The 218,923-nt window shown below is 44.3% G+C and overlaps 4 protein-coding genes and 1 long non-coding RNA gene across 7 annotated transcripts; 3 read left to right on the top strand and 2 right to left on the bottom strand.

Annotated features, from left to right (window-relative positions):
* Positions 1 to 11,767: 11,767 nt before the first annotated feature.
* Positions 11,768 to 104,938, top strand: SOS1 (SOS Ras/Rac guanine nucleotide exchange factor 1). Its single transcript, XM_074949761.1, has 22 exons — positions 11,768 to 11,895; positions 35,391 to 35,516; positions 36,792 to 36,923; positions 42,940 to 43,104; positions 45,681 to 45,890; positions 47,947 to 48,090; positions 48,966 to 49,076; positions 49,169 to 49,267; positions 68,790 to 68,917; positions 69,918 to 70,573; positions 79,707 to 79,788; positions 80,404 to 80,526; positions 81,838 to 81,941; positions 86,291 to 86,513; positions 88,673 to 88,792; positions 89,636 to 89,798; positions 91,777 to 91,894; positions 94,423 to 94,595; positions 95,647 to 95,763; positions 95,976 to 96,240; positions 98,466 to 98,584; positions 100,101 to 104,938. Exons 1-22 carry the CDS (start codon positions 11,809 to 11,811, stop codon positions 100,593 to 100,595), a joined length of 3,960 nt encoding a protein of 1,319 aa, XP_074805862.1. The 5' UTR covers positions 11,768 to 11,808; the 3' UTR covers positions 100,596 to 104,938.
* A 1,660-nt stretch (positions 104,939 to 106,598) lies between these two features.
* Positions 106,599 to 145,100, top strand: LOC141985541 (uncharacterized). The gene is made up of 6 exons (XR_012638955.1): positions 106,599 to 106,725; positions 109,580 to 109,706; positions 128,243 to 128,304; positions 131,706 to 131,813; positions 134,778 to 134,826; positions 141,872 to 145,100. It is a non-coding gene; the product is annotated as an uncharacterized LOC141985541 (long non-coding RNA).
* Positions 112,419 to 160,019, bottom strand: ARHGEF33 (Rho guanine nucleotide exchange factor 33). The gene is made up of 16 exons (XM_074949764.1): positions 159,973 to 160,019; positions 155,611 to 155,756; positions 146,230 to 146,279; positions 139,684 to 139,848; positions 138,035 to 138,156; positions 135,872 to 136,014; positions 134,843 to 134,902; positions 132,972 to 133,196; positions 130,533 to 130,662; positions 128,222 to 128,354; positions 126,929 to 127,012; positions 125,660 to 125,743; positions 123,731 to 123,879; positions 122,819 to 122,983; positions 119,689 to 120,427; positions 112,419 to 117,294 (listed from the first exon to the last, which is right to left on the bottom strand). Exons 2-16 carry the CDS (start codon positions 155,630 to 155,632, stop codon positions 117,157 to 117,159), a joined length of 2,409 nt encoding a protein of 802 aa, XP_074805865.1. The 5' UTR covers positions 155,633 to 155,756; positions 159,973 to 160,019; the 3' UTR covers positions 112,419 to 117,156.
* MORN2 (MORN repeat containing 2) lies at positions 155,643 to 173,542 on the bottom strand. 2 transcript variants are annotated; one of them, XR_012638954.1, is made up of 7 exons: positions 173,479 to 173,542; positions 171,998 to 172,048; positions 169,788 to 169,894; positions 168,757 to 168,893; positions 164,804 to 164,922; positions 159,973 to 160,022; positions 155,670 to 155,756 (listed from the first exon to the last, which is right to left on the bottom strand). XR_012638954.1 is itself a non-coding variant. In XM_074949766.1 (6 exons), exons 1-5 carry the CDS (start codon positions 173,483 to 173,485, stop codon positions 164,820 to 164,822), a joined length of 405 nt encoding a protein of 134 aa, XP_074805867.1. In that variant the 5' UTR covers positions 173,486 to 173,542; the 3' UTR covers positions 155,643 to 155,756; positions 164,804 to 164,819. The 2 variants fall into 2 exon arrangements, 1 of the variants encoding a protein (XP_074805867.1); XM_074949766.1 differs by lacking the exon at positions 159,973 to 160,022 and having other exon boundaries at positions 155,643 to 155,756.
* DHX57 (DExH-box helicase 57) lies at positions 173,474 to 204,495 on the top strand. Of its 2 annotated transcripts, none has more exons than XM_074949762.1 (24): positions 173,474 to 173,609; positions 175,866 to 176,071; positions 176,742 to 176,894; positions 177,882 to 178,049; positions 178,796 to 179,634; positions 181,225 to 181,403; positions 183,774 to 183,895; positions 184,183 to 184,378; positions 185,622 to 185,746; positions 187,154 to 187,287; positions 189,374 to 189,428; positions 189,961 to 190,166; positions 191,175 to 191,291; positions 191,734 to 191,830; positions 193,496 to 193,669; positions 194,019 to 194,219; positions 195,319 to 195,595; positions 197,386 to 197,481; positions 197,574 to 197,657; positions 198,291 to 198,425; positions 200,152 to 200,226; positions 200,890 to 201,024; positions 203,144 to 203,344; positions 203,482 to 204,495. In XM_074949762.1, the coding sequence occupies exons 2-24, from the start codon at positions 175,875 to 175,877 to the stop codon at positions 203,623 to 203,625; spliced, it is 4,110 nt and encodes a 1,369-aa protein (XP_074805863.1). In that variant the 5' UTR covers positions 173,474 to 173,609; positions 175,866 to 175,874; the 3' UTR covers positions 203,626 to 204,495. The 2 variants fall into 2 exon arrangements, with proteins under 2 accessions (XP_074805863.1, XP_074805864.1); XM_074949763.1 differs by having other exon boundaries at positions 175,869 to 176,071.
* The last annotated feature ends 14,428 nt before the right edge of the window (positions 204,496 to 218,923 follow it).

The following is a 218,923-nucleotide window of genomic DNA, read 5'->3' on the forward strand; positions in this document are numbered from 1 at the left end:
TTAGTTTGAAGTCACTTTCTTAAACCCCTGTCCACTAGATATACATCAGACAGGTATGTCTACCGGTGACAGAATTCACACTGGCCCTAGCATGTCCTTACTCAACTTCTATGGGACAGGCCCTACTACAGAGGAAGATGATACTGGTAAGTGTCTCACACTCTTTCAGGGCTGGTCTAAGACAACTGGGCACTTTGCTGACTGACCAATAGCTTCCTGGATTCTTCAGGACTGCCCTTCATCCCCTGATTTTCCTAGGGCACATATTTTAGCTTCAGCTAAATTCCTTTTCAGCAGGGGCTGCCTCTGTCTGTGGAGCCAAAGTGGGTGCCCTCTTCTGGCTGCAGTTCCTCTGTTGCCTGGGTCGACACTGAGCTTCACCACCCAACAGCATCCTCCCATGTTCCCCTTCAGGCCTAGATGTGGAAAGAGGGAGACTCTCAGCTTCTGATTCCTCTCTGGGACTGGCAAAGAACTATCAGCTTCCTCCTGAGAGCAGCAGAGAAGACCCCAGGCACCCTCTCTGTTCCTAAGCTGTCCAGGGATTCCTGCCTGCTTTCCCACCTCCTTGGTCTAAGAGCATATTACTATTGAGAACACGTCTGGAAGGATGAGTGAAGAGAGGTGTGGGTATGAGATTTGGAGGTGGGATTTTGAGAGGTTCTATGGGAGACAGTAAAATGAGGAAGATTTAGAGAGATGGGGAGTTTAAAAAAGAACATGGAGAAGGATGGAGATAATACAAATGAGCAGAGAGGAAACAGGATGTTGTCAAAATATGCAATAGAATGGGATGGAGGTGGGGGGATAAAATCAACATGACCATAGAGCCTCATATTATCAGGGTCATTTTGCAGCTCTTACAATTAAATATATGCAAATTGGATTTTTTTTCCTAATAATTAAGGGGGATTAAGCTTTCCCTGCTTCTGGTGGAAGTCATTCCTCTCTGGATAATGCTAATAAAGAGCACTTCATAGCATTTAGAATGCACTAGAATAGATGCATGAAATACATATTCAAAATTATTCTTCTGGAGGAGAGAGGGAGGATATGCCTGAACTTCTGGGAAAGGCTTCAGTTGACTTCCAGCTATTGCTCAATAGTTTGTTGGATACACAAAAGAGAGTGGCGGCTGGACTCTTTCACTTGTCACTATTCCTTATTCTTTTAGCTCTGGTGAGGATAGTGTTTGGAGGCAGCTAGAAATTTCCCTGCCTTTGTAATTTGAAATCCTGTTCTCCAGCACTACTGCTAATTTCAGGAGATAAGACTAGGAAAGAGTGAGGGTATGTTTTTTTTGTTTTTTTTTTTAAAGGAATTGGGGAATCTTCCTTTGCTGAAAGTTCTGTCATGCTCTTAAGCCAGTATTAGGTCTTGTCTTCACTAGCTAAAGGTATAATTTGAGTTTTGCCTTTAACCCGACTCTCATCTGCACACAGTAATCTCTAGCTTGAATTAAATGGTGCTTTGAGATCGAGCTAGCTGGGCTGGGGGTGATGGGGGAAGACTTGAAGCTGGAGCATCGCTGATGCTTGAGCTAGTGGGGATGCTTGAGCTAGTGGGGGACACGGCAGTTGGAGTTACAATTTATCAGATGCTAATCCTACCATTGTTTGTAGCTCAAGTGGTTTGTGATGTGGACACTGCTCTCGCTCACCAGGCTAGCTTGAGTGGAATAACTCAAGGGTGCTAACTGTTGCAGTGAAGATGAGCCCTTAAGTGCATGAGTGAGCCCTTCACATACAGAACATTTCATGCAAATAGGGTTTGGAGAGAGAGAGAACGTCTCATTTCAAATGAAGCAGGTTCAGACATGTATCTGTTAGATTAGGGACTTGCCCGTATTAGTGGATGCCTTTTTGTTGCCACAAAAATAGCAGATAATTAATTTGAGGTTCAAGGGATTTTGGCCTATTTATTACAAGCAGCCAAGCACAAAGTTGTTTTTAATGTATTAAGCACAAGAGAAAATTACTTAAAATATCTGAAAAACAAAAATTAACATTCTAGAAAAATCCTCTTCTCTACGTTGGGGCCTGTGGTTACAACTGCATTCTTGCTCCTTGTCCTCCAGATATGGAGGCCCTGTGTAAAACCCCTGTCTAGCTCCAGTGTAGTGCAGCACATAGAGGTGTTTAGAGATCTCACTGCCTCTCTGTCCTCCAGTGTCTCACATCTGCTTGAAGAAGCCAGGGGTTCCTCTAGACCTCTCCTTTCTCTGGCAGGAGCTTTTATTCCAATGGGTTTTGATTTTTCTCCCCCTGTCTGGGAGAGGATTGAGAACAAGAGGATCCCTACCTGTACCACACACAGTCTAGAACTCCATCATTTAGACTATTTGTGCTTGTTTTCAATAGCATCTTTATCAAGAAGTTTATAAAGCAAAATAATTATCGGGGAGTGAGGGGAGGGGGGCTCATTAAAACTGCATTAGTTGGGGAACAGTTCACTTACCCAGGAAGGGGCTAGTCAATAATTTCATAGAATCATAGAATATCAGGGTTGGAAGGGACCTCAGGAGGTCATCTAGTCCAACCCCCTGCTCAAAGCAGGACCAATCCCCAATTAAATCATCCCAGCCAGGGCTTTGTCAAGCCTGACCTTAAAAACTTCTAAGGAAGGAGATTCTACCACCTCCCTAGGTAACGCATTCCAGTGTTTCACCACCCTCCTAGTGAAAAAGTTTTTCCTAATATCCAACCGAAATCTCCCCAACTGCAACTTGAGACCATTACTCCTTGTCCTGTCATCTTCTACCACTGAGAATAGTCTAGAACCATCCTCTTTGGAACCACCTCTCAGGTAGTTGAAAGCAGCTATCAAATCCCCCCTCATTCTTCTCTTCCGCAGACTAAACAATCCCAGTTCCCTCAGCCTCTCCTCATAAGTCATGTGTTCCAGACCCCTAATCATTTTTGTTGCCCTTCGCTGGACTCTCTCCAATTTATCCACATCCTTCTTGTAGTGTGGGGCCCAAAACTGGACACAGTACTCCAGATGAGGCCTCACCAATGTCGAATAGAGGGGAACGATCACGTCCCTCGATCTGCTTGCTATGCCCCTACTTATACATCCCAAAATGCCATTGGCCTTCTTGGCAACAAGGGCACACTGCTGATTCATATCCAGCTTCTCATCCACTGTAACCCCTAGGTCCTTTTCCGCAAAACTGCTGCCTAGCCATTCGGTCCCTAGTCTATAGCTGTGCATTGGGTTCTTCCGTCCTAAGTACAGGACCCTGCATTTATCCTTATTGAACCTCATCAGGTTTCTTTTGGCCCAATCCTCCAATTTGTCCAAGTCCCTCTGTATCCTATCTTTGCCCTCCAACGTATCTACCACTCCTCCCAGTTTAGTATCATCCGCAAATTTGCTAAGAGTGCAATCCACACCATCCTCCAGATCATTTATGAAGATATTGAACAAAACCGGCCCCAGGACCGACCCCTGGGGCACTCCACTTGACACCGGCTGCCAACTAGACATGGAGCCATTGATCACTACCCGTTGAGCCCGACAATCTAGCCAACTTTCTACCCACCTTATAGTACATTCATCCAGCCCATACTTCTTTAACTTGCTGACAAGAATACTGTGGGAGACAGTGTCAAAAGCTTTGCTAAAGTCAAGAAACAATACATCCACTGCTTTCCCTTCATCCACAGAATCAGTAATCTCATCATAGAAGGCGATTAGATTAGTCAGGCATGACCTTCCCTTGGTGAATCCATGCTGACTGTTCCTGATCACTTTCCTCTCATGTAAGTGCTTCAGGATTGATTCCTTGAGGACCTGCTCCATGATTTTTCCGGGGACTGAGGTGAGGCTGACCGGTCTGTAGTTCCCAGGATCCTCCTCCTTCCCTTTTTTAAAGATTGGCACTACATTAGCCTTTTTCCAGTCATCCAGGACTTCACCCGTTCGCCACGAGTTTTCAAAGATAACGGCCAATGGCTCTGCAATCACATCCGCCAATTCCTTTAGCACTCTCGGATGCAACTCGTCCGGCCCCATGGACTTGTGCACGTCCAGCTTTTCTAAATAGTCCCTAACCACCTCTTTCTCCACAGAGGGCTGGCCATCTACTCCCCATGTTGCGATGCCCAGCGCAGCAGTCTGGGAGCTGTCCTTGTTAGTGAAGACAGAGGCAAAAAAAGCATTGAGCACATTAGCTTTTTCCACATCCTCTGTCACTAGGTTGCCTCCCTCATTCAGTAAGGGGCCCACACTTTCCTTGGCTTTCTTCTTGTTGCCAACATACCTGAAGAAACCCTTCTTGTTACTCTTGACATCACTTGCTAGCTGCAGCTCCAGGTGCGATTTGGCCCTCCTGATTTCATTCCTACATGCCCGAGCAATATTTTTATACTCTTCCCTGGTCATATGTCCAACCTTCCACTTCTTGTAAGCTTCTTTTTTATGTTTAAGATCCGCTAGGATTTCACCATTAAGCCAAGCTGGTCACCTGCCATATTTACTATTCTTTCGACTCATCGGGATGGTTTGTCCCTGTAACCTCAACAGGGATTCCTTGAAATACAGCCAGCTCTCCTGGACTCCTTTCCCCTTCATGTTAGTCCCCCAGGGGATCTTACCCATCTGCTCCCTGAGGGAGTCAATGTCTGCTTTCCTGAAGTCCAGGGTCCGTATCCTGCTGTTTACCTTTCTTCCCTGTGTCAGGATCCTGAACTCGACCATCTCATGGTCACTGCCTCCCAGATTCCCATCCACTTTTTCCATAGTGGAAGACCATTATTAACTAGTTTGGCAGTATATTATTGGAGTGGTTCATTAGGAGCAGCCAATGAGTGGTTGGGAGATGCGTTCGTTAACTTGCTGATTTGGTTCTGTCAATGGTTGATGGCACTTTGCCCCAGGTGAAAGGAGTATGTGACTGTTGGTGGTTGCTGGTGAAGGGTGACAGCTGCTGACAGTTGGTGGCAGGCGGTAGCAGCTGGTGAACGTTCTGCAATTTGGCAGGCAGTGAGAGATCAGTCAGTTTAGTAACAGAGGGCGTGTGGAGGGAGTTGATGGCAACTGAAAGTTCATGGCAACTGCTGTCAGTGGTGGCAGCAGTTGGCCCAAATCCATGACTCTTTTGTGGTGGTGGGGGCAAAGGATGGCAGGGAGTAGGAGTTTCAAGCTGTTGATGTCCGTTCCAGTCAGTTGGTGATGACCATGATTGATTATACTTGGTGGACGTGAAATAGAGTTTAAGGTGCGAAGGGACCATCAGATCTAGTCCAACGTCCTGTATGGCACAGGCCTCTAGAGCTCAGCACCTGCATGCTAAACCTAATAACTGTAATTAGACCAGGCTATTACACATTAGACTATTGGGTACCACAAGCAGAGAATAGGAAGGACCGAGATGCCACCAGTGGCTGAGGCCTCTGCAATGACAGGGAAACGATTGAAGAGATTTACCTAGATAATCCTGACAATTGACCTGCCTGAATACCCCCCGAAAGTCCCTGCCAATCTGACCCAACCTCATACATGGCAAACAGTTAGACCCTAGGCCAAGCACCAGCCAGCCAAGCACCTAATAAAGAGATTGCTTGGTTCCACCTCAGAGCTCTGGCCCTGCCCATCCAATGTCCCATCTCCAGCCGTGGCCATGCTTGAAGCTTCAGAAGGAGGTTTAAAAAATCCTCTCAGAATACACTGGGGACTGGGAGAAATCCTTTCCTGACCCCTGCAGGTCATCAGCTGAAGCTCTGAGTCATGAGTTTTTAAGAACATAAGACATAAACCAGAAGTGAGCCCAGGGGTTTTGAGCCCTACCCTCACAAACAACCTCCTCATACAATTGCACTCCCAAATTTGTCCAGCTCTTAAAACCAATTAAGTTGTCTGTTCCCACAACTCTTATTGGGAGGCTGTTCCAGAACCTCACCTCTCTGATGGTTAGAAACCTTCCAATTTCCAGCTTGAATTTGTTCCTGGCCAGTTTATATCAATTTGTTCTTGTGCCAACATTGTCCTTTAGTTTAAATTGTTCTGTGTTGCAGCTGGAGGTTATTCATAGGAGTTGGCTGTTTCTTACCATTGGTAGCACTTGGTGGTGGTGTCAAAAGAAAATATTTGATGATAATTCCTGACAGATTACACAGAGGATGACAAGCAGGGTCAATCCTTGAGCGAAGAGTTCCCAGTCAGTGAAGAAAGCAACCCCAAAACTGCCTTTTGTAGCCTTCATAATATGGTGGTTTATCCCCAATTCTTCATGTCTCAGAATAATCAGAGCCCCTATTCCCTTGTATCAAGACAGAAGGGGAAAATATAAACTGCCCCAAACTCTCTTTAATTTGGGTTTAAAAACAAAACCAAAAAAAGTTGGTTTGCAATTCCTGATGTTTAGTGGCAAGTGGTGACGTTCAAAACAAAATTGAAAAAAAAAATTAAAAATTGAAGTTGTGATGATTTAGGGTTCAAAATAGATCCTATTTTAATTTTTTTTAAACTGTAAAAAACGAAGACATCTAAATTTTCCATTAATTAAAAATTGGGTTTTTGGTACATGCAAACATTCAACAGTTTTGTTAAAAATTTTTTGAATAAATCTATAAAATTTTCTATTCAAAATGCTGCAAAAAAATCACAAAAAGTGAAATTGTTTTTAAAAGTCAAGTTTTTCATAATATATTTCTTTTAAAAACATTTTTAATAACTTTTTGTTTAAACTGTTGACTGGCTCTATTATTGGCAACAGTTAATGCTGGGTACGCGGTGAAGAGAACTGGCAATGATTGGTGACAGGCACGTTTCCTGGCAATGGTGTAGGCGGATGACGTTTGATAACAGGTAGAGACAGAGGAAGGCATATTGTGATACTGGTGGCAATTGGTGTGTAACAGGCTGTGCTCGCCCTTTAAGGCAGGCTCCAGATCCATCATTTCCCTGATGCTGGCTTGCACCTAGAACAGAGGCATTCCCCTTTGCCTGATGGATCACGAGGGGTGCTGCTGTTTCCACAGGGGAGAGGATTTAGGCAACTGCGATTTTGTTTGTACTTAAATTTATTTGGACTTTTGTTACCTAGGAATGGCGGCGGAGTTTAGGTTTAGCGGGAGGGTAAACTACCATACAAGCAAAGGAATGTGACGCAATGTTGAGAGCATCCTGACAGGGTGACAGTTGGCAGCTCTTGATTTCAATTGGTGATAGTTGGTCTCATTTGGAAACAACTGGTGCCAATGGCAATAGTTGGTGTCTTGTAGAGGTGAGGACTGGTGTCAACAGTATTGCCAATCCCACACACTCAAATCACAATTCAGGCCTAAAAAGCCCCATGAGATTAAAAAAAAAAAAGTGGGTTATTTTTATTTGGCTTCTGGTTTCTGAGCTATTGGGGACACTCATTCCATTTTTAAGTTATTCTCAGCAATCATGAGAGTTAGAAACTTTCGAATAAAGAAAGTTGACATTCATAATCACTTGAGTCCAGCAGCTGGGGCTTTAAGAAAAATGTCAAATATTGCTAGCCTCACAATAAAAATCATGAGATTTGGCAACTTTAACAGTTTCTCAGTTGGTGACAATCCAGGCAGTTGGTGCTGTGTGGCAGTTCTTATCAACTGAAGACAGGTGATGGCAGGTGCTGATAGCTGATAATTCTTGTCTGTTGGCTGCAGGTTGTGACTGATCAGGAAATTTTCACCAGCTGCTTCCATTTGATGGGCTTCACTGAAAATTGTGGACATTTTGTGGCTGTTCATGAGTCTGTGACAGCTGAACAGAATTAGTTACGTTTGATAGATGATGGACAAGTGGCGGCAGTTGGTTCCAAGTGGGGACTTCTGGTCAGAGGTTGCAATAGCTAGTGATTGTTGGCGGAAGAGTGTGGCGGTCAGTAATGAGCTAGTTGGTGACAATGTGTGTCTCTCTTCGGAGCTGGTAACAATTCGTGGCCACTTGTCATTTCATAACAACTGGTGAGCTTTGGTGGCAATTTTTGTCGTGGAGACGGTGGCAGCAGAGGCAATGAGTGATTCTTGTGACAGTTCCTGGCAGTTGGTCACGCCACCTTATAGATGGGGCCATTTGGTTTCATTTAGTGTCCAGTGCAGAAAGTGGGTGACAGTTGTTGGTGACTATTTGTAAAGCTTGTAAAATAGGACAAATTTCTTTTCCCAGTCTTTATTGTGAGTGAAAAATTTGAAAGTTGATGTGCAATGAACTTTGAAAATAGTAGTTGGGAGCTAATGTTAACAGTATTTTAAAAACATTACAAAACAATAAAACAATCAAAACTAATATTTTAAAAATACACTCTATATAACAGCAATATGGTTACAGATATCAGGAGTGCCCAAGGTACGGAAAGTCACCTAATTCACAACTAAAACACTTCCTTTTAAAAAGTTAAAGTTGAAATTGTGTTTTCAGAGTCCAGCCAGCATCCATAACCAATTATATTTTCTTTGCAAAAATAACATGCTCACTTCATTCAGCTTCACTCACTGGGTATGTCTACACTGCACACTAAACCCAGACTCTGACTCATGTTTGAGCTCAATCCCCTCTTCTATCCACATACAAATCAGTTTGAGTCAGGTCAGCAAGCGCTCAGGACCCAGGTCCTATGACCCTGTTGGGTGTGGGTCAGAGCCAGAGTCCTGCTGTGAGTTGGGTCTGAGCCCTGTCATTTTGGCAGTGCGGATGCAGCTCAAGCCACAAACCCAAGTCAGAAGGTCTGCGTAGCACAGTATGAATGCGTTAGCACAGTTCGGAGACCTGGGTCCAGCAATTGTAAGCCAAGGTTTACAATGCAGTGTGGACGCTCAAGCATGGGCATGGAAACACCAAATCCACAAGCCCAGGTCCCACAGACCCAGGTTTACAGTGTAGTGTAGACATACCTTCCAAACCTTTGTCCCTAAAATTTGCAAAAATATATTAAAAGGACAAAATAACATTGAGACGAGATTATTGGAGCCTTTCAATATGAAATTTTGTAATCTTTCAGGTAATGTGTTTAAACCTTTGCCTAGAAATTAAATAAACTGCACCTGACTGCAAAGCAAGGTGGGACACAGATGTGCGCAGTTGTTTAAGTGAAATGGGCTGGAGCACTGCAGCAGCATTTGAGAAGGTGCAGGGTGTTCCTTTATTGATTTGGGGTGAGGAAAGAACCAGCTAGAAGGTTCCAAGGCTGGTAGTTAAGGTCAGCAATCTAAGCCCCCATTATACTACACTGAGGCATTTAGATCAGGGTGGATAAAAATCAATGATTTTTTTTTAAAAATGGCTTTTCGGATTTTTTTGATAAAATGCTTTTTGAGGAAAAAAACCTGTCTAAAGATAAGGAGTACTTGTGGCACGTTAGAGACTAACAAATTTATTTGAGCATAAGCTTTCGTGAAATGAAGTGAGCTGTAGCTCACGAAAGCTTATGCTCAAATAAATTTGTTAGTCTCTAAGGTGCCACAAGTCCTCCTTTTCTTTTTGCAAATACAGACTAACATGGCTGCTACTCTGAAACCTGTCTAAAGATAGTTTTAATTAAGATACATTATAGCTCAAAGATATCTCATCATGGAATAGGGATTATAAATTTTAATTCTATAGTATGAGACAATATATTCATGTAATAGTTCATGGATTAGGGACCCACTCTTATGGGGTTCCAGGGGTTTCTGTATAGATTTAGGTTAATCTTTCTAGCTACCCAATGGGACTCAGTGCTAAGTCTAGAAGATACCATCAGAGATGCTTAGTTTTGCAGTTCTCAAACTGTGGATTTGTATCTCCAGAGATAACATGCTTGTAAACAGAAAAAATGTTTTTAAATAAATAATATATAGAGTTGAGAAATAACAGACCTCAACCCCCTTGTCCCTCTGCAAATTTGTGTACACAGAGTCAATCCCTTACCTCTGTCTCAAAGTGCAGTTTTGAAAAGTTCAATGAATAGAAGGTCTGGACAAGGAAAAGAAGTCTGGAGATAAATGTGAGAAGGGAGGGACATGCAATAGAAACAAAAGTGAAACTCTTTGAGCAGCATATTCCAGAAGTCTTGAGGTCTTTTTGAGTGTAGCCTTCATTGATTTGAGATCTACCATACCATTCACTAGAAGGGAAAACTTATAATGGTAGTAGGCCATAAGAGACCCAGTTTGGGTCTCCTCTGTCTCTGAGTTGTGAAGAATATCTATTAAGGTTATAATAGCCAACAAGAATGCACTTTTATGTAGAAATTCATGATTAAATCGAGTCTTCCTGACTAGTGATTTAAATCATGATTTAAATCAAATCCACCCTGATTTAGATACAATATTTATCCTCACAATTATGCTGGTGAGGTAGGCCAGTGCTATTACTCAATTTTACAGCTATGTAGCTTTTAAATATAATTAGGCAGTATCATAAACGTGGTTCATACTAAGGGCCACCAATAATGGGGCCCCATTGTGCTAGGTGCTGTAGAAACAGAGTACCAGATAGTCCCGGCCCCAAAGACCTTACAACCTGGACAGAACCAGAACAATGGGATGGCAGCAAGCGGCCTGTTTGTGCCACTGTTGGGAGGGGATCAGCTAAATGGAAAGCAAAGGTGAGGTGGGGAGACTGAGGGCAGGGGCGTTGGAGCAACGAGCCCATCTGCACTGGCCCGACGCAGTTCAGTCAAAACTGTAGGAAGTTCTCTCCCTGTCTCGGTTTTGGCTGCTTCTGTTCCTGGTGGAGCTGGAGTTGCTGTCTGGCACCTCTCTGCAATCCCCCCCCCCAAGGCCATGTGGGGTTAGGGGGTGCCCCCCTTGAGTTCACCCACCCCCGGGCGGGGGGGGGTGTCTCTCCTCAGCTTTGATTTCACAAAGGAGGTCAGTTCCAATTACCCTGTTCTATGGGGAAACTGAGGCAGGGAGCAGGGCTGCGACTGGCCTGAGGACCCAGGGGGGAGTCTGCGGTGGATTCAGGACCTCACCCCATGTCTCCCCAACCACTGGGCCATCCTTCCCCAGGGCAGTCGCACCCCAGCTCCGCTCCAAGGGAGTGAGAAACGGGGGGGGCTTGGCAGCTGCCCCAAGCAGGGCGCCCAGGGAGGTGGTGGCTGGGGGGTGCTGGTCACAAGGCCAGTGCTTAGAGCAGGGGACAGGCCCCCCGGGCGCCTGGGTTCTCCTCCCCCCCCCCCCCCAGCAGGGTCAGGGGGTTGTCATGGGCGGGGCTGGGACGAGGTAGGTGCTGCACCCTGAGGTGCTCGGGGCCCCTCCCGACCTGCAGGGGGCGCTGTCTGAGGAACCGCTCCGCCGCCAGCCCAGCGAGGCACTCGGCACTCCGCTGACCTACCTGACGGCTCCGGCTGACCCGCGCTTCCGCCCTGGCGCAGGGCGAAGCATACGCCCCGCGCCTGCGCTTGTCGGCCGACCCTCACCGCGCACGCGCCCTCGAGAGTAACCGTCAGGGCGAGGAAAAAAGCCCCGAGAATTCCAGCCGCGCTCGAGCTCCCGGCGCAGACCCCGCCCCCGGGGCATGTGAGGCGGCGCGTGACCCTCCGCCCTGCAGCGCGAGCGGGCCGGGCTGTCCGCGCGCTTCCGTGGGGCCGGGCATGCCCGTGCGGCTGGCGGGGCAGGGTGGCCGCTCGCCTCCCCGCGCCGCCCCGCTGAGCGCTCTCCGGCCTCGGGGCCCTGCCCGGGGCGGGCGCTGAGGAGACACCCGGGGGGTGGGGTGCTGGGATGCCGCCGCCCCCCGGCGCTGAGTCCCGCCGCTGGCGGGTGCTGCCGCTGCCCTCCGGCTGTCCGCGGCCGCCGCGCCGGGCCGCCCACTGATCGCGCCTGCCCCGGGCCGGGCCCCGCCAGCGGCAGGATGCAGGCGCCGCCGCTGCTCTACGAGTTCTTCAGCGAGGAGAACGCGCCCAAGTGGCGGGGGCTGCTGGTGCCGGCCCTCAAAAAGGTGAGGGGGAGGGGCGAGTCCGCGGGCCGGGGGCGGCCACGGATGCCCCGCCCGGGGGACGCCGCGTGACTGACAGGGGGCGGCGAGCGGGGGGTGCTGCCCCGGCCTGGGGTGGCCCGCGGCTCCCCGTGCTGCCCGGAGCGGGAGCGGGGCGCGCCTCGCCCCGCTCCCGCCGCGTGGGGAAGGGGCTGCTGCCCTAGGGATAGGCCCTGCTGCGAGGGTCCAGTGCTGGGGCGCTCAGCCTTTCCAGGCGGCGGGACCCCTGTCAGGAGTCTGCTCTGCCCTGAGTAGCCCCACTTTCACCTCACTGCGAAAGGGTTTGCTGACAAAAGCAGACCGGGAGATACAAGCGTGTCACAGCCCCACCATTCCTGAGAAGGGCTATTTTTTTTTTTTCATTTTTACCATAGAACTGTAAAATAAATCAGCTGGCATATAGATCTTGTACTTACATTTCAATGAGTAGGGCAGTGTAAACAAGTCATTGGCGGGTTTGAGACTTTACTTTGTACTGACTTCGCTAGTGCTTTTTTGGTAGCCTGTTGTAAAACTAGGCAAATATTTAGATGAGTTGATGTAACCCCTGGAAGGCCCCTGTGTACCCTAAGGGGTACGTGTACCCCTGGATGAGAACCACTGGTCTAGTTGCTGTTTGAAAGAAATAAGCCTGTGTAAAGGATTCTCTAGGCTTTGTCCGTAGATTCAGAGTAAGAGCATAGAAAATATATCACACTGGAGCCTATCAAAGTGGAGAGCATTTTACTAACTTCTGGTTAGTATGTTGGTGCCTCTCTCCTGTTGAACTGGTGGTATGACAGCCTAATTTATAGCCAGAGAGTGTGAGCAATTTGGGGCATGTCTATGACCGTAGCCATGGTGATATCCTTTTTTCCCCCAACAGTTCAACTTCATTTATCTGCATTAACGACTGACTGACCCATCACATGATATCAAATATTGCAAACACAATTTAAAAATTGACCATTTGACATCTCTAGTTTTATTTTATTTATGATACTTCATACTGTAGTGAATGTATTGCAATAAATTTTATGACCTCAGTAATGTGAGATCTCACTGTGCTATTAAACCTTTGCTGAGGCCTGGGGGAGATTGTGGCAGATTTTTCTTTGGTTGCTACGTTTGCAGATGATAAAGTGAATTTGGTAAAGTTTTCTTGTGTTATTGTGGATCATTGTTTTTATGACGTTTATCCTTTCGCAAAAAGAGCAGGAGGACTTGTGGCACCTTAGAGACTAACAAATGTATTAGAGCATAAGCTTTCGTAGGCTACAGCTCACTTCATCGGATGCCTAGAATGGAATATATAGTAAGAAAACACACACACACACACACACACACACACACTGAAAGAGGCTAATTAATTAAGATAAATTTTTGTTCTCCTACTGATAAAAGCTCTTGTAGTGATATTCAAGATGGCCCATTTAGACAGTTGACAAGAAGGTGTGAGGATACTTAACATAGGGAAATAGATTCAATATGTGTAATGACCCAGCCAGCAGTGCCCCTCTGCCATGTACTTTGGCCAAACCAGGCAGTCTCTACGCAAAAGAATAAATGGACACAAATCTGACATCAGGAACCCTAACATTCAAAAACCGGTAGGAGAACACTTAAACCTCTCTGGCCACACAGTAAAAGATTTAAGGTGGCAATTTTGCAACAGAAAAGCTTCAAAAACAGACTCCAGCGAGAAACTGCTGAGCTTGAATTAAAATGCAAACTAGATACCATTAACTTGGGTTTGAATAGAGACTGGGAGTGGCTGGGTCATTATATATATTGAATCTATTTCCCTGCGTTAAGTACCCTCACACCTTCTTGTCAACTGTCTAAATGGGCCATTTTAATTATCACTACAAAAGTTTTTTTTCTCCTGCTGATAATAGCTCATCTTAATTAATTAGCCTCTTACAGTTTGTATGGCAACTTCCACCTTCTCTGTATGTGTGTGTGTGTATATATATATCTTACTATATGTTCCATTCTATGCATTCGATGAAGTGGGCTGTAGCTCACGAAAGCTTATGCTCTAATAAATTTGCAAGCCTCTAAGGTGCCACAAGTACTCCTGTTCTTTTTGCGGACACAGACTAACACAGCTGCTACTCTGAAACCTATCCTTTCTCAGTCTCACTTGGTCTTACAATACCAAGGAAATCAGGCCCATAATTTGCTAGTGAAGCCTTATCCTTGGACATATTCCACTTGCATTCCAGTTTGGCTCAAAAATTCATTGTTTTTGTGTTTAACTTTTTATGGGACTCTTCCTTCTCCCAGTTCATTAGTTCCAGAAGTGATCTTTTCAGCCTAGTCAAGGTAGCTAGTTTTTAATCTCCTTTTTTAATGATGTATAATGGTTTACTTGGACAAGTATATGTGCAGTTTAAAACATACGTGTAACTGCTGTTTAAAAAAAATACCAGTTTTAAGGAACTTGCTCAAATTTTTAATTATAATGAAATATTTGTTTATTTTGTTCATATGAAACAATATGGTTGAAATTGAAATAACATTCAACTCTTTATGAAAGGGAAAAAATATAGTATTTACTTAGGTTAGAACTTAGATTTTTACTTGTAAGTTCTACAAGAGTTTTATGTGGCGGGGTGGGGGTGACTTGATAGTGAAAGTATTTTGCTTAATTAGAATTGCGATTTAGTGACTTTAGTTTTAGTATATTTTTGTAAAAATGCCTTTTGCTAAGGATTCTTCATTAGGAATAAGAAAAGGAGTACTTGTGGCACCTTAGAGACTAACCAATTTATTTGAGCATAAGCTTTCGTGAGCTACAGCTCACTTCATCGGATGCATACTGTGGAAAGTGTAGAAGATCTTTTTATACACACAAAGCATGCAAAAATACCTCCCCCCCACAATGAGGGAACAGTAAGTCTCACTCTCCTGAGTTCATTAGAATTTGTGTGTGTTGGAGAAATGGAATATGGGAAAAATGGTCAGGCTGTCTTTTGATCCACTTCTGAATTTTGTGCATAGAAAGCAAGACAAAAGGGGTTCAAGAAACCATTGCTTGGAATGGATTGAGACTGCAAAATTTACTCAACACCTTATTTCACATACAACAGACATTCTAGGCATTTTATAAGTTTATTGGTTTTAACAGTTAACTGGAACTTCTGAGTGAAACACTTGCTCTCAGTTCTAGCTGAATTGGTTCACTTCCCACTGTGGACTAGAAGTCGCAAGTGTTTCAGCTGTATCAATTCAGCCTGTCTTTCTGACTTCATCTCACAATGCATTTGCCTCATGTTCCAGAGTGAGCATGTTTTTCCAAGGTCTCTGGCACTCTGTGCTGTTCTACTTGTGGTAACAGAGTCTTATCTGTGTATTCTCCAAAGCATTTGCTGCTGCAATGCATATATGATCAGTAAACTTCTGTGCTAGCTACACATATCTTTGCTTCTTGCCATATGTATAAACATTTGAGCAGCAAGCTGAACTAAGGCTGCCTGGGATCTGGAGCAGCAAGGTGCAGGATGTCTCAGATGCTCACAAAATGGAGCACTAAGCACAGTGCCAGGCAATCCTGGGCAAGATCAAGGAGACTAGTTGGAGCTCCAGCAATAACAATTCTTTTGGGACCACTCAGGTCACTTGCTGCTTCTGTGAAATGTTTGGCTGCCTTGCTCACCAAGATAGAAACAATGAGCTGGCCTCGATTATCAGTGTTTGCTGGAGAAACTCTCATGAGGGTGAACTTGCGAGGACCAGCAAGAAAGGAGTCCTGGAGTTTGAGGCCAACTGTCAGAAGTTGATGAAGATAAACTGCCAGAGATGATGAGAAACCTGCCATACTAGGTAGTATTCCTTTTGGTTTCTATGTATTGCATTTGTTCTGGTTCACTGTGTATATCTGGGGAATGAGAGGGAGACTTACCCCCAATATTTCCAATTCTAAGTATGTTCTGAAGCTTTCCCCCCCCCCGCCACCCATTAATTTGCAATGATGTAACAAATCTTAACTGCTCCATTGTTTTTGAGACCACTGTCTGCTTCATATCTTCATTCTAGATACTGCCTACTATACTCTAGCATAGTAGGTTACAGCTGCTACCATTATTTATGTTATAAAGGTAGAAATGGAAACTTCTGCCCTTAACCAGCATCCATTTTAGTAAAATCCCATTGAGAATGGGCCAGAGATAAGCAGCTGAATACAACTGACTTACAGAATGTTTAAACATTAACACTCCTGGAAAATCTAAACTTATATATATTGCTAAACTCTACAGGCACAAATGTGGTGGGGGAGAATCCCCCAGAATAAAGCCATGGGTCTATCAGAGCTGATAGACAAAACTGATGCTATGAAAATAAGTTCATCTTGGAACTCATCTTTATCAACGCATCAAATCTTTCAGCAATGCAATCGTTCAGCTTTGCAACTAGTATGCATCTGGTAAAAGTTTCATACTCTATTGGCCGGACGGCTAAACCTATAGACAGAGGCCAGTATGTAGGATTGGTGGTGGTGGTAGCTGAGGAGATCTAAAGACAGCACCCTGGAGACAGTGTCTAGTGCGCTGAATCCTAGCAGTTCATTAATCTTTTCATGTCCCTGGGCATATCTACAGTGTTTTGGAGCCCATGGGAGGGAGCCTTCCAGCCCATATTGACAGACTCAAGCTCGAGGGCAGTGGCACTAGTGCTCTAAAAAAAGCACTGTCTACATAGCTATGAAGTTGCAGTATGGGCTGGAGTTTGGGCTCTGAAGCTATGCTGCAACTTCAGTTCTGGCTACACATCTATTTTTAGAGCCCCTCTAGCCTGAGTCTGTTGACCTGAGCTGAGAGGCTCATTCCCGTGGGCTCCAAAACACTATATAGACGTATCCTGTCTGTCAATAGGTATTGTATACGTCTGAAGCTTGCAGACACCAACTAATTGCTAGAAGAAAGAGAGAGCTTTCTCTTTCCTACTCCTTTCCCAGTCACCTCGCCAGATTTTAATATCCTTACCCATGTTGATGGGCGCATCCGCTATGGCAAATTGACATCTGGAAAAAGACCCAGAGGACACCCAAAATTGCATTTCAAGGATGTGTGCAAGTGAGATCTCAAAGAAATGGACATGGACATGAACAAATGGGAAGATCACACTCAAGACTGCAGCCTTTGGAAACGAGCTTAACAAAGGTCTCCAGAGTTACAAGAGGAAGCAGTCCAGCTTAGCAGAGAAAAGATCTCGCAGAAGGCAGAGCCCAAAACATCACCTTTAAATGTGACATACGACAGAGATTCTCTTCAGCCATGTTCGCATCTGTCTTAAAACCAACTGAGTAAATTCTTTACCTCTCGGGTGCACACCTATGGTCTCTTGAGACTGAAGGATGCCTACATATCCATGTTGGTTAGCACATCTGACTTAAATGGGACTGTTTGGAGAGTAACATACTATATAATGTACAAGAAAGCAATCTTTTTCTGTGTCCAATTAAAATTTTGCATGCCTTGATATGATGGGGAAAGCAGCAGCATCAAACACATGTAGTCTTTTGAGGATTGTTGTGCTAGCTAGAGTGACCATGGTTGATGGCATCACACCAAACATCACATAGTGAAGTTCCCCAATCTGACTCAATCCTGTGAATCCACAAATCTCTGGGGCAATCCTGTGGGTGGTGCCAGGTAGGTTCAGGGCATGCACCCCTTTGTGCATTGATGGAGAGTTTGAGTATGATGTGCTGAGGTGGTTTTTTCACAATCCCGGTGACATAGCAGAAGAGCATGCAAATGTGGTTTTTGAGTATAATGAGCAATTGGAGGAATGCCAGATCTCTGAGAGCTGGATGTTTTGCACAAAGTCAGAGCACTTTATTCTCAGGATTTGGAGCTGACAGCACATATGGAATGTATCTAGCTGCTCCAAGTCTGCCTGTAATAGGGTCCAGGTTTCTGACCTGTATAGCAATACAGATAGTACCCAGGTATAGGGGAAGGGCAAGGTGTATTCTTGGGTGGAATATTCCCAGCCAGTGAGGAAAGCTACATACAATAGTGGAATATTCATCATTATGATGTCTATGAATTGCCTTTCCTTACCCTCTTGCTACATTTGGTTGGCATGTAACAAGGAATATTTAAAGGCCCAAAATGACACATTCTTATCCTTGCCTAGGACACTTGAAATAATAAGGAATAAAATAATTCCTTAAGGTAAATATACTTCAAGAATTCCTCAAATCCTAGTTTTTAGGGTATTTTGTCAAACTCGGGTGAGATTTAGAAAAATATACTTTATATAGATTGTCAGTATATCCTATCTTTGCACTGAACAGCTGCATTCCAAACTTCCCTGTCCACAGTTCAAATGATAATGTGACCTTAACTTGTTTCTTCCGATTCTCCACTAGAACAGACATAGAGTCCAATAAGACAGATGTAGACTGCAATGCACTCAATAAGGAAGATGTTGATGTGCACTGTGAGATGCTTCCTTGCCTGATCAGTGGTATTTTGAAGGAGCAAAAGCAGAGGAACACAAAGCCCTCCAATAACTCAAGGAAGATACTGACAAAGGACAAAATATTGCTAGCACTCCACCAAGATAAGAAAGCAAGGAACAGGCGCCAACGTGGGGTTTGAGAAGCTAAGGCTGCAGAGGCAGCAAGATAAGAATACAGACAGAAGCTGAGTCTGAGGTTGAAGATAAACTGGAACATGAAATCTCTTAGGTGACTGGGGGATGATCGAAATCTGTTATTGCTGCTTGGAAACAGACACTAAGGATGTAGCTAGACATCATCAATCAGTGCCGTCCAGCAACTTCAGTCAAGATTCTTCCAGTCTAGTGAATTTACACGGTCTTCAAGAGACTGTGCCTGGTGATGAACCTTCCCCCTGGCCTACTGGTACCACCTTTTCATATGTTATACTACTCTAGTTCAGACAATAGAGATCTTTCATGCATACTAGAGTCTGCTTCTCTCCTGAACCCTAGTTTTTGTGATTAAAAAGGGTGGCAGTCAAGAAATATCTTAAATGTTTTAATGATCCTCAAAAGAAGTAAATCAAAAGAACTGATTATCTTTCCATAAAAACGTTCCACAGTTTCACATTCACATCAGTACAGAATATTATGAAATAATTGAGCATTATTCACAACAAGGCAGCTGGTACCGACACTCAGTTAAAGAGACACTATGAAAAGTCACTTGTTTGAAATTATTTTACCTAAGTTGACAGCTGAGGGAAAAATATTTTTCGTTATTTACAATTTACTATAATGAAAGTAACCATACACAGAATGCTTCCGGAGGTACAGTAACTCCTCTATTGTCAGCTTCCTGTGTCTAGGTCTTTTAAACGGTAATGGGGGAAAAAAAAACTTCTTCAAAAGTGATTGATTGTAAAACTATGCAAATTGGCTGGGGCACTCATGCTATGCCTGCCCATGAAACTATTTTAACACATCTTTTTAACTGACTTCATTTCAAATGGTTTCACTCCAATCCATTGCTTGACTTGTTGTTCACAGCAACACTGGATGTCATTAGTTTCCCATCTCTACTGCATTACCTATATAGGGCATTCCTTATATTAACTTCTGTGGCACAGTTGTTCTGGACTCCTGTCACCTCTGCAGATTGTGGAAGATAAAATTGAGTAGCTGCCCCCCCTCCTTCCAATTCTTGCTGTAAACCTCCCACTTGGTAACAACTTGTTACCAGATGTGTAAAACCACCCCCTGGGTATACTGAAGATGTGATTAACTAAATCTGCATCTCTGTTAGTCTTTCACAGCCACACAGAGTTGCTGAAGTTGGTGATTGGAAAAAATACAGGTACTTGGTGTAATTTGAAGATAGCAAAACTTGGGCTGGATCACAAAGTATCGAGGAATAGATAACAATTCAGTGTGTATGGGTTTGTGTACATTGTCAAGGTTTGTTTGTTTTTTTTACCAGGAGGGATAACTGTTCATGTCATTCAACTAGCTGTGCAATTCACCATGGCCTGTTTCACTATGTTGCTTTTAGACCTGCAGGTAATGAGCAAGTGAGTGCTATCAGTAGTTCTATAGCCTTTGGGGGAAGTCTCGCTCACAAACAATCTCTGGTTATCTCAGGAAAATTTCTTATTAAAATTCTAATATAAATACAGTACAGAAAATTCCTATTCTGTCATCTCCCCTGCCCATAACATTTCCACAAATAAACCATCATACAAATTGCATTTGCAAAGTGTCGTCATTTTCCAGTTCTGCATCTTTAGCATTTTCAATCTTCAATGTATAGTCCAATCTTTCTATTTCAGGTAGGCTAACATCTACTTCTGTGGTTTGACAAAGATCCAAAAGCCACTCCTTCCCGTCATTATTGAAAATAAATTGATATTCAGAAATGTGGATTCTTTACTTTGGCATCAGGAGATTTGTTCTGTATCCAAGTAAATGATGAAAGGAAGCCAAATTTCTAAATATTTTTCATTTGCTTCTTCAGTGGAGATGTCAATCTTTCCATTACAACAATTTCCCCAATTTTATAATTCAGTGCTGTGGGGGACAGTGGAGGTGTGTTCTTCCAGAGCTCTGCTACAAGCATTCTGGCTGTGTGATGAGTCACTGCTGAGCCTGCTTAAGCCATCCCTGAGCCAGAGGTGAGTCATCAGAGGCAATTACCTGCAGGTCTTGTGATAGGCCCCACTCCATCCAATCAGGGTTCAGCCAATGCACAAGCGAGGACCCAGGTGATCCGTTAGGACCCTATATACCTGCCTTGGGAAGTAGTTTCTCTTGTCTGCTGAGTAGTATCAAGTCATTACCTGGTCAGGAGCACTCCCGTTGCTTAGTAGTTCTGACAGACTGCCCCTGCGCTTCTGCTCCAGCTTCAGCCTGTTCTTGGTCCAGCTGGGCCTTGCTTCTGCTCCAGCCTCTGCCTGTTTCCATGTGAGCCAGTATCTCCTCCTGCCTCATCCATCTGCCCTGCAATTCTGACAGTTTGAGCAGACTTCCCTCTTTTTGCTTAGTCCGGCGGCCGAGGTGGAAACCCCCAAACATCCATTACTGAGATGTTGAAGTTAGTTCAGTGCCTTCAGAGCCAAGTTGCCCAGCTGCAATTTAAGAATGCCTCTGTCCAGTTACAGATCGTGGCAGCCTCAGTATTTCCAGTGAATCTAGCCGCAGTATCCATAAAAAGAGCCCCAAAGGTCCTGCTGCCAGAGAGGTTTATCAGATTACTAAGGCTACATCTACACTACAGACCTTACGGCGGCACAGCTGTATTGCTGTAGCTGCACCACTGTAAGGTCTCCTGTGTAGCTGCTCTGTGCCAACAGGAGAAGGCTCTCCTGTCAGCATAATTAAACCACCCCCAACGAGTGGTGGTAGGTATGTCAGTGGGAGAGTGTCTCCAGCCAATATAGTGCTGTCTACACCAGCACTTTTATCAGTGAAACTTGTCTGTTAGGAGTGTGTTTTTTCACACCCGTGACCAACAAAAGTTTTACTGACAAAAGTGCTAGTGTAGATATAGCCTAACTGATGACTCTTTACACTGGGTATCACTTCTCCTAGAACAGGCAAGCCCGGTCCTTGGCCATTTTGACGTGTTCATTTGTCCCTTTTCACACAGATTAGATTACCTGAACCGTACTTGTATCGCTGAAGCCACCTGCAGTTTTTTAAACAAGGCCATTTGTCTGGCTCAGCATATGTTGCCTGCTTTTAACATCTGGTCACTGATGTAGAGTGGAACAAAACAGCACAGCTCTGTCACTTCCACCAGGGACTAGACGATAACATAAATGATTAGTTGGGCTAGGTTGACTCCCACACACGCTGTGCTGAGCTCAGACATTGAATTATATATATGGCTTGACAATTGACCGTCCAGTCCCAGTCTAGCCCAGTCCCATTCCCATCTCCCTCCACAGGCAGCCCCTGGCGCCAGAACCTATGCAGATTGACACAATGCAAAGACACCTCACTGAGTGGCAGATGGTGTACTGGCAATTCAGCAGCCTTTCCCTGTACTGTGGTGGGTGAGGCCACTTTGCCACTAAATGCTCCATCAAATCCAGGCCTGTGCAGATCCAGGAAACGACCATGTCCTACCTCAGCTGGATGTAATTACGGAATCGGATTCCCCAAACAGACCCCTCTTCTGCCAACATGCATTTTTAACAGTTATGGACTGTTGCCATCCCCAGCTGCAAGTCTTTTTCTGTCTCTGCATCCCATCTATACCTGAGGTGACCTTCACCCAGCTTGTGCTTGTGGATTCTGGGGTCTTTAGCAATTTTGTGGATGCAAAATTCATTAAGGCTAACCAAGTTCTGGTACAAAGAGCTTGCTCCAGACTTAGTGGAGTTGATTGATTGGTACCATCACCCACAAGGTCCTGTCACCCACAAAATTGGACCCCTTCTCATCAAAATCCAGGATCACCAAGAAACTCTCCAATTTAACTTGTTTAAATCACCCCTTTTCCCAATCATACTCTACAGCCCCTTGCTCTCAGTCCATGATCCAAATATCTCCAGGAAGATGCAGGAGATATGGCTTGAGTCTGGCTACTGCCAACAATGGTGACTGTCTGAGTCAGGCGCCAAGAAAATGAAGAACAGCATGGAGAAAGCCACTGCCTTCTGTATCTAATAAATTCAAGGAGATAATGGCTCACAATCCCTGCAAAATATTGAGATTTTGCTAATGTTTGACTTCTATTTATTTATTTTATTTTATTTTAAACTGATGTCCTGTCCCTGTGTAAGTATTGTGGCTGCCCCATCAACCTCCAGCCATGGGCTAAAATTCCATTTGAATTAATTTATCCCGTGTTGGAACCAGGACTCGGGGCCCTACAGCAGTGGTTTTCAACTTGTCATCTGCAGACTCCTGGGGATCCACAGACTGTCTAAGGTTTCCAAATGGGTCTGCATCTCCATTTGAAATTTTTTAGGGGCCCACAAATGGGAAAAAAGGTTGAAAACCACTGCCCTACGGGAATACTTCGATGAGAATCTGGCAAAAAACTTTATCTGTCAGTTTACATCCCCTGCCAGGGCTCCAATTCTGTTTGCCCCAAAAGAACAGCTCTTTGTGTCTTCCCTTTGGCTTTTTAGGCTATATCACTTCGTCCAATGGGATAAATATAATCCCAGAAAGGTGTGGACTGGGCAGAGCTGAGAAAGGTCTGCAATGTCCAGTGCTTCCTTTAGTTTGCCAACTTCTACCAGCAGCTCATCAGTAAAGTTTTCAAAGGTAATGGCCCCAATTACCCAGCTGCTGCCAAAGGACACTGCTTTTGGGCTTCCTGTGTCCAAACAATCTGTTTTTGGTCAACTGAAAGAAGCATTTATATTAGCACCCCTCTTAGTTCACCTGGAGTGGACTCTACTTTTTATTGTCAAAGTAGATACTCCTATTACGGGATCAGAGCAGTGCTATCATAGCAAATAAGTCCCTGAGTCTTCTCCGTCCCTGTGCTTTCCACTCCTGAAAGCTGATGCCTGTGAAACAAAATTACAAAGTCTGTGACCAGAAACTGCTGGTTATCAAAGCTGTCTTTTGAGGACTGGTGTCATCACTTGGAAGGCACATGTTTTCTTGTTTAGGTATATTCACAGATCAAAGAATTGAGAATACCTGCAAACTGCAAATGCTCTCAATCAATACCAGATGTGTTGCCCCCCTCCCCCCCACATCCTGATTTGATTTTTACCCTGACCTATTGCCCTGGTACCTGAAATGCGAAGCCTGGCACACTATCTTACAAAAGCGAGTACCTAAACAAGGGGAATAGACCCCCCCCCCCCCATACCCCCCATAGCTTGCCACAGTCTTGAAGCCCTGTCATCTTGTCAGTATACTAGCAAACAATGATTTACTGTCTTTTCAAGTCTTCCCTGCATCATGGTCCATTTGCAGTAAAATTGAGGCCAGCCATCACAGATCTGGCCCCTGACTCAAACTTCTCGGTCAAGGATGGGATTTTCTTCTTCAAAGATCAGATCTGTGTCCCCTATAGTCTGCCGCATCTTACCATGCTCCAGCTATGTCATGACTCACCCCGACAGGCCATTTCGGTCACTAGAAAATTTATTGAAACTGATCTCTCAATTTCTGGTGGCCAAACCTATATTGGTGTATAATGTTGATCATTGCAAGAGTTTATGTATGTGCTTGGACCACCTCTTGCTCTGGGCGCTTTGGTTCCATTGTCCACTGCATCCCAATCCTGGTTATCTATTTCTATGGACTTTCTCACTGACTTCCCAGGGCCACCCAGCCATACTAATTATCATCAACCTTCTCACAAAGATGTCTCATTTCATATGTTGCTGGAAAATTCCTACTACAGAGGCGACAGATATGATTAAACATATCTTAAAGCTTCATGATTTACCATCTGACATTGTTTGACTAAGGGCTGCAGTTCATTTTTCTTTCTTTCTTTTTTTTTTTTTTTTTTTTTTTTTTTAAGGAATTATTTAAGATCTTAGATGTTAATCTGTGAGTTTCCTCTACCTATCACCTGGAGACTGATGGACAGATGGAGCAAGTGAACCAAATTTTTAGCAGTATGTTAGTTGCTTTATATCAATCTGCCAAAGTCCTTTTTATGCCAACTACGGCTTCCACCCTCATTTTCACCTGTCCACTTGCCAGCTTCCCACATTCCTTTAGCCTCTAACCTGTGTAAGCACCTGCACCATGTCCATTAAGAATTGAAAACCCACCTAGAATCAGCCAAGAGGGATTACAAAAGATAAACTGACCTCCTTTGGCAGGACACCCCTCACATCACAGTCGGTGGTAAGGTATGGCTCGATGCAATGCACGGACACAGCCTGGCCCTCAAGGAAACGTGACTACCGATATCTCAGACCATTTCAGGTCATCCAGCTGATTAACCTGGTGGCCTTCAAACTTCTGCTACCGAATAGATCAAGATGCACCCCATGTTCCATGTTTCCCTGCTGGAAAAAGTACATCAGCTTCTTTCCTGGACAGATACGGCCATCTCCCCCCTCCATTATGGTTCAGGGGTCAGAAGAATACCTGGAGAGGCAGATCTTGTACTTCAAAGTTCTCCAAGGGAAGCTCTTATATCTCATCAGTTGGGAGAGCTTGGTGCAAATCATCTACCAGGGTTCAGTAATACCAACTAGATCAAATTTATATTAAGAAATGAGCAATTACAATTCCTTGTTTGTTACTCAGGCTCCTAACATTGCTGTCTGTGTGGTGTTTTGTTTAATCCCATCGGTCAGCTCAGCAGCAATGATGGGGCCGAATGAAGTCTTTCTACCACTTTCTATCTTGTATCAGCTTCATGGCGTTGTTCGTCTTTAAACCTTCTTGTTTGATGTCATTCTTCACCATGTCTATCCAATGCCTTCTCTGCTTGCCTTCCAATTGCCATCATTTTTGTCTTCCCCGTGTTGATCTTCAGTCTGAATTTTCTGCTTTTCCGGTCTACCTTGTCCAGTATTCTCTGTAGATCCAACTTGGTCTGTGCCATAGAAATCAATACTACCTGTGACTCTAAAGTTATGCACTGTCCTCTCACATACCATGACTTGTCTTGTTTCAGTTGTCTGTGCTACAGCCATTTTACCATTCATTTCTCTGTGCTGCAGCTTCCAATACCCAGTTGAACAAATCTGGCAATAATATGTATCCTTGTCTCACTTCTATGGTCATCCCAAAACCGTTCCCTCAGCTTCATGTCACTCTCACCACGCTCATAGACTTTCTGTCAGCTTGATCAATTTCCAAGGGATGCCATTACATTCTTAAAATTTGCCATAACCCTTTCTGCCAGATGCTATAAAGAGGCAGTTTGAAGTCTATAAAGTTGTTGTAACAGGTTTGGTTATGTTCTTTTCACAAATAGCTAACCTATTGTACTTCCTCATGGTTTAAATTCCGCCTATCCCTCTGCAAGTACCTCTTTATTTTCCTCTTCAGTATCTTGGTGAATGTTTTCCCTGGCACACTCAATAAACCAATTTCTCTGTAGTTCTTGCACTTGCTCTTATCTCCTCGTTTTTATGGGTAGATGCTGTTATCTCTCTTGTCTGTAAGTTTTGTTGAGTAGCTTGTGCATTGCGTTTACCAGATGTTCCTCACCGGCTTGCAGCAGCTCTGTGGTTGTTATTTATGAACACCTTTTTTTTTTCCTTCAAAATAGCACTGGTGGATAGGTAATTTAAGTAACTTCTTCTCTTCATGTCCTTTGCCTCCTTGATTATTCATAGCATCTCGATTTTGTGCTCATAAATAAGTGCTCATATCTGTTATTAAAAGCTCTCCTGAGTACCCTGGCCAGCCTGCTCCTGAGGACATTGATTCAACTTCTGCTGATCCGGAGGCCATCCAAACTATATGGGTCCCTCCCACCATAGAAAATGGACCGATTGTTCCACAAAATATACCTGCAGCACTTACCTAACCAGCAGTTCACCTCCAGAATCTTCTGCCTTCTGTCTTCCTTCTCTCATGGGACAGGAAGGATCTCTGAGAAGATAGCATTGACATTCTTTTTAAGCATTCTTCAGAGTTCCCAGAAGTCATCTATTATCTGTAAAATATCCTGCAATGCAATATCATTAGTGCGGATATGAACCATCACCAATAGATCCTTATCTGTTGACTTCAGAAGCCTATCCAATCTTAGTAAGACCTCACACCTTGGCTTTGGGAAGATAGCACACCATCCTGTTGCCCACCTCTCCCTAGCAGAATGTTCTTTCAATTCTTCTAAGTACTGAATACTCAACGTATCAGTTCAGTCTTTATTTGAACTATTTTGTGACTAGCCTGTAAATATTTAAAGTTGGCATGTCTAGGAATAGGCTTTTAGGTATGGTGAAGCCAAACAACCCTTGTTCTTTTGTTTGTTGCTACTTTTACTCTGTCTTACATTTATTAATGTATTATGTATGTATACACAATAGCTTATGCTCCAATACGTCTGTTAGTCTATAAGGTGTCACAGGACTCTTTGCCGCTTTAATGTATGTATTGTAACTTATGATTTAAAGTAATAAAAAGAGATGAAAGAATACTCATTTTGACAAGTTATCTGCCTAGTCAAGAATGTCCATTCAGCTTTCTCTTATTGGTGTAGAAATGGTCACTTATATAATTCCGTAATTTGAAGCTTACTGATACTTCTAACAACAATCACATGCCTCTGCGCTACCTCACTGCTATATACATCAATAACATGACCGCCATAACCATAAATTTTTCCACCTCAAATGTATGCACCAAGTTGTACTCCCAGATTTGTAGCCAGACACCACAAAATACCTGTTCACTTTTCTACTGCATATAAAACTCTTGTGAGTAGATTTATTCTAAAACAAAGTGTGAAATTTTTTTCAGTAAGAGCTCAGCTCAACCCAATCTGTATCTTGCATTAGAAATCTAGGGCTTGTCTGCCTTGAAGGCTATGATTAAAGAACTAGTAAAGTGGTAATTTCACAAGATGGGAGTGAAAGGTGAGCAACCGAGCAGGAAAGGGATTTGTAGTTTTAAAACTTCTAAAATGGATGTGAAACTTCAGTAACTAGTTTAGCACTCTCTGAAGCCTTTGTAAAAGGTTTAAGCAGCTGTTTTAATAGTCTCCCTTATCTCATCCAGGTAAGCATTTCAGAACAAACAAGTTCTCGTAATTTCAGGGTGGGGTCAAGTGTTCAGATAAATAGTGATCTTTGGTACTGGAGTGTGATGTTTGGCTATATATATGAGCTCAGTAAACTGAACATTAACTTCATCTTCTGAGTTCATGTATTTATTAGTATGTGTTGGGGGGTCAGCTTTCTGATTCAGAAAATTGAGGAAGCAAGTAGGGGGTCATCCATTTTGGATCTGGTTTTGATCAACAGGGGTGAATTACTTGAGAATGTGAAGGTGATTGGGAATTTGGGAGGAAGTGATCATGATCTGGTAAAATTCAAGATCCCATAAAATGGAGGACATGAGAACAGCAAAAACAAGGACACTGGACTTCAGAAAGGCAGATTTCAACTCAAAGAAATAGTAGGCAAGGTCCCATGGAAAGACCAATTAGGAAGAAGAGGAGTCAAGGGGTCTGGCATTTCTTAAAAGATAGAATTCTAGAGTCCCAACATCAAGCTATTCTGATGCAGAGGAAAGATGAGAAGAACCACAGGAGGCCAGTGTGGTTGCACCAGGAGCTTTTTAGCTCTCTAAAAAGCAAAAGAAGGGATACAAAATAGGAGCTGTCACCAAGGAGGTCTACATGGGAATAGTGCGAGCATGTAGGGACACAATCAGAAAAGCTAAAGCAACAAATGAGTTACAGCTGGCAAGAAATGTTTGAGACAACAGGATGGGGTTCTTCAAATGTCAGACAAAAAAAGAAAGATCAATGATGGTGTGAGTCCACTGCTCAATGGAGAAGGTCAATTGGCAACAGAAGATGATAGGAAGGCAGAGCTCCTGTACACCAACTTTTGCTTCAGTCGTCTCTCAAAAAATAATGTGACCAGGCAACTAGTGAAGTTGCCATAGACAATAAAGGGGAAGGGATTCAGATTGGGATAAGTAAAGACTAATCTGAATGAATTCAAATTAGTGGGCCTGAATGCTATTCACCCAAGGGTATTGAAGGAATTAGCTGAAGAAATCTGAGCCACTGGCAATAATATTTACAAACTCATGGATTACAGGAGAGGTCCCGGAAGACCGGAGAAGGGCTAACATAGCGCCCATCTTTAAAAAGCAGGGAAAGGAGGAGCTGGGGAATTATAGACCAGTCAGCCTGACTTTGATACCTGGGAAGCTACTAGAGCAAGGTATAAAACATTAAATCTGTGAATACCTGGAGGATGAAGGGGTGATCACTAGCAGCCAAGAACAAATCATGCCAAACCAAAGAACCGGAACCAAGAACAAATCCTGCCAAACAAGCTTGATTTCCTTCTTTGACAGGGTAACTGATTTGGTGGCGAGGGGGAATTGCGGTGGACATAATATACCTGGACTTCAGCAAGGCTTTCGACACAGTCCCACATGACATTCTGATAAGTAAGCTGGAGAAATGCAGGCTTGACAGAACTACCATTAAGTGGATACACAGTTGGTTAAACAACCGTGAACGTAAAAATGGCCATGCTGGGCCAGACCATCTAGCTCAGTATCTGGTCTTCCGACAGTGGCCAATGCCAGGTGCCCCAGAGGGAATGAACAGAACCGGTAATTGTCAAGTGATCCATTCCCTGTCACCTATTCCCAGCTTCTGGCAAACAGGGGCTAGGGACACCATCCCCGCACACCCTGGCTAATAGCCATTGATGAACCTATCCTCATGAACTTATCTAGTTCTTTTTTGAACCCTGTTATAGTTTTGGCCTTCAAAACATCCTCTGGCAAGGAGTTCCTCAGGTTGACTGTGCATTGTGTGAAAAAATACTTCCTTTTGTTTTAAACCGGCTGCCTATTAATTTCATTTGATGACCCCTAGCTCTTGTGTTATGAGAAGGAGTAAGTAACACTTCCTTATTTGTTTTCTCCACCCCAGTCATGATTTTATAGACCTCTATGAAATCGCCTTTTAGTAGTCTCTTTTCCAAGCTGAAAAGTCCCAGTCTTATTAATCTCTCCTCATATGGCAGCCATTCCATCCCTCTAATCATTTTTGTTTCCCTTTTCTGAACCTTTTCCAATTCCAATATTTTTTTTTTGAGATGGGGAGACTGCACGCAATATTCATGATGTGGGTGTACCACATGGACTTATATAGAGGCAATATGATATTTTCTGTCTGTTTATCTATCCCTTTCTTAATGATGTCCAATATTCTGTTAGCTTTTTTGACTGTCGTTGCACATTGAGTGTTTTCAGAGAGTGGTAACAGCTAATTTAGACCCCATCATTCTATACGTATAGTTGGTTTTTGTTTTCCAATGCGCATTACTTTGCATTTATCAACATTGAATTTCATCTGCCATTTTCTTGACCAGTCACCCAGTTTTGTGACTGGGCAAGAAAGGGGCAGATGAAGTTCCATGTTGATAGAGTAACTATTAATAGAATAATGTCAGATTGGAAGGAGGTCTCTAATAGAGTGCCATAGGGATCTGTTCTGGATCCGGTGTTTAATATCTTCATTAATGACTTGGATGTAGGTATAGAGAGCACGCTGATCAAGTTTACAGCAGATGATAGAAAGCTGGGGGGAGGGGTTGCCAATGCTTTGGAGGATAGAGCTAAAATTCAGAAGGATCTTGATAAATTGGAGAACTGGGCTATAGATAACTAAATGAAATTCAACAAGACAAATGTAAAGTACTACACCTAAGAAAAACCAAATGCACAAATACAGAATGGGGGGAAACTGGCTTGGCAGCAGCAATGATGAGAAGGATATGGGAATTGTAGATCACAACCTCAACATGAGTCAGCAGTGCAATGCTGTTGCAAAAAAAAGCAAATGCAATTTTAGGTTGCATTAACAGAGGCATAGCATGTAAGTCACTGAAGGTGATAGTATCACTCTCCTCGTTGCTGGTTAGGCCTCAGCTGGAGTACTGTGTCCAATTTTGGTCACTAATGACAGAAAGAATGTAGAGAAACTGGAACGGATCCAGACTCAAGCGACACAGATGATCAAAGGGATGGAATGCAAGCCATATGAGCAAAGGCTGAAGGAACTGGGTATGTTTAGTTTGGAGAAGAGGAGATTAAGGTGGGATTTGATGGCGGTCTTCAGATACTTGAAAGGCTGCCATAAAAAAGATGGAGAAAAGTTGTTCTCTTTTGCCGCTGAGGGCAGGACAAAAGACAATGGGTTCAAACTACAGTTTAGCAGATTTAGATTAAATTTCAAGAAAAACTTCTGAACTGTAAGAACAGTAGGACGATGGAGCAGACTGTCTTGGGAGGTTGTGGAAGCTTCTTCACTGGAGGTTTTCAAAAGGAGGGTGCATAGTTGTCTGTCTTGGATGGTTTACCCAACAAATCCTGCATCTTGGCAGGGGGTTAGACTAGAAGACTTTTGTGGTCCCTTTTAACCTTGTGATTCTATGATTGCATGGGTTCGTCACCTGGGCCTGCAAATGGGGCCTGTGGGGGAGTCATGAGCACCCCTTTTATTGTAACACGGGGTCACATGGAAAGGTTGAGAATCATTTACTTGTTTTATTAACCTATTTTTATAGAATCAAAGAATAATAGGACTGGAAGGGACCCTGAGAGGTCATCTAGTCCAGTCCCCTGCATTCATGGCAGTACTAAGTATTATCTAGACTAGTGGTTCTCAAACTTTTTTTTTCCACGGACCACTTGAAAATTGTTGAGGGTCTTGGCAGACCACTTATTGATCTTTCTAAATGTTGTTTGTACCGTTAGTTAACTATTGTAAAGCGCTTTGGATAAAAGCACTATATAAAAAAACTTTTTGTTTGTTTGTTTTTTGTTCTACAAATAAAAACACACGACTCATTTTAATATGCGTACAGATACTCCCTGGGTTACGCAAGACCCAACTTACGCAAATTCTCATTTACGGGAAAAGCTCTGTAAACCAGAAATAGGATTTGCGAGTCACGGAAATTTTTGTGTAACATACGGGTATACGTTTCCAATTTACGCAAAATCCAAGTTTCACGAGGCTTTCCGGAATGGAACGATTGCATAAGTCGGGGAGCGTCTGTAGTCTTGCCTTTCTAATGTGATGGATGTGCCCTCTCTCCCCAGCTATGGCAGCCCCCAAGCTGGAGCTGGGAAGGAGGGAGGTCTCTCCCACACCACAACAGCCACAGAGCTGAGGCTGGGAAGGAGGGCTGTCTCTCCCCGGCAGCCATAGCCCTGGAGCTGGGGAAAGTCGCCTTTTTCTCTGACTGCCTCAGCCCTGCACATCCCAAATTCCCCCCACCCCCTTTTCTTACCCATTGTCCCCTCACCCCAAGGCCAACACTTCACCTTACATGTGTGTCTTCTCCAGGGTCCAGGCACCTAATTAGTGGAGCCACGACTATGCGGCTCCACTAGTTAGGTGGGTGGTCCTTCATTCTCTCGTGTGAGGCTGCCCAGGCGCACACCTTAGAGGGAACTATCCGCGGACCACCTGAATGTCTGCAGACCACAGTTTGAGAACCTCTGATATAGACCATCCCTGACAGGTGTTTGTCCAACCTACTCTTAAAAATGTCCAATGATGGAGATTTTACAACCTCCCTAGGCAATTTATTCCAGTGCTCAACCACCCTGACAGTTAGGAAGTTTTTCCTAATGTCCAACCTAAACCTCCCTTGCTGCAATTTAAGCCCTTTGCTGCTTGTCCTATCCTCAGAGGTTAAGAAAAAGCAGTTTTTCACCCTCCTCCTTGTAACGTACTTGAAAACTGTTATGTCCCCCCTCAGTCTTCTCTTTTCCAGACTAAACAAACCCAATTTTTTCAATCTTCCCTCATAGGTCATGTTTTCTAGACCTTTAATCATTTTTGTGTCTGTTCTCTGGATTCTCTCCAATTTGTCCACATCCTTCCTAAAATGTCGTGCCCAGAATTGGACACAATACTCCAGCTGAGGCCTAATCAGCGCAGAGTAGAGTGGAAGAATTACTTCTCATGTCTTGCTTACAATACTCCTGCTAATATATCCCAGAATGATGTTTGCTTTTTTTTGCAACAGTGTTACACTGTTCACTCATTTAGCTTGTGGTCCACTATGATCCCCAGATCCCTTTCTGCAGCACTCCTTCCTAGGCAGTTATTTCCCATTTTGTATGTGTGCAACTGATCGTTCCTTCCTAAGTGGAGTACTTTGCATTTGTCCTTATTGAATTTCATCCTATTTACTTCAGACCATTTCTCCAGTTTGTCCAGACCATTTTGAATTTTGATCTTATCCTCCAAAGCACCTGCAACCCCTCACAGCTTGGTATCATCCGCAAACTTTATAAGTGTACTCTCTATGCTATTATCTAAATCATCGATGAAGACATTGAACGGAACTGGACCTAGAACTGATCCCTGCGGGATCCCACTTGTTACGTCCTTCCAGCATGATTGTGAACCACTGATAACTACTCTCTGGGAACGGTTTTCCAACCAGTTTTGCACCCACCTTATAGTAGCTTCATCTAGGTTGCATTTCCCTAGTTTGTTTATGAGAAGGTCGTGCGAGGCTTACTGTTTAACAAGTCTTGAAATCATGTGCCAGCCTGTGTTAATGCATATTCTCATTGCTGCTTTTCTTATCTTCCCTCGCTAAACCTATACTTTTGGTTTATCCACTGTTGCATCCTAAATTATATTGCTCTCTTTAGGACAGAGACTGTCCTACTCAGTTTGTACAGCAGCTACTATGGTGGTGCTCTAATCCCAGTTGGAAGGTTTAGGTTCTATGTAATGCAAATGCTAACATATGATATTATGGTAATCTCAGCGTGCAGTAAACTGAGCTGTCCTGGATTTTTGCCTGATAGGCTAGTAGTTTTCCTGCTGTTTCACAAACGCCACCAAAACATATCATACAAGCTGGTTAGAATGCGGTGCTGGCAAAAATCAAATTTGCTTCAGATCCAGAATAAATGCTCTGGTCAGTCAGTTTGCACAGAGATTTGTTTTTCATGATTTCCCAGGGATTTTAAGGTAAAAAGCAGTGACTACTAGAGGTGCTTTTAGACCCACTAAGTGTGGACGTAATTTGTCAAACTAAACCCACCCTCTCATTAAAGTTTTAGCAAACTGCACAAATTCAAAGGCAGGATATATAACAAAGAACAGTCCACAAACATGAAGTCTCATGGAGTGCTTCAGCAGGCCCAATAGGTTTCTGCTTCTGAGGCAGAATGATGCATGCACGTTTGATGCTTTTTTTTTCTCATAAGATTTAATTCCTGCTGTAAGCGCAAATACAAATGCAGCCTTAACTGTGGAGCTACTAATGATGCCTCCATAATTAATCATTTACTGAATGTTGGCATGTTGAGTTGATATTCGGATTGGATAGATTGACGGTTTATGATTTAGGGAAGGTATTTCAGGGGATTGGGGTGACTGATGGAGGGTTTTGGAGTGTGGTGGCGGGATAGTAAATTTGATGGTTTTGCTACTTGGAATGACTATGAAGGTTGTTACCTATCAGCTTCCTTTGGCACAAATACTTAAACAGTTGTGGTGAATACTTCGAAGAACAATGTTCTTAGGTGTTTTTAAAATATTACTTCTAAGGGTAGGTCTACGCTGCCCACGTTAGAGCATGGCCGCAGCAGCGCTGTGATGTGGGCAGCGTAGACATGCTTTATCACTGGGGGAGAGCTCTCCTGGCAATAAAAAACAAACAAACAAAAACCCCACCCTGAACGAGCAGTGGTAGCTTTATCGCCAGGAGCATGGCTCCCAGTGATAAAGCGCTGTCTATACTGGCGCTTTTCAACGCTAAAACTTTTGTCGCTCAGCGATGTGTTTTTTCACACCCCTGAATAACTAAAATTTTAGTGCTGAAAGTGGCAGTGTAGACATAGCCTAAGACTTTAAACTGTTAAAACCAAGCTATTTGTTAGCTGCAGGGGTAGGAAGAAGCCATTACACTGCAGTCCTGTTTCAGGTAGTACTTTTTAATTACTAAACCGGTATTCCAGAAAATTACATCTGTAATTTAACAGGTATTGGGGGGGGGGGGGGAGAAGGTGCATCTTCACTATATTTACGTCATTGGGAATTTATTCCCAGCTATAACAGCAAATCTAAATTTTACCTTTAGTGTGTAACATTAATATTTGTAAAATTTGAAGCATTATTGAGTGCAGATCCGATGAAGTAATATATTGTAAGTATTTTTATTTTGGAGATTGGTTCAGAATAATCAAGTATTCAAAACAGTGCAACTGGCACTTAAGGTAGTTTAACTTCCTTCAAACAACACTAAAGGAAACTTACTTTTGGTGAAAGCCAAACTCTTTAGGCAAATTGATTTAAATTTAAAGCTTTAAGACTGCTAAATTTTCCTAAAAAGGTGGAACTATTTAAAATTTTTAAGGTACAGCACTATATTTAATTTTTGCAGTATAGTCGCTCACGTTGCATTAAACATAGTACACACACACACTATTCCAGCCTAAAGAGTTTAGTCTGCAAGCAATAGATGAAGGGAGGGAAAGGGAAAAATATGCAATGTTTATTTTTTTTAAATATATATGCATAGCTGCTTCACAGCCCACTCATTATCAGACAATATCTTGTAGACATTGCAGTAGAACTAAGTCAGTATCAAATGTTGCGTATTTCAAAATGTGTTCACTTCAGTACTGTGGGTTAGATTTGGCACAAATTGGTATGGTTCCTTTGACTTCAATCTGTGAGCTATGCTGATTTAGGCCACATAAAATTCTGGCTCTCTATTAGTTTTTAGGTCTGTGGTCTATTGCTCCTGAAATTCTTTTACCTGTAAGTTAACTTCCGTGGAAATAAAGCATGGACTCAGCGGGGAAAGTGTGCAAGGTTTAAATCAATTTTCTGTTCAATGTAGGTTCAGGTGCAGGTCCATCCTAAACTTTCCTCAGCTGAAGATGCTTTACAATATGTTGAGGAGTTAATTCTGCAGTTGTTGAATATGCTGTGCCAAGCCCAGCCAAGAAGTTTTCTGGATGTAGAGGTACAGAAAATGTTCATCTGTTCTGTATTTTGCAGCTTTAATTTGGGATGCTGTGGATGAATAGTCTAATTAACACTTTAAAATGTCATGAGAAATACATGTATGCAGTGTTGTTGTAGCTGTGTTGGTCCCAGGATATTAGAGAGACATGGTGGGTGAGGCAGTATCTTTTATTGGACCAACTTCTGTCAATGAGAGAGAGAAGTTTTCGCGCTTACAGCCTCGCTGTAATGAGGAGTACAGTAGAACCTCAGAGTTACAAACACCTCGGGAATTAAGGTTGTTCGTAACTCTGAAATGTTCCATAATGTTTTGTTCAGAGTTATGTTGTTCTTTCAAAATTTTACAACTGAACATTGACTTAATACAGTTTTGAAACTTTACTATTCAGGAAAAAATGCAGCCTTTAACTATTTTAATTGAAATGAAACAAACACAGAAACAGTTTCCTTATCTTGTCAAATCTTTTTTCTTAAACTTTCCCTTAATGTTTTTATTAGTTTAACACAGTACTGTACGGTATTTGCTTTTGGGGGCGGGGGGGGGGGATTTCTGCTAGTTTTTAGTTTGCTTTTTTAAAAAACCTAGGAAATTATACATAAAAAACCTACATTAATGGGACATTAAGGTTGCAAGGTCAACCACTCAGCAGTTTGGAAACACCAGAATTAAGCTTGCCCATGAATCTTAATTTGGCTCCCTACTTGTGTATGTATAATGATAGTCTTTAGTTACTTGATCAGACTATTTTTTCCATAGGATCCCTGCCTTACTCAGTGCAGAGAATGGACTGTGATAACTGAAAGAACAGCTACTCTGTATTTTATTTATTATGCAATGTGTGGCTCTGTCTTAGTCACTGCACACTATTCAATCCCTGCTCTGAAGACAGAATTATTAATTTCCTTGTGGCCTTTTCTATAGCACTCATCTCTGTAGCATCTGAGTGCTTCACAAACATTAATAAACTTCACAACACACCTGAGAGTGTTTCCTAATTGAGTGCTTAACTTCACAACCTTAATGTTCTTTGTAGTTTTTTGTATGCAATACATATTTAGTGTACAACATTTAGGGTATGTATCTCTATATAGTTTTTGGTATAACTTTAGTTTCTATCTGTATATTAAAACACGGTTGCATCAAAATAAATTATTCCTTTTAAGGAATTGCTTTTAATCTGTAACAGTGAAGTATCTATCTGAACAAGTATACTACTTGCTGAATACATTCAGATTATTCACTGAGCCCTTAGTGCTTGTTTTGTTTCCTAAGGATCGTGTTCAAAAAAGTTTTCCCCATCCTATTGATAAGTGGGCAATAGCTGATGCCCAGTCTGCTATTGAAAAGAGGAAACGAAGAAATCCATTATCTCTCCCAGTAGAAAAAATCCATCCTTTGTTAAAAGTAAGTACTCAAATCGTAATTGATTACCTTGCTACTTGAAATTAGGCAAACCTGTCTTTTACAGAACTATATAAAGTTAAGGCTGACATTTTCATTCATTGTCTGTATATTGCCTGAAATGTAACTCAAAAGGAATAAAACAAATTTTACATGACATTCAAAGTATCTGGATTTTAGTGTATCATCATCATTGTAATATTTCTATTTCAGTTAATTGTATGCTTGTTAAATACATTTAGGACTATGATTATACTTCCCAGAAGTTGTTTAAATTGTTCTTCGAGTGATTCTACGTGTGTATTCCACCGGAAATTTTCCCCTCAATGATACCCATCTGAGTGGCTCGAACCGCTGGCACCAATATAAAGGGTCTAACCGACCCCGAGCTCTCTGTTCCTCCTTACCTTCTGTGACAGCCACTGGAACAGCTCTTCCTGCTTTTCCAAGTACTCACAAGAGAACACAGACTACTGAATTTTATTGTAGTTTCATGTTTGTTCAATTAGGATTTTACCCCATCTGAAGGTTTCAGTTGATTCCCAATGCCAAGGGATGCCTTGGTCACCAGGCTTCAAGCCCTGTGTTTCCTGAAATAAGGCTATTCCTGTGAGCGACCTGCACTCAGGTTGCTTTAAGTGCCTTGGGGAAACTCTTATTGGGGAGCGTTGCCAAATTTGCAGGGACTTTAAGCCTCGCACAAAGAAAGTTTGTGAAGCCAGGCTATAGTTTTTAGTATGAAGGCGGCCTTGAGACCTCCATCTGAACCAGGTTGGTCCTACTGTGCACAAGTCCCAACACTGTTCACCATCCCAGTGCTTGAGAGGCATAAGAAGCAGACTGCTAAAAGGCTCTGAAATCTGCTTAGGCATGGAATAAGAATAGAGTGCAATCTAAGTCTAAGCACTCCTCTGCATTGGTACCACAGAAGACTGCATCACTGACACCATTGATTCCAGAGCCAGAAGGAGCTCCTTCCACATTGGTGGTATGCACCGTATGGATACTTTCTTGGTACCAACCATGCCAGAGGCATTTGCAGCCGCCAGGGACCTCCTGACCCTGTTGGTGCCAGCAAACACAGGAGAACCAGCAGGGTTGCTACAGCGGTCAGTACCATGCAAACGTCACATACTCCTGACATCTCGCCCTTTGGTACCATCAAAAGGAAAACCTGCAATGCTCATTTCTCTTTGGCCTCTGCACTGATTGCTGGCACTGTCTGCAATGACATCTCCGTGGTCAGTGAAAGGAGCGTCATTGTCTTCTGAATCAGAGATTGGTACTACATTTCCTGTCTTGGGAGCCACTCTCACTACCCCTTCTCCAGACATGTCGACCCTTCCTGGGATCTGGTCACAAGATACCATCAAGTGATTCCCCAGGAGGTCACTGGGGGCCTATACCTGTCCAGTGGCCTTTTTGAAATCCGTGGAGCTTTCCCCCCATTTCCAGATCATATTCAGGCACTCCTATTCAGTGGCATTGGAAAAGTGTGTGGCACTTACCCACTGGGCAGCACCCATTCCAGACACCAGTACCGAGCCCGGTATCTGGTATCAAGACCTGGCTCAACAGGACCCTGCAGGTCAAGAAAGAAAGGAAGAGCATTCTCATCTAGTGCTGGCCACCTCTTTCCACCTTTTCGATGAGCCAGTCTCAGGAGGAGGCATGTCACCTCCCTCAGATGACTATAAGGCACACCAAGAATTGTTAGAGGATTGCCTTAAGTCTGGGCATACAGGTGGAGGAAGTGAAAGAATCCTCAAACCTCCTGGTTGAAATTTTAGCCACTGCAGGTCCTTCCAGAGTGTGGCCCTACCTCTGTGAGGCCATTATGGACCCAGTTAAGAGGCTGTGGCAGACTCCTGCATCCCTTCCCCCCGACCCCACACACACATTGCAAAAAGGGCTGAGCACAAGTATTTTGTACCCGCCCCAGGTTGAGTTCCTCTACTCCTTCCTCCCTTGTAGTATCTGCTGCCAATGAGAGGGAAAGGCAAGGGCATCACAGCACTGCCCCAAAATCAAAAGACCAAAAAAAAAAGTTAAACCTGTTTGGTAGGAAAGTTTATTCAAGGGGTTGCAGTTCAGGATTGCAAACCAGCATGCACTTTTGGCCAGGTATGACTTTAACATATGGGACTCCATGCTGAAATTTAAAGACACGCTCCTAGAAGATGCTAGGCAGGAGTTCTTCTCGCTGATGGGTGAGGGCGAAATTGATGGTGAGGGCTTTGCTGCAAGCTGCTCTGGATGGGGCTGACTCAGCTGCCAGATCCAGGGTTTCAGCAGTAGCTGTGAGTAGGAGCTACTGGTTGCAGTCCTCTGAGCTCCCACGGGAGGTCCAACAGACTGTGCAGGACCTTCTGTTTGAGGGATTCTTGCTCTTTTTAGAGTAGACTGACACTAAGCTTCATGGGTTAAAGGACTCGGAGGCAACCCTAAAGTCTCTTTGGTTGTACACCCTGGCCGCTTCCAGGAAGTACTTCAGGCTACAGCAACCTCTCCAGTATTCTGCTCCAGCTGTCCAACGGGACCTGCAGAGAAAGAAAAGTAGAGGTTATAGGAGCAGACCACCTCTTCCTTCTACCTCTGCATTAATGCCTGCCCCACCTAGACCCCTCACCAGGAGTTTCTAAGGAGGCATTTGGATGGGATGTTCAAAGACATTGCACCAGCTGCAAGGATTCCAGGCCCTGTTTTTCCTGTTTGCAAACTGCCTTTTCTGTTTCTTCAGTGCTTCGTCTCCTATCACTATGGACTGTTAGGTATTGAGCACTGTAGAAGAGGGATACACCTTCCAGTTTTTCTGCCCCTGCATCCCATCCTCCCTCCCTTCCTGTCCCTCTTCAAGGACCCCTCTCACAAATAGCTTCTAGTGCAGGAAGTTTAATCTGCCCTTCAAATGGGAGCCATAGAGGAGATTCCACAAATTTAAGAGGGAAGGGTTTCCACTCCCATTATTTACTAGTCCCGAAAGCCAAGGAAGGTCTCAGACCTATTTTAGACCTGCATCAGCTCAACAACCATCTCAAAAAGAAGTTTTGCATGGTTACCCAGCATCCATTATTCTCTCTCTGGATCCTAGAGACTGGTATGCCTCCCGCAATTTAAGAGATGCCTACTTTTATGTGTCGATATACCAAGGGCACATAAAGTTCCTCGTATTTGTAGTAAAGCACTTGCATTACCACTTCCTGGTGCTTCTGCTTTGCCTGTCTGCAGCTCTGATATTCACAAAATGTATGGGCTGTGGTAGCAGCGTTCCTCAAGAGATTAGGAGTGCAGGTCTGCCTTTATCTGGATGACTGACTAGTCAAGGGCAGGTCCAAAGCTCAGGTTATATCCAGTGTTCAACTCATAGTCAGCCTTCAAGGCCTTAGGCCTACTGATTACCGGAGACAAGTCTATCCTTTGCCCAGTACAGAGGATAGAGTTTACAGGGGCTGTGTTGGATTCTACCCAGCCAGAGTGTTCCTCCCAGAGTCTTGATTCCAATCTGTTCGATCTCTCGTGACAGACCTCAAAATTCATCCGATCGCAGCAGCCTGAAACTGCACAAGGCCATGTACAACATGCAAGGCTGCACCTTAGGCCCCTCCAGATATGCCTGGCCTCAGTGTACTTATCAACCTATCTTCATCTGAACACTGTGACCATGGTACTTTTGCACGTTCTCATTTTGTTCAATTGTGGTTGGATCCTCTGTGTTTGTCCAAACGTTCCTGTCATCAGCCCTCAACCATCAATGACTTTGATCTCAGACGTAGCTCTAAGGTGGAGAGTTCACCTGGGGCCCCTCCGAACTCAAGGTCTTTGGTCCTTGAAGGAGCTTGCTCTTCATAGCAACATCCGAGAGCTCAGGGCTATTTGTCTTGCCTGTCAGGCTTTCCTACCTCATATCAGGGAGAAATCTGTTGTTCTTACAGACAACACCTCAGCAGTGCTTTACCTCAACAGGCATGGGATCGCTAGTCCCTCCTTTGTCAGAAGCAGTTCACTTGGGGGAATTTTGCATAGCCCAGTCAATCAACCTGTGGTCCTCTTACCTTCTAGGGGTGTGGAACGAGCTAGCAGATCACCTGAGCAGGTCATTTTTCAGTCACCATGAGTGATGTAACCAGTGCATTTTCCAGCAGTGGGGGACTCCCCAGATAAGTCTATTTGCAAACAAGTATATCAGAAAATGTCACCAATTCAACTCCCTGCAAGGCCACAGTCCGGGCTTTATCACAGATGCCTTCCTGCTACTCTGGGTAGAAAAGGTTTACTTTGCATTCCCCCTAGTCCTGCTCCTACACAGAGTGCTGCTAAAGAGCAAGTGGGATCACGCCTGGGTTATTTTATTAGCTCCAGCATGGCCCTGCCAACCCCACTTCTTGACTCTACTGGTCCTTTTAACTGGCAACTCCAATCTCCTTCCTGTTGCACCCCAGTTTGATCTCTCAGGACCACAGATAGCTGTTCCAGTCAAACCTGCTATCTCTTCATTTAACAGCCTGGAAGCTTCATGCTTAAATCCCAAAGAGCAGGCTTGCTGAGCACAAGTTCACCAGGTCTTATTAAGTAGCAGCCCTCCACCTCTACCTGTCAAAATTGAAGCAGTTCTCTCTCTGGGCTTGTCAAATGGTAGTCTCACTGATGCATTCATCCAGCCAAAATATATTCGCCTGTCTGCTGTACCTGAAACAGCAAGGTTTAGCATTTTCCTCTATCCAGTTTCACCTGGCAGCAATATCTGCTTTCCAACCTTTTGGTGCTGCTAAAGGCTGGTTTTCCTAATTGCTATCACTTCTGCCATAAAGGTCTCCGAACTGTGCCCTCACATCAAATTCTCTCTCTGCGGTAGTTTCATATCAATCAATCAATTTACTTACTTGTATTTTGCCTTAAACCACATGCAAATATGGATGAGCAACTGCTACACACACTGTAGAACCAGTGTCATCTAACATCCATAGACAGGACCAAACCCACCCAACTGTTCGTGACTATAGTTGATAGAATGAACTATCTTCCAGTCTCTTCACAGAGAATTTCATCTGAGGTAACTGTAAGTATCTGCACTTGTTATGATCTGACAGGTGTTTCACCATTGGGCAAGCTTCACAAGATCTCAAGCATCCTCAGTGGCATTCCTAGCGCAGATCCCTATGCTGGACATTTGTAAAGCAGCAACCGAGTCATCGGTGCACACTGTCTCCTCCCATTATACCATCACCCGGTAGTTTAGAAATTATGCCAAATTTGGGTGAGATGTACTGCAGTCTGTGTACATAAACTCTGATCCCTCCGCCTATTTAACTGCTTGACACTCACCAAGAATGGAATGCACATGGAATGCACAAAGAAGAAAAACACCAGTTATTAACCTTTTCTATCTCTTGTTCTATGAGATGTGTTGCACATGTGCATTCTACAACTTGCCCTCCTACCCCTCTGCATCGGAGTTTCTGGATAGAAGGAACTGAGGGGGCTCAGGGTCAGCTGGGCCCCTTTACTGGTGCCAGCAGAGGGTGCTCAAGCCCTGCCAAATGAGTACCACTGAGGGAAAAATTTCTTGTGGTCTGCGTGGGGTGCATGCACATCGAGAGGAATGTACAAATTCAACACATCTTGAAAGGTTAGTAACAGTTTTCGAAAAAAAGAAAACCATAAATACCTATCTGCTAAAAATTGCAATACTTTTATTCTGGCTGAGTACTAGAGAATTCAGTGCTTTTAGATCATGTCAAGTAGAACTGTATTGCATGTTATAAATGCTTGGTAGCACTGTCAGCATTTCAAAGTCAGTATGAACCATGCAGTGTTATCTGTGATACCACTGTTATTTTTATTATACTTATAGAAAGAAGTATTTTTTGTATGGCTAGTACTAATGATGGACAGATGTTGACTGTCTAGTGCAATAGTCATTAAACATAATTTCATAAGTTTATTCTAAAATACATAAATTCGTTATTTGACTGGTTGTATAACACATTTAATGATGCACTTTTTGTTTTTTTACTTTTAGGAAGTTCTAGGTTATAAAATTGACCACCAAGTATCTGTTTACATAGTAGCAGTATTAGAATACATTTCTGCAGATATCTTGAAGCTCGTTGGGAATTACGTACGAAATATAAGACATTATGAAATTACAAAACAAGACATTAAAGTGGCAATGTGTGCTGATAAGGTAGGTGGTATAATTCATACTTGTCAAATGAATGGAATTTGGGGGGGGGGGGCGCGGCGGCAGTATTAAATTTTTAACCAGATCTTGAATGGTGTCTAAAAATCTCAATGTTGAATATTATTCTTAGTTCTTAAATGTAATGTAGAATTTTGATATGTCTCTTCCTTTAGAAACCCCCCAGCAGTACGTGAACTTCTAAAATTATTGCTGTTTTGAGACAACAGTGACTTCAGTGTAGAACATTCCTGGGGGTTGATGGTGCAAAGTTTTATTTGGGACACTTCATGCAACCCCAGCATATCCCAGTGGTCCAGAAGACTGTCTTTCTGACTATGGTTGGTTGATAAGCCAAATTCCTTTGGCTTGTACTCAAGCGTTGCTGCATTCTAGCTGCCTTGGGCACCTAGTCTCAATCTTTTGACACATTGGAGGGCAAATAATCTGTATTTTTTCCCTTTCAAAAAACCCAAAACAAAAAAACCCCACACAATTTGGAATCAGTCCCTCAAAAGAGGTCAGAGCCTCTAGTTCCATTGAAGTCCATGGAACCTTTCTTGTGTCTCCTTCTCACTGTGTTTACCCTGTCTGTTATTGGCATTACTCGTGTTAATCAGCTCATTGGGGTTTTCATTTCTTGTTGCTCTAGTGAATGGTCCCCTGTCTTGCTTCAGCCTTGTGTTGACTGTGCCCTCTTCCCCCCATTCATTTCTTCCTTAGCTTTAAAGGAAAGTGAAGTACCTTGTGAGACCTTCGTGACCATTAAGACACTTAGGGCATGTCTATACTACAAACTTAAGTTGACCTATGTTAGGTTGACTTATCGCCACTGCAGTAATTACTGCAATGGTTCATGTCCACACCCCCTCCTTCTGGTGGTGGTGCACAGCCTCATAAGGAGCACTTCCACTGACTTAAGAAGGGCAGTGTGGGGCTGGAGCCCGGGCTCTCAGATCTGCTCAGCTCCCTACCGGGAGCATGTGCTTCCCTGCCCACCTTGGGCCCCCAGTGGGAAGCAGGGATCTGGGGCAGCAGCCCTGTGGGGAGCCAGCATCCCAGGGGGACAGCTGGGCTCTAGCTGGAGCCCCCCCCCACCCTACCTGGAGTGACAGCCCAAACTGTGAACTCTTTCTTGTCAATTTCATGGCTCCAGCATGGAGCCCTGACATGGGTAAGAATGACAGCCAATGTAAGTAACCTGCAGTGTTTACACAGACATTGCCTTGCACTAACTACACCAACGTAAGCCCTATGCCTCTCATGGAGGTGGAGTTATTATCTCAGGGTAGTAGGGCACTTACACTGGCGGGAGCAAGGCTGTAGTGTGTACTCTAAAGTAATTAGGTTGACAAAAGCTGTCTTATGTTGACCAGACCAGGGCTTAGTGTAGGGCAGCTGTCTCCATCACCGTTGCTGGTAGATACACGTCTGTATGTGGATGTTCAGCAGAAGCTTGGGTACCTGCCATATGATTGTGGTAATGATGCTGATTCCTTCGATTCTTTCTCCTAATCTGCCTCCTTCAGCTGTTGGTGGGACTAGCAAAATGCATTGGCCAAGAAACCGGCCTTTACAGGGTTTGGATGTAAGGGTGCCTAGTACACTACATTTGTGTATGTAAATCTCCTCACTGTATTTTCCACTTTATGCATCCGATGAAGTGAGCTGTAGCTCACAAAAGCTTATGCTCAAATAAATTGGTTAATCTCTAAGGTGCCACAAGTACTCCTTTTCTTAGTACACTACAGTCACACTTCTGAAGAGTTGCAACAACCCCATGCATAAACAGCAGAAACCTCCCAGGTTTCTGAAGGGCTCTGAAGCAAACATCCAGCTTGTTGGTATTTGCCCCGAAGGGACAGCCTGCTAGAGGGAGACTTCTGTGGCTCTGCCTTATTCACCACATCAAACACAGACATGGCCCATACCGCGTTCCCAGACTTAGCCCGGCCTTATCAGTTAACTCTGAGACAACATAAAGCTGTCAACACTTGCTATACTCTGTCATAGATATGCATGAGTCCAGTATTCCCTCAAGTACCTTCATGCTGCTTGTAGGCTGCCCCTTTATGTAATGTAATCCTTACCTTCTGTCCATAAGCATCTTAAGTATGATCAGTCTCAAATAATATAAACTATATTTCCTTCTTTCTGCTTCCTCCATACCCCTACCCCATATGGAGGACAGACCCATTAACCGAACTGCATATTTCCAAGCATTTGTCCTTGTGGATCCCACTTGTAGGTGTGTGTGCCTTATGTGCATGAACCTGCCGCCCCTCTTCCGTATGGGGTATAAAGTGTAGAACAGCCCAAACTACCAGTCAGTTCTTTCCTGTAGCTCTGAGTTAGAATTAGGATGATACATAGCTAGTTTTTTTAATTATTTTTTCTTAATTCAATTTCCTTTTTACCAAATATATTTAACCAACCTCAAGGCAACATACAAAGCCTCCCCTTAATAGTATTCAACTAGATCTTTTATAACAACTTATTTCCCCTCCCACTGGTAACTTTTGTATCAAATTTTTGTGTATATTTAAAGAAACCACTTACTTTCTCCAATTTCATTTACACAGGTGTTGATGGATATGTTCCATCAAGATGTAGAAGATATAAGTACACTAACTTTATCTGATGAGGAACCCTCCACCTCAGGGGAACAAACCTATTATGATCTAGTCAAGTCATTTATGGCAGAGGTTCGACAGTACATACGGGAACTAAATCTCATTATAAAAGTTTTTAGAGAGCCTTTTGTCTCCAACTCCAAATTGTTTTCAGCTCATGTAAGTATTATATAGATGTTACAACTAATGCATATCAAGCTTACGTTTGCATTAATGTAGGTGAGAATTTCTGGGACCTAACTTTTGTCCGGCATCACATTCCTATAGTATAGGAAGAACTATCAGAAAGCCATCTGTTTCTCGACACTTGTCGCTCCAGCCCAGAACTGTTGATGAACAAACAAAATACAGTAACAGATGTTCTTACGTTGATGCTGCCTCTCGCTCTACAAAGGCAACTCTGAAAGAACAGGCTGAGAAAAGGGGTGTGTGTATGCACACATGGTGTAAGGATTGAAATGGAGATAAGAAAGGAGATGCAGGAAAAGGGGGATAGGCAGCATGGGAATTTATTATAGCTCATCCTGAAATAAATGATGAGGGATTAGGGGGATGTTTTCCTCCCTCCCAGCCCAGAAGTCTAGAATCCAGAATACAGAATTGTAGAGCAGAGTGGGCTGAGTGTCCTATACCATGTAGCATTATATTCCCCTTGCACTTCTCTGGCATCCTAGAAAGTCAGTTTAGTGCACTGGGAACTATTGTACTGACGTTATGGAAGTTGAAGGAAGTTTCTCCTGTACCATTTCTCAACCCACTTGTACAGCTACCATATAAACTGCATTTTTAAAAGCAAAACCAACAACACTGAAGTGCACATTAAGATCCAAATTGTTTGAATGCCCTAGTCTATCGTGCCTGTCTTCTGTTTCTGCCTGTCACTATGTGGTACTGAAGTGCCTTGAAAATATAAACACAGGCAGTATTGTGGAAATATTAAAGGACTTAGAATTGGGATCCCTGTGTCACTTACTCTGCCACTGGGTTGTGAGACGTTCTGCAAGTAACTTAACCTTTGTGCCTCAGGTTCCTTTTATATATATAGAGAGAGAGTGAGTGTGGGAAAGAAAAAAAATATTTATTGATCTTTGTAAGTAGAAGGGGAAAGTGTTTGTAAAACACTTTTTAAAGAGCCTCTTATGAAAATTCTACATAAATGCAAAGATTTTAAGACCATTGAGGATGATTAAAACTTATGCTTCAGGTCACAAACTGACCATGTTTGAGGAACCAGAAGGATATTCTTCCTCTTTGTTTGGCATTGCATAATTAAATAAAATTGCGTAATTGGCTAAGTGCATTACTGGGTAGAAATTTAGGAGGTGTGCAGAGTTTGCAATTTTTTGAAACAGCAAGTGCTGCCTGTTTTTTGCAATATTGTTTAACATAGGCCAGTAGTCTGGCATGGCATGGGAATTGGAATGTCTGTTTTCCTGTCAGTGCCATGCACTTTCTTAGCTACATGAGATCTCTCTCTGCATGCTAGAGCTCCATGTAGTTGAACTGTCTTTCTGATTCTGCCAAACCTTTCCTCCAGCCATTCTTTCTATAGGTGAAGCTGTAGGGTGAAATTCTGGCTCCACTGAAGTCAGTGGCAGTTCTGCCATTGACTTCACTGGGGCCAAGATTTTACTCATAGTGTACAAAGTTGGGTATGTGCAGTAGATCGTGAGCTGCTGAAAACTGGATTACTTAAGAGTAACCAAGCTGAAAAGTTTGGCTCACCTCTTCCACAGGTTCATCTTTCTTCCCTGCAAGACTTTGGGTTTCACCAGTGGGTTCAGAACACAAATTGGGCAATTGAATGGTGGTCTGATTTGTGTGTAATACTGTGTATACTGCATAGGGCAGGTTAACATTTGGGTTATTACTATTCTTAACTCAAATTTGAAATGGAAACCAAAAGGCAACACTTGTGGGAAACACTAAAGAGTTTGATTCTATGAAAGAAATAGACCTATTTGTTAAATACTTAAGTTCTCTGTTTCTTCTCCCATTATTTTTCTTCCAAACAGGAGTCAGTAATTAATCACCTGTCCATTACCTACAATATTTATAACCTTGCTTTAGCTGAGAAACTAATCAGTGTTTGTTCAATATTATAACTTATTAAGTAGCTTGCTTTGTGTGCTATATATTTTGCCTTATGGATTTAATTTCTCTCTCTCATTCACCATGGATATTTATTGTCTGATGGTTCCATTTCTTCCTTCAGGATGTGGAAAATATATTTAGTCGTATATCAGATATTCATGAACTTAGCGTGAAGCTACTGGGCCACATTGAGGACACTGTAGAAATGACAGATGAAGGCAGTCCCCACCCCTTAGTAGGCAGTTGTTTTGAAGACCTAGCAGAGGTAAGTAAGAACATTAAAGTTTGTTTTTATAATATATATTTTATTTTTGTTATACACCTTGTATGTCCTAGATAACTGGAGAAATTTTAAAAAAAGAATAAATGTTTTTTGGTAGTTTAGTACATCTTTGTTTCAGCTGTCTTGGCTGGCTACATTGACATCTACCTTCTTCAAAGAAACAGTCATCACAGGGCAGATTTTCCCAGGCCCTCAAGATTTACCGTACTGACCTACCTTTGATTCTGAGACTACAGACTAGTTTGAGTCACAAAAAGGCTGTGGGAGCAGTTTCACTATGAGTATCTTCCACTCATAATTCCGAAGTGTGTTTTGGCAGTTTTTGGAGGGGGGGTTCCCCGCTAAGGGAGTGCCCCCTGGTTGCGCAGGTCTTTGGGACATTTTTGAAGGGCTTTGACCATTCGGGGCTGCATGAGCATCCCCTCATGACGCCAAATTTTCAGGTCCAGAGACTATATAAGAGAAGTGTAGCCCCCAACTATCATAATTGGTCCTTATTTCCAGTGCATGCAGGTGGAGGGACAAGGTGCTGGCAGAAATGAAATGAACAAGAGCTTTAAGGTTTAGAAGTATCAAACTTGGCCTTTAGAGACCGAAATCAAGATGGGAGTGTCTGAGACCCTGTTTCTGCAAAGACTTGAGCATGAGTTTAACTTTTCACACTGATAACTAACAATGCATGACGTTAAGCATATGCTTAAATCTTCTCAGAATTGGGGCCTAAATCTTTATAAATGTGCTTACTGATAAAATTATATATAAAGTTTTCTCCTATGTAATATACTTCATGTTTTTACCAATAACATGAAGCTTTGATACTAACCCATTTAAAAATTTTACTTTATATTCCTTCTTAGGAACTGGCATTTGATCCGTATGAATCATACGCTCAAGATATTTTGCGACCTGCTTTTCATGATCACTTTCTTGGTCAGTTATCAAAGCCTGGAGCAGCATTCTATTTACAGGTACAATATCTTTTTTTTTAATGTTTTTAAGAATATACCATTGTGTTACAACACATCTTTTGTTTTAAGATTAAGACCATTTTTGTTTCCAGTCAATAGGAGAAGGTTTTAAAGAAGCTGTTCAGTATGTTCTACCAAGGCTGCTTCTTGCTCCCGTTTATCACTGTCTTCACTATTTTGAACTTTTAAAGGTAAGTAAAAAATTATATTGCTCATGTAAAATGTTTTGTTTCATATTAGCAGTTCTCAATTTTAGTTATATAAGAGCTATCTATATTCTCAGTAAGGCAAGTTAGTAGACTAACAGAATTTTTTAATAATAGAAATGGAACGATGAATCTGGTGTAATGAAATGTAAATTCTGTGCCATTGTAGATTTGTGTATGTAATGAATACTAGTCCATATTTTTATCTATATTGTGTAGCAACTAACATCTGGGTTTTTTTTATAATGAGTAATACTGTAATGATATTGTTTTGGTGTATTGAAAATGGATCCCTCAAATAGAAAAAGGAGTTTTACTTCCTACTTATTTTGCTTATATTTTAGGAATAAAGCTAAGCCTGGGTGAACAGTGTAAGACAGGGTAATGATCAGTGAAAATACGGCTGCATCTCTTAACTGGAAAATCTGGAAAAAAATACATATATATCTGGAGTTTTCTAAAATTGATGAGATTTTGTAAAGTAATTGTTACTCTGGTTTCTGGGTGAGATCGGGATTCCAGTGAAATTATTTCACCCTTAACTTTTTTTGCTCCTTTGAGTAGCCTCTGCACATTCTCGCTCATAGGATGTACTGATGATGCAGCTTGGATCCTGAGATGTATTGTCAGTGCATCGAGACCACACTGTTGGTGTATGCCATAAGTGGGAATGTGCAGCGTTCATCTTGAAGAATTTAGGTTACAGTTGAGTCATCTCCATTAATCCGTTTTTTTCCTGGGTGTTTTGTGTGATGTGATGGACTATCAGTGGTTGAATTGTAAAGATCTTATCATTTTAAAATACTGTAACTGAACAGTACAAAGTAAATGGGCAAAGTCTCTTGATTTAACAAATCAGACATTTTTATTAAACAGTAATCTTTAACTAATAGAATATTTTGCTTAAGTTGTTTCTCCCAAAATTAAATTTTACTTTAGAGGAAATTTTTAAGAGGGGTGGGAAAAAATTACACTCTCAGAAAAAAATCTCGGACATCATGGAAAAAAAAATCCTTCCTGTCTCCTGGTTGGCAACAACATTCTGTGTTCTGGAAGCTCAGTGTCAAAAGATTTGAGTTGCTTATAATTTTGGTTATACGTGACAATATTATAGCTCAATATTATAGCTCAATTTGCCGGGGGGGGGAAGGGAGAGTTACATCAGACAGTTTCTTTATTAAAACATGAAACTGAATGAAGACCCAGCATTTTTATATACACTTAACTGTAAAGAACACTTAATTATCTGAAATATAAAAGATTGTATTACACAAATTAGAGTCCAGGATTACAATGGTTGCAGACAAATTAGTCTCAGTAATGAGAAGTCAGATTGTCACAAATAGTGTTTCATGTTTATACATCTTCTTTTAGCCACAGATGTCAACTAGTTCAAGTGATACATGATGAGCATTTATTTTCCATAGTTTTCATAGAGCATTTAAGCAAATTGGCACTAACAATGTCTTGAGGCTTTATTGCATCTTTTATGGAATACATGTGCTTTGGTTTTAAACATCCATCTGCCAGTTTGACTTCTGTGTGATTTTGCTGTTGAAAAGAATTTCTTGCAATTTCTTGTTGAATATATAGATGAGCAAAAAAAATATAACTTGTACACAGTGACCGTTATAGTTCAAAGCACAGGTGCATTACAGTTATCACATGATTTAAAAAAAACTGAAGAGAATTGAAATCTGATGGACAGTACATCAGGAATATACAAATATTATCCATTCTTCTTCGAGTGATTGCTTATGTCCATTCAACGTAGGTGTGTGTGCTTGTCACATGCGCTGGTGCTGAAGTTTTTCCCTCAGCAGTATCTGTAGGGGACCAGCTCCAGTGCCCCCTGGAGTGGCGTGCACATTCCGCAGCATATAGGATGCCGCCAGTTCCCCCATCCTCAATTCCTTCTTGCCACCAGTGACGGTGCTGGAACTGTTGCTGTTTCAGTTAGTGCTGTAGGTGCTTGTTCTTACAAACTAGTTATCGCCTGTTTATACTGTGTGTAGTTTATTAGTGTTTATAACTCCCTTAGCTATAGTTAGAGACTTTGTAGGTCCCAAACAGGACTTTGCCTCTGGTCGGGGCGTGCCCTGATCCCTAGGCTCTAAGCCCTGTGATTGCTGCAAGAGGCCCATGCCCATTAGTGATCCACATAACAGTTGTCTGCGTTGCTTGGGCGAAGGACGAATTAGGGAGAAGTGCAAAATTTGCAAGTCCTTCAAGCCAAGAACTAAAAGGAGTGTGATATTCGTCTAAGAGCGCTCCTTATGGAGTCGACCCTCACCCCGGCACCAGAGCAACACTCCGACTTGGCGCCGAGTACTGTGACCTTGGTGCGCAGCGCCCCACCGAGACCATCCACTAGCCAGCACCAGTCCCCAGCCATGGCTCCCACTAAGAAGCCCAAGAAGGCGGGACGAGGCCAGTCTCCAGCCTCCCACAAGGGAAAGGATAAGTCTGGGTGTGAGCACGGTCCCATGCCAGGCAACTCTTCACCCACGTTGGGATCTCGGGCCCAAGCTCCGGGGGAGCAATGTAGCAGGCTTATAAGCCCGCACTTCGAGCCTTTGGCCTCGTGCTCCCTGTCTCACCTATCATAGAAGGTAGCTTTCCTGGTGACGGTGATTTCAGCGAGGCGAGTCTCCAAGCTGTGGGGTGGGGGTGTGTGGGAAAGGTACAAGAATCAATTGTTTGTGGAGAATTTCTGCTTGCTGTAAGTAGTTAATGTAAAATTAAAGGAGACAGAGTTGGATTATATTCGTGTGAATGGTGCTATAAAAGGTGGAGCTGCATAATACTATCCATAAACAGTTCTATCATGTTGTCAAAGGAAACAGTTTACAAGATTTGTAGACATAGGTTACCATATCTCTGTCTTGGTTAGGGTAGACACATAATACTTTTGTACTGTTAATTTTCTTTTTGTAAGATAACTTTTAGGAAAACTCACCTGAAAATTTCCTTTTGCTTAGAGGGAAGGTCTTAAGCAATTTGCAAATCTTCCCTGCACAGAAGAATACAATATGTGAAAGAGTAGTATTTATATTCTCTGAGATAAATATCTTCTCTATCATGCTTTCTAGAGCTTCAGTAACTTTAAATGGTTTCAGTTCTAATGTATATAATGCTGCAAGTGTTCTGATACAGGGAGTGCAATATTGGACATTCCTTCCCTGAAAAAAATCTTGCTAATCTCTATTAGTAATATGTGTAAACTTAAGTTTTGTGACTTGATGGGAATGGCTGTATTTTTGCAAATATCTGTAGTTGTTGGAATTTTAAATGTACTTGTGTAATTGGTTGATTGTCCGGTATACTCTCATTTCACAATAACTTCAGTTGATCACTTCTGGTATCACTAGAAATGAATGACAGATGCCACAGATCCATTTCTGAAGCCTTGTTTAATATCTGAATTTCATCTTAACATGATTCTCCAGGCTTTGCAGAGTTGCAACTTAGTTTCTAGTCCATGTGTGTTGGAAACATCATCTTAATTCCAAATAATTTTTCCTGACTCTCTTGCACTGTCTTAAATCCTATTAAATCCTTCTGATGCAACAAGGGCATTGAAGGTAAGAATGTTACTTTTTTTCCTTTCCCAGCATGAAAGTATTAAATTTATTACATGCTGCTGGAGCTCTTCTGGCATACAACTTTGGAATTGTACCAGTTACACTATTTGTATATTTATGCTGCTCCCATACAACTGTTATATAGAGAAGGGAATGATTCTGGCTTTAATTTGGAAGTGGCTGAGGAATCAAGTTTGACAATCGGTGCTGAAAAATTTTACAGAATTCTGTCTCTCTAGGTCCTCATTTTAATGGTCGTGCCATCGTGATGAAAGTTTGTCCATAAGATCTTACACTCAATATAACACTGTAATTGTTTGTAAGGGGGTAGAAGCTACGACAGTGTTTGTTGCCTCTTTTAAATAAATGTCAAGGCTTCATGCCTAATTCTCCCGATTTATGCACAATCTATTTCTTGAAACTGGTTGCTGAGGTTTTCTTTACATCAGGTAATTTATATAGTCTATCTTGCTGCTTTCTGTATGTTAATAGGCTCTTATGCATATTATTATTATTTCAAAATAAAATTACTTGCATGACATTTTTACACACACACACACACACACACACACACACACACACACACACACACACACACACACACACACACACACACACACACACACACACGTAATATACAAATACAGGAACTCCTCATTTAAAGTCGTCCTGGTTAACGTTGTTTCGTTGTTACGTTGCTGATCAGTTAGGGAACATGCTTGTTTAAAGTTGAGCAATGCTCCACTCTTATGTTGTTTGGCGGCCTGCTTTCTCCACAGCAGGCAGCCTCCCTACGCTCCCTGCATCCCAACGGTGCCCCCCCCAGCAGACGCTGCGGATCAGTGCCTTTCCCCTCCTCCCTCCTGCCCGCAGCAATCGGCTGGCTTGCCACGTTTAGGCAGGAGGGAGGGGGTAGGAGCAAGGAAGCAGCCTGTGAAGTAAAGGGGGGGGGAGAAGAGGTGAGTCAAGTGTGGGGGGCTTGGGGAAAGGGGTAGAGTGGGCAGACTGGGGGTTGAGCCCCCGCCCCTGGTGCTTGCAGAGTAGAGGAAGCTGCTGCTGCGCAACATGCTTCTCCTAGCCTACAGCACCTTCGCCTCCTTGCCTGCCTCATTGTCTCCAGTGACTTAATAGGATTTAAACATGTGGTCCCTGCTATGAAGAAAGATATCCTCGGCTTGGCCAAGAAAGCCGGTTTTGATGAGGTGGAGGAAGCCAACGTTACACAACTTCTGCAGTGACACGGAGAAGAGCTAACCAATGAAGATCTGATGCAACTAGAGGTGACGAGAGCAATGGAAGAAGAGGGCCAAGAAGTAGAAGAACCACCAACCCATCGAAATTTGACTGCCAAATGTCTTTCTGAAGCTTTCCAAATGATTGAAGTTGGCTTGCAAATCCTGAGTGTTGACGATCCTGACAGGGAACGCAGCTCCAAAGTGATTAGGGGAGTTGGTCATCTAATGATTTGCTATAAAGAAATTTACCAAGGGGGGAAAAAAAAAGGGAAGCAAAACAATCTCTAGATGCGTTTTTTCGAGTTCAGAAAGTTCAGCAAGAGGAGTAGCCGGACAATCCACCCTCTTCTACTTTCTGACTCTACCACCTCAACCAAGCTTCATACTCAGCAATGATTGTAGTATTAAATTGCTTGTTTAAAATTGTTTAAAATGTGTGTAATGCCTTTTGTCTGGCAAAAAAAAAAATTTCCCTGGAACCTAACCCCCACATTTACATTAATTCTTATGGGGAAATTGGATTCACTTAACATCGTTTCACTTAGTCACATTTTTCAGGAACATAACTACAACGTTAAGTTAGGAGTTCCTGTACTTTAATACTAATTGGAGGGGAGAATGGATTTCCATTTACTACCTATTAGTGACAGAACAGATGTATACCTTCAGTGATTATTGCAATAATCCAATAATTCTCTTGATTAAAATGTAATGTATTCTGTTTAATATTTAATCTGAAACTGACAGTTCATGTTAACTTTCTATATGGAAATTCAGCTTTCATCTCTCTAAAGCAGAGGTGGGCAAACTACAGCCCGGGGGCTGCATCTGGCCCTCCAAACGTTTTAATTCGGCCCTCGAGCTCCCGCCGGGAAGTGGGGGTCTGCGGCTTGCCCCGCTCCGGTGCTGCAGCTGGGGAGCAGGGTTGGGGTCTTGCCCCACTCCGCACAGCTCCTGGAAGCAGCAACACATCCCCCCCCTCCAGCTTCTATGTGTAGGGGCAGCCAGGGGGCTCCACACACTGTCCCCACCCCAAGCGCCACCCCCGCAGCTCCCATTGGCCAGGAATCACAGCCAGTGGGAGCTGCAGGGGTGGTGCCTGCGGACAGGGGAATGCGCAGAGCAGCCTGGCTGCGCCTCCACATAGGAGCTGGAGGAGGGACATGCCGCTGTTTCCGGGACCTGATTGAGGTGAGCACCTCCCGGAGCCTGACCCTTGGCCCCAGCCCTGATCCTCCTCCCGCCCTCCAAACCCCTCGGTCCCAGCCTGGAGCACTCTCCTGCACCCCAAACCCCTCATCCCCAGAGCCCGCAGCCAGAGCCCTCCTGCCCCCCAACCCCCAATTTCATGAGCATTCATGGCCCACCATACAATTTCCATACCCAGATGTGCCGTCCCCTGCTCTAGAGTCTAGTATACTCACTGGTAAGAGTATAAAGGACAATGTTTCAGAGAGCATTTGTAACAAGGTATCACCATGTCCTTTTGTCTAGTCACATTGTAGGTAGCAGAATGCTGGCAGTGGTAAATGTGGCAGGCAATGAAAAGATAAAGAGATATATACTTTTCCCCATGTTCTTAGCAAACTAAAATGGGCCAGAATTGGCTGCGTCTCAGAACTTGAATTTCTTTCGCATGCTGTCTTATTCTGGAAGATCACTTCAGTTGTTGTATAATTCTAGTAAGATTTCTTAATATGTTTAGGTAAATAGTACAAAAAAGATTGAGTGAATTATGTCTACAGTATTGTGAAGAATACAAAATTTAGTACTGTGATAAGCCTGAAAAATCACTCAGAGCGTCAGGAGCTCGCAGCCCAGCCGGAGCCAGCCGCACCACACGCCAGGAGCGGAGGACCAAAGCACTGGCGGCGCGGTGAGGTGAGACTGCGGGAGAGAGGGGACAGCAGGGGAGGGGCCGGGGCTGGCTAGCCTCCCCGGCTGGGAGCTCGAGGGCTGGGCAGGATGGTCCCGTGGGCTGGAATTGGTGCACGGGCCGTAGTTTGCCCACCTCTGACCTAGATGCATCTACAGCGGGGTTAGCTTGACCTAACTATACTGCCCAGGGCACAAAATTTTTCACAGCCCCAAGCAATGTCAGTCTAGGTTGATCTAATTTTTAGGAGTAGACCAGACCGAAGTTATTACAGGGGGAATTGGTAATGACCCTTATACTTAAATTGCCTAACACTTTCCTCTGTAAAGAACTCTCAGGACCTCTCTATCACCTTTCTATTGTTTGAGGTGAACTTTTGATATTTGACATGGGGGCATGCCATTAGGCTAGGGAAGTACCTTTTCTTTGTCCCATGAAATTGTGTTCAGCTTTTGCTATGTTACAGGCTGTTTAGAAAATGCCACCTTTTGCTTGCATTCCTCAGGAAAACGTTGGCAGCATGCTCGTGGCTCATGCCAGGCTCATGCTGTTGCTGCTACTACAACAGCAGACATACTGGGAACTAGTAGGAGCTTCCAAAGCAGCTGGAGAGGGGAAGGGGAAGAGCTGAGGTCCCCTCACCTGAACATGGCTCATGGCCCCAGTGTCCCATACCCTCCTATGGAGGCACCACATGAGGCGGGAACCAGGCTGGGCTCTGCCTTCCTCCTCACCCACCCACAGATTCAGCAAACAGCCCAACTGGCCCACTTCCTTGGCCCTTTTCTAGGGGCACCAGGAGCTCCCCGAATTTCAGGGGGATGGGAAAGCCAGACCAGCTGGGCTACCCCTTCAACCACTCCCCAAGCCGGTAGACCCATCCTGAATAACTACCTTTTGCTGCTGCATGTTAATGAAGTTAATTCTGTAGTTTAAGGGGTTGCAGTCTCTACTCCACTGCTGAAAGGCTCGGGGTTAAACACTGCATGATAGGGATTGTTACAGTTGCACATAAAAACAAATTATATTACCTTTTTCCTTAACTAAAAACTTAGGAAATAATGTAGAAAAAACCCTAAATTAGAGATCATTATTTAGGTAGCAAAGTCAAGCACTTGAAAGTTAGAAAATGTCAGATTTATGGTTGTCTGTGCAACCTTATTTGACCCCTTGTGCATATGCATTATGGTTGTCTTTAACTGCATGATCACATGCTGTCTTTTCCACAGAACTCTGCCTCATTCAGTGCGTAGGAAAGATGCACAATGGAGGCAGAACTTAGTTTGCACAGACAACCCTAAATCTAGTATTTCCTAATTTACGAATGCTTGACTGGCAACCTAAGTGTTCTTTTAACATAGCCTCTTTTTTTTGTATGTATAATAAAAAAGTTACATTTAGCATCTAATACGTGTAATGGCCTGTTATCAGAATGGTTTCTCCTGTCACCCAAACTACAGCAGCATGACAGGGATGTATAAGTCTCTCTCGCATTTACAGAGAATGTGGTTCTACTAACATTTTAAACGGTCTCCCCAATGAAGACATATGGAAAGATATAATCAACTTAAAAATAGGAGTAATCTAGCAGGTGATACACACTGCTTCTATTGTCTGAGCTCATTGCACAACCCAAAGGCTCCTTGACTCCCTCCACATCCCCCTCTCCCCAACAAGCTTTCCCCAGCCTGCATCTCCTCTATGCCAGGGGCTCTGTGGTCCCCTTTCCCCTCATGCCAGGTCCACCATTCTCCCCTTCCAGCTCCTCCCCTCCCCCCGCCAGGGTTCTGTGTGCTCCCATTTCCCCCACCATTCTTATTCATCCTTTTTCTGTTTCTTTTATTTTTTTTCAGAATTGTCAACATTTTTAAACTGTATTGGGAGGATGGGCAAAGTTAAGGTGAGGGTTATTGTAAAACTGGAAGGTGATAATGGCTGCCATCAACTGGTTCTTTGCTCCTGTGGACAGTTGTGGAGGTGGCTGAAGCTGCTAGTTCTGCAAACCCATTTTGTGTCTCCCATTTCCCCCTTTGGTTTTTCCGGTTGTCACCAAAATGAGTAGGGTTCTGCTTGTTGATACTTAGTACACTCCCTGAAAATTTTGGAATTGATTGGACGCAGCATTCAGAAGTTATCGTGTAACACATCCAAATGCAGAAATACCATCGAGTTGAGTGCAAGCCCTCATAACTCTGCCAGTAAAAATCAGACTCTATGCTTAATCATGTTGATGCTGTTAAGGTGAATTTTATTACAAATTGGAATTATATAAGAAAAAGGAAAGATGGTGTTTTAAATCAACATTACTTTTACTGTGATGGAGAATTCTTGGGAAGAAAATGGATGTCCTCAATCCCAAATGTGAAAGCAAATAGGTAAATATTTTGTGATATTTCAAATATAGATGGAACAATGTATGTTACCAGTCTAGTTAATGAAACATTTTAAAATAAAATGTCCATCTATATTCTGCAGTGCTGCTCCAACTGAGGAGGAAAAAACTGGATGACTCCGAGGAGGAGAGGACTCACAAGAGCATGGGGCGCCACGGAGGGGAACTGTTGCAGGCGTCTACATTTATCCAGAAAGATAATGCAACTGCTGTGGAAGAGATAGCAGCAAGTATGGAAGGAACTGATGAAGCTGAAGTTAGGCAGGAAAGTGTAAAGAAGATGGATTTTTAGTTACAGCAGCTTCTCTAAATGTGCAAGTGGCAACATATGCAGCTCCTCAGTGCTGGACTTTTGAGCATACAAAATCCATATGAAGAATCTGCTAGTAGCTATTTGAGTCTACTGCAGATTTCTAAAAAATTTTGTAGATGGTTCAAGAGTCACTTTTGCTGACGGTGTTGACTGACATATTTGCAAAGAATGTTGTTTTCATCTGTTTCTTGTAGGGTTAGATTACATTTGTATGTTTTGAAATAATTTTTTAAAATTACATATTTTGGCACCTGTTTGGATATTAAAACAGTAATATTTGAATGTACTTTTTAGTTTAAGAAATTATAAATGTTCAATAAAATTGAATTATGCGTCTAATTATGAGTTAACGTTAAGAGGTTTTTTTCAAGTTCTAATGTGGGGAAAATCCTTCATTCTGAAATAGCAGCAATTAAAAAAATACAAGAGTTCCTAACCTACCTGGAATATGGGTTCTTCCAACAATGGGGGTCACAACCACTTTTTTTTAGTAGCTAGATGAGGGGGGGGATATCTGGAAATTATTTTGTTACATTGGACATAGTATGGAAAAAAAATTTGAGAATTGCTCACCTAGCCAACATCGTCCTCAGGTTTGACGTGCTTTAAATCTGCGTGAAAGTTGTGTAGCACTTAGAGCATCAAGTCAGAAACTGCTAATGAATTGGCAATGTTAGAGTAAAACTTACTGGATATATTATTTTTTTTATTTCATTTTTGTCATATTGCCACTCTGTTAATTTTATCAAATGTGAATTTTGAAGGACCCAAAAATGTCATGCCATATCTGAATTCTATGATTTACTAGGGAAACCAAACTTCAGTGGATCTTTTTCTCCTGCTTATATTGGAACAGCATGTATTATCTTTATAAGATACTAGGCATCAGGGTTTTTTTTCCTTATTCAGTTATTCATTGGCTCTTCCTGGGTTTTGGTATGTAATGCCATGTTCACACAAGGAAAGACTATGTAACACAATAAACATAATTTAATTTAAAGGTCTAGAATTAAGTGAGTCAGTGTAGCCCATGAAAAAGAATCTGTAATAATCTCTTAAAGTGTAGTTCTTTTTCTATTTGTATAAGTAGTATGTTAACATCTATTATGAATATGGGAACCTTGTAACGTAAATCTAAATTGACCTATTAAACTCAGGTGTGTATTTGTGCTGTAGTGAATTTATAATTAATTCAGAGTATTGAAAAAAATTTTAAGTTCAAAGGTCTTGCTAAATGCTATTATCAAAGCTCTGAATGTGACATGCTTCCTGTAATAGCCATGCCTCCTGATTTATGCAGCACTTGACTGCCTCCTAAGTCCAACAGTGGCTTCACGACTGGATGGGGTGTCAGCTATTTCCGAATGTGTTGTGCTCCCAGACCTACCTATTAGCTGCTTCAGGCAGCTTGTGTTGATGGGGCCTAGGAACTGGAGAGCCTTTTGGGTCTTGGAGACAGACTTACTCCTAGCCTATTACTTTCTTGGTGCACAGAGAGTGTAGATTGGGGGATCCACAACAGGGGCTGGGGTGGACTCCATGAGATATTGGTTCTTCAAGGTCTTTAGGTATTTTGTGGCATAGATGTCTTCAGTGTGGTCCACTAAACCAGGGATTCAGGGGCCCACCACTTCTTCTGGCTCCTCATAACTCCCCAGGGCACCATTGTTTCTGACTAGCACCTAGTGCACTTGAACACCTGATCCATCAATATGTCTCCCCCGGCACAATGTGCCATAGATGGTCCAACTGCCTTATGCATGGTGGGGTATTAGCCTAGTGTCCAGGCCCATGGAATCTCCTTTGCATATTGTTTAGAGTATTGATCGTGCATGTGGAAGCACTGGTGTCTGAGCTGAGTGTTTTGAAAAGTGCTGTGCATAACTGCCACATATGTGGGACCTTTTATGCACTGTATGTCTCTTGCTTCTAGTACCAGTCCTTGGGCTGGTCTTGAAATCATTGCCTCCTATTAGGGCTCAAGGCATCTGTGCACTCCAGAAGAGCTTCAAGTAGCTGACCAACGAAACATGGTCTGCATCACAGAGGTTAATAGAGAAGGACTTATGTGGAGGAAGACATTTAAGGTATAGCACAGGAATGAAGGGTGCTTGAGAGATTTGCTGGCACCAGTGCTGGTTGCTCTGACTCCCACTTTTCGTTTCCATGCCAGTGTGGAGCTCAGACTGCAGCTCTCCTGCTGAGGAAAGGGGAATTGAATTGGAAGGTGATCCTCGTTCAAATGAAGAATCAAGCCACTGTGTTATAACAGTTTGGCTGATCTTGCAAAAGCCTTACACTCAACTCATTGACATTTTTGTTTGTATGTAACAACTATCCCAGAAATTCAGAAATATGCTAGGCATCAAAGGCCAGAACCCTGTTGACTTGGAGAAGCTTGGGGACACATGGGAGTCACTACCAGCTCTTTACCACTGTCTCAGCTTGGGGCACATCTGCAATAGCCTATAGATCAAAGAGCTGGTTGATGGTACCCATTAATACCTACTAGTAACAATATTCCATCTCTCTTGGGAAGATGAGCAGAGGTGAGTTTAACAGGTCAGTAACCTGAATGCTTTGTCTGGAAGAAAAGTCAGAATAATAGGGGGGAGGGGGAAAATGGGGGTATGCACACAACTTCTGACCTGGGGAAGAGGATGTGGAACCCATGGAGGGGGCGCTGGGCACACAGCCCATGCCATGGGGGTTCGAACAACCCCTGCCATGGGGGGAGGTTTTAGTGGGGGGAAGGGAAATGGGGCACACAGTATCCCTTGCAGGGGAGTTTGAGGTACCATGGCACAGGGGAAAGAAGTGGGAGTGTATACAGTCCCTGCTATGGAGTGAGAATGGGGAAAATGCAGCACTGCTGGTGGGTGGATATTGGGGGAACCTGGTATGAGGCAAGGGGGACACAGAATACCTCTGGTGTCAGGATAAGGTAAAATAGGAGGCACACAGCCCTGTCATGGGGGGAAGTAGTAATACACAGCCCCTGGTATAGGAGGGACGAGGAGTCTCACAGAACACCTAGCAATGTGGAGGAGGTGGAAATGGAGGCAGACGGGGTCCCTGGAAGGGTGGTTTGGAGGCACCCTGGTACTGGGGTAGTAGGATGAAAGAGGAGAATGGGGCTGCACAGGCCCCTGCAATGGTTGGACAAGGGAATGTGGACCACATAAAACTCCTGGTGTGGGAGATTGGGGGAATCTGGTATGGAAGAAGGGGAAACAGAGCCTCTGCCACTGAGGGCATGGCAGGAAGTGAGAATAGGGCTGAACACAAAGCTGCTGGTGTAGGGGAAGAGAACAGAGGGAGCAGGGGAGAAAGAGAGGCCCTAGCAGTTGGAGAGATTTGGAGGAGTTGCAGGGGGTCCCTGAAATTGGGGGAGGGAGGGGCATAGAGACCATATGGGGGAATGAAGAGATGCAAGGAGCCTGTGGTGCCTGCAGTGAGCTTGGCCACCACAAGTGATGAATCATGTATCCCACTAATTATGTGCTGTGTTTGAACCATCAAGCCAGGAAAGGCAGAGGATGTTTCCAGTGACAGAAAACGCTGTTGATCCTAATGTGCTATAGGAGTTTCCTGGTGGTCTCTTTCCCACCAGTAAAATAAAACAACTTTATATAGGCTAAGCTGATTGATGGTTGGACCTCTGTAGGAGTGGTCCCTGGGGAAATACATCCTATTCACCAGGGATTTAAGGTTTTCCTCTACTGAGGTCACTGGATGTGTATCTTTGTGTTTAATATGGAGTCCATAGCATGTAAGAGCACGTAGGCAAGTTTTTTTTTCTGCACCTCTTACATACTGTCTCCCGGTATTTTATTATATTTACTTTGCATGCAGAGGATGACCATTTCAAGTAGACACTCCCAAATAACCTTTTAATAAATTGAATGCAACCTCTTGATTGAGGAGGGGTCCCTCCAGGTGCCCACTTGCTTCAGATTGCCTGTCCTTTGTGCCTGTCTGATGCTCTGTCTGCTTTCTCAGGGTCTTATCTAAAATAGGTTATGGGGCTATTGGCCTGATCCAAAGACTGTTAAATCAATTGAAAGGCTTGTTGACTTTAATGGGCTTTGGATCAGGTCACAGATGGGCTTGGAATATTTTTGCTCTTGCCTCTTCTTGGAGGAGGTGCAGTTTAGGCTTTCGATAATCTTTGTGCTTCTCATATGTCACAAGTTGCTTAGTTTTTGGATGTGTTAAACCTAATGATCCTGTCTCAGGTTTTTCTGTTGTGCCTGTATTGGGTCATAATCTGGGTTAAATATTTTTTTATCTGAATTTCTGATGTGTTCAGCTACCTATAACTTTTTGGTATTGGTCAACTGAACTAACTCTTGTAGTTGAACGGGCCCCCTTTACAATGGCATTTCCTGTGGTCCTTCCTGGATCAGATCCGTAGTTCATCTAATTCAGTGTCCTATCTCTGACAGCGGCCAGTACTTCATGCTTCAGAGGTAGGTATAAGAAACCCCACAATTGGCAGATTTAGAATAATCTGCCCCCATGGAGGTCTGATCCTAATCCGTAATAGTTCAAGATTGATTTAAACTGTGGAAGCATGAGATTTTATATCCTTCACAATATTTGCTGCTACCATCAGCTGCTGCTGTTCTGGATACTCTTGTTCTCCATATAAACATCTAATCCTTCTTTGAAGGTGGATAATCTTTTCTTACTACTTAGGTGTGTTTAGTACTCCAAAGAGTGGAGCAGGTCTCGTGCTGACATTCATGACAGTAGATGATTCTATATCCTATTTGCCCTCAAATCTGTTTCTGCTTTGCAGTATTTATTTTTGAACTTGGAAGAAAGTCTCCCAACTCGTAACATCCTCCAACTGCTGGAATGACTGTATACATATTTCCTCTTGCATGTCTTAATTGTTGAGCTTTGGTCAGGGTCTCTGGGCAGTGTACCTGTGAATACTTGTGGGTATGGGTTCCTGTACTATATCATATGGGTGGGCTGAGCCTAACAGGAACTGAGGGCTTTAGTCTTGATGTGTATGCAACTAAACCTATTGTTGTATGGAAATTATAGCTTCTGAGTTCTTGCCCACTGGTTATTCTCTCGGACCAGGGGTGGCTAGCCTGTGTCTCCGGAACCACATGTGGCTCTTCAGAAGTTAATATGCGGCTCATTGTATAGGCACCAACTCTGGGGCTGGAGCTACAGGTGCCAACTTTCCAATGTGCTGGGGGGGAGGGGGGGTTGCTCACTGCTCAACCCCTGGCTCTGCCACAGGCCCTGCCCCCACTCCACCTCTTCCCACCCCCTCCCCTGAGCTTGCTGTGCCCTCGCTCCTCCCCCCGCCCCCATCAAGAGCCTCCTGCATGCCAGGAAACAGCTGATTGGGAGATGCGGGAAGCAAGGGTGAGGTGCTGATGGGCGGGAGGCGCTGGGAGTGGTGCGGGAGCTGATGGGGGGGACTGCTGACATATTACTGTGGCTCTTTAGCAATGTACATTGGTAAATTCTGACTCCTTCTCAGGCTCAAGTTGGCCGCCCGTCTCAGACCATAACATGTTTGACTGGCAGACGTGCTCCATGACTTTAACAGCTTGGGGAAGAGGGTATGAACTCTTGGACCCGGTAAAAATGTAGGCAGTTTTCCAAACAGACCATGATACCCTCAGTATCCCAGTCATGCTTAGCTAGACTTTCTCCCTATGCTCTGCTTCTTTACAAAAGAAGACTTCAAACACCTATACTTTGCAGTTATTGCACTGATTCATTAGGTGGCACTATACATCTACAATAAATCAGTGGGACTTTTAATGGCAGTTTGAATTTTTTGTGGTATATGTCCATTGACATCCTGTTTGTTTCTCATGATCCAATATGTTCCAAGAAAGTAGGTTTAAATTTGACACTAGATTACAAAAATCCTCCTGTACTCTCCCTCCTACCAAGTTTCCTTGCACAACCTATTTCTTTAATTGTTTCTTCAAAAAAAAAAAAAAAAAAGATGAAGGCAGAAGCCTTTTTCTTTTTGAGGGGGGAGGCCATTTTTGTATGGTTAACATAAAACCTTGCAAATAGCTATTCTGTTTTTGACTGTAAGTAATAATTCAGTAATAGTGACACTTATAATAAACCATATTCCTAATACATGTTTGGTGTACACAATGTTTTTAAAACTATGAAATTCTAAATATAAGTTAACTTTAAAAAAAGACTTTGATATGATTAAATTCATTAGTAGCTTTGAACACTTGATTTTTATTTGACTATGGAGTTGGAAGTACAGGTAACTTTTAAAAATTGGGCTTCATCAGAGTCCAAGAAAAGTTATTTCTTTGAGTCATGTATTAGAGCTTATCAGGATAAAATAACCTGCAAGCATGTTTTACCTAGTGACGTGAACATGAAAGCACCAGGTCTGACGAATTTTTTTAAAACCTTTTAATCTCTTCACCACCTCAAGGAAATTGTTCTCCCTACTGCTCTTTCTTGTTGCACAATATTAGGAAGGAGAGCTAAAAAGCATTGTGTACATTTATATAGGATCAGATTTTTGTACAAGTATTTCATTAATAAAATGACTTGAAGAACAAGTATTTTATCTTACTCCTGCTTCTCTTACACCAAAATGCACAGGTTCAAGGACCTGTTTTAATTTTTCTTGGTCTTCAACCTGTATCATAAAATAGCATTATGCTGAATCAAAGTCCCGGATAACATTACGTATATCTTATAAGTATGTGATGGAATTACTTATATCTCATTTACTTTGAATCCCGACCTTTAAGCAAATCAGTCTGCATTTTTCCATATGCTCAAAAGCTGCTTCCAGCTTTCTGCATTGGAAAGAAAAGGCTGCAACCTCAGAGACAGACACATGGTAAGTAATAACTTTGGCTGCTGCAGAAAGATGGTCATTCAGACATAACAGGGAATCCAACCAGAAACCCAGGTTGCAAACAGTAGAAAAGACTGTCAGTGGGTACTGTGGGGGAGGGGTGTGTGTGAAGAATCTCCATTTAGTCTCGTGCACAGCTATAATATAAGAGTTTCATCCCAAGACTTCTGCCAACGGTGCTTGAGCTGTCCTCCCTCACGTTGGAGTTGTTACAGGTCAGATATAAACTAAGCAACCTGCAAGAACAAAGCCAGGTTAAGAGGTTGCTAGCTGTCCACGTCATCAGGATAAGATGCAAATATCCCACTAACCATTGATTGAGGGTTCTGTCAGGAGATCAGTGTTCTCCTTGAGAGCCCTCTGGAAACACTCAGGTTGTGTTAGTATGATGATGCACAATCTAAACGATCCTTCACTGTGATGAGTTGGGTGCCCTAACCTCTGATCAATGGACGTTGTGGTTGCTCTGTGACGGGTTTAGTTTCCAAATTTCGTACCTCCAATCCCAATCCAAACACTACATCAAGAGTGTGGCCAGCCATGAACTATAAGGTGGATAGAAAGTTGGCTAGATTGTCGGGCTCAATGGGTAGTGATCAATGGCTCCATGTCTAGTTGGCAGCCCGTATCAAGTGGAGTGCCCCAAGGGTCGGGCCGGTTTTGTTCAATATCTTCATAAATGATCTGGAGGATGGTGTGGATTGCACCCTCAGCAAGTTGGCAGATGACACTAAACTGGGAGGAGAGGTAGATACACTGGAGGGTAGGGATAGGATACAGAGGGACCTAGACAAATTAGAGGATTGGGCCAAAAGAAATCTGATGAGTTTCAACAAGGACAAGTGCAGAGTCCTGTACTTAGGACGGAAGAATCCCATGCACCGCTACAGACTAGGGACCGAATGGCTCGGCAGCAGTTCTGCAGAAAAGGACCTAGGGGTTACAGTGGACGAGAAGCTGGATATGAGTCAACAGTGTGCCCTTGTTGCCAAGAAGGCCAATGGCATTTTGGGCTGTATAAGTAGGGGCATTGCCAGCAGATCAAGAGACGTGATCGTTCCCCTCTATTCGACATCGGTGAGGCCTCATCTGGAGTACTGTGTCCAGTTTTGGGCCCCACACTACAAGAAGGATGTGGAAAAATTGGAAAGAGTCCAGCGGAGGGCAACAAAAATGATTAGGGGACTGGAACACATGACTTATGAGGAGAGGCTGAGGGAACTGGGATTGTTTAGTCTGCGGAAGAGAAGAAGGATTTGATAGCTGCTTTCAACTACCTGAAAGGGGGTTCCAAAGAGGATGGATCTAGACTGTTCTCAGTGGTAGCTGATGACAGAACAAGGAGTAATGGTCTCAAGTTGCAGTGGGGGAGGTTTAGGTTGGATATTAGGAAAAACTTTTTCACTAGGAGGGTGGTGAAACACTGGAATGCGTTACCTAGTGAGGTGGTGGAATTTCCTTCCTTAGATATTTTTAAGGTCAGGCTTGACAAAGCCCTGGCTGGGATGATTTAGTTGGGGATTGGTCCTGCTTTGAGCAGGGGGTTGGACTAGATGACCTCCTGAGGTCCCTTCCAACCCTGATATTCTATGATTCTATGAGAGTTGGAATAGAAACCACCAGGGATCATCTCATTGGCCTCATGGTGACCAGGAAAAACGAAATTGATTCAGAAAGTTGGCAATCCATGGGAATGCTGAAGTTGTTGCTGTCAGCATTGGTGTCTACTTCTTTCCATGATCTGTTCAAGTTCATTATCTCATGTTGTAATGTCCCCCAGGACTTTCGTACAAAGTTGGACACAGTATATTTGATCCATTTTGGGAACGGGACACCTTTTTACATTTCAAGTTGGATGCAAACCACAGTCGCACCACCTCCACTCTGATTCACCCGTGGGTTCATGTGGCACTGATACCTGCCTGAGACCAAATGTGCCAAATAAACCCCACAATTTTGTTGAGCTAGTACTTAGTGTGTAAGAGTTTCATCTCTTATCAAATCTGAGCATTATTGTTAATTGACAGCTGACTGATGTATTCTTAAGTGTAACCATAGTCTAGGAATTGCTTCCACTGATACCCTACCCCCTGAGAAAACTGCAGACTAAGCCAGAGGCACTGAAATGAAAATCTCAATTCAGATTTACGTCTAGCACCATTTTTTCAACCTGCTTTGTCTCATCCTTGCCTCCCCATCCGCTATAGGAAGAGAAGGACCCAAACCTTCACTGTTAACATGCTTCCGTCCCCTCCAACTCTCAGGTTCCATTCCTGAAGCTCTTGGCAGTGCTCCCTCACTCTGAGTCACTTTAAGGTGGCCAGCAAAAGGACTTACCTTTCACAGCTAGGTATCCAAATAGGGACCTCTTGGGTAGACTGCAAAAGACATCTCAATGATGTAACTACTAACCCTTATTCAACCAAACCCAAAGGAGCTTACAGTAACAAACCCTACAATTCCATCTCGGAGTAACCAAATTGACAAACTAAAATAAGAAACCCCTTTGTAAAAGAGGGCTTTAAAAACAAACACACACTATTACCTCTCCTTCATTTTTCCTCCCAAACACAGAGAGCCTTATCCCTCCATGTGCCTCTCTCGCAAAGAAGTGTAACCTCTTCCAGCCTCATTTCCAAGCCCTTCTCCCACAGGGCCATAAACCAATCTACCCTACTCCCAGGAAAATCCTCATATATGTAATATGGAGGAGGCTGCACATCATACAAACACATTCATATCCCTCAGAAAGACACACAGGCTTCCCCTTTGTGTCTCCAACCCACAAGAATGTAAAACACCCAACCAGCTCCTCTCACATGGGTTGTAAACCTATTAATTTAGAAATAAACACGCACGCCCAGTTATGTCCCTGCCCAGTGAGGGAGGCTTCTCTCTTAAAGGGGACTCTCTTCCATACTGCTGGTGGCATGAGGGGGACTGGAGAGACCTGGTGTAGAATGGTAGCTTCTTCCCTAGCGCAGCTGAGTCCTTGGGTAGACAAGGAACTCTTCTCTTAAAGGGGACCCCCCCACACACCCCATTGCTGTTGGTAATGCATCTAATTAATGTAGATTATTCTGTGATTTAGATAATAAGAAAAACACACAAACCCAGCAAATGGAGAGATTTCTTCTCACTGTTAAACAGATTATTTGTAATGCTTTCACACATGCATATACCATCATTCTTTAACATTTTTAATATTTAGCTTTCAATATTCACAGCAATTGGAAGAAAAGAGTGAGGATGAAGAGGATAAAGAATGTTTAAAGCAAGCGATAACAGCCCTGCTTAACCTTCAGAGTAGTATGGAAAGGATATGCTCCAAAAGTCTTGCAAAGCGAAGACTTAGGTAAACATGTTTCCATTTTTTCTGCTTTCAGCTCTCAATGCTTTGCTATAAATCCAGGGTTCCCAGTTTCCTCTTTCAGTAAACAATGAACAAAATAGTTTGTGACAAGCCTGCTTTTTCAGAGGAAGTGACATCAAAGCTAAGATAATTTGTTATTGTTTTAAAACCTTTCGTATTTGTATCTGTCTTTGCACACAACTGGTCAAGACATCCTGAGAATCTAATGGTAAGCAGAAGGAAAGATAAATTGTAGATTTTTTTTTCAGATAGTAAGTGGATTTGTAAAATTATAATTGCTAATGTGCATTTCTTATGGTTGAAAGTAGATATTCTTATGTCATGGAACCATTTAAATGATCTAAACAGATTTTTGTGTGCATACTCTGTTGAAAACCAAGCTCAAATGTGAACCAGTAATTAATTGCAAAGTTATTTACTTCAGATATATTTGGTTATGATTAAAATAAATGACAATATTCATGCAGTGCCAGTTTATGAGTAATATAGAAAAAGGTGTTTTTAAAAATTCTGTTCAATACATTAATTTAGGACTATTTTAATATTTTCTTGATAACTAATCAAATTTTGTACTCTAAAATGGAATCTTTAGGCTTAGACATAAATGCATTGTACAGCTTAGCTGCTAATTGAGGCCGGTAGAATTAAGTGCATTCTTAATAATGGAAATAAATTGAGAACACATGTTAGAGCGTGTAAAAATGTACTGTAACAATTTGCCTTTTGCTGATTAGGCACTTCATTTAAAAACATTTTACATTGCATAGTTGATAACACATAGGATGCCTGTATCCAGATGAGGCACTTTAGGAATTAGCAAGCACTTTCTCCATACTGGTGGTTTCATTAAAATGATTCTCTTGTTAGCATGTATTTCTTTGAGGGTGCATTTACCTTATCATTTGGAAGGAATAGATTATTTTATCCTTTCTGAACTAATGTGGTATTTCCTTTTTTTTATTACTACTCTCATTCACTGAAGTGAATCTGCATGTCGGTTCTATAGTCAGCAGATGAAGGGGAAACAACTAGCAATCAAGAAAATGAATGAGATCCAGAAAAACATTGATGGTTGGGAGGGTAAGGACATTGGACAGTGCTGCAATGAGTTTATAATGGAAGGAACTCTCACACGAGTAGGCGCAAAACATGAGAGACATATATTCCTTTTTGATGGACTAATGATTTGCTGTAAGTCGAATCATGGCCAGCCAAGACTTCCCGGTGCCAGCAATGCAGAGTATCGTCTGAAAGAAAAAATTTTTATGCGAAAGGTACAAATCAATGATAAAGACGACACTAATGAGTATAAACATGCCTTTGAAATTATTTTAAAAGATGAGAACAGTGTTATTTTTGCTGCTAAATCAGCAGAAGAGAAAAACAACTGGATGGCAGCATTGATATCTTTACAGTATAGAAGCACTCTGGAAAGAATGTTAGATGTAACAATGCTACAGGAAGAGAAGGAGGAGCAGATGAGATTTCCAAGTCCTGAGCTTTATAGGTTTGCAGAACCAGACTCTGAAGAGAATATTGTATTTGAAGAAAACATGCAGCCCAAATCTGGAATCCCTATCCTCAAGGCAGGAACTGTTGTCAAACTCATTGAGAGACTGACCTACCACATGTATGCAGGTGAGGCAGCCTTTAAGCTGTTTTAGAATATTTGAAGCCATTGATTTATTTTACTAAATTCCTAATTTCTTTGCATCAGTACTTATTAATACAGAATGAGAAGCAAGATGCTGTCATCTTTTGGGGTTTTGCAAAGCTTCAGTCTGTATGTGCAGCATCTTGATGCAGTAACTTGGCTAAGAATATAAGATGTCTAACATACTTCAGAGCTTCTCTGTGGAAGCCACTTCAGCTCAGTGTCTGAAGAAGCTCTCTGCAGTCCCTAATGTACCACTGTCACGGGGCAGAGAACTGGATGATAGCAGTATTATCTCTTGTGGCTCTGTCTCCAGCCTGCCTCTGCTTTGCCCTTATCCACCCCAGTGCAAGTACAGAGCTATTGTGGAACAGGGCCATACACATTTGACCCACTCAAATCCAGCTTTTTCTTGTTCAGCAGAACCACAGCTGTTCTGTTGTCAGGTGTTCCCTGTGGCCTAATAACACTGATCTAAAAAGCATACTAAACATTGGTACAGTAAAAATAGATTAAAAGACTGTATTTTTTTTAAAAAAGCATAAAACAATTTGAATATAACCTCAACTAATCAACATGCTTTACAGTGAAAAAGGCATTCTGAAATAAAATTGTTTTTGAGTTAAGGGTCTGGATTCCAGAGAGGCAATCTTTATGTAGCCCCGTTACTGTAGACATAAAAATATAGGCCCCAGTCCATTGAACTCACTGGCACTATGCATGTGCATAAAGTTATTCTCATACATGAGTACTTGCAGGACCAGGGCCATACACAGTACTTCTTCCTGTATGTTCCAGGCTTCAAGAGTTGCTATCTGCTTGGACCTCATAAGCTGTGATAATATGTGTAGGGCCACTGGCTCAGAAAGAGTTTCTGTATTCTCTATTTTAAAACTACAACCTTGAATTCAATCTGTGCCCGCACAGGCAGCTAGTGAAATGAACACGCAGCAAAGAGGCAAGATATAATATCAATTTAGTAGCTATAGAGTAGAGGTGAGCAAACTACGGCCCGTGGGCCACATCCGGCCTGTGGGACCCTCCTGCTCAGCTGCTGAGCTCCTGGCCAGGAGGCTTGCCCCCGGCCCCTCCCCCACTGTTCCGCCTCCCACGCAGCCTCAGCTCACTGCGCCACCAGCGCGATGCTCTGGGCAGGGGGGCTGTCAGCTCCTGGGGCAGCACAGCTGAAGAGCCTGGCCTGACCCGGTGCTCTGTGCTGTGCAGCGCGGCTGTAGTGCCACTGGCCACCGGTGCTCCAGGCAGCGTGGTAAGAGGGCAGGGAGCAGGGCGTGTTGGATAGAGGGTAGGGGAGTTCGAGGGGGGGGTCAGGGGTCAGGGCGGTCAGAGGGCGGGAAACGGGGGGTTGAATGGGGGCAGGGGTCCCTGGAGGGCAGTCAGGGAGGAGAGGAGAGGAGGGGTTGGATGGGGCGTCAGGGGTTCCGGGGGCGGTTGGGGACAGGGAGAAGGGGTGGTTGGATGGGGCAGGGGTCCCTGGAGGGCAGTCAGGAAGGAGAGGAGGGGTTGGATGGGGCAGTCAGGGGCGGGGGGTCCAGGGGCGGTCAGGGAGCAGGGGGTGGTGGATGGGGCAGGAGTCCGGGGGGGGGGGGGCGGCAGACAGGGAACAGGGAGTGGTAGGAGTTCCGGGGGGGCCGTCGGGGCGAGAAGTGGGGGGGGGGTCGGATAGGTGTCAGGGGCCAGGCCACACCTGGCTGTTTGGGGAGGCACAGCCGCCCCTAACCGGCCCTCCATACAATTTTGGAAACCCGATGAGGCCCTCAGGCCAAAAAACTTGCCCCTCCCTGTTATAGAGGAACAATTTGTTGCATATTTCTTGCTTTAAATTTAACCGAATTTCAGTATAAAGGCTTAATCAGATTATTAAAAGGAAAGGACAAAGCTACTATACTCGACTTTAGGGCTTTTTAATACAAATGTCTGTACTTGGTAGAGTGAGATACATAATAGCACTCTTCCCTAGTTACCTTGCTTCTTAATATTTTATGTGCTGTGTTTGCAGAAATGTTAACCACGTTCTCTTGTTTACTGCTTTGAATGTGTGAATTTCCTAAAGAAGGTGCCTCTTCCCAAGACAGAGTTGAAAATTGGTTTGTTCATTTTTTTAGCTTAAAGTCTTACATTTATTAGTCAAAACAGTATGCAGTACAATAATTCAATGATTTTACATTAAAAGAAAAAAATAGAGCAATCTGATTTAGGGTAACTGAGTGCTTAACACTCCACTTTTTTTTTTTAAACTGTTCAATAATTTGCCAATTTAGACAAAAGATCAGGATGCTTCCCCCCCCCCATGTCAGAAAGTTATATATTTTGATTTTTATAATGTTATATTATTGAATTATTTTTTGACTTTTTAAAATATGTAATTATTTACTTTTCTTTTTAAAAAAGGCTTTCTTGAAGAGACGAGGGTAGGATTTTTGTGAAATTTTCTGTTCCGTTTCCTGATGATTTTTTTCAATTATTGCTAGATCCTGCATTATAGGTTTTTGTAATCCCAAGACTGACTTCAGATCCTATTGGGAAAACAGGTTACAGTAGTAGTATTTTCCAACTCATTTGGAGAGGTTGGCTTTCACCGGGGATAGGTTAAGGCAAGCGTTTGACTTGGACAGGTTTAGGCTAGGAGTCAGTAACAAGGGTGTATCAGAGATGGGGTTGGATTCTGTGACAGAGATGGAGAAGATCTATTAGGTCAGTGGTGCCCAACACTATTACATGGGAGGGCCACATAAACCCTAGCACAATCTTGTGTGAGCCAAACAGATTCTACATGTTTTAATAAGATTTAAAATCACCTGCACTGATTTATATTTTAAGTTCAGCTTGTTTTAAGTATTTAGAAAGATTGTTTCTATATACAGTATTGTCTGTTTATACAGTTGTATAAACTAAAATGATATAAACATGATGACAAAACATTAATGAATTGGCTGTTAGTATATTGTGTTGAAGCAGGCTGCGGGCCTTAGGAAGTGCTCTGGTGGGCTGTAGGTTGGGCATCCCTTTATTAGGTCATTCAGTCCAACCCCTGTCAGCTTGGAATTTTTCTTTAGAATACATTTTCCAGTGTTTTTGCCAGTCTAATTTGAAAATCCCAAGTAATCGTGCTTCCAACACTTCCCTAAGGAGACTATTCCATACCCTAATATATCTCGCAATGAGGGCTTTTCCTTATATTAAGCTGTAATTTTTTCCTTTCTCAATTTCATTCTATTACAACTATTGTAAATTGCTCTCCGTCCTCAGTGCCTAGTCCTTCAGGGAATTGATACATGACACATTGCAAGATTAGACCCTTGAATATTTGTAGGTGGCTTTCAGTTTTCCCCCCTCCCTCTTTTGCTCTCGCTTAACCAAGATATCTGTATTTCATTTGTTAATCTCTATTGTAAATTAATCTCTCCATACCCTCAATCACTTTTATTGCTCTTCTCTGAATGCACTTGCATTTATTAATATCTTTCTAAAATGTGGTATGAATAAATAAACATAGTACTCCAGATGCAGTTGCAGCAAAGCTATTTTAAACCTCTATTCTCATTTGCTCATAACTTTTCAAACCTTTTAGCCTTTGGGGATGAAATTTAATTTGTTTGGTCTCTGTCCCGTGAATTTTTTTGGAAGTTGGAGCAAAGGCAATTCAGCAAAAGAGAGAGAGCAAAAGCCAAGACATTTTAAGTAGAATTTGGTTTTGTGGCGTAGTTTTGAAAAGTTTGAGCACTAAAATAAGTGGGTAAATGAAGGTAGTATTTAGAAGGGCAGCAGCCCCAAAGGAGAAGTACCTTTTTGAGTTTTCTGGTGAATGCATGTTTTGATTTGGCTGAGTTATAGGCCTTTGAGACTCACCCTTTGCACATACACAACGATTTGATACAAGTTATTAATACATTTGGCAATGTTCCTAGTGTTGGTAGGACGCCCTGTTTTGTATGCTTGTGCTCAGCAAGCTATGAGCTTCTCTCCTGAGTTCTATCTGCCCAAAAAGAAACAGTTTTTCTAAATTATTTTAGGAACACAGGATCTCGTAAAAGAGATGTTTCTTTTGCTGTATTTCCCACCCAGATGCCCCCTTAATTTACATATAGTACTAAGCACAAGGTGGTAGCCAAGAAGAGTCCTTTTAGGTCCACTTCTTCCACCAAATGCACTTAATAATTCCCTGTGCTTTGCAACCCCTATTTAACAAAGCTTAGAGGTGGCGTAACTGAGGCACAGAGGTTATTTGGTTTGTTCAGGGTCACACAATTCTGTGGCAGAGCTGGGAACTTTAGTCCCATTTGATGGGTTAGAAAATTGAGATCGAAAAATTGACTGATTTGCCTATGTTGCCTGGGGGGGGTGGTACTGTGATAGGCATTGAGTTGTAACCTTAAAGACCTGAGTTCAGCCACTGGATCTGACACTTATATGCTGTGTGAAACTAGGTGAGTTAGTAACCCCTCTGTACCTCTTGTCACTCATCTTTAATACAGAATTAATCATGCACACCCACCTTTGCAAAGGGCTTTGAAATCCAAGAACGAGAGAAACACTGTGTATGCTAAGCATTATTAGCCAGGCTTTTCAGATGAACAGAGGTTCAGTGACTTAACCAGGAAGCACTATGACATAGGAAACTAGATCCATTCTGAGTGAACATATATGATGCCTATGCATGTTACTAACCTAGCTTTTTAGTGAATGTACATACTTTGCAAACTGTGCAGTGATTTGCTGCATTTTTTGGAGCTGCAGAGTGAATGAGCCAGTCCTCCACAATATCTCTGCCCCTATTGTCTTTACATAATATACATGAGCTGAGAATATGGCTCCATTTGCTCATCAGGTGCCTAAGAAAGGGCATTCTGATGGCATCTAGCTAAATAATTCCAGATTGTAGAATTTGTTTTCCTGCCATACATAAAATTCTGTTAAGAGAAGATTAAAAATTGTATTCACCCTTAACGCTACACCTTTGTTCATATGCATTATTTTAGTCTCTTACTGCATGATCACACTTTTTCTCAAACAGTGCAACTGCTGCACACAAATCTCTTACCGCTTCAACTTAAAGTTGTAACTTCTCTAGCTGTGAGCATTATTATTTATTATTTGTAGTGCATAGTAGCCCTAGGCATGGACCAGAATCCCATTGTGCTAGGTGTTTACAAACACAAAACAAAAATTTGGTTCCCACCCCGAAGGTCTTACATCCTATAAAGCAGGCTTTTATTGTGTAGGTAGGCCTGGCACTGCAAGGTGACATAAATGCAGTGTACTCTACGTAACAGCAGAGTGTAGCTAAATTAGTTGCAAACTCAAGACATGAATGGTCTGGGGCAAAATCAAATATCAGATCTCAGTTTTTTTGTAATCAGAGGTCCATAATGATTGATTATGCAAGATTTCATCTACTGGGGTGGACCTGCCTGTCTCCCAGGCTATATTAACTTAACTGCAAAAAATGTTCCCATTGGCCCCAGGGTGAAATCTCTGGTAGAGCATCTCCAATGGAATAGTACTGCCAAGGAGTCAGGCATCCACCAGTGGCCAGAGCCAGTGTAATGACAGAGGCCTCCTGGGATTCACCAGATTTGGAGGCAGGCCCCACAGCCTTTCCCATGTCGCATGGCAAACCACTGCCTCTTCCCTGTAATAGGACAGTTAGATATATCTCTGCATGGGGAAATTTCCCCAACAAAAGCCCCTTTCCTCAGAGTTTAAACACTAAAGGAGGCGATTTGGCCCTGTTTGCATAAACCTGTTTGTGTGTGTGTGTCTCTCCCCCCTCCTTTTCCTGGTGTTTGTGTAAGAGCATTAAGGTTAGGGGCTTCTAGTTTTGAAAGTCCTGGCAATTTTTTTTATCTATAGGGCAGTGCTGTTCTATTTTTAAAGCTTTGATATGTTAAGAGTATTTGTGCGTCAGCATAGTGTCCGTTTCCTTTCTTAAGGAATTCAAGGGTGATTATTTATAAATCCTTGTAGAATAAGTTATTGTTCTTTTTTAGCTTTTAAATTGGTTGTATTGAAGGGAGAATTATCACATGAGCGGACATCCTGACTAAGTGGATTTGTCTGTATTTTTTTTACCTACAAATTGGTTAGATATATAATATACATTATTTTTAAGCCACTGATTTTGTTAGTAAGATAACACCTGTAATCGGAAACCAAAAGAAAAAAAAAGTTAGATTTGTTTTGTTGTATTTGGCTCAAATGGAACTATGCTGCTGTGAATTCTGTGGCTCTAAACACTGATTTCAAATTCTAATGTAAATAACAATAGCTATGACTCAGATGTACAATAGCCAGGAAATGTTAAAATTATGTGGAGGCATTCTACTCTTTGGTTTAAACCAAACATGTTTAGGGTACACGTGTGTTTTAATACTATGTAATGAAAATCATTCTGTGGAAACATTACCACTTATAGGTGAATAGTTTTGTTCATTGTTTGAGTTAGGAGCCAAAAGTCAGGCATCTAAATAGGGGGCCTGATTTTCACATGTGCTGACTGCCTACAACTACCATTGTTTGGCATCTAAAAATTCAAGTGCTCATAGTTACAGGGGCAGCAGGTTTGCAGAAATTTTGGTGGTGCCCAGAGCCTGCCTCCCCCAAACTCTGCCCCCCCCCCACCTGCCTAAGGCTCTGGGAGGGAGTTTAGGTGGGGGGAGGAGGTCTGGGGTGCTGGGGCAGGGGATTGGGGTGCAGGACGGATGAGAGGTTGGGCTCTGGGACGGAGTTTGGGTGAGGGAGGGAGGCTGGGGTACAGGATCTGGTATGGACTTTGGGTGCTTGGTGCAGGCTCTGGGCTGTGGCAGGGGGTGAGGGGTGCAGGCTCTGAGAGGGAATTTGGGGACAGGAGAGGGTGTGTGGGAAGGGGGTGGGGGTTCTGGGACGGAGTTTGGGTGCTGGGTGTAGGCTCTGGTCTGGGGCAAGGGGTGTGGAGGTGTAGGAGGGGGTGAGGGATGCAGGCTCTGGAAGGGAGTGTGGAGGGCTGGGGTGCATGTTCCCGGAGGGAGGTTAGGGCTGGAGAGGGGGTGTGGGAAAGGGATGGGGGTGCAGGCTCTGGGAGGGAGTGGAGGGGTGCAGCACTTACCTGGGGCTTCTAGGCAGGATGGGCCAGGGGTCTCTGCGCGCTGCTACCCCCAGGCGCTGCCCCCGCAGCTTCCCATTGGCCGCAGGGGCACTTGGGGCACGACACAGACCCACGCCGCCCCGGGGCCCGCAGGGAGGGGTTGGCAGCCACATGGAGCAAGCAGGCAGGAAGCTCAGCTCCCCTACACTGCTGGTGGTGAGTGGGGGGCCTTGGGCCGTTTTTAAATGGCTTGGGGGACGCCTGGGGGGGGTGCCTGGGGAAGGCAGGGCCGAGGGAGAGACCTGGCCTTATACAGTGCTGGAGCCAGGCCCGTGGAGCCTGGACAGCAGGAATATTTCTGGAGCCCAGGCACCACGGGCCCGTAGAACTCCCCACCCATGCATAGTTATGGATGTAAACACCTACCTTTTGGCACTCAAGTTTGAAAGCTTGGCACTCAAGCACTTTCCGTCCCACACTGAGTAAAGGGAAATCCCCTATTTTCATTATTTGCATGACTGTCTTATTAAGGAGACATGGTGGGTGAATTAATATCTTTTATTAGATCAACTTCCGTGGGTGAGAGAGACAAGCTTTTGAGCTTACATACAGCTCTTCCTCAGGCTTGAGAAAATTATTTAGAGTGTCACAGCTAAATACAAGGTGGAACAGATAAGGAGCTAACACATGTTAGGAGAGACCATTTGCGGTGAAGTGGGCAGGGAACACCTCTACCATTCTACGACAAAGCAGGGTTAGCAGCGTGGGGGTGTTCTAAAGAGAGCTTGATGGAGGGGTGGTTGTGGTGGAAATCTGAGGGAGTGGAATGAACACAGGAAAAAAAAAAAACCACCATATCACCTGTGGGCGAGCACTTTTTACAAAAAGATCACTCCATATCTGACCTCTGAGTCCTCATCCTCAAAGGAAACATGCAGAACACCTTCAAAAGATGATCCTGGGAACTTAAATCCATAACTCTGCTAAAGACCAAAAATCATGGACTTAAGACCGTATCTATGGCTTTGTCTACAACTTTTGTTGGTCAGGGGTCTGAGAAAAACACCCCCCTGACCAACATAAGTTTCACCAACGAAAGCGCCGGTATGGATAGCACTTTGTTGGCAGGAAAAGCTCTCCCACTGGCATAGCTACCACCGCTCATTAGGGGCAGTTTAATTATGCTGGTGGGAGAGCTCTCACTGCTAAAAAGTTGTGCCATTTTTCTAGTCTGAAGTTTTCTGGCTTCAACTTCCATCCATTGGATCTTGTTATATCTTTGTCTGCTAGACTGAAGAGCCCTCTTATCAAATATCTGTTCCCACTGTAGATACTTTCAGCCTGTGATCAGTAACCCCAACCTTCTCTTTGGTAAACTAAATATAAATTGAACTCCTTGAGTATCTCAGTATATGGCATGTTTTCCAATCCTTTCATCATTCTTGTGGCTCTTCTCTGAACCCTCTCTAATTTTTCAACACTTTTCTTGAAGTGTGGACAGCAGAAATGGACACACTGGTCCAGCAGTGGTCACACTAGTGATGGAATTAGGAAGAAACATCTCCCTATGAAAAAGTTATTCCATAATAGCCCATTATAGGGTTTCTTACACGTTCTTTTGAAACATCTGCTACTAGTCACTGTCAGAGATAGGGTGCTAGACTAGATGACTTACTCATAAAATGGCATATATTTATGTGTATTTATAAAAATTCACTATTTGCAACATTGTAAGAATTTTTCCAGTTCTTTTAATAATTGAGAAGAAAAGCAAGTGTTTTTCGTGAATAATTTTAAAATGTAGTTGAAATTGATTTTATTCATTCTGCCTTGTATTGCCATGCCAAAAAGTTCTAAATTGTCAGTAAAATAACAAGGAAATGTTGAGTGTACTGTATAACAGGTATCCGTTAATAGTCCGAGAGTTCTCAAGTACACTTAGGTTTAAAGAAAACCATTCACTTTGAATCCTTGTGAAGTATTATAATTAGCGAATTTGTTGAAATTAAAGCAATGGGTTTTTTTGTGTGTCCTAGACCCAAATTTTGTTCGGACATTTCTCACGACATATAGATCCTTCTGCAAACCTCAAGAATTATTGAGTCTTCTGATAGAAAGGTATGTGACTTTTTTGTATCTTCACTGCAGTGCTTGCTGCACTAGTCCATATGAGGAGGGATCTCTTTTTTTTTTTTTAATGTGGAGTAGGATTAAAAATGTTTTTGTTTTTAAAATGTAACATTTTAAAAAGATGGCTTCAATTTTTGTCACTGGTCTCTCTTAGAAGTTCAAATCCAAGGATTATAAAGTCCAAAAGATTGATCCTCAACTGGTATAAACTGATATAGTTCCATTGAAGTCGGTGGAGTTACTCTGAGTTACACCAGATGAGGATCTTGCCCCAAAGGTTTTGTCATTTTGCAGTCTGTATTGGCACATACTGTGACTGTGTTGCTATCCTCTATTTTATGTAGTGGCATAAGATAGATATTTTTTCCAATTTAGTAAGTGGTTGCTCTACGCTTACTAACTGGTAAGGACCTGGTTTAATGAAAACCCTCTAAACTTTTTGACTAGTAGGGGAGAAAGCAGAGGTATCTTCAATTGAATCAAACTCTTAATAGTTTTGTTAGTGCATGTTCTGAGAGAGGTTAACCCAACAAATTACTGGTTCCTATTTACATCATTTAAATTAATGTAAAGGTTTAGACTTTTTTGTTTGTCCCATGCTAGGTTTGAAATTCCAGAGCCTGAGCCAACAGAAGCTGATCGTATAGCTATGGAGAATGGAGATCAGCCTCTTAGTGCAGAGTTAAAACGATTTAGGAAAGAATATATACAACCTGTACAACTGCGGTGAGTATTAGAGAAATGCAGATAAAACTTCTCCTTCGTAGAGTGCCTCTGCAGATTCCCACAAGGAGTCTCTTGTCATTCGTCATGAGCCACGGAGCCACTGACACAGTGGTAAAGTGCCTAGTTTGTATCCAACAATCAGGAACCTGATTCCCACCTAGTAACACATCCTCAGTTTCATTGATTCAGCTTATAAAACAGTTATAGAACCACAAAGCTCCTTTCTTTACAGTAGATAGCTCATTGGATAATAGCAAAAAAAAAAAAAAAAGTTATTTTCTTATAAATGGAATTTTCTGAATGTATTGCCCCTGCAGATGCACGTTGATCCCTCCCACCTGCTGTATACTTTGGAATCCTTCTGAAGACTCTGAGATAGAGGAGAAGTGAGGACAGGTTAAGGGGTCAGCTTTTATAAAGTCTTAGGTTCTAGAATGCTACAATGCAAATTAGGCACTAATGCTCCCAAACGGGTTTTATGAAATCTGTGCTTCTGTGGTTTGAGGCATGGAGCAGCAAGGCTACCGTAGACTCAGTTATACTGGCAAACCTGCACTTTTGCCTGTGTAGCTTGTTTCACTCAGGGAGCTATAATAAGCTATGCTGGCAAAATCTCAGGCGTGGTCTACACTACAGCTGCCGGTCGATCTAAGTGACGCAATGTGAGTTATGTTAGTAGCGTAACTCAAGTCGATGTCGTTTATATCTACTTACCACAGGGTCCACACTACGCTATGTCGACGGGCGATGCTCTCCTGCCGACATTGCTTCCGCCTCTCGTTGAGGTGGAGTACAGAAATCGATGGGAGAGCGCTCTCCCATCAATTGAGTGTGTCGTCACTAGACCTGCTAAATCGATGCCACTGCATCAATTGCAGCAACACCGATTTAGCTCCATAGTGAAGACAAGCCCTCAGTTTTGCCAGTATAGGCTGCATCCACTCTAGAGGTGCTTTGCCAGGATAGTATATTGCTACATTTATACCAGCAAAGCACTCCTAATGTAGATGTGACCTAAGTAAGTAACATTGTTTTCTAATTGACAGCATTATTCAGAGCTTTCAGGTGAAACTAATATATAAATGTTTTCAAGGCAAGAACTAGCTGTGTGCATTCTTTTGTGAATATTGAATGTGAAATGAAAACTGTATATTAGCTGTAATTGTTCCCTTGGTTCACCCTCCTGTATGGTCTAATTCTTACAGTAGCACCTGGAGATCCCATCTAAGCCATAGTGCGAGGCATTGTCAGACATAGACTAACACAGTCTCTTCCCATAGAGAGTTTATAATCTCTCCTTTAACGTTGTAGAGTGTTAAATGTATGCCGACACTGGGTAGAACACCACTTCTATGACTTTGAGAGAGATGTAGATCTTTTGCACCGATTGGAAGAATTCATTGGGACAGTAAGAGGTATTTATGATTACAATATATATACAGCGTTTTAAAATATGTCCAGTGTTAGACATCTTTATGTGGTGATGCTCCCTTACGGTCAGTGGATGAAGGAAAATGAAATGTTGGGTGCTTATGATAACTTATGTTACTCAGTGCATACCCTGAATTAACCTTTATTTAAAAATCAGCTGCTGTTTTCATTCCCAGAAATACGGTGCCTATTCAGAAAAATATGATCCATGTTACTTAACTCTGATGGTCAAAATATAATTCTAGTTATATTGAAAATGAATTGATATAATTGAAAATTGCCAGCAACTGAGTGGGTAGTTTTGAAAGCAGGTCAAAATAGTCTTTGGTCACCTGCTTATTGGGGGAAATCCCTTTAGCTGTAGTTAGGAGTAACTTTCATAAAAGCTTAATGGAGGAAACAGTGTACTCTAGAGCAGGGATTCTCAGGCTGTTTCACAGTGTGAACCACATCTTGAGAGGTTATCACATAGGCTGCCTCCCCCCCAGTTCATAATTGTGTAGCAAACCTTCCCCATTCATTTTTAATAATGAAACATCCCTGTGGCAGCTACAGCAGTCGCATAAAGGAAAAGATTGTTAGAAAAGTGTTTTAATGTATATTTAGCAGCTTGAAACAGGAAGAGAACAAGCATGTGACTAATCAGTTCACTGTGGATTGTCAGCAAATTCTGTAGACTGGCCAGTTTGGAAATCTTTGGTCTTGTGGACAGAGCATAAGACTGGAATGCAGGAGTTTGAGTGATTGCATGTGTCCATTCCACTTGAGGTGTGTGCACACCCAGTGCACTAGATTTTTCCCTTAGTGATACCTGTCAGCACAGGACATATGCCCTTTGCTACCCTACACTGCTGTGCAATGTTATGAAGGGCAGAGCTGCCCCCAACCTCCCCTCCGTTCCTTCTTACCACTCATGACGGTAGACAGAGCATGGTAGCTTGCTCTTGCAAGTGTTTTTTTTTCCCTTGCTGGGAATTTGTTTTTCTAGTATCTGTAGCTGGTATTCATCTAGTAGTTTTATAGTTAGTTTAGATATGTTTAATTTATTTAGTATTGTTCTTGGTGTATATTTTGGTTTCCACTTGTCTGGGGGCTGACGCCCAGTACCAAGGCATCACTCAGTCTCCGGGCTTCAAGCCTTGCACCAAATGCTACGAGTTGATACCAATAAGTGACCTGCTCTACAGGCATCTGAAGTGCCTCGGGGAGACTAATGTCTGGGACAGATGCCAAATCTGCAGGGACTTTAATCCGCAAACTAAAAGTGAGGGAAAGGTGAGACTATGTAACTGCCTCATGGAGATGGCACTGTGTCCACCTCTAGAGCTTTCCTGCCCAGATTGGGCACCAAGCGCCTTTACTTCTGTTAGGCGTGCTTCTCTGGACATTGTGGAGTCTCAGCACCCATCTTCTTTCCTGGTGCTAAGGAAGAAACAATGGTAGGGTGAGTTGAAGGATCCACCCTCTAAGAGATTGAGGTCCCCACCACTGTCAACCAACCAGCAGGCTGGGAAACAGGAAAGAGTGTCCTTGATGAGGAGACACTCTCTGGTGCAAATAACCTGTTAGGCAGGGTCGTTTACTCCGGTACAGGTGCTGTTGAGACTGACCACTGCTGGAGCACCATCACAGCCAGGGGTGCCGACCTCTTCAGTGCAGCAGCAACAGCATCAAGGGAACCTCTCAATGCCGGAGGCATAAGATGCGGCACGCAATTTCCTGCCTCTGTCAGTTCCAGCTTCACCAGCGGTTTAGGAGACTTCTTGTCTGGCACCAGTGAACACTCATTCTGACTCAGCTGCAGATAGAGCTCAGCTGTTGGGCACCTTCAGACCATCCTGCACCTGCTCGCAGGTGCTGTCAAAGGCCAAGCCTAGCATGCTTTCTTTGGTAGCATCTTCTGAGTGTCGCCATTGCTTCTTGGCACTGAGAGATACTGCTCCTCCCTGATCAGGCGACTCGGGTTTATCACCTGAATAGTCACTCTTTCATCCTTGATATGCAGCTGATATTCTGCATTGGTCGGTGGGCATGGAGCTGTGGTTGGGAAGAAGCTGAGGTCCTGTGCCCTACCATTGGCCATATTGAAACCCGGGGGGATTCCCTCCCACCACTAGATCCTCTCTGCACCCGCCTCCCTCCAGATCCTCAAGCAGTGGTTGTAATAGTTCACTGGAGGAGGCATGAAAGGTCAGGTCCGGTACCATGTTTGGTACCGAACAAGAACAAACTGGCCCAGTGGTTCCTTCAGTGGAATTGTGAAGGGAGGCTCCACCTCTGTTGAAGAGGGTTGCTTCCTCCCTGGAATTACAGGTAGAAGTAGTTCAGATAAGCATGCACAGATTGGACATTTTGGGGTGAGCAGGGGCCTCCTGAGTGGCTCTCTCCATAAATGAGGATATTGTAGAACCCACAAAGGTGTTGTGGCAAACACCTTCATTGCCATCTACAGCCAGTAGGACTGAGAGGAGGTCTTAAACTCTCTGAGCTGATGAGTGTACCCTGCCAATGTACATATGAGAGTTCCTTTTGTTCCTCTACAATCAACATTGACTCTGGTTACAGAGACTTCTTCCCTAGGTTGGGAAACCCACCTGGGGAGTCTCTGGTCTAGCCAAGAGATAGGTAGCTTTCCACATAAATGTGAGGTTGTTGAGAGCTCTCCACTTAGCTTGTCACGCTTTCCTTCCCCACAGAAAAGAAGAAATTTCCTAGTTCTTATGGACAATACAGCAGCAGTGATCTCTGTGAACAGACTAGGAGGGGCCAGATCGAATCTCCTGTGCTAAGAGGCAGTACAGCTTTGGTAGTTTTGTAACACCAATACACTTCACCCCAAACACCTTCTGGGTATTCAGAACACTTTATCAGATTGCTTGAGCAGGTCTTTCACCAGTCTCCATGAGTAGTATCTCCAGCCAGATACAGTAAGAGTCATTTTTCAAGCATAGAGGTTCCCCATGTAGACCTGTTTACAACTCGTCACATCTGAAAGTGTCAGCAGTTTTTTTGTTTTGTTTTTAAGAGTGGGTCACAATCCAGCATCCCTGACAGATGCTTTTCTGTTACCCTGAAGGACAGACTCATGTATGCTTACCCTCCAGTTCTGCTCCTCCCCAGAGTATTATTAAAAATCAAGCAGGATCATGCTCGTACAATCCTCATAACACCAGTGGGGCCTTGCCAATAATGGTTCTCCACTCTGCTGAGCCTCTCAACTTGGGCTCCGCTGACATAACCTCCAGAATCAGACCTGATCTCTCAGAACTACGGTCACCTCCTTCATCCTAACCAGTGACTCTTCATCTTACAGCCGGGATATTCTGTGGGAAGTACCTCAGGAGGTCCGTCCAAGGAATGTACAAAACATTCTTTTGAATAGCAGGAAACCACCTACTAGGTACACTTACCTGTTGAAGTGAAAGCAGTTCTTCTTGTGGTCTCAGCAGAAAGGGGTTTCTCCACTCTGGGCTCCTATACAGCATATCCTGGACTATTTGTTACAGCTGAAACATCAAGGTCTTTCCATCAGTTCCATCAGAGTTCACCTAGCAGCTATCTCCACTTTCCACCCTCCAATTGCAGATTGCGCTGTATTCTCCAAATCAGTGTCACTCAGGTTCTTAAAGGATCTGGACCATTTATTTCTCCAAGTGGAGTATCCCATCCCTCCTTGGGACTTAAATCTGGTGTTAAGTCTTATGGGTCTTCCTTTTGATCAGTTGGCTACCTGTTCGTTACTTCATCTTTTAACGAAAGTGAACTTTGTGGTGACAACTCTCTCCACAGAGAGTAGGAAAATTGCAAGCCCTGGTGTCTGACCCACCTTATACAGTCTTTTACAAAGACAAAGTGTACTTATGCCCACATAGACGGGTTGAGGGTGGCTCTGCCCCACAGGTACCGCTAATGGAAGGATCGTCAATGCTAGCACACTGGCCATGCACACACCTGAAGTGGAATGGACATGGTCAACACATCGCAAAGAACAACAGTTACAGAAAAGGTTAGTAACTGTTTTTTCTGGGGTTCAGTTTTCCCTTCAGTTCCGTGTGTGAAACTCCCATTAATTCAGAAGGAATTACGTACGTGCTACTACCAGGATCACTGGGCTCCTGCTACTATTTCTAGCTTTGCCGCTGCTTGGCTTTGTGTGAGTGAAACCCTGCTGTGCTTGTTTGCCCTTCTTTAAATTTGGGAGAATGCTTACTTACCTCAGAGTACTGAGGTATAATGTTTGTAACGTGAAGATTTAAAAAATGACATTGGCCTCTTTGAAGAAACATAGAATTAAAAGCATTAAATAAATGTTAACGATGTCTCTTTATTCCAGGTAAAGCTATGAAGAAATGGGTCGAATCAATCACAAAGATAATCTACCGGAAAAAGCAGGCACAAGCCATTGGGCCAAGCCACAATATTACTTTTGAAAGTTCACCTCCTGCAATTGAGTGGCATATAAGCAAGCCAGGACAGCCAGAAACTTTTGACTTGCTCACTTTGCACCCAATAGAAATTGCTCGACAGCTCACTTTACTCGAGTCAGATCTTTACAGGTATTTGTCCTCCATTGAAAAACTGAAAGTACTATACCACATTATTGCACAAACCCAAAATAGTCCCAAAATTACTTCTGCAGGCCTTCTGTACAGATCCCCACTATTGGCATGCCCCCTTGACATATGTTGTGTGTTAGGTCATTAATTACGCAGCAAAGGAGTTTAAAGACGCACCACAAAGTGAAAATATTTGTATGTTTATATCATGGACATCAAGGTATCTAAGCACCTATAATTAATGTATACTATTAATTTCACTATAGTAGAGGAGAATAGCTCCTGATACTTTGATATTTCCACAATGGGCAAATCTTTGAGAACCAGTTAAACCATTTCCCTTCATATCCTAGTTTGTAAAGCGTATTATGAACCACAGAGAATCCAACAGCAGTTTGTGAGAGGGGTGTCAGTGAGGTTTAGACCTCATACTTCATTTAGAGCAGGGGTCTCAAACACGCGGCGCGCAACGTTATTTTCTGTGGCCCGCCAGCTCCCCACGGGGGGCCCCTCCCACCCCCCCAAGCATTTACCTAGAGCGGCTCCGGCCTGGTGTGCACCGGGGCAGGGCAGACTCCCTCCCTCCGTGCCTGCCTGCCCTGCCCCCGCACCGCTCCAGGAAGCAGCCAGGACCTGGGGGAGGGGGCCAATGGGAGCTTCGGGGGAGGTACCTGGAGGAGCGGCCAGGGCAACACACAGGCCCCTGTGGCCCACCCTCCCAGGTCCCGGCTGCTTCCCGGAGCGGTGCGGGGGCAGGGCAGGCAGGGAGCCTGCCCTTCCCCCAGTGCGCGCCAGACCGAACCCCTCCTGCAGCCGAACCCCTACCGTGAGCCCCCTCCTGCACCCCAACCCCCTGCCCTGAGCCCCCTGACGCACCCTGCATGCCTCCTGCACCCCCTGGAGGCAGGGAGGGAACGGAGTTGGGGTGGGAATTTCAGGGAAGGGGTGGGAAGAGGCCAGGCAGGGGCAGGGCCTCACGGAAGGGGTGGAGTGGGGGCGGGGCAGCGGGGGTCAGGGGTGGTCAGTGGTGTGGCCCTCGGGCCAAGGTACCAGTCCTCATGTGGCCCTCGTCATTTGAGTTTGAGACCCCTGATTTAGATGAAAGGCAGTTACTATTAATGTCAGGTTTCAGAGTAGCAGCCGTGTTAGTCTGTATCCGCAAAAAGAACAGGAGGACTTGTGGCACCTTAGAGACTAACACATTTGTTAGAGCGTAAGCTTTCGTGGGCTACAGCCCACTTCGTCGGATGCATAGAATGGAACATATAATAAGATAGATATAGATAGATATACACACAGAAAAGTTGGAAGTTACCATAGAAACTGTGAGAGGCTAATTAGTTAAGATGAGCTATTATCAGCAGGAGGAAAAAAAACCTTTGTAGTGATAATCAAGATGGGGGGGAGGGATAGCTCAGTGGTTTGAGCATTGGCCTGCTAAACCCAGGGTTGTGAGTTCAATCCTTGAGGGGGCCATTTAGGGATCTGGGGCAACTATGGGGGATTGGTCCTGCTTTGAGCAGGGGGTTGGACTAGATGACCTCCTGAGGTCCCTTCCAACCCTGATATTCTATGATTCTATGGCCCATTTAGACAGTTGACATCTTCAGCTGTATAAATGAGCCATCTTGATTATCACTACAAAAGTTTTTTTTCTCCTGCTGATAATAGCTCATCTTAACTAATTAGCCTCTCACAGTTTGTATGGTAACTTCCAACTTATCTGTGTGTGTGTGTGTGTGTGTGTATATACATACATACATATAGCAATATAAATATCTTGCTATATGTTCCATTCTATGCAGCCGATGAAGTGGGCTGTAGCCCACAAAAGCTTATGCTCTAATAAATTTGTTAGTCTCTAAGGTGCCACAAGTACTCCTGTTCTTTTTACTATTAATGTGTGTGTTTAAATATTTAATTGATACCGTGATGCAAAGAGCAAACAGAAGCAAAGGAATACCAATCATTTTCTTCATTCAGTGAGTATTCTGATTTTGAGATCATGGTAGTTCACGATAAGCTAAGTATTTTTTTCAAGCAATGGTCCTAAATTAAAATTCACTGATAATTAAGACTTTTTTTGGAATAATGGTAGTCTTTTTAAAAAGTTTTATATTATTGTGCTTTATTTTTATTTTTTTTATAATTTCTTTTAGAGCTGTGCAGCCATCAGAACTAGTTGGAAGTGTGTGGACCAAGGAAGATAAAGAAATTAATTCTCCCAACCTTCTCAAAATGATACGGCACACCACTAATCTCACTTTGTGGTTTGAAAAGTAAGGGTGTTTTTTGTTCATTTTTTAAATCTCTACTTTGGAATGTTAGTGGATCTATGTAGTTCATTCAGATGCTTCCTGAGAGGTAACCTTAGGAGAAATTTTGCCTTGGCGAATCCTCTACTCGGGCAATGGCTAAATGTTTCAGTTTGTCTCTGAGAACAACTACTTGTAAGTAGGCTTCGCAGAATTTGATTTTAATTTTTTTTATAATTTCAACAGAAAATATGTGGTATTTTTAAGCACTGGTTTTGATTTAAAAAACGATAAAAATGTTCACAGTTGCACAAAATTATGGGTTTTAAGCAATTTTTTTTTCAATTTTTATCTATGTAAACTTTCACAATTGTGGAAAATTTATGCAAGGGTGTCAAACAATAATTTAATGATCATAGATGTTGGGTTTCAGATAGTTAAAGCTTTATAACTGTTAAAACACAAATTGTCAACATCACATGTCAAAATACACAAAGTAAATATCCTTAAATGAAACTGTAAGTTCTCAAGCAGCATTTTTCTTGCTTTGCCTGTCTATAAACTTTTATTATCATCAATGGAAATATTTTTGTGTTGGTTTGTGTGTATGTTGAAATCAACATTTATCAGCTTTTATTGATAAAAATCTAATCCTTCGAAGACTACTTCTAATATTCCCAGCTTTTTAACCTGAGAAATGGGACCTAACTTGTTCTAAATCTCCCTCCTGTTGTTTGGTGGGCCTTTTTGGATCTGTTGAAACTTTTCAGAACGGTACACTTTGTGCTATAGCTGAATCTTTGTTGCTTGGCAGAGTTCTGGCTCTGTTTTATTTCTACAAAATTAGCATTCTGTTTGTGTACTTAGATGCATCGTAGAAACAGAAAACCTAGAGGAAAGAGTAATTGTAGTGAGTCGGATAATTGAGATCCTGCAAGTTTTTCAGGAGCTGAATAACTTCAATGGTGTTCTTGAAGTTGTCAGTGCTATGAACTCTTCACCTGTGTATAGACTGGATCACACATTTGAGGTAGGTTATAATGTTTTCAGTTTTCAATCTAGAAACTGTGTTATAGTTAAGTTACATTCCATTACTATAAATGCTTCTCCTTTCAATAGCGCATTAAGGATGGTAACGGGCTCTTGCACTTTGAAGGAGCCTTTGCTTTTGTACTTAATGTTCACGCTATCTGGACTCAGCCACTGCCAATCACAAGACAGAGCAGAGACTAAAAGAGGCTGAGGAGAATAAAGCAGAAAACTAGAGTGAAGGACTAAAGCAGAGAGATGGATGGGAGTTAAAAACCTGAAAGAAACTGAGGAAGAACAAAAAGAAAAGGAGGACTTGTGGCACCTTAGAGACTAACAAATTTATTTGAGCATAAGCTTTCGTGAGCTACAGCTCACTTCATCGGATGCGTTCAGTGGACAAACAGTGTCTTAAAGGGAAGATGAAGGAAAAACATTTCAACTGAAATTTTTTTTTAAATATTCAATACAGAAATTTTACAAATAAGGGGAAACAGTTAATGAAAAATATGGAAGAATAGATGTACCAAGACTCAAAACTGAAGGAAAAGAAATGGGATGTAGGAAATATTTGTTAAAGCTCCTTGTTAGACTTTCTAAAAAATGCTGTTTTATTACAGGGTCAGAGCAAATACTACAGTTAAAGGTTGCAAAACGATCACTATTATAACTCCTTATTTTCAGACGCTTACAGCTTTCTACAACTTTTTTGCCTTTTGGGCTGAATTTCTGACCAAAGATGAATGTTTCTGGAAATGTTTACTAAAATTCCTTCAATCACTTTTGAGTTGTTTGGGAGGAAAAAACCCAATGATGGTGAATCCCCAGATGTACTGCACATGCGTGCATAGGTATATTTGTAGTGCTGTACCTAGTCCTCTGAACTCCTCCAATTATGACTTCAGTTATTTGCATCATCTGAGGATTTAGTCCTCCGTGTAGGTCATTTGATGTCGGGGATCAGCTGAACCATTGGCGAGGACTTACATACCTGTGCATAAAGCAGGAAAAGCGAATACTTCAACAATATGCAGACTGCACCACGAATATAAGTGTGCAGCATCCCTGGCTTCCTCAAGGGAAGTAAAATCACCATGGAAGATTGAATGAGAGTGTAAAATATAGTTATAAATTTCTGTGTAATGTCAGAGGTGGTTACCTGTCATTCCAGGGGTCCCCAAAGTGAATACAATGGTAAGTAAAGCAGAAAGACATGGCAAATCACCAGACCCCACTCCCTGAAACCAGTAACTGGCAAGATTGAAAATAAAAGGTGGTTTATCAGAAAGGCATAGGCAGATTGATCAGAGTAGTGGATGTCTGGGGAAAGAGGTGGAACGCACCAGCCGCAGGAAGCAGGAAAAAAGTCTGCATCTTCTAGCAGGTTCCCTCCATGCACTTTAGCATAGGATCCGTACCCAGTTAATTGGGCTGCTTGACCTACACTGACATGTGAGTGCGTAACTGAATTTTCCATAGGTATTTGCAGGATTTAAAGGTTTTAGAGGTATACTACCAATATTATGATTGACAGGAAATCAAGGCTGCACGCATCAATAATTTACTTAGCTACTATAATAGCAAGATTATGGTCAGGGGCTGAGGGGTATGTATGAAAGTCAGGCTTTTGTGAAGAGCCCTAGCTGACCTGGGTTGGAGGTTCAATGTCCTGATTCTTATACCCATATAGCTCTTTTCATCTCTAGATCTCAAAGTATTAGTATCCCATTTTTCAGAAACTGAGGCCCAAAGCGGTTAAGGCCCAGAATTTTAAGGGTATTAAGATGTTGCTGCGCTGAGCGTTGCAACACCAAACTGATTTAGGCTGTTACAACAACACATAAATGCCTTTAAAAATCTGGGCCTGTGACTTCCCCAGGGTCACACAACTAGGCAATGGCAGCTGTCAGTCCTGGTCTTGTGGATGGGGTAGTGGACCACAGTGCCCTCCAAACTAACCTATCTGTGTATCTTTTCAGCAAATTCCAAGTCGACAGAAAAAGATTTTAGAAGAAGCTCATGAATTGAGTGAGGATCACTATAAGAAATATTTGGCAAAACTCAGGTCCATTAATCCTCCATGTGTGCCTTTCTTTGGTAAGTAGGTTTGATTCGGGATGAGCAGTATAAAAGAAATGTCAGTTAGTGTTTGCCAAGGACTCAGCAGAAATACAAGCAGAAGCGAGAAGTATATTTTAAAGGTTTCAGAGTAACAGCCGTGTTAGTCTGTATTCACAAAAAGAAAAGGAGTACTTGTGGCACCTTAGAGACTAACCAATTTATTTGAGCATAAGCTTTCGTGAGCTACAGCTCACTTCATCGGATGCATCCGATGAAGTGAGCTGTAGCTCACGAAAGCTTATGCTCAAATAAATTGGTTAGTCTCTAAGGTGCCACAAGTACTCCTTTTATATTTTAAAGGAACACTGAGCTTTAGGTCTAATCAGTTTTTTAAAAGAAGTTAAACTTAGTTTCAGCTGTCTCTGACTGTAACACATTTTCTCTCCCCTACTGCTGTGTGAAAGAGCCACACAAATGTGCAGTATGACTGAATATGCAGAGAAAAGAATTTCTGACCATCTTGGCTAATAGATATTGATGGACATATCCTCCAGGAATTTAATTCTTTTTGAACCCAGTTGTACTTTTGGCCTTCACAAAATCCCATGGCAGTGAGTTCCATAGGTTGACTGTGCATTGTGTGAAGAAGTACTTCCTTCTGTTTGTGTTATACCTGCTGCATATCAATTTCATTGTTTGACCCCTGGTTTGTGTCATGTGAAGGGGTCAATAACATTTCCTTATTCACTTTCTCCACACAATATATGACTTCACAGACCTGTATCATATTCCTCCCTTAGTTGTCTCTTTTCTCAGATGAACAGTCCCAGTCTTTTTGATCTCTCCTTACACGAAAGCTGTTCCATACCCCTGATCGCTGCTGTTGCCCTTCTCTGTACTTTTTCCAATTCTAATGTATCTTTGAGATGGAGCAACCAGAACTGGAAGCAGGGGCCTACCATGGATTTATATAGCAGCATTATCATATTTTTTTGTCTCCTTATGTATCCCTTGCCTAAGGGTTCCAAACATTCTGTTCGCTTTTTTGATTGCCACTGCACATTGAGCAGATGTGTTCATAGAACTATCCACGATGACTCAAAAGTCTTTCTTGAGAGGTAACAGCTAATTTAGACCCCATCATTTTGTATGTGTAGTTGGGATTATATTTTCCAGTGTGCATTACTTTGCATTCATCAACATTGAATTTCATCTGCCATTTTGTTGCCCAGTCACTCACTTTTGTGAGATTCCTTTGTAACTCTTCGCAGTCTGATTTGTACTTAACTATCTTGAGCAATTTTATATTGTTTGCAAACTTTGCCACCTCACGATTTACCCCTTTTTTCATATCAGTTATGAATATGTTGAACAGCACCGGTCTCAGTACAGATCCTGGAGGGGACCCTGCTGTTTGCTTCTCTCCCCAATGAACACTTACTTAACTATTTATTCTTACCCTTTCTTACTCATCTTGTACCCAGCTACTGATGCATGAGAGGACCGTCTCTCTTATCCCATGGCTGCGTACTCTGCTTAAGAGATCTTTAATGATGGACTGTGTGAGAGGCTTTCTGAAAGTCCAAGTCCACTGTATCAGCTGGATCATCCTTGTCCACATGTTTTTTGACCCCCTCAACCTTTGAATAGGTTGGTGAAGCATGTAAATGTAAATTTTCCATTTACAAAAGCCATGCACCCGAGGACTCATGATGGACCCCGCAGGTCCAGTGCCCTCATCTGTAGAGTTCCATTCTCTCTTTAATCCTCTTGTTGTTCAATATCTCCATGAAACCATTAGGGGAGATTGACACAGCATGAACTAAACTGCCAGCCATACGCAACAGTGGCTAGCTCCACATCGCTTTCACATCAGGCATAAAAAGCTTCATCTCCGTTATCCAGGGCTTGGCTCAGATCAGTAACTGGCTGGAGCTGAACTGAGAACAAATAAGGCAATGCTAGTGAAAGGAAGGAAACAGCACTCTCCACTTCTTTCAGCTCATTGAAATTACATTGCCTCACAAAATTCAAACATAATTAGATTTCCCTGTGGTGTGTGCTTTATAAGTGGTAAGTAAATAAATAGATTGATCTTGAGAGTCTCATGCAAACAGGCAGTTTTCAAGGAAAGGGTTAAGGTATTGCCGTTATTTGTAAAGCAGACAACTCTGTCATTGATTGTGATAGGGAAAATTTTGTTTTAAGACTGCACTTAAATCTACGGTGGTACAGGTGTGCCATAAGTAATCATAAGTCAGCATAAGTAATCCACTTGCCCGAGAGGTAGTAGCTAGGTTAACAGATGAATTCTTCCATTGACCTAGTGATGGCTACATAGGGACTTAAAGTCATCTTAGCTATGCCACTCAAGGGTTTGGATTTTTCACACCCCTGTGCGATGTACTTATTCCAACCTAATTTTCTAGTATAGATCAGGCCTGCTTAATTAAAATACACAAGTTTAATTCTTTAAAAGGGCTTCATATTCCAGCTATATTGTTTATTTCCTCATAGTTTTGTACTGTAGTATCTGAATGTTCTTCTTCTCTTCACTATTTTAGGAATTTATTTGACTAACATCTTGAAAACAGAAGAAGGCAATCCTGAATTTCTAAAGCGACATGGAAAAGAACTTATAAACTTCAGCAAGAGAAGGAAAGTAGCTGAAATAACAGGGGAGATCCAGCAGTACCAAAACCAGCCATACTGCTTACGAATAGAACCTGATATCCGAGTAAGTTGCATTTTTGTATGCCAAAATATTGAGAGCTTCTTTGTGGTGATTATTTCAGAAATAATTTTAACAGAGAAAATCAAAGGAATCTGTAGAGCAGGCTGTTTGCTCCTGGATCTCAAGTTACTAGTGTGACACAGTGCAGGATGACCTTAGATCATAGGTTTTTTTCATACTAGAAGACACCGGTAGTAGCAAGCAGTACATGAGGCTCCTCATCTGCAGACCGTCATGAGCCACTGACTCCCAGTACCTTGGCCAGAAAATTTTTTCTTGGCAAAGGTCAGCAGAGCTGTGTCATTTTCCACAATCCATGAATGAGAACCCTGCATGTTGCTATCATGACGGAAGCAGAATTTAGGTAGTTTTCTCTTCTGCTGTATTAAAATATGACTTCTCCTTTCTACATTGAAGTTACTACAAATCCTAAAAAGAAAAATGTCTTTAATGTAAATTGGCACTTTCAACCCTGGTTGTAAGTCGTTTCTCACATACATCACTAAAATGAGGAAATACGGTGTTTTAAGTCAAGTCCTAAGGAGAGGTGAGGTGACGGGGGAGGGATAGTTCAGTGGTTTTAGCATTGGCCTGCTAAATCCAGGGTTGTGAGTTCAATCTTTGAGGGGGCCATTTAGGGATCTGGGGCAAAAATTGGGGATTGGTCCTGCTTTGAGCAGGGGGTTGGACTAGATGACCTCCTGAGGTCCCTTCCAACCCTGATAGTCTATAAGCGCACATGGGTTTTACTCATGTCCTCCCAAGTCAGTGGATTTCTGTGTGTTGGCAGTTTGCAAGATCTTGTCCCTAGTTTGTCAGAGTAACGAAAATTGTGAAATGAGTAATGTCACTTACATTTGATATTTTGAATGATTTTTTTTTTTTAAAGTTCATGTAATTCACCTAATGAAATTTCATGTAATTCACCTTTGCTGAATAGTACTTACATAGCACTTTTGAAACCATTGGGACTATTTGTATAATAAAGTATGTAGAATTTGCCCCATGATAGCAACTTATACAATGTAATCTTCCTAAACTTCCTGTGTTTCAGAGGTTTTTTGAAAATTTGAATCCAATGGGAAATAGCATGGAGAAGGAATTCACAGATTATCTGTTCAACAAGTCATTAGAAATAGAGCCGCGAAATTCCAAGCCTCCACCAAGATTTGTTAGTATTCAGATTTAATTTTTTTCTTAATAACTTCAAAAATGTTTCCCATAATGCAGCAGAAATTGTTTTAGAATTTATATGAATAATGATGAAGCTGCATTGAACTGATTTTGTGATGGAGATGAAGGTAATTTGATTTTTAAAATGTATACTTTCAATTCACTGCAAGGTTTTTAACTGCACAATATTGATATTTGGTATCACCGCAGCCCAAAAAATACAACTATTCCCTCAAATCTCCGGGTGTTCGTCCGTCGAACCCAAGGCCGGGTACCATGAGACACCCTACACCGCTGCAACAGGAGCCAAGAAAAATTAGTTACAGTCGCATCCCTGAGAGTGAGTCAGAAAGTACAACATCTGCCCCAAATTCTCCACGAACACCATTGACACCACCCCCTGCCTCTGCTACTTCCAGTACTACAGATGTCTGCAGCGTCTTTGATTCAGATCCTTCAAGTCCTTTTCATTCAAGTAGGTGCTAAAGCTAGGAATGCATTTAAATAATTAGGACTGTCACAAATGTTTGTCCTATTTTATGATCTAAACTGATAGATCATTTTGGTCCTTCAAATTTGCTATATCTGCAGATGTTTTTGCCTCCTTGCATAATGGCAGACAGTCTCAATGCATTTTTACTTAGATTACTATTATCTTTTAAAAAAAGAAAAGGAGTACTTGTGGCACCTTAGAGACTAACAAATTTATTTGAGCATAAGCTTTCATGAGCTACAGCTCACTTCATCGGATGCATGCAGGTATTTTCCACTGCATGCATCCGATGAAGTGAGCTGTAGCTCACGAAAGCTTATGGTCAAATAAATTTGTTAGCCTCTAAGGTGCCACAAGTACTCCTTTTCTTTTTGCGGATACAGACTAACATGGCGGCTACTCTGAAACCTGTTGTTATCTTTAAGTTTATTTTTAAGTGAGAGATTGGATAGGTTAGGAATCTTGCTCATAAGTCATTCCGTGTTCTCTTCCATATTCTGCAAGAGCAGAATGTGGAAAGGGCCGCATCTAGGGCACCACGTATTTCATGATTCTGCAGCAATGGAATTTGCTGCCAAACCACTCCTTGATGCAGAATTGTGCTCCAGAATCTAAACTTCCATTTTAAAAAATTACGGCCCAGATGGAAAGTTTGTGGTGAATTCAGCATCAGGGTTTTGCAGTTGGGACGCAGGCTGACTGGTAATCTGTTATTGGACAATGAGGATAAAAATTAATTTACCTCTGCTGCCTAATTCATAGGGAGGCAGTGTGGTGTAGTGGATGGAGCACTGGACTGGGACTTGGAAGACCTGACTTCTGGTCCCAGCTTGGCCACTGATTTGCTGGGGTGACCTTGGACAAGTCACTTCTCCTCCCTGTGCCTCAGTTTCCCTCTATGCAAAATGGGTATAATGATACTGACCTTCATGGTAAAGCACTTTGAGATCTGCTGATGAAAAGCACTAGATCAGTGGTTCTCAACCAGAAGTATACATACCGCTGAGGGTACACAGGAGTCTTCCAGGGGATACATCAACTCATCTAGATATTTGCCTAGTTTTACAGCAGGCTATGTAAAAAGCACTAGCGAAGTCAGTACAAACTAAAATTTCATACAGACAAAATGAAAAAGTAAACAGTTTTTCAGTAATAGTTTGCTGTGATGTATTTGTATTTTTATGTGATTTTGTAAGCAAGTAGTTTTTAAGTGGAGGTGAAACTTGTTACGCAAGACAAATCAGACTCCTGAAACAGGTACAGTAGTCTAGAAAGGTTGAGAACCACTGCACTCGATAAGAGCTTAGAAGTATTATGATACCAGACCTGCCTAAATGTTCTCAAGAAAAATGTAGAGTTAAAAAACATAAAGTTTGCATGAAATTGAATAATATTTTCACACAATTCCCCCCTCCATCAGTTATTCCTAGACACACACATACATCAGTTCCCTCTCTCACTGTTCATTCATTACCAGGCAAAGATGGCTAGTCATTCTGTAGTGCACTTATTATTATTAATACCTAGTTTTAGAGCAGTTTTCATCAGTATACCTCAGAATACTTTACAAAGGGGAGAAATATCACCAGCCCCATTTTCAGCTTAATATAACAGGAGCACAGGGAGGTGAAGTGACTTGCCCACGGCAAAAGCCATTCAGCTGGCCAATTTCAGAGCTGGGAATAGAACCCAGATCTCCTCTGAGTTCCATTCCAGTGCCCTGTCTGCTGGGCTGTCCTGTCCACTGAGTCACACTGCCTCCCATAAAATAAGATGTTTCTGCATCACTGAGACGCCCCATAGGTTGCAGGGTCACATCTACCCTTACAATGCTGGAGTTACGCCAGCACCTCCAGCCATCACCTGTATTTTTTGGTAGTGAGAGTTCAGAGGAAGGAGAAGTTGACAGAGAGCCAGAGAGAGGACCATAACATAGCAATGCAAGTTGTTCTGGAGCCAGAACTAGAAGACTCTATATTTCGTAGGTAGCTTCCTTATGTAAAACTAAAGTATCTCCATACTTTACAGCTGTTCTTTTATGAGCAAGACAAAGACATGATGATGATGTGCTGAATTATCTCCCTTGCATTCGTATTTCAGTAAAAGCAAATTGTTGCTAATTAAGTAGTCATTAAAAGCAATCAGAACAAATAAAGGGCAGATAAAGTACATCATGTTGAAGGTTTTTGTTTTTAAATATCCATCAGGATCTGCATCTGTGTCGTCCATAAGCTTTACCAAAATCTCTGATGAAACTTCTGGTCCTCCTCCTGTTCCTCCACGGAGACGACCAGAGTCTGCCCCAGCAGAATCATCGCCTTCAAAGGTGAGAAATGTGTGGGCATTCAGGATGAAATTCAATATGGATGAACGCAAAGTACTCCACTTAGGAAGGAATAATCAGTTGGACAAATACAAAATGGGAAATAACTGCCTAGGAAGGAGTACTGCAGAAAAGGATCTGGGTGTTATAGTGGATCACAAACTAAATATGGGTCAACTGTGTAACACTGTTACAAAAAAACCTAACCTCATTGTGGGATGTGTTAGCAGGAGTATTGTAAGCAAAACATGAGAAGTAATTCTTCCTCTTTATTCGGCACTGACAAGGCCTCAGCTGGAGTATTGTGTCCAATTCTGGGCACCACACTTCAGGAAAGAGGTGGACAAAATGGAGAAAGTCCAGAGAAGATCAACAAAAATGATCAAAGGTCTAGAAAACCTGACCTATGAAGAAAGACTGAAAAAATTGGGCTTGTTTTGTCTGGAGAGGAGAAAGGGGAGGGAAATGATAAGTCTTCAAGTACATAAAAGATTGTGACAACGAGGAGGGTGATAAATGGTTCTCCTTAACCTCTGGGGATAGGACAAGCAGCAACGGGCTTAAATTGCAGCAAAGGAGGTTTAAGGTTGGACATTAGGAAAACTTCCTAACTGCCAGGGAACAGATTCCCTAGGAGGTTACCTAACCCATTCTTTCCCTCTTTTGACTTGCATTCCTTCCCTCTTGTTGTCAGTATTAATTGTGTTGAGTATCTGGTCATCATTAACCCTTTTAGTGACGCCTGAAGTAAAATAAGCATAAAACGCTTCAACTTTCTTGATACCATCGGTTATTAGTTCTCCTCTCCCGCTAAATAGAGGACTTATGCTTTCCTTTCTTTTGCTCCTGATGTATTTAAAGAACCTCTTCTCATTGCCTTTTATGTCCCTTGCTAGATGTAACTTATTTTGTGCCTTAGCCTTTCTGATTTTGTCATACAGTATTCTATAATGCCCTTAGCTGGCAATGGCGTACGGTATGCTATAGTTCCGTTGGCTGTCGGGGGGACTCGTGCTTCTGAGTCACGTAGGTAATTTTGAAGATCCCACCCTTTATTCTTTCTTCAGGGCAGAACATCATTCATTCCCTTTCCTATTAGACAGTATCTGCCTCTCTCTTCCCTCTCATTCTCCAGAGGGTAAAAGCCTTTGGATTTTACTCATTCCTGGGTCTCTTGCTACAAGAGGTGCCCCAGCTGAGCTGGTATCAGCTTAGAAACTCTGCAGCACAAGACCACTATGCCTCCTGCAGCCTCCAGTACTTCCTCCCCTGTCCCCCACTGCCCTGTATCTTCATTCTCTCTCAGCCTGGGTCCTCTCTCCCCTGCCCCCTCCGATTGTTTAACACTTGTTGGCTGTGTCTTGTCTTTAATTGGACATTAAGTGTGTTGAGGCAGGGATTGAGTCTTTGAACATATTCATATAACATGTAGCACAACCAGGGCCCTGATCCTGATTGAGGCATTGGGGCTATCATAATACAGATGATAACCCTTGAATTAAATGTTTGTATACTTCAGATTACTTCTGCGCATCTGGACAGTCCACCAGCAATTCCTCCTCGACAACCAACATCAAAAGTCTATTCGCCAAGATACTCCGTGCCAGACCGGACCTCCATATCTGATCCTCCTGAAAGCCCTCCTGTATTACCACCACGAGAACCTGTGCGAACTCCTGATGTTTTCTCTAGTTCACCACTACACCTCCAGCCACCGCCCTTAGGTAGAAAAAGTGAACTTGGCAATACCTTTTTCCCAAACAGTCCCTCCCCATTTACTCCCCCACCCCCTCAAACACCTTCTCCACATGTAGCACGGAGGCATCTGCCCTCCCCTCCTTTGATACCGCAGGACGTGGACCTCCATTCTGTTGAGGGGCCACCTGTCCCTCCACGACAAAGCACTTCTCAACATATCCCAAAGCTTCCTCCAAAAACTTACAAACGGGAGCACACCCATCCATCGATGCACCGAGACGGACCACCCTTGTTGGAGAACGCCCACTCCTCCTGAATTGTACTTTGTGCTGGGAGTTGCATTTTCTTGGCACTACGTCTGTTGCTGGCAATGGATGCACTGAACCTGCTGGCGCCAAGGAGTTTGGATGCATACTCCACGCATGAAACCCTGTGCTAGGTTGGGAATGCAGTGTACAGAAACGGAATTGCAGCAGCAGACGTGATCAGCTGATCAACTCGCTGTTCCTATTGTACTATGCAGGATGCTGTTCTAAAGAAAGTGGACAACTGATTGTACCAGAAAACTGACTCAAGGGACTTTTCTGGCCAATAAGCGGAGACCGTGTTTTGTGTAATGATCTCTAATGTCCAGTACGGGAATGGAAAATATAGTCTTGTATCCATCAGTTCTATACAGTAACACAGTTATTAGAATGAAAACATTATGCACTTTTTTAAAAATCTCAAAACAGGGAACTTTATATCCTTCTTAATTTCCTTTTTACTTTACTCCCTGCTTTAAAATACTCTCCTAAAATCATGAAAAGGACTGTGAGGAAGATCTGTGGTACCTAACCATGTTAGAACTAAGGCATAGCACTGTATTGCGGTCCTGTTTACAGATTGTTACAGTGAATAGTATGGGTACCTAGGCTTCACCAAAGAGGTACTTTATTATTATTTTATTAAATATTATGGTGCCAGTTGAAAAAGAAACTATTGCCAGGAAGCATAATGGGTAATTAATGCTTTCTTTAAACAGAGCAGATTAAAGTCTTATGTCATTAAAATGACAACAAAATTTAAAAAAACAGCACTATTGTCTGAAATATTCTACTACATTTAGAAGACTGTTAATCTATGCTAGGTTATATCACATTCTTGTTAAGGTTTACTGATAATCCATTTCATGGCTTGTAACTATTCTTCTTTAATCATGCCATGAAAACAGTCACTTGTGAAAAGGGGCACTCACTGGCCATCTTCCATAGTTATTGTCATGTTTTACTAACCATAGATTAATCAGCATACGTAGAATTGCCTTGCATTTGCATAAATCATGTGTATATAGTGAATGTTGCATAAATATGCTTGCATATTGTTTTTAATTTAATTGAAATAAAGATACACATTTGTTTGGCTGACATACGTTAAATTATTACATGGACAAATGTACAATTCAGTTTTTCAGTTAAAAACACTGATAAGGGGATAAAAGCACATATTGTGGTACACATTTTTTCATCATTCAGTATATGTATTTTAGTAATAAAGAACAGTCTAAAGAGAAATCAGGTTTTGGCATGTGAAACAAAGTGTAGTTAGAATGACAAAGCTGGGTTATTCTCAAAGTGAATTACTGTACATGGTTTTTAAATTTCCAAGACATGTATGTAGTTTGTTATAGAATTTCAAACTGTCTTAAAAATTATTAATCTTTACAGTAGCTCTTTACTATGTCAGAAATGTACATGACAGAACATTTATCTGCATAAATATCATGACATGGATTATCCATAAACCTGTGTACTACTCTTCTGATTCTAACCAATACTGTGACAGTAATGCATGCCAGTTATTGAAGAAAAGAAGCTTTATTAATCTCCTCTACCATAATGTTTGTGAAGTGTGCAGTATCTCATCTTTATTAAGACTCATGGGTCGTAGTAAAATTATATCATGTTTCCTGTTGGATAAAATCAAAATACATTTCAGCAACCCAGAACACCATGTCCTTAGAGACAGTTTTAGTAGAGTGAATCATGATGGAAATCTATTATTTTAGTAACTTTCTACAATGCCATTAGAGTAGTGGAATATGCACCATGATACTACAGTTTGGTCTTTACATTTCAGAAAGTGTTTTGATTTCATCAGCATTAAGCAGCATATTTTGTCATAGCCAAACGTTGAGAATTTGTCAGTTGTATCTTTGTGTATATCTTTAACATTTCTATTTTGAAACATGTTTTCCTGCCCCCTCCCCCACCAAAAAATGTACCTTTTTCCTTTATAACTAAGATTTATAAACTTGGCTTCAGAGGAGGACATTCTTACATATGTACTTTATATAATCCTATCCTACAAGAAATGTAAGTGAAGTTCCCAGTTCTTCAAATCTAACCAAGAGTAATGAATACCCTTGGTGCAATGTCTTAGAAGTTGCTGACTTTCCAGGAGAAAGCCAGGGAGCTCTCCAATGTTAGTCAGATGTTCAGAACCCACATCGCTTGTCCTCTACACCCAAAACCATGGTCCCTGTCATCACCAAGGCAGGCTAGATAGGTAGAATGGCCTAGTGGATAGGGCACTACAGTGGTGTGGCGCGGACCTGTGTTCGGTTCCTGGCCCAGCCCCAGCCTTCCTGTGTGCACTAAGGCAAGTCATTTAATATTCTCTGTGCCTCAGTTCCCCATTTGCAAAATACTGCTAATACCTCCCTACTTTACAGTGGGGTTGAGGATAAAAATCTGTAGAAGTTGATTAGACTCTCTGGTGATGAGGATCATATAAAAACCTAGATTAAATTCCTTCGGAGCTCAGCAACACCTGCTCACTCATCCACTATTTACCAGCGTACGGCACACCTCCAATGTGCTGCCTGAACCTCAAAGTGTGAAAACCCAGTACCAGAAATCAGATCCCTGTGTCTAGGAGGAGAACGTTGAACACAACTGCTGAGCCACTGGCCTCTCTCAGAACTTGTCAATTTTATTTGTATTTTCAAGAAATAACTTTTTTTTTATAAAATGGAAGAATTTCACATTTGGACAAGTTTGCATTGGTTACTGATTATGGGGGTTAGAGCAAATATCCCTGAATACTGGCAGGGAAAATGGCATCATTTTTATTGTTCATATTGCCAGATTGTTGATAAAATGATCTTGAATAATAGCATGGAATAATGAAACATGTTAAGCCAACAACTAGCTAAATGGATTTCTGTCTTACTGCCGACCCCAGATTTAAAGTCTGACACTGCTCACAAGTCAGAACTGTACTGTTGCAGAGTATTGGTTTTCAGCTATTGGGTGCTTGCATGGGGCAGGGGCATAGGAGAAATTAAGTCCATTAATGAGACATGAAAGTGCAATATTTGAGCAATGTTTAAAGTCTCTCCCTAAAGTCTCTCTGATTTAGAGTGTAGTGCAGCAGTATAGGATAAAGAGAAATCCAATCTTTTTCTTTTTTTCCCCAGAAGTGAAAACTGGGTGTTAAAAAGAAAAGTTCTCCATGCGTAGTTTGTAAATGTTAGCTTTTCAGATGCCGAAAACTTCATTATAAGTTTAACTTGAAATAAAGTGCAAGGAAAAATTATTTAACACGTGGTTGTTAGGCAAGGAATTACTGTCGTCATGGTACTCAACAACCCAGGCATGATTTTGCAGTGTCTGTTTGGAGAGAATTTTGTCCTTGCTTCAGAATCAATACCATGAAATCATTGAGAATGCTCCCATAAACTGAAACCACTTTGTGTGTTCTCTCTTGCATTTGTTTCTAAATTCTTGCTTAACCATCATTTTTTAAAAAAGAAACTGAGAGGTCTGTGCCCCCAACACAAATCAGATTATGCCTTTACACTCTCGCGCGTTTGTTTATCATAATTTCTGTTGTATCGTTTGTTGCTTTTATGCAGACCGAATCTTAAATCAGGCTTTTCTTACCAGTAAACTCCAGTATCACTCAGTTGGGACCCTATCCAAAACTTACTGAAATTAGTGGGAGTCTTTCCATTGTCTTTAGCAGGCTGTGGATCAGGCCCTTTGTGTTCTTTTGAAAGATGTTCTATTTTCCTGTATTCAGGGAAGTGTTTCTTTTGTACCACTAGGGCTATTCAGATGAACCGGCTCTGCCACAGTTCCTGTAGCAGAGCTAATGCTTGGCGATAGAAATGCCAGTTCTTTCTGCTCGTGGTGTTGTCTTATCCTAGCATAGCACATCTCGTACGCAGCCTTCCATGTTCGTAGCGGTCGTGCATTGAGACTCCACGAGGAAAACTCCCCCTCATTCATCAATGTCTGTTTTCATAACAATGTTCCTTAATACTGAGTTGCTGGGATCAGTGTACTTGGCCTGTGGTATGTAAAAATCACACTTTGGTTTCCCTCTCAAAATTCATACTGGTGTCAGCGATCAGGGAGGGTCTTGCTGAAAAATGCATTTTTAAAGCAGAAAGAAAAATGGCAGCTTCTTAGGTCTTTCTCTTTGCACACCCTATGTCACCCTTTGAATGGTCATTTCAATGGTGTTTGATATGTGGGCTGCAGTCATCTTAGCGCTATTAGTTAAGGAAAGAAACATATGGCCCAATACACTTACAAAGCCAAAAGCACCTTGTAATTTGGTTTGTAAATTTCATGCCTTATTTTCCATTAAAAAAAAAAAACAAAACAAAAACCAACACCTTAAAGTGCATTTTTCTGTCAACTGTGAGCAAATTTCTCTTTTGCCTTTAATGAAAAATTGTGCATTAAGTAGCCAATTGCTGCAAAATCAAGTGAACAAAGGATAAGGTTGCATTTGACTCTGTAACAAACAAACATGATGTCATGCACCAGATGACTGAAAGGTTGAAGGGGGGCGGGGGAGGAAGTCCTGTGCCAGATGCATGCCAGTTTTAGTAGCTGCCAAATGTGCCTTTTTATTAAGAACATCTGTAATTTTTTTTCAGAACAAGGTAAATTGTGTGGACAGAGAGGTTCTTTTGGACAAATTTGTTTGGTTCGCTTACTAGAGAACACGCCTGTTTCTGTTTGTCAGAGTAAATTGTACAAATTTTAAGTTTTGATAAGTTTGTGTGTTGTGGTATATATGTGTGTTTGCCTTTGTTTAATGGCATGGTTATTTGCTAAAATGATTAAATGTCAAAAAGCGATGTCAGTCCGACCCAAATGTAAGAATAAAGCAGTAATCTTTAACTGGCACGTCTTATGACCTGTGTACCTAACCATGTCTGTAGGTGATCTTTGTATGCTTTGTCTGCAATGATATTCAGATTGCATTTAAAGTGAAAATTAATAGTGGCTGTTATTTTTCGGCATTAAAAAGATATGTTGTAAAAATAAAAATGCCTTACATATCCCATAAGTGTACACTTTTGCATATGTAAGATAGGATGAACATCTCACTAGTCTGACACAGTGTTTGTGAAAGATTAATGCTGTGCATCACATTAAGGACATTTGTCCGTCTTTTGTAGAGTTATATGTAATCATTTCAGTAATTTGCGAACTGGGCACATGATAGCCCTCTGATGGAAGCTTTGCAGAGGAGTGGAGAAGCATGCAAAATACACTTTATGGCAGAAACAGTGAACTCATTTGTAATGTTTTACAACTGCAGCAATTGCAGGACTGGTATTATATTTGGTTTCTCTCGTTCTGCAGCTTTCCATTTTAACTTCCTATTTTAAAGGACTGATAACTCAGGTATAAAAATTCACTCTATGCTGAAATTTAATGCATGGATTCCTATATAATTTTGTAGAGAGAGGGCCTAAATCTGTCTCGATGCTGAACTAGATCAGAGTAGATCACTGGTCAATTCTGTCTTAATATTGTTTGTCTAACAGCCAGAACTATGTGCTTGGAAGGAAGTGTACACCGCCCTGTCCCCCAAATTAGAACGTGCTGAATAACAACAATTCATGAAAAACATTCAGGGGGATGGGGGGATAGGCCAAAACTCAAAAATATTCAAAACCAAGCAAACAAAAAAAAAGTCTCACCCATAATGGGCAATTCTGTAATCACTTGCCCATGGGAGAAGATTCTAGTCACTTCCAATTAGTGGTGGGACACTAACTTCCTCTGATCCGTGTATGTGAGACACATTTAAAAAAAGATTTCTAAAATGTGTACAGAACAGTCACTGAAGTCTGAAAGAAGAGGGAGAAAGTAAAGCAGAATCTCTTTCAGCTTCTTTCAAATAATAATTAAAAATCCACTGTCCACCAAACATACAGTATAGTCAGTGGCAGTGCACTGGGTGAAATCTGACCTGAAGCTCGAACTACTCCATGTTCATTCAGTCTTTTGTGTCTCCAGTGAAACAGCCGGCATGGGTGCCACTTGGGATGTGAACTCCTGTCTGCTGAAGAGCTGGCCTGACCCCTTCAAACGTACAGGACACAGAACAGCTGTCATATGGTTTTAATCGGACTGACTTGATTTGGATTTTAGGTGGTAAGTGGCTTTGTATCCTATAGCAAATCCACTCAGATATTCAAGATTGGGATGGCTATATGTTTCAATCACTTGGGACATGTCAGTCAGCTGAGTGCTTTGCTACCCCTTAGTAATGAGGGTCACAGGCCCCTGGGTGTGTTGGGGATTTGAGAAGGAGTTTGCAGTTCAGGTTTTGGGGATGTGGAACCCATCCATCTATTAATGCGTTGATGTAGCATCCCTGTGCTAATTCCTGGCTTTTTAGTTGCTCTAACACTAGGGTGCCATGAGCTGCCGCATGACCTGCCCACCACGTTCCCAGACAGTTGTCTCTTCTGCCAGGTCTCCATGGGAGGAGATGCCATTGAGGGGCAAGGAGCTGAGTTTGGAATCAGTCTGGTCTCCTCTGGGATCAGCTTTGGGATCTGCTGCTGAGAACTTTCACTCTGCACCTGGGTTGTCCGAACCTGGTGCTTGTAAGTGGGCAGTATCCCTGAGAAGCAAAGTGGCCTTGGTCAATCCACGGATGGATCAGGGTCTGTGGGACAGCCAGGTCCTCGCCTGTTATTGGCCCTGTAAATTAGGACACAGGTTTTGAAGTCAGTCCAGAAACAATCTGGCAGCCACTGGAAGCTGGAGCGCGCTGATGTGAAACACCTTCATGCTGGCCTTATTGCTCTTTAAGTGGCCGGCTTTGTAATAATTTAGTGGTAGCTTCCATGTATTGGGTACATTCAACCTCAGCTAGCGTGAGTTGCGGCATTCTGACCTGGGGGGTGACGAATGCATGGAGCCTAGTGGCCTGGTGCTCCCTGCACAGCCACCGCTGGGCCTGTTGATCTGAATGGACAGTGTTTGGGTTACAAAGCACAGCGCGGAGGTTCCGCTGATGTGTCTGTCACAAAACGAGACGCATTAGTGTGTGCGCGTTCCAAGCCCCAAGCAGAAGACTGCAGCCTGGAGTAAGCAGCAGTGACTCCCATGGAAGCCTTTGGGCCAAATGAGGCGGTGATGTAAATGGTGCCAACAGTTACACCTCAAAATGGGTGTAAATGGCAAAGTCATGTCACTTGCATACCCGTGGCAATCGATGGCTGTGTTAAATGCGTGCAGCCTACATACTGAAAGGACAGGCCAAGAACAGGCACTGTTCCATTAGGAAGTGGGTGTGCTGCCTTATGCTAATTCCTTTTCATGCTACTCCTTCATCTTGTAAATTACACTCCTTTCCCATACCAGCCAGGACGATGCTACTTAATGACTCACGCCTCCCCCCTTTATAACCAGTGTACGGCCACTGCAATCGGTTTGTCACAATTTACGGTGCCACTGGATTTGAGCCGAAGTCCCCTGTGCCTCTAGTGTTCTGAGTGCAGGACCGTGCGCCACGGGGGTCTGTCTCTTAACAGTGACTCCTCTTGTCCCCACTCTGCTCTTCCTCCTGTGCATTAATCCCAGATTACTGGTCTACCCATGAAATCCATGACCCTACATTCCTTCCCCCCTGCTCTTCCCCGCCACCCTCCCCTCTCCTACACACACACACCACATTTGTCACCATGTGCAGGCTTTTCTGACATGCACAACTCCCTTGGGACTTTTGCATATAAAAATGGGAAGCCCCAGTATATTGTGAAGCGGATGAACGTGGTGATGAAAATGCTTTTGCATTATGTATTTGCATCGCCCAAAGTGCAAAAATATTTTGCTCTCCAATTCCTGAGAACCTAATCAGAGCCACTGCCCAAGAGCAGGGAAGTATGAAATATGCCCATCTTACAATACAGTAAAAAAAAAAAAAAAAATCCATTTAACCAGACCCCAGTTAAATGACCCTTTCCGTGATGCCCCCGGGTTGATTCTGTTGTCTTCCTGGCTCTCTGGGCTGCTCAGATCTAGAATGCCATGGGGAGCTACCAGCTTGCTGAAGACAAATGTGGTAGGATGGCTTCATGTGCCCCAGTCCCAGCTGAAGAGCAGGCCAGATAGCTCCTCCACTGTCCCTGTGCTCCTGCAGGGCAGCTTCTACTGAGGCAGCTGATGGTGGCTACTGGGCTGGAGCGACCTTCTGAGCTGATCCAGTCTGGCAAAGCCTCTCTTCCTATCCTGTGAAGGAGGCCAAGCCACCCTCACCAAAGCCACCTGCCAAAAGAGGCGCTATCTGCTGGCTTCATCAAGGCCAGATAGTGTTGGGGCTCTCAAAGCTAGCCAGCTATCACCCTTTAAGTGCAGGGAGGTGAGCTGATGCCCCAAATTAAATGACCCCCGCCATGTAGCTACAGGTTTCTGGTGGCCCCTGAAGGTGAACAGGTGGTGTTGAATCACCAGTGCTATGGGAACTGTGAAAGGGAAACCCCTAGCTGTAGCTCACGAAAGCTTATGCTCAAATAAATTGGTTAGTCTCTAAGGTGCCACAAGTACTCCTTTCCCTTAGGGTGAATGTTTGAGAGACGCTTTGCTGGAGGGGATGAATTGTATGCAACCGTAGCTCCGCCCCTGTGGGTGCTGGGCTCTTCTGTGCCCAGACTGCATTAGGGCAGCTCCTTTCCAAGAAGGGAGAGACAGCAACTCCATCCCCTCTGACTAGGGGTGCAAGCTTATTCTTCCCTTTTGCTCCTGACTTCCTTAATGTCAGTTTGCTTCTGGCTGGGGCAGCCTGCCCCATGTGCCCCATAGCCAGCGGTCAGTGCAAAAAACCAGCAGTGCTTTCCAGTCATTAGGATTATTTAAAAGCAAAGTTTATTTGTCACAGAAAGGAAACTAGGCTAGAGTGCAGCTGTCTCAAAGCAAACGCTGGGCCTTAGCCTGTGAGACGCAGGGTGAGCAAGCCAAGGGTCTGAGCACCCCCACACATTTTGGTTACATTTTGCAGACATGGAGCCAATACCACGCGGAATCTGTGACGTTTCCAAGGACACTGCAAAACGGGACAAGAAGTGATCTAGGAGCGGAAACATACCATCCACCAGTTCTATTAATTTCCAAGCTCGCTAAAAACGGTAAGTATTTTACAGGGAAACAAGTGTCCACATTTCCCAGGGTGCTCTCAGCTGCTCCCATCTGCCAGCTTTGCCATTCTGAGAGTACCTCCCCCTCTCTTGACCCAGGAGATATTACTGGGGGCTCCCTCCTTTCCCAGGTTTCTGCCAGTGCCTGCTCCTTGGTGCTCTCAAGGGATGTAAGAGCAGCTTAGTACTATGGAGGGGAAAGGCCTATTCATGCAGGAGACCTAAAGGCACAAGCAGCAGATCTCTTGGTAATGGCACTGTGTTACATCCCTGATGCAGTTTAAAATCCTAGGTCAATATTCCTCCGCTGTGCGGTGTCCGTCCCCCTCCCCCACCCCACTCACCCAGCTAAAGGTGTCTCCCCATCCATCCACTCCCTACACGGCTGGGCAGATAGTCTCTAAACAAAAGGGTGTCAGGTCCCAGTGACATTGCCATTGGGGTGTTACACACAGGGTGGCCATCACAGGGAACTGAAAAAAGAGGCCAAGTCCTTCTTACTACAGCTAAAAATGAGGACAAAACCTCAATTAAAAAATATTTCATAGAAAGCATTGCATGAACCTTCAATTATTGTCTACTTCTTGTATTTTTTTCCCCCCGGCATGGCGGCCTCTAATAGCATCTTATTGTTGAGGAATACTGGAAACTTGGTTTTGAACTCAGCATTTTCAAAACTGCAGTAACTCTGTCGTTTGGTTTTCACTGTGTCCATGTCCAGTCAATTACTCTCATCTTGCTGGTGCAATTCATTAACAAAACTACCCTTTCAGTGTATGCATTGCTACATGAAAGGGAAAGTAGGTAAGAACTGATTTTATTCAAATTCTTGAAGTTTACACATCTATTTGGCTTTGTCATCTTGAAAATCTTGAGGTATTTCTCATTAGCAATTGTACAGTCTTGAAATTTAGGAGATGACATGACTTCTTTGATTGTACACAATTTTTCATCCATAACTTATCCATGTCCATAACGATCAGTTTTGCAGACTTCAACAGCATCTGTAAATTCTTCAAAAGAAAACTTTTGCCAATGATGAGACAGACAGTTTCTTGTGCACATTATTTTCAGTGAGGTCAGATCTGGTTTGTAAATACTTTTGAGCTCAGTGATTAAAAAGGCAGAAAATCTGTTTCGCACAATTCCTTCATTCACTTTCATTGAGATTCTCCAGTTTGGAGTTCAGAAAGTAACTATACAATTTGCAATTTATACTGCATTCTAGTTTCTTGTGGACACCAGTTCAAACAATGAAGTTAGTGTGAACGAGTTTGACTCCAGAGCTTCAATACTGTCCGAATTTTTAGAGCCTGACTCAAGAAGAAACAGTACAATTCAGCAATTTCATTCTTATTTCCTTAGTCTCCAAAACTATCCCAGATTACTTTAGGGCATTCGTCTTCCCCCAAAGATTGAAAGTAACTTGCAAGCCCATTCTAACACATTGCCAGTCAGTCAATAGTAGGTACAAGGACAGCTCAGGTGTGACTACATAACATAACATAGACTTATAGACTATTCTACCCCAGCAAATTTGCAAAACTCTGCCAGTTATTGAACACTTGGTGAGCGAATGCTAAAATGGCTGTAAACGTTTAAACTAGGTTTTCTACAGCAATGTTTCGTTTGGTCGTTGCAAATCGTGTGTTGACATCGTGGTAGCAAGAAGGTCACTGTTACTCTTTCAGTTTTGGAAAACACTTAAATTTAGAATAATTAACACACATTGTCTCCTTGTGTGCTGACATGTTCGATCATTTTAGTTCAAAGTTGTCAATCCTATTGCCTGCATTAGTAGCGAATGCTCAGGAAGTTTCATGACAGTCTTTGTAAAAATCTAAGAAACAATAATTAATGCCAGTAATACAATGGAAATACCTTAAAACAAGCGAGGAGCATTTCATGGAACCTTTGTTGGAGGCGTCAGTGGCCATCAGATAACAAATGTAGTTCTTTTAGCAATTTTGGACTCACTGAAAATAGTTCTATTCACTTTGCTGTGCAATCCACACTTAGATAAGAGTGGTGGAGCTTGACTACATGAAATGTTTGGTGCGTTCTGCTGAAGGAACTCTGTTGTCAAGGGTAGGCCATAAACTTTTTTTAAAAGTTTGGAATGTTTGGACCTTTTGTGTTTGATTTCTGTTTAGTAGTTTCAACATTTTGTATTACAGGACCTTTCCCACAAACTGAAACAATAATGTCACACTTACAATAGCGGCAAGATGCAGTGTTCTCTCCTTTCCTACTTCTTTCAATGAATTTAAATTCTTTTTCCCAGGTGGCTGAGAAACTACTTTTTCTTTTCAACATGCTGATTCCCATGATGATCACAAATTTTACATTCAGCAATCCTTCCTGTTACTTGCAAGAGCAAGATTCATGGAGCGATGGGATCAGAAGGAACTCTGTCAGATGGGTGGGGATTGTGAGCAGTAGGACCACCTCACAACATATATGAAGTATAGTGCACCAGTGCAGTATAAAATGAGTGTTATCAGAGGCATTGGTTGAGGTATTGTAAATCCACAGGAGCACTATTCTGTTTCACATGCAAACTCTTTTAATCGCCTGACAACCCCAGGCATTTCCAAATGGAAAAAAGCAAGAGGAGAGGTTTTGTTCTCAAGAAAACCGTGTGGAACATCACAATGGCTAGCATGTTCACAAGGCAAGCATCAGATTGACAGAGAGATGGTACAGTTGCTTCTAATGCAAACTGCTTACTGGAAAAAAGTTTTAGGGTGTGTTGTGATAGTTGTTAAGCTTCTTGCTGAACATGATTCGTATTTAGAGGAAGGGAGGAAGTTACCAACTCTCCTCAGAACAGAAATGATCTAGGTATTCTTCAAGCATCACCAAAATTGACCCATTTCTAAGTGAGCCCATGAAACGCTATGGAAACAAAGGGAAAGGTCACCCATCCGAGCCGTCAAAACCAATCTGTGATGAGTTCATTGAGCTAATGAAACATAAGGTTTTGGAATTCATTGTCCCTGAAGTCAAACAGGTGAAATACTTCTCTTTGGCAGTACACTGAAGTCCTGACATCACTCATGTTAATCAGTTATCTGTCATCTTACAATACTGCTCACGTGGTGCTCATATGAGCATTTCATTGGGTTTCTACCAATTGAAAGCCACACGGTCAAGTCGCTCCTCCAGACAGTGATGGTTTTTACTGGACACAAACAATATTGCTATTGAAAACTGCAGAGGTCAGTCATCCGATAACACAAGTAACATCTGGCATTGGCCGCTGTCAGAAGACAGGAGGATACTGAGCTAGATGGATCCTTGGTCAGACCCAGTATAGCTGTTCTTTCCATGTCTGGAAAGTATGATGGTCTTCAAGCTCAGATCAAAAACTAAGCCCACTAGCTGTGTATGTGCCATGCACAGCTTATTTTCTGAACATGGTTGGACCTTGCAGCATTGATTCTTGCTTGGAAGCCATAAACTTTTTAAGTTTTTTGCAGAAACTTTTTTTTAATGCAGCATCACCCAGGCAATGGCAGCTTCTATGCAACAATGTTGTCAAGTGTGAGCAAAGAACTCTTTGCCCTAAAAACCATTTCAAAGACAAGATGGTCCTGTCATGCTGAATCTTGTAAAACAATTGTACTAGACTATGAAGGCATTCAGCATTGTTTGAAAGAAACAATACACAATGTCAAGGAAAACGGTAAACCTGGGAGAGGCACAATAGTTGTACAAGGAAATGTGCTAACTGCAGTTATGAGTATCTTATAGACTGTGATACTAGCAAGGTTTGAAAACACTAGTCTGTTTCAAAAGCCAGGTCTGGATCTTGTTGCTGTTCATTTGCTGACTTTCTTGCAAAAGTCTGTCACAAGGTTACAGTCTCAATTTTGACAATTTTTGAGACAAGCAAAAAACTGGGACGTGATAAGTCCTACAGAATACAAATGTACGGTAAAACAAAAATTTCCTGATGGTAAAAGTGACATTACAAGACCAAAGGAAATGAGAAGTTGAATGTTTTTATGTTATCCTCAATAAACTAAGTTCGGAACTAAAAAGAAGTGAATGTTATGCTGAACTATCTGCAAAATTTGGCTTCCTTATTTTTCTTGAACAAGTATGAAGTGAAGAAGAAATGCACACATGCACTCAGGCATTGCTCAGAACTTACCCGAATGATCTAGAGTCTGGTCCTTTTGTGGAAATGTTTTATTTTTCAGCATTTATAAGATACTGTGACATGCAGGATAAGAGTGCTACTGGAATCAAATTTGTGCATGATCTGAGTAGCGTCTTCCTGAAGATCTTCATTGTGTTGAGACTATATTTGACTGTAGCCATTGCCAACTGTAAAGCAGAGCAGTAGTTCTCTAAGCTTGCCTTAATCCAAAAAAATCATCTTTGGTCAACTACAGGAGAAATGAAGCTTAATGCTCTTGCTATCATGCCAATTGAATGGGATTTACTTTGCACACTGTCATCTGAGAACACAATAACTAAATTTGCAGCTCTTAAAGCTCACAAGATGTCATTTTAAACTCGCAACATTTTCATTTGACTCAATGTTTTATGTTTTTATGTTTATCCAGGAAATATATAACCTGTTCATTCTTTGATTTTCTTTTTGTGTGTATTCAGTATCATACGTGACTTGTTGATTGTCATAAGATAATACTTTTTTGCTCTCATTAGTACTGGGAGGCCTCCAAAAAACATTAGCCCTGCCCTCCAATCTCCTTAATCCAGCCTGTGTTCCAAAGGGCTCTCTTCTCCCTCTACAGCTTTTGCTGGATAATCCCATCCAAACACAAAACTGTCATCTCTGTGCCAATGACTCTCAGATCTACCTCTCTCCTTTAGACTGCCTCCTTCTGTCCAAACTAAAATCTGGTCCAGTCTCTCTGACATCTCCTCACAGATGTGCAGCCACCAGCTGAAGCTAAACTTGGCTAAAACTTACCTAATTTCCCCCCCGAATACCCTCTTTCCTACTTCCTTTCTCAATCACTGTGGACAGCGCCACCATCTTGCCTGTTACTAAGGCCTGCAATAGGGTGTCATCTTGAACTCGGATCTCTCTCTAAATCTTCACATCCAGGCTGTCTAAATCTTGCAGATTCCTGCTTCACAACAACTCTTAAGATACAGCCTTTCCTGTGCATCCACACAGCTAGAACTCATCCAAGTTCTCATCATCTCACATCTTCATTAATGCAACATCCTTCCCTCTGGCCTTGACTAATGTCATCTTGTCCCGTTCATACCCACTCTGAATGCTGCTGCGAAGATCAGTGTCTTTGCCCACCACTTTGACCATGTCCCCCCTCTCTTTGCATCCCTTCATTGGCTCCCCCTTTTCTCATGCATCACACACAAGCTACTTGTATTTACTTTCAAGGCCTATCCACACCTACCTCTCATCTCTCATTTGCTATTGAAATGTCAACTCCCACCTCCAATCAGCCCATGACGCCAGTCTCCCTTGCCCACTTGTTGCATTTTCAAACAAGCCCTTCAGTGCTTTCTCCTGTGCTGCCCCTCGCACTGGGGAGGAGCTCCCCATAGACAGCCACAAAGCTACCTCATTGTCCTCCTCAGGGTCTACAAACAACTTGATTCCGTTAGGCAGCTGGTGTGCAGAGACCACTGCTGATCATGCTGATCAGGACTGTTGCACTGTCCTTGTCCTCCACTGTCTGTATCTATCTATTGACTCTTCTCTCATACTTAGATTGTAAACTCTTGGGGGCACGCTGTGTCTTTTTGTTCTGTGTTTGTACAGCCCCGAGCACAATGGGATCCTGGTCCATGATGAGGGTTCCTAGGTGCTATGGCACTACAAATAAATCAAACTATTATTCTACTAATAGAGGGAAAGCTGAGAAGAACTCAACAGGTTTGTCTCCGAGGGGTCATCCTTTCTTTTTCTGTAGCCAGCTTTCAACCGTATCACATTTCAAACACACCAGCCATACAGTGGGGCCCAATCCCAAGGTGACAGTGGAACAGGCCAGGTCACCTTTTAGGTCCATGGCCCCGTTTGTAATTTTGATTGGAGGATTCCAATATACTAGTCAATCTCATCTCCACTGTAAGTACCCAGGGAAATGGCAAGAGATCCACGCAGCCTTATGGTTCTGGGGTTTGGGAGCTCTATTTGTATGTTCTACACCTTTCCTTGCTCTTGTCTATTTAGATTGTAAGCTTGTTGGGGCAGGGAGCTCTGTCTTACTCTGTACAGTACCGCACATAACAAGGTCCAATCCCAGGTGGCCTCCGAGGCGCTAGAGTAACACACATCATAAATAAACTGCTTCCAGAGTTACAGCCCTATGTAAACAACTGCCCTTGCTGCCAAAGCTCAGTACATATTGCATCCAGGAAGGGCACAGATTTCCTTCTGTTCCTTTTTTTCATTTTAACTAAAGGGTATACGGTAACTTTCTGTGTAGCTATCATTTCTGAGGCTAAGGGTTTGCCATGGCATGAGCAGGGGGGGAAATCATAGCTTTGTTATGGGGAAAAAAAAAAAAAAAAGTCCTCACACCTCAAGAAACACTTGTAACTGGTGGTGCATTCCAGGTTAATTCACAAGATACTGCAGAGGCCAGGAAAGGTACGGAGCTTTCACACAGTCACGATTATTAACCACAGTAGCATTGGAAGCCTCAACCAAGATCACGGCCCCATTGTGCCAAGTGCTGCACAGACACACACTGAGACGCAGGCCCCAGGCTGAGTTTTCAGTAGCAAAAAGAAAATAAAAGGGGACCTATAAACTACATATGTGACCAAGTGCCTCGCATAATGGGGCTGTGATCACTAAGGGCTGCCAAAATACAAATATATCCTAAGAATATGGCAGGAAGAGCAACTGTTCCTGCAGCATTGAAAAGATCAGAGGGAGTCATGCAGAATGAAAGTTACAGCAGAACTGCCAGGGACGGTGAAGTTCAGAAAGCCAGGGTCCCAGCCGAAGCTCCACGCTGATCAGAACCTCTCAGCCCTCCAACATCAAGCTGGAAATCCTGTTCAGCCAAGGTCTTCCCGCTTCCAGTCAGGCTGAAAACCTACAAGTGCAGCCTCCCTCGCATGCACTTCCACTTTTGGGCCTCAAAGGAACGTGGCAGGGCAGAGAAAAATGATTGAGAGTGGGACCTGATGGAAAGTTGAGTTTAGGTTTTGGGTGAAGGCTCGGTGGGTTCCTATTGTCACCAAATAAATCTGCCCCACCTCTAACAATCTCAGTTTCAATCCACCTTGCACCCCTCCACTGTTTTAGGGAGAGCAAGCTGCTTTTGTGAGTCAGCAATGGAAAACTCCCCCCTCTTTTCTATTGTGTTGGCCCTGGACCTGGAAGTTGCAGCCCTGGATTGTTTTCTGTCTGCAAGCTCAGGGGAAGAGCTGTAGCAGTTAGAGGAGTTAGATCACTGCCCACCTCCTGCTGGGCTGCTCATTTCTTTTTGAAGAGCTTGCGGAAGGAGCTCCGGAAGCCCCCTTTGGGTTCCTGCCGCGGGTTGTGCTCGCTGAAGGATGTTTGCTCGTTGTCATCCTTCTGGCAGAACCTGGTGTTGTCTTCTGCATGTAGCTCCTAAAATGGAAAAGATGGTTTAACCAGCATTTACAACCTCACCCTTCTCTCTGCAGTGGAGGAAACGGAGGAACCTGACAGCCAGGTCACGTTGAGGAGTCTGGTTTCATAGATTCATAGATTCCAAGGACAGAAAGGACCACTGTGCTCATCTAGTTTTAACTCCTGTATAATACAGGCCATAGAACTTCCCTACATTAATTCCTGTTTGAACTACAGCATATCTATTAGCAAAGCATCCAATCTGATTTAAAAATTGCCAGTGAGGGAGACTACTACAGCCCTTGGTAAGTTGTTCCAGTAGTTAATTACCCTCACGCTTAAAAATTTGAACCTTATTTACACTCTGCACTTGTCTATGTGGGTAGACTGTTCCATCGCTCAGACTTCTGCAGTAGTGATGCCTCTGCACAGCAGTTAATGTGGGGTCTGTAAAGCCAGGAGAACCGAGGAAGAATAATTGAGGGGCAAAAATAACCCTTACACAAAGCGACTGTTTTAAGCCACGTCAGGAAGCTGAACAATGTCCCTGTTACCAACTCCGCCTTTTCATCTGCAAGGATTCAGAATCCCTTCACCAACCATGGGCCAAAGCAGTGCAGGGCTGTGGCACCCCCTACCAGTGGATCCTGCATCGGGCAGGCTCACCGTGTTGGACAGAGGGTGCCTCTGGGGGAGGGCGGATGGTGCCGCTGGCTTTGTCACTCAGTGTATGCGCACCCGCAGGGCACAGCATGAGGTCACCACTCACTGACACAGGGACTGTAACGTAAGTGTGTCAGTGAGGGACTCCTCCCTGAGCCACTGAAGTCCGTTCACAACTGCCCCGAACTTGTCCCCTTTTGCGCCAGCTCCTCCCATTGGTGCTGAGGCAATGATGCTGTAGGGCCCCTTCCTCTAAAGGGTGGTCTGCACGGGGAAGTGATGCTGGAAGGGGGTGAGTTTAAAGTGCTATAGCTACTCCAGAATGAGAGTGGGGAGCTGTTCTGCAATAGCTATCCTAGTCAAGTTCCTCCCATACTCAAGCATTAAGTGCTGATTTCTGCTGATCCCACCCCTTATTGCTAGGCAGGCAGTGACCCCAGAGACCTCCATGACTTTTGATGCCTGCTTAACTAAGCAGTGTGGTCTAGTGGATGAAGCACTGGAGTGGCCACCTGGGGTCTATTTCCAGCTCTGCCACTGGCCTGCTGGGTGACCTTGGGCAAGTCAAGTCACCCCCCGTGCCTCAGTTTCCCTGTCTGTAAAATGGGGACAAGGATCCCACCCTCCTTGGGTGAAGCACTTTTAGATCTACTGATGAGAAGTGCTAGATAAGAGCTAGGGGTAATTATTAACAACTCTGCGCAGGCTGTTCCCCAGGCATTCGGCCCTACCTCAGTCACTTCTCCATCCTCCTCCCCACCGTTTTCTAATCTTCATTGTCTGTGCTTCTGTGCGATCTCTTCAGTGTTTCCAGGGCTCTCCTTGTTCACTCCTCCCCATCCCCTTCCGGGCATTCCCCAGCTCTGCACACAGGCCAACAGTGCCCATCCCTGGAGGATCCTCTCAGAGGGGACAGTTCCACCAAATATGTCCTCCGGGGGGGCGGGGGCGGTACAAGTGCCCCCCCAGGTCTGAATTTACCTCACCCTGTGCCAGTGAGGGTTAGTGCTGTGTCCTGTTCTAAGTCATCACTTTTGTATAAGCTTGTACAAAGCCGGGATTACCACAGCGGAGCCCTGTCCATGTTCAGACACAGGTTAGCACTGCTTCTGGAGACGGAAATCAGGTGCCAGTTGGGCTAGAGCCTGTGGGCCAGATCCTCAGCTGCTGCAATTGGGCTGACTTCAGTGGTGCTGAAATGGTTTACACCTGCTGAGGATCTGGGCCCCCTGGCTTCAGTGGAGCCACAAGGATTTATAGCAGCTGCGGATCGGGCCCTAATGGCATTTGTCTTAATTAATGCAGGCGCTCTTGGCTCTGCCTCTTTTGCCCACCACCAGCAGGCCAACAGGGGTCTGAGCCCTCATTTCAAAGGGCTGTGCTCTGTTGTTAACCTGTTTCCTCCAGCAAGGTGCTTGCTGCAGGGGGCTGCCCAGCACTGAGAAAAGCCTGGATCGTGGGGTCTCAGTGACAGGTGGGAGAAACAAGTTAGACACACAAGAAGGGCCAAATTTTCAAAAGTGGTCTCTGAACCTGCACCCACAAAATTGCATTCACCAAACCTGCATTTGCCCCCTTGCAGCCTGGTATTTGGGTGCAAATTGTGCCCTTCTGCTTCTCACCACCTGATGTATCTGTGCAGGAGAAGGCTATGCATGTGCAAATTTGGAAGCTATTTTGGAAAATTCTCCCTTAAAAGTTTCTCTGACCCTGCTGCAAAATTTTGCTTTTTTATTTTCGCCTCCTTACTTCCAAAAAGCTCTGTTTGTCCCCCAGCCCTCTCGGTGGGGGGAAGTAGCTCCTTTGGGAGCTTCTAGATGATGCAGAAATCAGGTGAGGTTGCATGCTTCTCTCCTGCTTGTGCTGCAACTGGCTACTGCTGCTGCTTCTGGTGCTGTAGAGTCTAGTGCTCATGCCCTCAGTGCTCCTGGGGAACTCCTTCAGGGACCTGCTCAGCTGCTTGCCTTTGCTGTGAAACACCTCCTGTTTGTAAGCACTGCTGCTTTTAGGCAGCGGCTGTGATGAGTGATCTGTCCTGTCTGGTTCCACCGTAAAGCTAACAGGCCTTAAAAAGCAAATATCTAGGCTGGATTCAGAGGAGGCCGGGGAGCAGTTCTCAAAAAGAGCCAGGTTTTGAAAGGTCTCATCCTCGTAGGGACCTGGCAGGGTGAAAACTTCCCCCCCATAGTCCAACTCTTCATAGTTTGGAGCAAAGCTTCTAGCATCCTGCAGCAGCTCCATTGAGGTCCTGACAGATCTCTCGGCATTTCCCATTGGATCGGCTGGGGGAGTTTCATATTCCATCTCTGGGATCGCTTGCAAGGGGATGGACATGGCCTTTAGCTCCTGCTCAGGGAACTGAGACGAAGCGAGGATATTCTCTGGCCTTTCGTGTTTTCTAGCCTCCACTTCCCAGTCCGATGGCTTCCCAGTCTGGATATTCTCCATCATGGCAGGCTGGTTCTTCTTCATCTGTGGCATCAAATGCCTTAAAAAGGAAGGAAGCGGGGGGAGGAAATACAGAAAGAACTGTGATGCAGATGCATTTGGCAAGCCTGGTTCAGCCGCTACCTGAGTCACTCAAGTGCCATTCAATACGGGTGTCGCAAGCATTCTGTATGGTGCAGCAAATGCCAGAAAGCAGCAGGCCTGGACTGGCAAGAGGGAGGAACCAGCTGGTGACTGTACGTGGGTGTCCCAGTGCAGCTAGACCCCAGAGTGATGTAAACCCTGCCATGCCTGCAGGAGCCGTTCCAGTACCTGTGCAGTAACTCTGTGAGCACAGGCTGCTCATCCACTCACACTCAGAGCTAAAGAAAGGCGGAGCTGCAGGTGGGTGGAGGATAGCCCCTGTCCCCTCTCCTGAGAGCAGAGGGGGAGGTCCTACTCTTGTTCAATCTCTTGTGACTCTCCCCTAACTCAGGGGCCATGCCTCACTCTGCCTCTCTCTTTTTCCCTTCCAGGGGTCGGGGAAGACCCTGCCCCTGGTTCCCCCTAGTGTGCTGGAGGGCTGGGCAGAGGCCCCCATGGGGAATTCCAGCTGAATATGTTGGGATTTCCCCTGTGGGTTTCAGGGGTGCGCTCCTCTTGGAGAAGGTGCCTCACAGTCACATCTGGTCAGCATCTCCTGCCAGTATGGAGGCAGGGATGGGAAAAAGTGTGATTCCTAGCTCCGGTGGATGTACATGCGCTAACCCGCTGGAGACAGCACCAAAAAATAGCTGTGCGGCCGCAGTGACAGAGGCAGTGGCTCAGGCTAGCCACCCAAGTACGTACGGTTTTTCCCATCCCAAGAAAAATTGAGATTTAAAAAGATTTTCCCAGCCCAAAACTGGGACAAAAATTTTTGCAAATGGAAAATCCCCATAAATACATACATACATACATACATACATACATAAAAGGGGGGTTTGTGTCAATCAAAATATTTGGTTTCAATAATTTCCAAATGTTGTTTCATTTCAACCTGTTTAAAAATGTGTTGATGTTGTTTGGAACCGGAAAGCTGGGGTTTCGCACTGAGAAGATGTTGAAATGATACATCTGGACCATTTCAAAACCAAATGTTGAGTCCAAAAAAAGTGTCAAAACCCGACGAATCAGCATGTTCCAATGGGAAAAAAAAGGTCAGCGGAAAAGGGCTGAAAGTTCAAAAAGGAGTTAGGCTCTTCAGTTAGTTTTTAGCTCGTAAAATGAAAGTCCGTGGATGGCAGGAGCCTGACTCCCTGTGAACATTCAGCCCCAAATCCCCAACCACCTGAACTGCAAAGCAGGTGGAAGTGTTCCTTGGCAGACAAAGTGGGCTGTCACTGCAATGCACTGGATCATAGCACTCACTTGCTTTTAAACCACACAGCTAAGCACATGGCGATGGATTACTGAAATGCCACAAAACTCTCTCAGGCCATTTGTGGTTTTGCAACAAGGAAAAATGCCTTATTGTGCTTCGGGAAAATCTATCGGAATGAATCCCTAGCGGATCTGGACTGCACAGGCTAGCACGGCAGCCCTGCTCACCCTCTTGGGTCTTTCTTAATGAGTGAATCTTTGGCCTTGGAAACCCAGACCAGCTTTCCAAAAAACTGCATTAAAATGAGAGGTGGACATTTTTCATTCAAAAACTGAAAATGTTATATAAAAATCTGAGACAAACCTTCAAATAAATAAAAAATGGTTCCTTGTCCCAACCTGCGGGATGAAAACCATTTCAGTGCTTTTTACACCAAATATTTAATGGATTTTTAAGGCCAAGACCGGACCATTTTGATCATCCAATCTGACCTCCTGTAGAGAACAGGCCAGAGACCCTCAGCCAGTAAACTCTTCCTCATGCCCTTCCTTCTGTTGGAGCTACAGCAGATCTTCTAGGAAGTCCTTGCTATTTTTCAACAAGCACTGACTAGAACAGAAAAATGGCGGGCTTCCCCACTGCTTTGCGTGCACCTCCGATAACCACCTCTCCCGACCTAGCCTGCTCTTCCTCAGCTGTAGCATATTTTAATCTTTTTGGACAGTCTGGCAGCCATTATTAGCCAACCAGAGTGCAGACATTTGCATAATCATGGAGTTATTTTGCTATAACTCCACTTGGATAATGCAAATCTCTTGACTCTGATTGGCTACTACGATCCCTCTGCTCCTACATCAAGAATTTCCAAGCTGTTTTCCAGGAGACATGTTCCTCTCCCTTCCCCAAGCATTCCCCACCACTCAAACCTGCCCCCAGAATGTACTTCCCCCTGAGAATGCATGAAGAGCTTTATTACCCTGCACGGAGGACCCCCCCCAGGATGGCCATGCTGCAGCAACATGCTTGGCTACTTCTAGTTGTTGGGGCTGTGTGGGGAGGGAAGTGATACCGGCCTGACAATTGGCTTACGTGGCTGCTGTGCTAGAAGAGGGGGCTGCAGGGAACAGCTGCATCACCTCTTCGGAGTGGATCCCGCTGTCTCGGATGGCTGTTGTGCTGGGTGTCTGAGAACCCTCCTGGCTGGCACTGGCACACTGAGAAGCCAGACCTTTGTATAACTTAACCAGGGACGACCTAGGGGAATTGAAATTCATCACCAATCAACAGAACCAGGCAGAAGAGGAGCAAGAGATCAGCAGAAGCAGCACAGTCCGTTATTTTTTAGGGCACATGGCAAGTTTGCTCATTGCTTCAGTAAGAGCCTCATTTGTGAGAAGGGTGACGTCTTTGTGGTTACAGCCCTCATGTGGGACTGGGGAGATCTAGGGTTGATTCCCAGCTCAGCCACAGATTTCCTGCAGGACATCAAGCAACTTACTTAACCCACTGTGCTTCAGCTCCCCTTCTGCTGGGACAATAATTCTGTCTGGTCTATTGAGACTGTAAGGTCTTCAGGGCCTATTCAAAGCTATTTCAGCAAGCAGTGGCTAAAATCTGCTCAAAGCAAGTCTTAACCTTGATTTGCTGGACGCTTGCAGCTGAATCCATGTCTGCCCCCTGCTGTCAGCAACAGGTAATTTTTCTAGGGTAGACCAAGAAGTCATTTGTTTAAATTAATGGCTAGTACATTTAGAACACATAAAAGGAACTTCTTTTCTTTCTGTGAACCATCAGGAAGTGGCTGCTCCAAATCTGATCCAAAACTTGACAACAAATGTTGTGATCTCACAGGAGCCAGATCCCCAGCTGGTAGAAATGTTACAGTTTGACCGCACTGGAGCAGTGGGCCCATGGATACCAACAGAGAATCTGGCCCTTTGTTTCCACCTGCTCCAACATTTCTCCCTGAGAGTACAGAGCCATATCTTGTGCCAGACTTACTTCTTCAGCTTTTTCCGTTTCTGTATGAGCAGGTCTTCGTTGCACTGTAATAGCAGGCTGTAGTGCGAGATAAAAACGCGGAAGCGCTGTACACACACCAGGAGCAGGTAGTAATCAGGGTGCTCTTGCTCGGTGTACTTCAGGATGTTCTGGGGTGCAAAGGGAAGCAGACCATTTGGATGATGTCCTCGCTCTTTTCATGCAAAGGCACTAGCGTGACTTTGGATTAGTACTAAGGGCACGTCTACACTACAGGATTAAGTCAACCTAAGTTACGCAACTCCAGCTATGTGAATAATGTAGGTGGAGTCTACATAGCTTAGGTCGACTTATTGTGGTGTCTCGACCATGCTGGGTCGACAGGAGAAACTCTCCCGTCGACTTATCTTACACTTCTCATTCCAGTGGAATACCGGAGTCGACGGGAGAGCGATCTGTGGTCAATTTAGCAGGTCTTCACTAGACCTGCTAAATCGATTCCTGGTGGATCGATCGCCACAGCAGACCATTTGGACTGTGTCCTCGCTCTTTTCATGCAAAGGAGCTAACGTTACTTGGGTTAGTACTAAGAATCAACCAACTGCATGAGGCTCTGAAAATGCATTGTGTGAACTCTTTGAGATGGGGGTTGTAGGCATTTGGACAGTGCCTAAGACAATGGGGCTGGGACCTCTAGGGGCAACCACCATACAAATGAACCAGGCTCCCTGGGCCTTTATATAGCACTGCTGCTGCCTTTCTCCCTTGCGGTCAGAACTGTTTCAGGTAAGCCAGAGCCAGCCTTTCCTTCTGGGATAGGCCCAAGACCCAGTTCTCACACCACCCTGGCTGTGATTGCCCCAGTCTGCACAGTGCTAGCCTGAGGATTTAGAGGAGTGTCAGCAAGATGATCCTTTGCATCCCCAACAAACCAATTTCCTTGCTGCAAGAGCCAGCTGTTTCTGCCGCACTTGTCATTCTTGTTTGTGCGCTGCTAGCCCTGCCCCCTCGGATTTTGTATGTCCCTGTTACAGAGAAATGGGATGCCAGCAAGGAGAGAGTTACCCATCCCCTCAACAGCGGTCACCAACCTAAACAATGTGTGAGTCTCTTCCTTGGGCAGCCTCTTCTGCCATTCCTTTACCCCCTCCCTGTCTCCTCCCACATCTAGCCCTCAGCAGGCTGCTCCCATCCTGTTTGCATTCTCTCTCCGCTCCTTCCTTCATGGCTCCACTTCCCTCTCACTGACGTTCTCACAGCCACACCCCAGGTTACATTCTTCCCCCCCCCCTTTCACAGGTCCTCCCCATCTCTAACACCCCTGTAAAAGCACTGAGTCATAGCCAGAGCATCGCCACGCCACAGGGATGGATTAGCACTGTTTCCAAATTGGGAAACTCAGCTAGAGGGATCAAGCCATGACCCAGCCATGGCCAAGGTGTGGGCTGATGTCGGAGCTGGGCCTGGACAACAGGAGCCCTTCATTTCCATGCCAATCCCGCTAGGCCATGCTGCCTCTCACACTAGTAAGCCACCACCTCTGTTCCTAGAGACCATGCTGGCTACTCAGCAAAGGAGCGGACTCCGCTGTACATGGTTGGCTAGTAGTTCCCAGCAGTCCTAGCCCAGTCACTGGAAGCCCACACATCCCCCACAGCTGTGAGAGGGTCTGGGGTTTCTCAGAATAGAGGGCATTCCCGGGATGCAAAGGCTGTCCTGACTCTGAGGAAACTGCCAATCATGAGAGAGTCTCACGAAAAATCACTCCGAGAGACCAGTCTCCACTGGCTTCCACTTTCAAGGGCCCAGAGATTTCGCCGGGTGGCTGCAGCTGTGCAGGCCTCGAAGGCCAGCTCTGAGAGAAGTGACATGCAGTGTAAACATTAATACCAAGTATTATCATCACAGGCCAATAGGAAGACCCAGGCAATTTTCATGCGTTAGTCCTACCTGTAACTGAATAAGGTATTCAGGGATACGCTGGACTATATGAAAGAACAGCATGTAGAGGTCAGACTTAATTTCTTCTTCCACCTGAATTGGAGAAAGTAGATTTAGCATCACTAGGGCATGTAAGTTCCCAGTGCAGTTTGTATTCACATGATGCTGTACAGTACATACAGCAACTCACAGGGAGTGACAGATGAATGACCATGAGATGAGATGACAACAGTCCCAATCATGTTATGCTAAGGGCTGGACTGTGAGCCCCTTATGCCCACTGATTTCTATGGAACTCCCGAAGGTGCAGGGCACTACTCTGTATGAATAAGGATATCAGCACCTGGCCTTTAGAGACCACCCCTATCCCCTGGGAGATACCACAGCACTTACATCCAACTGAGCGACACGAGCCATTAGACGCCTGGCATGAATGGAAAGAGGCTGGCAGCAAGGAGGTCTCAGGAAAGGGTCTTTCTCCAGGGCATGTGGAAAGGTTTATCCATTCTCCTACATACCCTCCCAGGCAGTGGTCTGGATGGGGTGCAAGGGAGAATTTCCTGGCGGGGGGAGGTTTTTTACAGATATTGATCCAATTGAACTTCTGGATGTAACTTCATTCAAATACATGGTGACATAAGAATGAGACAGCTGCCTTTGGTAACTTGGAACAACCAACTGATCAACAAGCCCATCATTCAAGAAACCAGTGTTTGGTAATGAAACAATTTGGTTAGCGGGATGGAAAAAAGTGGCAGGAAGAGACCCTGGAAAATATTATGTTCCAACAGCTGTGGGAAGTGGGGCAAGGATGGCGGGGTGGGGGCGTCAGTTTGCAAACAGAGATTGGATGGTTTGGAGCACAGACTGGGGTAATCCAGGGACAGGGTCAGGTATTTCACAGAAAATCAAGAATCTCCCGGCATTCTCAGGCAGCCAGTGTATAATTAGCAATGACACGGTTATGCCAAAAGGTGTCAATGGCTGCCATCAGTAGCTCTTGGGGCTAAAGACAATCGCAGACCTTGATTCATTGATTTCAGAAGCATGTCTTGTGGTTCTCTATGCCATGTTTCCTGTGCTCAGGATTAACTGATATCTCTGTACTATTTCAACCACCTGATTCCTTAAAGAAATTCCAGGAATACACTAATATTTGATTTGGCAAACTGCTACTTTCCACTGTGGGGGGAGGGTACTGATTGTGTCTTCAATATTGCCACTAATGACTGTGTGTCATGGTGGATGAGTCTCTGAAATAACACGGAAGAAGAGTACCTCCTTCAGAATCACCACATGGATCAGCGAGACGCATTCTGGCAGGTCCCTCAAGTAAGCAATGTAGTAGTCCAGAAAATTGTTCTGAGGAACAAACCCAGAAATGCTCAGTAAGGAATGTTAGTGGTCTGAAATTCTGCAGGGTTAGCCCCAGGCTCACTGTTGGCTCTGAGGTGTACAGAAGGGGCAGAGGAATGGGGAGGGATAGCACACAGCTTGGTTAAGTTAGGCCATTATCCGTACATATACTTGTAACCCAGTCTGAAACAGTCACGACCAAATGATTGTAACATGGTGCCTGTCAAGCTGCAACAGTCAAACCCTGCTACACCAGTGGATGTGTGCAGGGCCTTCACCCAGTTCCAGCAGACTCTTTACCTAGTCATCCTGTGTTGTGGTGTGGTCAGGATCTGAGCAAAGTCTTGGTGGCAGTGTAGATAAGACCTAGGGGCCGGCTGACGCTACACCTGGAGCCACAACGGGTTGGCACCATCTGACCCAGTTACCATGAGGCACCATGTTCACATTGTGGACTTTTTATTTTATTTTTAAATTTTTTTTTGTGTGACATTGCTCTGTTGGCCCCTCCAGAGGAACCACACTGCACTGCCACAGATTTACCAGTGCAAAGGCCCATGAGGGTTTAGGTTTTGCTCAGTCACACAGCAAGTGAGTCCTGGTCCTGTGTCCCTGCACCCAAACTCCCTCCCAGAGCCCGCACCCCCACCTACATCCCCTCCCACACCCAAACTCCCTCCCAGAGCCTGGACCCCCACCTACATCCCCTCCCTCACCCAAACTCCCTCCCAGAGCCCGCACCCCCTCCTGTACCCCAACCCCCTACCCTAACCTGTTGAAAGTGAATGAGGGTGGGGGAGAGTGAGGGATGGAGTGAGCGGGGGCGGGGCCTCGGAGAAGGGGGCAAGGCAAGGGCTGAGAGGGGTGGCTTGGGAGTCCCTGGAAATTTTTAAATCAAAATGGGGGTCCTTGGGTTGCTAAAGTTTGAGAACCACTGGACTAGATGACCTCTTGAGGTCCCTTCCAGTTCTGCATGTCTATGATTCTATAATGGATGTACCATTTTTGACTTGAACTGGTATGTAGTACGTGGTATGGTATGTAGAATTGTTATCCCTGAGTTCTTTTAAACTTGTTATACAGCCAGACACCTAATTATTTGGGGGGGGGGGAAATCTGCAGTTCTGTTTGATCCAAACCCACCATTATACATTGTTAAACTAAAGCAATTCTGATGCCTTTGTTGGGTGTATTCTGTCATGAACACTACCATACCTCATCGTTTGTTAACTTCAGGAATATGTCTCCCAGGATTCCTGGACGTGGCCAACTCAGCACCCTCTCTTGCAGTGTGTGAAGTAAGTCTACATGCTGCTGGACCAGGTATCGTAAAGAACTGGGGAAAAAACTAAAGAGGGAAGATAACTGATATTGATGCATGGAAAAGAATATAGAAATTCATCTAGAAAAAGAAGCAGATTCCTAGGCTTTAGGAACCCACCGATTCTGCTCACATTCGTGGGCCAGCCATTTAAAATTTACTGGGTTTGCTTTATAAGATATTATTAATCATTGTTATTATGGTAGAGGCTCGGGACCAATGATGCCCCATTGTGCTAGGCACTGTACAAATACAGAGTTGTAGGCAGTCCCTGCACCAAAGAGCTTGGAATCTAGTGTTTTATGGTTCCAGTTCACATGGTTTTGCACTCACTGGGCCAAATTCTCCATTGCCTTGTGTAACCAACTCTGCCCAGCAGGGCATGAACCTACACAGATAAAAGCATAAGCCATTATCATGCTTGAGTTAGAGGACTTGGGCCCCAATCCTGAAAACACATATAGAAGTAGGATGGGGCTCATAAACCTTGCCTTATTCACTGTGCACTTTACAAGATGTACCTTATAAGAAGAGCTGATCAAAACTTCCATCCTGTGAGAAATTCCAATATTTTGACAACTGTTTTCATCCCAAATCAGGATGAAAATGCAAAATATTTAAATATTTTGCTGAATGGAAACCTCAAAAATCTTTCAGTTTAGAAATATCAAAATATTTTGGTTTTGGTTTGTTGAACCAAACTGAATCTGCGTGATGGGAGTTGTAGTTTGGATGCCTCATACCTCCAATCTCTTCTATGGGCTGGGCTTCCTCCTCAGACTGTCTCCCAGAATGCACCTATGTCAAGGGACTCTCACAATGCATCTCAGCAATTTAACTGGAGAAGAGGCCGTGGTGCATTGTGGGAGATGTAGTCTGGTTCGGGAGCCCATAGAGGAGAGTGGGGTCATGAGGTACCTGAACTACAACTCCTATGAGTCACTGTGGCAGCTCAGGGGGACACAGATTAGTTTTAAAATGATCTGAAATTAAACATTTCCATTTAATTCAACAAACTGAAATGTTTAGATTCAGGATGATCTGACCCAAAACAAAATACTGTGTATAATTTGATTTACCTGACAGAACATTGAAAAATTTCAGCAAAATCTAAATTTTCCCATGGAAAATTTCAATTGTGCAGAAACAGTATTTGTCATCAAAAATTGTTTTGATGGAAATTACCAACTAGCTCCAAAGGCTGAGTGGGGGGAGAGAAGATATGATATATTGTATTTTATGATAAAAAGCATGTGATCATCTCATTAAAGGTTATAAAGCAGTATGTACATGGAAACCATGCCAAGCTTATCATGATATTATTAATATACAGCGAGGACATGGGCAGAGATAGTTTTGAAGCATGTGGCCACAGGACTATGCAGAGATCCTGAAAGGAGGAAAAGGTAAAAGAAGAACCAGAAACATGGGGAGGAAACAGACATGAGACACAGGAGGTGGAAAGAAGAATGACAAGAGACAGACTGGGGAAATGCCCTTTAGCCATGTATGATACTGAATAATGTATTTTATATTCAACTATAATGGGACAGCAGTAACTGGTCCATAGTTAATGTGAAAGCCAGCCAACTTCCAGTGGCGGAGGGAGAGGTATGGACTGAGAGTCTGAGATTGGGGGGCTTTGTTCTCAGGTCTCAAATAGTGGGTGCAGGGGGAGACAGGAGGGAGGACAGCAGGATGGGCAGAGAGGGAGGATTAAATGAGGTGAGTCAAAGGGCATGGAGAAGGGACTAGAGGAGGCAAGAAATGTTTGGAAATAAGGCATAATTTTTTAACAGGGAAGGTAATTAATGCTCGGAACAATTTACCAACAGTCATGCTGGATTCTCCATCACTGACCATTTTCATATCAAGATGGGATGTTTTTCTAAAAGATCTGCTCAAGGGATTAGTTTGGGGAAGTTCTATGGCCTGTGTTATACAGGAGGTCAGACTAGATGATCACAGTTGTCCCTTCTGGCCTTGGAATCTATGAATTGATGAAAGCAGAGAGGCAGGAAAAGGCAGAATCTTTTACCCAGGTTAAAAATTTTAAATACCTAAAGCTTTCTGGCTATAAAAAATATTAGGCACTTAAAGGTTTCAAAGTGGCTAAGAGAAAGTTCCCAAAAATTTTTTTGGGGAAAAAGAACTCTGAATGTTGAAAAGGTCCTTTTATAAAAGTCAGTGTGACGGTTACAATACCTTCTCTCTTTGGTGTTCCTCTTCACGTCTGAGCCTTGCAACGTGGCTTTGATCTTCAGGATCAGGGACAGGTTGATGACATATTTCCTCTCGGATTCGAGCAGCTCCAAAGCAATGCTCTGCCTTTTGGCTTCAACAAAAAGTTTGATTTAAAAGAACATGTTAAAAGCTGCACGCTTGTGTTTGACTGTAGAGTTGGAAGGGAAAGACTGAAGGAGCTTCCTCTTTTCATGTAATTTTCCCCACAAATATCAACTGCTAGCCCTGATCCTGCAAAGTGCTCCACCCAGGATCAGGACCATTTCTGATGTCCACAGTCTATTTACAAAGGAAGACTGAAAACAAGTGTGTCTCTCCCCTTGAACGCCAGAGTTTCTGAAAGATCAGGTTTTTTAGATATCATAAACAGAAAATTCACATCAAATTTGCTACTAAATTGCTGCATCTCTAGTAATTATACTACCCTTTACATCAAATACACTATTCCACTGAGAACAGTCAGGGCCAGATCCTTCGCCTGTTTGCACCACTTAGAATGCACTAGCAGAGAAGTTGGGATTTCCTTTGGTGCGGAGGAACCCACAGTTGACTCAGAACTGTCTATGCCACCTCTATCTCTAAGAGGCTGTTACATCATAAGCTAGAGCAGCCCTGTGGCCGCTCTAACATATGACAGGGGCTGAATTAGCCCCCGGCTTCCCCAAGGAATGCAGTTGTTCCCTGGACTTGCCTTGTGACTGCCACTCAAAACAATTCACCAATGAGGAGAGTCCAGCCCAAAAGTGAGTATAATGAGCATACTGGCTCTTTAAGACTGATGTGGGAAGTCTCTAGCATTTTCACTGGATTTAGGGGTGTGGCAAGAAAAAACAGCCACTGAGAAAGCGGAAGTGATTTCGGGGAGGAAGCAGAGCGAGAGATTTGCTGCTGTTCAGGGCCTGAGACTGAAGCCTACTCTTGCAGCCCAGAGGGAATGTTGGGGTCAGTACTCCTGGGCCTGCTAAGAACTGTAGGGCTCTGAAGCAAAGCATGCTGGGAAGGATACACAGCATATATAATCAGCTTCCTCCCGCAGAAGAGGCAGAGACTTTGAGGGAATGGGATGTGGAAGAATAGTCTCTCCTAGCTGAGATGGAGAAGCAAAACTATTTGCTTCTTTGTACTTTGCCACAGATGCTCTGTGACCTCAGAGAAAGACCAGGCAGAAGGAACAATCCCAGGGACAGAAAGTTTGTCCATTGCCAAAGATATAAAGGACTGAGGAGCAAGGCTACAAGGAGGGTAAGGTTTTTTGTTCCTTTTTAAAGGACTCCGCAGGTGTGGCCTGCTGTGAACTATGGGCTGTCCCAGGGAAAATTATGTGCAACTGTAAAAGGACCTTTATAATGGAAATGTCAGGCAACCTTATCTGTAAAGGGCATGATAAATACACCCTCTGTAATCTAACCAACAAAGAACTGCATCAGTCTGTCTGGAGCCCCTCAGGAACACAGCACAGGCCTTTCCAATTCTTGTTCCTACAGGACTGAGAGCCGCATGGTCCCAGAATAGCACTCAGGCAGCTCCCTCCAAACCGAGGCAGGGTTTTGCATGCATCCTTCTCTCAGGGGCTATCAATCGATGGGGCAGTTACAAACAGAGTTGTGCGAAAAATGGATTATTTGATTTGCTGGCAATTCTGAAAAAAACCAAAATCTTTTTGGGTCAAACAAAACATTTTGTTCAACCTGAAACATTTTGTTTCAATATCAAGTCTTTCTGTAACGTTTTTCATTGTTTAATAAAATTAAAGGAAGTCTCTAAATGGACATTCATTTCAAACCAAAACACTGAAATGGTTTGTTTTGAAAATGTCAAATTTTGAAAAAATTTGGAATTCCTATGGACTGAAACAGTTCCGCCAAACTGACATGAATTCTCACGGCGTGATGGTGTTGCCACATCTGAATTTTTTGCCAAAAAAGGTTTCGGCTGAAAATGTCACCCACTTTGTTGTCGTCATGGCAAATCCCAATTAGCAGCATAAAAGGGACAAGAATGTCAATGAGACAAGGTGGATGAGCTAATATCTTCTATTGGATCAGTTTAATGTTAATGTCACTCATCAGCTGTCAGGGTCCTGGTGAGCAGATTTTATGTCTGAAAACACCCTTTGCTGGTGGTTCTAAAAAGAAATTTGGGGGGGCATTTCTGGTTCATGGAAAATTTAGAAGAAAATTGGTTTTGTTCCCCTAACTCAAATTTTGGAATGCCAGCATTTCTCGCAAATGGGAAATCCTGCATTTCAGCTAGCTCTCCTCTGAAACCTAAAACAAACTTGCAACTTAAACTACTCGTAGGTCCCATTGCTAACTCATTTGATTCCAGACTAGTGCTGATGGCTTCTAGAATCCCAAAGCCTCCATGCTTTTTAGCCACAGCTGCTTTTATTAGTCTTACCAGCGAAAGAAGTTTCACATAAGACATTGTCCACTGAAGTGTATCTGCTTTGGCCTGTTTCCTTCACTCTGTCTGAGTGCTCCTTAGAAATATATTCATCACCCCACTCTTTACTGTCTTTGGGCTGCTTCCACACAGTCGATGTGGGGTGACCCTTTGGCTGAATGTCAGCTGGCAGGGAAGGCTTGAGGCTTTCTTCTGTCTCTGGATTTGCACTGCTCCCACCTAGAAACCACAAGCTACTGTCAGGACTTTGCAATCTTTGTAAAAAGTCTGCATGAAAAACTGCTATGTAATAATAATTACAAAGCACGTCCCTTCCAAAGTGATAGGGATGCTGTACAGCACCCCTAATAGACAGTTTACAGTGGATATACTTTTCCACAGGGATGAAGCCCAAGTTCCCCTGCCTGTAGGGGCAATTTGAACTTGCAAAAATGACACCTGACTTCTTGTTGCCTGAAGAATGCTTTGCAGTTGCAAGTCAGAGCACTGGTTTGCACCAGCAATCAGGTACTGGTTCAAATATTCAGATTTGCACCACCAATTCAAATGCCACTGTGAAAATGCAAGTGCAAATTCCACTCAGAAGATGGATGCCACCCTTTTGAAAATCTCTTCCTAAAAGCATCCAATACAGTAAAGACAGCACTGTGAAGAAATCACTATTGTAACAGTGCAAACAAGAACAGATAGGAGGGGTGGAAAACCGGGAAGAAAGTTTCTAAATATATAGGGGTCACTAGTGGATTCTCCACAATGTGCCTGACTTGTCTTGCTAGGTCCTTGTCACTCTTATCTATCCCTTTAATTGGTATAAATGAAAGGATTCACAGAAAAGCCTCTGATGGTCAGAATGGTGGTGGGGGGTGGGGATTGGAAATCAGGACACCCAGTTTCCTACTGCGCTAGCTGCTTAGGACCGCAAATTCAAAACTGGCTTCTCGTTTGAGTTGCCTTAATTTTGGAGTCTCCAGGTTGAGAAACCTATGACTTGATTTTCCAAGGGTGCCGTGCATCCAAAGCTCCTGTTCACTCCCATAAGTGCCAATTCTCAGCACTTATAAAAATCAGACCCTGCCCAAATTTTCAAACTTGAGTACTTAAAATTAGACACCAAATAAGCAGCCAAAATGAGAAGCCAGCTTTTGAAAATGTAGGCCTCTATATCCCTTAGTTTATCTGTAAAATGGGTATAATGATGCCTACCCACTCACTGGGATTTGAGGACATTTCATTAATGTGGGAGAAGTACTGTGAGCTCCTTGATGAATGGTGTAATATAAATGGAGAGAATTATTATAATTATAGCATAAATACCAGATCTTCAGCTGGTATCAATTGATGCAGCTCTATTGACTTTCATGGAGCTATGCCATTTTGCACCATCTGAGGATCTGGCCCTCCAAGTTTAATAAATAATGAAGAAGAGATGTGGGAGGGGAGATTATGCTCACTGGGCTGCAATGGCATTAATGAAAACCCTTTGCTCTTGGATTCTAATAGAAAACGTAGCTAATTTCCCCAGATTTTTTTTTAAAGAGAACCAAAGTGAAAGAAACATCCTGAATTGTAAAATGCTTCTGGTGACTATGGTAAATTTGCACTGGAAATTTTGGTCTGTTCTTGCAAAAAACCAGAAAAAGAAAACCACATTCTTGCAAAGATTCTTTTATCACACATCCAAATCTACCAGGAGTTCAGTTAAACCACTGCGCTAATTGACTTTGAAGTATTTGTTTTTCCGGAGCAAAACTCAGCATTAGCTGGAAATAATTATATAAATTTACCATTCCATTTTGTCAGGATTCCTCTAAAGAAGCTGGTTGGTGAACCCGGGAGAAGGTTTTAAAAGGTAAATATTCACCTACCAGGGCCTGACACTACTTTCACATTTCCTTCTCCAGCTGCCATGGATCTGGTATCAGAGGCTGTGGAAGAATGAAGGAAAGCTACGTAAGATGTTAATATAGCTAGACATGAGCAGGTGTTTGTGTAGCAGGTTTCTTCTTGAAAGGTGTAGTCAAACCATAAAAAAGGAAAGTTTAGATTTTTAATTCTTTAATATTAGCCTGTGGAATGCCTCTTTTAGGTCTTCTCCTGAGAGAGATCCATTTAAACTCTTGATTTCTTTACCAGCTGGGTCATAAGAACGGCCATACTGGGTCAGACCAATGGTCCATCTAGCTCAGTATCCTGTCTTCTGACAGTGGCCGTTGCCAGATGCTTCAGAGGGAATGAAGAAAACAGGACAATTTATTGGGAATAGAAAGGAATGGAAAACACAGCAAACTCTTTGATGAAACGTTATGCTGAATATTTTTTTGACATTTTAATTTTAATTTTGAATTTTTCTGAGCAGTTAACTTTGGGAATTATTTTCTCCCTAACTACCAATTTTAATAAAGAGAATATAATCCAGAAGTTTGGTCCACAGAAGGTGACCCTGGAAGCAACGGGTTCTGATAGCAAAACAGAACTGTTTAATATTTCTTTGGTACTTGTCTTCAAAATTAAGCATGTGCGTACATGCTTTTCTGAATCGGGGCCTAAATAAAACCCAGGTCTAATCCAGCCCAAGAACTCTCAACAGCTATCAAAATATTCATGCTTCTCCTAGCACCTGGGCCTATCAATGCAAACTAGCTTCTCCCCATGGCCAATCCAAATGCTAGCAGTGCTCTCCACCCCAAATACATCCAAACTTCACGAGACCTCTCTCAGACCTGTGCCTGGATATCCTGCCCTAATCCAGCCATGTTAGCGTGTGTACACAAAGATGCTGACAAATACTGATATCTGCAATGTACGTCTCATCTTATCCCTTGAAAGCTTACTATGGGGAGTATTTTTTTAGAGGAAGGGGAAGGAACCCTTGCTTCATTCTCCCTCACTCATACCTCTCTCATAGGTTGCATGGTGCAAAAGACTTGTAAGATCTTCATTGATCAGGACAGGTTCCGGGAGATTTATCGATCGGAACGGACTGCCTTGTAGAGGTGTAGGCACCGTTTGTGACCCGTGTTCATCCTTTTGTGTTCTTCTGTGAAAATAAAGAGAGGCAACTGGAAAGCACAATACCACAGAGCAAACTCTCAGCTTAAACTGTAATCTTGACAAACTTCAATACAAATATGAGCGCTCATACAAACCCAAGACAACTCAGGAGGCACTCCAGGCCCAACACCTGGGCTTGCATGACATGAGGAAGTTGCATTGGATACAGTTCACTAACATGACTCTGGGAGCACCTTCTGCTGGCTGCAGGACAATGTCATGCCAGATACATTCTTAGATATTTAGCCAAGTAACTAAGGCCTGGATGCACAAAAGGAGTTAGGTTTTGGGATGTGTCCAACGCCTAGAAAATCACTGAGAGTCACCAAGGGGATGTTATTAATGTGGCCTGTAAAAGGAGCCCCCCAGGTGGTCTAAGCACAAGTGGGCTTTGGGGCACACACAATTCACATCAGAATTACAGCTGTAACTGCATGAGCCAGGGAGCAGCTAACACTAGCTGCTTTGCATTGCCTTATCATAGAATACCAGGGTTGGGAGGGACTTTAGGAGGTCATCTAGTCCAACCCCCTGCTCAAAGCAGGACCAATCCCCAATTTTTGCCCCAGATCCCAAATGGCCCCCTCAAGGATTGAACTCACAACCCTGGGTTTAGCAGGCCAATGCTCAAACCACTGAGCTATCCCTCCCCTCCGATCAGAGCAGCTGTTTTGAAAATCGGCAGGCAGTCACGTGGCAGCTTTTGGTATTGCACCAGCAACATGTCCCCAGCTCTCTCTCTGGCCATCGGGCAGCTCAGCCAAGAGGGGAAAGGGAGGAGGAAGCGGATGATGAATGCAGAGACATTTTCCCCCACAACAGGATGCATGCGCCATGGGCTCGCTTTGCTGTGGAACAAGTGCATGGTGTACAATGGTCCACGCAAGAGACCCAAGCTATTCAGAACCCCTGCAAGGAGTTGCAATGGATAAGGAGAATTTCACACAGCAAATGCTGTGTACCTGGCAGGCTACAATCTCCACTGACTAAGGGTTCCAACAGACTTTTCCTATTCTGTCCTACAGAGGTTCTTCTACCACACTTTCCACTATAGCATCCGAGCGCCTTCAGGTTGTGCATTAAGTGATGTGGCTAACATCCGTTAGGGTTCTCATCCCTGGATGGGTCTCAGTCTGCTGCTACCATCAGCATACAGCAGCTTCTGAGTGCTGTTAGCAGGAGGGCTAGTAACTATAACCACATGATGCCCCCAACAGACAGCACCAGCAGCAAGTTGTCCCCGGTGCTACAGACTGCCTATGGGTTACCCCCGTGGCAGCCAGCTTAGGGAGTGAGGGGACCAGCAAGCGTCCCATTCTGTCAATGTGCAGGTCAACTGTCACCTCAGCCACCTCGTCACAGAGATGCTGGCACAGTGCCCACATGCACTGCATGAGTCATGTGTACTTGGGATGCTTTGCCTGGCAGAGGAAGCTGCATGGTGGCAGGATACCAGGTAAGTAGCAGTACACACACTATTATTGTCTGCAATACTCCTAAGGGTCTGTCTTTTGTAATATTGTCCGTGGGATTTTCAAAAGAGGCTAAGTGACTTAGGAGCATAGTTGCCATTGACTTTAGAGGGATTGTATAATACTGTATGCCATTGGCTTCCAAATGGGACTGCATAATATGGTACCCCATTGACTTCCAATGGAACTTGTGCTCCTAAAGCACTTTTGAAAAGCTTACCCTACATTTTTAAACAGTTCTACATTTTTCAGTAAAACCTTAGTTGAGGTTTACCTTGAAGTTACTCAAGTCACTTTTCACTAACTCTCTTGGATCAACAATGAGGACATTAAAGCTGTTAATCATTTCTCTGGTGTGTTGGATACGTAGTCTCACCTGAAATGCTTGATGTGCCTCTAAAGGCCAGCATCTTCTCTACTCTACAGGGATTACGGCTGTCTCCAGACATGAAGAAATGAAGCTAGTCTGCACTAATGGAGGCCACTGCTAATTAACAATGAGCACTTCAGGACACTCTGGGTTTAGTTCCTTACTTAGTTTTCACTTTCCGGGATTCCCTACGTTTCTCTTGTTGCAGCTGTTCAATTTTCTGTTGCATTTCCTCTTGCTTGGAACTGATCACTTCAATCTTCGACTTGGCATCACTGAGCTCCTCCTAAAACCCAGAATAAATTCAAACATCACTTAGAGAATTTAGATACTAATGCTCTATGGTAGTGATGAAACGCATGCCTGGAATGATACTGTGCTCATGAGTACAGTCCACATTGATTAGAAATTACTGGAATAAAGAAACCATTGGTCATATGGTATTATTCTCTTGCAGTAACAGCATGTAACTTATCCCATGTATTGGAAATCTCTGCCATAACCACAGTTACTGGAGTATGCTTGGGCACCTTAACCAGCATGAGAAAGGAAGCTTTTGTGAGGCAGAGAGAGACAGAGTCAAAGGGCCTCATTCAAAGACCACTAAAGTCAATGGAATGACTCCCAATGTCTTTAAGGGCCTTTGGATGAGAGACGCAGAGAGCAGCTGGTAGTACCTTCTTGTGGCCCTCATCCCACAATGGGGACACTCACATGTAAGTATTTGCAGGATCGGGACCTTAGTTTGCTTTTTTTATTTTTAAATTATCCATTTAACCTTTTTCCCATATAACTTCACATGGGTGGGTGGGTGGGAGGAGCTAGGGGTGGTGCTGCAGAGCTGGGAGAAGCCATCACCAAGAGGTTAAGCCATCTCTCCCCCTGCTGTGCACTGCCAGAGAGGTGCAAAGCTTCTAGAATGGGGGCCAGGATCTGCCCCCAGGCTGGAGTTTCAGTGTTGCTCAGGTGTTTCTCTCCCACTGAAATCAACTGAGCCCAACTTTCTGAATGACTTTAGCCCACCCTTAGAGGGTTTTAACTGCGTTCATTTATCTACATGTTCGGTCTCCCACTCATGAAAGCAGACAGGCTCTGTTCAAGCTTCAGTATGACTCTATAGCAATGCCCTTCAGCGATGACCTACAAAACCCCTGCTCTCCCAGACCTGGGCACCCCAAGCACTGGCTGTGTAGGAGTTCTGTGATGAGGGACATATGTATACACGTCATCAAGACTCATTTTCACTTGTGACCTATGATATGACGGGACTGGCTTTGGGTCTCTACAGCTAAGTCCAGCTAGTTCGTTAATCCAATGTGATAAGTAGCCTCACCCAGAATATGGGTTCCAAGTAGTTCATTTTCTCTGTTTGTTTTAGTTTAACTCATTTCTGGGCTTGGCCTGTAGCTGCATGTTCTTTTATGCTGTTCAGAACAGGCGAGGGTGTTGTGGCATATTTTAAAACTGTGTTAAAATTGTAGGCTCGCATTATAAATGACAGGGGGTTTTCCTAGTCTTGCTTGCAGGCTAGGGGGTTTTGTAGGGATTTGTGAAATCTGAGACTGGCAACAATCAATCTGCAGCCAGACAGCCAACGTGGGTTGAGTTGTCCTCTCTGTGGTAGGGAGCAGCCTGCTTAGTCTCTCTTTGTTTTGGGGTTCTTGCGTGGTGATGTTCTCAATTCTAAAAAATAAAGTCATGTTACATTGTAGTCTTCTAGCAAGGACACTTACGTTTTTATCAAAGACCTCTGTGAGCATGCATTGAATGTAACAGGTGTCTGAGGAATGTAACAGGTGGGAATAGCTCCTACCTTGAAAGAGTTTAGCGAATTCTTCATCTCTGCCACTTTCTCTTCCATTGTGCAGTGGCAGCTCTTAACCTTCTCCTCCAGAGCATACTCTCCATGCTGAATTCTTGAAAGTTCCTGCATTGCTTCAGTGAAACCAGTTTTTAGTTCAGAGGCCAGTGCCTGCAACTAAAAGGAACCAGAAACAATGTGAATCCAAGCCCTCCTAACTTGCTATTAGGAGCAGTGTCCCTTAAGTTCATCAGAACCCCAATTTGGCGTGAGGACACAAGGGCTTATGTAACCCATTCATTGAGGTGCTCTGTCCTCATCTAAAGGTGCCTGGGCCATAGGGGTTGATGAGCCTGTGACTTGACTTGGCTAATAGACCTCAATCATTTCGCTCAGGCAGTAGCAGCTCATACCTTTACATCCAGAATTTCTCAGGTTCAATTCCTTCTCAAACTACAGTCTGTTCACCTCTGAGAGGAGGGAAAAGTTAGTCTGAGGGGGAAGGTGGCCTGGATATTAAGGACCGTAAATGACACCTAACATATTTGCATAACAAAACAGTCAAAAGTTAGCAAGCAGTCAGCAAATTAAACCATTCTTGAGCAAGACTCTCCTCAGATCACAAGACACCAACTCTCCTCAGGCAGGCTTTACGCTGATTTCTAAAATGGAGAGTTTCCCTTGCTCTTCGAGGGTCAGTCATGCCTTCTCCCTCTGTGGGAGAAGTGGGGAGCACCTGTCCTGTCCCAGTGGGAGCTCCTGGCACACGCTCTGACTGTGGTTTGTATTGCAGTAATACCTACAGCTCCTGGCCCCATTGGGGGAGACTGACTGAAAGCACCCCTGAATTCACACCCTACACACCATTGTAATAATCTTTGTACAAAATATGCCTTGTGAAATATCATTTGAAAACTAATAACTCTCTGGTCAATAATATCATGGTGAAATGTCTGTAGCAACATTATATGTAAAGTTATGAAATCCCCCTTTATGATGTTATTAGCACGTGTCCAAAACCACACAGCCCTGCCTAAACAACGGCTGTTAAATAGGCCTGTTCTAAACAAAGGAATGTGTGTTTACCTCAGTTTCCATAAAAGTAGTAAATAGGGTCCTTGAGACAGCAGAGGAAGGAAATGGCAGGGGACAAAGCAAATTTGCATTTCAGCAAACCCAGGTGGGAAGAAAGAACATGGATCCTTTTTCACCATCAGACTCCATGTCATTTTCTTTACTGTTTGCATAAACTTTGCTTTGAAGGCTAATCTTCAGAAGAATCCATTTCAAAGGTTCACTGGACTAGAAGAGAGAAGGGCAGAGAACCCCAAGTTCTTTCACCTGAGAAGACAAAGGCACCAGCACCTTTGGGCCTCTGGGAGAGATCCTGACCAAGTAGAGTCAGTCACCATCTTGCTGGAAGACATGAATTGAGAAAGGCCATCTTGAGCAGAGGCCTTGAACCAAAACTTGCTAGATTAAGTTTTAGACTTTTAGATGTGTGTTTTAGCTTTTAGTTGCTGGTAACCACTTCTAACTTCATCTCTTATATTTGAATTCACTTTAAAACTATTTTCTTTTGTTTGTTTTATTTTTTAATCTAAATCATTCCAGTGCTGTGTTTAAACTGAACTGTTTGGTAACTTCAGGTAAAGTAGCAAACTATTGCTTATTGACTGTATAGGAGCAACTTAACTTTAATAGCTGAACTGTCCAGGAGAGGGCCTGACAGTGCAGAATACACATTTTGGGGAAAATTTGGGACTGGGAGTGTGTTGGGGTCACCCTTCAAGTAATAACCCAGGCTGGTGGAAGCCAGAACATGACTAGTGTGTTGCTGACAGGCTGTTGGACCAAGAGCTGCTGGACCAGGGCTACCATTATACAAAGACACTTAGGGTGTAACCTGCATGGTGATAGGCTGTTTATGAGTGGCCCAGGCTGGGAGCTCAACAGCAAAGCATTGTGAGGCACCCAGGGTTACAGGGCAGGTGGTGACATAACCCCTGACTGATCTGGATTGCACCCCAGAATGTGATAGTGATGTAGTCAAAGCAGGATTTATACAAAGCTTGTTATTTTAACTGAGGTTTACACTTCAATCACTGGTGTAACACTTTTAAGTGATTCTCAAGTGTGGTGGGTGGGAACAGTCAAAAGCAAGGTTACAGCTTTATTATTTTCTGTTTGTTTATTTCAGGAAAGGAAAATAGAACAAAAGTAAAGCATAAACATGAGCGACAGTGAAGCAACTACAAAGTGAGAGCTGGTCAGGCTGGAGAATGAGTAGAAAGAAAACGAATGTGGACATCAGAAATGGTTAGCTGAGCAGAAAGTCGGAAATAGAGATGAGAGCCAAGGAGAGGGAGGCCGAAAGGAAGCAGCAAGAAGCAGCATGTTGGTGGGCCATGGAGCTGAAAGAGTTGGAAGCCCAAGAAAAAGAGAAGGGAAGACTGCCTGCCCGGAGCATAAGGGACAGGCGGGGCAGAATCCACCATCCCCAGTCACTCCCTCCACCCAAGGAACACCCAGCTGGGATAAGTTGTGCCCTGCATACAAGGAACAGACTGTACTGAAGCATACCTCATCAGTTTTGAAAGGCTAAGTGAACTACATAAAGTTCCAGAGGACAGGACAGTCCCCATTCTGATTGCAAAACTCCTGAGTAAAACTTTACATGTATTTAATGAAATGCAGATTGGAGAAGCTTTGATATATCCTGAATTTCAAAAAGCTGACTGGCAAAGGATTCAAATTACCCCTGAGGTGTACAGGTTGAAATTTAGAAATCCCAGGAAAAGTGCTGGAATGAGTCATAGTGAGTGCCTATAAAATGTGTGACCTAATGAGAAGTGCAATATGGCATACACCTTTAAATTCTCTACAGGAAGTTGCCATCCTTTGATAAGAAACTTCTTCTTTTCTCTATAAATAGATCTAAGTGCTGTGGTGCTAAGCAAAGTGCTGGTCCTGAGCTGAATCTTTCACACTGGGAACAGGAGGCCTGGTCGTTCTACAAGTGTCCAGGGGATAAGGGGCTGGATGCTGCAGGGAGCACGCCGAGGACTCGGGGGTTGGTGCGTGCCTCTTGCTACTGGTACACAGAGAGCGAGAACTGAGGAGGCCTGAAGGTCGGTGCTTGTGTTGCCAGAGATTGGTGGTTTCTGGGAGCTGTTTCAAAGCAAGCACAGATAAGACTTCCTTATGCTAAGGGTCAGTGGTGGAGAGGTGCATCACAACCCTGGGTACCCCTGGGCAGCGTCTGTTCCAAATCTACCCCTAATTCCATCCATCAGCTCTATTCAATCCCTGGACATGCACTTCCAGAGTTATTTGGGAAGGGGAAAAAAGCAGAATGAAAAAGGAATTTCCATGGGATTACAGTGGCGCCCCCTTTGTCTGCCTCAATTGTGATGAATACATTAATGGGGCCAACCGACGACTCTCCAACACCACCTACTATAATGAACTCAAAGACAACCCCACACCACAGTTTACCCAATTTAAGGATATCACCAAAACCTTCCCCAGATAAACAAGGGAACCCAGGCAGATCCATTATATCTGGCCACGGCACTCTTACTGAAGCAATATCGGGACTCATAGAAACGATCCTCAAACCACTCCTCACACAAAGGGCCAGCTTCCTCTAGGATACAACCTACTTCCTCAGCAAACTCCGCAACAACAACGACCTCCCTCAGAACATCATCTTTGCCACCATGGATGTCACCTCCCTATACCCCAACATCCCTCACAAAGACCGCATAGCTGCCTGCCTCAAATATTTACAAGACAATGGACAACCCTCAGATCTCCACCCCAAATACATTGCCAGACTCATCCATTTCATCCTCACCCATAACAATTTTACATTCAACAACAAACACTTTGTCCAAACCATGGAAACAGCCAAGGGTACTATGATGGCTCCCCAATATCCCAACCTCTTTGTGGCCACCTTGAAGAATTTCTGGACAAATGCACCACGAAATCAGTGATATACCTGAGATACATTGATGATATTTTCATCATCTGGACAGATGACTTCAACTCCCCCATGGATTTCCATCACAACTTCAACAATCACCATCCTTCTATTAAACTCTCTCTGGAACACTCCCACACCAGCATCCACTTCCTGGACACCATGAAGAACTTCAACAATGGAACCCTACAGGCAACTATATACAAGAAACCCACAGATCACCACCCCTACTTCATAGCTCTAGTAACCACCTCAAACACACCATGAAATCTGTTATCTACAGCCAGGCACTCAGATACTACAGAATATGCTCTAAGGAGAAAATCCAGGATACGCATCTCAACACACTCAAAACTGCCTTCACCAAACAAGGACACTCCACCAGAGAAGTAGATAGCATCATGGAACAGGCCACCCAAATACCCTGAAAAAACCTGCTTCAATACATAAATAAAACCCACTCTGTCTGCACACCACTAGTTGTCACGTACCACCCCATACTGGAATCCATATGGGATATCATCAAACAGCTACAACCCATACTCGGTGGGGACCCCATCCTGAAAAAAATCTTTCCTGAACCCCCTCTTCTGGTCTTCAAACAACCCCCACAACCTCTCTAAGGTCATCATTAGAAGCAAGCTCCCCATAGACCAGGACACACCAACTCAAAGCAGCACCAGACCACACCAGAACAGCAGATGCAAAACTTGCAGACATGTCTCCACTTGTATGATGATCAATACCCCCCACACAACACCTTTCAAGATCTATGGGTCCTACACTTACCTATCACAACATGTGGTGGTGTACCTCATCCAGTGCACTAAATGCCCCAATAGTAACTGTGTATGAAACCAGACCATCATTACACTCTCGAATGAACGCCAACAGGAAAATGATAAAAGACAAAAACACCATATCACCTGTGGGTGAACACTTTTCACGAAGCCATCAATCTATATCTGATCTATCTGTCCTCATCCTCAAAAGAAACCTGCAGAACACTTCCAAAAGATGAGCCTGGGAGTTTAAATTCGTAACTTTGCTAGACACGAAAAATCATGGACTGCTTTCCCCCTGCACCACTTCCTTTCCTCCCCCTGACTGAAGGGGTGTTAACGGGTCACGTCACCTGGAATGGTCCTTTGAAGTATGTGTTGTTTACTTATGATAAACAATCTGTTCAAATCTTCTATTTAGCAGTGACACCTTGAGTTAGTTTCCTAGCCCTGAAGAAGAGCTCCATGTAGCTCGAAAGCTTGTCTCTCTCACCGACAGAAGTTGGTTCAATAGAAGATATTACCTCACCCGCCTTGTCTCTCTAATCTCCTGGGACCAACATGGCTGCAACAACACTGCGTACCACACAGGGTATTGTTAACTATACTGTTTGGAAACCATTCATACAAGAAACTAGGCCTGAAAATAATAATGTAATTGGGAGAGGGAAGTTAATTATTATTATTTTAGTTGCCTCACCAGGCCTCTTATGCTGTTGGTCTGAAGTTATAAATAAATACTACATTACTCAACACATGGCTCTCATCTCTTGTTAATGAGCCCTTAAGCAAATAGTAATTTCACAGAAATATTACTGTTAGGACTTTCCGCAAACCCTAAGCCCTGGGCAATTTCAGTTAATTTTCCCAACTATTCCCCATGGAATGGCCTGATGCATTGTCCTGTCATGGAACAGCTAATAGCTATACCACCACTAGATGCTCGAAGAGCTACTAGAGTCTTACATTTATTGATGACCGTGTCAGAGATTAGTACCCCTTCTGGTCTGAGAATTATATACCAAATCCTCAGCTGGTGTAAATCCGTGTATCTCTATTGACTTTAGGGACTTGAAATCAGTGGGGCTATGCTGCTTTACGCAAGCTGAGGATCCAGCCCTAGAACTGTTACTAGCAGCACAGGGAGGGAAGGATAGTAGTGGCAAAAAGGGAAAAGGAGAGGGAAAGTGGCAGGGCTAAGAGCAAGAGTGGGGGATGGAAGTGTTGAAACTGCTACAAGCAGTCTGCATTTTAAAACTATTCACCACAACTTGTACACACCTTTTTTTTTTTTTTTTTTTTAAGTGCAGTTAAAATGGGGCCTCACTGCAATTTGAAGAGTTATATCATAGAGCTGGGAACTTTATGCTAAATGATTAACACAGACCCAGATCTTTGGCAATAGACAAGGAGCACAGAGTGCAGCTCAGGAAGGGACGGAGAAACCCTACTGAAGCCAATGTGCTTGAGTGTTCAGCAGCTGTCTCCCATTTTGCGCACTCAGGTGTGTGTGCACCCAAATGATGGGATGGTGACATCTAATTACTTGGCTAAGATCATAAATCAGTCATCTAATTTGCACCTAGCTGCGAGCAAAGAGGTCAGATTGAAGCACCTTTTCAGAAGGATGGCCAATTCATAACATTTGTCCATGCAATGTGCACATCTGAATGTATAAGTGTCTTATAACTGCCTTTATTTTTCCTTTGAATGAATTTTGTAAAGACTATTAATCTGTTCTTCATTCTTTAAACTTGGAATTATTCAGGGCATATTGCTTGTCTTTACCTGAGAAATCTGTGTTGCAGGGTTACTCACTGGCACATTTTCAGTTTCTCCTGTGGGAATAAAGAACTGCAGTCAATTAAAATGACTTATTATGATTGCTATAAATAACTGGAGCAGAGTGCTGGGCCATCCTCCTCAGATGCAAATCTCTTTTCAGGACTTAGTCCTGTTCTGGGAGATGTGGAGACCACATAGTTTGCAAAATCAGCTGCAGTTATAACATGGGAATTACCAGAGGTCCATTTATTACAGTATCCAATCTCTGACAATAGCCAGGTCTGGATACTTCATATGAAGCTGCAGGAAACCCCCTAGTACACAGTTATGACTCCTGCCCATAAGAGTTCCTTCCTAACCACCATCAGTTAGTAGTTGGTGTATGCCCTGAAGCATTATGGTTTATATCCTTCCTAAAATTCTGTTTTTTAAAAAAAATCTTGTCTACGTGTTCCCATTATCCATATCAATTTTTCAATCCTTCTTTAGCATCCTTCTGAGCTCTTGGCCTTTGTTATATTTTGTGGCAATGAGTTCCACAGATTAATTGTGTTGTAGTTTTTTTTAAAAAACCCTATTTGCTTTTATTAGCTTCAAATGTGCTGGTTTCAGTTTAATTGAATTCCCCTTTGCTCTTGTATTATGAGACAGGGCTTAAGATTTTCAAAAGCACTTATGTGATTTAGAAGCATAAATCCCATTTTCAAAAGTGACTTAGATGCTTAGGTGATTAACTCTAGGGCTGGTTGAAAATTTTTCATCTACGCTGTTCTTTGATGGAAAATTAGATTTTGGTTTAAATGATTTTTTTTGCAAAAAGTGTCTCATTTCTGCAGAAAACTGATTTTTCCACTGAAGACCTTGCATGATGAAAGAAGGCATTTTGGGGTAGACTGGACACTTGAATGGTAAGAAGCAGGGACTATTGGCCCAGATTAGCAAGGGATGGAGAGGAATATTATAAGAATCGTGCCAGATGTTTAGCTCTGAAGATGGCACCCAAACCATCTGCCCAGTTAGTTAACATCCATAGCAAGTGACCCATGAATCTTGTGTGTATTGACTTTCTGTCCTTAGAACCTGAGAACAAAGGGAACACTAACGTATTAGTGGTAATAGATCATTTCACTTGATACGCCCAAGCATTCTCCAATGTGCTACCCACTGTAGCCAAGATATTATGGGACAAGTACTTTGTGCACTATGGTTGGCCTGCCAGAATCCACTCTGATCAGGGGCATGACTTTGAAAGTAGACTTATCAAAGAAATATTACAAATAATTTGGGATCAAACCTGGGACCTCTCGCTCTTAATGCATGAGCCTCTACTACCTGAGCTAAAAGACACCTCTGTCAGCCAAGCCTGTAGCAGGCTCATCAGTTTCCTGCTGGCCTAGCCACCACTAGAGGGGAACAGAGTGCCACATTGAGCCGGCACGGCTTATTTGTTGTATCTGTTATACCTTGTAAAATTGCCAGTTATAGAGAATCCACCACAGTTCTTGGTAAGTTGTTCCAAAGGTTAATTACCCTCACTGTTAAAAATGTATGCCATATTTCCAGTCTGAATAGGTCTACTTTCAACTTCCAGACATTAGATCTTATACCTTTGTCAGCTAGAGTGAAGAGCCTATTATTAAATATTTGCTCCCCATGGAGGTACTTTTAGACTGTCGTCGAGTCACCCCTTAACTTTCTCTTTGTTAAGCTAAATAGATGGAGCTCTGTTGTGATAATTGGACCTAGAAATGTATCCTAATTGTATTCAACTATAAAAAATGAGTGTAAGTTCATAACATGTCACAATAACTTACAACAACAAATGCTGATAGAAAAAGGTATGAAATGGACAAAAAGACGGAATTAACAAACAAAAAGGCCTGCTGCTATAACTCAAGGATTGTGATCATGCCTGGTAAGCAAGAAAAGTGTGGAACCAGAAATCAGTGTACCAAAACTGGTGTGTTGGAAACTAGCCCTAATTGATGGACAAAATAATGAAGGGACAGGCTATTGTGCCCACCATTCATGGGTCCTTAAAGAAGGAGACTTTGGGAGGAAAACCGGCTACTAGACTGAACCTTACCATCATGGCCACTACACCCACCATCTCCTAGGACCCCAGTCCTGAGAGATAACCGGGCCAAAGAGGGGGACCCAGATGACACCACCACCTCTACTGGTTCTGGCTGAATCCTGAGTAGAACCTGGGATGTGAGACTTTGTCTCTCTCTACCCCATGGGTATCCTTTTCCTTCTCCACTTTTTCTTCTCTTTCCCATCCCTCTCCTTTTTCCTTCTATCTAACAAGACTCTGGTGTAGCCAGCCAAGACTGTGTATTTTGGAACACTGCTATAAGCCTGTGACCAAAAAGAGGCAGCTGAAAGCAATGCCCTGAACAGCCTGATACTAGTATGAGGTTTGCCAAGACTCGGCGTGGCTAATCAGACCATGTGCTGTGCTTGTGTTTATCCAGTAATGAGGTTGCAAGTAAGAGGCAATACCAGACACACAAGCTGCATTTCCTATCTTTGCTGTTCTTTTCTTTCCCCTTTGGCGTGTTTGTGTTTTGTTTTGTCTTGTACAAAACAGGATCAGACTTTAACAGCAGCAGCAGCAGTGACAGCTCCAACCCATCTCAACTAGCTTCTTCTCTTTCCCCCAAAAGCACAGTTATTACCATCTTTCATACCATCTTAAAGACTGTCAAATGGGTTTTTTCCTTCTAAAGCCTTTCTCTAGCCAAAGGGAAAGGGAACAAGGGATGTTGTTACAATGAAAGCCATATTTAATAATATACATTTCAAATGCTTTAACTGTATTTCTTTCTTTTCTGTATCTTTAATAAACTATCAAAAGGCTGTTTGGTGGTGTGTTTGCCATGGTACTAAGAAGGCTGAGGTCTCTGTATACCAAACCCTGGACCTTGTTTAACACTGTGTAATGTTGGATAGAGTGACTGGCTCATATTAACACTGCTGGCCCATATTTCACCTAAGTGAACCCAACAGCTCCTTGACTCTATCACTATTAGGCAGGTTTTCTAACCCTTTAATCAGTCTCATTGTCAGAGCCGTGCTAATACCTGGAGAGCTCAGAGAACAGGTGAAAAGACTGGGGCATATGCTGGTACATGCGATGCTTTTCCTTTGTTCTGTTACTATTGGTTTCTCTCATGCTGGCCTGTGACACTTAATTCATGCAGCATCTGCACTGCAGGCCCATCCTGAATCTGATTCTGGGGTTTAAGCGAGCTCTGTTTATGGGATCAGTGAACTGGTATCATACTTCCAAGGATCTTGTTGCAGCTGCCACGTATATGAAGTAGGAAGCTAAAGACTGAGGGCTAGATTGTTCCTAGCCCTAATGCAATTGCACAGGGGAGGAGGAGTGGACATGTTGGAGTTTCCTGGATCGCAACTCCCAGCACTCAAAGAACTACAGCTGCACCTCAGAGCAAGTGGCTGCAAATTGTTCCCCACAATGCAACTGGGGAGCTTTCTGAGGTGCAGTGCCTCTCAGCATCCTCCTTGGGTGGCCTTGCTAAGCCCCTTTGTGCCTTAAACGACACAATCTAGCCCTAATTAGTTTGCCCCTGAGGGGGACCTGGATGACTGCCAAGGAAAACAGGGCACCTGTGCATTGCCCTATTATAGTCTCAGTGATGTCCTGATTCAGGGAAACATGAGCTAATTCTCCATGGAATAATGGAAGTAAGAGACAGAAGAATTACTAGGTCTTCATGTTCATCTCTTCCCCCCCACATTCCGACATCGTCTGGTGTGTTCTCCAGCCTAGTTTTAGGTGGGCGTCCAGCCCTAAAGGTTGGGTGGGTGTGTTGCCAAAGGGCTCTAACACTGACAGGACTGATCTGCATTGCTTGATGCTGAACCTGTCTGATGAAATAAGGGAAAGAGGCAGTATGCAAGGTGCAATGATATGCAGTATTGCCAACTTCACTCAGCCCGGTTCTTTGCTTTGCTTTCTGGCTCTGGCCCTGCAGGGTGCAATCAGGTCACATTTTCAAGCTTTTCACTGCAACCATGAGAACTAGAAACACACTTTTGTTTTAAAATACAAGCTGAGTGTCTCTCAAACTCACATGATCCAGGAACTGGGTCTTTGAGAAAAAAAAAAAGTCTCACCATATTGGATAACACTTAAATCCTCTGCCTGAGGGGAGGTTGGGCGACCCCCCGACTGACTCCCCCCACCTGAGGGGAGCGTGGGCAACGCCATGACTGTCTTGTGAAGGTCAAGACCATAACAGGGTTCAAAAAAAAACTAGATAAAATTCATGAAGGATAGGTCCGTCAATGGCTATTAGCCAGGATGGGCAGGGATGGTGTCCCTAGCTGCTGTTTGCCAGAAGCTGGGAATGGGCAATGGGGGATGGATCACTTGATGATTCCCTGTTCTGTTCATTCCCTCTGGGGCACCTGGCATTGGCCACTGTCAGTAGACAGGATACTGGGCTAGATGGACCCTTGGTCTGACCCAGTAGGGCCATTCTTACGTTCTTATGTCTCCCCCTACCTGAGGGGAGTGCGGGCGATCCCCTTGCTGTCTCCCCTTTCCTGTTTTATTATAATGGATAATAGATTTATAGATTTGTACTAGAGTATTTTGGAAGTAAAATGAGGAACCTACAGGCCGCATCCTGTATGATGAGCTGAAGCAAGTTAGCTTACTTATGCTTTTTACCTTTGGCATAGATAAGTGGCCAACCGATTGCCCTCTATAAACTTAACTTAACAGGTATTCCACAAAGAACATGGCAATAACCACCACCAAACCAGTTCAGGCCAGAAATAACAGATGTGCGGATGAACTAATTGTCATTAATACATATAAATATGCCATGTGACACAGGGCCAGAAAGGGTTACACAGTTAGCAGGCTAATTGACCCAGATTCAACCTTTAGAGACACATTAGTAGATCATTTTTGTGTGTTTACATATATATTTTTAGAAGTTGACAATGTAACCAAACAGTTCCTGTCTATCACTGTATTCTGTTAATTCAGAGATCAAAAGATTTAAATGAACTGTAAATGTAGGGATATCACTGTCTTAACTTCTCTTTGAAGTTTGTGGTAAATCACCTGCAAATGCTAGGAAATAGGCAATTGCCTTATGTTAATCCATGTAGCTAATTACCGGTGATGCTTAGGAAATAGTACTTCAAAGCTAGGATGATTTCCCATTGTTCACCCAAGGACTGCATGCTGTCAAGAGGCTTCTCTGGGAACTGTGTAAAAGTCTCTTGGGACCTGATCCTTTCATCTCAAATTGGCTTACGCTTCATCAGGGGAAGCTTGACTTCCATTCTGGAGCACTCTGATATTAAACATTGGGCTGAACCCATAGACTCATTCTGAAAGAACTCTTTGCAACTCTAAAGCTCACCATCTCTACTATGAAACTGACCTAAGAAATCTATTCATCTCTGTATGTATAACGATCGTTTATCCAATAAACTTTCTTTTATTTTTTAATAAATTTTAGTTTAGTTAATAAGAATTGGCTGTAAGTGTATATTTGGGTAAGATCTGAAATTCATTAACCTGGAGGGTAATGTGTCTGATCCTTTGGGATTGGTAGAACTATTTTATATGATAAACAAGCTTTTCAGTAATCCTCCTCATATTTGGCTGTCTGGGTGGAAGCCCAAGGCTGGGTTGTTTTAAAGGAACTGTATTCTGGCTTGTGAGTAACCAGTAAGGTATTGTAGAAGCAGTTTTATTGCTGGCTGGGTGAATCAAAGTATTGGAATAACCACCAGTTTAGGGATTGTCTGCCCCATTCTTTGCAGTTTGAGCAATCTCAGTGTGGCCCTCCTGGGACTTACATAGAGTAAGTGTACCCTAACATTATGTGGGTGAGGAAATGAAGTTTGGATATAGAAGGTGAGCATACAGTGCTCAGGCTCTATAAGAGAGGCAAATCACCATGTTTAGTTAGTTAATTTTAGTCAGGTTTTAAGTTAGTTTCTCTTGGGTCTTTCTATAGCTTTCTAGCTCTCTACCTTCTCTTAAATTCTTCATCTTCCACTCAAGAACTGAGGAACCTGGAGCATCGGAATCTTTGGCATGCCAGAGGAAAGGCTGACCCTTTGTCTCTTACCACCAGGTTATCTAGGAAGTGTGTGAGTATATTAATCTAAGAAGCTTTATAGTAAATGATATCAAATGTACCTCTAGAACAGTATTATTATTATTCCGTAATTCTGATTGATTACTTTTCCCTTTATGTCAATAAAAGTCTTTAAGACTGTATTTCTGTTCTCAGAGTGAGTGTCTTTGTAATACATCCCCAGGGTCCTTCCAAAACTCTGTGTAGCCTGACTCTGAGACAAGAACCATATTATCATCTAATCAGATTAACTGGTGAGCCTATAACCATATTATATAAACAATAATAATAATCCCCTAAAATCAGGCAACAGCGCAGATTTATTTTAATGAATATATCTTAAAACAGACAATGGGAAAATTAAGATGGGAGCTCAAAGGCAAATGCAATTATTATTAAGTAATATAGGCACTGATGCTCCACTGATGGATCTAGCAGAGAGGAGCCAGGAGTGTGAATAAGAGGGAGAGGGCTCAGCTGCAATTGGAACCCCTCTGATGACATAATCCAGGTAGTGAACTCCTCTTTGAATCCAGTGGTTTTGTATTTAGGAATGCTGGATCCAGGAGTTGATGAGCTAATGGGGAAAGACTTGGTCACTTCTCTGATGTCTTAATATGAAGGGCTTGAGGGTGATTCTCTGGCACCGTGCCCCAAGGAAAAGGTGATTCAGAGATGCACCCCCCTGGCAAGATCAGGGAGGCAGAATTATTTCCAGAGGGAAAGTGTTCAGGTGTGTGTGAAGGCAGCACTGTTTCTCCTGAGCTCCTGCCCAGTTCCTCAGGGCAGTGCAGACATGAGAGAGGAAGGGCCATGGCTCCCCTCCTCCTCTGCCCCCTTTGGAGTGTCTTCTCATGCTAGTTTGTTACACGTGGGAAAGCCCACCAAAGTCAGTGGGGGTCTTTCCATTGGCTTCAGTGGGTGTGGATCAGGATCACTACTATTAAGTGCTGACTCTACACCAGATCCTGTAGCCTGCTGCTGAGCAGGGGCAGATGGGGAAGGGCTCCCGCCCCACAACCATTGCACTGTTCGGAGCAGAGCTCCTCTTTAAGGTCAGTGGGTATCCAGCTGAAATTTGCCCCATGCACCAGATCCAGGGCATAGCATGCTAACACAGAGCTGGGGGAAGTTAGATTCTTGAGCTACCTTCTCATTTTCTGCTGTGACACCAAATGAATCTCAGCAGTCTGGGGGGGATATCAATTAATTGAAGGCATCCTGGAGTAAATTTCCATTTCAGCTGGCTGTTATGCATGGGACCGAGGTGCACAGACCTAATTTAGTAAAACTAATTTAAAAAATTAACCCCATTGTTCCCATGCTTAATTTAATTTACTTGTGGATATACAGCCCATACTCTGGAGGAGAAAATACAAATGTACTCTGCTCTCATTTATGCCCTTTCTCTGAAATCCTTTTGCACCATCAGAATTTGACCCTTTCTGAGAAAGGTCAAAGACTGTAAGATCAAAGCCTGGCTCTTGTCCATTGCTCAAACTTACACACTAATACAACAGCTGAATTAATATATACTTAAACACTTTAGCTTTTTCTCATGCTTTTTCTACCTGTCATCCTAAAAGATCTGAAGCCTTCAGCTTCAGCAGTTACTTCACCAACACAGAAATGCAGCCACCTCTGAGGTGGCGAGTGGCAGTTCCTCCACAGCATACAGCAATATCACACAACAGTTTAGGATGGAAAGTGAAGAACACTGTAGCCAAACGAAGCTGCAAGAAGAATTCAGGCAGGCCAGTGAAAGCTGAAGTCCTGAATCTGCAACCACTTAAGCATGTGCTAACCTGTACGTACCAGAGAAGTCCTGTTGACTTCAAGGAACTACTCATAAAACTAAGTATATACTGAAGTGATTGCAGGATTGGGGCATAAATTGGAATTTGGTCACAGAACACTAAGATTAACATCAACCCTCTTGTGAAAATTGACTTGAGATCGTCAAGGGCTCAGGACCTTATGGCTCTTGGGAAAGACTTCACCTCCAACAGCGGGGTGTCCCTGTAGGCCATGATGCTATAGTACTGCTTTGGCATGGGTTTTCACTCTAACTATGATGTGTGTCAAATAAACTAAAAACAAATAATTTAAATGGGTTCTGTTCTAAATTCCAAAGTTACGGAATAAAGACCTATCCTTGCATGTATCTGTGCACAGAACTGAAACATACAGGAGTTTTGCATGTGAAAGAACTGTATGATCTAACCCCAACTTTTCCAAAACACACTGTTATCTGTTTCCATTCCACCCCATCCCAACAGGGTTTTAACAGCATATTGGTAGGTATGGAGGTTAAGTCCATTAATGGCTATTAGCCAGGATGGGTAAGGAATGGTGTCCCTAGCCTCTGTTTGCCAGATGGATGGCAGGAGAGAGATCACTAGATCATTACCTGTTAGGTTCACTCTCTCTGGGACACCTGGTATTGGCCACTGTTGGTAGACAGGGTACTGGGCTAGATGGACCTTTGGTCTGACCCAGTATGGCCGTTCTTATGTTCTTGGTATAAGTAATGAATGAATCAGGTCCAAATTCTGCAAGGACCTTAGCACATGCTATATTTTAAGCAGCCCGTGCTTAAAGTTAGGCATGTGCTTAAGTATCTTCTAGAACTGGGGCCTAAGGCCTATGTGATATAAAATGCTTTCATTAATAAAATCAGCTTCTCCCCAGGTGAGCAATTCAAACTGAAAATATCTGCAATACAAAGAATGTGACCAATACGAAGCCCTTGTAGATCTCCTTTGAACTCCTAATTTCTGTATAGAAATACTTTTTAAAATACGTTCTACATTTGTTATTAGCTTTTACTTTTTAATAATTTGACAAGGTAATGGATAGTTCTACCCCCTACCCTCCTTCCTCCCCCCACACCCCCCAGACTAGAGTAAAACATTTTTGGTTTCTAGATGAAATGAGTGGTATTTTCCAAAGCACTCGGGCACAAATCCTCAAAGGTATTTAGGTTCTTAACTCCTATTGAAATAAATGGAAATTAGATGCCTAAATAACTCTGAGGGATCTGGGCCTCAGCGCTGGTCTGAAGTCAACTGTAGATTTACCAATGGCTACAGAAGGAGCAGCATTAGAGCAGTGCTGAGAGCTTTTGAAAATCTCTCTTTCCGAAAGGTCTCTCTTACAGAGCTGGGTTGTGTTTTCCAAAGGAGTGATTTCTTTGCTGGAGAGGGCTTTGTTTTTTAGTTAACCTCTATCAAAGAGTGCACTTTACCTTCTTGTTTGTTTGAATCCATGGCTGTGCTTTGCTGCTCGTCCTCCCTGGGGAGTTCTGGCTCTGGCCTCACTTCAGAGGGCTTTTATTGTTCACTTTGGAATAACTAGCATGTGAGTTCAATGAGGAGTTGGATGATCCAAGCCCTGTTTTCAGAACAAGTATAAGGGGGTTATTGAGCTAGAATATCTTGAGGCAGACATTCAGAGCAAACACTGAAGGAGAGAGAGAACAAGTTGAACTCACATGTCCCAGGAGGGACTACAGAGACATGGTGACAGCACAGAACCCCTCTCCCTTTAGTCTTTCATAAACGCCATGTTCTCAGGACCAGGTGCTGGCAGAGAAGAGGTGGGTGGGTAGGTTTCCATCTGCTTACCCCCTTTAGACTCTTTCCTAGCCAAGGAGAGAGGCCTCGTGGCTTGTTAAACTCTGAGGCAAAACAACCTTGTTCTGAAGCATTTGATGAGTACTTACGGAAATGCACCGATTAAAGCACATGAGCGGCAGTGCAAAGAAGCATGTGCCCCTCTCTGCATTCTACTGACATTTGTCTGCTGAACACTTCGTAAGCCTGTCTATGGGCCGAGTTATTCACTCAAGAGATGCTCATTATACAGGGTTTATGACTGGTCTCACCGCTGCTCAATGCTGTCCAGCCCCCCTGACTTTCAGAGGCGATGGACACCTGTAGCTCTCCTTGAGGTTACTGGGTGCTGTCAGTGTGCAGCACCCCTGAAAATCAGGCCCAAAGAGCATGACTACCTTTCCAGCTCACTCCCGCACAGAGAGCACAAGCATTCCTCTCCACCCCTTTACAGTCCCCTTGGAGCACAATCTTCTCCTTGGTAAAGCACCCCAGGGTTTCACCAGAGGGATCAGGTCATTCCAAATCCCAGACTACCTCATTGGCCCCCTGCAGACTAGGAAGTTGATGCTACTGAGGACTGCCCCCACAGTCTTTCGGACCCCCCACCCAAAAAAAAAAAAAAAGAGAGCTGGTCTGTGTCACGCTCTTTGGATATGAGTCACCCAGCATGTCTCTTCTTCCCAGAAGCCTGAAGGTGAGGAGATGGGAGCCCCTCCCAGCAGTCAGGAGGACAGCGTACCACACAGGAAGGGCCTGTGGACTTTGAGGGACGCTGCCCCTAATGAAGTTAAATATTAAAAGCACTGATCGATTGGATTCAGTTTAATAGTCTCATCTGGTGACTGTTTCTTGTGCCTCTTGGGCAGAATGGATCCCTGTGCAGAATTCAGAGTGCTGGGGACCGTTGGGACAGGATTTAGGCCATGTGCCATATGCCAGTGGTTCTCAACTAGGGGTACGCATCTCCCTGGGGGTACGCAGGGAGATTCCAGGGGGTACATCAACTCATCTCGATATTTGCCTAGTTTTAAAGCAGGCTCCATAAAAAGCACTAAGGGAAGTCAGTACAAACTAAAATTTCATACAGACAATGACTTGTTTACACTGCGCTATATACTATACACTGAAATGTAAGGACAATATTTCTAGTCCAGTTGATTTATTTTATAATTCTATGGTAAAAATGAGAAAGTCAGCATTTTTTCAGTAATAGTGTGTTGTGACACTTGTATTTCTGTCAGATTTTGTAAGCAAGTAGTTTTTAAGTGAGGTCGGGGTGACATAGTCTTCCTAAAAGTCTGGGGGTTGGGGGGAAACAAGACCTCCCCATTCTGGTGCTCCTGAGTGAGCTAGAATTTGGGGCTATGCAAGACAAATCAGACTCCTGAAAGGGGTACAGTCATCTGGAAAGGTTGAGAGCCACTGCCATATGCAATGGCAAACGGAGCATCGGTAAATATCCCTGGGAGAACTTGGGGTGACCACACATAGGCCGAAAGATACTTTACTGAGGAGTAAAGGCACATTGAGACCTAAGATATCTCCCCAGACCATGGGATACAAGCAAAAGGAGAGGTCAGTTGGGGATCTGGCTTCCCATGCATGCTTTGCAAGCAATAGCCCTGCTCTGTCTGGCAGAAGGACCAGTGACTGAGGGAACAACTCCCAGCCAGAGCCTCCTGACTGGGAGACTGCTTTGCCCTGGAGACACAAAACACCCGATTCCATCTCCAACTGGCCAGAAGACTGCACCTCATTCTACAAGATGCTGACCTGGAGATAGTGGTTTGCAGAGTTCCAGCCTCCAGGTTAGATTATTGTAACACATCGATCAGAGCTAGGAAAAGTCTAACTGGTGCAAAACGCAGCAACCCATCTGCCCAGCTACACATCCCAGCGCAGTAATACCGGCTCCCCAATATATAGTGAGCACAGTGCAACTTCTCCACCCATAACCAAAGCCATCCATGGGATTGGCCCTTGGCCCCGACTGCCTGAAAGAGCCTCTCACCTCAGCGGCATTCAACTGGAACAATGCAACTGCCGGCCAATAGGTGACCCTAACCCTAACCCTGAACCCAGCATGGGGCTCAAAATGTTCCCAGGAGCTGGAGCTGGACCATGGGACTTGCTATCAGAAGAGATGATGACGACCATGGAATGGGCCAGCTTCACAACAAAATGCAGAGCTCATCTCTGCAGCTGAGTTTCCCCCCAGTCACAATCATGCTTTCTCTCACTCACACAATTGGCCGATCAAACTGCTTCTCCTACAAACTGACAAAGAAGGCAGAGACTGAGCTTGTTCTTCCTATTTTGCCACACTTGCCAGGTGCTGCTCAGAGAGCCCAGTGATGGGGCCTCTCCAGAACATCCCAGCCCAGGTACCACAGGGACCTACCATGGCAAACCTGATGTAGCAAAGGGACAGTTTAGGGAGAGCAAGAAATTAGGCTAGGAAGGCTTTTTCTGCCTAATGCTTTGCAGCCCTTTGGCTGCAGCTGTCACTGAGGGACGCTCGCCTCCTCCTGCAGACACCCCGCAGGAAGGCCCCAGAGAGGGAGCTAAAATCAGGTTCCTCTCACTGAGTTTTGCCACATCATTCCACTGGGGAAAGAAGTGGCATTTTCCCTCCTCCCTGGGGAAAGAACAGGGTTCTTCCCCTCAAATCAACACATCCCCCCAAATCAGCAGAGATCCCAGGAACCAAAGCCAACCGCAGCAGTGTCCGTCCTGCCCCAGCTCTGGCAGCCTTGGCCTCTCACCCCGCCAATTTCCAGTGGCGCTGCACTGCTGTGGCCTCCTCCACTAGTGACTCCCCCTGAAGCTTCCCCTGCTCCCCACAACAGAGGAGTCATTGTGCAAAAGTTAATGCAGCAGGAGTTTGCATTGACTTCTCAGCCGATCGAATGTGGGGCATTGAGACAGAGGGAAGGATGGGAATTTTCCTGTGATCCCAACTCGCCCTATGCTCTTGTGGATCCCTGAACTGTCCATGGAGGGAGAAAGTGCTGTGGAAGAGACAACACCGAAAGGAGGGGATCTATGCATGAAATACTCCCTCTGTGCATGGATCTGGAGCCAGGAAGAGGGTGCATAACCCCCACTCTCTTTTATGAACCACAGCTTCTGCAGCAATGGTGTACTTGCCTTTCTACCAATATGCAGATGCAGCTCAGGATGGCACAGATTGGGGAAATGATCAGTTATTTAAAAAAGAGACGACAATGCATGAGCATCAATAAGTTAGTGATAAAGTTTTAACCCAAGCTAGACTTAATATGCTGGCTGCATGGCTACTATTCATTTGGCTTTTGGTCACATTCAGTTTCTGAAATCATGAATTCACTGTACTAAATACAAAGGAAAGCTAGTTATCCATTTTTGTTGGTAATCATTTTTTTCTCTTTGCTCCCCAAGGGATCTTCAGTGCGTTGCCTTCTTTAACAAATCTAGTTAACAAATACGTTGTGTCAGAATCTATCTGCAACCTTATTTGCATAGTTCCCATTTCACAACTGATTGTTGTATTAGCTATCCAGTGCCCATAAAGAGCATACATTTCCTCGGAGGGTAAAAAACAAATGATTTCCTGTATCATTTTACCCCCAGAGTCTGACTAATTCTAATTTTATCTACATACATATATTTCAAATGAGCATGCCTTCCAATTCAGATCTCAGTTTTGCTGCTAAATGGTATGGACTGTTAGATCTCTTTACCCTTACTCTGATAGTTTAGATACAAATCCTTAAAAGTTTGTTTGGCAATCTGGGACACTGCACAGGCAAGAAAAGAAATTAGCCAGAAATAATTGCAGTGAATCCAACAACTGAGGAATGATTTTTGCTCTTAGAAAATACCTAACTACCTGCTTATGTGCTGTAAATCCAACACCTAATAAACACATGCCACTAGCTTTTCCCACTAGCATGAAAAATGCCATTACTAAAACAATTCTAGACCCGAAGCTCAGGATATTTTAAACTTACCCAAGGCTAGGTAAAAGCTCCTTCAGTGGTGGCACTTGTCTGGGTTGGGACTGTATAAAAAAGAGAGATGAATGCAATGGTAGCCTGATGCTTCCCAGAATGGGACAGTCACATGCTAATCACTCATTTTAAATGCGGGCATCACAAATGCCTTCTAATTATGTAAGCTTCAGGTCACATCCCCGTGGGTAACTCAGGACTGTGTGTTCGGCAGAAGACGATGCGGATTTTTTTTTACATTAGAATTGTACGTTTTTGCAGAAGGACGCTTTGTAGCCCTGGAAAGTGTGCTAACCCAGGGCCTGAAGCAACAGCCTTGTTTCTGACTGGGCCAGGCTCAGAGGGTGCAGCATGCCTTCCATTCCAGCTTGGCTAGGCAAGTAGAAAATGGCCCCCACCTCCTCTCTACCCCACAGTAGCACGGACTCCGTGCCACTCCTGAGCTCCTGTTGTTCCTGGGAGTGCAGAGGTCAGGAGAGGCTCTTGGCACCTTCTCCTCCCTTGTTCGTGCACACAAAGGCAGGTGTGGCCCTAGCGGGGTTCCGGAGCCCGAGCTCCAGCCTGACCTCAACTGTCTACACTGCAGTTAAATAGCCCTTCACCTGAGCCTCACGAGCCGGAGTCAGCTGGCATGGGTCAGCTGTGGGTTTTAATTGCAGTGCAGACATGAAGACTGAGGGCAGCACCAGCAGGGCGAGTGGCAGCACAGGGGAGCAGCAACCATTTATTTTTGGATTCTCCTTAGACTATGATCAATTTTCAACAGAAAAAAGTGAAGGGGAACTGGATTAGCAGCGCTCCACCTCTGCCCCCTTACGGCTCTGCAGCACTCACTCGAGAGACCCTACGGACATTCAGAATGCTTGTGGGGAGGAGGGACAACTCATCTCAAACGTGAAGGGATCAGGAAAAGATTTCTGTTATTCCAGTGAGACACTCCACGGGAGCAGCCAGAGTAGAAGCAACAACACCCAGCATAGGAGCGATGAACAACAAGAAAAGAAGAACTTGCTCTTGCAGCTACAGGACAAAGTCCGGTCCAGAGGCACCCTTCAGGCAGAGGTAACTGAAATTCAGAACTGTGCAGCCCACTCGAGTACAAACACTGTGGAGCAAAGTAAGTAGCTTAATGAAAAAGAGTCCCAGATAAACAGCTTCAAGGACAGGGAGAGGCTGACTCCTAAGTTATTAGCAGGCCTGCAAAAAGACGATGCCTTGCTTAAATCAAGAATTTAGGACACCGAGACTTGCTGCTGGTGGGCCCATGTGCAGCTGGTGCATAGCCCAGAAGGGGAAGAATGAATGCTTCCAGGAGTATCCTGGAGCTCAAGCACTGTATGGAACTTCCCAGGGGGAGCATCTTCCAGATGGCAGAGATGTAGCAGAAGCCACTGCCAGCAGTACTGATGAGCAGCGGGTAGCTGAGCCCTCTTCTGCTCCACTCCCACAAAGCTAGGACTGGGGTCACATGGCCCCAGAAATCCCCCCCCACATTTCCAGCAGCCTCAGGGAGCAGCACACTCACAGATCCCGAAGCCCGATGACATCAGCAGTAGAGCTGGCCCAAACACAGAACTCCCGATTTGCCGGATATTGTGACATTTGGTCTCGTTCCAGTTCAGTCCAAAACCACAAGCTGGGAATTCCATGAAATATTCATTTCAGAAACACTGATGCATCCCCAGATCTTGGCAGCGACTTATGAAACTGACATGATTCTTGTCAGTTTCATGACTGCTTTTAGTGACTAGCAGTGGTGAAACCAACAAGAATAGTATCTAATTCAATCTGCAGCTGCCAGGCTCCCACTGGCTCCAGCTCCAGAGCAGCCCTGGAGCCGCAGACTCTAGAAGCCAGGGTCCCCAATGGCCCTCCAGGAAACAAGGCAGGAGTCCAGTGGAACCCTGCCTGTGATTTGATAATAGTTTTGTCAAACTCAAGAGGTCTCCACTAAACATTTCCAGTTTGAGAAACTGGGATTTTCTGACAAAACTCTGTTTTGTCAGAAAATTCCTGACCAGCTCTAGTCAGCAGTTCCACAGTTTATGAGCTGTTGGGCAAGACTGATGGCTGCATGGCTGTGCATCAGGATAGAAACGTGGAGACCACACAAAGAAGAGGGCTGTGGAATCCTTTACAGAGAGCCCCTTACAGTACCTGAGATAAGAACTGCAGTATCACCAGCCCTGAGCCATCATACATGATGAGCCAGGCCCCAAAAATCACAAGATTTGCTTAGAAATTATGAGACTTTTAACAGATGGTAAATGTTGAGTTGTTTTAATTCACCTTCTAGTTTTTGAGCTTTAGGGGTCATATTTATCCAGCCTTTCACCACAGCCACGAGGGCTAAAAATTTAGTATAATTTTTGTTTTAATGAAAGCTGAGATTCTCACTTAATCACCTCTCCCCCAGGAGCTGTGGCTTTGAGTAAAACACCCAAAATCATGAGAATTGGCAACACTGCTGATTATAAGCTCCCTGCCACAAGAATGACTTATTTCCAAAGCTCTTGGGGGAGCCAGAAGCCTTTTCTGGACACCTTTCGGAACAAATAGCTGTCACCTAAAAATGGTTCTTTATCAGACAGCATAGGTAATCTGGCCTTCAGCTGCAGTGAGTGCCTCTCTGGTTACAGAGAAGGTCATGGACTGTGTGTGCGACGCCTGGTAAGTAACTGGGCCAGCCATTTCTGATGTCACACTTGAATACAGTTTGCAATTGTGAATCAGCAGTAGAGGCTATTTGAATCAATTCTAATTTCTGTGGTGAAGCAAGCAGGCCCCATGTGTGTCTCTGTATCATTCCAATTCCTGGAAAATCTAGGTGGCCAGCAAGGCTCCTCAGTAAGATATGAGCCACCACCAGGGCTCCTCTGCTGCATATTCTGCACTAGGTTTATATCACATCTGGCACATGAGCAATCCTTGGCATCTAAGGGGAACATTGTCTAGGTCTTAGGTGTATGTGAACATAATGAGCAGCTTGGGGTCTGTCACTAGCTGGACATCATCAAATCCCTGCCAATACCTGGTGACTCTCTTGAAGGCCTATAAGCTCAGCAGATGTTCTTTTTTTGAGCAAATCTGGCTTTGGAGTCTTGAAAGCCATCTGGAACAATATGCTATGGGTCGCCAATCAGGGTCATAGGCCTGGAGTAGCAGCTCATTGAGACTGCCGCTTCTGACATCTATTGATATGGCTACAGTTTGGGAAATACCATCAAATACCAGGACTGGGGATGAGTCAATAGAGTTTTTTAATTTTCAAAAGTGAAGCATCCCTCTGTGCTTTATCCCAGATCAGCACGTCCTGTTTGCAAACAGCTGACAAAGAGCTTGGGCTTTTCAAAACAGGTTAGGTCTGAATTTGCTCCAAAACTTGATTTTTAGCAAGGAACAGCATTCTGATACATTTTGATCTGATATTTTCCTGGATTTGCCTCTTTCTGTCCTCGTCAGTTACTTATTGTTGTTCTTTTTATGCTCGGGCACTGTGGTGCACACTTGTTCGCCATTGTTGATTTCTTTCATTGGTGGATTAGTCTGTATGGTTGTTCAGCTCATTTGGCAGTTTGGTCTGGACCTGGCTCCCGCAGGAGATCAAACTGGGTCCATTTGTGACCGTTTCTATCTCTACCCTCACGTCCTCTGCCCCACCTCGTGCAGTGGAAACCCCAGATCGTTAGGGACAATGGGGTTGTGGAGAGGTATGGAGAACACTCGGATGTACTTGGGCTGGGGGTTTGTCTTGTATCTGTTGTTACTCAATGTGCCTTTTTCTGCTCCCAGTCTGTCAGACCTCAGGGTAGGAGATGCAGCTGCCTCGCTGAGGTGCCACTCCCAGCCCCCATAAAATCAGAGCATTGATGCACTGCAGTGTATTGCATCTGCAGGAGGAGGTAGCGCCTGAGCTTATTAAGATCTCTCATTTTTCAGGCGTTGAAGAGTCATTGGTCCCACTTTTCACTCTCTCCCCCTCCCCCGCCTAAAAAAATTCAACAATTTCTTTTTTAAACTGTAAAACAACATTCTATTTTTTAAAGTGTAAACCAAAATGTGTACGGTTCTGGACAGAGCTCGGTGCTGATCAAAGCCAAATAAAAATGTAAAATACAATTGTAATTGTCCTAGAACTCTGAGGGATCAGGGTGGCACTAAGATCAGCTACATAGCGCCTCACCTGTTCCAATGCCTGTATGCAGCCAGGTGAGTCGCTTGGCAGGTGACGGAACCAAAGCGCTGAGCTGTCAGAGCTGTTACTGAAGTGTGGCCAGGAGCATTATGGGATTGTACCGGGAGGACTAACCGTAGTGCTACACTTGCATAGGCTGGCAGTGTGGTGCACTAGTGGCACTTTGTGCAAGTGCAATCATGCTGTGTTTGTGCACGGTTGTGAGCACAGCTGTGTGGGACAGTTGCTGGTTTTTTCTCTGCAACTTGCACAAATTAAGCATAAAAGGGCCTCTCTCATTGACGAATGGTGTCTTCAGAGTCCTGTTTTCTTTTGAAACTCAAACTTGCTAAAATTCCTGATACAGTCTCCCATAGATTTAAAACTAAATTATTTTCAAGACTAATTACAAGTAATTAACTGCTCTGGTTTTAAATTCAACCCATTGTTTCACATCATTTGTTAGACATCCATAAAATGGAACTTCATAATGAAAAGAAAAACAATGGAATGTTTAGTTTGGTTAATTTTATTTACAGTCTGTAGCCTGGGAAATTATTTCTAATGAATATGTTAAGACATCAGTTGCTATTGTAAACCTTGGTTACAACTATTAAGTCAAAATGCAGCATAACAACAGTATTTAATACATGTTACCTTTAGTGCAAAATAGTTACATTTCCAGCTTAAGCTTCAGTCCTGGTGCTGCTGTGTAATGAAATGTGCCACTCCATTCCAGGCCTTGTGTATCTATAAATTCTCCTTCACCTTCCAGCCTGTAACAGTATAAAACCAATCTGTTAATGGAGAATGCAATCAATGTGCTGTGAATACAATGGTGAGAGCTCTAGAAATACCTAGATAGATCAACAGACCAGCAAGAGTTGGGGCACCAGAATCCAACACCCCCCGCCACCCCACCTTACAGAGCAAGCAGTTCCCCTAACTTTTTCATGTGGTAATTATCTCCTCAATAGCCTCAGGAGCCCTTCCAGTTTGTCTGATGTTCCTAAAACTCATGCTCCGGGAGCCAGGAAGGGATCTTTTCTGCCCAATATATTCACGATTTTTTTTTTGTCTCCTTCATCTGAAGCACGTGGGATGGGCAAGGCTGGAAATGGGACATTGGCTGGGGTGGGCCAGGGCACTGAGGTGGCACCAACAAGTGTTCTCTTTCTCAGGTGCTGGGCTGGCTGGTTCTTGCTCACATGCTCAGGGTCTGACTGATCGCCATGTGGGGTTGGGAAGGAATTTCTCCCCAGGTCAGACTGACAGTGACCTTGGGGTGTTTTCGCCTTCAGCAGCACACGAGTGGGTCACTTGCTGGATTATCTGGATAGATCTCACTTAACTAACTCCCTGCCATTGCAAGGGCCCTGGGCACTGGTGCACCTGGGTCTCTCCTATTCTCTGCCTATGGTGCATAATAGCTTAGTCTCCTGTGGGCTGGAGTGCTTTGGTCTATTTCGTTTGTTGGGTTTAGTCTGTGGGCGCTGGGTGGTGTCGGTGGTCTGTGAAATAAAGGAGGTCAGTCTAGATGATTGGATGGTCCCTTCTGGCCTCAAACTCGATGACTCTAAGCTATAAAAGCTCTGACCTAGGAGCCGGAAAGACTTCAACAGGGGCAATATATAGGGCAAAAGAAGTGGGCCAGTCAGGCTACACCTCCCTTCCCAATAGCCTAGTGGGTGCCCTACAACTTTCTCCCAGTAGGTGGCCTGTGAAGGCACACCGTCACTGCCCAGCCAGGATCTGAGGTTAGCTGGACTCAGCTCCATGGAACTTACCCTGATTTTTATTAGTGGTACATGCAAGATGCACATATACATAAAGCAAGTTACTGTGTGATCTTAATGCTGTAAATGTAACTTTTCTTTGCCTTTCCCCATCCCTACCAATTCTCATTGTTATGGTGCGCCAAGGCAAAGTGGAGTGTTTTCTAGACTCCTGTGACAGCCATTTTGGACTCTCTCCTCAAAAAAGCATGCCTCTGTGGATATTTTAAAGCTCTGTTCAAGGTCAAAATATCTGAATACTCCCTCAGTGAAGCAATGTCTATGCTCCAATATGCCTTGGCAATGGAAAATTAAACTTTAAAAACAGTCCTGGGGGACCAGTTTCTCATTCACTTCTCAAGAGGAATAGTGGTGGCTGCAAACTGGCATGGTGGTATCTCAGTTTTCTCAAGGAATCCTGAGAGTTAGCAAGATAACCTAGAAAGGGTTGTCAGGGACCACAGGGTATTTAGAATTGCAAGCTAGCCTCAGACATTACAGAGAACTATAAAGACGGTGGCATAGAAAACAGATTCTTTGAATGCCAGGAAGATTCATAGTATGTTGGGTCAGACGATGGTGGTAGATAACCAGCTAACTTCTGTTGTGGAGTAGCCAACCACTGGTCAACTGATCATATTCCAGGAGCTTGTTACCAACTGCCCTTCACAAATTTTTTGCTCACACAGTGATCTCTGATATGTCTGAACAAGTTCACTAGCAAGGAATATTGCTAATAATAAGGACTATTGCTAATATTGCTGACATGTGGACCCAGAGCAACACCACACAATCCTTCCTGCAGCTAAGAGCATACTGGATTGACCACATATTTACAACTGATGATATTCATCCCTGTGCAAAGGGCCAACAGGAGACCTATGCACCACTTACATCTCACTTAAGGAGGTGTATGGGCATTGTTCTGGCCTAACACACACCCGGGAGCCACCATCTTGATGTATTTCCAAATGTCCTTGCCAAAATGGTAGGCACTCACTCTTTGTTCTCACAGAAAGCTTACATCTTGCGTTTCATATCATAGTGCATACAAAATCCCTAAAATAAAGTTTAAAATTACAAACTCTGAACCAGCAACTACATATGCTGGGCGGTGTAATTTTAAATGGATTTTCCTTGTAAAGCATTAAAATAAATGTGATATTACTTTTCCAAAAAATACTGGTTTGTTTTTAGGATACAGATTTGTATTTGGTATCTGATTGGATTCTGACAGCAGGGACTGATGCCTTAAAAATACCATAATCACTGGTCACATTACTAGCACTAGTGTATTCAGTTCTCTCTGTGCATCACCAGCAAAACTGTATTCTGATTCAAGATTCTTCATTGTTTGTTAACAATACAGAAAAAATGCAGCTAGCTTTTCAAACGCTACACTGAGGTGGTAGTTAAAAAAAAATAAAATCTTGTATTAACTTCAAACCTGAGCAAATTTGCTGAGACTCATTTAAGGAGAATGAATATGAACACTGTTGACATCAGTTTTAAAGTCAATTTTTTTGATTAGATCCACTTATTATGAAATCAAGATCCACTTTCTGTTTCAGGGACATACAATCTCTTCCTCATACAAAACCCCTCATTCACAGCCCTGCAGCAACAGACTCAGCTGTTGTTTTATAAGGTCAGCACTACAGCTTTTCCATTAATCTGAATGATAAAAAAAATATACCTCCAGATGCACCATTTCCTCATCACTTTGGAATCTAAACTTCTGTCTTAAAACATAGAGGAATAAGGAATGCAGGCCATACCTACAGACTGGGGGCAGTGCTTAATTTGTTATGAAAGAGCTCAAGCAATTTTTTTACATTCGTAACTGATGCAGCAAGCCCAGGGGTGCTAGGGCTATGAACTTTCAAACCTAGAGGTGCTGGCAAGTGCTGACACAAATGAAGCACTGGCTGGGGGACTGGATCCTGTAAAGCAGTGACTTTGAAAAGGATCATAGCAGAGAAGTAACTCAATACCAATTCCTAGTGTGATGCTCTGGCAAACAGGGCTAATGCTATCCTTGGATGTGTAAACAAGGGAGTGGTGAGGAGAAGGAGTAGTGAGATGACTTAATCTCTATATACAGCATTGGTGAGACCGATACAGGAATACAGCGTCCAGTTCTGCTGTCTGCATTTTCAAAAGAATGTTGAAAAATTGAAGACGGTGGACTAAAGAACCACAAAAATGATTTCTGAGATGGGGAAAAGGCCTTACGGTGAGACAATTAAAGAACTCAATCTGTTTATCTTATCAAAAAGAAAACTGAGAGGTGACTTAATTACAGTGTAAAAGTACCCTGACAGGGAGAAAATACTGGGTGTTAAAGGTCTTTTTAATCTAGCACATTAATCCCTTCTGACCTTAAACACTATGAATCTATGGCCATGTCTGTACAAATAGTTTGTCTAAATGAGCAGGTAGGGGGTGTCAATCTGCAATGCTTCAGCGGGGCCTGCACTAATTGTTCGTGTAGACCCTGCTCCTGCACGTTACAAGTTTCCTAATACCGCAGCTTCAAACTGCTGCACATCAATGCACACGAAGGAACTTTTAGTGCACAGAAGCAGGGTCCACATGGACAGTTAGTGCACAGTGTGCTGCAGCAATGCAGATTTACACCCCAACTTGCAAATGCTCATTAAGACGCCCTACAAAATGAAAAATTTCAAGATGGCCTCATCCTTCACTGGCTAGAGAAAGCTACTCCCACATTCGGTCAACTTTGTGTGGAAATGTAGTATCTTGCAGTATTAAAACCCACATGTTTGGAGGGAGCAGCCTAAACAACTCTTGTGTCTTTGGCATTAAGCTTACTTGTTTTCATTGAAATTTCCAATGTACTTTGCTCCATTTGGAAATGAATAGGTTCCTAGTCCATGAAACATGTTGTCCTTGAACTCGCCTTCATAAACTGCCCCTGAAGGATGTTCAAGCCTTCCAATGCCATTCATCTATGTTTAACAAGGAGTTGAGGAAGAGGATTAATACTTATTCTTAAAATATTGATGTATACCCATGTCTTCAGATAATTTTTTTTGAATGTACTCCATTATTAAATAAAAACAGGCAGGGCACCTAATACTCTTTAGGGATTACCCAGGCTCAGTTGTGCAAGGTTTTCAGATGGGTCTCAGAAGTTTTTGGCCAAGGTATCTATACAGTAAACCCTTCTCTTATGAAAAGTGTCATGGGATCTTTTGTGTCCATTCAGCAGAGAGCCTCAGCTTTTAAACTCTCATCCCAAACCTTAATAGAATGGAAATAAGAAGTTAAGAGAAAAGGCGTGTGCATTTCTTTCTAACTTCATAATGCCTACAATGGTGTCAACAATGCACTCCAAGCAATGCATACCCCCAAAGCAATACAATACACACCCCATAGGCCATACATACCTCAGCTTCATCAAACTTGCATCTACTACAAAACCTTAACAGTTTACTTGTTGCTGTTGATGCTCTGTTTACTCTTGCATTTCTCTCAGCTTCGACAATCAAAATGGATAAGTCAGTTTCCCTTTGTTTAAAATTCTTTTAATGTAGCTTTTTTACTGAATTATCTTTAAAAAAAAGCCCAACAGACTAAAAAGAATGCCATGCCAAACCAAGTGTTGCCAGGAGAGGCTCCCTTCTAATTGCATTGTTATTTGTCTAATTACAGGGGCTACACACTCTGTAGCACCAATTTTTTTCTCAACAGCAACAAAAACCAACTTTTCCAATATTTACTCATTTTGTCTCAGTTATTCAGAAAGACAATCCAAGGCTTATTCTTTAAAACTAGATAACTATTCATTAATGGTAACTGGAAGCTCCACAGAAGTTTAAAATAGAGAACTTTTAAATTACCTTATCGTTTTTCCAGTTTCCTGTGTAAGTAATTCCATTAGGGGTGGTATGAACTCCACCTCCATGCCTCTCAAGAGCACCATCAGGTGTTCTTATACACTCACCATCTAAAACGAGTGAAGCAAAAGAGTAGTCCGAGAAACCCTGTTACTTTCAATATATTGAAATTCAAACAGTTATTTCCATTTGAACCAGGCAGTATTTAACTAAAAAACTTAAATCTTAGAATAAATCTCTAGAAGTTAAAGATGCAAAAGACCTATTAGGTCAGAGAGAGCAATTATTAATTATTATTATTATTTAATCCATTTCACTCCCTGTGCAGGATTTTTTCCTACAAGATTTGTAGGGGGTCATGCATGTCATGCAGAAGGTCAGCTCCAGCTGGGGTGCAGGGTCGGCAGCCGCACCACGTGACTGGGCCCTGCTCTGGCTGGGGCGCAGGGTCTGGGGCCACTCTACGCAGCTCCTGGAAGCCGCGGCATGGACCCACTCCGGCTCCTAAGCACGCCAATGGGAGCTACGGGGCGGTGCCTGCTGATGGGGCAGTGTGCAGAGCTGGCTGGCTGCGCCTCTGGGTAGGAGCCAGAGAAGGGACATGCCACTGCTTCCGGGAGCTGCTTGAAGTAAGTGCTGCTCGGAGCCTCCACCCCTGAGCCTTTCCCCACACCCCAACCCCCTGCCCCAGCCCGGATCCCCCTCCCGCTCTCCAAACACCTCAATCCCAGCCCGGAGCACCCTCCTGCACCCCAAACCTCTCATCCCCAGCCCCACCCCAGAGCCTGCACTCCCAGCCAAAACCTGCATCCCTTCCCACAATCCTGCCCCAGCCCTGATCCCCCTCCCGCCCTCCAAACCCCTCGGTCCCAGCCCAGAGACCCTCCTACACCTCAAACTCCTTATCCCCAGCCCCAGCCAAGCCCACACCCTCAACCAGAGCCCTCACCCCCTCCTGCACTCCAACCCCAATTTTGTGAGCATTCATGGCCCATCATAGAATTTCTATTCCCCGATGTGGCCCTCGGGCCAATATGTTTGCCCACCCCTGGCCTAGATGATCAGAATGGTCCCTTTTGGCCTTACATTTTATGACTGGGCAACACGGGATGGAGCACTTGATGATTCCCTGTTCTGTTCATTCCCTCTGGGGCACCTGGCATTGGCCACTTGCGGAAGACAGCACACTGGGCTAGATGGACCTTTGGTCTGACCCAGTATGGCCGTTCTTATGTCTCTATATGCGCAGTTATCAGTGCCACTCAAATATAGGACAATCTGGTGGCCTACAATAATAAAGTTCTATGCTGCCATACAGGAAATTCAGATTGAATTCTCAGATATGTTCTTCCACTCCCTTGACCAATATGGACTAACAAAGGAGTCACACCTGAGTCTATGAGCCTAACCTTGCACCATTGAGGTCAATGGGATTTTCACTGCTGACTTCAGTGGAAGCAGAATTAGGTCTTATCAGAGAATTGCTTTGCATCACGTAGTATTGACTCCACTGGCTGATTGTGGCCCTAATGCTAGAATCAGGTCAGTGTGAGTGGAGTGCCGCGTCAGTGCAAACCCTACTAACGTCAACGGACCTTCGTACAGGTGCAGGAGTCTCCCAGTGCAGAGCTGATTGCAGGATTGGGGTTTGAGATGGTAAACTCTCAGAATCAAAACCTGGCCCCACTGAGGTCAACTGGAGTTTTGCCATTGACTTCAATGGAGCCAGATTTTTTGCCCTGAAAGTGGTTCCATCCAGTTTTCTCAACCAAAGCAATGGTGTTTTAGGTAAACAAAGTCTTAAGGTTTGGAATAACTGGAGGGAATGCTAAGAAAACAAATTCACTTATATTAGTTTCCACAAATCTTTAGGGATTTTAGTTTTAACAGTCAGCAAGACGTGTTGTTGAAACAGTTTCTCTTTTCCCTTTTAAAGAAAGCATTTTGGTTTAAAAATCTGACCTCTGTCAGGGCAATGAAGTTGGTATATAGCACATTTTTGATACCATAAACTCAGTTTTAATGAGGATGACTAGATGTCCCAGTATTAGGGGCTTTGTCTTATATAACCAACTATACCACCTCCCTTGCCAAAAAAGTGTCCCCATTTTTCACACTTGCTATCCGGTCACCCTAGTTCTGAGATATTTTATCCATTTTTTAAATTACAGTCAACAAGAATAAGTAAGCATTAACTCTCTAGAATTTCTTACCATATTTGTCATTATTTGGAAATACAAAAGATATTCTATAAACTTCAGGACCTGTTAAAAGAAAAGGTGTGTCATTATTTTACTCTCATTTTGAAATCCAAGTCTTTAAACAAACTAGAATCAATCAATAATATAATTGTATTTATAAAATGTCCATATTCCTCCTCCAAGGCACTCAGGGTTCTGCGTGATACAAATTAATGAGAACAAAGTCAAATACAAGAAAAACATAATGAAAAGAAACACTCAACCTTCAGGACAGACACAAATGTTAGCGTCCTGTACAAAAAGAAGGGAAAAAACTGATAGTTGGGGAAATGTAATAAACATAGGACCAACAGTAGTCACAATTAAAAAACCCTTTGAAATAAAAAAGTTGAGGGTTTTTTTCTTTCAGAAATGTGGGGAGAGATGAATAATAACAGATGTTTCAGACAGTGGGTTCCACACTTTAGGACCCACCGCAACAAAGGCACAGCCTTCTGCAGCTATCAGATACAGTTGTGGGATGGTTAAAAGGTGGGCTTCGTGGAGGGTTGCCAATGCTCCAGGGTTGTCCTGGAGTGTTCAGGAATTGAAGATTAATCTTTAATTAAACATTATGTCATGTGATGAAGCTTCCAAGCAAAACTGGCAACTCTGGAATCCAGGTACTCATCAGAATGAGGTTCACACACAAGATAGGAATTATAGCCAGAGCCTACATGATGGTGTAAGGATTTATAAAGCCAGTAATAGCGTAAGGGCAATTGATCACTTTGTCTAGGCAGCCCATACACACAGACCAGTATGAGGGTACTCTGCTCAGAACTGCGTAGGTCCCTGAGCAAACCCGATGCTACCTGGTCAACAAGCTGCACTGCGAGGTCTGCGCTAACCCCTGCAGCAGCGGGAAGGAGCAGGAATCTGATCCTGTGTTCATAAGGTCAGGTGTTGCTATTGTCACCTTGCCACGGGATTAGGGTTGCCCATGTTGGTTGGAGGGATTCCTGGAGGTTTCATCACAGGACAGAATCCTTAATTGAAAACTCATCTTCCATTCCGGGAGACTCCCGGACAATCCTGGAGGGTGGCACCCCTGTCCGGGATCGGTGATGGCCCGGCCTGCAGGGGGCACATCCGGCTGCAGGGCGCCGCGGTTCTGAACGGCCTCAGCGTGTCTGAATTGCCAAGCGGGTCCGGGGGGGCGGGCTCTGGCGGGGGTGGGGGGTTCGGGGGGGTCGGCTGTGGAGGGGGGCGGGCTCTGGCGGGGGGGTTCCGGGGGGGGCGGGCTGTGGTGGGGGGCTCTGGCGGGGGCGGTCCGGGGGAGTCGGGCTCTGGAGGGGGGGTTTCCGGGGGGGGCGGGCTCTGGCGGGGGTGGGGGATCCGGGGGGGCGGGCTGTGGAGGGGGTCGGGCTCTGGCGGGGGGTCCGGGGGGGCGGCTCTGGCGGGGGTGGGGGGTCCGGGGGGGCGGGCTCTGGCGGGGGGCGGGGGGCTCTCACCGGCCATGCCTGGGACGCGGTGTCTGCGGTTGCTATGGGGACAGATTGACTCTTGCACCGGAAGCAGAAGGCATTTCGCTTCCGGGTCGGCGGTGCCTGCGCTGGGCTGGCTTCGGAGCCAGTTGTGACAGGTGGGTGTAGCGGGGGGTCCCCCGCGGGCGTTTTTGTTTGGGGGGGGCTCCCCCAGGCGCGTGTTATGTGGGGGGCGGACTGGTCCCATGGGCGTGCTGTGGGGTGAGGGTCTGTCCCGCGTGGGGGGGTTATGTGCAGGTGCCCTACGGGAATGAGGGGTCCCGCCGGGGCGTTACGGGTGGGGTCGTGGTGCGGGGCGGCGGGGGTCCCGCGGGGGTGGGAGGCGTTATGGGTGGGGTCGCGGGGCGATCCCGCGGGGGTGGGGGGCGTTACGGGGGGGGTCGTGGTGCGGGGCCGGGGCTGGGGGGGTCCCAAGGGGGGTGTTATGGGTGGGGTGGCGGGGCGGGGGGGCTCCCGCGGCGGGTGGGGAGTGTTATGGGTGGGGGGTCTGGTAGGGGGTGGGGTCGCGGTGGCGGGTGGGGGTCCCATATGGGGCTGTGCTGTCACTGGGAGTGATTAAGTTGGTTTTATGTCTTGTACTGGATGTGAATTTCCCCCCCGCGCGCCCCCCCCACCCGGAAGGTGTCTTAACCCACTGATATGTCAGCCCCAACAGTGACCGTGACCAGCATCAGGCACCTTTGCTTATACCCAGTGCGCCTGCTGGGGGCCCTGCTCAGGCTTCGTACCTCTCTAGCGCGGCCTTGCAGCAATGCTGCCCACCTACGCACTCCCTCCTCCACTCTGGAGGGGCAACAGCCTCTCTTTAGCTGAGATAGCGGCTCGTTTCCATTATAAGACTCTGTTGTAGAGTAAGGCTGTGTCTGCACTACAGCCTATGTTGGCAAAACTTATGCCACTCGGTGCAAACAAACCACCCCCCTGAGCAACATAAGTTACGCTGACATGAGCGCTCGAGTGCATAGCGCTATGTCGGTAGAAGAGCTGCTCACACCGACATAGCTTCTGCTGTTCACTGAGGTGGTTTTATTATGCCGATGGGAGAGCTCTCTCGCGTCGACATAGAGCGTCTTCCCCAGATGTGCTGCATCGGTACAGTATAACATTGGTTTGGATAATTGCCAAGTAAACAGTCTTTGTGATCGCGTATCATGGCAGTTGTCTCTGCCGTTTTCTTTTTTAAAAACTGGCTTATTGAATTCCGCAATGAGAAAACATCCTGTAAAATCGGTGTTACAGTGAACAGCTATTATTATAGGGTGTTAATTATGTTGGGATATGCAACAAAATACAGATGTTCCACATTTTGGTCTTCTGTCATAGGTTTTTAATGGCTTGTGTCATGTAATGGCAGGATTGAAGGTTGAGTGGTATGGTTAGACTAATGTCTTCTCCACTAGACTACAGTGCCTCATGCAGATTGCTTTAGATCTCAGTTTAGAAAGTCCAGGTATACCATGTCTGTGGCAACATCCTCCCAGATTCTGAGTGCAGAAGGCACTCAGCAATATGGATATCTACTTAGGGCAGTGAGCAGGCTAAAGAAGAGCTGAGGTAGGGGAACATGCATCCTCATCCTTCCCAGCCCTGCAAACTTTAGGGTGGAAAAGTAATAAAGACTGGACACCTCTCCACAGTGGAGATCCCCTTTAAGGGTTGTCCCTGGGTCATCTGTGCCCTAGAAAGTTCCATCTTTGTGTCCCCATTAGAATTGTAGTACGAAAAAGTGGGGCCAAAGCTGCCAAGGAGGCAGGAGACTCGCAGAACACTGTGGCTTCTCACTGATCCCTCTAAGATGAATTCAGATCCATTGGGTCTGTGTATTTCAAGCAGGGCTAATTCCTGGTGAGCTCAGTTGGTGCAAACCCCAGCTTGCACTCATGAATGCTTAAGGGTCGGCACCGATGGACTCTGGCTGAATGGATGTGAATTCTAAGTTTCCATGAGGCCATAGCTGGGCCACCTGTGATATCAGGCTAATAATACTTACCCGCCTTTTTAAAGTTCTCTGAGATCTACTGATGAAGAGAGGTGAGCACGAAGCTTTGTTACTAGACTCATTTTTCAGATGAAGAAACGAAAGCACCAACACTACAGCTACTTTAGCAAAAACCTGCTATCACAATAGACTAGAATAGCTTTTGTGTTAAATGCTTTTGTATTTTACAACAACTGTTGTAGAAGAGTACGCTTGGTGCTTGGACCTATGAATTAGACAAGGCATATTTTCTAACAGACCATTTGTTAACAATACCCTTTATTGTACCATATAAATAAGAGTATGATGTGCACTAAGAAACATGGACTGTATTGCATAATTATAAGAATATTTGTTTAAGCTTTTTTTCCCTTAGTAGGAGAAAATGAGTTCAGCGGGGAAGAGAAGAGGAAGGCCGAATAGAGGCGGAGGAAGAGGACAAGGCAGAAGCGGAGGAGGAGGAGGAAGAGGCAGAGGACAATGTAACAAATCTCGTGCTGGTGGAAATAAGAAAGGGTCAAGCAAAACTTGGGATGACGGGGATGACTTTTGCTGCTTTGAGGAACTGCCAGTTGCATCCAGGTCATTATTATTCATTTTCTATGTGACTAAGATTTGTGGGACACTTCAAATCCACTTTTTGAACACCTTTGAATGTTGCGAAATGTAAAGAGAATAGGCATTCTTATACTTGGGAAAGTTTCCAGTTAACTTATTTTACATAATAAGAAACCTGGGTAAACAGCTTAGATTAAAGCACATACACATAGAATAACTTAAAAAGAAACACAGACAAATGCTCTTCAAATACTTTTTGTGTGTGTATTTATTCTCTTTCAAGTTAGCGCCAATGTAAAAGCCTCCCTTAACATGTAAATCAGGGCTTGTATTTCTTGCAATTAAACAAGGGATTTTGCCGCAGTTAAGCAGGTTTGGATAGTTCTTGCTGCATTTTTTAGACCATTGTTACCTGAGTAATTGTCGGTGTAGTTTTCATTGCAGTAGATTTTATCTAGCCAAATGACTTGAAAACACTGAGGATCTGACATAAGACCAAAAAAAGTGTATTTGTTGTTAAAGACCCTCCAACACATAAACAGAATCAAGTGTCCCATTGTGCCTGTGTGTTGAAGGAGCCCTCACTTTAATCCTTCTGTTGGATTCTTGATGTTGGAATCTGATTAGTCTGTATAATTTCAGTTACATAAATAAACATGGAATTTGTGTGTGGGTGTTTTTTTTTAATTTTTAGAACAAGCTGCGTTATCAGAAGAGGAGGGCAAAGCAAACAGAGACCTGAAACGAGGATGCCTCTGCAGACCATACATATGACATCTGAGAATCAGCAAAGGGTGAAAGAACTCCTCCGAGAACTGCAGGGACAAGAGCTGTCTGCTGGTTCCGAGTTAGTTTAAACAAACAAAACCATTCCTGGCTAGATCAGTTTTTTTACGTGTGTACCTTTGCTTAGAGGAGAAATATTTCGCATGTGAAAGCCTCTAACCTTTTCCATCATTCACTGGGCACTGTTGTAATATGTAATGATGTGCCTTAAAGTCGGGAGCCAAAAAACCCCACAACTCATCTATACTATATATTTCCATAGTTGCTATGTTGGAATAGGTTTCCTAAAAAAATTTCTTCCTTTCCTTTTGGCAAACTGGTGTGTAATATTACTGTTGCTATGAAATGGCTACTATGTTCCACACCAGAGATCATTACCTCACGGTGGCATTGTGTGGTGTCTGAAGTGCTTTGGGATTTCTTTAGATGAAAGGAACTATCCAAATGTAAATTGTTAGAAAATGTGCACCATTCTAATGCTTTTAAGCACTCTGATTTACCACCACTTCCAAAAGTAATTGCTTGTTCCCTTATTTCTTTAAAGTTGACTTGAAGAGCAGAAAATGGCTTTGTTCCTTTTTCTTTTTTGTTGTTGTTGTGCTTTATGAAGTATAAAGAAGTCCTTATTTTTTATTAACTTCAGAATGATCAGGAATATCAAATTTGATCTTCCCTGTTTTGCTGATGGTCATTCTTGAAGGTTTTTGGTTTCTTTGCACTCCTGTAACAGATTCATAGAAATTCTTGACTTCTCTAGGAAATGTAGCCAGGATTCCTAAGTTGTGGATAAGAATTATTTTAAAAAATCGTCATTTCAAATGTTTGCTGCGTACAATATTTTTGCTCTTGAAATTGCATTCTGCCAATTAGTGGTGGCCATAACTCAGTTATGTGTAATGTATAACATTTTAGCAGACAAGCTATTCTAAATAAAAGCAGCATGTTATTAAATTTTCCCTTTATTTGAAACACCATAATTTTGAATCACACACACACACCCCTAATTAAAATGTATAATGCTATTATTGATTTGATATCTCTTTATCAGAATGGCTGCATCAGATGATGATGATAAACCTGATTATTTTGATGACGTGCCTTGCTGGTCAGCAGACGAAGAGATTTCTGAAGTAACTACAAGGGTGGTTTCTGAACCAGATGAACACAAAATGGTGGAAAGTGAGGTGTCTTCATTTGCTGTGCATAAACTTTCTAGGTGATTCCGTTCACAATAAATAATACGCTTGCACTCCTGGAAACTGTATTTTAAGCCCTCAGTGCTTGGTACTCTCGTTGACTTCGGTGGAAATTCGGCATGCAGAGGACTAACAGAATCAGCCCTTTTGTGAATGCACTTAAAATAATAAATCATTCCAGTCTTGCAGCAGTAGCTACGTTTGGTGGTTTCAGTTGTCTCTCCAAGAAACAGAAATAGATACTGTAAAATCTAATATTCAGGATAGTCAATGGAAATGGAAAGTATTTGTATTCAATTTTGGCAGTCCCAATGGGCAAATAGCAAATATTTCTATACAACGTAGAATTCCTTTGTCATTATAGTTCACACAGGGTACCTTGTAAGCAGTCATCAGCTATTTTTTTGTATGTGGAAGCTTTCTATCTCTAAGTAACTAAACTTTTTCTGAAGAGTTGACTTTGCACTGTATGGTTTAATAATCCTGTAGCTGTCATGAGCTACTTTCTGAAATGTGGAACGTTCACTGAATGGGTGAATCCATCACGGGCTGGCTAAACAATGGACTTCTGTTTTCATAGTTGCCAGTCTGGCACCTCCCATGAGCACTAAAATTCTCTCAAAATATTTCAAACAAAATAGTAATGATGTCTTATTCCATATAAGCTTATATTAAATTAGTTTAATTGAATAGATCTGCAGTTACTTCATATTTCATTGCTTTTTTGTCATTGCCTTTTGCAATTTTTTCCTCCATTCTGTTGTAGGTATGGCTTTGATAATGAGCGCTGTCGGACAATTCTAAGATCCTGCAATGGTAACATTGGGGCATCCTTGGAACACTTGCTGTTGCAGTGCTTTTCAGAAAAATACGGAGAGAGGATGCAAATCTCAGAAGCAGCTGTTCAGGCCAGTATAGAAGAATGCTTGGAACAAAGGCAGGAAGAGGCTTTTGCTCTCCATTCAATCTATGGAGAAAACTTTGTAGAAAGAATTAAAAACAGAGTTTGGATATTTGGATTGGAACTGGAGCACCTAACAAATAAAGTCAGCAAATCCAAACAAAGGGACAGTGCTGCCAAAGATGTGGAAAAACAGACTTTAAATAAAGTCTGTAAATTTTACCTTCAAGGGGGCTGCAAGTTTGGCTCAAGATGCAAATTCCAACATGAGACTCCTCCAAAGCACCTACCAAGAACGTTACAGAATTCTGTGGATGACGCTCACCTCAGATCTAATGGCGATATCTCTCCTTTGTACGAACTTGAAATCAGATTTCCTGAGGATAACAAATACCCATATCAGGCACCCATTGTGGCATTTTATTCCACCAATGAGAATCTACCTCTGGCTTATCGTTTACACATTGCTGAATTCCTCTATGGAAAGGCCTTGATGTCTGCAGAGGCTAATGAACCAGTTGTGTATTCTTTAATAACCTGTTTAGAGGATGAATTGGAAATAACTGAGTTACTTACTAATACTTACCACAAGTATAGTGTCCCTCCAATGTCCCTGCTGGACATGCCCTCAACAAGAACCCATACAGACAGTCATAAACAAGCGTTTCCAGATAGTTCACCTGTTTCAAATCGCATGTCAGAAGGTAAGGACAGTGTCATAAAAGCTTTTCTTTTGATGGTGGGAGTACGGTCTAGAGGCTAAAGCCAAGGTTGGGAGTGAAGTTCAGACTGCTTGTCCCAGTGCTTCTGTTACTGACTGATTTCGAAACATTTAAAAACTTAAAAAATTCCTAGGCAAAAAATAAAAAGACTTCATAAAGCTGGAGTTAAGGCTGAGCAGGTGTTTCACCCAGTTTTATAACATTCCTAATGATATCTCTCGTTTGTAATATTGCTCCATGCTGCTGGATGGATTACACAGGCAGTAACTATAAACAGAGAGAGTCGTCGGACCACATTATTGGTCACAGGAGTGGCAGCCGCCCTGTATACATAAGGCCTCGTGGACATCCTGGATAATCTTTTGAAGATTCACGGCAGTGTCACGGGAAAGTGTCGCTTTTTTTCACAGAATACGCATGGCTGCTGAGTCCTTCTCAAACTGCTTGGACTCTTCCAGCAGCAGGGAGGCAGAAGCACTGGTCTCAGGCGCATAGTGCACGGCAGTGCCATGCTGGAGCAGCACTCTGGGGGCGAGTGGAGCAGCCTGTTGTCTGCTAGGCACACTAGCCATCAATGCTGCTGCTTGGAGTGTGTGCTACAAGCTGCACCGAGCACAAGGCTGGTGGGCACGGATGGCCGCTTCTGCCTCCCCGTGTCCTCCTCCCGAGGCAATGGTGATTCATGTGCCAAGCAGTGGCAGCGCTGGCTGCTGTGCCTCACATAAAACAGGCCACTGAATCTGTTCCTCTCTCCTCCCCTCCACAAACTGCATCCATTTTTTTTCAGGCAGCAGAGAAGTAGAAACGGGCATCTTCATGCACTGGTCTTGTGCTCAGTGTGGCTGTGTGTTCCGTGTGGCGGCAGCGCTGGCTGCTGTGCCTTGCATAAAACCAGATAAAACCAAGTCCCCATCCAGCCTGCTGTCCGTCCTCACCCCCGCCCCCATTCTGCTGCTGCTGCATGCAGCAAGCTGCCCTGAGCACAAGACCAGCTTGTGCAGATGCACCTTTCTGCGTCCCTGCTGTTGGAAAAATTGCAGTGTTGATTTCTGCACAGTCTGTGAAATTGCGATGTGCACAGGGCCTTACCTACAAATAAAGACTATATTCCAGTCCCCTGTCTGGAACTACTCATAACTTTCCAAAACTCACTTGTTGAGATGGAATGTTCCAGAGCTGGTCTCTTCTCTAAGGTGAACTTTCTTGGGGAAAAAACTCCTACACCATTTTTTTTGAGCGCACGGACAGTGGCAATGTGACCTTCCCATTACATTTTAAAAACATCTAAAAACAAGATTACTCTTTTAAACAGCTCAGATGTAGATGTGGCTGGGTTTCAGAAATTGAATCTTAAACTGGTTTTCAAATCAGTTTTTTTATGTTATAAAACATTTGCTTCTAGCTCTGGTAATGTTGGATCTTAAAACTTAGGGCCAACTGGTCACTTGGTGTAGTACTGCTTTTTTTGGACAGTGGTCCAGGACTGAATATAGGAAGTCCCAGGCCTCAAACCAGTGTGCGTCTCAATCTCTGCAGAGAGTTGAATGTTAAGATGCTTTTTTCTGTCTCAAGTCACAGAGTCTGAGCCTGAGAATTATGACGATGAGGAGGAAGAGGAGCCTGAAACAGTTATTGTGGAGAATGAGAGTTATGTGAACCTCAAGAAGAAGCTTTCCAGAAAGTATGACATGCAGGCAAAGTCTGTGTATAATGAAAATGTTAAAATCTGCAAACAATTCCGAATAAAGCAGGTACAGTGCAAAAAAAAAAAAAGAGAGATCCATTTGTATTCTGACTTTGTGATATTTATTTTAAATGACAAACTGCCTCTCAAGCTATTCAGCTAAGTGCAAAATTAGTTATTTTGCTAGTAGATAAGATAACAGATTGTTTAGAACACTTTCATCTACAGTAGAACCTCAGAATTCTGAACACCTTGGGATTGGAGGTTGTTTGTAAATCTGAACAAAACATTATTGCTGTTCTTTCAAAACTTTACAACTGAACATTGACTTTGAAACTTTACTATGCAGAAGAAAAATGCTGCTTTCCCTTAATTTTTTGAATAGTTTACGTTTAACACAGTACTGTACTGTATTTGCATCTTTTTTTTCTTTTTCTTTCTATACTGCTGCCTGATTGTGTACTTCCGGTTCCAAATGAGGTGTGTGGCGATTGACTGGTCAGTGCGTAACTCTGGTGTTCGTAACTCTGAGGTTCTACTATATTGTTAGAAAACAGATTAGACTTCTTTGTTGGATAACTGCAGACGCAGTTCTACAGCTAGGTTTATAAGGAATCAGTCCTCATACTTGAGAGCATAAACAAGAATAACATTTCCTGCTGTACTGTGTGTGCACAGTTAATTACACTGGAATTTTACACTGTTATTAGTTAACATTTGCAGTAGAATAGAGTCCAGTGGCCCCAACTGGTTTGGGCTGCGTTGTGCTATGCAGACTTAAATGGTATGAAGAGCTGGTCCATGCCTCAGATAGCTTGAGAAGTATACTGAAGTATAATATATATAATATATAAAAAATATACTTCAGTATAATATACTGAAGTATAATAATTTCCTTTTGAATTTTAATAAGGGGTGACTTGTTGAGTTTTATACTGCTCCACAGGACTTCATAATGGGACTTAGGAGTGTAGAAGCTTTGTTTTGCAACAGTTCTGTGCTTGTCTTTCAGAAAAGGAAAATCTGCTTAAATTGATTCTTCCCAGCTGTCTGAATGACAGTGGCTCCTTATGACCTGAACTGTTTAGGAAGCCATAACTTATCTATTATCAGATGCTGTGTAGATCACGTTTTTGTTAGGCCAGTGGTTCTCCAGCTCTTTAATTCCGTATACTTACAGTAGAGCTCTCCTCATGATCCTCTCCTTCCTATTATCCCAGGCCTACACTGCTTGCCTCTCAAAATGCTCCATTCTGTGGATCACCTGAAGGTTCTGCCTGCAGCAGGTGATCCTCAGACCACAATTTGAGAACGACCATTTTAGACATTTGTAACACCATTGCAGGCAGTAAGAGCGCTTGAATTTTCATGGATTTGTTTCTAACTTTGCATTATTTAAAGAAGAGGGTGATTTTCTTTGAAATCGAGGTAATATGGCGACCAGTATTCTAGTAAATTTTACTGCTTTAGCAATAGGTGTTGGCCAGAATTGTAACTCGTGCAGTTGCAGAAATGCTGCTGTAGCCAATACACTGCATGTGAGAGTTTCTCTTTTGGAAATCCTTACAACTTACAATTCCTGTTAGGCAAAGTTAACAAATCTGTAAACTTCCCCGATAGAAAATGCATCATCGGCATTAGAAGATAAGACCATGTACTATGGCAGAGCGCATATGAGAGAACAGGAAGGAAGCACTATATATTTGGAGTTAATGGAAGCTGGAGGTATTTGGCACATTTGAAAAACATGCCAGTTTGATTAAGAACTTAAATATAGCTTAAGGGTACAATTTTCAAAAGTGCCTACAGGGTACTTTGGGTCCCCCACGTTGAAAATATTGGCCTAAGTTTCTAGCTTTTATTTGTAAAGATAAATCTTCCCGATGCAAACTGAATATAAATGAATGCAGTTTTGTCTCTCTGCTCACAGCTTTGAAAGTTGCAAAATTTTGACCTTAATATTTTTATAAAAGAAATCTTAAATGCTGCAGGAATTGATGATTTGGGCCCCCATGCTCGCCACAGGAAGCTTTCCACTTACTATGAGAGAGTAAACTTTTTTAAACCCTCCTTTTACTTCGTGCAGTTTAAGGAAAGATTGCCTTACATAGCAACTGTTGCTAGATAAATTCAGGCTAAAAATAAGGTGCACATTTTTAACAGGTAATTAACTTTTGGAACAACTTACTAAGGGAAGTGGGTGATGCTCTATCACTTGAAGTCTTTAAAGCAAAATTGGGTGACTTGCTAATAGGTATGCTCCTGCTCAGCCACAAAATATGGATTTAATGCAGGAATTACTGGGTAAAATTCTATGGCCTGTGCTATGCAGGAGGTCAGAGTAGATGATCATAATTCTCATCTGAATCTGTGAATCTAGGGCAGGATTTGAGGCGCATAACCAAAGAGATCAATTTCTCTTAATTATGTTTGTCAGTCTTCTAGGCACTTCCAGTCCATGTTGCAAGAAAGACAGAATCTCCCTGCGTGGGAAGAAAGAGAAACCATTCTTGATTTGCTGACTAAGCATCAGGTGCTTGTTGTGAGTGGCATGACTGGGTAAGGATGCGATTTACACACACACTTCTAATCTCAAACGATACATGGGAAGGCATATCTAAAGTTTAATTGTACAGCCTGTGTTCTGCAATGATCAGGTGCTCGGGTGCATAATTCACTGATGTTAAATTACTGCAATCGTAGATGAATTTTGAATTATTAAGGAATTTTACATGAAGTGTGACCCAAACTAATAAAAGCAAGGAAATACACATTGGAATCCAACCTCCTAACTCATTCTGACAAGACACTTTTTTAAACATTTAATTATTTTTTTTGTCATGCAGCTGTGGGAAAACCACTCAGATTCCTCAATTTATTTTGGATGCTTCACTGAGGGGTCCTCCCAATAGGGTAGCCAATATCGTATGCACTCAGCCTCGCAGGATCTCTGCCATTTCTGTAGCTGAACGCGTATCCAAGGAGAGAACAGAAAGAGTTGGGATTACTGTGGGATACCAGATCCGCTTAGAAAGTGTAAAGGTTTGTATGCTTTGCCTGTTTTTTCATCTAGTTCTTTTAAACTGTGTGTATTAGCTGTAAAAGGTGCAGACTGACTGTCCTAGAGATGTAGTCCTTTATCCACAAGATTCGAACAGCATGACCAGAGCAGTGTGAGCTTCCCCATGCTACCCTGCCATTTTGCCTCGAGCCACGTTGTCAGGCACACCTTCTAGGATGAGACAGTGGTAGCAGTAGTCTTAGTGTATGTTCATTGGGTAGCCTCTCTGCAGAGGTGGCCAGCAAAGAAATCAGCACTGATAGGGGGTTTTGTGACCTGAACACTTGTCCTCTGGAAACTGGACTGAAATCACTTTCATTAGTCACCAAGCAGGAATCAAAGCCTAGCACTTCAGTCCTTAGTGATGTGGGCAAAATTTGAGCTAACTTCCTGCTGGTGACATTCTGTCGGACATCCATTCGCCCTTTTCTAACATTTTTCTTTGATAAAGCAGACTTAGTATTTTAAAGCTATATCTGCCATTTGATTTCTCCTGTCATCCACATTTGACAAATTTTGCATCAGTACAAATTGCAGAAGTAAAGTCAAATCTAAAATAAAGACTGTCAAAGATCTGAAGCTAAAAAGTTGATTGAACAAAATCTAAAGTAAGTTTTGAGTGAAAAACAAAACAGATCAGTTTACAACTGTTTTGCAAAGCGTTTGATTTTTAGTTTGTTTTGTCCATCCCTTCTTAACTTGAGCCTTGCAATTTTAACCTTGCTCTTTTCTTCTGTCCCTGCTGTTGACCATAATTGCAACACCTTTTCATTCTGTCCCATAGGGCAAAATATGCATCACTCATGAACGATTCTATAATCCTTCATTAGTCAATCGAATAGAGAACAGAAACACAGATAGCCAGCCCTCTTCCTCCAGAGCCAGTCCCATCTCCCTTACAATAGCTCTCACCTTCGCTGATGGAGACAAATGGTCAAGTGTTTAACATGCAGCTACGGAAGCAGGAAAGATTTAGATGAGATAGCGTAGATATGTCATTGTCCTCTTGCAAAACGTCTCCGTGATAAGGACCAGATAACTGCAGTTAAGTTGAATTAAGGGTAAGGTGAGAGGAAAAATTGCTTGCTCCTGCTTGAAGCAAGAAATGTTCAGGTTGGACATGAGTGCCATATGGCAACCTGCTCTCGCTAGACTTTGTATTAGGACAGCTGTTAAACTTTTAAAATTCCACTGAACGTTGTGTGTCCTTGCTTACTGTTCCAGTCAATAGCTACCAGATTGTTGTACTGCACTACTGGAGTGCTGCTGAGAAGACTAGAAGGAGACATGACTTTACAGGGAATCACCCATGTTGTTGTTGATGAAGTTCATGAAAGAACAGAAGAGAGGTAAATAGTTCCTTTTTCCATACCTGAAAAGCAAATACATGAAGGTGAGCACTGAGATGACTGAGTAACAAACTACTAAAGTCAAAGGGCTTCCAGCCAGTGTGATGGGCTGCTGGCAGTACTCTGCATGCACGGCCATACGGGAGAGTGTGGTTACTGCTCCTGGTCTTTCTCTCCCTGGAGACTAAGGGATTTGTTTGTGCTGTGGCAGCTCCTTGAGGAGAAGGCACATCGGTCAACCCTCACGCTTTCAGTCACCCATCACAGTTGCAGTCACATTTTAAGGAAAGTTTTAGGATGGGACAGGAGGGACAACGGAGGTGGGTTCTGTAGGTCACTATCTCTTCCCTATTTCAGCTTGTTGTCCCCCAACTACCCTAATTCTCCACATGCTGCCTCTGGAAGCCCTAAAGACCCTTCCCAAGTAGAACACCCCAAATGGGGCTCGCCCACACTTCTGGGCTTTCCCAGTCCAGAATTTCCTAATTCTTCCCCCTATCCTAATCCAACCTCTCCCAAACACACCCCTCTTACCAGCTGGTGCTCCAGAAGGGGCTAGGCCTGTTGGTAGCTCTAAAACCAGAGAAGAAGGGATGGGGGGCACTCCTTAAGATCCTCCGTGTGAGATGCGTTTAGTACTACCTGGCCAGCTGCAGCTATGTGGATGGTCACTGGGTAAGTTTAAAAGCATTGGTCATCCCCTGGAAAGCTCTGTACGTCCTGGATCCTGCCTGCCTGCAACCACTGCCCTCCCTACAACATACTGACACTGCTGTAGTCATTGGAGATGCTCAAGCCTCTTCATTATAAAAGAGAGGGGGCTGCTGGCAAGGGCATTCCTTGGGAGGGTCCAAAGGACTGGATACTCCTCCCCTCCACCTGGCTTTCCCCCAGTTCACAGACCAGCTGCACTTGATGACCACCTAGGCCTCCTGCGAAAGCTATGTACTTGACATGTTTTTTGGTGAAGGTGGTGGGAATGCTTCTATGGGGAGAGGGGCAGAAAGGGGTTGTCTGCTGCTTTGATTTACTGACTGGCTGAGTTAATTTATGTGTGTGGGTTATTTAATACTGTTGGGTGGTGGTTACTATGTTATCATCAGCTTAATTAGCTGTTAGGGCACCAAGAGCTTGTATTGCTTAAATCTAAGTAAATATACCAAGGAATCCAGACACTCTGGAAAGGGACAGCCAAAAAGTAGGTAATTGTAACCCAAGGTCACTTATAGTAAATTACCAAATTCCTAGCTAAAGGCCATTACCAGAGAGGCACTATTGTGAGTGCAGCTTGACATGGTATTATTGCCACGCTGGTGGAGACCCCAGGAAAGGGAGCAGACTAGAGAGAGGAGAGATTTGGAAATTAACACTGGAGAAATTCAGATGTCTTTTGCTTGTTTTCTTCAGTGACTTCTTGCTGCTGGTTTTGAAGGATATTATGTTTCAGAGGCCAGACCTGCGTATTATACTAATGAGTGCCACCTTGAATGCAGAGCTTTTCTCTCAGTACTTTAACTCCTGTCCAGTTATTAACATACCAGGTGAAGAACGGTTATTTTTTTATTATACATTACGAGTTATTTTACCGGCTTGGTTTCAGCTTAGTTGAGAAATTTTACAATGGAGTGGGGCATGTTTCTCTGTTAGTGTATGTTACAATGTTACTTATGAATAATAGCACTGTTTAGCTTAGGGATAGAGGTTGCAAACAATGTCTGGTTTAGGGGTAAGCGTGTCAGGCTGAAGATTTCCCAGCCCCTGGCAGTGATCATACCACAGGCTATAAAGGGCAGCCTAGGCATGAACCTAAAGAATAAATGTACCATTTGTTTATTTTTACTTTATAAAACTGCAAGTCTGTTTGCCTCCAAGAATCTGTCCATCAAATAATGTACCGTTACATATAGTTTGGCATAAGACCCACTTACAAATATGTAACATCAATATATTTTATGATGTTTGAGAAATACCATTGTCTTCTATGGACATGAGCTCAGTGCTATTTTTTGTTCATTTTCTATCTTTTAGCCATGCATCTCTAGCATGAGGCTTTCCCCACACCAGGCAATTTCTGTTTGGCTCTCTTCCAGAAGCCACAGTAGAGCTCTTGCAGGCAAGAGGAATTCAGGACATATAACACTGGTCCTAGGCTGCTGTCGTACCTATGTGCATTCAAGAAGCCTTATTTTGTCTCTAAAAATGTCCCTCTTTCTTGGTTAGATCTCATTTCCTCCGAAGTCCTATTAACACTGCTGCTTTATGGACAGCAGGCATTGCTGCTTAGCGCAACACCAAGAGTACCTACCTTCCTTTCTTAGGAACAGTATGCTGCATACACACCCATACCCTCAGCCCCTGCCTTCTCAGTAGATCAAATACGAAGATGGGGATTTAGTTGCAGCGTTCACTAAATTCATTTAAAATATAGAGAATAGTAACGATTAAAATGCTTTGCTGCGATTTTTTTTTTAAACTGAATTTGGTAAACAAGCAATTCATCTTTTTAGTTGGAGCCTTTTTTGAAGGTGACTTGCTCCTTTATCAGATGATATTCCCCCATAAGCACAGGGCCTGGATCGAGAGCAGGTGTTTGCAGCTAAACCCAGATAAAGCAGAGGTGATAGTATTGGACACGTTTCGAAGAGTTACGTTATGCCACATTGCCACTCTCAGTAGTGGGTGTCTGCCCAATTGTCCATGATTTACGTCCAGTTGTCCTCTTGGGCTCCCCATTGAGACTGGATAGTCAGTTAGCAATAGCAGCACAAAATGCCTTTTATCCCCTTTGGCTGGCCAGGAGATATTGTCCCATTCTGCCAGATGCGGACTCAGTCACATCAGTATTGCAACATATTTATATATGAGAATGAAACCATGGCTACTAAAACTCCAGCTGGTGCAACACGCAGCAACCCACCTGCTGACTAACACAGGTCATTGGCTATCCATCAAATATCCGATCAAGTTAAAGGTGCTGGTCATGATCCTCAAAAATTTCAGAGACAGCCTGACCTTGCTGCAGTCCTCCGAATGATGGAATTTTCTATGACAAGGAGACCTGGAGACAGCCTTCTTGATGGTTGGCCTACAGCTCTGGAACTCCCACAAGAGCCAAGAATGGCAAGAAACTTTATCTGCAAGACCCAGCTCTTTGACATAGCTTCCACAAAACAGGAAAAAACAATCCCTTCCATTCTGGTAAATGGGGAGAGGATCGAGTATCCAGGTGTACGTGTAGGCCCCCATTTGGATGTATGCATATTTATACAATGCTCAGATATCACACTGAGCATGATATAAATACCTAACTAGATGGAAATACATTGCTTCCTATAATTCTAATACTGCACCAAATTACCTTGCTACAGGAATCTTCTTTGTGTAAACTGAGTGAATGCCAGCAGTGTTCTTGAAAAACGTCAGCCATTTGTTCTGGACTGAGTTGTGTTCCCAATTGCAGTATAGTTCTAAAAGAATCTCCATAGTGCTGTTAAGTTCATGAGGGTGGGACAAGGGGTGAAGTGGTGAAACCCAGTGTGAGAAAATGTAAACACTATCCCTCCCCTGACCTCCGTTCCTGAAATTATAGCTCGCATTTTGCTTTAACATTCTAATTTTTTTCTTTAGGTCGGACATTCCCTGTGGATCAGTTTTTTCTGGAAGATGTAATTGCAGTCACAAGGTATGAAAGCATTGACGCATTCTCACAAGTAACTGCCCTTTGGAATAGTTCCACTGTTGTATGCAACATAGTTGTTGCTGTGTCGGTCCCAGGATATTAGAGAGACTGGGTGGGTGAGACAGTATCTTTTATTGGGCCAGCTTCTCTTGGTGAGAGCGTTTTCATGCCCCACAGAGCTCTTCTCCAGGCCTGGGAAAGGTACCCCAAACATCACAGCTACATGCAAGGTGGAACAGATTGTTTAGCATAAGTAGTTCGGACATATTCTAAAGGACCATTCAAGCTTTACAATATGTGCTAACTACTTATGCTAAGAGTGATGTAACATTCCAGCGCTCCTACCTGCTCCTAGTAGGAGTGACAGCAAAGAGAAGTCAGGGCTATGATTAGCCACTCATATTCTTTATACAAATTTGTAAGGCATGCAGGTACCATGGTAATGGGCAAGGCATAATACCTTCAAAGCTTAATTTAAAGGGTAGGCTGTACAAACAGCTTTCCCTATGACTGAATTCTCTCTGGTCATGTTCAGGTATGTCTTAGAGGATGGTAGTCCGTACATGAACAACACGAAGCGAGGTCCAGAAGAAAAACTTAAAGCAAGACGCAAGAGAACTGCATTAGAAGAAGTAGAGGAAGATCTAAGATGTGCTAACCTCCTAGAGGATGACACTACTGTCAAGGATTCAGTCCCAGACCAGCAATTAACTTTTAAACAACTCCTGATACGATACAAAGGTAATCTTGCTCTCTCTCTCTCATCCCTAAAAGCATATTTACACACCCAGCTGGTACTCTTGAATGTGTTGTAAAGTATACTACACGCATTTTCATAATTTGAGGCTTCATGGTTCAGAAAACCTGACCTATGAAGAAAGGTTTTAAAAAAAACAACAAACTGGCATGTTTAGTCTTGAGAGAAGAAGGCTTGTGGGCGACTCTATAAAAATATTCAAATACATGAAGGGCTGTTGTTAAAGACGACGGTGATCAACTGTTCTCCATGTCCACTGACGGCAGGATAAGAGGTAATTGTCTTCATCTGCAGCAAGGGAGATTTAGGTTCGATAGATGGACTCCACTGGGGTGTATATTGACTTGCAAAATAGTGACCCAATAAGGCTGCATTGTGTTATCCACTCCGCCTTCTTTTCATTGTAATCCTTCATGTACAGCTCTGGGGTTGCATCTTCTGGTGGGGGTGGGGCAGATTGTAGTAGCCCAAAAGAGTAAGGGGCTTTTGGGGTCTGTTGTATTTAAGAAATGAAATACTGGGAGGAGGAAGGACAGAGTTTGTGTGGGGGTCCAGGAGACCTCTGGTGTCAGTCCTGGGCTGCCCCCATGGCATTCCCAACTCCTGCCTGGTACCAGTGTGAGTGAGCAGTGCTGGGCTGGCACCAATGTGTTGATTCATGGGATGTGGCACACAGGAAGTGTGGTGCATTGGGAGTATATGAGACCCAATAGGGGGTGAGTGAGAGGAGAGGAGAGGGGGAGGAGTGGTAGAGTTAATAAGGAGAAGTCAAGGGGAGGAATGAATGAAAAGAGAGACTGTGAATGGGGGAGGGCGGGGCAGGGCAGACTGCACTCAGAGGTATTACACTTACTGTACCCTTCAGCCATATCTACAGGGATGCAGGATCCTGCTTGGTGAAAGGCTGCTGATCCTCTGTGTGGCCATTTTCTCAATTAATTGCGTAGTGTATGCTCTTTTATGAGACACCAACTCACCAATTTCTCTTTCAGGGATTAGTAAATCAGTGCTAAAAACGATGGCTGCCATGGACTTAGACAAAGTTAATCTGGAATTAATAGAGTCCCTGCTGGAGTGGATAGTCAGTGGGAAACACTCATACCCACCAGGTAACCTGACTGTCCATTGTGGGTTGTATAACAGGGAATACATGTAACAGTTATGTGCTTGTATAGATTGTGCCAAGCTGACGCTTTCATCCAAAACATAATTTCCATAACTTCCGATTTTATCCGAGGACATTGAGTCTATCGAAGTGGGGAGGCCCCTAATTTCTATGGGGATGGGCAGATGGGTACACTGGGCCAGCTCAAAAGCTATAACAAAGAGAGGTACCTTTGACAGTATGCTGACGTCTTTATCTGTCTTGTCTGGTTAGATTGTAAATTTTTTGGGATGGGGTCATTGCTGCTTGTGAGTTTATATGGCGCGTAGCAAAATGGAGCTCCAGTTTTGACTGGGGCCTTTGTGCACTGCAGAAATATCGAAGTGTAATAGTGCATTTTAGCTGAACTCTTCTATTGACTCTTTTCTTTCCCCCTATATGTACAGGTGCCGTACTGATATTTTTGCCTGGTCTTGCAGAAATTAAGATGCTTTATGAACAGCTACAGTCTAATGCCCTTTTCAATAATAGACACAGTAAACGGTAAGTCGAGTGTCCCAAAACGGTTAGTGTGTTGAAGTTAAATTAAGGGTAAAGAAACCAATTAAAAAAAAAATACCTTCTACTCAAACTCTGATATCTGTCTCCAGTTACAAGTGCAGATTACTTACTGTTTGAGACAGCTGGTGATGGAGAAGGCTTAGATGCCATAATCTCCATTTCTGTTCCATTTGGAAAGGTCCTTTATGAGTTAGCACAGTGGCTCAACCATCACACACTTAGCATATTTGCGATGTAAGTTCTAGTCCCGTTTCCTCAAACTGGGGAAGGGAAAGTTGCAGTTTTGGTGACCAAGGTAAATATAACTTTAGAATTTTGGGAGGCAGTCAGATACCATGGTAATTGTTGGATAAGAACCTAGATAGTCTTTATGTGCTATTTGCAGTGGGTCTTCATGCACTAGCTAAGGCGATCCAATGGAAGGCTGAAAAACGTAGAGTCTAACTTTATCTTTTACCCTGTTTTGCACTTCAAAAACATCTGCATTTTTAGCACTGTGAAGTATTGGGTATTTCTAAGGTAAAACATTCTAAATTTTGTGGGAATGATGAGGAAGAAAATCAAGAGTTAGGAAAAATAAGCTAATACTTGGAGGGAAGCTGTCCCATGCATATTTAGATCACGATCTAAACATTGCATTTAAATAAGAAGTAATTCTCCTGGTTAGGTTGAGTGACCTTAGCCTGATGTGTTGTGGTGACCAAATTTCTCAGCGGAATAAAGTGACACCCACAGAATGACTTGTGTAAATCTGGTGGCAGCCCTGGTTGTACATACTGTTTTAATTTCAATCTTTCAAAAAGCACCTAGCTAAGCCCTTGGCCAGTGATAGCGAATCATAGACACATGTGTTGCCTTAGGCATGCAGACCCTATCACTACCAGGCTCCTTAAGCTTTCTGGTGAGTAAATAAGGAAGGGGCTTATGGGGATAGAAAGACAGCAGAACCCTACAAGGCACAAATCTTGGCAGAATCCCTCACCGGCTTTGGGGAAAGACGGTGGGCTCCCACTTAGCTGCTCAGAAGAGCTCTGCTCTCAGGACCCTTCAGCAGAGACCGCAACCCAGCTCCAGCTCTGAAACCCAGTCCCCCCCCGAGAATGTCCTTTCCCCCCGAGAATATTTTAAAGGCCTGCTCCCCGTGGCCAGTGCAAGGTGGGGTACGGAACCCTATCACAGCGCCACTTAAGAGACTGGATCTGTTCAGTCTAAGGGCTGATGGAACTATGGAGAGAATCAAGAAAACCAAGCTTGCTGTTAGACTCTTAAGGAGTGGGTCTTGTTTTCTTTGCTCCTTCGAGCTCCAGACTCACTTCTATGTCAGCAGCCAAATCCAGTTACTGGATATTTGCAAGTAAACTCTGTGCGCTGCATTCTGCCTGGTGATTATATCCACCAGAAGAGCTAACAGTGAAACGTGGCGAGGAACATGTCTATCCCACAATCCATGGCCCTTGGAGTCCCCATTCTGAAGTTGTGGCAGGGCATTCCAGTGTTGGGACAGGGGACATGGGCTGCACATGGGCTCCATTCTGAGAATGGGAATGTACAACTTACAATACTCTGGGCTAAAGTTGTGTGAATGGGCAGATGTTGGGAGGAAGAAAGGTTGGCAAAGATAAGCATGCGCTCATCTTTCTCTTCTAGCTGTGTTGTTTATCCACTCCATTCCTCACTGTCCAGTGAAGACCAGCAGTCTGTGTTCCTGAAGCCTCCTGTAGGAGTTACCAAGATCATCATATCTACGAACATTGCAGAAACATCCATCACCATTGACGATGTGGTCTTTGTGATTGATTCTGGGAAAATGAAAGAGAAAAGGTATTGGGATTATTCTGGTGGAACTGTGATCTCGGAGGATGATGTGTTCTGCATAGTATCTGTTTAAAAAAACTGTCCAGCACATTAGAGTATGAATTCACATCTGTTAAAGAGCTGGAGAAAATCTGAAAGGGCTTCATTCTGCAGCTTACTGTGTGCACAAAGCTCCCATTGACTCAGTGGGAGTTCCATGCATGGCATCCATTACAGACGTGCATCCATAGTGTTGGTAGTTATGGCCCTCCAAAAGTTCACAGTACCTCTCTGCTTGAGCTTCGGTGTTGGTGTTCTTCGCTTGCTTGAAGTGAAACTCCCATCCTCATCCATTTTGACTTGTTTCCCCTTGTAGATACGACCCCAGCAAAGGAATGGAAAGTCTGGAAGACACATTTGTGTCCAAAGCTAATGCGTTGCAAAGGAAAGGGCGGGCAGGGCGTGTAGCCTCTGGAGTCTGCTTTCATCTTTTCAGTAGCCATCACTACAATCACCAGCTTATAAAGCAGCAGTTACCCGAAATACAAAGAGTGCCTTTGGAACAGCTCTGTCTCAGGTAAACCATTATCAACATAATCGGTCTTAAAGGGCCAGCCCCCATGACAACCTCTCTCTCCAGGCAGGAGCAGCAGAGTTATCACACCCCCACCAGGCTCCTGATATCATAGGAACCAGCAAGCCCCCCTCTTCTCACTTTTGTTTTGTTGATTGGCTGTTGATTGCTCTCGTCTCTCACTGACTACCAGTCTACCTCTGCTTCAGGACTTTTGGTCTTCCCACCCACCATGTTACTGCCTCAAACCCATCCTCCACTCACCATTTCCTTGGCCCGGTCCCGTCCCTATAAACAAAGGCAGTGCTAACAAGATAATCCTCTGAGCACTTTTCTGGTGTGTTGCATTCCTTTCTTGCAGCCCCATATTTGTTGTCTTTTTAAATTACAAATTCTTTTGGGGGTAGAGGGACTACTGTGTCTTCTTACGTGTTTGCACACAGCCTCGTTCGATCCCAATTAGGCACTACTGCAATATAAATATTAAAGAGGGAGGCCTTTGACGCTCATGCCAGTGATTTAGGATTAGAAGGTACGTTTGCAAAGCCAAAGCCCAGTGATGTAAATGGGAGTCTTTGCATTGACTTGAATGGGCTTTGAATCAAGTCTGTGGGATCAGAACTCATCCCTAATCGTTTTGGACCACTTCCCAAGTTGAATTATGCCTTATTGGCTCTTGGCCAGGAGGAATGACAACTCGTTAGCTTTATGGTGTGGCGGGCCTGTATAAAAAGATGGGTCTTGCACCATGTTGTGACGGTCATCAGATCTGAGCTTGTCCTGATCTGCAGTAGTAGCAGATTCCTTAGTCACTGGTTAGCTCACTGCCCCTGCAACTGCAGTGGCAAAGGGTGGAGAAGAGGCCATCTGGGATTGTGTAGCCTGTGCCTGTTAAGGGCTTTAAAGATAAGGATCAGCATCTTGAAGTGGATCAGAAAGTCAGCAGGGAGCCAGTGTAGACCCTGGAGGACTGGTTGGCTGTGCTCCCATTGGCATGGCCTATCTAGAAAGCAGGCCATGGGAAGGGCACTCTCAGTGATTTGGAAGAAGTTTGCTGCTTTGTCCTATGTCAGCAGACTGAGTTGTCGTCTTTTTCCTTAAGAATTAAGATTTTGGATATGTTTTCTGCACACGGCCTTCAATCTGTCTTATCCCGCCTGATTGAGCCGCCAAGAATTGAATCTCTGCGTGCATCGAAACTGCGACTGCAGGACTTGGGTGCTTTAACTCCAGATGAAAAACTCACCCCCTTGGGGTATCACTTGGCCTCCTTGCCTGTCGATGTGCGGATTGGAAAACTAATGCTGTTCGGCACCATTTTCCGTTGCCTGGACCCTGCCCTAACTATAGCAGCAAGTCTGGCCTTCAAGTCCCCTTTTGTAAGTATGCCACCCTGAACTCCACCTGCGCGCCAAGATCTGAAAGCTCTGTGTTATATTCATCAGTGAACAGTGTAGTGTACTGCAACACACTACTCTTAAATTTCTTACCAGTCCCACTTACGGCACAGCGCATCTTTGTGTTCGTATAAAATGTTTTTGTGTCTGGACTGGAAATAGTCATATCGTAAGTACATGCACAGAGACAGAAGTATCAAGAACAGTTTGATCCCTAATAAAAAGAACATAATACTTTACTGGAGGATGGAATTCTTTTGAGCCAAATAACTAATCCTTGTTTTCAAATGACACAGTGGTATTGGGCATGCTGTGAATGTAAGTAGAGGCCAAAGTAACACCAAGAGAACAGCAGTCCTCTTCAAGAGTGTGAAATTGATCAAAGACTGAAGTGATTATAAATATTCACTAGTACATAAAGCTTCAATTTTTAATTCTTGCTGAGTCCAGAAATGCAATCTATAAATGTGTGTGCAAGGAATAGTCCTGGTGAAATTATAGGTGTCTGCTTTACATCTCCTACGCCCACCTGTGTTTGGAAGCAGTGGTGTTCTTGCTCGTGGTGGTTATGAAGCTGACAGTTCTGAGCTCTGAATATAGTGTTCATTCCTGATCTCAGGCTGTGTGCGCACACATCAGCTTAGCTTGTAAAATCCGGTGCTGTTCTGTACGTCCAGTGGGTGTAGTTGTTCGATCTCTGTCTAAAGCAATATACGACCTCATATCAAAGATCAGGACTGAGTGTTCCATCTCAGTGTATGGTTTTGCCACCTATAGTTAATGGTACAAACAGTCTCTATTGTGGACAATACAATCATGAAATTGCCTCTGCAAATCCCTTGTGGTTGGAGTTCTGTAAGTCTGGAATGTGTATTATAGAGTGGTGTAACTGTGTTTGGGGCCCATACGTCCACTGCAGATCTATTTTGTTAAATCATGGTTCTGAAATGCCCCATCCTATAGCCATTCTCTTTCCACAGAAGATAGGTGGCTTTCAGACTTCCCTCCTCTTTCCTTCTCCATTGCACATTTCTCCTTTTAGCTTTAACTGTATGAAATTGTTAGGGGGTTTAAAGATGTGTTTTTGATAGGTTTTGGCCTTGTGCAGATCCAGAGCAGGACTCTGCTTTTAATTATTTCTTTCCTGAGCCACCAATTGACACATGGAGGGCCTGGTGCAGGGGCATTCCCCTCAAGTGTTACGACTGTGAGACATTCATTCCCAGTCAGAAGTGGTAAGGTGCTAGGCTCAGGGTTTTCTCTAATGTAGACAAGGCCTTTCTAATGCTTCCTAATCTCCTCCAGTGAGGTCTGCCGCGGCAGTTCTCTGAAAGAGAAAGGAAGGTTGTTCCCCAGTATGTTGCTTCTGCAGATGCAGCCTGATCCTCCCTCCTTCTGTTTCTTCACAGTTACATTATTGAGGGTAGGGGAAACAAGAGTTGCTTAGGACTGTTCTGGAAGTGAAGCTTTTTATAATATCAAATCTGTGGTTAGTATGCAGACCTCCCCTAATGAATACATTGCTTTGGGACGGTTCTGGGACCAGTGAGTCACAGCATGTAACTCCGACAGCAGGAGTCTGCATAGGCAATATACCCAGAGAACTTCAGTTACTGCTTAGTAAACTTTTTTTGTCATGGATATGAGGACTGCAACTGATCAGTAGCTTACTGGTCATGTAAGAAAGACAACGTGCATCACCAGTGATAAAGCACCTGTCTTGAGCAACGACGGGAGAAGCAGAGATGAAATGTGTCAATCTATTTATTTAGGTATCTCCATGGGATAAAAGGGAGGAAGCGAACAAAAAAAAGCTGGAATTTGCAATAGGAAACAGTGATTACCTGGCTCTTCTCCAGGCTTATAAGGTGAGCTAAAAATCAGTGACCCAGATCAAAAATGTGTACATGTTCTGAAATTTAAGGCGGCATCAATAAAGTTTGGTTTCTCCATTATTTAGGGATGGCACTTAAGTACCAAAGAGAGTTCTCGTGCAAGCTACAGCTATTGCAGGGAGAACTTCTTATCAGGAAGAGTTCTTCAAGTAAGTCAGTTTTGATTCAGTATTTTTCAGGATTAATTTTTAAAAAGTCAGTAATTGCCATCATGTTGTCAATCATGTCCCTCTTTATTTCACCTCCTCTTCCTGCCCCATCCTTCTGATCTTCTTCGAAGTTCAGCTAAGAGCTGGGAAATATTACTGACTGTAACTTTAGCCAGCTGTCTGAGCCTGTAATCCTAGTGTAACCAGACATGTTTAATTTAAAAATCAACCCGAGGCTCAGACCAATGTTGGAATATTTCAACTCAGAAGGAATTGGCTTGAGAGAGTTCTGAACAGCAGCAAAAGCTGGGTTGGAAACCTGTCAACCTTAACTGCAAGCTCCTCCTACTCTGTTGGATTGGATAATGTCTTCAAATGGAGAGGGCATACGGATCCATGCCTTTCACATATCCACTGGTTGTCTTACTGCAAGCAACCAAAGTGATCATAGGTGATTGCTGGATATGCTGAAGGATAGTCCTTGCAATTGGTGTTTAAAATGGGGAGTCTGGTGTGAATTAACCTCACATGCATGCTGTTGGCAGACAGGATACTGGGCTGGACGGACCTTTGGTTTGACCCAGTATGGCCATTTTTATGTTCTTATGTTCAAGGCTTTCTGTTGACTTATAGGAAATGGCGAGCCTAAAAAGGCAATTCACAGAACTGCTGTCTGATATTGGATTTGTGAAGGAGGGGTTAAGAGCCAGGGACATGGAGAAGAGGTGGTCTCGAGGAGATGGTGTTTTGGATGCTACAGGAGAAGAGGTAACTGGATCTTTAGTGCTTTAAACTGCTGCTTTAGTCTCTAATCAGCCTTTGTAGCAAACGTTCACTTTGATTTGGTGTGCTTGCTGGGGCAGGCTTGTCTTGCTATCCAATGTGATTAGTGATCACCATTTTCTTCTTTGTCAATCTACTTTGGAGGCATGTATTATAACATAGGTCTGGGGTCAGAGACTGAGGGAGTTAGCCACTGAGGGCCTTTATACTCTTGGTTCTACAGCAACAAATCTGAGGTGCATGCTCACTGCCTAACGAATAACCACTCTGCAATGGCCCTGGGGCAGGACATGCAATTCCCACAGCATGGATCTGCACAGACAGTGCATTTGGAGGTGAGTCACTTTTCTGCACCCTCCTAGTGCGGCTTTCCAGTAGGTTTCCAGTATAGCCCTAATGAGAGCTGTAATCGCAACGGGACAGAGGTATAGATGACTGTTGCGAGGTCCATGTTGGAAAGGATGGCTGCTCTCTCCTGGCCAACTCTGCAGGGTGGAAGGCACTATGAGTGAATCTAGGGAGAGAAATAGATCCAAGGAAACTGAATGTCTGGTATGCACCATCAGACTTTTTTTTTTAACCTCTAGTTAATTATCAATTGAAGTAATTAACACACTGGAGTAGTTAAGGCCTTGTCCACACTGTACAGTTCACTCGAGCGACCGGCACACCGGTGTGACCACTCAAACTGGCCTGGCCCAAGTGAGAGGTGAGAGCAATCACACTCGAGTTGCTGGATCCACACTGGTGCTGCACTCAGTCAGGTGAGGTGCTGGGCTTTCTGGGGGCATATCCCATGGTTCTTAGCAGCTCATGGTTCATATCCATGCTCTAATCAGAGCTGTCTTATGAATTTTTTCACAATGTATTGTGCGATAACTTGTCTGTTCTTCCTGGGCACATGTGCAGATGTGATCTTAGCCCACCAAGTCAGTAAAGTAACCCACTTCCAGGTTGGTGCACACTAGAGTGCTGTCTGTGGCCTACGTTCCAAACAGTGTGAAGGCATGGATCCAACCTGGAGCGATGACCTATTCTAGATATGTTCACATACCACACTCATGGCCATATTATCTGTGCAGTGAGACCAAATGTTGCAATTAGTGCAACTCTCATTTTGGGAACAGGAGATAGATATTGGGTATTAGATGTGGTTGAGGGCATTTCAGCCCTATGAAAGCAGCAGTGTGCTTTGCTAAGGAGATCACGCAGGCCGCACGGAGCAGTCGAGACAGCTGATGTAGGTTTTAATGGCTGAAGAATCTCCTTATGCCAACTGGTAGTTCTGGAGCGGGACAACAAGCGCACAATGGCGAGACTGCACCATCATGCAGACCTGGCGAGGTTTGTGATTTACCCTAGGGATGAACTACGTAGTAGCATGGAATAAATGTTTGGGGAGTGTCCAGATTAGCTTTGACAGACATATTAACTATTGCAAATTAATTGGCAATTAGTTTAATTAAAGGTTAAAAAAAGTGTAGTCAAGACATAACCTGAGAATGCAGAATCCAGTAACTGCTCCTAATATGAAGTTACATAGTTGGCTCAAAAAGAGGGTACCAACAGTGTCAGTAATTTTAGTTTTAATATGAAGTCATGTTCTATAGTGAATCAAGAAATCCCTGGTTTTTACTGAAGGGTCACTGGTACAAGGCCTGTAGGTAGTAACCTGGAATTGTAGTACTTATTGTATGTATTTATTTCACAGGCAAACTCTAATGCAGAGAACATCAAGTTGATATCAGCAATATTATGTGCTGCTCTGTATCCCAATGTTGTCCAGGTAAGAGGGTGCTTTTTTCCTTTTCCATCTTCGTTTGCATCCCACTCCCTTTTGAGTGGCAGATCTGTACTGAATGCTTTGAGTCAGGGTTACTCTGGCAGACTGCCTCTCGTTTAAGGGTACGGTATCTCCACGGAGCATGCTGCCCCTATTGCTTTAGGCCTTGGCAACTGAACTCCCATTTACAAACTCATGTAGCCGGCTACTGCTGTCATTCCAACAGACTTTTATTTTTAGTGTGATCTTAAGATGCCAGGAGCATGCATCAGTAGCCACCACAGGCCACAGTCTGAACATGAGCAGCAGGAAATGAATTCTGGGGTGAAAGCCGGAGCATTCTAAAACCAACCCCCAAACTGTATCGACTAGTTTTGCAGAGTGCTGACAGAACTCTGGTAATGGGGTCTAGATACTTCCAAAGTCACCTCTGGGCCGAGACCAAGCAAAAACGTATCCTAAAAGGAATTTGTTTGAGAGTTAAGAGCAACTGGAAATATTGGGTTAGATGCAAGCTGGAATGCAACACAGTAGCCTTTCTTGATGTCTAGGGTAATATGTCCTGTTGTTGTTGACATAGTAATAGATGTGGGGAAAGACTGTTTACTTGGGGCAGGAGGTGTAAGAGAGAGTTATTTTATTACTGTCTATTATCTTCACATTTAGGTGAAAACCCCAGAGGGGAAATACCAATATACCAGTGCAGGAGCAGTTAAATTACACCCAAAGGCAGAGGAGTTGAAGTTCGTTACAAAAAATGACGGTTATGTTCACATTCATCCTTCCTCAGTGAATTATCAAGTAAGGATTTTTTTCCAACTCAGTAACATACATTCTCTACGTTTTAAAAAAAGACATTACTTCAGCTAAGTGCTGCTTGGATTATGAACTAGAGCACTGAGCAGCCTCAAACACACAGCAACAGCGTGCCTGAAATCCTCTCGGTGACAGGTTTCAAAGAATGGCACAGATCACAGGTAAGAGCCTCCATTACAATAGATGACAGAGACTCAAATTTGGAAGTTAAGTTTGTAGGATCCAGCAATTTCATGGCCCTGATTTTCACAATTGCAAGAACGCATGTTCATGCAGAGTTACCGCAATGGCAGGGGATTATGCCTGTAGGGATCACCGCAATTGTCCTGTCCATGCAATCTCAGGAATTGTGCAGGAGATGGCAAGTGTTTATGCATGTAGCATCTTTACAGGGGCAAACTGACTGACAGGAGGGCTCATATTTCTACCACTGAAATACTTTATTTGTAAATAATTCACTGTTGAAATGCACAGTATCACTTCTTCCTATGAGATCAAATGCAATAATTTTCTTTGAAGTTGATGGTATCCCATTAATAAAGATCACGAGGGAAACTTACCATTGAACAGGTGCTTGTTTTTGGGTTTTTTTATGAAAGTGATACATGGTAACGCTGATCTCCTTTTTGAGGATACAAATTAGCTGTTAAAAATCTGTATTACACTGTTAAGTATAATAACCCATTGGAGTATTGTAAAACTTAATTGTTTATAAATCTATCCTGGTGAATCAGCCTGAGTCTAAACTAACATAAGAATGAACCTCTTACACGTCAAACTCTCTTTGCTATCCTACATGGGCAGCAGGGAACTCAAGGCACTGTCAGTAATTGGCTGATTTCCTACAGACCTTGTTGCTGAGGTGGGTCCTGAGGAGAGATTTGAAAGACAAGAGAGTAGTGTCCTAGAGGATTAGTTCAGGGAGGCCATGCTGTGAGCGGGGCAGTATGGAAGAGGCGTAGACATTTGTGTGAGATTCTGATGAAGGGCAGAAGAGAGAGAGCACAGGAGATGGGCGGAGGAGACAGGATTGTTATACGTGACATTGTGAGCTCTGCAATGGCACGTTTCAGAAATACAAACAAATCAATGCCACGTGGTCCCTGCAAGCAGCTGCAGCAAAGCCCTCTTGCACTCACGGGAAGGGCAGCTGTGCGGAGGAAGCGGGCAGTGACTCCCAGGCAGCTTCTGACGAGCAATCCCCGGAGGAGAGCGTGCCATGCATCCAGCAGCTCCTCCCCATCCTTGCTGTCAGAGTATGTGGTGCTCAAAAGGGACACAGGTATTACAGGGATGACTAGAGGCACCTGTCTAGGTAGAATGAGACCTGGGGGGAGAACAAGCAGAGCCACTGGGCTTTCCCACCACCCAGGGTGCATAAAAATCAATGATGGTTTTGAAAAAATAAAGTCAGATTTTTTTATTTAAATTGGATTTTTTTTATTTTGTTTAAATTATAAGTTTTTCTTTTTAAAATGCATCTGTTTAAAATGAAATCTGAATTAAAACAAAATATGTTAAAGCCTAAACTTATCCCTTAGAACATTGAAATAACAAAATAAATATACTGACTCTGAGCTTCTGTTGCAAACGCAGAGTTAAAGGCTGCTTTTCTGTGTAAAGAAAGAATCAGGAAAAACATGTAACGTTTGGGGCCAAGCTTCATCAGTGTGGCACAATAAGTCAGCCTGAGTAACTTAGGAGACTGGATCTTTTTCAAGAGACTTAAGCAAGTAAGAACTGAAGTGCCGGTCACTTTTACTTAGGCATATTGAAAATGTTCCCAGGCTGATGTGAAATAACTGCAGTTACTGAATTAAACTGATTAATCCCTCAATTTAATAAATCCTGTAGTTTTAAGTGTGAAATATGTTTTGATAAGAGAAGTTTGTATGTCTAAAACCTTTAAGGTTGTTTTGAATAATAAAAAATAAATCATATATGCTGTTTTATACGCACAGGGCAGCGAGCAAGCCAGTAATCTGCAAGGGAATGGGAATCAGATTTATTCCTTAACTGTCTGAAAACGTGCGCTCAGTGACACTAATGTAATCACCATTCTTACTCCTGACTGACTGCAACCCTCTGGCATTGAATGTTCCAGACCAGGCACTTTGACAGCCCCTACTTGGTGTATCACGAGAAGATCAAAACCAGCCGTGTGTTCATCCGGGACTGCAGTATGGTGTCGGTGTACCCCTTGGTCTTGTTTGGAGGAGGGCAGGTCCACGTGCAGCTGCAACGGGGGGAGTTTGTCATTTCGCTTGATGATGGATGGATTCGATTCGCAGCAGCCTCCCACCAGGTAATGAAACCAGCGAGTAAGATTGTGAGTGCTTCAAACCTTGCTCTGCTTCTGCACCACACAGAACATGCAGATGTAGAGTACAGGGGAGAAGCTATTTCATGATCTTTGTGGGGGTGTTTCCTTGTTTGCTTCAGGTGGCAGAGTTGGTGAAAGAACTCCGCTGTGAACTAGACCAGTTACTCCAGGATAAGATCAAGAATCCCAGCATGGATTTATGCACGTGCCCGCGAGGATCCCGTATCATTAGCATGATTGTAAAGCTTGTGACCACCCAGTAATCTGAGAAGCACTTTTATAAAGACCCACTTCTAACTGTGCTCGGAAATGGATTCTGGTCCCGCAAGGTTTTTGTATTGTCAGAGTCTGGCACTGATCCTGGTAGCGCTAAATTGGTAAATGGGCCGTTTTAGCTTTCGGAAAATAGTCAAAGAAATAAACCTGAGCAAAATGGCTTCTGCTGAAAACAAAAGGGCTCACAGAACAAACTAAGGAATGGAAAGCTGGCAATTCTCGTGATAGTGATCGAAAACTCCAAATCAGGGAAGGAAAGCGTAGAATTTGTTTAAAAAAAAAAAAAAAAATTCTGTTCAGTGCTGGAGTATGTTTTCTGTAGTCTGTTTTTGTCAGTGTTCTGTTTTTTCCGGTACAGCACTTTTAACTGACTTTTGTTAGGAAGATCAAGGAATCACGTGCTATGCAGCTTGCCCTTGGAGCAATATAATTATCGAGAGAGAGAGCGCACATTACCTGGTCAGGCTGCCCAGAACTTTTCTACAATCAGTATAAACTACATGGCCAAGAATCCCACCTTCAGCAGCTGTTCAGTCTAACATCGGCACTTATCAATCATTTTAGGGTACAGCAGCTGTTAAAGGAGCTCAGTTTAAGGACTAGTACATGAGTTGGTCATTAAACTAGTTGATTGTCTTTAAAACTAAGTGTGTTGGTCCCTCATCAGTGTGCAAAAGCTGGTCTGCCCCTAATTATTCACTGATCTGAATGTTTGTGTTTGTTTGAACCTGGCTCTGACCAATCCCACTACGATTTCGTATCCTTCACTGGAGTAGTGGTGTTGCACCATGATTGTTATAGGGCAGTGGTGTCCAAACTTTTCCTGTCATGTCGTCCGTTCCCCGCCCCCCCCTCCCCGGCCCGTACCAGTCATGGAATTTGTCTCCCCCCCCATCCCCCCAATTACTGTGCAGCCAAGGCTTCCTCAGCTGAGATGCTTGAGCTGAAGGTGGAGCTGGGGGCAGAACTGGGTATGGGGAAGGACCTGGGGCTAGAGGCAGAGCTGGCCTGGGGGCGGAGAGGGAATGAGGGTGGAGCCAGGCTGGGACTGGAGCAGGGGGCGGAGCTGGGCTGCGGCTGGGGGCAGAGCGGGGCTAGGTGGTTCTCCCTCCCCACCCATGGGGGCTGGCCCGGGCCCCACTGCGCACCCCCCTGAACATTCCTCCGCACCTCCGTAGCTGGGCGTGCCCCACAGTTTGGGGACCACTGTTCTAGGGTGTCTGCTCAAGGAGCTGGGACTTGCACACACATGGCTGCATCCAAAGCCCGCTGAAGTCAGAGGAGCCTTTCCGTTCACTTCAGTGGGCTTTGGACCAAGCCCACAATTCCCCATCCAGCCAGGAAAGAGATGGGACCTTTATATCTTAAATTGATTTCAGTAAATGACTGTTGTGTTAAAGACTGTTTCCTGCTATCATCCCTTATTAAATCTCTAAAGGCGGCGGGCTCTTCCTCCTGAACAGCTGCTTGGCTGGCCGCCCAAAATACACCAGCTTTCTAAGGGCAAAGCTGCTCAAATACATTTACACCCTTCTCTTCCCAGAAGGGCTAGAGTATTTCCTCCATGGGTTTCACTGACATTGATCCACCTCTGGGTGGTAATCAACGTGAATGTGAAACTCTGCTACTTAACAGGAAATCGCCCTGCTCATGTGCACTGGAGACCAACTGAAAAGAAGTCACATGTTTCAAAGTCATAGAAGCTTTCTAGCCAAACCCTCGTGCGGAGGGACCAGGCAATGGAGCCAGGGACCTGGAGCACTCGGGATTGATCATGAAATATGGAGCCTTTCCCTCTGCAGTGCTTACTTTCAGTCGAACAAAGATGTTTCCAGAAATGGCTGTTCAGTGCCCCATGGGAAATACCTAGCGGTTGCCATCCATTTCTTTGTCAGTAGGAAGCCATGTAACAAATCTCATTTGGCCCCATCAATAGAGAGAATTCCCCTCATGACTGGAACTGGTCCTTTTGCAAGAGGGGCGAGGAAGATGGTTGAGCAGGATGGGGAGGCTAGCACTGCCACTTTGGTTCGTGTCCTGTGGTTAAACAGGACTTCGTGTGTCAGACTGCTCTTTAGATGCATTGAAAAGTCACAGAACATCCAACCAGGAGAGGAGAAAACAGAGCTGAGGACCAGTGCCCTGATGGAGTTCTTGCCCGGGGGTGGAATACTGCTAGAGAGACGCGTGACCGCTAAAAACAGCTCAGTGTGGCTTTAAGCAGACGCTGAGATACGGTTTGACACAATCCGATTTTACTCTTGTTCTGGATTGGACTCGAAACAAGGACTTCGTTTTTAAACGTCGGCGTTTGGAGCTTAGCATCCCTGTGACGTAGATGACAGCTGGGAAGCCTCGGGGGCATGGCGTGTTAAAGCGTTTCCCTACCATAGAAGGATCCTTTGTGCGATTACAAGTGAAAGCGTCGTGGCCTTCGCCTGCTGCTTGAGGATCATTTGGACGGAAGCACTGTGACTGCATGGTTTGGCGCAGTGGCTAGTTGCTTCCCAGGAGAGATGCCGGTCACAATTAGTCGAGGCACATTCCTGATGGGTGCTGGCTACTGCTAGCAGCCCTCCACATGTTCACTCAACTGGCCTGATTCCTTGACAAGGGAATTGTGCAAATTGCCTCTGTTTAAAGCAGTGAATCAGTCAGCCCTGGAGGCAAGAGGAGGACCACAGCCTGCTTCGGAAAGCACACACGTCCCATCGTGAAGGGATCTGTCAGAAGGGGCAGAAAACCATGCTCTGCAAAAGGAAGGGAGCACCTGGGCAAAGGGAGGGAGCCCGCACCAGTCAGAGCAGTCACAGGAGAGGGTTTGTTTGTTTTAAACCTGCTGCCTATTAATGTCATTGGGTGACCCCTAGTTCTTGTGTTCTGTGGAGTAAATAACACTTCCTCATTTACTTTCTCCACCCCAGTCATGACAGATATATTCAGGCCTCTGGCCCTTCAGTTAGTGGCTGAGAGCCTGGCTGTCCCAGCGCTGATCTTTGAAGGAGTCCCGTGACAAAGGCTGTGAAGATGCTTGCTATTTCTAAAATAAACAAGCTTTTTGGGTTAGGGAGGAGAGAGGGTTTTTGGCCTTTTTCTACATCGGGGAAAAGGGCACCAACCATTTTATCCCCTTTGCAGGTCACCTTTCAGAACTCTATGCGAGCACTGTCGCAGTTAAGCTGCAGTCATTACCCTTTGCTATTATTTGACTAAGTCAGTTTCCTGGGAGATGTCCCACTAAAGAAGATGCCTGATTTAGCCTGGCCCCATTAAGGGTACTGGGGCAGCTTACATTTCCACAGCCCCTTTCATACCAAAGTGCTTTACATATGCTACAGATACAAGACCACGGCATTGCAGGCCCCTGGAGGGGGAGAGCGGTCACCAGCGGGCACAGGAAACACACAGCGCTGGTGAGTGCCGGGCAGTGTTTGTCAATGCCAATGAAGCAGCACCTTGCCCTTCCAAACACATTCTGGGCTCTGAGGGCTCACACAGAGTGGACAGTCCGCATCGTTCATTCTTGACTGAAAAAAATCACAAAGTAAAATGTATGGAACTGCATCGAGGAGCAAGGGCTATGCCAGCCCTGCCCAGAACTCAGCCTGTAGCACCAGGCCCGCTCAGTGTGTCAAACCTGATGCTTAGAGCCCTAAGTTACACTGCTCTAGCAGAGCCTAAGAGCTTTCTCTCTCTCCAGAAAATGCTTCTGCCAAACATCCCCCTTCCCTCTGTGCCCTGGCTCGGCATGAAGCAGAGCTAAGAATCAGGGTGGAATGTTTCCTCATGTGCTACGATGAACAGAACTCCATGTGGCAGCCTTACAAATCTCCATAACTGAAACATTTCTCAGGCAATGAATGACTTCAATAGGGTCAAGTGTTTATCCTATAAATACAACTGTTTTATAACTGGTTTTTCCTCAGCAGAACGGTGTGTCAGCTATGTTGTGTGTCCATACCTACCAATCTGCCCTCTTGTGGTTGTACCAATGCATTCTGGGAAGATCTGGACTGCTGTCCCAATGCTTCAACAAGGGATAGAGTGCTGAGAGGATACGCTCCCAGAAGGGAGTGGGACATGCAGCTCCTAGCGTGAGCGCTCTCACACATACTCGTTGCTGACTCAGGGATTATCCTGTTATCACTGTCGTGGTCTCCAGAAGATTATTTACCAGAAGTCGCTCAGGTGGTTTGCTTTGCTAGCATGTATAATAGTGCCTGACCGAGCACTTCAAAACTACTGTGGAAACCGTGGTAAAGAAGTGATGCTGAGTTCGTGACATAGGATCTTACACATTTCTTGGTTAGGTTTCTACAGGGGAGATCATACACTCCTTGCGGCAAAGGCTCTGTCTTCCTATACATTTGTACAGCACCAAGCACAACAGAGCTCTAATTCTGACTGTAGCCCTCAGGCGCGAACGCCATATACAGAATAATATAGCAATGAAGTATGGCTCGTCAGTGCTGCTGGAAGTGGCCCCCTGGGTGGTGTTCAAGAACCCCTATATGCCGTACTTGGCTTCTGAGAAGTCTTGGTGAGCCCAAGTCTGGACCCACACCAGGAGAACACCGGCACCGAGGTGAAGACCTAGTGAACCCAGATCCAGTAAGGTGCTAGGTGGAGATCACAAACCACAGAGTGGTGTCACTTGTCGTCTTGTCATGATCCAGGTAACCCTGAAATGAACTGCACCAGACCCTGCTCTCGTTGCTGTTGGTGGGTTGGCAGGAGTTTAACAGAGGGCAGAGTTTGGGCCATTGTTTAAAAACCAAAGGCTCAGAGCTTGGCGCAAGCATGACTGTGCTGCCTTGCTCTAGTGGAGCAGTGCAGCCATAATGCCAACACGGGCGCCAGATGCAGGGTGTATTCGGTGACGGGTGTGGGGGACTGAAACCTGTGTTCCGTTACAGGCTGTCACTTTGCGGGGGGGGGGGGGGGCCTAGGGGGCTCTGAGAAGTGTGTGACCAGGGTCCTCAGCAGTCAGCCTGCGAAAGAGCTAATCTGGAGCAGGGTGAGCTGTGCCTCAGGGAGCAGCCTGCTTTGTCTTTCTCTGTTCGGTTGTGTTCGATTCCTGGAGTCTAAGAAATAAAGTCGTGTGACTTGGCAACCTTCCAGCAAGAGTGTTTGTTTCCTTTGTAACTCCCTGTGTGTACCATGGACACAAACGAGGATTGACGAGGGTGAGGGCAAAGCTGCAAGAGCAGCTCCTTGATGATCAGCGTGTAAGCAGAGAGCGAGCGAGCGAAGATAGTGCACTCTTCGGGCTTCATTCCTTCCTCCGTGTGCACCGCCTGCTCTCACTAGATAGAGCAGGCGTCTCCCGCCAACACAGCGCTGTCCACACGGGCGTGTCTATCGGTGTAACTTACGTCACTCACAGGGTGGGCTTTTTCACACCCCTAGGCGACATAAGTTATACCAAGAAAAGTTCTCGTGCAGACATAGCCTGGCTGTTTTCGATGGAGGGATAACTATCGAGGGCACAGCAGTACAGACGCTGAAAAGGCAGGAAGCGAACAGACAGTACCCCTTGAGCTAGATCTGTGAGCAGACATTAAATCCCAAATCATGTCATCCAAGGAGTCGATTTCTCAAATCCAGAAGAAATCGCATTGCAGGTGTAAAATGCTGATTGATTACCACAACAAAATAGCAATGCCAAAGACACAGACACACACACACACAGAGATTGAGTGCTGCAGACAGATGGCTGGCTGGCTGGCTGGCTGGCAGGGAAACTCTAACTGATGTTTGTCAACTACCTATCACCCTTTGACTTCCAGCACTAAAACTGTTACTGGCAGGCATTGGGGCATCAGCTCTGAAGTCATTAGCTGGCAAACAATGACCTATTAACACATCACTGTAATTGAAAGCAACTGTCAACACCGTGTAAGGTGCCCATATGTCCCATTTTGGCCAGGACACTCCCTTTTTTAAGCCCCGTTCCTGCCCTGAGTCCTGACTCTTTTGGCCAAAGTGGGCATTTCTCCTGTTTGCTCTTGCTGACTTGATCAGTTGGCCAGAGCAAAGGGGACTGATGCCCACTTTTGTCAGGAAAGTGGGGTGCGGTGCAGAGGAACGTGCCGGGGGACAAGCGGCGAAGCCAGCTGTGCAGTGGGAGAAGCTGGGCTCCAAGGGGGAGAGGGAAGGCAGGGTTTGAGCACACGGGGTGCAGGCAGGGCTTGGACGAGCTGCTCGCGCCAGCCCCATGAGGGGGGCGGGGAACGGGCCAGTGTCCTGGTTTTTCCCTTTGGGAAATTCGGTCACCCTAACACTGTGCACTGGAGTTGATGGAACACTAGGGACACCATATGAACCGGTCAGCCCTTGTGCACCACCCGGAATAGCTGAAGATGAAAAGACTGATGTGCTCTGTCTCCAAGAAGAGTTTGCTCATTTGCCGCGTGCGCTCATGTAGAAGCAGCTGGGGAGCTAGAAAAGAATCCTTTTCAGGCCTGTGGGAAATGCCTCTCCAAGATTTACCAGCCGCTAGCTCACGAGAAGCAGCTTTCACCTGGTACCAGCACTAGTGACCCACAGCTGGATCTGAGACAGGAAAGCTGATGCCCCGTGTCGGATTCAACTGAAAGTGATGGAGATGTTGCTGTCACAGCTGGTGTCCTTCCGCTCCCCCTCCTGTTTTGTGTTCTTGCAGGAAAGGCTAAAGGATTATTGCTCTGTCCCTTTTCATGCTGGTCTCCTGCCTGAAATGGGATTAGCACAAAGTTTTGCTTGGGTCATTCAAGGCCAATGGCCCTACTGACTAGGGTGCGTCCGCACCTGGAGCAGGGCTGTGATTTGCGGTGCAAGGAGCCATACCCCGGGTAGCTCTGAGTGAGCGAACTCACTAAAAATAGACGTGTCCCTGCAGAGGTATGGGTAGCAGGAGGGGCTAGCTGCCCTGAGTCCCATCCCACCCGAGACCCGAGCTACTTCCAGCCCCTCCCACGACATGCACTGCTGCAGCACCACTGCTGTCTAGTGAGCTCCCTGGATCAGAGCTAGCGTGGGGCTATCCCCTCGAGCTGGGATTGGTACCTTGCAGTTCCAAGCAGCAACATCCTGCACACTTAGGGGCCCATGGGGCCATTTGCAGCTGGATTCTTTGGGCTTCCTCTCGTAGTTGTTGGAAGGAGAAACGTAACCCAGTTCTGGCCACAGACACGTCTCTCGCTTTCCAGAGCTCGTCCTCTCTTTCCAGCGTGACTCGGGTGCTCCTATGTGACTGTAGCTTCCAACTGCTGTGAAGAAGGGCCGGGCTAGCAAGAGAGGCTCCAATAGCTGGATGAACCCAATGCGCCTTGGCAAAGAGGAAGATTCTGAACCTTTGTGTCGGCCTGTGGCCGAGTGCTGAGAGTCGGTAGCTGCCTTCCAAAGCAAGAGCACGAGAGGTCCTGGTAGGTGCATGTCAGCAGCGCCTGGTTACCAAGAATTAACTGGAGAATTTTACTCCAGGCCTCAGTCTTGGCTTGAAATGAGGTCGTAACATGAAGGGGATCCTCTGAACGCAGAGCTCTTATGTGAGCAGAACTGGCCTCTCCCAGCTCAGAAAAGCATGCTGAGATCACGTGAGAAGCAGAGAGCTTGGCCATTTGGTAACCCTCCCTTCTGAGGGCTCTGGAGTTGAGGTTTCTCAGTTCCGAAGGCTGCCATCCCTCGGGGCAGAGGTGGGGGCATGAGCTGTGACGTAAAGTGGCGTTGCTGAGGTTTGCCCCGGGGGGGCACGTGTGTGCTGGTAGGTGGCTGAACGCTCTTTCTTTGCTAATGCAGCTTCTCAGGTATTTGAGATGTGGAGCAACCCTGACTGTGCTCCAGTCCAGTCTGTGCGATGACAGGTGACAGTCTTCAGAGCCACCACAGGCTGGGGAGTGATGTCATGCATTGAGGTTTGAACAGCCGAGCAAAAGTGCAGGTTGGATCTGGTTTAGGAAGCCAGGAAGCTGGGAACAGAAGGGGGCTGCAGGGACGTAGGCTGCAGTCACTCCCTGAAAAAAGGTTGAGGCAACAGAGGCAGGTCATCTGTAGTTACTCCCTGGAAGGAGGGAGTGTGAGCTGGGACACCCAGAGCTGGGGGTGGTAGAACAGGACCAGAAGCTGTAGGAAGGAGCGACAGGGTCTGGCTCAGTTGCCAGGTATAAGGTCCCTGGACTGGAACCTGGGGTAAAGGTCCCAGGTTCCCCTACCGCCCACTGGGGAAGTGGCACCATCAGGGCAGTGCCGGAGACCGTTCCTACAGAAGGACTGTGGTACCCCTGGAAGGGGAAACCACGTAGTGACCTGGCTGGAGGGCCGAATGACGACAAGGAGGCTGCAGTTCCTGGAAGGAGAAAGGGGCCGCAGCGAGCAGAAGAGACGGTGTTGAGGTGCGACTGCCGGCGGGGGTGTTGGCCTGGCAGGGCTAATCCCCAGAACCGCCAGGAGGTGGCGCCGTCCAGTGGTGAGTGGAGCCCCCATGGCACAGGGCGAGGGACAATCAGTAAAGTCTGTTGGGAACAAAACATCCTAGCTCTGGTATGGGCCCACATGGGCTCGCCATGGTGCTGACAACACTGCAGGCCTGACAGAGGCGTTCAAGGCATGGTTCTGTTCTGTATGTGGACAGAAGCAGGGTGAGGTTCTGGTGCATGAGGCTGCTGCCACACTTTCTAGGCCGTTAGTAATCCAGGAGGCTGGTAAACACCATGTAATAAGGAAAATTGCAACGCCAGAAGGGGAGCGGGTCCGGCTTGAGGGGCACCAGCAGAGCTGGGGTAGGGGGACGTCTCCAGGGCCAGGGGGGCATCAAGTCAGGCCCAAGAGGCATTGGCAGAGCTGTGGGGAGGGAGTGGAGCCAAGGGCTGGGCTAGCAGTGGGATAGGTGGGTCAGGAGTGAGGGGCCCTGGCAGAGCTCTGGGTGGAAAGCTCATCCCAGGCCGGCCTGTGTTCTGCCAGGACCGTTAATGTGGGGGGTTTTCTAGCCTAAATTTCATGTCCGTTTCTTTTTATCAAGTTGCTCTTTTGATGAGATCGTTGCGGCCCAGAGCACCCCCATTAACCCTTCCCAGGAAAGGGTCCCAGTGTCACGGCTCTGTTGGGTCCCTTTCATGGGGCGTGTCCAGCCTCCCTGTCCCCCAGGGCTTCACCCCTGCCCCATCACCTTTGCAGGCCGATGTGCATGGGGCAGCCCCATTGGTTGGTGTGGGCGTGGTGGCGGGCGTGGGCTGTTTCCTTGCCCCGTCCCACATCACCACCACTGGCAAATAAACCAGCCCCCCCCCTCTGCTTTGCAGCGCCTTTGTCCCCCTGCTCCATACACAGAGCAAGTCTCAGGCCTGGGGTCCAGCTTGGCACCTTGTCTGGGCTGGAACCTGCAGGCTGGAGCCTGGCCTCAGGGCCCCAGCTTCCCCACTGGGTGGCTTGAGCCTGGGACAGGAGCCGGTCCCCTCCTCTCATCTCTCCCCATATCTCCCTCCTCCACCATCCCACAGGAGCCTTGCCAGGCTCAGCTCGGGGGAAGGGGAATTCCTGGCCTTTTGGTCTCTGAGCCGGGGGAGGTTCAGCACAGGGTCCTAGGCAGCTTTGTGCAATGCCTGCTGCTGTGCGGTGACATCGGACTCTGCTCCAAGGTGGGGGAGTGTGAGCCAGGAGGCTGATGGATGCTTCTGGGAGGTGAGGCAGGATGTGGGGCAGAAGGTGGGAGCTGTTCGAGGCCCTTCTGGGGGGCAGAGAGGGGAGTGGGGTGCTGCCCTGCAGCAGGATGCTGCTAGGCGTCTCTTGCCTGCTTGCCTTGAATCCTGCTTTTCTAACCAGTTCCCATTCACCACATGGGAACCCCCCTCCCCCACTCAGAGCTTGCCCCATCTCTGTGGGGTGTCTCACTCCCTGCCTCCTCCTATGCTGCCTCCAGGACTCATGCTCTAGTCCCGCCCCCCCCCCCCCCCACTCAGAGCTTGCCCTGTCTCTCTGTGGGGTGTCTCACTCCCTGCCTCCTTCTATGCTGCCTCCAGGATTCATGCTCTAATCCCCCCCCCCTTGGAGCGACATAAGAACGGCCACACTGGGTCAGCCCAAAGGTCCGTCTAGCCCAGTGTCCTGTCTGCCGACAGTGCCCAAATGCCAGGTGCCCTAGAGGGAATGAACAGAACAGGGAATCCTCAAGCCATCCATCACGTCATCCACTCCCAGCGTCTGGCAAACAGAGGCTAGGGACACCCTCCCTGCCCATCCTGGCTAATAGCCACTGATGGACCCATCCTCCATGAATTTAGTATCTAGTTCTTTTTTGACCCCTGTTATAGTCTTGGCCTTCACAACATCCTCTGGAAAATTATTTACCTCAGTTGAAAACTGACCATTTACTTCTAGTCTTTGTTTCTATTTTTTAACCAGATACTGATCTGTGACAGGCCTTTCCCTCTTATCCCAGGACTGCTCACTTTGCCTACAAGCCTTCGGTGAAGGAACCCGGTCTAAGGCTGTCTGAAGTCCACTGTGTCAATGGGCTCATCCTTGTCCACATCCCTGTTGACACCTTCTGCCAGCCCTTGGTTCCTCCACCTGAATGCATCGCAAACAGATGTGCTCCTGCTAGCTAAAAGGCTCTCCAAACAGCTGCCACTCTTCTTCCCCCAGACATCTCAGAATCATTCTGGCTCTCAAACCTCCTCTCCTCTCTTGTTGGTCTGTCTGCCATGGTCTGCAGAGGAGCAATGGATGTTGGGGCATTCTGAGAAGGGAAAGTCATGAAGCGTAGGTTAGAGTAGACCCAGCAGGGAGCAGCCAGGGCCTGAGAGCCCTTATCTCACCCAAGGCTGGGCCTGCAGGGGCTAGGAGAGTCACCATAGGTAGGGGTGGAGCCATTGAGCAAAGCATGGGACTGGGGGAAAGCTCTGGCTGGTACAGCGGAGAGATGGGAGGGTGCAATGTGGAGGGGAGAACAGCATGTTGTGGAGACCTCGCTGAGCTGAGAGGAATCAGAAAACTTTGAGCTTTCTGGGGAACTTGGGGATGACACAGTGGGACCAGGTTGCCATGAGGTGGCCCTGTCTAGAGGAATGGGAAACTGCTCAGGGCTCAGTTTGAAACAGCTCTAACTTTATGGAACAGGAGTTTCTGCTGTCACGAGAAGAGCTGGGCTCCGTTCACTGACAGCACATCACCTGGATGAAACCAAATAAACGGCAGAAGACACCAGTGAAAAGATAGGCAGGCTTTTAATGGCATGATTGACAATCCCCTTTTCAGAACAAATCTAATAATGACAGCTGCGTCTGATGCATCATCAGATGGTCCAGGTCATGATCTGGCGGGTGGCAGGTGGATTTGTACACAGCCAGGGTCTCTGTGACGCATGCCAGGCGTGATGGCTGAGACGTTTGCCATGCAGCGAGACCAGCGTCGCCGTCCCTGGTGGTAGTTGTACATTCTATTGCAATGTGTAAACATTCTAGAGTGGCTTTCCTAAAGAATGCGCAGAACTGATGGAGGGGGCGCCGGGGGCCCCGGGAGCAGGGCCAGGCCGACAGGACCGGGCAGCAGAGTCCTGGCTCCAGGTCAGAACACTTTGCTTGGCTGAGTCAGAGAAGAAGGAAATGAACAGAGCTGCTCCAGGTGTAGCGTCCACAGTTAAGAGCCACGTGCCATCGCTTCAGATAGCGCTCTGCAAAGCTGCCAGCATTTCGGCACAGACCGGCCCAGGGCACATAATATGGCACTGGGGTAGTGACGCCTGTTTCCAAAGATACTGTTTCCCTGGCTTTGCCTCACAGTCCCCCTGAGCCCCGTGTATGCTCCCTGCCTGCACTATAGGAAGACAGGGCCTGCCGGGCCGCTGCCTGCCTCTTCCTGCAGCCGCGCACTCCAGTGGAAAGGGGGTGTAACGGGGAGGAGAGAGTTTCATTTTGCATGGTGTAAGTGGCAGCACAACCTGTGGGGCAAGACCCCCATATCTGCCAGCGAGCACCGTGCTGTCCCCCTGCAGCTACCCCCCTCGTGGCCCAGCTGGCGCGGGTGCTGAGCTTGCAGCTCGGGGGGCAGCGCTTAACCTTCATTCCTCGTGGGAAAGGTTTGATTTCCAAAGGGCAGAATCGAGCCATGACTTCAGCAGCAGCAGCAGCCTCTCTCCTGGCTCTGCACCGTGGGCTGAGGGTGCGTTAAATGTACAGCGTGTGACTGTTTTATTTACAGCTGTGTGAACAAAAGGGAGGAAAAATCCTTGTTTTTTCTGCAAGCACCCCCCACCCTGCCTAAGGCAGTGCTGGCCCCAGGGGCTGGCTAGAGAGGGACTAAAGGTCTGCGGGGTCTGACCTCCCTTAAACCCCACAGCAGGCAAGAGGGACTGAATGGGCAGTCCCCTCCAGGAGGAAAGCAGGTCAGGAAAGATGCAGGGAATAGCGCACACGCCGTGGGGGCCCCAAGGCAGGCTTCCGGCCACACACAAGGGAGCCCTATGGGGCCCCACGCTGCTGCAGAGACCGTCTCTGGAGGGGCGGGGGGAACTAGCCCCCATTTTAGCAGCTTTGCACTGGTGGAGGGTGTGACCCGGTGCAGATGAAAAGCAGCATCCAGCTAGCGCTGTGTGTACACAGCCAGCCCCTACAACGCTCGCCAGCTGTGGGCACCAGGGAGCGCAGCGCGGGCTGCGGGCTTCCTCGTGCCCCGGGGCCAATGACCCCAGGCCAGGCCAGCTAGTGTCCTGGGGTCAGCCTGTAGCAGAGCAAGCCCCACGGCCATGCAGGCTGGGCTTCACCAGTACAAGCAGCCGCTTCCGCTGCTCCCCCTCCCCAAGGGGCTTGCACTGGGGCAGCGCTAGCCGCGGCTGGCCAGCGAGGGGTGTAGTGAGGCTAGGTCCCAACCAGGGAAAGGCCTGCAGAGAGGGCCCAGCTCTGGCTGGGCCCTCTCCTCTGCAGGGGAAGACACTCAGCCTGCTTGCAAAGGTGGGAGTCAGGGAGGGGGTGCAGACGCTCAGCTCGTGGTTCAAACCTGCCTTTGCTCTGGGTTGTGTTTGCGCCCGCCGGGGTGTGTCTACATGGAGACGCTGCACTGGGCTAAAGGTGTCACTGTAACTGTAACCCCATTTAGTTAAAACAGTGCAAGCCCCTAGGGGGACCACCCAGCGTAAAAGGGGCTGATGGCAGTTTAGCTAAAGTTGCTTGGGAACAGCTTTATGTTACGCCACGGTAAGCTGGTCTGAAACCAAGGGTATCCATGCCGGGGTGTGCACTGGTTTGACTGCACCAGAGTAACTAAATCAGTGCAAGTACGTGTGTAGACAAGGCTGCCTACCTGGGTGTGCCCAGCCTGGTGCCAGGGGCATGGCATATTCTTGATAAGCTACAAGGGGTAGAAAGCAGTGGGAGAAGGAAGCAGGCTCAGGGCCCCGGCCAGCTGCCCTTGGTGTCCATGTGAGGTGTCACAGCCCATGAGGCAGCTAGTTTGCCCCCGTTTATGGAGGAGTCATAGTCGCACACTGCCTGCTCTGGGGATGTGCGATCAAAATGCTCCTGACCCCAACCACCACCAGCTTTGCCCTGACCCGCAGAGCTGCAGCCGCCAGGCTTCAGGCCCCGGTTGGGGAGGCTGGTACCAAGCTCCTGACCCTTAAAATGCCCAGCTGCTGCTGCCCGTCGCCCACAATACCGCTCCCTTGCTGCCCCAGGGCCGCTCACACGCATGGGTACACAAGTAGGCTTTTCGCCGTTCACACTCACGTCACCAGGCAATGCTGCATGAGTAAGACCCCCCGCCCCCCTTTTGCTGGGGCAAGCGTGGGGCAAGCAGTAGGCGCCCCACTACCTGCAGCAGGCCTGTTTGCTGACCTTTGTTAGGTCACAGACTTGATGAAGAGCTGGGGCTTCCCCGCTCCAGGCTGCAGCTGGCTCTCTGCTGTGCCACCGACCCACGCTGTGACTGCAGTAGAAACGCCTTTGCCCTTGGCCCTGCAAAGCAGCCAGCCAAACGCGCCCTGCCCGCACAGCTGGAGACATCAGCTCCGGCTCTGGGGCATAAGGCCCTTCTGCCCTCGTGCTGCCTCGGCTCGCCTAGCCTTGGTGCTGTCTCTGCCGCTCGCCAGAGCTTTTCCCCTCCCCGCACAGCCTCCCACGTCCCAGCTTCTGGCCCCCTGCCTAGGCCCGGAGTGGCTCTCCCAGCCCGGAGGCAGTAGGCACTCCTGGGCAGCCAGGGTTTATGGCAGGAGCAAGGTGCCAGCCTGCTGCTGGCAGGAGGGTTTTCCAGCCATGTAAACATGCTTGTGGCTCCTGTCAGACCCCTTTCCAATGTGTAACATCTCCTGGCCGTGCCCCCCCCCCCCCCCCAAGCGGCCAGTTATGGGCTCACTGATGTTGTGTCACAAAGCCTAAAAGCAGGAGCGCCCCCCCCCCCCAAGGGATTGGTTACAATTTATGACCAAAAAAAAAAAAAAAAAATTTCAGTGTGGGGCTTTCCCTGCGGCTGCTGGTCCTGTCCTGGAGGCAGCAGTTGGGTTAACGTGTCTGAAACCAGGCAGGCTCGAGAGCATCTTAAAAAATAATCTGGCTGGTAGGATTTGCACGCCGCCAGCAACGGAGGCTTCAAGGGAAAGAGCGACTAGTGAGAGAGACGCACAAAGTGCAAGCGTTGGCAACCCTACATGACCACCCCCCCCCCCGCCCCCCGTGTGAGCTACATTCTTGGTTGGCAGGCAAATGACCTTGCATTTGGCTGTTTTTAATGCTTATTCTTGCAGAGTGCGCTGTAGGCGAGCCCTGTCCTTATCGTTCTTTACCACCCCACCAATCTTTGTGTCATCTGCAAGTACTTATGTGGGCAGCCAGGTGCATCTGCAGGCCTGGGTGGGCAGTATGTGTTGTATTCTTCTGCCACTCTCAGCCCCCAGTGCTGGCATGGTGCAGGGAGGGCTCCCCAGAGCAGTGGGGCCTGGCGTTGCCCCCATTGAGATGCATAGAGCATTTTGTCCCTCTCAGAGCGATTGTCTCAGGCTCTCTGCAGACTCAGGCAGACATTGCGGCATCGGTCACACATGGCTCATGTTTTTCAAGTGTTGCTTCCCAGCCATGAAGGCTAAAAGGGTTTTAAAGGGAGCTGGGGGTTGGTAGGGATCACATGCCATCCGGAGCTGGGGCCTTAATCTGACCCTGCCACTACATTCACCTGGTTTGTGCTCCCGCAGCGCGTCAATGAGCTGCGAGTGCAGGAGGAGGAAGCCGGAAACCCCACCTGCCCAAATCAGCTAGTTACACGCTACTGTAGCACTAAGAGGCCAGCCCGTCGCTGGCTGCAGAGCACCAGTGCCTGTCTGTT

Source organism: Natator depressus, chromosome 3, assembly GCF_965152275.1.
Source record: "Natator depressus isolate rNatDep1 chromosome 3, rNatDep2.hap1, whole genome shotgun sequence".
NCBI lineage: Eukaryota > Metazoa > Chordata > Testudines > Cheloniidae > Natator > Natator depressus.

Coding starts and splice junctions, on each gene's coding strand:
- SOS1 (XM_074949761.1), top strand. CDS start 11,809: ATGCAGGCGCCGCCGCTGCTCTACGAGTTCTTCAGCGAGGAGAACGCG. Junction 91,895..94,422: donor TCCATGTGTGCCTTTCTTTG/GTAAGTAGGTTT, acceptor TCACTATTTTAG/GAATTTATTTGACTAACATC. Junction 95,764..95,975: donor CCAAGCCTCCACCAAGATTT/GTTAGTATTCAG, acceptor GTATCACCGCAG/CCCAAAAAATACAACTATTC.
- ARHGEF33 (XM_074949764.1), bottom strand. CDS start 155,632: ATGGATTCAAACAAACAAGAAG. Junction 146,280..155,610: donor GGATTCAAACAAACAAGAAG/GTAAAGTGCACT, acceptor TTATTCCCACAG/GAGAAACTGAAAATGTGCCA. Junction 125,744..126,928: donor ATGTGGTGATTCTGAAGGAG/GTACTCTTCTTC, acceptor TCTCCAATTCAG/GTGGAAGAAGAAATTAAGTC.
- MORN2 (XM_074949766.1), bottom strand. Junction 169,895..171,997: donor TCCAAATAATGACAAATATG/GTAAGAAATTCT, acceptor CACTCGTTTTAG/ATGGTGAGTGTATAAGAACA. Junction 164,923..168,756: donor GGAAATTTCAATGAAAACAA/GTAAGCTTAATG, acceptor ATACTGTTACAG/GCTGGAAGGTGAAGGAGAAT.
- DHX57 (XM_074949762.1), top strand. CDS start 175,875: ATGAGTTCAGCGGGGAAGAGAAGAGGAAGGCCGAATAGAGGCGGAGGA. Junction 195,596..197,385: donor TGGCCTTCAAGTCCCCTTTT/GTAAGTATGCCA, acceptor CTATTTATTTAG/GTATCTCCATGGGATAAAAG. Junction 197,658..198,290: donor TATCAGGAAGAGTTCTTCAA/GTAAGTCAGTTT, acceptor GTTGACTTATAG/GAAATGGCGAGCCTAAAAAG.